Source organism: Nematostella vectensis, chromosome 10, assembly GCF_932526225.1.
Source record: "Nematostella vectensis chromosome 10, jaNemVect1.1, whole genome shotgun sequence".
Classification (NCBI taxonomy): domain Eukaryota; kingdom Metazoa; phylum Cnidaria; class Anthozoa; order Actiniaria; family Edwardsiidae; genus Nematostella; species Nematostella vectensis.
The window spans coordinates 13314917-13599940 of record NC_064043.1 but is presented as its reverse complement, the minus strand read 5'-3'; the positions used below and the strand labels follow the sequence as shown (position 1 = coordinate 13599940).

The following is a 285024-nucleotide window of genomic DNA, read 5'->3' as shown; positions in this document are numbered from 1 at the left end:
TGTCTCAAACAACACCTTGGTTAGAGTGGGGGGGGGAAGGACATTTGGCACTGAGTCCTCTGCTACATGGAAAGCTTGGCCTTATGACCATTGCCTCAGGACGGCCTGTAAAGTGGAACAGTTTGAAAAGACAGTTGAAAAGGAAACAAAGTGTAATGATAAAACTCTCCTGTCTCCTCCTTCTTCGAAGCTACAGTAAGTACAATATGACTATTCCTGGGTATTCAGTACTTTCTTGAAACTCATGTATCCAAAAAGGTTATAATATATATAGGCCACAGATAAAAAGCTGTTTATACACCATAAACATGATTTAGATTCATGTTGTGAAACCCAGCGGATAAGAGTGAAATACTGAATGCTTTTGTTTAGAATCTTAAGTCATGACTTTGGGTTTTTATCTTTGCCACTAGCCATATTTGAGATTTAGTTTTTTATTATTTATTTATTGTACATATCTATTATACAAAAAGCAGCTTCTTTATGATGACCTGGAAAACAAAGTTGTGTGTTCATTGAAACCCAAATAACTCAAATCCTGATGAAAAACAATCAAGTTAGTGGGTCAACTTTTGATTTATCAGCAGAAATGACTCAAAAGTACTCTAAAGGGAAACGAGAGTTAGAGTTAGCAGGAGTTAATATTGTCTGCGTTTGAGTTATTTGGGTTCTGCTTTATGTGTTATTCCAAAAATTGTTAATTAAAAAGTCCATAAATAACTCCATCAATTCCTTTGAAGCTCCACTGTGTAACTTGAAATAGATAATATGGAAATGGAAACAAAGCCAGTTTCTGGGATAAGACATCCATCTTTAAAGCAATGCACTGATATTCTTTGGAAAAAGGACCATATATACTTATTGTCTTTAAGGATAAATACCTTATTTATCATAGTCAATAGAATATGGGTAGTTGTTGTTGTTTTCTTCCAGTTTCGTTACATTAGAATTCTTACAAGTCTTTAAAAAGATAATAATTTTTATGTAGCCAACAGCAAAATTTAGCTAGTTTAATTATAAGCAGTTGCTTTCTTCCAGTTTGCTGTTTTTAATAAGAGGGCTTATTCTGTAAATAGTCTGCATAGTGGCCTCCTGGGGGCCAGCTACAATAGAGAGTGTCAATTTCATTTAGTTTTTAAAATAATATAAATATTCATTATAAAAAGAGCTTGGCTAGAAGATACAAGCTTTTAAATAACTATGCTTAGTTTAGCAAAGGTTATAGCATTTAATATTGAAAACTTGTAAACTTCTTCCATTTTTCATACTCATAGAAAACTCTAAAAGAATATTATTTATTGCAATAAAAACAGTCTCTAGGGTTCATATGATATGTAAGTTTTTACAGTCTCTCTATAAGAGAAGATGATATTTATTGTAGATATTACATCAATCCAACTTAATTTATATTAGCCTCAGAAAAGATTCAGATAACTTGTATATTTATTGGTATGATACTGTACATGTTTCATGCTTTAGTGCAATAACATTTTCTATTGTACATCTCACTGTATACAAGGTATAGAAGTAATGTAAATAAACATCTGATTAGGGTAGTCAACTTTGTATTTGTTTTGACCATTGATCTCTCATAGCTTTAGGTCATAGATTATTATTCTCTTGAATAAACAGGTTTTCACACAATGATTACTTGGAGTTACTGGGAGGTGGAAAAGGTCAAGAGATTTTGCCCCTCTTTCCAAGCAGGTGTTTTTCATATTCATAGTAAGCCCTGCGTGAAGCTAGACATTTTATTTGGTTGTTATCAACATAACATATCAATCCTAAAAAAGGTTAAAACCATATCAAAAAGTAATATCCATCGGTACCTTTGATTAATAAGTTGTACTCGATTTTCAACAGCTCCAATAGAGGGGCATCTCACTACTGTGATGAGCTGGCTAATATCATTCTGGCTAAGTACAGTCACTTTGTAATCGCGTAAGCGTTAATCCCAAGCCATTATTGTACAAAATTGTGGACAGAAACGCTCTTCGCATTGCAGGCCCTCCAGTCACCGTCTCAACTTGTCCATTATGTTACTTCCCTCCGGATTTTGTTCATTCAACACAGACACGCTGTCCTTGAAAGAAGAATCAGCTGATAATCGACTTCTCAAGCCGCCATTTTGACTCTCATTAGTGCGCGCGACCGCTGACCAAATTGACCGTCAAACACTGGCGCGCGCTCTGACGAATTGTTGGAAAAACGGCGTTGAGGTCCGTGACCGCGCGCGTAGAACGTAAAAATAGGGAAAATGCCGTTCTAGATTTCCTGTCACGGACGTCAACGCCGTTTTTCATAAATGTGAACTTTAGAAGCACACTAGCATACACACATTGGCACCAGTCGGGCCAAGACGGGACGCTAGCACAGTCTATTACCCGTGTTCGGCAACCATGGACAGCTGTTTCGTCCTTATTAGGACTCGTCAGCATGGCATAGCCGGTTTGCCTCAGTTAAACTTCATCGGCAAAAAAACTGCAGGGCGACTCGTGAGAGCGCGCGCCGTTTTTGATGCCGTTCGTGTTGACTTGCTTAAGCTCTCTAATGAATGCCAGTTACACCCGCCCTATAAATTACCAAACCATAAATTATTTTCTCCCCGTAGAATAGAAACACACTGAAATGTGCAAAAAGGCAATGTCATCAATGATGGGGAAAAGTTTGACACTCCAAACTCTGACTAAAGTTTTTGAGCTATACACACAAATAATCCTTGTTTGACAATATTTAATTATCAATATTTGCTTTACGGTCACTGCGCTTGTGATTACGCTGATTCTGAACGTGGAAATAAACAAAGCGAGACCTGAATGCCTGGTTAATTGTGTTATTTGCATAATAGTAGGTCTTTCCACTAAAAGTGGCTTATTATCATAAGGACTCGGCTTGTGTGAAACAGTTCTATTGTGCAATGCCCTGTTTTCCAACCACATTATTCCCCAAAACTGTCTGATCCACAATGGTAAAATCCAAAAAAGCGGAAGAGCAGAAAACGATGGAAAGATTGCGGCTAATGCTTCGAAGTTGACAATTGTTACATGGATTTGTCTTCATTGTCATCCATTTAAAAATAAAAAAATACAGTTTTGTTTTAAATGTGGTATTCGTACCGAGGCGTCGGGGCTTAACTGTGGCTGTGTGGAGTGATAAATTGTGTGGTAATAGACGTTAGTGCGTGGGTTAAAGTCAGGGGCGTACGCAGCCTATAAGCCTGCAGTCACTGGACTGCAAAAAAATTTGGCAATCTTATTTGCATAACGAGGAGAAAAATCAAATGTTTACTTATTCATTTTTTATGTACGTAGTTTTATATATTTGATGAGGATAAAAACTATAATTTTCTTAATCATGGTAGTCTACAGAAGATTTCCAACATATTGTTATGTCGTTCAGTGCCACGCGACGACTAAAGTCCTATTTCAGATCGAGGATGACAGAGGATCGTGTAATATTCTTAAAAGTCTGACGCATTGACGCCAATTTCAAACCCAAAAGCGGGAGCTATGAAATCTTCACGGGGATGTGGGATGAGGGGCCACGCCCTCATTCGGCTTCTGAATGCTTTGACTGCAACTTGTTAAAATCCTGAACGCCCCTGAACGTGTGCAAGTGTGGCTATTTAATATGGCGTATTGCATTGAGGGCTGTAAGGGTTAGAGTTGTGGCTTGGTAGAAAAAGGCTTGCAGTGAAATGTTAGGGGAGAACTGTGTATTTGACCTTCGGAGGAAGGTGATAATTACCTGTTGATGACTTCTTGCTATAGCATATTCTTCAATCCTGTGGGGTGTAATGTGAGCTTGTGGAAAATTAAGTGGAATTACAAGGCCGGTGATTGAAATAATATCAGAAAGCGTGCAGATAGGGTATAAAAGAAAGAAATGAATGGCGAATACAGGCCCGTAGCCTGGGGGGGGGGGGGGGGGGGGTTCGGACGGACCCCCCCCACCCGGCTTGAAGGTCCGATCAGAGCAAACAAAAAATACATAACGTTTGGCTGGATAACCGTGCACATCAATATGTCTTTAAAATGACTATAGAAATCTCTTTTTTTTAAATAATTATCTTTATTATTACCGCTATATGTTAAAAAGCACCCTATTAATAGGTTGCTTTAAAAATACATTTTAAATACAAGATTGAATTTATTTGAAGTATTGATTACCTAATGTAATGGGGAGGGGTATACCGGAAATTTGGTCTGCTGAAATGGAAAAACGAACCACCCCGCTCGAAATCCTGGCTACGGTCGTAGAATAGGAGACACATTGTTGTTATATAAGTATAGGACAGTTGGGTCCTTGAGTACGGAGTGTTATATTGTGTCGTGTAGTAAGAGTGTGCGTAAGGATGCGCGTTCTAAGATAGTGACAGAAAAGCGTTGAGCTTATGCGATGGCCCATATTGAGCGAAAATAATACGTGGAGATACAGGCAGCAGAAACGGTAGGAATACGAAGCATAGAGTGAAGTGAATAGCATGTACCTGGCGGGCTGATAAATGTAGATACACAAACACACAGAAACAAAACAGTAATGTGAGAGATTTCATAAGAGCTCTTAGAAATACATGTACAACCACACTAATTCTAACTGCGAGTTATCGTCAGGGAGCAAGATCGACGGCTAGTCAGACGGGGTTATGGAGATAAAAACTGATGAGGACCGAGGATATGAGACACGTGGATTAGGCTTCTGGTACCCACCCCACCCCACCCCACCCCACCCAACCACACATTACGCACTTGCACCAATACCATCACACACCAAATCACCAACACACCCACCCTTCCACTCACAAGCACACCCAACCTCGCACCGTCTGAACGCACTGCATATGAACAATTATCACGACTACCCCACACCATCATCAAACCAGCCGACAGGGAGACATCGTTCTCTGGGACACCAAAGACTACCTACTAGAGGCCCACAGACAACTCATGACACCAACTATTATTCCACTGTCTCCCCATGACCACATGCCCTCCCTTGCGCATGACATTTCTCTATACACAATCAATTGATGAACCTACTCATGATTTCCTACACACCCCCACGAACACCCCTGTTCTACATGCTACCCAAAATTCACAAACCTCACACCCCTGGCCGCCAAATACTCTCAGGCTGCCAATCGCCCACGAAAAATTCTCAATCTTTCTTGACCACTTCCTCAAGAAATGTGTACCGCACATCCCGTCCTATATCAAGGATACCACACACACTTCCTACTTATTTTTCCCCCACCACTACAGCCACTAGCCATCTTCATATCACACCACAATGTTTCTATTTTTCTTTCTTTTACACCTTCATATCACACCACAATTTTCTTAATCTTCTTTTTTCACCTACCCACCACACACTACCACCGAGGATCGAATTTTATCATTGACAAATATCTCTAAAATTCCACGGTTGATTGTTGAAATATTGCGGAAAATGTGTTTTATAAGTTTTGCGGAAAGATGTTCTAGTATGGTAGTGTTATTCAAAATGTTACGACTTTTTCTCTATTAAACATAGCCAAACCAAATTTGGTATGAGCTATTGTACACAATTTGCGGTTGTATTTGCAAAAACTCCGGTAATAAAGGCTAACATGAACGCTTTTCGAACTGACTGAACTTTGCCGTCAATTTTTCGGGTCGAAATTCTGAATATATATCTAACTTTTTTTCTCTACCACATATTTTTTTCTAACTTTTACAGAGGCTTTATCACCACATATTGAACTGATTCTTGTAGTGGGGTCAAAAAGCTAACGCTCAATTTCAGTCTCAAATAAGTGCAAAACATGTTGCTTACTTTTTATGTGCTACTACATTATTGCGTGTTAATACAAATAAAATTTTAAAATGTGTGCACTCTCCATACATTGGGTCGTCTTTGGTAAAAAAAATTAGAGCAATCGCATAAACATTGACGTTTTTGTGCGAAGTTTAAAATTAATAAAGCCCTCTGTTTATGATCTGTTGATTAAAGCGTGAGCGTCCTTAAACACCCATAACTATCACCGATCTGTCGTTCCATTTCATTGTTCCCTTACTTGCTATGCACTCTTTCTTTTTCTACCAGATTGAATTTAGCGGGCAAATCGGTTTATTTCTTCAACTACTTCACCAATAAGCGAATAAACAATTTCATGTTTTTAAATCGACAACAGTAAAATTTGTTGAATTTGGTCATATCTCATGCTGTGCGTTCTTAGAAAAAGGTCATTTGAAATAGAAAATAGAAAGATTTTGCATGGCGCACTGAAAGGTCGCTGAAACGATGTATAAAAAGTCACCAAAAACCATGCGAAGGAAAAAAAATAACCAATCTTTAAACAAATATTATTACTTAAAGTCACTGTATTACTTAAAGTCACCCTTATTGGTTGACCAACAACAAGACTAGGCAGTGACTTCGCTGTGCGATCATGATAGTGTTTGGCCTGCTTGCGCTTTTGGATGATCTGTTCCGTCACCGCTGCCTGTACTTCGGGCTTGTACAGGGCCTGCCTGCAAGGCAACATAGACCTGGTTCGGCGGGACATAAGTCGTTGTGCTGGTGAGCTGGATGTTCCTAGAGTTGGTGAGTTTCTCCATTCCAATAATGACTTCCACAGGTCTGGGCCGTCTTTCTTGGCCTTGATGATGATTCTCTTCATAATATTCACCACTTACAGGCAATCACTGGCAACTGCTTGCCATGGTAGCTGAGGTATGGGTTGTGTCATCATTGGCTCTTCCTGCTTTGCTGGTTGCATTTCTTGACAGGTGGAGCATCGCTGTACTGCTTCTGTAAGGTCAGCCGACATGCCTGGCCAATCATTGGCCAATCATGTAGTACATGATGTCTCTAGCTGTATTTGTAGTGTACTGGATATCTAGGTGTGACGCATGTGCTCGTGTTGTCATCTCGGTTCCCATTGTTGTAGGAATGACGATCCTGGTTCCCCTGAAGGCAAGTATGTTCTGAGTTGATAGTTCATCTCTTTATGGCCAGTATTCAAGAATACAAGTGGGAACTTCAGCTTTGTTGTCTGGCTAACCTTGCTTGGTGATTTTCATCAAGGTTTGGAGTGAGGGATCTTTGGCTGTCTCTCGTCTGATGTTGTCAAGTCGTTCGTCAGTCACAAACAGCGACTCCTGCATGTCGAAATCTTCTATTTCTTCTCGCATCTTCTCTTCTTCACTTATCTGGAATATCTGATGGGCTGGTGTGTCTGGACGTGCATGGTCGAGCGGTAGTGATGCGCGGGATAGGGTATCACTGAATTACATCGTGGGCTCAGGCTTGTACAGCAAGCGAGAATTTCTGTAGACGCAGTCGCATTCGCTGCAGACGCTTGGGGCAGGTAAGGATGGGCTTCTTGAAGATCGTGACGAGGGGCTTGTGATCTGTAAGAACTCTAACATTCTCTTTGCCTAGAATGAAGTGTTCAAAATGTTCAGTTGCATACATGATTGCTAAGCACTCTTTCTCTATTTGAGCATAGTTGCGCCCAGTCTGAGTGAGAGCTCTAGAGGCATAGGCATTGGGGTGTCCCTCTTGTATAATGACTGCCCCCAAGCCTACGTTGGAGCTGTCACTTTCAATGGTTACCTCTTTGTTGACATCATAATAGTGTAATACCGGTGCTTTGGTGATCATCATCTTGATCTTCTCAAAGGCTTCCTGATGCTGTGGCAGCCAGTCAAACACTGCGTCCTTGTCAGTCAGACGTCGGAGAAGTTCTGCAATCGTGCTTAGCTGAGGAAGGAATTTGGACAAGTGAAATATCAACAGGCTGCGGCATCTCACAGATGGCTTTCACTTTTTTGGATCAGCAGAGATTCCGTCTGCGCTGAGGACATGTCCTATGTAGGTCACCCTGTCCATCTTGAATTTGAGCTTCTTTGGGTTGAGCTTCAGGTTGTGTTCTCTGCATCTATCCAGGTCTTTGAGAGCTGCATCATGACATGCCATTGCTTCTTCTTCTGTTTCACCCGTTCTATAGATGATGATGTCATCATGGACTGCTGCGATGTTTGGAAGGCCTTCAATACATTCATTGATTCTGCGCTGGAACTCTTCTGAGGCGGACTTGATCCCGAATGGCATTCGCAACCACCTGTAACGGCCGTAAGGTGTCCAGAATGTTGTGAGGTAGCTTGATGGCTCGTCCAAAACAACTTGCAGAAATCCATCTTTTGCATCGACTACTGAGAATACCTTGGTAGTGGTCAGTTTGGGTGAAACTTTGTCAATAGTTTGAGTTGGATAATGGTTTCTGATTATGGCCTTGTTCAACTCCGATGGGTCTAGGCATACTCTTAGCTTGTTTGGTTGTCGGACTACCACCATGCTGCTTATCCATGGCGTTGAAGTAATTACTTTAGCGATTACTTCCATTTCCTCAAGATCCTCAATCTTCTTCTTCAACTCATCCTGTACTGGGATAGGGACACGCCTGGGATTGTTCTGCTTGGGTTTTAAAGTTGGATCTGTTTCTATGTGGTATGTACCCGTCAGCCTTCCAAGTCCACCGAAGACATCCTTGTAGTCATGTAAGACATGCTGTTTTGTCAGGGGTTCTTTTGGACCTGGTTCGATTTGGTTGACACATTCTTCATTGAATTCAAGAAGCTTGGGTGCTTCGCAGACTGAGAGAAATGACGTTTGTGCCTCTTTGATTATCTGGAAGTGAACCTTACTTGTGATCCCATTTGCTGTGCAGGAAAGCTTGACTTGCCCCATGGGTTTGATGGTTGAATGACTGTAGGCTCGCTGCTCAGTTTGGGACTGCTCGGGTTGCTTCTTGGTCGGCTTATTGTAGTCGTTAAGAGATAGTGTGCTGCATGTTGCTCCGGTATCAAGCTGAAATCTGATTGACTGCCTGGCCGTCTCATCTTGTCACAGCTAACACTTGTGCAAAATACTGCCTTTTCTTCTGGTTTGACTGAATGGTATACAGGCTGTCATTTCTGGAAAATTCATCATCATCGTCACTGCATGAGCTCCCTTCTAGTTAGTGTACGTCTTGTTTACCTCTTCTAGTCTGCTTGTCTGGCTTCTGTTGAGGCTGGCTCGCCTTATGATCTTGACGAGTGGACATGCAAACTCTAGGGAAGTGATTCTTCTTGCTGCATTTACTGCAGACCTGCCCAAATGCTTTGCATTTTCCAGCGGCATGGCTGTCACCACAGTACTTACAGTCTGTGATCTGCCTCGGCTTTGATTTGACTTGTTTTGCTTCGTATAGTGGACGGTCTCAGTTGGCTCCATTTTGTGAAGCTGTTTAGCTGCCATTTCAATTGTGCGACAAATGTTTATTTCTTAGTCTAGATCTAGTTCTTTTTCTATTAGAAGGCGTTCTCGGGTGTCACTGTTGTTAACCCCAAATACAATCCGTTCCCTTAACATTTCATTCTCAAGAGTAGTGTACTTGCATGTTGGCAATGCGATCTCTGAGTCTGTTCAAGAAATGGTCAAAGCTTTCACTGGGCTCTTGGACGGTGCAAAAGTACAAGTACCTCTCATATATAATGTTCCTCTTGGACTGGAATTCCTCACCTAATTTCTCCAGAATAGATGTGGGGGACTCATTCATTATCGGTGGGGGGCAAATTCTTGTAAATTCTGTAGCAATCTTTGCCCATGACTGTCAAGAGAGTCGCAGCACGATTGCATCCGATTTCTTGTTTAATTCCGTCGCGATAATATAGTTTTCCCAGCTGTCTTTGAATATTTCCCAGTTGGTGGCCATATCTCCCTGCATTTCGAGGGGTTGGGGCGTTGGAAGCGACTTTGCCATGTTGAGAATATCCAATGCGATCTGTTGAAATGATTGCCAAAATCACTATACATATGCAAATAAATGCCCGTTGCATATGGATTGAACATCTTATCTCAGTATTCTTGCCCTCTTGGCTTGCTGGGAGTCCTTTTTTGTGTGCAAAATCCCGCTTCTTTCACCATCTTTTATTCGTGTTCCGTTGACACAAGCTAAGCCCTGCTGCGCATAGCCTGGTAACTAGCAAATTCAACAGGTATACCATAACAAGTGTGATAATTTCGTCATCATGCACAGCACGCTGTGACCTACGTATAATGTTTTATTGTCTTCTTTGGCCTTTTGTTCTCCCTTGCTCACTCGCGCTACTGCATTGTATGGCATCTTTCGTTTTGCCGTCTTTAGTCTTTTCTTCTCCTATGCTCTGATGCTCATTCGCGCAAGAACAAAGGACATGCTTTCTTTCTCAGAAACAAAGAAAGTAAACTGAACTACGCTGAAATATGCGCGATGTCGAGATGGTTTATGTACCCATCTTAGAGAAAAAGTTAAATATTCAGACGTTCAAATTCTTATACTTGCATCGGTGCCATTCACCCTTTTATGGGTGTTCAGATGGGGTTCCTTCGGCAATCTGGGAACTTTGTGGGACTCGTATAATGCCTCCCCCTAATGTCTCCCCAAACAAGCGAATTCGATATGTTCAGTCCCTAGTGTATGACTGTTATTTCTTATTCCCGTAGTGATTCGAATAAGCGCGCTTTTTTTATTTTTCTGGTCTTTGAGGGGGGGGGGGCTTATTGGACAGGGAGCGCTTATTTGAAGGAGGGAGCGTATTCGAGTCATTAAGGTAAGTGTTCAATGAGGCCAAACTCTTCCAAACGAAAAAAACACTCAATGAAGCAACAAAATATATACCATCTGAAATTTGTATGCCTTTCAGCTTAACAACGCCCAATTCCCTTGGGATTTGAATTGAAATCCTTGCCGCTTGTTTTTATTGACCCTCTCCTTAAATATTTGCCTAGCTAGGCTGAGCCAGGCAAGATATTGCAAATGCAGAGTGAGCACTGAGTAGGTGGCCATGAGGGGAATTCTCTCCGGTGGTCTGGGGTATCCCGAGGTCATATTATATATAAGTATTAGACGACTCAAAGCTGGATCCAACTGGGGGGGATCAGTACTCGAAAGTCTTTGTTTATTCTAAAGAGCTAGTTATCTGATTAACAACCTTTTGATGCTAATACGCCAGTGTCAGGGGATTTTACTCAAGTTTGAGTTACTATACAACTGTTGTGTTTTACGTTTAGACAGTCACTCAGTCAGAGCCATCTGAACATGATCTCCCTACAGCTTTAATCTTTCCTACTCCATAATTTTTTTTAGTGTTTTTCCTTTCATACTCACACATCCCCACCTTTGCTTTGAGTAATTGTGTTGGCGAAGAATTTAGTATACATACTGTCCCTAACGTTTATTATATGTATATGTTTTTTTCTGTAATATGAAACTATTTATGTTTAAAGCACGACCAAATCATTAACTAGTATATTAGTAGATTTTTTTGCCAAATTAGATTTTTCCCAAAAACAGACCCCCCAAAGACACCTTTCCCTGACAGGAGGACTATGTTAACCTTCATCAGCATTCCATAAAATATCCGGGGCATCTGAAAAATAATATTTTTATACAGAGTATTGAAAGTGCTACACTAATACAGGTCGCCGATGAAATATTAATCGGTGACCTTCGAATGGGGTGAATAAGTGGTGATAGATCATGGGTAGTTGGTTCGTGTGTACGCGTGCTTCTACAAATATTATGTTCTGCCCTTTGATAACCTGACGCAATCAGCAACATCCTTAATGTAACTCATGTGGACAAGTAATATCCTTCACTCTACACTAAGAATAACGATAAAAAGAGAAGCAAATGAAAGAAAGCGACATACAGCTAGACTCGGCGAACAGAATGATCTGTAAGCAGACCCGTGGTGTTCCCTTAAGGTCGATGAAATAGCCGACCCAAAGTCAAATATAAGAAGTTTATTGAAAAAACTGTCAACTCTAGAAGATGGCATTTGTTCGTAGCAACGTTCTTTGTATTGCAATCATTTGGTGCTTTGGATCATTTTATTTTTCTGGTGGTAAGTAGGGTGAATGATTTTCATCATAGAGTTTCTCCGAGGCCTTTAGTGCTTCACTATACATCTACAATGTCGAAGTTGTGATACACCTACAAACTCATCCTCGAAAAACCGAAAGCAAAAAAAGAATTCATAACTGTTTATCATGATGAGTGAATAAGAATGTCCTTTTTGTTTAACTTTTGTTAATAGTTAATGGCTTACCGTTAGTTTTCTAATGAAGGAATTCACTGATTATGGTACATCTCAGCTCTCAGCGTAGGATTGCTGAAAACTTCCCATCAACGCTTCACATGATTAAGGCGCGGGAATAAATAATTATCTCTGCAGTAGTAATGAATAGCTAATCCTAAAGTATTTAAAATTACAAGATTATCTTACAAAACCCTTTTCTTTACTCTTTCTTTTCAACATAACAAACCTCAGAAGGTTTTGATAAATCCTTTTTAATTGTTCCAGGAAATACTTTATAATTTTACAATAGTTAAAAAAAGGAATTGAAAAAAAATACCAGTTCAGTGCTTATGTGATACAGCTATAGACCATGATGGTCTCTTGCGACAGTCTTATAGTCTGATATTTGTCTTTTTTTTTTTGCAGCTGCCCTCGAACCAACTCAGATAACAAGTGTTGTAGCGATCAGTACAACAAGCCTTAGGGTGGAATGGGAACCGTACAAAAACACCACCGGTATCATAGGGTATGTCGTATTTTTTGACGATGGAAGCATGACTTACCAAAACATAACTGTCATGGGTAGTGTGAGTACGGCTGCGGTTATTGATGGACTTACTATGGAAGTACCATACTGTATCAAAATGTCGTCGATAACAAGAGATGGTGTGTCCGAAAACTGGGACGGACGCGATTGCGTGTGGGGGACTCCAATGCAAGGTAATACAATGAATGTGTGCTACTAATGAGAGACACGACAGATTACTTTATATTAGTAGTAAAGGGGTTATATTTTCGGAGGACATTGCAAGCTTCAAAAATATACCTAAATAGAGGTGTTCTTCTTCAGTGTGCAATGATAGGTGTCTAAGTTTTACATAATAAACATTTGTTGTCCTTTGAAACATAAGTAGACTGGGGCTAGCAGCACGCGTGAATTCCTGTTGTAATAAAAAAAAGCTTATTCAAAATGGCAAACCAAGACTGAAAAGCAATTATTGTTTTTTTTTTCACAAATTCCAACACTTAGTCAGCAGCAATAACTGATACGCCTTTTTTTAATTCCTCGAATAATTTTACTTTCAACATATCCAGTACTAGGCTAGTCTTGGCTAGTCTCGCGTGGAGAATTCCCGCCAAAAAACTTGAAGTCCCCGGATGTTCGCACGCGAAACACAACACACTGTCTTCTAGAAAACTTTGTTCTCTCGTGATTTCTTCAAGAGCGACTGAAAAAGCATGCTGGATCGGAAATTATTTGCCATACTGACTTCAGTCATTGCTGGTGTTGTCTTTTATCTACTGCTGTCTTCACGGTCATTATTTCATGGTACGTATAATCATTTTTTTCCTTTTTAAGATCAAAACAATTTAAAGCTTAGCATAGAACTAAGAGCAAAATTGAAAACTCAAGATTAGATAAGAATTTAGTACTTAGGTACTTAAGTATGTTACTTATTTGTGTACCTTTTGAAGTCATGTCAATTTCGACTTATAGCCGATAGTATTACACCGACTTAGTAATACAATATACAGACAGTCCTACAGTTAAGGGTACTAATAACTTGAGTTCTCAAACTTTTATAAGACTCAAGTTTCTTAAGTACTTTTCACGGCCCAGTAGTATGATTCTATTTCCTGCATATAGTCAAAGGTATGCCCTAAAACAATCATTTTCTGTAATATGTCACTGCAGCATCTATTTTAGGGCTGCGCTAATTCAATGGTACCGTTTATATTTACGAAACATTAGTTGTTCATGCGAACTTTACTGCCTTTCTATAGCTTGACCATGAATAAACAAAGATGGTCACTTAAATCAACCATTCCTCCTCTCTCATTAGTTCCTTCTTTGACCCTTCAACCCACTTTTTTCCTTTCACACCTTGTTTTTTCTGTCACTCATCTCTCTTGCATTGATCAATACTCCCTTCGCCTTAACCTCTACTCCTCTCTCCCCTTAAAATTTCCATCTTTTTTCCTCATAAACCTCCCTTTTCAATCGATAACTACTGTCACACAATTAAGCATAAACTACTTCTACACTCTCCCCAGAAGGGCACAGGCTCAGGTGAATGCCAACTTAATCCTGGCATGAAAGAGATAAAAGAGTGGACTTGATCAATGGCAAAACCACTCCCTAAATTATAGCACATTTGACAGTCTTAAATGAATTTTTTAGCCCTAATCTTTTTATTTTCACATTTCATGAATACAGTAATTCAGCTGTTTTCTCTTCTGTTGACATACCATAATGATTCAATAAGCGCCCTTCTTTAAATAAGCGCCCGCCCTCCTCAATAAGTCCCCCCCCTGTGACCTCGAATTTTGGAATAAGCGCCCCCCTCTCCTCCCCTAAAAAAATATCCCAACCAAAGCACCCATGGAATAAATATGAATGGTGTAAATCTGCATTTTATTTAGCTCTCATTGACATTCTCACATTACAACGATATTGTCATCGATTTATAAACAATCTAGCAGCATTTTTAGTATAGTTTCAGTTTATCGAAAATAAAGTTTGATTATCAATCGATTCAGAAGCTGGTATTTAGCCGCTGAAATGAAATAAGCGCCCTATTCCCAATAAGCGCCCCCCCAAAGACCCGAAAAATTAAATAAGCGAATCATTACGGTATATTTCCCAAAACACTGCCCCCCCCCACCCTCTCCTTCATGTCCCGTCTCAGGCTTCCCCTCCCTACCCCCAGAATTTGCGCCACATGCAATTTTTTTTCATTTTCATATTTAAGCCCTTCTCTGTTATACCACTAGAAATGATATTTGAATTTTTCCCTCTTCAATAACAAGAAGTGACAAAGTATAGATTTCCAAACATGCTACAATGCTGCGTTATGGAAGCCCTTTCACTGCCGTAAAAAGTGTCACAAAATATCACATATACCTATTTCAAAATATGTTGTCAGTGCAAATGGCAAATGCTATGGCAGTTTTGCTATCAAAAATACCACAGAACTCGTCAAATTTCTACTGAATGTAGGAAAATGTAAATAATTCTGCGATTATATTACTTAATCATCTTTATTCTTACAAATAATTATATCCATAAGCATCGTAGAACTGGCATTTGCCATTCGCCAACGTTTATTGAAATAGGTTTATTTTCCACATGCAAAAGGTATTGCATTTGTTCACTGATTGGTTTAAGATAACGAAAATATATGGATAGATGCGATTTGCCTCTTTGAAAATTGTCGATGTTGTGATATTAGTTGCTCAATTTCTCTATTTTTTTTCCTTCTTAGGAAACCCCAAGATTACCCAAATGCATCCGCAACAACTGCAACAGAGTAGAGCATCAAATCATGACTGCTATTCCTACTTCGATAATGTCGCACTAATCATTGTTTACCACTACCCTTATTATGAAAGTTTTTCGCTTCTTCACTCATTTTACGAGAATGGCTTCCGGAAGATAATCGTTTGTGGCCCGGTAGCGAACGATAAGATTGAAGTGATGCAAGTCAGTCACGAGAAAGGATACTGGGGTTACGAGTGCCTTGCGAAAGCAGCCCGATTACATCCGGGTTACGAAGGATACCTACAAATTCACGACGACGCCTTACTCTTTTGGTGGAATGTTCTTGGCGCAGACAAAAACAAGATATGGTTGTTTGGAAACGACATGAAATTCGAAAATGCGGTACTTGGAGGTCCAACACCTACAGATTGGCATTGGTGGAGAACGGCGAATATTCTAAATAGAACAGCCGATGTTTTTAATGAGCTTCGAAATTCCTCGCTTTCATGGGTCAACCAAAGCTTTTCAGTCTTTTATAACAATACTGGGGGCAGTGATACGATACCTAGATCGAGGGCAGATGGATGGTACGTCCCTAGACGCCTGTCGAAGAAACTTAGCTACTTGTCCTCTATTTTCCTAAAGCATAAAGTCTTCTTAGAAACTGCTGTACCAACTATGATGTGTTTTCTGGACTATTTACCCAATATCCTATCTCCTGGGGGACTTTACCTGAGTACAAAGTATGGCTATGGGAGTAATAGGGTCAGTGCAATGTCAGTCTGGAAGGAATATCGCAGAAACATGCCATTTCTTCACCCGTTCAAGCTTCACGGTGATTCCACAGGTGTTAACAGAAATATACTCATTGAGATGATCATACCACACTCCCAGAGGATCTGCAATAAGTCTAGTTCAGTTGGGAAGTTTCAGGAATAATTATCATCAAGAATTACCCGGGAGAAGTCAAAGAAGTTGCAAGAACTTTTGTGTTAATGTAGGCGCTATAAGAGTTTTATACCTCTGGCAAAAAGATCTCATGTTAAAGCCATTACTTTGATCCTGTGGGCAAGTAACATTACAACACAAGAATGCCTCATGTCAAAACATATATTAAGCAAATTACACACTTACTCGAGAAAAAAAGCAGACAGGTTTTCTCATTACTGAATCAAAGTTGATGGCAATTAGTATCTTCCCAGTGGTGAATAAACTTAAATTTACCCCAGCTGAGTTATCTACATTTAAATGCACAAAAGGTTCATTGGGTTACTAGGCGAATGATACCTTTCGCAACAAGCTTCAGAACATGTTCAGCCTTAAAATGTCCCCAAAACGGCCCAGCCTCAACAGAAATTTAGTTCTTATAAAAAAGAGTGTATGTCAACTGATACTATTAAACTATTTACACTCTGTTTGCGTAGAGGAAAAACATCCATGTTTTTCCTCTAGTTTGCGTAGAAGAAAAACATGAATGTTATGATTTCAAAACAGGAACATTTTGCCAAGAGATCGTGTCGTTCTCTGATTGGCTGAAGGTAAACATTCAAAACAGCAATCAGAGCGAGCAAGAAAGGAGACATTTTTGCATATTTTGAAATAAAAAAAGTCATGTTTTGGGCCCGAAAAGTAGTAGGTCGAGAATTTACGTTGGTATCTAACATGTTCAAGAGCCTTAAAGAACGCTTCGTCTCCGTGCGTGATATATTTAAAAAAATTGTAGTTCTAATATTATATTGATTTTATACAATGTGCGAGGGTTCACTTGATTTGTGTGCTAATTTTGATTATGTTACTCCCAACAACTAGTAACAACTACAGCGTCCACTAAGGGAATGTCATCATCAAAACAATCAGCAAATACTTCAACAGCCATGAGTGCTGTGAGAACTGCACCCGACATATCCTGCCCACAAACACAGGAATCCTCTACATCAGGTCAGGTGATACCCTAATTTACTTACTAATTTACCATTCTTACATTGCGCGGGGGACTGGGTCGATTTGATAAGCGAATAGCATGCTGGGACGAATTTAGGGGACAGAATTCTACATCTCCATATTTATTTGCAGCATCTTTCGACATTATGCAAATATAACAAAGAAAAATAAAATGTCAATTGTAGACTACCGTACATTTAACCAGATGGTCGTCTACAGATTTCTTAAAATGTTGTGAATCTAGCTATCGAAGGCAGGTTGCGACTTCAAGTTCAATTTTTCTTTTCTTTTTAAGATATTTAAATACAAGATGTACTCGTCCCACAAATAGCGAGACTTACGTTACCACCACGGTTACGGCCTGCGTTAATTTCACGCGGTTTTGTTTTTGCGCATTTGAAAGTTATGTTATAATATAGACCCTTTTTGCTGACTGTTTATTTCTACTTTCAGGTGCCAGCAAGCATTTTCCTCAATGTGTTTCACTTTTTCTGGCAGCCTTGGTCTTTATCTTGCCGTAAACGCGAGATACACAGACCACGACAATGGGGGGGGGGGGGGGGGGGGAGGGGGCAGGGGGTAATTTCAGCCACAGTAAAAATGGTCGATAACGTAACAATCTCCGGTGGTTTTTAACGGAAAAATATTTCATTGTAAAAGCAGTGTGTCTATTGGAAGTTTCTTTGAAGATGTGACTGATAATTTAGAGCGGACGGCCTGTTAACACATTGACCCGTTAGCCGACTTTGAGAAGTACCCACAACCAAAAAGTTCATAAATAAAGTTCATAAATGCAAAGGGAGGGGGAAGGGGGTAATTTCAGCCACAGTAAAAATGGTCGATAACGTAACAATCTCCGGTGGTTTTTAACGGAAAAATATTTCATTGTAAAAGCAGTGTGTCTATTGGAAGTTTCTTTGAAGATGTGACTGATAATTTAGAGCGGACGGCCTGTTAACACATTGACCCGTTAGCCGACTTTGAGAAGTACCCACAACCAAAAAGTTCATAAATAAAGTTCATAAATGCAAAATAAACACAAAGAGGAAGATACTTAGGCATCAGTCTAAGGGATAAATGATCTTGAAGAATGCATCCAACCAAGATGATAGCAACTACTCTTCAGCCAAATAATAGTTCGCGTTTTTAAATTGAACAAGGAAAAAACAGCAGTGTGTTTATTTGTCATTTATGATTATTTTTTGGCTGGTGGCTTCTTTTCACGGCCGGTACGGGCCGGTTCAGGGGTCAACGGGTTAAAAAGACTTATCAGATTTATGGAATTATTGTGAGATATTTACCTTATACCTATTATTAAAACTGCAAAAAAATAATAAAATCGCTAAGATTTTGCACTTGTGCTCAAAATGCTTGTAAATAATATTTTTCTGAATGAAATTATTGGAAAATAAATATAATGCATTGCTTTGCGTTCTATTTCCTTTGGTTTCTGAGCCCGAATACAGTAGGTGTTTTTAAGGCATTATGGGGTCTCGGCGTTTTCGTTATTTTCACCAACGAAATGACTTTTAAGCGTCGCGTGGCCCAACAGGCGTAGCTTGTGAAAACAATCAAAGTGTGGCTTTTAAATTATTGACAGCAAATTATTGCAGATATAGAGTGCAATACTTAGAAATAAGTCATTAGGAGAGGGTATACGCCAAGATGGTGTATCTCGCTATACTGGCTACCACAACCATTCTCCTTTGGATAATCTGCCTTCGCCAATTCGGCCACACAATAGTACGTCCAATTCCAGCGTACAAGACCATTGATGTAGCGAACCTTGGCAATCGCAACCTCAAGTGTGATGAAAACATGAAGTGTCAATTATTGGAAGGAAGAAAGCAAGACCAACAAGTCTACTTGTATGATGTCCCGAGGAAAAAAAACACAGGAGTTATTATATGGAAATGATAACAACACACTATTGTAGACTAAAGTCCACTGTAAGATTTAAAATTCAAGATCTTTATTATTCTAGTAGATTATCCTATTAAAAACGGCAACTCAAAATTACTGTGAACTAGTAAGAAGCACCCTTTACGACACAATAAAACCTAGCCGAGTCCTCATATACTCCAATTCATGACCTCACCCTATTTACACGTGCCTATAGTCGGCAGAACTCTATTCTAACCTAGAGCAATTTCCCAAGGAATCCTTTTAATACAAACTCTAAGCCAATTATTTAGTTTATTGGCTTGCTCACCAGGCTATATACGAATAACCAGGTTTTGCCGTGGGGTGGGCGTGCAGTCAATGTATACCCTTTTTTTTGTGGACGAGGGGTGCGCGCCCCTTGTGCCTCTGTTTAGCTCGGCTCCTGTAGCTCTAGGAATGCTTGATATTTACGAAATAACCGCGGTAAATCCGGAGAAATATCTTAATTCAGTTTCAATATAGTCGTTACTTTCTACGTCCAGGTCCCGCGCACTACGGCCATTTCAGTGCAGTCATCACTGACCGAGTTTGGGATCGGACTTGCATATCTTCTATGGTGGCACCAGTGTTTCAATTTTTCTCCCACATGAAGTGGAGGACCTTTAGGGTATTTTAATGCGAACACGTGAAGCAGCCCTAGTAACAGCCATCCTGCCAGCCTTGCTCCGCTTCCGTGTATGAACTACTAGGCATAGGGATCCTCCTGAGAAAAATATGAATATTTACTTTCACGAAATTCGAATCCATCATTAGCCGTCCAGTTGGTGAGAAATTTTTTAGCTCCACAATTATTCAATTGGTCACCAGTCTTCCTTTACCTTGGCGCGGCCAGCCTGCTTCCTCTTGGTACGACAGGAAGTTCACCCTTCTGACCTAGTCTCCCACCGGGCGACACGGACCTCACGCGAGGCTTGGCTAGTCCCTTGGTCCCAGGACCCCTAGGAGTGATCTGATGATCGCTATAAGAGGACGGTGAGAGACTGTTTCGAGAGGAGGGCACTTGAGGGAGGCTTCGTCGCCGAATTTCTGTCTCCTCGGCGCGAAGTTTGGATGGAGTGCCTCTCCTTGCAGGGGCTGCAAAAACAGAGGAAGTGAAAAACTACTAGATCAAGCGAAAAATAGCCAGAGAAAATGAAACACAGAGACTACACAAGTGAGTAGACCCTCTGCGCATACAAACAACTATTGACTTTGATGTGTTCCGCTTAAAGGCGACATAATACCCAGAGGATAAGCACACCTCAAAAATGAATACCCCCATCTCACCAAGCCTTGGCGCAGCGACTGTTGACGTCAAACGTATGCCTCTCTAGTAGTTCTAATAAAAAACTGCAGTGGTGCATGAAGGTTACTCTTCACAACAAGTGTATATTTTGCTGGTTCATGCCTATGTGCATGCCTAGAGTACTGGCCCGGATTCTAGCAATCAGTGAATAAATACTGTACACAAAAAGCGATAAAAACAAGAAGAAAGAACTGACATTATGGCAGTTTGGTATTAGCATACCCTTGCTCTATCCTTGATACGCACTCGATACACACTTACATGGAAGTCCGCCGCCATACTGCAGGCTCGGTGAGCCGGAACCGCGTGGCCGAATTTGGGAGTCCTGAGGTGAGCCTTGTCTGCGGCGTACTGGGTACAACACGAAGTGAAACGATAAGAACTCCAGGCGAGAAGTGGCAACATTAAAACCGCAGTCCATGGCCAAAAGTCGTGGAGATAATTCCATGCTTTTACATGGTTTGGGGGTTTAGAATTGGGTATATGTTGGCATCAAAGTTAAAAATTTTCAGCGCTTGAGAAGCTTTACAGGAAAAATATAGTTGAAACAGACATCCTAAAAAGCAGTGCCTTTTGGAGAATCCAAAGAAGCCTAAAGCAAAGCTGTAAGCTATAAACTTTGGCAATAATTGAGAGAAATTACTCTATATGTTGTTACAGTCCTTATACATCCCTGGGACCCCTCGATGGGCGGTGCCAATAGTAAACACAGTTCGCAATTCGTATTTGAAAAGAAGCTTGTGTGTTTAAGGTGTAACACCCACCTGCGGTAACCACAAGGCTGTCGTCGGATGGCTTGCTAGTGGGCGGGGCTCGTCGTCTGACTACCGGGGCTAAGGGGAGGGAAACGTCAAATCAAGTTCATGTCCAGCAATTGAAGGTTGATAGGCAGAGCAGCCATTTGGTATGGCACAGAGGCGTTTTCCTTTAGCCCCACTTTACTAAACATTCACCTTTCCAAGAGAAACAGTTGCTAGCTGGTTTTCTTTGTCATCCACAAAAGATAGAGCCTCAAATATTGGTGCAGTCCAGAAAATACATGAAATCTAATAAGCAAACAATTTGTGCAACTGATGCAGCCCTATTCTGTAGAATTTCTATTTGACCTCGTAAATTGTTGCACCTTCGAAACTTATTACACAATTTTAAACACACGATACTGTGATAAATCCTTGAGATTGTAACAACACCACTACCGTTTGCACCATATCCCTCATCATCGTCATCATCATCATCGTCATCATCAAGTGAGTTTCTCTGAGGAGGTGGTCCTCTGTGTCTTGGGCGGACAGGGCCACATTCCTCCTCCTCCCCTTGCCACGCCTGCTTGGGTGAGCCTGAAACATAAGCGTAAGTGGTGTGAAACTTGAGCGTAAGTGGCCTGAAACATGAGCGTAAGTGGCCTGAAACATGAGCGTAAGTGGTGTAAAACTTGAGCGTAAGTGGTGTAAAACTTGAGTGTAAGTGGTGTGAAACATGAGCGTTAGTGGCATGAAACAAGCGTGTGGTGTGAAACTTGAGCGTAAGTGGTGCGAAACATGAGCGTAAATGGTGTGAAACATGAGCGTCAGTGGTGTGAAATTGGAGCGTAAGTGGTGTGAAACTTGAGAGTAAGTGGTGTGAAACATGAGCTTAAATGGTGTGAAAATTGAGCGTCAGTGGTGTGAAAGATGAGCTTAAATGGTGTGAAAGATGAGCAAAAGTGGTGCAAAACATGAGCAAAAGTGGTGTGAAACAGCATAAGTGGTGTGAAAATGAGCGTAAGTGGTGTGAAACATTAACACCTTCATCCACCCTTTTTCATCATCCTCATTTGGCTTTCCTAAGGGCTTCAAACTCTCAAGGTGCTAATAGTGACACACGAACTGGTAAAGACTCTTACCTCTTGGGCCAGGCATCGATTGCTGGGGTTGCCGCCTTCTGACAAGGGCTAAAACAAACCACGGAAAGGTACATTAAACTAAAAATTACTGGAAACCAAAAAAGGTGTGAGAAAGTTCTATGTGGAAGTCCGTCTTTTACCCTCGTTGACTTGGTTCATCTCCCAATCATCTGGTGTAGAGGTCTGGGCGGGGGTGCTGCGAGGGCGGGGCTGGCTTCTCACAGGCTCATCATCGGGAATATTAACTGTGAAATTACCCGATGCTCTCCCGCGAGGTCGGGGTCTGCTGGCAACCGGCTCCTCATCTGGCATTACTGAAAATCAACACACATCTGTTCAAACTGCTCAGAGCTGGACACAACTCCATATGAACACATCCTTTTCTATTCACTTTACTTAGTAATCAGACACTCTGGGTTAAATCTTATGAAATCTTGTGCATATGGAAGTCCAATTCATGACATTTTCCAAAGGCTAAGTGATGTAATTCTTGCTGCTATTAGTCTGAGTGGAACAGTACTTGAAATAGTCCTCAAACAATCTGAGGTGAGAGGGTGTCCTAGGGATGTGATAAAGGTTTCTTTTAGTTGTCCGCTAGTCTAATTTGGTTGTTTTAATTGTCTGCTCTCGAGAATGATTAAATACAGTTTAATAGAAAACACTATTTTGAAAATGTGGTCATACAGCAAGTCAGCCTGCAAGCCGGCTCTCCTGTGGGTTCATTTGGGATTTTTTGACTTTCAGCAAGTGGAGAGTCAACAACAAATCCACTCTTGTTTGTCATCAAAGCAGTAGTATTTAAGTCTGGTGGTTACTTTAGTTAGAAGGATGGATAACATAGGGTGTGGTATCCACATCATCATTAACTTCTTTAACAGCAGGAGTAGAAATGAGTTTTAACAATTTACATACTAGTAATGGATCTAGAAGATGGAGAAGCAGTCGCAGTTCCTCGGCGCCTTACTGGAGCTAAAGAAGAGTGTCAGATTATTTATGGTTAATGGAGATGCACTAAGATCAGAATTTGGCAACCTTAACACAAGAAAAGGTGAAGTATGCTGTTGACCAGTGGTTAAAAAAATACCAATCATCTTTTTTATTAGCATCAACACCATCATCATTATAACAATTATTATTTATATATTTAATAATTGCTATGAGTTTTTTCACAATCACAATATCTAATCATCATTCCCATAATCACCTACTGTGGTGAGCACTCTCATCTTCAATCACAATAATGAACACATCTATATCACCATGACCTTGGTCATCCAACACCATGCTAACCACTATCATCACAATCGTCACCATCATTATCATTACTATGCTATGTTGATAAATCGACCATGAGAATTTTTGACTTTTTTTTAACTGCAGAAACCGATCAGATAGTGTTGGTAGGTGTGTGTATAGGTGTTATGTGCCATTACTTTCGAAATTTGGTGGTGCCCCCCCCCCCCCTGACAATGGCCGAAAAACCTCCATGACGGTTGATTTATCAACAAGCCATTACTCCTCCCTGGAAACCGGGGGATCTCAAATTTTGACAAAAGGTAGCTCTGGTCTTACAAAACTATGGTACCAGGTTTCATTGAATTTGACCACTTTCATATGAGAATATTGATGATGTTGTATAAGACCCTATTGGAAGTGTATACCTCAACTAAACTTGACTTTTTTGAAAAAAAGCAAATTTTCGAAAAAAGAACTTTTTACAATTCGTGAACAACGGGTTTTCTTTTCTGTTTGTTGTTTGTCTGTTTATTATTATTTTACACAGAACAAGAGTAACAGAAATATTAGTAATAAGGAATTAACATATGTAACAGTCTGAGAAAAATGTTTTGACCAACATTGCAGCTCTTTATGTACCTGATGTGCCTGCGATAAGAATCACGGATAATTTTTTGACGGAAGATCTTTATTTAAACTTTTAATATCCTGACACAATCGACCTCCCCTGCTTTAGAAAATGCAACGAGGTGTTGATGTTGACTGGTGTAGAAGACGTGATACTGTAAAGAGCGTTAAAAAGATATATACGGACAGACGCGTTTCGAGGCTCTTGCCTCTTCATCGTTGTCTAGTGCCAAATGTGTCTGTTGTATTTACCTTTCTAGCCCTCTTTACATTTCCCTGGTATATCTTTATAGTTATTGACGAGCCTCTGGAACCAGGGTTTCTTTAAATTAAAAATACTACGGCCTCTCAAAGACAACTAAACCTTTGAGTGACAAAAGAGTAAGTTGTTGTTTACACAGCTAGAAATGGGGTTTTTAAACTAAAATACTATATATAAAGTTAGCTATCTAAGTCGAATTTTCATAGTACTTTTACTGACAGAGCAGTTAAATTATATTTTATACAAACAAGCAGCTTGCAGTGATCAAGAATGCTTCAAATAAACAGTCTGTTTTTTGCGAGCTTTTATTGGCTTGTATGCTTTGTGTAACCAAAAATTATTAATCGACTGTTTAGCCTTGGTCTTAATTTTTGTGGTCAGCATATGCTTATTGTATCCGTTTCTTATTTCAGGAAGATTTATTATCGTTACCACATGAAGGTTTTACTACTTTTCTCCTCTAACAATTATGTCGATTTATCAACAAGTCGAATTACCAACATCGAAGTAGAATTATCAACATCGAGGTCGAATTATCAACATTAGCAAGTCGATATAACAACATTAGCATAGTCATCATCATCATCATCACAATCATCAACATCATCATCACCACCATGATCACCCTTACCATCATCAACACCACCATGATCACCATAAATACTAACATCATCACCACCACCACCATCAACACACACTTATGAGATGGATGGAGTTCCATATGACTCACCATTGCTAATCTCATCATCATCATCACTTTCCTCATCAGGCATTACAGCAATATTACTTCCTCTTGGCCTGATGGCGCCCATGACGTCAGACCCCCTTGGCCTCATGCTATCATCAGGAGGAGGTGTGCCTCTAGGCCGGACATTTGAATAGTGCATCGGCTTCGACAGCCCAAAGTCTATGTGCTCAACTTGTCCTCTTGGCTTGACAACAACCATATTATCATCATCGTCGTCATCATCATCATATTCTGTGTAACAAAATATGTCATCACACACAGTAAAAAACAAAGCTCTTGAGAGGAAAAATAAGATGTATCACACAGAAAGGAGGATTACTGTACATACCAGTAGATTGTACATGCTGTGGTGTGGGGCCTCTTCGCGTGACTACAGGAGCTGATCAAATAAGATTCAACAACTTTAACAACAGTATTGCGAAGCTGTAAACTGTTGACAAATTAAATATACATACCATGATGGTTGTAATCATCAGTGTCATCCTTATCATCATAATTTGCAGCTAGATTCTGCCAGGCTTTGTAATGTGGTGCTACAAAATACCATATACCTCATTAAAAGAGACCAAGGAAAGAAGGCTAAAGGGATTGAGAGCTCTATCAAGGTACAGTACAATCCAACAAACCTGGGTTTTGACGGGGAGAGCTTCTCCTAGGGGATCCTCTTCTCTGTATGACAACTGTATCATAGATGAATAAAGAGTCAGAAAGATAAGTAAGAACTCCCAATCTGGTATCCATGAGTACTTACTAACATCATAACATTAACTCAAAACCTGAGAAGAAAAGTTGAACAAGCAATCCTTAACTAAAAAGTACATTTCATAGAAAAAGAAAATAAAAACAATCCAGCAAGCTATAGTAATTGGCCATGAAAAAAATATTTGCTGGAAACAAATTTTGTTACCTACCAGTTGGAAATCAAAATGGTCTGTTGCTAAAAAATCAAGGATGGATCCAGGGGAATGAGTGAGTATGGGTGGCTATCAACCCCTCATTTGATGGATTGTTGGAACACTTTTTGGTTTCAAGTTCATTCTCTAGTTTGCTCCCCCCCCCCTCTTTTTAAGGAGTTTTGATGTGCCTGGGGATGGTTGTATACACATACATGTGCCACTGTCAATAGCGTCAAGACCATCATCTGGATCAATCATCCTTGGGCGTGTATGACTCTCCTCCAAGCGCGAGGTAGAACTGCTGCTTTGAGTAGGAGAAGAGGGGTTATCATGTCGAGCCAAGGCATCTGAATAACAACATATATGAGAATTTTGAGTGTAAGTTTTGAAGTGCTGTTATACAAATAGTTACTCCCACGTAACTGTTATCAAGAGCTTTGTCATGTCATTGCGTGCTTTTTCTTCAAACAAGGATTGAAAAAGGTCAATTCAACAATCCACTTCAGATCTTGTTGTTTTTTATTTGATTTCTATGTTGTCTGGGATTTTTTTGAAAATGAAAAAAAAGAACATCAATTCCAAATAATTTCAGCTGGGCATATAGTATAAATGGCTAAGGGATATAAGACTTCTATGTTATGATTACCTTCCTGAGATGCAATGGATTCAAGCTTCGCCATGAGTGAGCCCCGGACCTTACTGAGGTTTGTTCCATCTATCGAGTGTTTCAGGTATTTATAGGGGCTAACTTTCCTGTCAGCTGGGGTGGGGGGCCGGACAGGGGACACATATAACCTGGAGTTCAAGGGTGCAATAATAAAATCATTAGGAAAACAAACAGCTACAAATGACCAAGTCATCAAAATAAAATTAAAAAGATGTTATAGGGTAAGCAACAATGGATTGGATATATCATGGTACTGTCATTGAAAGATTAGCGAGAAACATTAATATGGCCGTGTGCTATGTTTTTCACTCCTTTAGTAGGTCCATTTTAAGAGGTTTTTGGGAACATCCTGAAAGCTAATAAATGTTTCAAACCAGAAGAGAAGGGGCATGATGTAGTTCACTGGGGTGAAAGACGGTCGATTCCCTTATTAAACAGTGCTTGAACAGTCGTATCAAAGGAATTGAACATTCGAATTTTATTTCTGGATATTGTGGTGTTCAGAAAAAGGGTCTTACTCAACTTAACTATTGAAGAACTTTGGGAGCAAAGCACTACAGGGCGTATAGTGGCATTAGATAGAATTATCCGAGGTTTTAAGCGCAATTCCTCGGGGTCATGAGCTCATCGGAGAATGCAAACACACAAACATAAGTTGCAAACAAGCATCGAAACTGTCCTAGTACGAAGCCACTTCAACATTATACTCTACGTGTAACCGATCCTCGGTGGCTCACCAAGTATCTTCCTCCTCTGAATCCGACTCTCTCAGATCAAGCAAAGGTACATCTTCAAGCCTTAACTTCACGGCTACACGCTTGGCCAGGTCTACGTTCATAATTTCGTCGTCAAATGTTTCGGGCTCCAACCGATTACTAGCGGGATTTTCGCCTAAATTTAGACCGGCATTTTTTTCTTCTAGCTTCTGAACCATCTCCCGTAACCGCTTAATGTCAGAGTCGGCGGATATACGTAGGTCCATGGCTGCACTCATTGGGCCAGACGAGTTTTTAATTTAAATATAAATATTCCGCGTTCTGAGTCCGGCCCGCGCGCCATTTTGTTTTTTTCTGCTTCGTTAATCATACGAGCCCACGATACATGGGTCATCTGTTTTCAAAAACATAACATGCATCAACAGGGAGCCCACACAAAGGGTTCAAATATATATATATATATATATATATATATTTTAATTTTCACAAGAATAAAATGCTTTGCAACGGTTTACTGTGTTAAATACTTTAAAGTATTATCTGCCATGTGGTCTATATTTTTTCATATTTTCAATTGTTTCTTTCACAGTGATTCTAGGAATTATAAGGGGCTGCCTGTGGTTTTTTGTCTTATGCAAAAACCTTGCTGAAAGTTTTGTAATATTTATTTTGTTTCAGCACAACAATGTTTTGTTATTTTTTGTTGCCCGTAATTCATTCACTCATCCACGAGTAGCTGTTTTGATTCACAGCACTTCTAGTTGGAATGTTTCCCTCGCGTGCAAAGTGGGCTAGGGTCACATGATTTAGCGGGTCACAAGTCTTCACGGAACGATGGAAACAAGTAGCAGAGAGAGCACAAACACCTCTTACCGGACGGCGGAAAGTGACGAACTCTTCCAAGATGTCATACAAGATATAACCACAGACGATGACTTACTGGAGCAAAAGCTAGGCCAAGTAATGTCATCTGTTACCGAGAATACGCCGTTACTCAAAGGGGTCATTGGCAGCGATGGCGGTACTAGCAAAGAGGATCCTAGATCCATGACAATAGTATTCCCCAGTACATCAGATGATCGAGACGAGGTGTCAAGATGGAAAAACTTGAGGTAAAATGCGAATTTCTGCCATTTTTGTGATTGATTAATTGTTTGATGTTCTGCTGAGGAGGAAATGACAACACAGGTACCCCAAGCTCACTGTGTGTAATAGAATAAATTATAATGGTTCAGCAGTTCACTTTATTGCGAAATAAAACAGTAAAACTCTAAAAAAGTATTCTGGCCTGACAGTGGAGTCTTGAATATGGTCTGGGTGAAGTTTCAAGCCATTTGGCTCGGCATTTCGAGAGTTATGTTGTTTTGTGTTCCCTTTATGTACAAGGGGCAAAGTGAATGGCTTATCAATGTTTATGTCGATGTTTACTGTAGACAATGACACACACAACCAAAGGTGAACCACTATAATTTATTTATACACACAGAGAGCTTGGGATACCTGTGATGACAAGACGTCAATTACCTCCCCAAGGGAGGGGGGGGGGGTGGATGGAGGAGAGATTTGGGGGAGGTGGGTAAAGGGGGCTTTAGCTCCCTTCCCTACTCAATAAACTTTTTCACACATCCTTTGTAGTTCAGCCCTCCCTTCATTGTGATACAATTTCACTTTCAGAGTGTCAAAGTAGGTAGAGGGATACAATCAATGGTAGGCTCCAGAAATCATATTTTAATACCAAACCCCTTCCATTTTCTTGGAATACCCTAAAAGCTAGAAAAAGAGCCACTAAAAATAGACCACCACATGCTCTGAATCAGCATCTAAGTGAGATTGACCATTGTATTTTATTACAATCCATGCTCTTGTAAGCAACAACCCTTGGGAACTGCAAATTTTAAATACTTATTAACAATAGGTGTTGGTCGTTTACAGGAAATTAACTAGAATGGAATCTGAAAACTATTGTTATAATGTCATACTATTTTAGTTTATTGCTTGATATTAAATGAGAAAATATTGATTCAAACAGTTACAAGGAAGGTACATTTTAATGGAATTGTAGTGAGATAGACTTGTCAACTTTAAGGTCGGATAAAGGTCCTAAGAAACCAAAATGTGAAACCAACCATCCTAATACAGTTGCAGAGAATGAAGAGGCAATTTTTGGTGACATTCCCCTTTTAATGGCGGATTTTGTTGACTGATTTTGTAAAGACAAAAGTTGTGTGGTTGTTAAGAAAGCTTAAAACCCTTTGAAAAACTTTTGTTGGTAAAGAACTTTTGATAAATAATGTCAACTGTTGTTGTTCTTGGAATTCGTTTTTACCCCACCACCAACAAAAAAATTGATTTAGAATCTAAGTCTGCACTTGTTATAAAATGATGCTTTGCTAGTGCACACATGAAATGCTGGAAACTAAAAAAACACTTATTTGCTTCAAAACCTGAGTCCCTATTTATTATCCATCCAGTTCTCGGAGAAGATTTAAATCTACTTGTTTTTGCACCATTGATGTCTTTAGACATTATATCAAACTTGGACTTATCCTTTTTGCTTCCTGTTAGGAGCTCTGTATTTGAGGAAGGCGTTCTTTAAGGAAGCAGGATTGACGACTTAGACCAGGCAGACACCTTTTTGTCACAGGTCCTTATTTAAAAGAGTTTATCAAACACCCTCCCCTTGTCCCACTGGTTAATAAGGTGTGGAATATTGATATTAATTGAATTGTAGTATAATAAAAATTACAATGCATTTATTTCTATTTCTTTACAGAAACCACTTTAAGACTGCAAAGCCTATAGTGCTATTTCTTTTGGCAATTGTATTTGCAGTAAGTTTACAACTGACACCAGAGTTATGATTTACACTAGGGCTACAATTGACACCATGGTTAGGATTGACACCAGGGTGTTGATTGACACTGGTTATTAATTGACAGCAGGGTTATGATTGGCACCAGGGCTATGATTGACACCAGTGTTATGATTGACAACAGTATTATGATTGACATCAGGGCTATGATTGACCAGGCCTGTACCCAGGGGGGTGCAGGGGGTACGAACGCACCCCCCCACACAACAGCCGAAAGTCCACTTTGGGTTCTCAATAGACGTGCTATTTGTAGACAAAACTCAAAATCATAAGCTAGATCACTCTTGTATGTAGCCAAATCCTACAATAAACGTCCTGTGGAGATACTGCAAAGACATAAAAAAATCCCTTTTTGTTCTTTCGGAGTTGGTTAGATTTTTATTAGAGAACTCCCTCCCCCCCTTGCCCCCTCCCCTCCCCCCTGTGAAAAATTAGGTCCACTTTTTCAGATTTTGCACCCCCCCTAAGAAAAATCCTGGGTAAGGGCCTGTTGACATCAGGGTTATGATTGACACCAGTGTTATGATTGACACCAGGGCTATTATTGACAGCAGGGTTTTGATTGACACCAGGGCTATGATTGACACAAGGGTTATTATTGACACTAGGAATGATAATTGGTTTACGGATAAATGATGGATTTATTATTGATGGGTGGTGTTGTGGTTGATAGGTGGTGATGTTAATAAGTGTTGATAATAGGTGTGGTGTTGTTGATATGTGGTGATGGTGTTAATGAGGAGTGGTGGAGTTGCTGATGTTTGGTTTTTATAGATGTAGCGTTGGAGGCTGGTATAGGTGGCAGCTGTTGGTTTTGATGGATAATAGTGATGTTAGGTGCTGGATGTGGTGGGTATTAGTGGAGGGTGTTGTTGTTGTTGTTGTTGTTAATGGTGGGTGTGGTTGGTTACCCCGTAAGCTACATGCCTATTGACTTATACAATACACCAAAAACTGGTATTCGACTCTTTTCGTCTTTAATAAGACTTCTTCAGGGCAGACACCAGCATCGTTACAAGCTTATTTACAAATAAGCTTGTAACGATTCACCTTCTTCAGTCTGTCTGGTATTTGACTCTGCAAAATTTTCATCTTTAATAAGACTTCTTCAGGGCAGACTGAAGAAGGTGAATCATTACAAGCTTATTTGCAAAAAAGACAAAAAATTGGCAGAGTCAAATACCAGTTTTTGGTTAATTGTATTTATTCTCCTGGTTCACGAACACAACAATTTGGGCTTTTTGTATTTATTTTTCCCATGCACTTACACATACAGTAGCACCATCTTAGCACCTCTAGAGGGTACTGACAATAGAAATTCTCTGATTGTTTTTCAGATAATGTTTGCTATCAATAAAGAGGTTTATAATGATACTAAACTGATGTGCATTTCAAAATTTATATCTGAAGGTGAATTTAACTTGTTCATGAATTTAACTTATCTTATATTGATATGAATGTGAGTCTATTTACCGGTATCTTATAAAGCTCTTATAACAATTTTAAACCTGAGACCTAGGCAGAGAGCTCAGTGGCAACAGCTACAGGGAAGGGATGGAGGCTATTCCGCAGGGGTTTCATCTCTTGGCTAGCCTAATTTGTTATATCCATATGGTAAACTGAGGTCTCTATGCATATAATGCATAGATCCTGGTTTCCATGTAGTCGTTCCAAATGCATCAGTCATCGTGAGCCGTCTTTAAGGAAAGTTTACATAACCTCGACCATCATATACAGAAGTCAGCTGACCGTCAAACAACTGGTCACTAGTATCTAACGTTGTGTATCTTCCCTTGAATCAGATCTGCCTGTACAATCTGATGGAACTGGTTTGGTGACAGTTACACTGTCTGGGCCTTTCCCAGCAGATGATGAAGGTAAGATATTTATTCAAGTCAGCACTTTAGTCCTCATATATTTTATGCTTCATTGTTGGGGTGGCATTGATTTTCCTGTTAGACTATAACATGGTATACAGTGTCACCTATAAATTACAACATACCTCTATAGTGGCAGCCTCGCAAACGACCACTGTGAAATGTCCAAGACAGTTGCTCTGTCTTAAAATACCTCTATTAAAGCGGCCAGCCTCAGCAATAATTTTTTTTTGTCACTAGGACGGCCGCTTAATAGAAGTTTAATTGTATTAGTTGTCTTTAAACTCTACAAAGTTCACCTTACCTTTAACATGTCCACGCACTATACAAGGGACATAGGGTTGCCGTGCCTCGAGTCCAGAGCTCTTTCACGATAAGCAAAACAGATAGGCATATTGGTAAGCAAATGTATCAGCTATTTTTATTTACTGTCTTCAGAGATAACATCTCCTGACTTCATAGTTGTGGGAATCAAAAACAAGAATGGAACAATTATTGGAAAACAGGTATGTGCTGTACTGAAGCTCATAACAGGAGAACAGTACTTGATTATTGGAAAACAGGTATGTGCTGTACTGAAGCTCATAACAGGAGAACAGTACTTGATTTGGCGCATCAAAAGTTAGATGTTTAAGTCGGTGCCGTGCTTTTGCCGTTGGCACGGGTGTCCTCAGCGCTGCGTCGATCTTAGTTCTGCCATGCCAAACTTGATTCAGGCGTCGAACTGTTCAAGTACCCAACCCAAATAATTAGATTCGGCACGGCTAAAGCGTGGCGTATGAATCAGGTCTTACACTCCCAATGTTTTCTCTAGATGCAGAACTTGACCATCAAGGCATTAGCCAATCAGGAGTACAATGTTACCCCTGTCGAGCAGACTATGAAGTTCCGCCTCGAGGGTGACGGGTAAGATTTACTGATACTCTACTGTTGAGATGGTATTACTCGTTAGGAAAGAGAGATTTACTGAAACTCTAAAACTGGGGAGATGGTATTACTCTTCAGGAAAGAGAGTTTTACTGATACTCTACTAGAGAGATGGTATTACGCTTTAGGAAAGAGAGATTTACTGAAACTCTAATACTGGGAGATGGTATTACTCCTTAGGAAAGAGAGATTAGCTGAAACTCTAATACTGGGAGATGGTATTACTCCTTAGGAAAGAGAGATTAACTGAAACTCTAATACTGGGGAGATGGTATTACTCTTTAGGAAAGAGAGATTTACTGAAACTCTAATACTGGGAGATGGTATTACTCCTTAGGAAAGAGATTAACTGAAACCCTAATACTGGGAGATGGTATTACTCCTTAGAAAAGAGAGATTAGCTGAAACTCTAATACTGGGGAGATGGTATTACTCTTTAGGAAAGAGAGATTTACTGAAACTCTAATACTGGGGAGATGATATTTCTCTTTAGGAAAGAGAGATTTACTGAAACTCTAATACTGGGGAGATAGTATCACTCGTTAGGAAAGAGAGATTTACTGAAACTCTAATACTGGGGAGATGGTATCACTTGTTAGGAAAGAGAGATTTACTGAAACTCTAATACTGGGGAGATAGTATCACTCGTTAGGAAAGAGAGATTTACTGAAACTCTAATACTGGGGAGATGGTATCACTTGTTAGGAAAGAGAGATTTACTGAAACTCTAATACTGGGGAGATGGTATTACTCCTTAGGAAAGAGAGATTTACTGAAACCCTAACACTTTGGAGATGGTATCACTTGTTTTGAAAGAGAGATTTACTGACAATCTACTGGGAAGGTGGTGTCATTCGTTAGGAAATGGAGATAGCCTACGTTTAGGCAGACTCAAGATACGCTCATGAAAAATTGCGCGCAAAAATTGAACCCCCTATGTATATGCATGCACCTGAGAGGCATAGAATTTATCAATACTTTTTCTAACAAACAAGTCCCGCGTATACTATAAATGTGGAGCATTTACTTGCCAACAGCGGAGAACTGTGTAAAGAAATGTTGTTTCGTTTGTTTGTTGGTTTGTTTGTTGGTTTGTTTGTCGTTTTAACATAATTCGCGAGCGTGTGCTTTTAGTTCATCATCATGCGGGCAATTTTACGATGTATATTTGAAAAAAATCTTTTTAAAGAAGGCCCATTTTCACTAGGAAATTAAATGGGGAGGGAGAAGGTAGCGGGGGCATAAGATACTTGCCGCGTGTGTGAATCAGAGTGAAGAAGACACAAGATGAGAAGGATGCAGAGAAGAATACAACGGAACGATTCTTTTTGATACCCTGTCATTGTGTATCTATCACGCTGAATTTCCGCATCCATCCCCTCCTCGCTTTTTTTACTAGTGAAAAGCCGGCTTTGCGTCTCCGCTTTCTTTCCCGTCCTTTTTGCCAGTTAGACGTCGACTCGATGCAATTGCCAATACGTTTGGAAACGGATAGAACTCTAATGCAATATTGTCTTGTTTGTGTTTTAGGCCGCAAATGTTGAGTCTTGACTTCCAGTCGGATGTCACTCAGTGTGTGGCGATCTCATTCGTGTATTACGTCGAACCTGTCTCACAAGAGAACCAGGTAGAATTGATGTACAAATGTAGTCGTATGTTTTAATGGTTTGAGGAAGACAACGCCGAGCCTTGGGTTTCGGCTGAAAGATCGGTCATTGTTTTACAATAAAAATCGTGGGTATAGCATTTCCCTTGAAAAGAAAAATGAAAATGAATAAAGCTGCTAGTGGGAAAAATCTAATATCGATTCATTTAAAGGATATAAAAAAACGCGCGCGATAGCTTCTGCATCCACGCGCACTTAATGACGTCATAAACAGATCTGTCATGTCACCGCACAGATCAGAAGTTTATGTTTCGTATTGTATTTTTCGTTGAGATTAATTATGTAAATTCGATAACCATTACAAAAAAAAAACATCTACAGGGCCCCATACGCATTCAAGTTTTTATTTGTTTCAATTTACTCGCAGGTTGTGATTGCCTTCATCATTCTTGTGTTCGTGTACGTGCTGATCATCTTTGAGGTACCCCTTGATTGTCAACTCTTGTTTGCATATGTACCAAACTAGTCTGCCACTTTACTTGGCTTTTTTTGTCTCATGTTATATATATATATAATGATGGTTGAAGGCTTTCATAGAAAGTGCTCAATACTCGAAAGTAGAGCGGTGTATAGTGTTGGTTTGAGAAAAAATACAAACTACATAGGTTTCCCTACAGGTCTGTTTCGTGGTTGCCCACTCATCAGGGGATTTCCTGATGAGTGGGCAACCACGAAACAGACCTGTAGGGAAACCTATGTAGTTTGTATTTTTTCTCAAACCAACACTATATATATATATATATATATATATATATATATATATATATATATATATATATTTTTTTTTTTTTTTGGTTAATCCGTAGCTTGTACATCGTGCAACTGCGGCGATGTTTGGGGCTCTACTCGCGCTCGCTACACTGTCAATGTTGAACATGGTAAGAAGACAGGATTAAGAAGGCATGACTTACAAAGCTGTTTACTATTGATAATTCAGAAAGGCGTGACTCAAATAGCTGTTTACTAGTGATAATACAGGATTAAAAAGGCGTTACTTACAAAGCTGTTTATAAGTTATCTTGCCTTGATGCAAAGAGTATAAAATACTATAAATCATCACGTTAAAAACGTAGTTTCCAGTTAATCTAACTTTTTATGATCGTTTCTACGATCAAATGACGATATAAAATTGAAAACAAAATTTGAGATGTTACATGTTGATTTGCCGGATTGCCATCTTTTTCCCCTTTGTTTTTTCAGAGACCTTCACTCGAAGTAATTCTGACCTGGATTGAATGGGATACTCTCAGCTTGTTATTCGGCATGGTGAGTCAAGGGTCTCTCCGATACTCCCAGTTCTGTATTCTTGGAAAAATTGCATCAATTTTCGTGGATTTGTTATTTTAGAAAAATAGCACCTTATTTTATCGAGTTTCAGTATAGAATATTTTTGGTGGTTCGTTTAAAGTATGTATCTTAAAGGAACTACGAACCTAAGTGTATGTATAACCGTAAAGGTATCTTCATGGCATACCGAATAATCCTTGCCAATGTCTAAGGTCATCACAAACCGCGCCTGCCTTTTTTTTTCAGATGATTCTTGTTGCTGTGTTTTCCAAAACTGGTTTCTTTGATTTTGTAGCTCTCAAGGTGAGGAGTGCATGTAATAAAACAATCATTGTAAGCAAGGGTCTGTACTACAGAGAGATCTTATTCTCCCGTAGAGTCATATCGCAGTAGCTCAATGGTACAGCCTCCACATGTTTAAACATTCTGGGCTCGAGGTTCAGGTCTTTTGGGTTGTGAAACAGGGCCTATCACAGGAAATCCCTCAATTTTCTCAATAAGAAGATTCATCAAGAGGTATTTTTCCCCATGCTCGATGCGATCTAAACACCATTTCTTAACGAGAGCCCAGCCCTGCCCGAAGTATATGTTATATTCCTTTCTTTAAACTTTCCTATTGTAGTCCATCTAAAGTGCATTTTTTCGTCTTGTTTGGAATCCTCCTTTAGGCGTACAAGATATCTCGAGGCAGAGTTTGGCTTCTTGTCACTATCCTCTGCTTTGCAACAGCGATTATCTCCGCGTTTTTGGTAATTTCTCTTTATTTGAATTTCAACAGCACAAACAAACTTTTTTTGCACAGCTAAAACTTTCCTATTTTATTTTTTAGGACAATGTCACAACAATTCTGCTGTTTACACCGATCACAATAAAGTAAGTTGTAAGGGAGGTGTGTTCTTGTATATCTTAGTTACCTTGACTGTAGATGGGTACTTGTTTATCTAGGTGGACAGGTAAGTATATAGGTAGGTAAGGTGTCTGTGTAGTTAGGTTTTTATTGGCTAAGCAGGCTGGTAGCCGGGTTTGTAGGTGGGCCGGTTATGTGTGGGAATGTATGTAGGCAGGTAACTGGTGGGTTTGAAGGCAGGTAGCTGATGGGTATGTATGTAGGCAGGTAGCTGGTGTATATGTATGTTGGCAGGTAGCTGGTGCATATGTATGTTGGCAGGTAGCTGGTGCATATGTATGTTGGCAGGTAGCTGGTGGGTTTGTAGGCAGGTAGCTGATGGGTATGTATGTTGGCAGGTAGCTGGTGCATATGCATGTTGGCAGGTAGCTGGTGGGTTTGTAGGCAGGTAGCTGATGGGTATGTATGTAGGCAGGTAGCTGGTGCATATGTATGTTGGCAGGTAGCTGGTGCATATCTATGTTGGCAGGTAGCTGGTGCATATGTTTGTTGGCAGGTGGCTGGTGCATATGTATGTTGGCAGGTAGCTGGTGCATATGTATGTTGGCAGGTAGCTGGTGGGTTTGTAGGCAGGTAGCTGATTGGTATGTGTGTAGGCAGGTAGCTGGTGGGTATGTATGTAGGCAGGTAGCTGATGGGTTTGTATGTAGGCCGGTAGCTGGTGGGTTTGTAGGCAGGTACATAGCTGGTAGGTATGTATGTAGGCAGGTGACTGGTGGGTATGTATGTAGGCAGGTAGCTGAGGGGTATGTGTGTAGGCAGGTAGCTGGTGGGTATGTTTGTAGGCAGGTAGCTGATGGGTTTGTATGTAGGCCGGTAGCTGATGGGTATGTATGTAGGCAGGTAGCTGGTGCATATGTATGTTGGCAGGTAGCTGGTGGGTTTGTAGGCATGTATCTGATGGGTATGTGTGTAGGCAGGTAGCTGGTGGGTATGTATGTAGGCAGGTAGCTGATGGGTTTGTATGTAGGCCGGTAGCTGGTGGGTTTGTAGTCAGGTAGCTGGTGGGTATGTATGTAGGCAGGTGGCTGGTGGGTATGTATGTAGGCAGGTAGCTGGTGGGTATGTATGTAGGCAGGTAGCTGATGGGTTTGTATGTAGGCCGGTTGCTGGTGGGTTTGTAGGCAGGTAGCTGATGGGTATGTGTGTAGGCAGGTAGCTGGTGGGTATGTATGTAGGCAGGTAGCTGATGGGTTTGAAGGCAGGTAGCTGATGGGTATGTATGTAGGCAGGTAGCTGGTGGGTATGTATGTAGGCAGGTAGCTGGTGGGTTTGTAGGCAGGTAGCTGATGGGTATGTATGTAGGCAGGTAGCTGATGGGTATTTGTGTAGGCAGGTAGCTGGTGGGTATGTATGTAGGCAGGTAGCTGATGGGTTTGTATGTAGGCCGGTAGCTGGTGGGTATGTATGTAGGCAGGTAGCTGGTGCGTTTGTAGGCAGGTAGCTGATGGGTATGTATGTAGGCAGGTAGTTGGTGGGTATGTATGTAGGCAGGTAGCTGGTGGGTTTGTAGGCAGGTAGCTGATGGGTATGTATGTAGGCAGGTAGCTTGTGGGTATGTATGTAGGCAGGTAGCTGGTGGGTTTGTAGGCAGGTACCTGATGGTTATGTATGTAGGCAGGTAGCTGATGGGTATTTGTGTAGGCAGGTAGCTGGTGGGTATGTATGTATGTAGGCAGGTAGCTGATGGGTTTGAAAGCAGGTAGCCGATGGGTTTGTATGTAGGCCGGTAGCTGGTGGGTATGTATGTAGGCAGGTAGCTGGTGGGTTTGTAGGCAGGTAACTGATGGGTATGTATGTAGGCAGGTAGCTATGTGGGTTTGTATGTAGGCAGGTAGCTGGTGGGTTTGTTGGCAGGTAGCTGATGGGTTTGAAGGCAGGTAGCTGATGGGTTTGTATGTAGGCAGGTAGCTGGTGGGTTTGTAGGCAGGAAGCTGATGGGTATGTATGTAGGCAGGTAGCTGGTGCGTATGTATGTAGGCAGGTAGCTGGTGGGTATGTATGTAGCCAGGTAGCTGGTGGGTATGTAGGTAGGCAGGTAGCTTGTGCATATGTATGTTGGCAGGTAGCTGGTGGGTTTGTAGGCAGGTAGCTGATGGGTATGTATGTAGGCATGTAGCTGGTGGGTATGTATGTAGGCAGGTAGCTGGTGGGTATGTATGTAGGCAGGTAGCTGGTGGGTTTGTAGGCAGGTAACTGGTGGGTATGTATGTAGGCAGGTAGCTTGTGCATATGTATGTTGGCAGGTAGCTTGTGCATATGTATGTTGGCAGGTAGCTGATGGGTATGTATGTAGGCATGTAGCTGGTGGGTATGTAGGTAGGCAGGTAGCTTGTGCATATGTATGTAGGCAGGTAGCTGGTGGGTTTGTAGGCATGTATCTGATGGGTATGTGTGTAGGCAGGTAGCTGGTGGGTATGTATGTAGGCAGGTAGCTGATGGGTTTGTATGTAGGCCGGTAGCTGGTGGGTTTGTAGTCAGGTAGCTGATGGGTATGTATGTAGGCAGGTGGCTGGTGGGTATGTATGTAGGCAGGTAGCTGGTGGGTATGTATGTAGGCAGGTAGCTGATGGGTTTGTATGTAGGCCGGTTGCTGGTGGGTTTGTAGGCAGGTAGCTGATGGGTATGTGTGTAGGCAGGTAGCTGGTGGGTATGTATGTAGGCAGGTAGCTGATGGGTTTGAAGGCAGGTAGCTGATGGGTATGTATGTAGGCAGGTAGCTGGTGGGTATGTATGTAGGCAGGTAGCTGGTGGGTTTGTAGGCAGGTAGCTGATGGGTATGTATGTAGGCAGGTAGCTGATGGGTATTTATGTAGGCAGGTAGCTGGTGGGTATGTATGTAGGCAGGTAGCTGATGGGTTTGTATGTAGGCCGGTAGCTGGTGTGTATGTATGTAGGCAGGTAGCTGGTGGGTTTGTAGGCAGGTAGCTGATGGGTATGTATGTAGGCAGGTAGCTGGTGGGTATGTATGTAGGCAGGTAGCTGGTGGGTTTGTAGGCAGGTAGCTGATGGGTATGTATGTAGGCAGGTAGCTGGTGGGTATGTATGTAGGCAGGTAGCTGGTGGGTTTGTAGGCAGGTACCTGATGGTTATGTATGTAGGCAGGTAGCTGATGGGTATTTGTGTAGGCAGGTAGCTGGTGGGTATGTATGTAGGCAGGTAGCTGATGGGTTTGAAGGCAGGTAGCCGATGGGTTTGTATGTAAGCCGGTAGCTGGTGGGTATGTATGTAGGCAGGTAGCTGGTGGGTTTGTAGGCAGGTAACTGATGGGTATGTATGTAGGCAGGTAGCTATGTGGGTATGTATGTAGTCAGGTAGCTGGTGGGTTTGTAGGCTGGTATCTGATGGGTATGTATGTAGGCAGGTAGCTGGTGGGTATGTATGTAGGCAGGTAGCTGGTGGGTTTGTATGCAGGTAGCTGATGGGTATGTATGTAGGCAGGTAGCTGATGGGTATGTATGTTGGCAGGTAGCTGGTGCATATGTATGTTGGCAGGTATCTGGTGGGTTTGTATGTAGGCAGGTAGCTGGTGGGTATGTATGTAGGCAGGTAGCTGGTGGGTTTGTAGGCAGGTAGCTGATGGGTATGTATGTAGGCAGGTAGCTGGTGGGTATGTATGTAGGCAGGTAGCTGAGGGGTTTGTATGTAGGCCGGCAGCTGGTGGGTTTGTAGGCAGGTAGCTGATGGGTATGTGTGTAGGCAGGTAGCTGGTGGGTATGTATGTAGGCAGGTAGCTGATGGGTTTGTATGTAGACCGGTAGCTGGTGGGTTTGTAGGCAGGTAGCTGGTCGGTATGTTTGTAGGCAGGTGGCTGGTGGGTATGTACGTAGGCAGGTAGCTGGTGGGTATGTATGTAGGCAGGTAGCTGATGGGTTTGTATGTAGGCCGGTAGTTGGTGGGTTTGTAGGCAGGTAGCTGATGGGTATGTGTGTAGGCAGGTAGCTGGTGGGTATGTATGTAGGCAGGTAGCTGATGGGTTTGTAGGCAGGTAGCTGGTGGGTATGTATGTAGGCAGGTAGCTGGTGGGTTTGTAGGCAGGTAGCTGATGGGTATGTATGTAGGCAGCTAGCTGGTGAGTATGTATGTAGGCAGGTAGCTGGTGAATATGTATGTAGGCAGGTAGCTGGTGGGTTTGTAGGCAGGTAGCTGATGGGTATGTATGTAGGCAGGTAGCTGGTGGGTATGTATGTAGGCAGGCAGCTGGTGGGTTTGTAGGCAGGTAGCTGATGGGTATGTATATAGGCAGGTAGCTGATGGGTATTTGTGTAGGCAGGTAGCTGGTGGGTATGTATGTAGGCAGGTAGCTGGTGGGTTTGTAGGCAGGTAGCTGATGGGTTTGTATGTAGGCCGGTGGCTGGTGGGTATGTATGTAGGCAGGTAGCTGGTGGGTTTGTAGGCAGGTAACTGATGGGTATGTATGTAGGCAGGTAGCTATGTGGGTATGTATGTAGGCAGGTAGCTGGTGGGTTTGTAGGCAGGTAGCTGATGGGTATGTATGTAGGCAGCTAGCTGGTGAGTATGTATGTAGGCAGGTAGCTGGTGAATATGTATGTAGGCAGGTAGCTGAGGGGTATGTGTGTAGGCAGGTAGCTGGTGGGTATGTTTGTAGGCAGGTAGCTGATGGGTTTGTATGTAGGCCGGTAGCTGATGGGTATGTATGTAGGCAGGTAGCTGGTGCATATGTATGTTGGCAGGTAGCTGGTGGGTTTGTAGGCATGTATCTGATGGGTATGTGTGTAGGCAGGTAGCTGGTGGGTATGTATGTAGGCAGGTAGCTGATGGGTTTGTATGTAGGCCGGTAGCTGGTGGGTTTGTAGTCAGGTAGCTGGTGGGTATGTATGTAGGCAGGTGGCTGGTGGGTATGTATGTAGGCAGGTAGCTGGTGGGTATGTATGTAGGCAGGTAGCTGATGGGTTTGTATGTAGGCCGGTTGCTGGTGGGTTTGTAGGCAGGTAGCTGATGGGTATGTGTGTAGGCAGGTAGCTGGTGGGTATGTATGTAGGCAGGTAGCTGATGGGTTTGAAGGCAGGTAGCTGATGGGTATGTATGTAGGCAGGTAGCTGATGGGTATTTGTGTAGGCAGGTAGCTGGTGGGTATGTATGTAGGCAGGTAGCTGATGGGTTTGTATGTAGGCCGGTAGCTGGTGGGTATGTATGTAGGCAGGTAGCTGGTGCGTTTGTAGGCAGGTAGCTGATGGGTATGTATGTAGGCAGGTAGTTGGTGGGTATGTATGTAGGCAGGTAGCTGGTGGGTTTGTAGGCAGGTAGCTGATGGGTATGTATGTAGGCAGGTAGCTTGTGGGTATGTATGTAGGCAGGTAGCTGGTGGGTTTGTAGGCAGGTACCTGATGGTTATGTATGTAGGCAGGTAGCTGATGGGTATTTGTGTAGGCAGGTAGCTGGTGGGTATGTATGTATGTAGGCAGGTAGCTGATGGGTTTGAAGGCAGGTAGCCGATGGGTTTGTATGTAGGCCGGTAGCTGGTGGGTATGTATGTAGGCAGGTAGCTGGTGGGTTTGTAGGCAGGTAACTGATGGGTATGTATGTAGGCAGGTAGCTATGTGGGTTTGTATGTAGGCAGGTAGCTGGTGGGTTTGTTGGCAGGTAGCTGATGGGTTTGAAGGCAGGTAGCTGATGGGTTTGTATGTAGGCAGGTAGCTGGTGGGTTTGTAGGCAGGAAGCTGATGGGTATGTATGTAGGCAGGTAGCTGGTGCATATGTATGTAGGCAGGTAGCTGGTGGGTATGTATGTAGCCAGGTAGCTGGTGGGTATGTAGGTAGGCAGGTAGCTTGTGCATATGTATGTTGGCAGGTAGCTGGTGGGTTTGTAGGCAGGTAGCTGATGGGTATGTATGTAGGCATGTAGCTGGTGGGTATGTATGTAGGCAGGTAGCTGGTGGGTATGTATGTAGGCAGGTAGCTGGTGGGTTTGTAGGCAGGTAACTGGTGGGTATGTATGTAGGCAGGTAGCTTGTGCATATGTATGTTGGCAGGTAGCTTGTGCATATGTATGTTGGCAGGTAGCTGATGGGTATGTATGTAGGCATGTAGCTGTTGGGTATGTATGTAGGCCGGTAGCTGGTGGGTATGTATGTAGGCAGGTAGCTGGTGGGTTTGTAGGCATGTATCTGATGGGTATGTGTGTAGGCAGGTAGCTGGTGGGTATGTATGTAGGCAGGTAGCTGATGGGTTTGTATGTAGGCCGGTAGCTGGTGGGTTTGTAGTCAGGTAGCTGATGGGTATGTATGTAGGCAGGTGGCTGGTGGGTATGTATGTAGGCAGGTAGCTGGTGGGTATGTATGTAGGCAGGTAGCTGATGGGTTTGTATGTAGGCCGGTTGCTGGTGGGTTTGTAGGCAGGTAGCTGATGGGTATGTGTGTAGGCAGGTAGCTGGTGGGTATGTATGTAGGCAGGTAGCTGATGGGTTTGAAGGCAGGTAGCTGATGGGTATGTATGTAGGCAGGTAGCTGGTGGGTATGTATGTAGGCAGGTAGCTGGTGGGTTTGTAGGCAGGTAGCTGATGGGTATGTATGTAGGCAGGTAGCTGATGGGTATTTATGTAGGCAGGTAGCTGGTGGGTATGTATGTAGGCAGGTAGCTGATGGGTTTGTATGTAGGCCGGTAGCTGGTGGGTATGTATGTAGGCAGGTAGCTGGTGGGTTTGTAGGCAGGTAGCTGATGGGTATGTATGTAGGCAGGTAGCTGGTGGGTATGTATGTAGGCAGGTAGCTGGTGGGTTTGTAGGCAGGTAGCTGATGGGTATGTATGTAGGCAGGTAGCTGGTGGGTATGTATGTAGGCAGGTAGCTGGTGGGTTTGTAGGCAGGTACCTGATGGTTATGTATGTAGGCAGGTAGCTGATGGGTATTTGTGTAGGCAGGTAGCTGGTGGGTATGTATGTAGGCAGGTAGCTGATGGGTTTGAAGGCAGGTAGCCGATGGGTTTGTATGTAGGCCGGTAGCTGGTGGGTATGTATGTAGGCAGGTAGCTGGTGGGTTTGTAGGCAGGTAACTGATGGGTATGTATGTAGGCAGGTAGCTATGTGGGTATGTATGTAGTCAGGTAGCTGGTGGGTTTGTAGGCTGGTATCTGATGGGTATGTATGTAGGCAGGTAGCTGGTGGGTATGTATGTAGGCAGGTAGCTGGTGGGTTTGTATGCAGGTAGCTGATGGGTATGTATGTAGGCAGGTAGCTGATGGGTATGTATGTTGGCAGGTAGCTGGTGCATATGTATGTTGGCAGGTATCTGGTGGGTTTGTATGTAGGCAGGTAGCTGGTGGGTATGTATGTAGGCAGGTAGCTGGTGGGTTTGTAGGCAGGTAGCTGATGGGTATGTATGTAGGCAGGTAGCTGGTGGGTATGTATGTAGGCAGGTAGCTGAGGGGTTTGTATGTAGGCCGGCAGCTGGTGGGTTTGTAGGCAGGTAGCTGATGGGTATGTGTGTAGGCAGGTAGCTGGTGGGTATGTATGTAGGCAGGTAGCTGATGGGTTTGTATGTAGACCGGTAGCTGGTGGGTTTGTAGGCAGGTAGCTGGTCGGTATGTATGTAGGCAGGTGGCTGGTGGGTATGTACGTAGGCAGGTAGCTGGTGGGTATGTATGTAGGCAGGTAGCTGATGGGTTTGTATGTAGGCCGGTAGTTGGTGGGTTTGTAGGCAGGTAGCTGATGGGTATGTGTGTAGGCAGGTAGCTGGTGGGTATGTATGTAGGCAGGTAGCTGATGGGTTTGTAGGCAGGTAGCTGGTGGGTATGTATGTAGGCAGGTAGCTGGTGGGTTTGTAGGCAGGTAGCTGATGGGTATGTATGTAGGCAGCTAGCTGGTGAGTATGTATGTAGGCAGGTAGCTGGTGAATATGTATGTAGGCAGGTAGCTGGTGGGTTTGTAGGCAGGTAGCTGATGGGTATGTATGTAGGCAGGTAGCTGGTGGGTATGTATGTAGGCAGGCAGCTGGTGGGTTTGTAGGCAGGTAGCTGATGGGTATGTATATAGGCAGGTAGCTGATGGGTATTTGTGTAGGCAGGTAGCTGGTGGGTATGTATGTAGGCAGGTAGCTGGTGGGTTTGTAGGCAGGTAGCTGATGGGTTTGTATGTAGGCCGGTGGCTGGTGGGTATGTATGTAGGCAGGTAGCTGGTGGGTTTGTAGGCAGGTAACTGATGGGTATGTATGTAGGCAGGTAGCTGGTGCATATGTATGTAGGCAGGTAGCTGGTGGGTATGTATGTAGGCAGGTAGCTGGTGGGTATGTATGTAGCCAGGTAGCTGGTGGGTATGTATGTAGGCAGGTAGCTTGTGCATATGTATGTAGGCAGGTAGCTGATGGGTATGTATGTAGGCAGGTAGCTGGTGGGTATGTATGTAGGCAGGTAGCTGATTTGTTTGTATGTAGGCTGGTAGCTGGTGGGTTTGTAGGCAGGTAGCTGATGGGTATGTGTGTAGGCAGGTAGCTGATGGGTTTGAAGGCAGGTAGCTGATGGGTTTGTATGTAGGCAGGTAGCTGGTGGGTATGTATGTAGGCAGGTAGCTGGTGGGTTTGTAGGTAGGTAACTGATGGGTATGTATGTAGGCAGGTAGCTGGTGAATATGTATGTAGGCAGGTAGCTGGTGGGTTTGAAGGCAGATAGCTTATGGGTATGTATGTTGGCAGGTAGCTGGTAAGTATGTAGGTGGGTATGTATGTTGGCAGGTAGCTGGTGGGTATGTAGGTGAGCAGGTAGCTAACGGGTATGTATGTTGGCAGGTAGCTGGTAAGTATGTAGGTGGGTATGTATGTAGGCAGGTAGCTGATGGGTTTGTTGGCAGGTAGCTGGTGGTCATATAGGTGAGCAGGTAGCTGATGGGTATGTAGGTGAGCAGGAGCTAATAGGTTTGTAGGCAGGTAGCTGGTAGATATGTATGTTGGCAGGTAGCTGATGGGTTTTTATTTAGGCAGGTAGTTGGTAAGTATGTAGGTGTGTATGTATGTAGGTAAGGTAGCTGAATGATGGGTATGTATGTAGGCAGGTAGCTGACGGGTATGTAGGTGGGCAGGTAGATGGGTATGTAAATTAGCAGGTTTGTGGATGGGTATGTAGGCAGGTAGCTGCTGGGTATGTTTGTATGCAGCTAGCTGACGGGTATGTAGATGGGCAGGTTGCTCGGTATGTAAATGGACAGGTTTGTGAATGGGTTTTTTGGTATTTATGTAGGCAGTTGAACAAGTATATGGTCTGGTAGGTGGGGTGGTACTAGACAGGGAGGGGGTATTTATGTAGATAAAGAGGACTACAATATGTGTTCTTCAAATGGCAAGCTATAAATAAACTGCTATAAGAAATGTATAATTTGATTTGAATTCCTCAGATTATGTCAGGTCTTAAATTTGGACCCCACGTATGTGCTGATAGCTGAGGTGATCTTCTCCAACATCGGAGGAACTGCTACAGGTATGGTTCCGACGCTTGTGATCTTCAAGGGGCGTTGTTACAACTGTATACAGTCACAATCACCTTACAGGCATCACATTATTTAACTGGTTCAGGTATGACAAATATTTTCAGTCAACACTCACCTAATGCGCAACACAATATCACGGATTTAAAGACAATCCAAGGCGAAACAGAATTCCAAAATGATGACTAAAATGACGGAGTGTCGCTTTTAAAGATACTAAATTGCGGCTGTGAGGGTGTTCGCATTGGCAAGCTTGACTGCACATGACTGCTGCTCTTGATGTTTCAGCTATTGGTGATCCACCAAACGCCATCATTGTCTCCAACAGTCAAATAAAAAAGGCGGTAAGATCTGTTTTATTAGCCAAGTGGCCCTTTGGGGGGGCTCATGCCCTCAGTGCCCCACCCACTGCCACGGATCTTATCAAGTAACTGTGTTTTACATCGTTTGATGTAAACATCATAAGACTGCACAGTTCAGACGCGTTCGCAGTATTGGCTGAGGGGGTGCGCAGTCATAGGTATCGTACGGGAAAAGCATAGTATTTGAAGATTTCTTAATAAGAAATGACCCACTTGTGCACCCCCTGTGTACGCGCCTACTATTGTTAAGTCCTTCTTGCTCCATGTTCAAAGGTAATGACTATTATATGTTTCTGTTCAGGGGATCGATTTTGCAGAGTTCACTCTGCACATCAGCCTTGGTATCGTCCTGTGTCTTGTTCTTGGTTACGGATTCTTAAGGTATGATGGAGTCACGACCTCATGTGTCACTGGGTCACCTGTGATTCGATCAAAATCAAGCATTCTCTTAATCAATAAATCAAGCAATCAGCAAGTCAACCAATCAGCAATTTTTCTGTCAAGTATCATCCACTAGAAAACGTTGGCTCATGTTATGTAATGTTTTCCAGATTGTTGTACATTCCGATTCGTCTACAAAATGTCTACTCACCGGTGATCGCAGGTGAGCTGTTGAAGAAGTTTGTGTTTTTTTTTTCTAGTTTTCCCTTAGGTTGGCTAGACCCGTGCGCCCCCTATTCCTATTGCATTCTGACTAAAGTTGTCTGTTTAGAGCTCAAACGAGAAGCTGAGATCTGGCGGAGGACGGCCGAGAGAGTTCCGCTCTTTTCGGCGGAAGAGAAGACGGTGAAACTTCTTCTGATGCAGAAAACGCTCATGCTTGAAAACAATATCAGAAATATGGAGCGAAAAGCGTAAGATAAACCTAACTGAAGTTTTTAATATTCTGTGAACTCTCGTCGACCAACTGCTAAATCGTTGGCCAGCACTGAAATGGTAAGGTAATGGTAATTAATGGAAACCAGAATGCGGTTTGGGAATTGTTGCCGAGAGTTCGCAGAACATTGAAAATAACACGATAGAAAACAGAGGTTAGTTATTTGCTTACTCTTTTCAGATTTAATCAAAGTTTACCAGTGGCAAATCCGCCATCGTATCGCGCTTCACATTGGGATGTCTAAAAGAGTAACTATTTAAATATATTTTAAAACAGCTAGTTTCACGAAAAATCTTGTTTTATCTACAGAGTACGAGAGGAAGCCTTCAAAGAAAACCTCCAGGAGCTTGAAAATAAGGTATCCCTCCCATTCATTTAGAACTAAGCTAAACTATGCTTGATGACTTTGTAACCGTTTGTACAGTACAAGATTACGGACTGGCCCTTGCTATTCAAGAGCGGCTCCATCATCTGTGTGGTCATCTTACTGTTTTTTATTCATTCGTTTGCGAGCATCGACCTCACCATAGGTAAGTAGCACTGTTAGGTCGATAGCCTGCTTGCAGGTATTCGCTTGTCCTGCCCGCAAACGGCCAAACTAGATGGCGCATCGCCTAATTCTGCGCAAAATAATAACCAAGTGAACTCCAGCGAGTATGACTACAGACAGAAAGGAAAACGGAAGCAATCATCGTGTGGAATTGGCGAAGCGCGAATTTGTGGCCATAAGATAAATAATCAGTCTTTTTTTTTTTTTAAAAAAAGGTTCTCCAAAGCTAGGTTTATGTCATATGAAGCATTTATTTGCTTTGCAAGTACAATTTTTTCAATCAAATAGTACTTTCCGGATGCCCTGATTGGCTAACTTTCTCGAAAAGTCTGGGTGACCACGGCGCGCACTTCGAACTTAACCAGACAGGATAACGATCGTAAAACTGCAACGGCCTGTATGAATGTATTTTGAGGTGTTATTCTTTCTCATCCAGGCTGGATAGCGATCATGGGGGCAATCGCGCTGGTCTTGCTGGCAGACATCGATAGAATCGAAGACACGATGGAGATGGTGGAGTGGACCACTCTCGTGTTTTTTGCTGGACTTTTTATTCTAATGAAGGTGAATTACGCGTTTACCAAATCTGGATTTGTTTTTATTTAATGTATCTGATACCCATCAAGCGATACGGTTACGACGTATGAATTCCTCGACACATACTCATACACATACTGTGCATGTGATTTACACGTGTGGCTCTGATTCTTACGCAGGCCTTGAATTCGCTGGGTCTGATGGATTTTCTTAGTAACGCTACGGCGGAAGCTATTCAGGTGAGAGCCGATTGCACAGTACTGGGATAGGAGTACCTACAAGTACCTACTCTGGCGGGTAACTATGGATTGAGACATGGGGAGCATGTTTTAAAAATCCCCCAGATATTTGTCCCTTTCAAGCCTCTAACGAACTCCGACGTTCTTGCGTCCAGTGAACCCCAGCTACACCTTCGGGACTTCCAAAATCTACGTCCCAGAATTGAAGAATAAACTACTCTGAATTTCAAGTGGGCTCTTTGACTCAATTTTGGTGAATGAGTGGATTATACTGTATTACCAGGGCGTATACTACCGTGGGAGAAGGAGCTTGGGATAAATTTGTGTACAAGCTCCTTTCCCTATCTGATGGTTTAAAATGTTTCCTTCTACCAGACTTGACTATGAAAACTTTTTTAATTGTAGAAAGTTGACGAAGAGTCTCGTCTGACAGTAGCGATAATCGCGATTCTGTGGATATCGGCGTTAGCGTCTTCGTTCATTGATAACATTCCGTTTACCACTGCCATGGTAAGTATACCGTCTCGGGCAATAATCAACCGACTCTAGCACTAATAGGGGACTCGCGCTAAGAGATCACGTGACCTTTCTGGGTGGGAAATTCGAAACAAAACAATCAAATAAAAAAAAAACAGAAATGACTGCGTCCGTCACACCAGAAAACGACAAAAAAAAATTAAATGATGATGATAGATATTTTTCATCGCCATTGTAGTTAACATAAGTGAACTAGATTACAGCGAGGGTCAGAACACTTAAATTACAATTTACATACATGACAATAGATAATATGGCAATTTAGTAAATTCAGGGGTCTATGCGTACTTCGCAGTAACGAAGTTGCCCGAGCGTTTAGTATTATAAATCGGCTTCACCACTCTTGTTGCACCTGATCTCAGGTTGTAGCCATGTTCCACATACCGGTCCTTATAGGGGACATTGCCTGATCATCAGACCGCTACTATCTTCACCATCGCCTTAGTACCGTGCCTTTATTTTACTCATTCACTATTGTCACCATCGCCTTAGCACCATGCCTCCCCCCCCCCCCCACATTCCCCATCGTCAACATCGTCACAGTGCTATGCCTTTATTTCCCCCATTCCCTATCGTCAACATCGTCTCAGTGCTATACCTTTATTTCCCCCATTCCCTATCGTCAACATCGTCACAGTGCTATGCCTTTATCCCCCCCCCCCATTCCCTATCGTCAACATCGTCACAGTGCTATGCCTTTATCCCCCCCCCCATTCCCTATCGTCAACATCGTCACAGTGCTATGCCTTTATTTCCCCCATTCCCTATCGTCAACATCGTCACAGTGCTATGCCTTTATTCCCCCCCCCTTCCCTATCGTCAACATCGTCACAGTGCTATGCCTTTATTCTCCCCCCCCCCATTCCTTATCGTCAACATCGTCACAGTGCTATGCCTTTATTTCCCCCCATTCCCTATCGTCAACATCGTCACAGTGCTATGCCTTTATTTCCCCCATTCCCTATCGTCAACATCGACACAGTGCTATGCCTTTATTCCCCCCCATTCCCTATCGTCAATATCGACACAGTGTTATGCCTTTATCCCCCCCCCATTCCCTATCGTCAACATCGTCACAGTGCTATGCCTTTATTTCCCCCATTCCCTATCGTCAACATCGTCACAGTGCTATGCCTTTAACCCCCCCCCCCATTCCCTATCGTCAACATCGTCACAGTGCTATGCCTTTATTCCCCCCCCCCCCCATTCCCTATCGTCAACATCGTCACAGTGCTATGCCTTTATTTCCCCCATTCCCTATCGTCAACATCGTCACAGTGCTATGCCTTTATTCCCCCCCCCATTCCCTATCGTCAACATCGTCACAGTGCTATGCCTTTATTCTCCCCCCCCCCCCATTCCTTATCGTCAACATAGTCACAGTGCTATGCCTTTATTTCCCCCCATTCCCTATCGCCAACATCGTCACAGTGCTATGCCTTTATTTCCCCCATTCCCTATCGTCAACATCGACACAGTGCTATGCCTTTATTCCCCCCCCCCCCCCCATTCCCTATCGTCAACATCGTCACAGTGCTATGCCTTTATTTCCCCCATTCCCTATCGTCAACATCGTCACAGTGCTATGCCTTTATTTCCCCCCATTCCCTATCGCCAACATCGTCACAGTGCTATGCCTTTATTTCCCCCATTCCCTATCGTCAACATCGACACAGTGCTATGCCTTTATTTCCCCCATTCCCTATCGCCAACATCGTCTCAGTGCTATGCCTTTATTTCCCCCATTCCCTATCGTCAACATCGTCACAGTGCTATGCCTTTATTCCCCCCATTCCCTATCGTCAACATCGTCACAGTGCTATGCCCTTATTTCCCCATTCATTAGATTCCAGTGGTATTGGAGCTGCATAATAAGAAGTCCCTGGATCTACCGTTGAGGCCGCTTGTTTGGGCGCTCGCCATGGGCGCCTGCTTGGGTGGTAAGTTGTAACATCATTGTGCACAGGTATCTTACGGTAACCCTCAAGGCATCCCTTCATTACATGAATGCCAGCACCAACTATACAATTATGGGAACCAACCCGAAGTGGAAATTGCACTAGATCAAGGGATGCCGTGGCTGAAGTCATTCCAAGTCTTATACTCTGTATATTGTCCAAAAACGCGCCATTTGCCATAATACGATGTTTTCGGATTTTTCAGGATTAAAGTAAAAGACTAAAACAGAGTCGTAAAATATGCCAACGTTTTGAACTGTTTTTCCATTTTAAATATTATAATAACACAATGGACCGTGGCATCCTTTAGGATCCAGAGAGCACAGCTGTTTGCTCAATTCATTTTTTAATCCTGATATTTCAGGTAACGGAACTCTGATTGGTGCGTCTGCAAACGTGGTGTGCGCCGGTCTGTCTGAGCAGTATGGATACCCGCTTACCTTTAACAAGTTTTTCAGGTAATAATTCTTAGGATACTTGGAAACGTTGACTTATCTACTCTACCAAAATGTACCTACCTACCTCCTGTGTATCTAAATAAAACCCACTTATTTCCCTCCCTTCCTTACAACACCATCCTTCATACAGCCCTGCCTACCTACCACACTTCCTTACAACACCTACGTACCTTACAACACCCACCTACTTCCCTTCCTTACAACACTACCCTTCATACAGCCCTGCCTACCTACCAAACTTCCCTCCCTTCCTTACAAAACCATCCTTCATACAGCCCTGCCTACCTACCACACTTCCTTACAACACATACGTACCTTACAACACCCACCTACTTCCCTCCCTTCCTTACAACACCATCCTTCATTCAGCCCTGCCTACCTACAAAACTTCCTTACAACACCTACGTACCTTACATTACCCACTCTACTTCCCTCCCTTCCTTACAAAACCATCCTTCATACAGCCCTGCCTACCTACCACACTTCCTTACAACACCTACGTACCTTATAACACCCACCTACTTCCCTTCCTTACAACACCATCCTTCATTCAGCCCTGCCTACCTACCAAACTTCCTTACAACACCTACGTACCTTACAACACCCACCTACTTCCCTTCCTTACAAAACCATCCTTCATACAGCCCTGCCTACCTACCACACTTCCTTACAACACCTACCTACTTCCCCTCCTTACAAAACCATCCTTCATTCAGCCCTGCCTACCTACCACACTTCCTTACAACACCCACCTACTTCCCTTCCTTACAACACCATCCTTCATTCAGCCCTGCCTACCTACCACACTTCCTTACAACACCCACCTACTTCCCTTCCTTACAACAACATTCTTTATTCAGCCCTGCCTACCTGCCACACTTCCTTACAACACCTACGTACCTTATAACACCCACCTACTTCCCTTCCTTACAACACCATCCTTCATTCAGCCCTGCCTACCTACAAAACTTCCTTACAACACCTACGTACCTTACATTACCCACTCTACTTCCCTCCCTTCCTTACAAAACCATCCTTCATACAGCCCTGCCTACCTACCACACTTCCTTACAACACCTACGTACCTTATCCTACTTCCCTTCCTTACAACACCATCCTTCATTCAGCCCTGCCTACCTACAAAACTTCCTTACAACACCTACGTACCTTACATTACCCACTCTACTTCCCTCCCTTCCTTACAAAACCATCCTTCATACAGCCCTGCCTACCTACCACACTTCCTTACAACACCTACGTACCTTACAACACCCACCTACTTCCTTACAACACCATCCTTCATTCAGCCCTGCCTACCTACCAACTTCCTTGCAACACCTACGTACCTTACAAGACCCACCTATTTCCCTCCCTTCCTTACAACACATTCCTTTCTACCACCCTTGCATTTCACATTTACTAAGGCATATCTTTTTATCGCTTCTAGGATTGGTTTCCCAATGATGATTGCCACAACGCTTGTTGCCATGGGCTACCTGCTGACGTGCCACACTGTTCTAAAATGGGACAACAAATAGTACATCCACCTGTGATACAAACAAATGATTATTCTTACATGGGACAACCGATAGTACATCCACCTTTGATACAAACAAATAATTATTCTTTCATGGGACAACAGATGGTACATCCACCTTTCATCCAAACAAATGACAATTCTTACATGTTATATGTAGATAGATTTATATAGATATTTGTATTTTGCGAAGATATTAATACTAGGAACTTACTATTATGGCAAATATGAGTCAGATATTCAGATAATAAGCCCAGGAATGACTAAAACGTATGACTGGGCTTAGATTAGAAGAACACATTTTCAGAGCTGTAGTTTTACCACCATACATGAAATCACAATAAAAAAAGAAATTCCGACGAAATCTGATATTGCTGTACTTATGATTACTCGAATAAGACTGGTGCTCCGCTTGGTCGCACCACTCTTAGCCTGCTAGTCGAATGTTGGGAATCCTGTGTTGCGCGCGAAGACTGGGCAGGATTGGAAAATAAAACATTTCCGACTAACCCCGAATGAGAGCCGGTTAGCAGACTACAGCACCCTGGGCCCAAACGAGGATGGTGACCAAAAGATGATACGATTGGGGTGTTATTTTGTCCATTGGCAGCTATAGAGTCAGCGAGCAACAACCACGTGCAACACTAGGGTATCTAGCGAGCGCCAAAAATGCGTATTGTGACGTATTTGTGATATAGTGAATGCGGGCGCACTCCCCCCCCCCCCCCTCCCCGTTGTCGGCCAAAATGTCGTTTCTTATTAAGCCATTGACCCATCAAACGGCCTTTGAGAAGTACCCACAACCCAAAAAAATCATAAATGCATAATAAACACAAAAAGATGAAGATACTTCGGCATCAGTCTAAAGGATAAATGGTCTTGAAGATATGCATCCAACCAAGGTGATAGCAACTACATAGCACAGGTTCTTTGACAAATTTCAAATCGATCAAGGAAGGAAAAGCAGAATCACCCCTCTTAACAAAACCACACAAGGTAGACAGATCAGAAACACAGCTCAAGACACAAATAGATACCTTTAGTCTGATTCTTCAGGTACATTTCGACGGCCTCAAAACAGAATGTCCACTACTTGAAGTCTTGTAAAACCACTTGGATGCCATTACGGATTGCAAAGCATTCTGGGAGATTCAGGGAAATATTCACGAGGGAAGGGCCAGTCAACACTCCTCTCCCCAAAGTCAGATGTTTTTTATAAGTCTTTTCACCCCAAAGCCAAACAAATCAGACCCAGAATAGAAAAGACAGTATTTAGAAGAGCTGTGGTGATTCATTAGAAAATTATTTTCTCATCCAGGCAAAGCCAAACCTTTACCTTATCCAGAAGCACAGCACTCAATTATGCCCCAACAGACTTCATGATGTCCCAGGACACTCTCCCAATATGCTCATAGCTGTTTTTTTATGAAAAATACGAGCAACCAACTTGTGCTCGCATCTGCACAATGACGAGGGATTAAAAGTAGGGACCGCAAAGCACTGTTGGAAAGCTAGGATACCGCTAACTAGGTGCAGCGGTGTTTGACTTTGACAGGCTGTATAAAACTTAGAATATGGGGGGAGGTATCTGTTTTCAGTCTTTTTTTTTTTTTTTTTGTACATTTAGCTAAAAAATAGCCAGGAGTCAATGGCTTAAGGAATCTTTAAATTCTTTGCTTTTTCTGTAAGATTCCTATGAGTGCGTACCCCCTTTAGCCAATCCTGGGTACGCGAATGTATCATATAGTAATTACAGATATAAATGAAAAGAAGGTAGCAAGCATTCCGTAAGGGGGATTTCCTGTTCTCAAAATAAGACAGCAAGCACTCTTGCGTCCTATAAATGGATATGAACATGAACCAAATGTCATCTGTGACAAAGATTTCGCTGCATAATTAACATTCTTAGAATCATCGGGGGGTACAGAATCATCGAAGGGGGGGGGGTAAGGGCCGTGTACCCTACAGGTAGCCGCTGACTCTTTGAAACAAAAGAAAAACATCCATTACAATATTTTGTCAGCCCCTTCTAACTGCTACATATAGACAACTTGTCAATAAAACACTAACGAATCATATAATCGTTTAGATAAACGAGGCGTCAAGTCTCCTTCAATAATCTGCAATACCGACAAATAATCAGCGATGAATAAAATGCACAAACGGTTGCTTAATTTTTCTATCGGTCTACATTCGAAGTGTATCACCGTTTGAATAGAATGCATAAAAAAGGCGTGTAAAATGAACAGAGTCGAGGGCCCAGCAGGCTCCAGGGGCACCCGTTTTTTAGTCTAACCCAATTTGAATAATAATTCCTTATAATAGAATTCTCTAGACTGGTTCGTGATAATCATCTAATTTGCAAGTGCGTAACAAATCGCGCCCACCGAATCGTGATAAGAACATAGCAAAAAAAAATAGGGTACTTTGGATCCGGCTACAATAACAAAGCGCTATTTATAAAACTGTGGTTGGCCTAGCTTGTAATTAATGATATCACATAAATTCCCTGCTTGGCTAAACCGCACTCAGTGAGTTGTCCCGACTAATCTTCATTTACAAATTTTGTGGTTTTTGTGGGTTTACAATCAAACTCGAGTCGGAAACGACGTTACACAGAGGCTTCTAATGTCTCTAAGGGCGTCTCTAGCTCCAAACGCCCGGTCACTTTTGCTCGAAAAATAAGATCCTTAGCATAAGTACCCCTTCGTAGATTTACCTCCCACGCGTTGCTGTCTTTGCGTGGATTTTAACCAACGGAATATATTTAGCAGAATAAGTACTACCCACACATACATGACTTGCTGCGAGCGTCGAATTTTCTGTCCTGCCTGACAAAGAAAGAAGCTTAGATTGAGCGCCATCTCATATATATTGCGTCAGAACAGCTGCAATGGTTTCTCCTACATAATATAAATCTTGTAGAAGAATGATATCACAGCAGCAAGAAAGCAAATCCCAGCACCCCAAGATAAGCATAGAACCCAACCGGTAGTGTTAATTATAGCGGGTGATAGACTGAAATGCAAGGATGTACGCGTAAATAGCATAGTTTCATTGGATCTAAAGGGGTTACTATAACACCCGCCAAGGAATCGCCATATAAGGGAATCACCATATAAGGGTTTGAGGCGTCACTCCAGTTCGCCTCCGGTGCTATCTGTTCTAGATGCGCGGAGATCGAATAGGAAACAAAATTCATAGCCCGCGGATAGATTCATGGGAAAATTATGGGCTCTGATATGCAACAACAGGTTTAGCGTCTGCGCTATATGTAATGCATGATTGACAAATCCCACCTCACATCTCACTTACAATCTACACCACGCTATCGCTGAAATAAAAAATTATCAAGTTTGTTTATATTTTGCAAGCGAAAGTAAAATGTGTGTGATGCATGCTAAACGACGTTAAGGGCAGCTGAGCGCTCTGTACCGGCTCAGTTTGGGGTAAAAAGAAATTGAAATCAATAATGAATAATTAATACACCAAAACACGAACGACAGCGCATGTGCGAACGCGCTCGCTCGTCTCTTGCCAGCGATACGCAAACTACGGCTGGAAATTGTGTAAAATGTACGGCTGCTCGTTACTAAATCTGTCAAAAACTCCTGTTCGTATTACCAAGGAATCTGGATGATTTGAGGGGCAAGTATACGAGGCGGGGATTCGATCTTCACAAGTAGTAACGGTAAGCAACGCATATTGCTGCTCTCAAGCTCAATAAGGTTTGTACGAAAGTTTCAACAAGCTTGGCAAATATAGGGTCTACAGAACTGTCGGTTGGATCGATTCTCCGCATTCGCGCGAGTTGTGTCACAATACACCTGTGTCATCTCGATCTCGCGCTACCTGAAGTTGCCCTCATTTCAACACAAAGGTTTTCGTATCTATCAAGAAGCCGTCACGAAAGTAAATGTAATCGGCAAGTTAGGAGCTTTGCTGACCGACTTATTTATTCTAAGGCATTGCTTTCACTAGATTTCAATCACGTCAAGTTTTTGTGAGTTTGTGAGGCTATTCGAGCGAATTAGGAATCATTACGTACTATTACTGGCCATAACAGGCCGGTGAAAATTCCGAGGTACATCCAGTTAGCTTACCTAACAAATGTCATAATCCGCCTTTGCGATACCACCCTGCACTATCAACGCATCTATTCCAACTCAACACAAAAGAGTAATTCATCGAGTATTTTAATCGGAACCTTCATACTTTTGAATATTAAAATGGTAATGGTTGCGGATAGCTCGTTTGAGTTTGAGTGTACAATTTGACGTGAGCTAACCCAAGTCAAGCAGAAAAAGCAAACATCTAAAGTTTTATTATGATTATTTTGATACGAAACCGATGACATTTGCCTTTGGGCTGAGCTAAGACGCTGGGTGGTAAATATCTCAAAGCTCGCATCTTCAACCTGCAGTTAAATACATTTAGCTTAGATTAATCCGACTTGCCGGATTAAACGCACCGCGGAAAGGATAGCAGAGAGTACAGCGTGCAGGGAACTAGCGCGAGCTGGCCTAGACGACTTAGTGGTTTTCCTCAAAGTAGTAAACAGAGCGTAGCATTATAAACAATGATCCTGACGGATAATGGCAGTGGTCGATGGTCGATATCGCATGCCATTTGACGACGCTAGCTGTCAACACCTTTTTAAAAAAATTGTCAAGTTCACGCGAGGTTAAAAGAAAGAGCCGCTAATCTGGATAAGACTCTCTCTAACGAGCTGGCGAATGGCTGCCTCTCCGTGACAGCTCCCTTGTTGACGTCTCCTTCCTTGTCTTGTTGATAAAACTTGTCAGCCAAACAAGAAGAGTAATTTTCGCCGTAATTGTATACTTTGGTATAATAAGCAAAAGCCGCTAAAAATATCAGGTAAAATTAAACGGGCAAGCGTCTATACTCGCGCCGTCAGCGGAGTGGATTTCAGACAGGCAATCATCCGGCACAAGGCAATTGTCTCGCGTAACGGATGATTTTCCAGATACAGGAATTCGATGCCAGTAGTTATATTTATTTATGTATAAGACAGATCTGTAAATTAGAAATGATAATTGTCTAGATTATTCATTAATGAAAGCAGCCGATTTCATCTGAGGGATTTGAGTGCTCAAAATGCTTATCCTAGAAGATGATTTTCGCCGGGGCTTACATCGTCAAGTGCTTGATCTAATGTTTTAAACATTATGTAGCACATAAGAGCACGTAAGCCGTCCAGGGGTACTGAGTGCTACATATACGAATACAAAACAATATAACCAAAATATATCCCTAACTCTGTGGAAGTCTCCTAACACACTAATCCTTTGAAACTCGTGACAGCAACTCAATTAAAGACAGCTCCAATATTAATACAGCCCTTCCTTAAAAACAGTAATGTTTATACGGAAATTGCTACATTTCTCATCTCTGTCACTTAGTGTCATTAGGACTGCTTTTTTTATACCGTGTTCTCGCTTTTGTTTGTTTTTATTCATTATTGGATCGATACCTTATTTTTTGTTTGAAACGATTGTACCTTTGTTGTATAGAATGTCTATATCAGACGCACAAATTGATACCATGCTACTATCAAAGCAAACCAACTCACCACTCAATAGATGCGTCATACGGAAAATCACGTTAATTTATCTTTCAAAAGCAAATAAGTGTCCCACACAGATTAAAGTGAGTTATAGTCGTATGTTTTACATACAGATTTATAAATTTTATGCTGAAAGCCATTTGAACACAAAATTGATGAGGTTTCTAAAAGACTTACCACCTCAATAAGGAACTATGGAATACTTTTGAGGACACAAGAAGACATGGATCAAAGTGGTAAACTAGAGTGTTTTGTCTCTTTGTTTCATGACACCTTTTTTGTTTCGATATCAGCTAGAAGACTCTAAGCTGAACCAGTTTCCCAGTAGTTAGTGTGTTGAACAGTATGAAAGTTGAGTGTTTTTCAATCTGTACACATAGAATTCCTGTGAGTTACTAGGGCTGAACAGTCTCATGCTGAGAGAATTACAATAAGCACTCTTTATTTTCCTTTATTGTGTTGTATTTAAATCATGTTGTTATTGTAGACGGGGCGACCCCACTAAATCAAAGCTAGAAAAGGAGCAGTACAGGTTATCAGGGTTCCACTGCATGAGTATCTAAATATTTTTTATAATGATATTACTATTAGAAGTAATCACTATTCTATAAGATATATGAGAAACTTTTTATTAAACTTAGAATCCCAGGACTCTGTTAAAAAACTCAGTGAGCTTCTAGGTCAGCTTTATAATTATTTTGTCGAAAGCCCTGAAGAAGTATTTCTAACTTTTGCTTGGCTTACCTTACATGTCTTTAAAGTGAAAGTCAGGAGAAAATTGCCTTATTGAATGAATGTAGCTATTAATATTTGAAACAACTTATATTTCACCAACAAAATCCATCTGTCACATTTCTTTCCCCCACACACTCACTTGCTCATCTAAACAACTTGTACAACTAGCTATACTCAGATAAGCAACAAAAGACAATGAACCAATGGCTGTTCATACTGCTGTGTGTTCATAAAATAACACAAAACTCAACACCCTGTGTGACAATATCATGAACACTTGCTGAGCTTAGTATAAAGTACCTTAAGTATTGAGGCATAGAGCCATGGTGATTGACAAGCTAAACTAATTCACAAGAGCCTTAATGGATCTTGATCCAATAACTGTAAAATGCTATTAAATTAACAGTAATCCAAATCTTGTTCATCACTATAGGACACCTACCTAGTCACCCGCAGCATTGTATTCACTAAAGGCTAAGATTCTCTCATGTGGTTTCGGAGGCCTAAGCAAGACAGCGACCATGAGAATAACTACCCACGCCTCATTAACCATCAGCCTATTGCAATCCCATTAAACAGGGCAAGTATGATTTTATCTTGGTAATGATTAGTTAAGATCAATCTATTGCAACCCCATTAAACAGGACAAGTATGATTCTCATCTTGGTAGTGATTAGTTAAGATCAACCTTAATTGCAACCCTATTAAACAGGGCAAGTATGGTTTTCATATCATGCATTATGATTAAGTTTATTGCAACCCCATAAGACTGGGCAAATATGACTATCATCTCTTGTATAATGCTTGGTTAAAAAACATGTGCTGAAGTCACCATATCAAGCCTTAAACTCAGGTAAGGGTCTTAAAGTTTTTTGTAAAACAAGACTGGCAGCCCCAGGGTACTGCAGTAGTTCTACATATAGAAGAAAATATCTTATTGTTTAAAACTAAAACAACATAGTTTGTAAACTATGGTATGACTATCATATAATATGAAAATCCACCACTGGCATCAAACACAATAATACTAATACTACTTTTATGTTAAGCTAAAAAAACAGCCAAAGTAAAAAATATCAAGCACTAAAACACTTTGCTATTAATATGGGAATTTCAATGCCATTTCAAAGCTTTAGATTATTTGTTTCCTTGATGTGAATGGATAGTATTTTAGGTACTTCAAGCTTATCTAGTGTTCTGTTACCACAAGAGATAAGATAAAATGCTTTATATGAATTTAAAAGATCTAAAAATATTCTAATTTTGAAACCTTTCTCTTTTCTTATAAGTACGATGTCTATGATTGAACATGTTTTATGTTTATTTTGATTGGCAAACACCATTTTCTTGCACTATCATTATCTTAAGAAATTCAAAGTCAAGTTGAATCATGTTCTCATCAAAACATGCAAAACAATTCAATTAGAGAGGTCTAATTGGAATAGGCCTTTTAAAAGATTGGAATACAGCACACAAGTAGAAGTATTTCCATTTTTAACAAAGAATTGAATATTATTACAGATGCCTGGCCCTGAACAAGTAAACTTACTGGAAGCTATTGAAGAAGGAAGCTGTTCCACTGTCCTCAACCTTTTAGAAAGTGCAGGGATTGATTTGGAGCAAAGAGATTCGGTTTGTGTTAGCATGCCTCTAAAACACTGTTCCAAGAGCAACTTGCACTAAGAAATCAATGTGACTTTTTGGTGGCAAGCTTACACACACACACTCTGACTTTTAGCTGAAAAATAACAACAACAAAAAGCAACTTATTCACTGCATATAATTCAGCCAGAATGTTTCTTTGTCAGAAAGGAATTATTTTCATTGATTTTTTTCTTCACTCTCTGGTGTGACAGGTGCAGCAATTTCTGTGTTTATTTTAGCTTGAATTTGCCACTCAGAAAGTCACATTATTTGTTAGTGCAACTCACCTATTACTCACAAAAAAATCCTTTTATAGTGGGTGAATGAGCCTGGATGACTTTGGCCCATTCTTCCCCATTTAAACTGGGATCAGGCCTTTAATAATCTTATTAGTTTTTTGTACTTTTAATATTTCTTTGGACTTTATTCACTTTAAAGCCAATATAAAAAAAACTGTGTTTTATGAGTAAGAAAAAATGCTAGCAATTATATTTCCAGTGAATCAAGGTTTTATAATGTATTTAGTTGTATATGTACAATGGTTAATTTGGATTTCAAGATAAGCAAGTAACAAAAAAAGCTGTTGTTATTTACTCTCCAGAATGGACAAACCCCCTTGATAATAGCATCAGAGAAAGGAAATGTGGAGATAGTACATGAACTTCTAAAAAGAAATGCAGAAGTCAATGCCCAAGACGAGGTGAGATGATGCAGGGTTAGGTTATTTCAAGGGAAACAAAAAACAGTTAAAGTTAAGCTTGAATTCAAGTTTGTTGTTTGTTGTTCGAGTTTTTTTGTGTTTAAGTTAGCAGGGTTCTACAGTATTTCATATTATTATACAGCTAAAGAGCTATGTGCTTTATCAAGGGTTGATTAGATTATCAATCTTCATCCAAACACATTGGGACGTGTGGGGACTATTATGATAAGGCTAAAATTTTGCTATCTTTTTATGGCCTTAAAACTTTTATTTTGGGCCATAAAATGTTGGAAAAATCTGAGACTCCTAAGTTCCTAAACAGCCCTGCCAGGTATACAGTATGTGTGACCTTGAGAAAACCTTGCTGATTCATAATTCAGGTTCCTTAATCAGACTGATTATTGCCATTGAAATCCCTAATACCATGACAAAATGACATTTTATAAAACAAAGTCAGTGATAACAAATTCTATAAGTTGAATTGAATATTTTGTTTCAGCAGCATGCTAAATACTTTAAAGATGTAAATAAGTCCATTTGTAACACTATTCTGTCATGTCTTTATGTATCCAAATGATTCTCCTCCCTAAAAATTCAGTTTTAGGTTATGTCATATTATGTTGTTTCATCTTTCAATGAATTTCACAGGATGGCTGGACTGCCCTGATTGCTGCATGTAAGGAGGGTTGTTCTGAGGTTGCCAAAGAATTGCTGGAAAGTGGGGCCAGACTTCAACTAGCTGATGTGGTAAGGAGTTATCCATATGAAAGGTGTCAAAATCTAAGCAACAACTACGTCTATGTTTACACACATCCTGATGTATTTGAAATTGAGGGTCTTATTTAGGAACGGAACGTTTGATACTTGACAGGGGGGTGGCTAAATTTTTGGTCTTTTTTTTTCCTGGGCAGCTTTGCTGCATGATTTGTTTTCCAAAGGATTTGGCGATTGTTTTCTGCCAGTCATTACTTGCTTGATTTTTTATTTAAGGGACTGGATCTAGACTTGCTTGATTTTTTGTAAGAGAATCAGCCACCCTTTTGTGAAATACCAAATGTTCCTCGCCTTAGGCTTCCCATCCACACATGTCCGGTGCTTTCGGATACCAAAAGGCTGTCGATACAACATAAGTAAAATCTTTGTGTTTTTATAAAGTATGGCAAACATTATCATATGCTTTTGGCATTCAAACAACAAAACCATTATCAATATTCATGAACAACATGTTCAAACTCCATTATTCACCAAAAACTGGTAGTCGACTTTGCCAAATTTTTGTCCTTCAGGACAGACTACTCCATGGATTGACCTAAATTTGGTCGACAGGCCAATGGAACTGTAACGGTTTTTTTGTACTCTTTTTTGTTCTTTATTAAAAGAAGTAAGTTAAGGAGACTGTACGTAAATTAAACTTTGACAATCTATTCTTTGCTTGATCTCCGGGCAAGCAGTTCGCATCAACACACAAAGCATGCAAACACTTTATCATCCTCGCTAATTCGAGTAAATTCTATACAAATCCTTCTACTGTCTACTACCTACCTCTATGTCCACTTGCAAACAATGTCTTTCCTTCAATTTGTCATTCATCTTCTTCAAAAGATTAATGCAAACACATTTGCCCTACTTCCAAGCAATGGAGTTTATTATGTATGACGTCACAATCAATTTGCCGCCCAAACATGACCTAACGCGCGCGCTTTGTCACACAGGAAACCCGAATTTGAAGGGCGAATCAGAATTTTGAAGTGATTTGGGAACGTATTTGATTAAACACTTATCATTTACTAATTAGCGTGAAAGTTTGAAAACGATTAAAGCTATTATCATTGCACCATCTTTGTTTTTTTTTACCATATAAAGAAAGTGTTCTTGTTTTGTACAAGGTACCGGGCTACCTGTGGTACTTGGTGGTTACTTGTCCACAAACAAATCTGGCAATGTGCCAGAGAAACCTAGCAAGTTTATTTGCGGGTTTTAGGCTTCAAATAGTAAAGATATATTCAAAATCTATACATTTATGGAAAGCCGGAGGACCTAATGCCGAAAATCTTTGTTTATATCTAAATTCAAATTTATCACACACGTGTAAAAATACCTCAGGTAGCCCAAGCTCTATTTCTGCCTTATGATGTTATGATGATCTTACGGTAAACATTGTACCATTACAATACTTTATGGAAAATAAATAGGTAGATAAGTATTGTATTTATGTTTACATTTTGTGTTTTGTCTTTGTTTTTGAAGAATCTCGATTAAAACGCTGTTAAAACACTCACCCCCATTAGGCGAATGCCACAAGTCACAAGCCTAATTTTTGTGAGAAGGTTCATACATTTTCTGTACTCACCTGCATTGGCTTTCGCCTTAGAGATATTGTGAGAAAAAAAAGAGAAAAAATAAACTTGTTAAAATGAAAATGTTTAAAATTGTTTAAATCGGGATTCCTAAAAAAATACACCAAAGACGCTTTAATACGAGTAGACAACACGCAAAATGTTAATATAAACACGATACTTAATGCATTTTTCTTTTCATTTTTTTTTTTTCATTTTTCGTACAATGTTAGCGTGAGATAAATAGGCAAAACTAGATAGCCTGGGTTACCAGTGGTGTTTCCTTGTTTTTCTTACCCTCGCGACTTTTGTATTTCCCTCTAAAGGGTGGCTGGACCCCCCTCGTTTGGGCATCGTACAAAGGACACGCGGAAATCGTCAAAGACCTTCTGGCATTTGGCGCGGATCCCAATGAAAAAGGACAAGTATGTACATCGTATAAGTAAACCATTAATTTATTATTTCGTATAGGTAAACCATTCGTTTATTTCGGGTGCTTGTAAGCGAGAATGTGTCTCGTTGAAGGGGTTGGAATACAGATAATGTAAAGCGCCCATCCCGTTCAGAATGACCTGGTCCGGCGTGGAGTAGTGGGTTAAGTGTCGTACAGACTGTATGCAAGGATAGTAGGATAAATAGGTCCCTTCTCGAGACTTTGGCCTCCCCTTGACTCTCGCTTCGCGCCTTTTTTGGTAACACCTCGAAACACCGTTTACACCTTTGGGACTCCAGATTATAGGGACTATAGATCCTTTACTTTCGGCAAAGGATATCACTAAGATAGAGAACCCAAAAAAGAATATTCTTATCTTTAAATCGTCTTTTTCCTGGAGTACTTATTTGAGGAGCATCGTTTTATGTGTGGGTCACCATTAAAACTTGTCTCATTCTACTACGGCTGGTTCTACATTGTACTAAAACTTACCACTATCCTCCCGCCCTTGCTAAAGCTCTTGTGTGTATATCATCTAAATATGTATAAACGACTTAACAACCGAAAAGCGGGCTGAGATTGCGATCAATAGCCAAATGAATTTTAAAGTTGTACTTTAGACAAGTGCGAACAAGTCACCGTGATTAACAAAATCCAAGCAATCGCATTATGTGTTCGCTCATTGCTTCCTTTGGCAACTTATAATTCACTATGCTCGTAAAAATATTCATAAAAAGTTTTAAAAAATCAATCGCAGCCGATGACAAGCAAAATCAAATTTCAAGTAAAAATTTAATTATTCTACATATTTATTGTGCGGCTGTCTCAGTAATAACTATGCATTATTGATAATAATGGGAAGCCTTGAATAAGCACGGTACCTACCTGATGAAAATCCCATAAAGTTTAAAGGTCGTTTGGTCCATTCAAAGTTTGACCCGACCGCCCCCGGTTTGCTGCCAACGGAAGATTGTACACTGTGCCTTCAAGCCGATTATTCCGCGGGGGAAGACGTGGGATTTTTACAGTAAACGGTAGTTGAAAGAGTTGACTATATCCTCTAAATATCAGACAATATACAAATTTAAGAGTCTTATCTGGTTGTGTTGTTAGTTCCTTATTAAAATTTCATTAGTTTTGGTCTGATTGAATAGTGGGTAATTTGATTTTCTTTTCGGTCATACTCCTCAAACCTTTATTGTACACAATTGTTACCATCGTCCTTTCAACATCTATCGGGTTTCTGAGCAACCCCGCGCGATTCCAACCTTTTTTTTAAAGTTGTAACAAAGATTTTAACTGGTTTGTGGGGGCTATGTTTACACAGTAATGGTCGAATTGATTTCCATGCAACGTTACCCCAGCTGTCTGCTTATCTAAAAAATTACATTTTCCCTCTTACTTAGCACCGGCCTATAAGAGAAACGGATTACTCTGTGGTAAATCAAACCCGTTTCTCTTTGCGAGCCAAGGTCTCGCTGCGTTTGTTTATACGGTTTGCGGCAGAGCTTGGGCCTGTGCCCGTGTGGACTTAGCTACGACTAGTAGCGCGCTGGATGTAAAAGCTCTTGGGACACTGAGACAGGGCCGGGGTTTCGATTCTAAGTGGCTGGATAGCTGCATACATTGAAAAGTCATTATCACCTGGGCTCGGCAGGTGGATTACAAACAGGAGCATACTTTCACTTGAAGCGTCTTACAAGTTTGGCGATAACCCGCACTCTCTGAAAAAGGGCGCACTTTTATCGATAAGGGTTTCGCGGTCTGTCGCACCATGTTCGACCCGCCGTCAAGTACGTATTTGAGAATCTAAAGCCGGTGTTGTATGACGTTTGTAACGTCACTATCGTGTTATTGTGTTAAAATAATTCAAGTTAAACTTACGCATAAAACGCTTCTTTTAGTATACTCAAAACATAACGAAATGATAAAAGATATTTTGTCATACTTTCATGTTTATCCAAGGCCACAAGCATTCATTCGAACCGAATTGTGGTGTAAGCAAATGGAAACAAACGGGTGAATTGTGAATACATCGTATACATATTGTGATAATAGGCTTATCGTTCGATTGTAAATCCTCACAGTCGCTTGCTTTTCTTTTGAGTCTTACTCGTCTGTGATAAAAACAAAACAAATCAAATCTAACAAGTGCAAAGATAACAAAATAAGCCATCAAGCGCTTACGCATTGAATATTCAAACCATCACAAACCCTTAAAATGATTCTTGTTTGTAATCGAGCTCGAAAGACGCCTTCCTTTTCTTTATTTCGCAAAAAAAGGCAAAAATATCAATAACCCAATAAGTCTCAAAGAGCAATCATTTTAATGAATATCGCCATCACCATTTTTTTCTAACGCACGCGCGGTCGAACATTGTTTGCGTAACCTATCAATCAACAGCTGACATTCAGTTTAGTATTTGGATAGTGTAACGAGAGTACTTCTCTGAAAAAGATTAATCTTCTTCTTTGAAAAAGATTAAAAGAGGCGCTCCGTTTAAAACTCCGATGATTTGTGGAATATAGCATTTTGCTATTAGATACAAAAATGTTATATCTGATAACATCTTTTTTGTTCTAATGATTATGTGTTACTTCTTTGGGCCTAAACATAATAACTTTAATTTAACGTTTTAATTGCTTGCGACGCAAATCCAGACTTCAAGCAATTTCCCTGAATACTAGCGAATTTCACTAGGAAATATACAGTAGAACCTTATTCAATATAATTTTTCTTACACCTTGAATATATCCTTTACCATTTGATCATGCGCCTGATTTCATCATCGCGGTCGCAATGACACGTTCATCGCATCGAGAGATAATAAAAATGTTTCCTTATCATAAAATTTTTATTTAGCCGATATATTTAACTTATATTTGATCTGACGAATATTAACTCAAAATTATTAAACCGCTTTCCACAGAAAATCGTTCTTTTGTTTGGACATTGGGATGAAATACGCATAATGTAATAGGCCATTCCAGTAAGCATGAGCGCATCAAAATACAAACCTACCTCAATTACCAGAATGCAGCGCGTGCCTTTTTAGGCTTGCAGCAAACGAAGTGCGCGCTGCATTCTGGTAGTTGAGGTAGGGTTCCATGTCGGGTGCGCGCACATGCTTATAGCTGGAATGGCCTATTCACCACTTGTGGACTTGTTCTCTCGCAGCATGGGATGACCGCCCTCATCTGGGCGTCTGGCCGCGGACACAGTGAATGCGTGAAGGAGCTTCTCGATGCTGGAGCCTCTCCTGATGCCGCTGACAAGGTATGGTATTATTTCGGGCACTATGCTGACGTCAAATTTTGCTGGCACTTGTCTTTGAAAGGTGATAGGCGAACGTTTGCTTATGTATGAACAACTCCGAATGACACCAAAAATAGCGTGCGTATGAATTAACCATGGTCAACCAAACATATACCCACAGGAGCATTTTTCGAGGACATCTCTGCGTGGCAGAGTCGATCTCTTAAGCACCTCTAGGTATTCTCGCGCCCCTAAAGACTAACCGTCGTAAGGTGCATGTGAAAGATAAGCCCTGGCATGCCAGGATACCCCTGGGGTATGTAAGAGATGGGCCCTGGCATGCTAGGATACCCCTGGGGTATGTAAGAGATGGGCCCTGGCATGCTAGGATACCCCTGGGGTATGTAAGAGATGGGCCCTGGTGTGCCAGGATACCACTGGGGTATGCAAGAGACGGGCCCTGGCATGCTAGGATACCCCTGGGGATTGTAAGAGATGGGCCCTGGCATTCTAGGATACCCCTGGGGTATGTAAGAGATCGGCCCTGGCGTGCAAGGATACCCCTGGGGTATGTAAGCGACGGGCCCTGGTGTGCCAGGATACCACTGGGGTATGCAAGAGATGGGCCCTGGCATGCTAGGATACCACTGGGGTATGTAAGAGATGGGCCCTGGCATGCTAGGATACCCCTGGGGTATGTAAGAGATGGGCCCTGGCATGCCAGGATGCTTTTTGATCTTGTGACTTTTAGTCTTGAAGGTATCATGGCCAATCGGTAAAAATGCTCCAAAAAGTACCCTATATCACTCCTTCGTCGGTGACGAATTTTTTTCTCATTTATCAGTATGGCACTACTGCCCTAGTGTGGGCTGCACGAAAGGGACATCTTCAAGTCATCAACAATTTGGTGGAAAAAGGCGCTAGTATAGACATCGCAGGCACGGTAAGTACGTCACGTTGTAGTCGAGAATGTAAGAATGCCAGAGACGCTGATGATGGGTGGTAACGATGATGATTATGATGGTGGTGGTGTTAATGATGTTAATAATGATAATGCAGATTATGATGGGCCCTGCGGTGGTAGTCGTGCTGATGAAGGAGCTTATATTGGTTTGTAGTAGTGATCATGATGATAGTGGTGGTGATGATGGTGATGGCGATGGCGATGGCGATGGCGATGGCGATGGCGATGGCGATGGCGATGGCGATGGCGATGGCGATGGCGATGGCGATGGCGATGGCGATGGCGATGGCGATGGCGATGGCGATGGCGATGGCGATGGCGATGGCGATGGCGATGGCGATGGCAATTGTGACGATGGCGATGATGTTTTAACATCATCTTATTGAAATACTGCTGATAATGGAGCTTTCTTTCCATCGCTAGCGTGGCTGGACAGCTCTGATCATGGCGGCCAAAGGTGGCTATACGGATGTGGTGGATTATCTGCTACAGCGTGATCCTAACGTCAACGCCACAGACCAGGTAAAGGACAAGTCATTTTATCTTCTTCATTATTATCATCCTCATAATCATCGCTACATCACCGTCACCACCAGCGTCATCATCATCATTTTCCGCCATTGAGTCGCACAGAAAAAATATATTTACCATGCTGTTTGGTTCAATGAAACTCATGACAATTAAATAGCCTTTCTCAGAACCCGATTGTCTAACGTTTGAAAACTATCTGTAGGCATCGGACCATAATTATAAACTAATATATAATATAATTCTAGCACCTCCACAGGGCGTGTGGTTGGAATCGTTATTCTCTTGTGAGTGAACCCATTGCCCAAATGTAGTGTTACGGTTTTTCTTGTATTTATTACCATGAAGTGCCTTACATTATCGCCCTCCCCTCCAACCCAAATAATTCTTAATCTCGCGGGTTCGTGGTGGCTCATAATGTTTTTAAATACACAAACAAAAAGAGAATTACGTTGTGGATTTAGTGCTAAGGACTGAGATAAGAAACAGATTGACGCGGCATTTATTTTAAATCGACTCTATTTTACATCGACATCAAAATGCCAGATATTATACATCCGACGTCTAACGAATTGCCTCAGTTCTAAAATACTTAATAATCTTACAGTTATCTCGTTTTTTCTTAGTTATTGTTAGTAATTTATTTATCTTTTCTCATTCGAAATTTTTTCGGCATTTGTGGCGATTTGGACCCTATCACGTTTATTTACATTTCGCAAATTGCTCTGTTTTGAGCCAGATAAGGTATCTCGAGGTTTTCGTGGCGGGGAATCTATAATAAGTGAATATTTCTCTCGCGCTATCGCCGTTTTCTATAAGAAAGGAATGGCTTCTGTTGAGTCTCTTCTGTAATATCCATAAAATAATGTCTCATTCCCACTCATAACTTCCAGTAGTTTCTTTCCTGCTTGTACCCCTTTCTAATTGCTGTTTGAGATATATGTGTACTTTCAATTCCTATTCATATTATCTACTCTAGAATGGAAATTTATCATTTTAAGAGATGTTCGAATCAAAACAATTATCTCTGTTCACCACTTAAGTGCCATACTCCCTCGAGGGAAAAGAGTTCATCAAATGATGACAAAAAATCCATTTAGGCTGTGTCACCTTCCAACAAATTCGGCCATGTCTGAATCACTCGAAGAGAAAAAGTGACATAACACAAAGAAAAAGCCACAAGTGAGGGACCCCGAAGCGCTAGTGTAGGTTTGTTACCCTGAGCTCTATCTATACTTTTCACATTTTACCCAAAAGATTTTACATGATCTTTAACGACAATCCATCATCTATTGTTGTGTTCACTTGGGTGCTTTTGGGTCATCACAGTGTCTCTATGAATGGTATTCATGTGTTGGTTTGCCATTTTGCTTTATTTCGCGTTTGTTGTCCTTCTGGGTCCGTCTGAGGTTATTTAATTGTCATAACCACTAGTCGCGTGTTTTTGAGTCCACGCCGAGCTAAGACGATCTCCCTTAATATTCCCAATAGCAGTAAAGCACTATGTGAATTCGGCTCCTTAATTTCTTCTAGATGTTCAATCGTTTTTCCCCTCTCGATGAAAACTCGCATTTAATAATCTTCACGTCATTTTGGGCAAAATTCTATTTTTCTACCAGCACTACGGCAAATTAATCATTGATTGGCTTCGCATTGTCACTTACAACATTTCTCTCTCTTGTTTTTCAATCAACGACAGAGCATTTGTTTTTTCTATAAATCATGTACATTTCAGTACTGCGACAGATTTACCATAAATGTCCTTAAAAGTTGCATTTATAACATTTTGTATATTTTTTTCAATGGATTTCTCCTCTATCTTTCTCAAACACTTCTGATAACGATGTTTTTTTTCTAGGAAGGGTACTCTGCGCTTGCATGGTCGGCCAAGCACGGACATGAGCAGATCGTTCAGAAATTAATAGCAAAGGGAGCTTACTACAATCTGCCTGACAAAGTAAGAACTAACACTACACTATACTCAAATAATCTCACACTTATTGCGCCTCGAGAAAACACGCCTTTTTCTAAAAACACTACTGCAATAATATATTACAAAATAAGGCAAGATGTGCACAGTAATAAAGACGAAACAGATTGGGATGCCTGTGGTGCCATCTTGAGACCGCTGATCTGTCAATCTTCACGCAGACATTTCTGCGAAAATTCCTCCATTTTTACAGCACATTTAAAGAAAAGCTACGATAAGTGTGATACCCTGATTTACGCTACGCCAAGGGCATGTTTAACGTTTTGAAATGCCACAGGCTTAACAACAATCATAACACGTCGGACAAAGTCAACATCGCACACCCTTTAAAAAGGCTTTTAGATATTTCTAAGAAAAGATCGATTTTGCAGATATTTCGTTTTAATTTAAAGATAATGTTATTCATTTCGGTAGACTCAATGACTACTGCTGAGTGTTCGGGTCTGTGTGAAACTCACCTTAGGTTTTTAGATAATTAAAAGCTTAGACTTGTGCTATTGTTAACCCCTTTTAATGAATTCATTGAGCGTGACCTTTCTGGGTTAAGCACGCGCACTGATAATCACCTCTAATGAAGCACAAAGACCGAAAATAAAGCCATACGCATGTTAGACAAGTACAAAGCCTTAAGGATGGCAATGAACAAATGGAGCATGCCCACACGAAATCTTACGGCGATTTCGGCCGAGCCCGAGGAGGTTTAGTGGTAGATTTCATAGCATTAGGGGTTTGAACAATGGAGTCGAGGCAAGCAAGACCGCAGAATCCCCGAGCTGGCCAGCTAAAACGAACCAAATCCCTCCCGGCGCAACGGACATATGCACCATTTCTTCTGGTAAACAAACCGTACAGTATTGACCACATCATACACCATTATAAACCAATTTAGAATCAGGTCAAAATGTCCTGAGCGATCGTAACGATGGTTAGAAAATGATAGGCCTTTCATCTCGTTTTCCAAGCTTGAAACAGAGGTTAGAATTATGAACAGAAATTCCTTTGTTGTTTTCGCAAATCTGTAAAACAGACTTTTTTTCAATGACGCTAGTCAAAACCAACTCACCTTAGATAAATTCTGCTATTTGTTCGGGTGCTCGAAACTTCAACAATTTAAATATTTCATTTGCAAAATGGGTTTCATAACAGGTAGCATGTTAAATAAGAACAAATTATTTTAAGATCATTATTCAGCGTTTTTGATTTGGTGATCTCTTCCTTGTTTTCGAAGCTTAAGTTCAGTCCTATCTATTGCAGTTTAACGACAGATGAACTTCTATTAGCCTCAGTGTTTGCTAGCCATCAGCACATAGTAGAAGGTGTTTCGTATCTGTTCGGGTTTTTATTGCTTTTCCTCTCTCTTTCTGTCCAATAATCGTTATTTGATTCTCGATACCAACAAAGAAAAGTTTTTTTCTCGTCATAGTTATGATTGTAGCAATTGTACTAGATTTATTTTCGTGTTAATGATTTTAGTTTTACGTGACTCCGGAAGGAAATTAAATCATGACGTGACATGTTTATTAGTTGTGTTTCGTAACGCAATAGCAAATATATTGTTGAAACAAAGGGTCTAGATTGGGTCCAAAGACAAGTGTTAAAAGCACGGGTTTTTTAAAAATTGGATTATTAATGTAAATGGTGATATGAAATTGTAGCATTTTGTTCGCTAAAAAAACAGTTATTATACATTTGTGTACAACTTACACAAATTACGGTCTCCCATATATTATATGTTGTATATTAGTGTCTCCCTTATTTTACTTGTTATATATTTGTGTAAAGCAATTACAGTCTCACATAGTTTAAATGTTATATATTAGTGTATAGCATATACTCCGTAGTATACATTAGTGCATAGCAGCTACACGGAGGTAATTGAAAGTACGTAGCCGATGTGTGAAGATACCTAGAGCCTAGTTTACAAATAATGTTGGTATTTTATAATATCAGTTAAGGAAGCTCATTATCGATTACATGCTGATGATGTTTGGATTCCGTGCATACGAGAAAGGAAAAGCCAAAACATGCTACTATAGAGATTTGAATTTTGATCCTTTTTTTTTTGCAGTATATGTTCTAAACATTTGAAAGTTACCGGGAAGATTCGAATACGCGCCTGGGGTGGTTATTAAACGTCTCTTGTCTTGGGGGCCGAGAGGCACTTACTTTATTTTGACGGGCAATCCCAGTTTCATAATCGCTTGAGAACAAAACTCTATTAGATAAACTGAAACGACAGTAAATCATCGAATCATTACGGTAAGCTTTTAAAAGCTACTTGTCCAAACGTCGGGAAAGCGGTGTTCTAACCTAGCATCTGATTGGCTCGCGCAGGAAGGGGAAACGGTGCTGATCGCCGCGTCACGTGACGGTCACGCGGAAGTCGTGCGCACTCTTTTGAGCAAGTTTGCTGAGGTGGACGCCGTCGATAGCGTAAGTCTCAAGGGATTACCTATCATATCAATTACTTATAAATGACTTATTAATGACTTATCAATTACTCATCATCATCTTCCTGCATTCAGGAGCGGGCCAATGGGTGATGGTGTGCCAATATTAATGCAGAATATTTTTTGAAGGAAAAGTTGTGTAGGATTTTTAAGAAATCTGTCATTTTTGTCTATAAGAATTTGTGTTACAGGGCATTTTTTTTATTTATTTTTTTTTTGTATTACCTTCGCTTTCCAAGTCAGCAACTTTATATCATGATTCATTTTTTCTTTGAACTTTTTTTTGTATTTAAACTGTATAAATGTTTAAGTATTCACTTTCTTAGTTTTCCATAACGCGTAATTGACCCCTTAAAATCCACAAATGGTTGAGTGTAAATGTTTCGGCTTTTTTTTCAGAACAATTAGAGTTTTGAATCCTACGAACAGTTACCTCTTTTTCAAGACATCATCCAGATCACCAGTGCATAAAAACGCTATCTGTTTTTGTACAAACCTGTCGTGGGATACTGATTTATGCCAAACCTAGTGAGAGGGCAGGTTAAAATATTTAAAATATTGTTTGTTTCAAATAGGAGGGTAAAACAGCTTTGTTCCACGCCGTCGAGAAGGGGTATACGAACATTGTCAGAGATCTTCTCGAAGCGGGAGCCAAGACCGAAGTCATAAATAGAGTGAGTTGAGTATAAACAAGAGACCATGATATACATCATGGTCTCTTGGTATAAAGCTTATACCAACATTATAAGAGATCTTCCCGAAGCGGAGTAAGAATGAAATTTGAAAAGCAAGACACTCGTAATGGAGCTGGGCACTGCCATATGTAAGTCACGCCGAGATGGAGTTGTGGGTGCAATCAAGGGCTATAGGATAGTTGACTTTGTAACCGCCCCAGGCCTTAACGTGAAGGAACCGAAGGGATAGCTGAATTACAGCTATAAGTTTGCGCGCGCATAACAATAGAAACCTATCTCAACTACCAGAATGCAAGGCGCGCTTTTTTAGCTTACATCAAACAAAGCGCGCGCTGCATGCCGGTAGTTGAGGTAGGTTCCCATGGTGAGTACGCGCGCATGCTTATAGCTGGAATGGCTAATTAGTAACCAGGCCTCCGCGTAAAGGAACCAAGGGCTATAGAATTTTCCACTTGGTAACCGCCCCAGGCTTTCTCCAACAGGAAATTATATCCGCAAATGTGTCTAAATGTCATATCCATCTGAAAACTCTACGGCCGCTTTTGCTAGTAAGAAATTTTATACATCGTATTAATGTAGCCGACAAATAAGGCTGCGTTGTTTTAAAGAAATGCCGTTTACTAAAGACTCAGTGTTTTTACTGCAGGAGTTCGAGACGCCGTTAATCCGTGCTACGTTAAAGAAGCACACCGAATGTGTCGCACTTCTCCTTGAAAAGGGCGCGCAAGTGTCAGCAGCTGATAGGGTAAGAACTGCTGTCAATAACCGAAAATCATCTTCATTTTGTAACTATATTTAAGTGCTGTATTTATATTGTTTCAGAGAGGGGATACCGCTGTGCATATAGCGGTACGCGGGCGCTACAAGCGTATTTGTGAGCTTCTCCTTCGAAATCCCAAAGACGCGCGATTACTCTATCGACCAAATAAAGCAGGGGAAACGCCATATAACATCGATAGACAGCATAGAAACAGTATACTGACACAGATATTTGGTACAGGTAAGTGCCCTCGTCCAGATCTTTGCACATTGCCAATCCGACCAGCGTAAATACTTGTTTTTAGCGCACCCTTTAAGCCATAATAGGGACCTTACGTAACGGCGACGGCATCATTCAAAAACGGTGCGCGCGCTCACGGATTGCTGAAAAACGGCATTGTCGTCTGCGACTGCTAATCTATAACGGCATTTTCCTATTTTCACGTTCTTAGCGCGCCGTCAGGAACGTCAGCGGTTATTTTGGAATATCCTTGGAATATTCGGATAAGCGCCCTTCCCTTTTGAGTGATATTGAATGACCCCAATGGGGGATTTATTCACTCTAAAGTTAACTGGTTTCCGGGATTGCTTACTTTGAATGTCATCTTATATCGTTTAATCTGCTTCCATTACCCATAGGGCTATTCGCGACGGGTAAGAAGCATAGCGAGGAAGCCATGGGATATGACGTTTACACTAGCGCTCTGGCTGACGTACTGTGTGAGCCCTCACTCAGCATGCCGCTGACCGTAGGAATGTATGCGCGATGGGGAAGTGGCAAATCGTTTGTATTGCGTCGGCTGCAAGGTGAGTGTCGAGGGTCAAGGTCAAACGGGTTAGTCCTCGCGGGTTATTAGGGACATTTTAACAGACCAAATCTAACCTGAACCTTGCACACCAAGGCTTTATTGTTTACGATAATATCGTAATCGCTCGTTGCCATTGTTCTTATCTAAGGGAAGAATATTTTATTTCATGTACTTCGTGTTACACAAATGGCGTAGGTAAATGCTGTGGTGTTGAAAGGTGTTCATGCTGGAATGTTAAGATATTGTTGGACTGCCAGTGCTGAAAAACGCAAGACTAGTTCCAGTATCGCGCGGTTAAACTAGCCGTTTTGTTTTGAAATGGCGGCTTTTTACCGGCAAACTGTCACATTTTGGCGAATGCTAAGAAAACTAGACCAAACCTAAGGCTATAATTTTCTTTATGACTCCCTCATTATCACACAAATCTGTCATCTTTTGAACAGTATTGTTTTAATGCTGTACAGTTAGTCAAATCAGCGACTGAGTCAGCCTTTCGTACCTTTTCTCAAACGATTCAACACTACGATTGTGCTTGTTTTCGCCAGAGCACGCGCATGCGCATACGTTATTCAGCACTGTCTGTTGGACTATATTTGTAAACCCATAGTGTCGTCCGGTCCAGCAACACTGTGCTAGTAGTGTTCTCAAGTGTCTTGTCTGTTCGTTTGCAGACGAGATGCGAGAGTTCGCCCACCAAGACCTCCGCCCCGTCTTCCATTTCTCTCGGTTCATCTTCATCATGGTCCTCGTCATCGCCACCATCATCGGGGTCATCCTTTGGGCCGCGGTCGGGCTGGTCGAGGGCATCTGCGTCGGTCTGGCCATTTTCAGTGGCTGTTACTGCCTCTTCTTTTGCGCCTACGTCACAGACCGGAAATCTAACAACGGAGATGCTCCATCTTGCTCCATCGGCAGCTACGTCGCAACCTCCGTCACGACTCTAAAGCTGCTATCTCAGCTGATCTTCTGCATCCCTCCGTGCCCTAGCGCTATGAAGCCCGCATTACCAGTTCGCTTCTTGTTTACGGATTTCAGCAAGCTTACTTGTAGTGGAAGCGAGGCGGCATCGCTTGTTGGGATGATCGAGACGTTATGTGATGTTGTCGAGGCTGAGTTTGGGTTCTTCGTGACGCGGTTGTATCGCGTGTTTCGTGCACCTTCCGCGGAATACGAGGACATTGGCTACACGGAAGCGCGCTGGAAACGCTGCTGCTGTTGTATACCCACCTTTATAATCTTCTTATTTATTATTGTGTGCGGGTTGATGAGTGCGTCTTTGTTCACTGTGTACGATACCTCTGGGGGTTCTATCGTGACTGGTCTGGAGATTTCCACCGCATCTATTGTCGGAGTTGCCGTCCTTGTACACTTGCCAACTCTTTGCTCTATATTGTACTCGCTTGTGTTTTCGCAAAAGAAGAGAATTTCTGTTGTTGCGACGCAACTTGGGCTGAAAGAGGAAGGCTTTATTCACGCTTTAAAACAAGAAGTGGAATTATTAACTGATCTGGTGAACTGTGTAGATGGTTTTACCAGACACCAGACTCGTATCGTTGTTGTCATTGATGGGCTTGATAATTCAGAGCAGTCCAAGGTGCTTCAACTGTTAGACTCAGTCAACCTTCTCTTCACGGACCCTGATGCACCCTTCATCATCCTAATGGCGCTAGACCCGCGTGTCATTATCCGCGCTATTGATCAAAGCTTCAGTAGTATCCTTCGCGAGTCGCACATCAGCGCGTCAGACTATCTAAAGAGTATTGTCCAACTCCCATTTTATCTCCCAGAACCAAAATCTAATTACACAGGGGTTCTGCCTGCCAATATAACGGCTCTTCTAGAAGATGTGCGCCATAATGCCCGAGATAATGAGGGGAACGAGGATGGGCGTCCTGCGAGCATTGTGCACGATGACCTGGAGTGGGACGGAGAGATGCTTCATTTTGATAACGAGAAGAGTGCGAACATGAATCGCATTCATAGAGATCTGCATAACTGCAATGGCGGTGTCCCGGGCCGTATTCACCCCGATATGGACCTGGACGCGTCGATACTCTACGAGCCTAACGAAGAGGAGCTGTGTCTCGCACACGATCACCACCAGCGCGAACTCGAGATGGAGGAACGAAGAAAAATCTCAGCAGATTTAGCACAGGTCCTTGCTGACAACGAGACGGTAAATCCACTAGGAGTCAAGCGTCTGATGAACATAGTCTCGCTCACATGTCGCTTACTTCGTGCGAGGAATATCGAGTACTCGTGGAAACGACTGGCAGCGTGGGCGAGTCTCGCGGACGGCTGGCCCTACAAGACCTCGTGGCTTGTTCTCCTCATTGAGGACAGTAATACTCACATAAGGGACAACATGTCACTTAAAGACTTGTACGAGGCTACTCTTTCGGCAATGCCCGTCATTAACGAAGTCGACTGCATGGTCGACGGGGACCCTGTGTATTTTGAGACATTCCTCTCTTCCCATCAGCCTCTGCTGACCGCGTCGGATATTCGTCGCTTTCTGTTGTGTACTGTTCACTTGGATCACTCGCTCAGGAGACAGATGGTGGAGTTTTTGCAGTCCGCTGCGATACCTAATAAGTCAGAGACTGAGAGTTTGGGCAAGCGAAGTTCTGGTTATCAGGTGAGTAAGCTCTCGTTTCACCGCTCTCTCTTTCCCCCTCTCTACAATTCCTTTCTTTCTTCCTCTCCCTTCCTTCCTACCTACTTGCCTGCCTACTAATCAACCTGTTTATCCTTCATTATTCGTCCTCCACAAGGCCCCATTTTCCTTTATACCCTTCCTCTAATCCCTTGTCAATCTTTCTTACACTTTCTGCTTCAACCCCACAACGTATTTAACTCCAGACACACACCGCTAGGGTGAAAGGTTTGTATGGTGAAAATCTGAAATTATTGCGGTTTCTCTCACACGCCTCTATACTCCCTCTGTATTTCTTCACTTCTCACTCTTCCTGTCTCTCTACTTTCTGCCCTTGTTCCAATTATGTTTTCCACTGTTTTGGACTAAAATATATTTTTGTGAACAGATAAACGCGTTGCTAGGCGTCAAGGACAAGCAGGTCAACCTAGTGGCGCTCACCATCGATGACGTCTGCAAACAGGTCCATGCCTACCTAAACGGGCCGCGCCCATATCCCCTATACATCCCGTGTACCGACCGACAAGTGTAGTGCTATTAATCTTTATTATTTTTTTAAGTCTTTCGATCCGACTTGCGTGGAAATGCTGTTTTGTTGGTATTTTGAATACTCAAAACTCTCATCATTTATTATTTTTTTTAAGTCTTTCGATCCGACTAGCGTGATAATGCTGTTTTGTTGGTATTTTGAATACTCAAAACTCTCATCATTTAAACATCAAACTTTCCCTGTATTATTTGATCCTTTAAAAATATAATTCAGATGTTTTAGTTGTAGGATGAATTGAAATTCGCCATAATTCAAGTGGATTTAATTTACTACTGAGCTGAGCATCTTATTTGTACAGGGCTTCATACTCTACGAAACTACGCGTAAAGCAAGCTGGATGGACAGTGAAACAAGACTTATTTGGTGTTTTTTTTTCTCATCTCTTCAATTTCGTTTTTTTTTAGCTCGCAGAGCTTGAAGGCCTCGACCAAAAGCAGATCTCATCGTACCAAGGGATCGTCACCGAAAACAACATCAACGGCAAAGTGCTGGCGACTTGTGATCTGACGGAGCTTGGCCAGATTATGGGCATGACATTCGGTGATTGGCAGCTGTTCAGGGCCTGGATACTAAACGCACGCTTTCCCCAGGAATGCGGCACTTGGTAAGTTATACTGCAGAAAATCTGTTCGTTATATCGAGGGTTCGTTATATGTTATACTGCAGAAAATCTGTTCGTTATATCGGGGGTTAAAAATATCGAGGTTCATAAGTCTTACTGTTATTTTGGCCGGGCTGATGGAAGGGAATTGTTCTATACCGAGGACTTTGTTATAAAGAGGTTCGTTAAATCGAGCTTCCACTATAACTAAACCCATACCAATATAAAGTTTGACTCGTCCTTTGTGCTAATACAACTAGTGAGGATAAAAATAATAAGCATTTAGATACAGAACATATGTTTCCATTGCCCAGTGATTGTCCTTGATTTAACTCGCATTATTTCGTTGAAAGGGATTTATCATAGCCCATCACACAATATAGATGATAGTATTCATACTTTTGCAGTCACGCAAATGGAAGATGTGTCAGTCCTGGTGAAATGAACTGTCAATTATTAAAAACTTCATCAGGTGAGTTACACGTTAATGGCGTTTTGAACACTCGACATCACCATCTTTGCAGTATTAAGCCAAGGGCATCCCCCGAGTAGGCGCGTACCCTGGATTTACTAAGGGGGTTGCGCAGTCACCCAATAAGAGTTGACCCACAATTTGGCAGCCAGGGGGAAAGGGTGTAACCCCCCCCCCCCTTTTGTCGGAGCGCTTTCAATGCACACTACTTCCAAACCCTTTCTAGTCTTCTAAGGAAAGGTAATGTCAGAGTCAGAAGGAGGGGAGGCAGCGTATTTTTATCTTGTCCATTCTTACAGCTAAAGTACCTTATAGTCTACTATGTGCTATAAGTTATACAGTTATTTAATTCCATTACTCTTTTCATACCTATAGCTGGTTGGGACCAGGGAGTGCTTGGTACTCCACGGCGCAGCATGGCTATGTCCGAGGTCACGTGCGAAGTGGGTGACGCCGCAGGAGCTGTTACCGTTCCAACCTCCCCAGTCTCTCACGGTTCCCCCGTCACGTCCCAACCGACAGCAGAGGATGAGGACGCAGAAAAGGTGAGCCATACCCGGTGTACACCTGTTTCATGTGAAGACGCCGGGCAAACGGCGTATTACAATGTTTTCAAGGCGAATTGTAAACAGAGGCCATTGTTCTGTATCATATTCGCGGCAAATACAGGGGAATACAAAAGAATTATCTAACTCTCCATGTAGTGTATAGGTGGTCGCATTGATAGATAGTCTACAAGCGCGGTATTATGTAGGTGGGTTTGTATGAAAAGGCATGCTTTTATTTGCATTAAAAAGTACCACTTGACTGTTTATTATCTTCATCATCGAAAAGTTGCCCAACTTCGGCTATCCGTCCTACGACAGTTAGCCTATCTGTTGCAACAAAGCCTGTATATTTTTTGTTTGTTTGTTTTAACGCCGTTATGGCGAACGTTTTCACTCGGTAGCGCTATTCTGGAGGCTTTTGTAGAACTTCCGTGACACGCCCCATAATAACCTGATATTTGTAACTATGTTTACTTTGATAAGATATCAATTTGGTGAGAGAATACATGATCGTAAAACCCATGGAAAACTTGCGGTTTTGCTTTGCGTAGCTGCAGGCCTTATTCAAGTGGGCAGGTGACTCTAACCTTTGGAACTAACTTTTATACATCCAATTTCAGGTACCAGAAATCATTCTCCAGCCTCCGTCAGCTCCAGATTCAGAGGACGACGAAAATTGCGAGACAACTGAGACAGAGCTTGAAAGTCACAACGAACAGGATGGCAAACCAGTGCGAGTACTTCAAACATACAAACGCAGCAAAGAGGAGAAAATAGCAGAAGAAGAGATGGAGGGAAGGATGGATAACGCATCAGGGAAGCTGAAGAGGAAAGAAGAGACGCTCATTGAACTAGAAGACGACGAAGGAGACTCAGACTTGCCGCCTTTACCCCCACCTTGTTACAGAGACGACGAGGAGGATCTCCCAACTCCTCCTTCTTATAACAGCTTGACCAGGATGAAAAAGCGACAGAGCCCAGATTTGATGCTCTTTAGCGAGGAGGAAAGGAAGAATGAAGAGAAGAGGTCAGATGATGATGATCTTTGGATACCTAAGAAAAGACCCGATCGGCAGTCGACAGGAAGCGCGGACTTCCCCCCTCCACCCTCTCCTCCCACACTAGAAGCGATGGAATGCACATGCGAGATGTTAAACGAAAGCTTGCCTGATCAAAGCGGCTTATTCTTTGAGCCTACCGGGCTTAGTAACGAAGAAAGACCATCTCCTATTGTCCTGACAATGGGGCGTAACGGTCCACAAACGAATGCGGTCGCGGTCAAGAAAAATGATCCGAAAAGTAGTCCTCCCACATCGCCGAGGTCAATAACCTCTACTCAGTCTCAAACAACGAGCAATTCCTTTTCAAACCATAGAACATTCCTAGCCACATCGACTCCCAAAGATAAGACCTTAAACACGAGCAAAAGTATTCCGGAAAATATGAGACCGCTTTCAGCATCAGATGTCGGTCGTGCGGCGATAAATCCACCCATTAAACAAAAGGCAACTTCACAGGGATTTGTGAGTCCTGAAGGGGGGTCCCCACCGCATAACAGCGGCGAACACATAGATTTTCCCCCACCCCCTCCGCCTCTAACTCACCACTCGCCTACTTCGCAACAGAATTCACCATGGGTACCCCTAATGCAGCGGTTTCAACTCGACAAGGATTCGACAGTTGTAGAAATGGACAATCCGTCAGCGCAAAGGCGCCCGAGGCCAAAGACGGCACCGGTTGATCACAAAGAGCAGAAGTTCCGAACTTATACACCATCTCCTAAGCCAACGTTTGTGGAGGTTAAAAAGGGTGATCAGAAGAAGGATAAAAAGAACGAAACGTGCGTTTAGCACCTGATTGAGAGTATTTGTGTGGGTGTGGGACTAGCAGTGCAAAGCTGGGTCAATCCAACTTGAATCACATACGATGCTCGTCACAATTCATTACAAGTAATACAGCGGTAAACGTGAAGCGATATAGGGTTATCCCTAAAGATCAATCTAACATCTTGTTTGTTGCGTTAAGCTTCATTTCAATTTTAATGTAAAAGCTCTATAACGCAATAGAAGTGACGTAACATGGAAAAGCTCTGTGACGTAATAAAAGTTACGTAGGGTGTCATCTAGGGAAAATGGTGGAGACACGTAGCCATATTTTAGCCACTTCTTGTGTGATGAAAAATATTATTATATTATTGAAGTTTCCTAAGAAAAACCTGAAACAAGGCTGTTCAAGGCCATTATGCTGCTTATCGAGAATTTTTAATCACAAGTATAAAATTATTATGACCGAGACCTTTTTATCATACGGCAAGTTCAGTAATATGATCTTGGTTGTATTTGATTATGTAATTTCTCGAATAAGCGCCACATGGAATGCCACGCCTTTTCTAATATATTGTAGGACTTTTATATCTTTGCATAGAATGGTTAAACTTATCCCTGCTACCAGTTAGCAGGTAACTAGGGAGTGGTATTTCGACGTGGCCTTTTCGAAAAAATACCATATATCAAGGGGAAGGAGAGAAAGCGATAGTGATGCGCCCTTCCCACATTGTAGTCCCGGATTTCTTGAAGAACCAAAAGTATATTCCCAAATAAATACAGTTTTATACAGAATAGCGTTTTCTTGCCACACCTTGGAGGTGTTGGTCATCATATATTTATTTTACGCAGTTTTAGAAAATGCATTAAATTATTACAGCAGAATAGGATAGGATAGGATAGGATAGGATAGGATAGGATAGGATAGTATGGGAAAGCGGATGTGTTATTGTATCAGAAAACAATGCCGCTTACTTTCCTAGGCCCTTTTCAATTGAAAGCGTGGGTAGAGTTCAGTTTAAAATATTAGATTGTAGCGCTGTTAAATTATAGACAAATATTTGTTACTCGATTTTCAATATTGCATATCACAATTTGCGTAACAAGACTGTACCTTATTGCCCGGAATAAACGAGAACCGCTACCAAGCATGAAAGAGTCACTTCTGCAATACACTGTCAACTGTGTCCTCTTGTCGAGGGGATAATGAAGAAAGAACTAGCTGACCGCTTGGCTGAAGGTATCAGTTTAATTCTCCTCGACAACAGGGTTTTACAAGAGTAAGAATAACTATATCTAGCACTAAAACCTTTCCCTTTTTATATGCTCTACACAAAGCGGCCCGTCCTTTTGCGGTCCAGCCGTGCAAGTTTTTTTTCCCTTTCACACGTGTATTTTTAAACTTATTTTGTTTGGAACTAAACCACAGGGGCAAACCGCGTCCGTGTCGCAATTTTATAGCTTTATTAACTTTTGTTACCTTTATCACATATAGGTTAAATACGACAAGTCCATTTTGGTTATAAAGACAATAACTATTTTTGGCATCGGGAGCTCTCACGCAATGAATATCTCTTTATATACTTTCTTCGATCTAAATTAAAGCATTACCGGGGAATTCTGAGGCTATTTCTGAGGCTTATGTTGTCAAGGGTGAACTAGGTCAAAGTGCATGCGGGAGGTCACAATACGAACGGCTGGTTGCTGGTTCACAGTAGCCGTTTATTTTAAGGACAAGCCCTTTTTAGCGAGCAGGGTGGTATTCAAGCTCGTTCTAGGAGGTAACGATCAGACGATTCTCAGAAGGCGAGGCTGATAGAAGGGAATCCTTACTAGACCTCTTCCTTGACTAGGGATTGTCTTCACGAAGCCAACAGAACTTACTCGATAGCCTCCGCAGCAAGCTGTTGATGTTACAAGTGCCTATGTTTTACAGTGAACTCCTATTTATACTGACTAATTAATAATTCTGCGATAACTGGTTTGACTGCTTTAACGTAGGTGATGCACGAATTACAAATGAATGTTGATCTAAGGAAAAGGTACAATTTCACAATTGAGGATAACTATAGTAAGAATCCGTCGATGTTAGAATAACAATCTTTTGACTAAAAATCAAATGATATAATATAGAATAATGAGGCTGAGGAATACGTTTGGCTTGTTCGAAATATCTGTAAAGTAAATGTTTAACTAAAGTAAACGATAAACTAGTTTTGGCGAACTAGGATTTCTAGAATATTTATTTATGCGAATGTTGTAGAATAGTCGCACAACACTTATCGTGTGATGATGTTTTTAGGTCTAGTAGGGACGAAATACGAGAATTTAAAAATACTCGATTTAACAGTGGACTAACTAGTTGATAGTCAACCAGTCGCCTCTTATTTTTCTTACGCACGGCTCCAGGTTTTCTTGGTTTCCCGTTACTAAATTAAAGTTTTTCTGCGGGTACTACATAATAAAGAGAAATGTCAAAACGGTGGTATTTCCCCGATACCACATCATTCACCAATGATGCTTTTCTAGAGGCTTATGATAACATGTCTAAAAAAATCAAATCAAAGTCTCCCACCTTATCTATTACAGTTGAAGCTCTCGTAAGCGACCACCTTGGGAACTGAAAATTGCGGTCATTAACGGAGCTGGTCTCTTACGAGAGCTTGCTCTCGTGCGGGACAGAGTCGCGGGACGGAGTCGAAAGCTTTGGAGAAATCCAGATAGATGACGTCGGTTTCCCGTCCAGCGTCTAATGCCGCTCCGAGTTCGTGCAGGACCGATAGCAGCTGGGTGACGCACGATCTATCGCTGATAAAGCCAACGTGAAAACTTAAAGTTTCACGGGCAGTTGAGGACGCGGACGTTTGCACGGTAAACTCCTCTTACTACGTTCGCTACTTTAGAAATAATGTCCTTATTTTATTTTTATCTGTCTCTGACTAAAATGTTTTGCTAATTTCATTGCAATTGAACTATTTTTTATCGCAACGCGCGAAAACATCTTTTTAGACCGTGTTGTCCTAGCCGTCGTCACCGTCCTTGCTTAAAAGCTCCCTATTGTCATTCACTGTCACGCCCAACGGAGTCGTCTGTCTGTCATTATGCCGTACCCGACTTTAATGCCCCCACCCCGTTTGGGCGTTGAAGTTGAATCATTGGGTATTTTTTTTTTCGGGCTTCGTCGAGTTTCGTCTGCAGTCTACAGGTTCTTGCATCACAGAAAGCGCGACACGTTCGGTCTATTGCTTATACATGCCTCTGGTTGAAAAGAGAATCTTCGTATGAGCGACCCCAAACTTACTTGTTGTACTTGGGTGTAAATCGTTTCGCCCACCTCGCTGGCAATAGGCCATTCCAGCTATAATCTTTCGCGCGCACTCGACACAGAACCCTACCTCAACTACGTCATGCAGCGCGCGCTGCATTGCGGTAGATTTCTATTGTAATGCACGCCCCGCGCTTATGGTTATTGGTTTTCCCTGCGCCAGCGGTGTTCTACAGGTATGGGTGCGTACGCATCTGCAAATCAGGCTATACAGGCGTCCAATAGGTGGTGAAAATGCTCTTAGTGTTTAGAGTGGTTTTCAAAATCCCGTGAAATACTATTTAGTTTATTGAGTACTAATACACTGTAATGTCTTTGTTCTCTTTTGTTCTGGCTTGACTATTACACATTAACCATCACCCAAACTCACGTGATCTCCTAGCGCAAGTCCCCTATCCCTGTTGACCTATTTTTGGGTGGTTTGTATTTTGCTAATGTAGTCTTGGGTGTGATGATTTTGAAGATCAGCTGTCAAATAATATATCGAGTCGAGTATCCGGAACTAGTGATTTCTTGTTTACATTTATGATGTTTATTAGTCGAGAATACATTTTTGGTGAGTGTGAGTGTGTGTGCGCGCGCGCGTGTATGTGTGTGTGTGTGTGGGGGGGGGGGGGGGGGGGGGGGGGTTAAAGGGTTAAAAAAGTTAATAACTCAATTTGGCCAGCATACCTAATCATAGAGATACAATTAAAGACGTCAACAAATTGGCGTTTTCAAATATTTGTTCTTTTTTTTGTAAGACTCTTACATACACAGGTGCACTATATAATACCCACTACAAAATTAGCTTCTATTAGTTATACCCTATCCAACAAAATAAAGACTAATATATATTAACTGGTGGATTGTTTGATCTCGTTCTCACTATCGTCAAAAGCAAACACTGGTAGAGGGGGACTGGGCACCCTTACATAGTGTCACTCAAAAGGGCTAAACCAATCAGCTTTTTACTCATTTTATCCAATGCAGTTATGCGTCTTCTCAATTTGTGAAAAAAGTATGTGACATGGTGAGAGATCTGAGGTGAGAAAATGTCCGATTGGGGAGGTAGCTCTCTAAGTTGTCTGGGCGAGAACAAGCTATGATCAACCCTCACAATTCAAGGGCTTGTTTCCGTAGAAGCCAGACAGACAGTTTCACTAACGTGTCTCAAGCTGTCTGTCACCCTTCTGCGGACACTAGCCGATAAGGCAGTAAAAGGAACCACACCCGTGAATGGAACTGTCCAGGAGTCATGCGTTAAGTCGGGGACATGCTCCCGGTGTGAATATAGACTGACAAGAAGTGAGGATACTAGGCAAAGTCGACTGTACCTTAACATAAGAGACGCACTCGAATATCTGTAAAAAATTTCAGTTAATGGAGTTGGAATGACACGAAACATCCATTGTTCTGATAATCGAGTACGGTTTGAAGCTAAAGCTCAAAGGCACGCCATTAATAAAACCATATAAGCGTCACGAGAAATTGACTCGTTGAACAAGACCCTTTTGCCCTAGCCTCACTTGCTGCCAGTCTTAACACGCTGTGGTTGCTGGTTCCGACAGTTATTCTTTGCCACACCCAAATGTGGGGGGTCACAAAATCGTATATATTACCCGAAATAATTTCCGAAAACGTCAAAATCACACTTATATTCTATATGCTATATATCTGTGTGCACAACCTATTTTTTAAACATTAAAAGTGACAATCACGACGAGCATAAGAACTTTACATAAACTTATTTACAACTAATATAGCTGGTTAGACACAATATGCCGATTCAGCTAAAGCAATTATATCTGAAGAAAATTCTTCTTGGTTGTTAACAATTGAAGTTAAAACGAGAAGTTATAATCCGTACATACACAATTAGCGATGTTTAAAAAATTTTCAGGTTATTTTGGGTTGTGCTCTGAATCCAATAATAAACAAATCTGGAATGCTCATAACAACGCAAAATGCAAACGCAAAAATGTTTTTGACTTGCTAGCCAAAATGCTAACATTTTGAAATAAAAGACTTACTTTGGAAGAAAACATTCTATAGCATTAAATGTTAACACCACAAAAATACACGACAGGCTGAAACTACAACAGCAAAGAATAACATCTTGTACATCAAACAACGGCAGAAGTGATCCTTAAATTATAAAAATATCGCTAATTTTTAGATCTTAAATATGTTTCCATAATAGACTTGGAATGTGCAAGCTTTTTATAGCAATTAATCAGTCAATGCTGTAAGGCCTACTCTATTTAGCTATTGATCATTAATAGTTTGTATATGGTTCTAAAATGTCACCTCAATCTTGGATGTCTTGGCTGGATGACAGTCTCCATAAGGAATATGAACTCTACACCACCATCAACCCAAGGAGCTTTCAAATGCAACCGTAACGACCACTTGGCATTGGAAATATCTGTTGATAGGCTTGTAATTTTGACGTAATCTCTGGATTTTGCTACTGAGACAGTTTTGCACTGCTGTTTAACCATCGCCTTTCACTGTAAAAGCGTGTAAAACAACCAAAAATGTAGAGAGAGCATTTACAGCCACTTGTCCAAATGCTTCACCCAACACGAGTTTCTATCTTCTAAGGAAGGAATTGTCAATCCCATCATAACGTATCCACGAGACCCAACATAAGGCCAATAGTTTTTGGCCTTCGAAATAATTTTACCATACAACACCTTAATTGATATTATCATCGTCTTTGTACCACCAACACTTTGTTGACAACTTGGACCTCGATAGCAGGATTATTATTGAGTGTTACTACTTCATGTGTAATGTTATCATCAGAGGATTCGCCCTCCATTAACTGCCATAATAATGTGGCTTTCAGCATTAAGTGAAATCCTGTACGGATGTACGGCTTTTCTTCATTTCAGCTACTCAAGGCTAATCAATTCCTTCCAAACACACAAGCTCTCTAATATCCAAACAAATTGATGCTCAGTTGAGATGTCAGTTCCTCTAGTTCTATTTTTACTCAATGAAATAGTTACATCAATTAGATGATGTTGCTGTAGATGATACCGTACTATCTTTGCTTGCTTCAACTTTAGTTGTCTGCTTATCCGAAGATGCAGTTTCCTTATTAGAAGGCCCTACAGACGCAGAGGTTTTTGCAGCATTCTTATTACTGTTCTCAACCCCTTTTGAGTGTTCAGATTGTGAAGGTTTATCCTTAGTCTTGTCCGAGTGATGACGGTCCTTGTGACCCCTGGGGTCTTTATGGTGGTTGTGGCTTTTTTGATCCTTGTGCTCTTTCGAATCCTTATCCTTAGAGTCCTTATGTTCCTTGGTCTCTTTTGATCCCTTTTGATCCTTACTAGGGTGGTTTTTGGGATGATCCTTGGGGTGATCTTTGGAGTGATCCTTAGCATGGTCTTTCTGATCCTTGTGATCTTTGGACTGATCCTTAGCATGGTCTTTCTGATCCTTGTGATCTTTGTGATGGTGATCCCTGTGGTGCCCTTTCTTATGATGGTATGGATCAACTGGAAACTGGTTCATAGGCTAAAGGTAGGAAAAAAACATTTAGGTAAGAACAGCATATACAAAGCTTCTGCTTGATTGAAGTTATATAAAGATTATATAGTCATTAATTTCCTGCAGTACCAGCCCTCGCCAGTTAATGCCCTGCAACTCATGGGCTCCGTGATTAAAAGGGTTGAAAGCTACAAAATCCTCGGCGTCCACATTAGCTCAGATCTATCGTGGAATAAGCACGTAGACTATGTAGTTAAGAAGGCAAACAAAAGGCTCTACGCTCTCCGGCTCCTTAAGAAATCTGGAGTACCGGTCCAGGATCTTATTGCCATCTATTGTGTACTCATTAGATCTGTTGTGGAGTACGCAGGTCCAGTATGGGCTAACATAACAGGGTTCCTTGTCGACATTGTTGAGGGCATCCAAAAGAGGGCCCTCCGTATCGTTTTACCCCATCTACGATACAAGGAGGCCTTGGAAACCAGCGGGCTCCAAAGTCTTGCTGACCGCAGGCGCGAGCTTTGTATCAGTCTCATGACCTCCGCTAAAGAGCTAGAACCCCTTCGATCTGTAATTACTGGAGGCGTAATTAATAATGTGCATGGATACTCACTAAGATCCGGCAGTATGAATACCTACAAACATATTTCTGCAACTAAACGCTTTGGTGACTTTGTTGCTTATCGATTTCTGTAATAGTATAACGCTATATGTGCTGGCCCTTTGCCTTAATTCAGTCTGTAATACTGCCATGGCAATTGAATAAAACCCCTATCTATCTATCTAGATTACAATATAATTTAAATAATTCAAATTACAATATGCTAATAACTCATTCAATCAACTCATAGAGCCACCATTTTCCATTCTCCATTTTAACTGACAATTTTTTTAATAAGCATATACCAAGTTTCTGCTTGTTTTAGGTTTTATGGTGATTTCTATGTAATTTCCTGTCTTACTCACATCTTTTCTGAAGTCCTCTATTGTCTTGTACTTGTCTAGCCTCTTTTGAATTTCAGGATCGACCTCAAACTTTGCCTTACCCTGGGGAATAATAAAGCATTATAAGAAAAGAATTATTTCACTGTGGCAGGCTCTTTGGGGATGGTTAAATGTGCTTCATATGGGTTGACTATTGGGTTGACTAAAACATAAAATATTGCCCAAAAATCCACCTCCTTTACACTAACGTGATCTACTATTGTTAAAAAAGCTTTATCAGCCACCCCTTTGTTATTATTTTCAACAAAATCAGAAGATGAATTATTTGGAGAAATTCCAAAATAACATCTATTGCAAACACCCCGAATAGCTTAACCAAATCAGCTGATGGTAATAGGCGATTTCTCGCACTTTGTATTTTGCCTAAAAATCACTTATGATCACTATGAATTTTAAGAAACACTGTATAGCCTAAGGAAGATTTTTACCCACCTTGTAGTACTTCAGGAAAGCCCAAAACTTTTCCAGTCCATACAGATTTCCTGTGAGAAAAATCCGTGTGAATCCTGATGGTCGTTTATACATAGAGTCAAGGGTAGGGGGTTAGAGATATTTTGAGCATAGATTCGTATTAATATTAAGATTAGACTGTGCAATAAAGAAAATGACAAAGGATTCAAGAGCTTGATATGGAAGCTTGTTTTTCTCTAGTTGCAATTTGGAGTCACTTGTTCTTTTAATGCGATATTAGAGAGCTTAAGCAAGTCAACACGAACGGCATCAAAAACGGCGCGCGCTCTGACGAATTGCTGAAAAACGGCGTTGACGTCCGTGACAGGAAATCTAGAACGGCATTTTCCCTATTTTTACGTTCTACGCGCGCGGTCACGGACGTCAACGCCGTTTTTCCAACAATTCGTCAGAGCGCGCGCCGTTTTTGATGCCGTTCGCGTCGACTTGCTTAAGCTCTCTATTATTGTAGTGGCTACAATGAGCTACAATGTCATGGAAAGCCCACCTTGGTCATGGTCTCGGATCGTCTCATCCATGAAGTCCTTAAACAGTTCTGGTCGGAATTTCTTCTCTAAGCCATAGCTATAGTATCTGAACAAACATTCTAGTCCGTACCTACAAAATAACAAAACATTTTAGTAGACACAGAAAACATAACCTGCAAATTTAAGCAAATATAACGTGAGAGCAAATTCATAACACTTTGCATTACATTGTGTTAAAGCCAGCACTTACCGGTAACCTGCAGCAGAGTCTTCTACTGCTAGCTTCTTGAATTCTTCATACATTTTTCTGAAACAAGAATAAAGTTGAAGATAAAAACAAATTATAATATTCTGTCCATATGTACATGGCTAAATAGTAAGTAATAGTAAGTCTTCACATCAATCTGAACTTGGTTTACCTGTTGAAATGTTGTCTGAGGAAGAATGACCAGAAACGGAATAATGTATTGACTTCTTGAGATTGTCCAATGCCTAACTTCTTGCGTTCTGCTCAAAGAAGAAACATACAAGCAAAGAATATTAAGAGTATGGTTCACCTTCATGAAATGCGCTCACCCATTTTTAGTAATAGCAATAAACTGCTTTAAGCAAATTTTTGAAGCAAGGCTGACGAATCCTAGGGTACCAACCTTGAAAAAGTTTGTTGCTTTGTAATGCATTTTAGTTTTGCTGTAATGCACCTTGCAAGGTCATGAGGTCCCATATTAACTCTCCAATTTTCAACACTTTCACACCTAATAACATCATACATGCAATCGAATCCACTTTATCTGTGTTTAGTTCCCTAGATAATGACCTCAACAAATCATTTTTGCAGAAAAAACATTTTTTGACATTTTTTAGTGTGAATGTGAACTGTGACCTTGATACAAAACGCAATTGTCAAATTGTTCTCATTGTATTCAAAGAGTTTGATAGGAAAAACTTGACCCAATTTTCCATGTGATAAGACATACAACATGTTTCCAGTTGCTGTTTCGATTTTATACATTGTAACTTTAGGGAGGTCTGTAGCATTTTCACTGAATGTTATCACATTTTTACCACATTAAGATATAATCCTAGTTTGTTAGACTATGTTCCAGTATATTCCACATTATCCTATCAGAACCATTACTGTTACGAGTGATTGCTTACGTACCCTTTAAGCACTTCAAATGGAATTTGTGATAGAGTTGCTGAGTGAAGCCATTTTCTTTAAGTAGTCGATGAGAAGGATGCTCAAAGTGTGGTATAGACTGGGGTGTTGACCCATAGCTGCCAACAGCTGCTGCCGATGCAAGCTCAGCGTCTGATAATGTTGGACTGTCAGAGAAATAACATACATAAAATCATATACTGAATAGGACTGTTGCATCCATCAGAACATAGTGGCTCGACATGATGGAAAAACTTGACTTGACGCTTCAAATAATCCCATTTCACATCTAATAAGGCAGAAAAGTAATGAGTAATAGCAAACAAAAATAGAATGTCTAGAAGCTCATCATCTTTGTTGTCCAAGAATTACCTTCTTTATTTACTTTGGGGACAAAAAGGATTATCAGTTTGAATACAGAAGAATACAGTATTTATAAGGAAAGGATTAAAAACAGGAATTTGCATGGACTTAGTAGTATTGTACCTCGCAGGGGGAATAAAATCAGTGGCGCCCATGACCCATCCCACATGTGCCTCCACCGGTGGGTTATGGCTATACTTGGTCTTTCTCTTATGTGGTCCCTGAAAACGAAACATACCACTCATCACTTAATCTATTTTTATGGCAATTTTAAACTAAACTTTGTGTATTTTTTACATTATTTTTTTAAACTAAGATTGTGCCAGTGAGACCTTTGACTCTCTATGCCTGGAAATTGTACAAATGCAAAAACTGTAAACAAGCTTTTGTTAAAAGAGACTTCTTCTTTTTTTAATTAAAACCTTGGGTTATAATACCGCTACTTCTTTCCTCACCAAAAACTTATCTGAGCCAACGGCGATAAAAGATGTTTCAAATGAACTCACAGATTCTGGGTATAATTTTTCCTTGCTGATGGCTGGGAAGAATCTAGGAGCAGTCTTGGCATCTTTGCGCTTGGGTGTGCGTGATCCCTGTGTCCGTGTATGCTGCAAGAAGGCTGGGGGCTCTGGCATGGTGGTAGGTAATGACCTGGACAGATTATCTGCTGGAAGGGTGGTGGAACGTGGCCTAAACACATCAGCATTGGGCGACAGCGTGGCGTGCGGTACTTTTGTGGGGATGGGGGGGACTTCCTTGGACTCCGTTAATGAGCGTGGTCGAATATGTTCTAATGCATCCTTCTGCGAGAGGAACTTGTCTTGGCTAATGATATCCACTCTTTTCCAGGAAGATGTCAATTCCAACTATAGATAATGAAATATATATATATATATATATATATATATATAGCTTGAGAAAACACTTCTGACAATCCTTTTTGGCTAAATAAATGCAGGCAGCAATACGAGAGAAGTAATGCAGAACTATCTTACCTTTTTGCTTAAATATGACTCATCACTATCATCCCACAAATCCTGGAATTAAGGAAAAGAAATGTCAGAAATCTCCCTTGAAAATAACAATAAACGTTCCCTATAAGAAACTAAAATTCTCAAAATCAGGCTGAACAGGATCTGTTAAATCAGGGTACTCTTTGAAAAAACGGACTGGTAATGTTTGATTCTATTTCATTTATTTTGCGGTAATTACAAGTAACTATTCAGAACATCTTTTGACCAGACAATAACAGCAATGCTAAGTAAAGCCCATGGAAGAACTTGACTTATTCACGATTCTTTATTTTCAAGTTTCTACTGTATTGAAACAAGTTGGGATTGATGAATGACACATCGTTTATAAATCGTTCCTTGTTGCATCAATGCTTATACAGTACTTTTGCACCTAATTACTAACTTGAGACAAGTAACCAAAATAAATGGTTTAGGAGGGCAGAGCTTACCTCCTCATAAAAAAAGAGTCCATCATTAATCACTTTGGAGAGCTCGTGCGTCATTTTGGACCTAGGCACAAAGTCTCCAGTTCTGTCGTGTTTCTTTGGGGGTGGAGTCTGTGTGACAATCATAATCTTATGGATGTCTTGATCATCAAGATCATCATCAGAGTCATCATCCCTGGGGAAACAAAAACAAACATCATACCTAAAACATAATTCCAACAATCATTATCATATCCTGATGACATTCACTACCACCATATTCATGCAGCCGTAATGCATTTTAGCCCTTTTTTGCTAATAAAGGCTTAAAAAAAGGGTGTGAAATGCTGTTCTCTAAAACAGCATTTGTTGCCCTAATAAAGGCTTAAAAAAAGGGTGTGAAATGCTGTTCTCTAAAACAGCATTTGTTGCCATATGACTGTATGCAAACAGTACCAATGCAGCAGTTTTTTGATAAAATGATTCAGGACATTATATGAAAATGACAAATTAGATGCAGAGAAAGAAAGTCAAGGCACAAATTACCAGTAATTAGATGCAGAGAAAGTTGGTTTCATCCCCTGGTTTTCTAGTTCTTCATCAAACTGGAAGTCAAGCTCTTCTTGTTCTGTATTATAAAAGCCAGAAGTTTGGGCTGCTTGTTTTGGTATTGTTGCCTTTTTTCTCTTCACTTCCTTCCACTCGTCCTCTTTGGGAGCTATAACAAAAAAAAGAATGCATTTTTCATTCAATAATCATTCGAGTAGTTGGAGATTTGTCTATCATTTCTTTTATCCATTCATTTACTGGTAACAAGGTTTTAACCCATTCGCTCCCATACCGCCCTGAAACGCCCTGTGGAAAAACTGTCATATTTCCCTATACGGCCCTGCTTTCGCACCCACAAGAAAAACCCATCTAGCTCCCCTACCCGGCGAGTAAAGCTTTTGAAAATTCAGCAGTAGTATGACAAAGAATTGATCAATCAAATGAGCTCTTTTGCGCATCTCCTAGCAACCGCACAATAGAACAATGCCGTGTAGTGAAATCACTTGTCTCGCACGACCGCCTTGTTGAATTCTTGGAGACCTGAAAGAGCTTGAAAATCACAATATTTCCATAATTTTCTCGCTTTTAAGGCTTGGTAAAGGAAGATAACCTGACATGATAGCTCTAGAGAGGATAATTACAGCCCGTGAGAGGATCATTTTGTTAAAAAATGATGGCAAACAGTCCATAAAGACATCAGAATTCACGCAGGATTCTGACAGTGAGATCCAAATTTTGAAGTCTCACAGTGAAGATTTTGCAGTGTTTCGAGAAGTACATTGCCTCTAGTCTGGTGAGAATAAATCATCTACCCACTAAAAATCTGCTGTATGGATAAAGGCTTTTTATTTTCGTGAAAAGATCTGTATAATGATATTTATTTTAGCTAAATCAGGCCAGGGTGATTTAAAAATTTGACCACGTGTGAATTTACATGGTTGCTCACATCTCAAAATACTTCATTTCAGTAGGTCAAAATGGTACAAAAATAACCTTTACTGGATCACATAACATCTGCTAGGTAACAAGGATTCCACAAAGGGTTTTTTAGATGGATTAACTCGAATATTTTGCATGTTACTTTGCTTCTTTGAGAACAATAGATTTGACTAACAAGATCCGTGCGAATGATTTGAATCAATTCTATATTCCTCCATTCTTGGTAAATAAAAATTAAGGAAAACAATACTTTCAGTTGATTGTACATTGAAGATGCTGTGAACTGATTATGAGTTTAGGAAATCCATGGAAAGCACTAAGATTTTGTTCTCTAAACATAAAACCGATTTAGAAAATTCAACCATCGCTGTGTTCAGAACACGCACTTTGAAACCGTAAAACTCTGGTTGATAAAATGTCCTTGTTTTACCAAATCTTGGAATCTTATCTGTGGAATAAACTTGTGGAATGTATTCAGGAATACTGCGAGTACATTTATTTAAAATATTGTATTGATTTGTGTATTTATTGAAGAAGAATTTTGTCAAAAGAAGTTGTGTTTTGTTTCCTCGTGTTCACTAAATTGAACAAATTTGAATAAACTTGTTAAATAATAGTCTAGTTTTTATATTTTCCTAGTTGTTTACAGAATAATTTGTACACCATCAGATTCCTTGTCTTTTCCTAAATAGGATGCACTATTTGCTTTTATGTATTATTGTCTCGCAATTTACTGCGCATATGTGTTGACTTGTGCCATATTTTTATTTATTGTTGTCTTTCTACATCAGTTTATTTCGTCTCATATTGCATACTTGGATATATTTTTTCAAGTGTTCCCCTCCATTTCTAATGGCCCAACCCAACAAGTGGACCATTTGGTGACTTACGCTCTGGTGACTTTATCTTAGGTGTTGGCGTTTGTTCTTTACTGTTCTTTTCTTCCTTGGACAGGTCAGCCTTGGTATCCTGTCCCTCTGCTTTGGGCGCAGCTGGTTTTTCTGTGGCTTCTGGGGAAGCCTCCTCGTGAGTGCTTTCCACAGCCTCCACCTCCATCTCCTGGGAGAAGTTTTGAGATGATGCGTCATAGCTGCCGGGATATGCACTGTTTGGATCACCTGCAATCATACAGGGAAAACAACTATTAGTATAGTAACAAAACAATCAAAGGAATCACTGAAAAAAGACAAGAATCAGCATTAGTGTTAAAAAAAATAAAGATTCAAATAAGATCAAATTAGACAAGAGTAGGAATAAAAACATCTAAGTGCTCTCAGCTGCTCAAACTTGGGGGAGTAAAGACAAACCTACCTGACGCATACTGGTCAACTCCAATAGGCATACTATAAATGGCGGTGTTTTGCACTGGACCAGAAGAATCAGAAAGAGTGTAAGTGAGATTTTAACAAGTCTTCAAGATGTTTTTAATTTAACTGAAATGCTAACCATGATAGATAAAAACAATTGAAGAAAAAAGATATTTCTAATCATGTTTTGATTTAACAGGATTGTATACCAGATAAAGGCTAAGAAATTTCATGTAAATTAATTAACATTTTTGCATAGCAAAATGAACCTTTTCAATTGCAAACACCAGAATGGTTGCTTAATAAGAATCTTTAACAAAATTGTTTATAAAAATAGAGAATAAGAGAAGGGATTAGTAAATGCATGGCCAAATGCCACAAGAGTGGTTGTTAATATTAAGATGTCTGTACTATTTTTGTAGACAGCTCCATGTATATACATGAGCTACTCGGAAATTCAACAAGAATAAACAGTTAGAACTGCATACCTGTTAAGGGGGAATTTGGGGGAAGGGGCCACACAGACGGGTTCTCCTTTTTCCTCAGTTTTGTCCCATTCAACTCTACAATATCACTGTCCTTCATAGTCTGAAAATGATAATAAAAACATATTCAGACGTTTCACAGTAAGATTGTCTAGTTGTTCAGATGACATCATTACTCCAATTCCCGACATTAGTCCTTTTGTAACAATTGTGTTAGTAAGCAATTTGCATCATTATCCCTATTATCACTAATAATTAAATTGCCAATGTTGTATTACCTCAAGAATGAGATTCATGTCATGCGTCAACGCCTGCACTCTGTAAAAACTTGCAATAAGAGCAATCGGGATATAGCCCTCATCGTCCATCTGAAATTTAAATAAATGCATGGAAATAAGCATGGTTTTAAGAAATTCAGTCAGTTCTTACAGCCTTCTTTATTGTGTAAATACACTCTCTTTTACACCATTGACATATCAGGCTTTGAAAGGTTGAGATATAACTTACCTGTTTACGCAGGAAAAAGTCCTTGTGCAGATTGGCTTCACTGAAATAGTATTCACTAGAACAAAGAAACATAAGGTTAGAATATAAAAGTAACAATATTTTATCAGCCGAACGCAAGGGGTAAAATGCAGTAAAATCTGACTAAGTTTATATTTAACAAATAGATGCACAGATTACATCATGGCATGTGATGAACAAAAAAGTATGCAAAAGATGCAGTCGAGTGTCACTGTATAAATCTGAGTGTTGTTGTATAAACTTGAGTGTTGTTGTATAAACTTGAGTGTTGTTGTATAAACTTGGGTGTTGTTGTATAAACTTGGGTGTTGTTGTATAAACTAAAATCCTTCAATAACAATAATTCCTTCAAATAATTGTAAGAAAATGAGGTCTTAGCATACCCACTGCTAAGACTGTTGATTGTCAACATTATCATATAACTTTATGGCAATGAGCAATAGTTTGTCTCATGCCAGGGTTGTGTGACTAAATGGCTAAGTGAAGCACTTCATGTGATCCGTTGCATGACCACCATCCTCAGGTGAGAATTGTGTGAGTCAGCATTACTAAGACATTTCAAGCAGTTGCCCGGCAATAAAAATTACATACAAATTATATCTTATTATATATTTTGTTATATATTTATTATATTATTACATGTTTCAATGAAACAAATACTGCAGGATTTCAGGCATTTAAATATATAAGACAAAGACTGAACATCCCAAAGAAAGGATGGATAAAATCCTCATCAATCAGTGACCAAACAAAACCTTATCACATAATAATATATTGTGAAAAGGCATCAATTAAATTACCCAAATAGCCATGTTAGTTAATCAAAGTATAAATATGGTTCATCAAAAACTGGTAGTCTGCCAAATTTTCGTCTCTATTAAGACTTATTTAGGGCATCAATAGACCTCTCATAACAATACTCTTTGGCATAAAAATGTATCATGAAGGGGCAACACATGTACACGCCTCATGCGTAGAGCAGTACTCACATCTGTCGCTTGATGTACTCCTGCAGCGTTTTCTCATCCATGGGTACAGGGACAAATGGCTGTGTCTGGGCTGCTGCAGTATTATAGTAGTATGTCATTCCGTACGGCGCCTGGCCTTGTTGTGCCGCTTGCTGCCCTGGAAAGTATGCGGTGCCATTGTAGTACTGGTAACCACCATACTGGTAACCTTGACTAAACTGGAAGTCTTGCTGGTTGTCTACTGAAAGCAAGTAAATACCGATCAGTAAAAGCAATATGCAATCTAACGACAAGTGCACACAGGCATGTAAAAAATGTTCATGCTACCAGAAGAGATTTGATTGCCTATAATAAAATTTGTAGCATAAGTTAAATGCAAATAAACTGTTTATCGTTTTTTTAAAATTTAAGTTTGAATTTAAGAGTATAAAATTGAGAGTCCATGTGATTTTGAGGAGGTTGCACTCAAGAATTTATGCACCATGACACATGACAACTACGACACCAACTTCAAATAAAGCAATGGCAACTTCAACAGTAAACAAAAACGAGTGGCAACCTGATGATCAAATAAGCCAATAACACTTTTGCATTTTCAAGAATGAGCGCAAAAAGCTTGTAAAATCATAACATTGTTTTGATGTTATTATGGAATAATATTATTATTACAGGAATGAAAGTCTTACCTCTTGGGGACCTCTGTCTTCCACCCCTACCCCTGCCACGCCCTCCGCCACGGCCACCTCGCCCTCCCCTATTACTCCCTCTTCCATCAGATGACGAGGTTGTGGAACCAAACCTATTGTTTGGAGATTTGAAGCCTTTGTTGGTGGAGGGGTTCTCTGGCGACATCTGGCCTGCAGTAGGGGAAACCTGTCCCTCGTCTCCTTCTAAACTGAGGGGGACCCATTTTTGACGAATTCCAGCTGGGCCAGTTGGTAGAAAGAAAATATAAAAATATGGTTAGGATAGAAATTGTTCAGAGCCAGTAAGGGTAAAATAACAATCGGCTATATGCAGACACACTTAGGGAAGGAATGTGAAGTAGACGGCAAGATTCTATTACATCGTGAGTTTGAGTCCCTCAGTAATTTCCAAGTTTCAAGGTAGCAGGCATTTGTTGTAAATGGTGTCTCAAGAAGGAACTTCACTAAAAGTGACAGGTCATACACTGCAAATGGTTAGATAATGCAACCATAGAATCTATTTTGTTTATCTTATATATCCATTATCCACAGTACAGCCATTTTCATTGAATTTGAAAATAGAAAACAAGAAGACAATTTACTGTTGATCCTTGACCTTTCAAAGTCAGTTGGAAGATAATAATTCCAAACAACAGTAATTTGTCAGCTCACTCAACAAACCTTAATATTATTTGAATCTATAACATATAACATGATACTCAACTTCCTTCTAATATATTGGTGCTAATTTAAAGGAAACCTTGTTGACACTTGCAGCAAAGGTAATAATTAATATTATAGACTTCTTTCAAGGTAGAAGATATGATCTAATAAATAAAACTAAAATATTTTGATTTAAGTTATTACAAGGATGTTAGTAGGATGCTTGTAATAATTAATATTATAGACTTCTTTCAAGGTAGAAGATATGATCTAATAAATAAAACTAAAATATTTTGATTTAAGTTATTACAAGGATGTTAGTTCTTGTAGTGCAGAATTTCTTGTTGGCAATTGCATCGAAAGTATTACTTTTTTCTTAACATTTTTGGAGCCAAAAGTGTCTTATTATTTTTTTAATGTGTGAATATTAAAATCAAACTCTTCTCTAAAAAAGTAATGAGATGAAAACCATTTGTTGTCTTTTTTTTATCTGCCCTTTTAAGAACCACCATTATTTGTCTGTCAGGTGTATCTTTGTATCTTTTATCAGTTTCAGGTATAGAACAGGTCGCTCTAAACCCCACCAGTTGTACAGTTTCTGAGTTCAGTTAGTATTAGTAAGATAAAATCACATGTCACCTCTCACTCACTTAAATCAAATTAAACTACACTATCCTTAAATTCAAATTGAGCAATAGAAAAAATTCCATGTTTAATCTAACCCTTATTTAGATGATTCCACCAGACCTAATTATGACCTATATGGTCTCTCATTTCTTTATTGGGATTTTTATAAAGAATACTTCTAGTATAGCCATGATATAGCTTTGACTAAGGCTATAATGAGCAGCATGGGCACTGCTTTATTTGATTGTCTGTATTCCAAACAACAATCTGTGCTATGTCTCTAGGGGATCACAAACTAACATGTGAAAAACCTGTTAGCAATTTACTTAACGAAATCACCAATTTCGAACGACGTTGTAGTAAATCGTATTAAACACTAGCTGATCAGGTGAATTTGTACCGATCATGTGATTAAATAGAGAAAAAAAAGCTGGCTGTGGAAAGGCTAGGGCGCTAGATAAACAAACATACAGGTTGAAAAAATCGCCCATACCTCCTAAATCGAACAGGATCAATGATTCAACCTGTACCATGGTCTTATTTTACTTAATCACAAAACACAAGAACGGAAATCCAGACGTCAATAGGCAAATGTTGTAGACTGAGTTCTGTGTCGAATGAGTAATTAAAGATAGTTTGAGTGGTGGGTTTAGAAGCCAATAGCAGTCGAGGCAAACGAGAGAGTAACACGTCAGTTCTTAGGACCCGTGTGTAGGCCAACTTGTACTAACAAATTACCAACTGGGTTTGAAATCATTGATGTGGTGCGGGTTTCATCTCAATAAAACTCAATTTAAATTGCATTAACTGTTAAAATAGAAAAATACTTCCCATTAGCATTAGAATATAAATACAGATTTGTGGAGAGAATCGGTGATATCGCATGTGTAATGAGCTTCATTATAGCAGTTCGTCAAGGTACCTTTTTTCTTAGGTGTATCTTTCTCGTTCTTTGAACTTTCTTCGTTAAGATTCTGTTCATTTTCGTTGTTCTCTTTCTTCTGCACCGGGGAAGGCTAAAAATTAAACGGGAAATGCGTTATTAGACAAATTTAAATCATGTTTACAACACATGATCACACGCGAGCGAGAAATCATAACTTGTAAGTGACTATGTGTCGGTTGGTTTTTCTCGCTTACTTTTGCTTCCTTCGATCCCGAAGACGCCGAAAGTTCGCTCGGGGTGGGCCAGTTGGTGATATCTGCAAATTCGCTCCCCTGAAAGAATTACAGGGCATATTGATTGATGAAATAACCAATTTACACTCCCAAATCAAAAAGGAGCAAAACACGTATCCAGCCATAGCCCCTCAAACAAACCTTTTCCTTGCGTTTACTGCCCTTCACCACAGCCGGCTTTTCGGGTTTTACTACAAAAAGAAACAACAATACTCCAGAATAAGACTTATTTATTCTTTTAAAGGAGACATAGCCAGGCGTCTGGACCATACCTTCCTCCTCTGGTTGTTTCAAATGTCTCGTCCATGGGTTTTTCGGTGGGGGTGGTGCGAGGTCGTTACTTGCGCCCCTTTGAGGTTTCTCCTTCTGAGGGGTCACATTATCGTCTGTCCCTTTGCTTAATTTCTCCTTCTTTTCACTGTTCTCCTTATCCAAACTGTTCAACACATCATGATTGTTCTCTTCCGTTGGTAATTCTTCCTTAGTAAAGTCAGAATCGGGTTTAGGAACGCTTTCCACCTCAGTCATAATATGGTCCTCCAAACGTGTGACTTCGACGTGGTTCACTCAATCTAACCCTTCCACAAGAACCCTTCTGCCGACTACCAATCCTGAAAACCCACTCAGTTATCCTTGGAGGTGTTTCAGTTTGTGCCTGCGAAGGTTTCTTGTAGCCTTCCTTAGACCATCAAGCGAGTAATTTGTACGAAAACCCAGCCTTTTCTTCACTAGTCCGCCATGTGGTTTTATATTAGGAAGCGAGGTCTCTTCACTGGCACACTTCGTTACTTGACATGCGCAAGAACACAATCGGAAGCTGGACGAGAGCCAATCAGGAACCACACAGAACAATGGCTTCCAAAGGTTTCCTTGAAGCTGGTCAAATAGATTTTAAAATCTGTAAATTGCTTATTACAATATGCTTAACAAAATTACTTGACTTTAATGTGTAGGAACCATTTAGGAATTGCAGGTCAGCAAGTCACATCCATTGTCGAAGGTGCAAACATAAAGAAAAGAGTGTCTAAATTTATTCGGCCTTGATACGGAAACCAAAATGCAATGCATGTAAGCAACACCGGATCTAGATTTGTTCAAAGGTGACTCAATATGTTAAAGCTATACCTCAGTTCTTCGAATCCTCAATTATCTACCCCTAAGCATACCATTATCGTTTTGCTAGTGTAAAAGGCGGTTCTATTGAACGGGTATTGAACCCGCTGGGACTCGCTCCTGGATCCGCGAGGCCTTGAGAGCATGTAATTTTAATTATTTTTTCTTTATGATGCTTTATATACACTCTTTTATTAAAATAACTTTTTGATAAGAACGTCCAGGCTGATAATTCACCAAATTTTAAAAACATGCTGAGGACGTGCCGAGGCTGAGAGCGCAGAATTTGATTTTCCTTTTTTAGTCCTGATGCGTTCTAAAATGAATCAAATTGTGCTCATAGTAACAAACTTCTTATTGCTATTGATCATTAGTGTAACACTCTTCCTAATAATTCATTGGGTATTTTATTCTTATATAAACTAAAATTAAAGGACATCGTCCCACAAATAAGAACTGCCCAGCCTAAACTGAAAATTAGACGTTCTTCAAAAAGAGTGTAAACTTTTTTTTTCCTATATGATACTTTACGTCATGTACCCGCTGAGAGTAAATACAAGGCCGTTCCCACTCTGCGAGGTCTTCTATGATAGAAACAAGTCATAGACTCCACAGGGGTAACTAAGGCCAAGTAAAAAAATAACATGGTTATTGTCCTGATAAGATCAGAATAGGGAGCATGCGGCCCTTTTATTTATTATTATTTATTTATTTTTTCTTCTTGGTTTATCAAAGATTTGAACGATTTACAAAGGAAATTTCCGAGATGTTGCGAACGGGTGAAAAAATCGAAAGAAAAGCCTTGAAACGGGAACGTCTGCTTTTATTTCATTGCCCAAATAATTGAATTACAAAAAAATTACAAAAAATATTGATGCGGCCCTGAAAAAAGGATGCGGGCGGGGACGATCAACTTGTCTCCTTTTTTTACTTGCCCTAATGATATTCAAAACGAAAAACATACCAGATTGTGGTGACACTTTTCTTATGTGCCATATGTTGTAAACGTGTGTGTTAGCTTGTTAGGGATAGGGTTGATCGTTGCGGACGACAGTTAGTACAGGGTCTGAATGGGGGGTCTGCATGTCGGTAGTCAGTTAAAATTTCCATCATTTGTTGGTAGTCGGTAAGAATTATCGGTCTTTGTCGGTAGTCGGTGAATCAAAGCTAGTATTCGCTCTTGTACCAGATTTCATGGATTAGTAATTAATGACTTATTGATAATAAATTAATTATGGATTAATAATTGACTGAAAAGTTCATGCAACAGGAAATACATAATGCAGATGCTGAAATGGCCGAATTAAAGTAGATTGACGATGAAAGTAAACGAGTAAAAATACCGGAAATAATAAAATGTCGGTAGTCAGCAAATATTTTTTGTCGCTAGTCACTAGTTTTTTTTTTTTTTTTTTTCCACCTTTTGTCAGTAACCCCATCCAGACCCTGCTAGTACGGGATATAAAAATCCTGGATTAACTTTCACAGGTATCTATGGAAACAAAAATGTATGTACATTGGTTTTTCACCGTTATATTCAATCATAAATGCATTTGGATATTCTTCTGATATTAGCCTTCTTTTTGTCACAGTGCATGATTAGGAAAGTAGAAAAGAAGATAGTGGTTTGTTATCTGGTTATATATTCAATGTACATGGAAAATTTTAAATTTAATTCTTAGCTTAACTATTTATGGCATACTATTTAAAGGATTTATGGGATTTTTAGCCTTTCAGGCTCCTTTTTTCTTCTATAAACACAAAGATATTTACTATTACTCAGACGTAACGTGCACCAGTCTACTGGTCTAACTAAAAGAAACGACAAGTGCAGCGCTTTTGTCTGCCTTTGCCATTAGAAGTCCGAAGAAAAAAACATGCCTGACAGCCCGATGTCTATTGGTTTGATGCTTAAAATATGAGTTTGGGAGAAGCAAATTGTCCAACCTAAACTTGTCTACCTATGTACACCAAATTGATTCAAGGGAAATTGAATAATTTTCTACCATTTTTTACATGTCTAGCGACATGGGCCTGATACGTACGTGATCGAGGGCATGAGATCTGACTACGATTGACGAAGTGGTCATTGAAAGCGTGACATCTTTCTTTTGACGTTTATAAGAATCACTGAGCCGTTAAATATATCCAAAATAGAACGAAATACAAAAAAAAAAAGAATAGTAATGACAAGAGGAGGAAAGCCTAGTGACCAGTCCCTTCGTTTGTCGCTCTGAGGTCAATAGCCACAGGGAGTTCCATTACTGTCACTATCTCCTCTGATGACTATCTTTACTTCCTTTTCCCGTTGATACGCAGCTTCCCCTGGGCAGAGCCTCTAACAAAGCTCCTTACCTGAAACTAGACGCAAGGACTAGGCCTTACTGACTTACGCCCTCATAAACGGTAAACATACACTGCGTTCACGCAAAGAGTCTTCGTAATAAGAACGTCTAGCCTGAGTTTTCACCACATTCTATAAAGAACATGCTTAGAACACGTCGAGGCTGAGATAGCAGTTAAATATTGTTTTGTGTAATGTAATGCGTTACAATGCAGACCAAAATGTGCCAATAAAAACAGCCTTATTAGTTTTTTTTATCATTTGTGTAATTCTCTTTGAAAACTTCACGGCTTCGCACTCTGTGTATTATATTTTCTTATACACTGAAACCTATGAACATCCGTAAGAACACATCCATAGAAATGCTAAAAAAATAATAACGGCCGAGCCTTAACTGAAAATTAGGGATATTTATCTTTTCAAAAATGTTGTGTAATATGGCTCATTTTGATTACTGAGAAAGTTTTATCTCTCCATACACCGATACTTATATGAATATCTAATATTTATGAACCTCCTCGGAAACCAGGTGTCTTTTTTGTCTTAACATTTTAATATTACTAGGATATTTCGAGGATGGCCGAAGGTCGATGTATGAACGTCCGAATGGCCTCGCTGCGTCCTCGGAAACCAGGTGTCTTTCTGTCTTACCGAGAGGAGAGGGCGTTCGTGAATGGGAGCTCGATTTGCCTTGGATTTACCTCTTATTTTCACTCATTTGAACTCCGGATAACTCAAACTACCAGCTTATTATCTTAGTTCTTGTTCCCTAGAGAGTAATTTTTAGTCATTTGTACTAGCATAACCCCGCAAACTCGTTATTTTTAGTTTCCCTTGGTCACATATTTCTGTTACCTCGAATTTCTCTCAGAGTTTTAGGGCTCTTACTTTGTACTCTGCGCGCATACGCGAAAAGGGTGGCGGTTACTAGCACGCGGGCCTGTTAGTGACGTAATAATATCAATGGAAAAATTGTTATGGATAAGGATAAGTATATTCCAGAGGCACTAAGACAGCTCAGTGTCAAGGAGGTATATAAGGAAACCAAGGATCTCACGCAGTATATTACGGAGCTAGTAAATAGAAGGGTACGTAAGTTGTCTGCTGATGGATTTATAATCAAATCAAATCATCAAATCATCTTTATTTTGCTCATAATTCTGTTTCTTTACATAGGTATATACTAAAGGATAGAGATCTATAATTTGTTACAAGTAAAATAAATGAGAACAAGTTCGAGCAGGGAAGCTAAATAAACTAGTCAGTTATCGAGTTAGCTTCTCTTATCCATAAAAAGTCAGTTTTGAGCAGAAAAAAGAGAGAGAGAGAAAAAAGAAGAAGAAATTACTGCCCCCCCCCCCCCCCCTCAACCAATCCCCACCCACCCTAGGAAGGAAGCTAATCTTATTATCAAGTTACTATGGAAATTATTAGAGAAAAAAACGATATTTACAACGTTTATAGGCTAGATTGACATTGCACAGACAGTAGATGATGTTTGGCGAGTTTTGGAAAAGAAAAGGTGCCTGAGTCCTTGAGAGAAAATGGAAGATCTCTCCAAATATCAGAACCGACAAAAGAAATTGATTGCTTACCTATATTTGTTCGTATTTTGGGTTTGTATAGATTTTGATTTGCTGCGTACCTAGTGTTGTAACTATGTAAGCTGCTGGCATATTGAAAAGTGTAATAAAAAATATCAGGAAGAAGACTTTTGTGCCACGAGTGTATGAATTTTAAGGCATGTAATTTGAAAACATTATCTACAGTCAGAATATCTAGTAAGTTTAGCAATGGTTTGGCACTTGCAGTGTCTTTCCCATAAGAGACATGCTAATATGCCATATAAAATATGTGGATAGACCAGATTGTAATAGATTTGCTTCAATTGTTGGATAGAAAGATAGTGCCTGAATTTAGATATTATTCCTATGTTTCTGGAAATGCGGGAGCGAATAAAAGAAATGTGATTTTTCCATGTAAGATGCTCGTCTATTATTACTCCTAGGTATTTAATGTACTTCTTACGTTCCAACAATTGATCAGATCCATCTGAATTTCTAAATCGAATATTGATAGAAGTATCTTTTTTTCTCGATGATTTGATTATCATTGTAATTTGTTTTTGTCATATTTATAGAAACCTTATTAACGTGGCACCAGTTTTCCACCTTGGCAAGCTCCGTATTCATCAAATTCTGAAAACTTAGCTTGTCAGAGGAATGTGGCAGATCGTTTATGTAGATTAGGAATAGAAGCGGACCTAGTGTACTTCCTTGCGGAATACCACAAAGCATTGTCAGCTCAGAAGACCTGACCCCACCCAAGTCAACATATTGTTTTCTGTCTGTTAGGTAATTAGTAAACCACTTAAGTGTCAATCCCCTTATCCCATAGGCCTCTAATTTATCTAGTAAAATGCCATGGTTAACTGTATCGAAAGCCTTCGAGAAATCTAAAAATACACCACAGGTATACATATTATTGTCGATCGCTTTTCTAAGAGTGTTTATCATTTCGGTTATAGCCAATGAAGTTGAGTAACCTTTCCGAAATCCAAATTGACATTCGTAAAGTATGTTCTGTTTTTCTACATAGTTAATGATTTGTTGATAAACAAGCTTCTCAAGTACTTGAGTGAAAGTTGACAGAATTGAAATTGGTCGAAAATTAAACGGATCCGTGATTTCACCACCCTTGTCCACAGGGGTTATTTTAGATATTTTGAGTATATCAGGTACCACACCCTGCTGCAATAATTGATTAAGTATGGTGGTTAAACTGTCACTAATGTGACTAGACGCAAGTTTAATACAGCGCCTTGGTACGCCAATTGACGATACTTTAAGGTCAAATCCATATAGCAAGTCGTACACTTCGTGGACAAGAATGGCGCGAAAACTGAAGCTATCACGAAAAGTACGTTTTATGTACTGTTTTGGCTGTTGGGTACTATGTGGAATCTTGTTCGCGAGGTCTTGATCTATATTAATGAAATGCGTATTTAAGTGGTGTGCAATACTGGTTTTGTCAGTATAACACTTGTTGTTATAGGTTAATTTCGTAATTGGCGGTAGACTGGTACTATTTTTCCGGTTTATCAGTAAACCTATTAATTTCCAAGTTGTTTTGAGGTTGCCACTATTCAATTTAAATTGATTCTCAAAGTACACTTTTTTGGCAGCCTCTTTTACACGATTTAATTTGTTGTTGTAGATTTTATAGAATCTAACTTTACTCGAATAGTTACTGAGAAAGTGCGTTATGAAAAGTTTTTGCCTTTGTTTTATCGAATTAAGTACTGCCTTAGTAAGCCATGGTTTTGCTTGCTGTTTAATTTGTTTATTGGTTCGTTTACGTAACGGTGCATGTTTATCCGTTAGAGATTGCAGCGCACTGATTACTTTATTAATGCTATCATTAACATCGTCAGTTACAAATTGTTGAAAATCAATTAACCCAAGATCGCTTTTGATTTTGATTTGATTCATAGAACTATAAAATTTACGTTTGAGTGGTCTACTAGTCAGGTAAATTTTATGGATGTTTCACTTACTCTTAGGGATGGGTTTATATCTACAGATCTGTATAGTAAGCCTACTGATAAGCATCAATATCTTTTTCATACGTCCTGTCATCCGTATGCTTGTAAGAAAGGCATTCCTTTTGGGCAGGCACTACGTATTCGTAGGATATGTTCCGAAGACTCTTCTTTCGAAAAGAGGGTATTAGAGTTACAAGGTTATTTAGTTGATAGGGGTTATGACAGCAGGTTTGTGGGGAGGGAAGTTGACCGGGTTAGACGTATTCCTAGGGACGACACATTGAAAGACAGGCGTAAAGGTAAGAATGATCGTGTACCTTTTGTAGTCACCTAATTTACCTGGTAATAGCACCCTTACCTGGTAAGGGTGCTATTGGTAGGGTACCTATGGTGGCTTATAGGAAACCTAGGAGTTTAAAGGATATGTTGGTGCACTCCTCTCTTAAAGAGGATAGTACTCAGGTTAGAGGTTGTGGTAAGTGTGGCGGTAAAAGGTGTAGGGTGTGTAACTTTCTTAAGACAGGGCGGTAGTTTCGCAGTACAGTTACTAATAAGAAATATGTCATTAATTTTGACTTGGACTGTAACTCAGATTTTGTTGTTTATCTAATTACTTGCTCTATGTGTAGCAAGCAATACGTAGGGTCTACTATCAATAGTTTTAGGAAGCGTTTTAATAATCATAAAAGTAGGTTAAATAAGCACCCTAGTTTACCGGTTAGTGAAAGAGTTAAGGATGACCTTATCTATCAACATTTTCATCGCGACAATCATTTAGGTCTTAATAATGTTATGGTACAACTTATAGATAAATGTAACTCTGAGGCTCAGCTTAGGGAAAGGGAAGGCCAGTGGGCTTATCGGCTTAAGTCTACCTACCCGCGGGGTCTTAATAGTGGACTTTTTTTGTAGGAGGAACCCACGTAGAGATGTGTAAATTCTTTTTATCCATAGCGCGCGCTATTCTAGAAAATGCGCGTTTTTGTCAGTTGTAAGGTTTTTGCGTCTCGCGCCACTATTCTGATGTAAATAAGCTTGTAACGATTCACCTTCTACTTCTACTTTATTACTTTTCAACACTTTCGTATCAAGAAAAGATGACAAAATATATATAAATCTAAATATATAAATCTAAATATAAATTAATAATAAATAGGTAATCCATAAATTCAGTCGACTTACTATATACAATAAAAATTAAAATAAATTATAAAATAAGATAATACTTAAACAATAAAAATAGCATGATAATAAAAATTAGGCGATGAACTTGTTTACGTTATTACAAAAAGATGAATAACTATTTTCTTCTCTAAGTTCAATTGATAAATTGTTCCAATCTTTGATTGTTCTGGGAAAGAAACTATGTAAATAATAATCGTGACGTGCCTTAGGCTGTATAAATGTATTACTTGAATAACTTCGAGTATGACGCATTGAACGTTGATAATAATTAGGTATCGGCAATGCAATGCCATTATTTACTGATAAATAAAACATTTTTACACGGTGAGCCTTTCTCCTCTCACTCAGCAGATCCAAAGAAAGGGATTGTCTCATTATTGTAACACTAGAGTTCCAGTCGTAATCCCGCTTTATGAATCTCACCGCACGTCGCTGGACTGCTTCAATCTTGTCCACTTGATCCTGTCTATAAGGGTCCCATACAGCAGCTGCATATTCTAGATGTGACCTTACAAGTGTAACATAGGCTACACGCTTGGTGACCTCAGAACATGAATACAAGTTCCTTTTTATGAATCCAAGTGTTGAGTTAGCCTTGTTGCTAGCCTTCTTCAGTCTTCCCTGAAGAAGTCTTATTAAAGACGAAAATTTGGCAGAGTCGATTTCCAGTTTTTGGTGTATTGTATTCATTGTTCTGGTACGAGATCGCGACAGTTTGGGCTTTTTGATTCTAATGAGAAAATGGGAAATATGCATGATATTCTTTATGCCTAGTGCACACTAGCAACATAAAAAAGAAACGACATGGGCGCGCGCCCATGTTTTTTCTCTTATGTCGTTATGTCCATGTCGTTATGTCGAAGATAAGAGTGCGCGCGCCCATGTCGTTATGTCGATATGTCGCTAGTGTGCACTAGGCATTAGGTAAAATTATCATACGATTTTGAAGCAAGCAGCAGAAATGGGTAAGCAGTTCACTGGAAAATAGTGTTATTTTTATAGATTTGTGTTTAAAATCAACTATAAGCAGAAAAACTCCTGCAATAAGATATAAATGATTCCTTCTTTATTTGTTTGCCTCTCTGAGCGTTTCCCACGAATAGTGTAAATAGAATAAGCTGTTCACAATCAAAATACAACACTGAATAACGAAACTTGCTTGTTCTACGATTCGATAAGTGATGCAATGTAAACATGGGGGATTTGCTAATATTTAAAACAAAGAAGTACACAAATAGATGTCATCTGAGTAAACAAAGTACTTCCTTTGTATAGTTAAACTAGCTTGCGAATTCAAGGAACGAGAGAGGGTAAGACATCAAAATCGGGCAAGACATTTACATCAAAATGATTAATCACAGGTAACGCTGTTTATACGAATGACTTGCACTCATTAAGCAGTAATTGGAAAAAAGAAGGTTTGAAAACGATTTAGAAGTATCTAAAAAGACAAGATGGAAGCCAACATTCAGTACTTAGAGAAACGGTTGGCAACGCGCTCTACAGCTCTTTCCGTAGTTGAAACGGTTCTATTCGCTGTTATGATAATTGGGACTGTGCTTGGCAATTGTATGGTTTGTCGAGCCGTATTTAGGAATCCAAGGCTTCGTACAGTGACCAACTATAGCGTGCTTCTTTTGGCGTTTTCCGATCTCGCAATGGGTATCCTGGTCATGCCTTTGCTGTTGATCGTTTCCCTGACAGGGGGAATGCCCTTCCCCAACACGGTCTGTCAGATGGAAGGGTACGTGGCGACAAGCCTTGTATATACCTCAGTCCTTACCGTTACTTTTATGGCGGTTAATCGATATTTCAAAATTGTAAAGACAAGTCAATATCGTGTGATATTCACCCGTAAGAAAACGCTTTGTATGCTGATAGTTATCGTTGTCGTCGCATGGTCGGGTCCCATGAATACGCTAGCACAAGGTCAGACCTTTGAGTACCATCCGGGTAAAATGTTGTGCATGTACAGCTACCGCCAGATGAGCAAGCTCCAATTCATTTTGTTGGTTATTTTCTACTTCTCCATACCGTACTGCGTGACGATCTATTGCTACATGTCCATATTCCGCTCGGTTCGTCAGCACAATGCTGTTTTGAATCAAGGAGCGGATTCCCACCTTCACATCGCAGTCAACCGCAAAGAGGTAAGCGTTGCAAAGACTCTCTTTGCCATATTCATGGTGTTCACGCTCGGTCTGATGCAACTGGCAGTGATAGACTGTCTAGAGGTGTTCTGGGGAGAGTACTCAAGGTATAGGCAGACATACGTAATGTATACTGTCATGTGCGCTATGGCAAGCGCAATTAACCCTGTGATATATGGCCTAATGAACAAGACATTCCGGCGAGAGTATAAAAGGACAATTTACTGCGGAATACTGGCTAATAGAGTGATTAGAATCCGAGCGCCTTAGAGGCTTTGCGATAATAACAAAGTATACAATTCGACTACAGGATATAAAACACGGACTAGAGGATGTAATACATGTGCGCACACGGGCTATAGATGTAACACATGTGCGCACACGGGCTAGAGGATGTAATACATGTGCGCACACGGGCTAGAGGATGTAATACATGTGCACACACGGACTAGAGGATGTATAACATATGCGCACACGGGCTAGAGGATGTAACACATGTGCGCACACGGGCTAGAGGATCTAACTCATGTGCACACACGGGCTAGAGGATGTAACACATGTGTAGAGGAGTCAATAGCACTATCGCTCATTGTCTAGAGGATAAGAGCTGCGTGTAACAAATCGTACCACTATAGTTTTTTTTTTTTGAGTGGAACATTTTATGGACTCATTCTGTATTAGTCCAGACAGTGTTTTATTTAAAAAAACATGATGGTTATTCGTGCATATTCTATATGTGAATTCATCACAAAAATCAATATTTTACAAACAATCTTCATAACTTCTAATACTGTTTTTTTCCTAGATCATATAGATTTACTTGAAATTTCCCAACTAGGATGTTTTGATTACATAATTTCCTAAGTTATTCTAGATTGATACATTGCTAAATTACTCTAGACTGCTTGAACAATTAATGGTGATTTATGTGATTTATGTCAACGCTTTTACATCGTCATATGAAATACCATTTCGGCTACTGGACGTCGTACAAAGAAGAGTAACCAAGAAAATTTATACTAAACAATGCGCGTCTCCATGCCCTATTGTCCCGCGCACCCAGACATGGCCTTGGGGTTTAGCCAGGCAAATCCATTAGATGAACCCGTCGATAGCCCATCTTTCCGTGATGATTCCGTGGAACTCGACTCGCAAATGTCGACAAGGGCTATAGTGGTATACTAAACAATCTTTTTAGACCTCAGATGTGGCAACGGAAACATTTCGTAAGCACTCGGGTAAAACTCGCTAAGCAACCGATTGGTTTTCCCAAACGTCCATCACGCCGAGGCCTTGGTCGGTATACCGAACAAACTTCGTAGACCTCAAATGTGGCAACGGAAACATTTGGTAAGCGCCCGAGTCAAACTCGCTTCTCGTACTGGGCGTTCGCATCGGAAGATGGCGTTGAGATTCGGGCGGTTTACAGCACGGTAAGAGCGCTTGTATCTCATGCTTATAATCCTCATCGCAGAGTATCACGACGAGTGGTCTAACCCAAGCGATGGACGCCACGCAAAAGGAAGAGAACATGTAGGCAGACCGGGGGAGCGTGAAGCGTCCCAGGAACGCCACCACAAGGTCACATATGAACATGGGCAGACAACAGACCAGGATGCCGAGGATGATGCCCGCGAACATGCGCGTGGTTTCCAGCTCGTTCCCGCATAGCTCGAGCGTCTGTATTTCTCCAGGTTGCTGCCGTGTGCGGCGAATCATTCGTAGCTTGGTCTTACAAAGACAAATCATTACGACTAGAAGCGGCAGTACAACTAGTGCAAGTTGGAGAACAGAAGCGGTCAAGTAGTTCTTGATGTTGACATCGGCCTTGCAGAAGGCGTAACCTGGATGGAAGCGGAGTTTTCCTTCTAAGAAGTATGGTAGCGGAACGGCCCCGGCCATCAGCCAGACCAACACGAGTAGCACCATTACTACCTTAGCTTTGAATAAACGCGCGTAGATACCAGGGCTAGTCATAGCGAAGAAGCGATCAATAGCAGTCAGGGTCATCAGTAAGGCCGTGAGTGCGCCAAGAGTGATGACCGCAAAGCCCTGGATCTCACACGTCACTGGCGGAGTATCCCACTCGCTCAGGATCAAAGCGATCAGCGAGAACGGCATGACGAGGGACAGGAAGAGCAAATCTGCGATGCAGTAGCTCGCAATATACATGTGTGGGAGACTCTGGACTCGAAGCTTCTTGCAAGCGGTATACAAGGTGAAGATGTTTAGCACAAGAGCGAAGAGACCTATGCCAAGACTCAGTGTTGTCTCTGTGATGATAATCTCAAAGCAGCGTTCGGCGAATCGTTGAGTCAAGTTTTGTGTTTCGTCCATGTTTATACTTGGGTTTTGTTAGTCAATTTACCTTCTTCGCACAAGAAAGGGGTAACATTCCACATTCTATCATTTAGCAGACTCTCAATAAGGTGTCAGGATTGATAATTCGTAATTTCAATTTCCGTGCAAACTCGCCATTTCAAGGGAGAACCCACTTGAGGCTCTATTCCAAAGGCACTCGAATAGTAGGCAAATAAACGAATTCCTTTCTTCAAAAATAAAACATCAATATTTAAACACCTTCAAGAAGTGGTGTATTGCAAAGTAAAATAAGCCCATCCATTCTTTTCAGAAGCTGATTAGCTATTCACGTATTCACAAGTTTCAAAACAATCTCTTCTCTTACGCCAACAATTCAATAGGAGTATTCTATAATAACAAGATGCTTTAGCAACGTGGCGTTGATTATTAGTTTCAAAGTTTTAACCTGAACAATGTTTCCGTATACTACCCTAGGTTGGCTTCAAATCTAATTAACATTTCTAAAGACCGTAAAATTTATCTTAGTAAGTCACATCGAGAATAGCGTTGCTTGCAGCATTTTATCTTCGAAGGATATTCCGACGCAAGTAAAGTATCAATATAATATCCTAAGTCAACTGAGATTTAAATTGCAAAATTTACTTGTCAGGTTCTATTTGATTAAGTTCTATTTGATTAGTACCTCGATTAATTGGATCACTAATTTGGATGCTAATTTACGCGCGCGTATTTTTGGGGGGATGGGGGGGGGAGGGAGGGATTGCAAAGCGTTAGATCACGCACGTGAGGGCAGTAATCGACACGACAGCCTTGGCAATTGTGACGTCATCAAAATTTTTAGATACTCGACTTATCTCCGATCGAAGCGAAGTCTATTAAAATAATGGCTTTCATTTGGCGAATAAGAATTCTAGCCTTAAAAGTTTTTTATCTTAGATTTCAGTGTACTTTCAAGCTTTCTTCTTTCTTTCTTATTACTTTCTTATTATTACTCCTAAGTAGCTTTCGCTAATACTAGGAGGCATTAAGCAAGCACTGTCACTGGGGGTGGTCACTGCCAGAGGGTTTATTGCGTCCCCAGTGGTTCTTTTACGTCCCTTCGGTTCAGGTTTAGTGTAGTACAGCTTGAAGAGACGGGACCTCCGGTTTAGTGTCCTTATCCGAGAAGACTGGAAACACGGGAGAATAACTTCAACTCACTTGTGACAAATTCGATTCAAGGCAGAAACCCGGAAAAAATCCCCAGTTTGAGCCAGGATTCGAACCTGGGCCACAGCGGTGAGAGGCCAACGCGCTAACACACTAGGCCACCCGTGCTCCACTAGGCCACCCGTGCGCCTTTGTGTTCATTCTCTTGAAACGTTCGGTACGTACTACCGGAGAAAACTCGTCAAGCGCCTAAGATCATAGTCATACTTCTTGATGGAAATATTGCATACTTTGGGTTCTAAATATTCCATTACTCAACACGAGGCTCTAATATCATGCCTGCCAAAGCAACGTCAACAAGCCATACTGAGTAAAAAGTAATTAAGAAATACATTCACACCTAAACCCGATAAAAAAAAAACACGAGGACGAAATTTCGTAAAAAAAAAAAATATTAAACTAGATCCGCGTATTCCGAGTCCGTTAGTCTTTTTCCAACCTCCGATTCCACGTTTTCGTTTATTAGTCTCTGAGTGAGTAGCGAGTTATTGAGCTGACGTACTATTATTGTTAACCGCTGACCCTCGGCACATGCCCGTGCGTAGCGGGCATCTGCCGCGTTAACTCCTTTATGTAACTTCGCCATAAAGCGTAACTGAGAAACTTCCCTTTCCTTGTCGCATTTCTGCTGCATGTCAGCAACAGCCAACTCCTCGCGAAGATTCTCCAACTTATCCTCGAGTCTTGTAATGCTCTCAGTAGCTATTCTGAATCTTTCCTCCAAATGGTTCAACCGCGATTCCATGTTTTCGCTTTGCTTTAACAGCTCCGAGTTTTCCAGCGCATACTGTGATGAGATATTTTGTAGGGTTGCTATTTCTGCTGTTAGTATTTCCTCGGTAGCCTTGCTGCCCAGTTCGCTTGCCAATCTCGTCTTTTTTAGACATTCTACTTGACCAATCGCCCGCTCTGTTTTAAAATTCACTGTGAATAATCTACACTCTAAAGCGCTCAGACGGTGCTCCAAATAAAACGACTTTTTCTCCGCCGTTTTTGTCCTCTCAAAAGCATAACCGGTTTTCCTGAGGGCTGCCATCTCGCGCTGTCGAGTTTTCTCTTTTTCTTGTGCCAGAAGCGTGAATTTTGAGCGAACGCTTTCGATAGATATGGCCATGTTATGTGCTACCTTTGTAAGAGTGTGCCGCTTGTAATAATGCACGTTTAGGTGGTAATTATTCCTTGAGTCAACAACACACTAGTGATATCCGTAACGCTGATTCTATATGACGCCAAAAGGCAAATTTTGATATCAAGTCACTGCATATTTAAGGAGTTGCCACGACTCGTCGTGAACCTAGCGGGAATCTTAGCTACCCGATTCAACCGGTTGTAAAAATTTTCCGTCCTAGGGAATTACATAGGGCTTTCTGTCTTCTTCGTTTCTGATAATTATTTTTGATATTCTGGGATGGGATTTTTTTCTGGGAAATGACGATGGTTTGGACACAGCCTGCTTATAAAGAGAACAGTAGCCCGTGACTAATAAGTTGAATTCCCTTGGCTTTATCAATACACAAAAACTGGAAATCGACTCTGCCAAATTTTCGTCTTTAATAAGACTTCTTCAGGGCAGACTAAAGACTCTGCCCTGAAGAAGTCTTATTAAAGACGAAAATTTGGCAGAGTCGATTTCCAGTTTTTGTGTATTGTATTCATTGTTCTGGTACGAGATCGCGACAGTTTGGGCTTTTTGATTCTATTCCCTTGGCTTTATCCATACTGATATATAGAAAATATATAAGACCTTGCGGTGTTGAAAAGATGCGAGACTCGAGATGTGTCGTGATAAGAACAGACCTATAGACCTGGTATAAAGAGCATTACACGAATACTGGCTTCTCCGAATAAACTTCATTAAATCCAGATAACGCAACTCTGAGAAACAAGACATTTTCGTGAAGCATTTTTTATAGATTTGCATTTTGTTTAGTAACTTTGGTTACGTTAGGACAAGTTTGATTCTTCCGTATGTAAATGAGTCGTCCAGTAAAGCGACGCAAAGTATCATGGGTATCATAGCTTTTCCCTTTTATTACCAATGAGTTAGCCTGCTTGCAGGCGGTACTTGGTGTTATCATCGCGGAAAACCCTCTCTTCGGTGATCGGGCGCCATCTTGTATTTTAGGCCGCTTAGTTCCTGGGGGGCCCCACGAACAGAGAGGTTTTTCCGCGATGATAAGACAGAGTACCGCCTGCAAGCAGAATCTACATAATCTACTGCTCTTTAAAGCGGGTTTAGTACGAAATGTTCCATAAAGCTTGTTCCTAGTTAGCACTGTTGTCAATGCTTTGAGAAAATAATTCAAACCAGTCCAAGAAAGAGCGACTCCAGTTTACTTCCGGTGGTCCGACGGAAACCTCAACCGTTAAAAGACAAAAGAATCTATTAGAATCCGAGATATTTAACAGGCCATCCGCTCTAAATTATCAATCACATCCTCAAGAAAACTTCCAATAGACACAATGCTTTCAATATTTTGAAATATTTTTCGAGTTTTCGGTTAAAAATCATCGAAGATTTTTACGTAGTTGACCGGAAGTAAACTGGTAACAATGCGGCTTTGAGAGGGCCTGTTCCGAATAATGCTCTCGAATCTCATATTACACGCACATATGCGAAACAACTAAACTACACTTGAAATTGTCAATATCTACAAAACCTAATTTAATCACTTAGAGTGGTTTTCGAAATCCCGTGAAATACCATTTAGTTTATTTAGTACTAATACACTGTAATGTCTTTGTTCTCTTTTGTTCTGGCTTGACTATTACACATTAACTGTTACATTTTGTTGCACGGGATTTTGAAAACCACTCTAACGAAAAAAATAATAAAGATATCACTCAAGATTTAAAAACACTATTTTTGTTTATTTGTTTGCTTTTCAATATCATTTAAAGAGCGTCGTTTTTTTTACCGGTTTCCCTACAATATTTTAATTGAATTACTATTCTACTCATGGTATAATTGTCCCTTGCTCTCCTCAACCTAAAGCTGTTACTTTAGCAGCGGCTCGTTTAGCCCTCCCAAGCGAGCGACTTCACCTTTGCTGAACCGGCAAACCCCAGAAGCGCGGGAAACGCCGACAGCCCTTACGAACCAACATCTTAATGTGGATGTAGGCGAGGGTGGCGCGAATAAACAGCAACCAGCCTGGGCAAAAATGTTTGAAAATGACAATAAGAATAGGTTGGGGGAGAGGGTGGCGTGTTCGAGACGAAGGGCATGCACGAACGTCGTATTTTCCATGCATGCAAATGAAGATGAAACAATGCACCTGGCTCATTTGCATTAATTTGGATTGAATACGTCTCTTGAATAATTCGACGTTTGAACTTAAACTAAGGTCATCTTCAAGAATCAAAACCGGCCAAAATTGAATGTGCGACGTGCCCTGTCCCACTTAAAAATAAACGCAACAACTGACGCAAAAGATGAAAAAATGTATATAATTAATATGTTCATTGAACTTCTTCCCTGGTGCAAATAACAAAGATTCATCCAGATAAGAGGGTTTACCCAATGCAAAGAAGATCCACCATAGCCAGCCCTGCCCATAGATCAACATCTGGTCTTGGTCCTTTGCGGCTTCCTGAAATAAAGAAGTTTAATAAAAATGGTTGCATATAAAACTGAGTGCCATGGCAGATAGATGCCTATTGCTTGCCCTGTCAGATAGATGCCTATTGCTTGCCCTGTCAGATAGATGCCTATTGCTTGCCCTGTCAGATAGATGCCTATTGCCTGCCCTGTGAGATGGATGCCTATTGCTTGCCCTATGAGATAGATGCCTCTTGCTTGCCCTGTCAGATAGATGCCTATTGCTTGCCCTGTCAGATAGATGCCTATTGCTTGCCCTGTCAGATAGATGCCTATTGCTTGCCCTGAGAGATGGATGCCTATTGCTTGCCCTGTCAGATAGATGCCTATTGCCTGCCCTGTGAGATGGATGCCTATTGCCTGCCCTGTGAGATGGATGCCTATTGCTTGCCCTGTGAGATGGATGCCTATTGCTTGCCCTGTCAGATAGATGCCTATTGCTTGCCCTGTCAGATGGATGCCTATTGCCTGCCCTGTGAGATGGATGCCTATTGCTTGCCCTGTCAGATAGATGCCTCTTGCTTGCCATGTGAGATGGATGCTTATTGCTTGCCCTGTGAGATGGATGCCTATTGCTTGCCCTGTCAGATGGATGCCTCTTGCTTGCCCTTTCAGATAGATGCCTATTGCTTGCCCTAGTAGATAGATGCCTATTGCTTGCCCTAGTAGATAGATGCCTATTGCTTGCCATAGTAGATAGATGCCTATTGTACATTTACCTTTAGTATCAGCACCCACTTCACCATAGACAAGCCAAAGCCTGAAATCGCACCATAGCGAGATGCCACTGTACGGGTCAAACAGTAGGCAGCAAAAAAGCCAAGCCAGTTAAACAGGAAAGCCACTGAAAGAATGATATCAGTGATGTGAGAATCATGCCCAAGGTGGTTCAAGTACAATGTGTAAGGTTAAGCTTACATTTTAACAATTTACATTTCACAATTCCCTATTCCAACTAAAGAGGAAACCAAGCCTTTGTTTGAGAGAAAGCAAACATTGATGCAGATTCTAACAATGCTTCTTACTATGGATGTTAACAGCTCAGCATATATTTGATATAACACACTACTGCTTAGTGTACACCTATTTCAAAAAACGTTGTCTAGACAAACAGCAAATGGCCCAATATATTTGTTCCAGATTCAGAAAAATAAAAATAAAACATACAACCATCCATTTAATTCAATTAATATATGGCTTTGACATTGCTTGAGAATAATCTGCCATCATTACTTTCTCAATCAATACCACCCATAAAAAGATTTGCTGTTTGCACAAAATAATAGGGACACTTACTTGCAAAACACATGACAAATAGCCAGTCAGTTCCAAGCGAGACTTCTAAAAAGCAAAAAGGGGTAACTCTTTTAAACTCTTTTAAAAGTGTTGTCATGGAAAACACTTGAAAATCACAAATAATACAAACACAATTATAGCTAATTAAAGTTAATCTCTAATCTAAAGCTAGAAGGTTAAAATAATAAGTGTAAAAAAGTGTACAAAAAGGCTTATGACTGAACAATCTTATATTATCAGCCACATCTTTGTTATTGTTTTCATTTCTTATTGGAAGACACATAAAATCTCGAAATAACCATCTATAAACAAAGTTTAATACTTTATTAACCAAATTCAATCACCAATATCACATTTGCTTCCCCAAATTCGCCGAAGTAAGTGGATGCTTTTTCACACTTGGTACTTTGCCAGGGTGACAAAATGGCGGCTGACAGAGGCTTTGCAATGTGTAATACTCTGTAATTTTTTTCATGTTGAAAAAAGTCTTCCTACCTTCTCCTCCATCAATAAGAAGAGCATTCCTTTGTTCCTGCAAAAAGAAAACATGATTAATTTAACAAATACTAAAGATAACTTTAACAGAATATAAAAGATATAGGAGTGATGGTGGAATTTGATGGGAAGGGATGCAAAAAAACAAGGTCTGAAAAGAGGTTGAAAAAATTACAGAAGAAACAAATGTGTGTCCTAACCCTGAGGTGCATGTTTTATAACAATTGAATTCTTAGTACTAGTTATTAGTTCATTCACCAAACTCACCAGGTCTTCATTGAGCTGACTGACACCTTCTGCTTCTTCATATGTCGGCAGCTTTGAGGCGATGCTGTACGCTGGAGGCTCCACCATCTCGTCTTTAACACAGACATTAATTTAATTTTATATGAGTAAGACTTTTGTTCTATAAGGTTTTATCAATTTTTATTTCTTTTTAATTCTGCCTGAAGGTCCTCTTTTATTGAAATGCTATTAGTTAGATACAGGATATATATTAGTTAGATTAGTGGTTAGATATTAGTTAGATTATATATGTAAAGCGCATAGAACATGCCTGTGTAAGCGCTATAAAAGCATTATATTATTTATTATGGTTCTGATTCTTTGAAACTTTGTGAAGGCATCTACCATTCCATAGTGTATTTTTTTATGTAAACAAGATTCATGGACTTTTCAGCGGAGGAAAAATGTTAAAATAGATGGCAAACTATTGTCTTGACTTTTTTCAGGGGAGAAAAAATACATCAAATAGAGGTACTGCTACATCAAGTTCTTTAAAAGATCTTACAACACAACTAGTAAAACTAAAATATGTGTGGAATGTTTATTGTCTTCTGACTGATTTAGATGCGAGAATTTAGTCACTGAGACTTTTTGAGACATGTTTCTAGTTGACTGTTTGAATATCTCGCAAGTGATTGTTCGGAACCAACATTCCATACATATTTCCGGTGTGCACGGTTTTCTTGGTCACGCTATAATGTATTTTCAATAAATAATAAGGCAGAAGCATTTTTACAAAATAGAGAATATCAAATATATAAAAATCTCTATATGGGTATTTTGCCCAAGATTTTTTTCTTTACACAATGATGACAGCTTAAAAAACTAGATGACAATAATACAAAACTATCAGTATACTGTACCTTGCGTGGTACCATCTACAGCGACAGATGTGTAAGGTGGTGGGGGAAGGTCAGGGGGGAGCTCGACATATGCCGACTGGGTAATGGTATCATGGCTGTTTTCCTCTGCCACGTCTTCTTGCTGAGGGGAGGGTGAGATTACAGTCACTTCAGTGTGTTGTGATGCCGGCGTATCATCACTTGTCGGCACCTGCGTTGAGAATGAAAAGTATATAACACCCCGGAATACATCACACAGTAAACCCTAGATATTCTTGGACAGGAGTTGAATCTATGCCTGTATACAGTCGGGTAATCACAACTATGCATTTTTATGAAAAAAGACTTCTTCTTTTTAACTTCCTCTATTTTTTTAGGAAAACTAGCCATAGCAACTTAATGTGCAATGTAAGGAAGAACCATGTGAGTAAGTGTGTATGGTGGATCCCATGGCCATACATGGTGTTTATTCTGTAAAATTAAGTTGACAGTGTGTTTGTTACTGAAAGCTGTCGACTTGGGTAATGCATGGTTTCATAGGCTATGAAACACTGTGAAAATGAAATTTTCATCAAAGTTTGTGAATAAAATCAGCTAAATCATGGTGAATTTTAATCCATCTTACGACTAAAACAGGTCAATTCTAATTTTAAAGGATCTTATAATAGAGGAAAAGTTGTATTATGAAAAATAAATAGAAAAATAAATAAAATAAATAAAAAATAATGAGAGTTTTGAATATCCGAAACAAAAACAAATCAACATTGTCACACAAGTCTGACCTACAGACTTTAACACATTGACCACTCAACCAGCTTGTATCCACAACACAAAAAATTCATAAATGCAAAATTAACACAACAAGATGAAGATACTCAGGCATCAGTCTAAGGGATAAATGGTCTTGAATGGTCTATGCACCCAACCAAGGTGATAGCAACTACTCTATAGCTAAATAATAGCTCTGGTTCTTTGACAAACTTCAAATCGAACAAGGAAAAAAAAGCAGAATCATCCTTCTCAGCAAAACACTCAAAATACCACACAAGGGAGAGAGAACAGCAAACACAGCCCAGACACGAATAGATCTTTATTATGATCCTCCAGGCTCATTTCCATGGCCTCAAAACACAATGTCCACTCCTTGAAGGCTTGTGAAACCACTTGGATGTCATTACGGATTGCAAGGCATTCTGGGAGGTCCAGGGAAAAATTCAGGAGGGGAGGGCCAGTCAACACTCCTCTCCCCAAAGTCAGATGTCTTTTCACCCCAAAACCAAACAAATCAATTCCAGGTCATACAGGCTCAGAATAGCAGTGTAAACAATTTTTGAATCAATTTGGTTTACAAAAAGACACAATTTAGGAGAGCTGTGGTGATTCATTAGAAAATTATTTTCTTACCCAGGCAAAGCCAAACAAGAAAAAAATCATCATGAATCCACCTTTGCTTGCAAATATCCATAAGCAAAGCAGAAGACTTAATGATGTCCTAGGACACTCTATCAATATGCTCATCGCTGTACTTTTGATGAAAAATACAAGCAACCATCAACTTGTGCTCACATTAGCACAACAACAAGGGATTAAAAATGGGACCGCATAGCACTGTTGGAAAGCTAGGATACCGCTGACTAGGTGCAGCGGTGTTTGACTTTGACGGGCTGTATAAAACTCAAAATAGAGGAGGTATCTGTTTTCAGTCTGTTTAATTCAGCTACTTCAGCTAAAAAAACAGCCAGGAGTCAATGGGTTAAAATGAAATTAACTTTTTACTTCTCCATGATATTTTATAAGCCTTGACTATTCAAGACAACAAAAGCACAATCTAAGATGACTGGAAATTAGCTCTAGGGGCTATTTTAGTTCCATAATCATGAATTATGCTGTTGGTCTCATATTACTACTGTTCTATGCGAGATAGAACATTATGATGCAAGTTTTAAAAACTTGATACTACATGATACATTTCTGTGTTTGAGTGAGAAACCTTTGACTTCATGTGTGTCTGGTCAGGCATCAGTCTAAGGGATAGATAATTTGATCAAGGAATTAAAATATCTAGGGGCTTTCATGGAAACTGGTCAAGGCAGAAACAATGCTAGAAACCCTAACCTCTTTTGGCAATTTGTTTTCACCTCGTGAAATTGATTTTTGAAGTAAACACATAAACAAAAAACAAAAAATAAATAATCTTTTTAAAAGTCATCATTTTTAAATAATAGACTATTTATATTTATCAAATATACTGTTTTACATTGACATGAAATGTGACACAATAAATTTCAAGGAAAAAAAAATAATTTTGAGCTCTGTTAGAGCAAAGAAAACGATGTAAAAAGCGACATAATAATTATTTTGATTACATTAAAAAACGTATTTTGTTTACAACCAGAGTAAAATGCAAGGTAAGAAATAAATTCTGTTGACATACATTGACTTTATTTATTTTATTTTGAAGTAAATATGAAAATATGGTAAAAGAATGAAACGATTAAATAATCGATAACTTGGCCTCGACATCTTGTAGTGTAAATACTAAACAGGTTCCGAAAAACCACATTGAAACCTCATCTACTAAAACGGAACAAGTGATTTAAGTTATATGATATACACAAGGATGGAGAAAGTGGAGTTCCATTTGACCGATTGCTTAACCAATTAGACTTGAACATAGGAAGGAAAATGATAGTTAAAAACTCTCGGGTTTTACCGTACGTTCTGCGGTCTCGAGAAGAGCGCAATTTTGTGATATCAATATCGCTTACTTCATGGTTGGATAGTCGGCACAAGCAAGTCATGTCTTCAAGTATCTAAAATATTTCGATCGAAAAACAACAGAAACCCCCTAAAGAATAACTTCTATCTCATAAGAATAGTATGAAAATAACTGGGTTAAACAAGGAAAACGAAAATCGAACAAACAATCGGTTATTCTTCCCAAGGCGGGCAAATGTGAGTTGTCGATTGTTTCTCCAGTGCAATTTATTTCCTGGTTTATTTGCAAATTTCGGTCACTTACCGGGACGTATCTCTGATTTGAAGACATTTGGGCTTTCAGAGAAAGCCTCTTCTCTGTGAAGATGCCTTTTAGACGCCTTTGTGGGTACTTCCTTCGCTAATAAATCGATTTTATTAAAGTTCAAGATGGCAGCCGATATTCTTGTTGTATGTTTGTGAAGCCTCGATGCGATGTTTGACGCTTTGTGACGTCACGAATTTAAATGAGCAATCTCGCACAGAACACGTTGGAGCATTTGGTCAAGGAAGGGACAAGGGAGCCATAAGCCAGAGGGGGGGGGGGGGGGGGGGGGGCGACTGCCGCGGGCTCTACAGGAGTCTAGGCGTTAGTGGGGAAAGTAAGTTGGTAGAAGAATGTTTGCAGGGACCGCCGAGAGGCGCAAACACGACTGAGGGGCTCGTTATCGCGATAAGTGGTTATGGCGGAAAGGTAAAGGAATGGGGTAGGAGAAGTGCAAAGACTAGCCGACTTCGCAAGATCACAACCGCAAGCTAGCTACGCTCATTCACATTCGGATTGAGACATCGGTGAACATATTTCATGAAAACTCTTTCGGAAATCCAAGATTTGCTTTTACCCGAACGAGTAATGTCAGACCTAATTTTACCATCAATCGTGAATGCCCCAATAAGGCGTTCTAATTGCAATGCAGGTGTACATCGGAGGTCTGGGATCGAAATTCAACCAAGAGTGCGCAGTCACAGGTGCGCAATACACAGGATTATCTTAGCTAGTCCAGACCTGGGACTCTCTTTGCGCTCCACATTCTGGCTCGCGTACCAGAATGTTGAGCGCAAAGAGAGTGCCAGGTCTGGACTATATCTTAGCCTGTTCTCCCCTCCCCTCCCCTTTAGCCGCTACGCAGGCTAAATCATATAGCTTTAGTCAAAGTCTCTTGTATGTAAGATCAGAGAACAGTCGCATGAAGTCCCCTGAATAAACCGATGTGCATCGACTTATATATAATGCCCTCAAGAAAAAAGACGAAAGATGGAAGTAAGAATTGGAGGAGTTGGATACCGCTTTGATAGAAAAGACCCAGAGAGCCGTTGTACACGTGAAAACGGTGCCTATAGCTGGCTCACGGCTATCCCCTTACAAGACCATAGATCCAAGCGGGAATTTCAAGATGGCGTGAGGCTTCGACCGTTCCATATGATTGGCCAATACCAGTGCAATGATTTGCTAGTATGGAGGCCTCGACCGTTCCATATGATTGGCCAATACCAGTGCAATGATTTGCTAGTATGGAGGCCTCGACCGTTCCATATGATTGGCCAATACCAGTGAAATGATTTGCTAGTATGGAGGCCTCGACCGTTCCATATGATTGGCCAATACCAGTGCAATGATTTGCTAGTATAAAGGCCTCGGCCATTTTTATGCGGACAATACAGGGGCGGATCTAGCTTTTCACTGAAGGGGGGGGGGGGTGTTGGCTCGGTCAAGGTCTGCGTCCTCCTTTGCATTCGATCCCTGTAAAAATGAGATTATTTCCTCTTCAAAGGATGCAAAAAACATAGGTGTATGGTTCGATAACACTTTGACCATGGACAAACAAGTGACTACAATCTTCATTTTTCCATCTGCGAAGTATTGCGAAAATGTTTTTTCTTTAGTCACTGCGAGATTCTTATACACGTTTTTATTTCTTCTAAACTAGACGCCTTGACCGAAAGCAAATCTCTAAGCTACACTATGTTCAGAACTCTGCGGCGCGACTTCTTCCCTGCTAGCAGAGGCCTCTTTTCTCTGTATTTCGCTGGGCTGGAGTTCGCGAGGAAAAGATACCTCTTCCATGGGTCGCAAGTTCGTTTGATCAAACCGCCGTGGACGGGAGATCCACAGCGCATGCTCCGTTAATTAATTACTGGCCACTATTTGAGCCCACAATTACTAGCGCATGCGTGAAGCGTATATCCGCTGCGGGATAATAAGCCCGCATTCGAAACGGCGTCCTCCGTAGAAATATCACGCGACGAATTATAAAAGTAGCCATTCAATGCCTTATCTTCATTCAGAATTTTCTCTCTTTTGACTAACGAGTCAATCTTCCGTTTACAGGCTATGCAGCATATTTTTCTGGAATTAGCTGATTTAAATTTACCAAAAATTTTTGTAACATTTTCTTCGAGTCTTTCGAGTCCAACTGTGCGATATTTACATTGAAGAAACTCGCCTGCCCGCCCAGATGTCTTGAAATTTATCCCACAAACAAGACAGAACTCGTCTTTGCTGCTTTTGCTGTTCAATCTTTTCAGTGACGTTTTAGGTGATTGATATTGAACAGTTGTTTTCTTTTTTCGAAGAGGAGAACTAACCGGACTAAACCCATGCAAAGCATATTAGCATATTGAAAGCTTTCGCTCGATGGTACGGGTTTTGGCACGTCAAGCGCGGTCGTTTAGAAATGCACACGCATGCGCAACGAAAACAGTTTCGACCCATGGCAGAGGTCTCTTTTCCTAGCGAACGCAAGCACAGCGAAATACAGAGAAAAGAGGCCTCTGCTAGCAGGGAACGCGACTTCTTACAGGAGCCCGCAATTACGATCACGTCACTCCTGTTCTGCGTACCTTACACTGGCTACCCATCAGAGAAAGAATAGATTTTAAACTCTTTCTTTTAACTTTTAAATCCCTAAATAAAACTTCTCCAGCCTATATGAAAGACCTTTTAAGTCTCTATAAACCAAAGCCCAGTCTTCGTTCTTCAAATAAGTCTCTTTTAGCACAACCCTCTTTTTTCCGTGAGTGCACCAGCTTCTCACAAGAACTACGGAATTTTTTAATCCAAGATCAAGACCTTCCTTTTTAAACGTGTCTTTGACAATTGATTCCTAATGATTTTATTATCTTAGGTATGGAACTACGGAATTGTAAAGAAGAGTATGTTTGAATCCAAGATCAAGACCTTCCTTTTTAAACGTGTCTTTGACAATTGATTCCTAATGATTTTATTATCTTAGGTATGGAACTACGGAATTGTAAAGAAGAGAATTTTTGAATCCAAGATCAAGACCTTCCTTTTTAAACGTGTCTTTGACAATTCATTCCTAATGATTTTATTATCTTAGGTATGGAACTACGGAATTGTAAAGAAGAGTATGTTTAAATCCAAGATCAAGACCTTCCTTTTTAAACGTGTCTTTGACAATTGATTCCTAATGATTTTATTATCTTAGGTATGTATCTATATTATTATTTTATTATATTGTTTTAGCTGTTCGTAACCTTTTAATCTGCACCCTCACATGTCTCTATGTCAAATCAAGGTACCTCTCCCCCCTCATTCGAAATCACAATTCCTCCAACTGCAATCCCACTCGCCTCTCATTTATTTATTCGAACCACTGGCACCCCATAAGTATTGGCAGGTAATGTTGCACGGAAGCATTTTTTTTCTGCAACTTGCAACTCATTAATTTCCAGAGGGGGGGGGGGGGGGTAAAGTGCTCTTTTTTGTTAACAGTTACTGTATTTATCTTTTTCCAGGGGGTATGGAATTCCAGAGGGGTGGGGGGTCATACCTCCGACCCCCTCAATAGGGGGGGGGGGGGGGGGGGGGTATGGATATTTTCTGGAACTACACAATCCGAACAAAATGCTAATCGAACACATGCGAACTGTAATCGCTCGGTGCATTCGCGTTTTTTTTTTTTGTGAGCTCGATTTCCGAACTAATGCGAACTCAAAACCAATCGAACGGTTTTGGAAACATCACATAAGCCATCATTTCGATAAGTAACTTTAGATAGCCGTTGTAGCCTTTCACAAACGCGCCAAGGGTTAAGTTCATTAGACGTTTTGCCTTTATGGAATGCTTTTATTTTTAACTGTTGCGCGCTTGTCAACTTGGATTAATATCATGGAAACCGTGATCGGTTATGGTGATTGTGTTCGATTATTGAACGTTCGATTGATTACGCTGGGTAGATTGTGACAATAAAAGCACATTACAGAGATATTACAATACATTGGTTATAAGATAGTATAGCTCTTTCAGGTAATTTGAACGTTCTGTTACAAATTTAGTGGTTTCTAAAAGTGTTGCCAGTGTTTGGCTTATAATTGATTCTGCTGAAATTTATGCCCGAAGGAGGATCCCATGACACTTCCCCCCCCCCCCCACCCTTTTGCCCCCCCCCCCACCACCACCACCAGCACACAAAAAAACATAAAACAACAAAAACTTCAACAAAACAACAACAACAACAACAAACGGAAGCTCAATTAGTCGTCAAACTACCATTAGGTATATCTAACAACTAGAAACAATTGAGTTCTAATTCAACAAACAGCGGCGTAGCCAGGATTTTTAATAGGAGGGGACCCAAAAGGCCATTTCAAGGCATTTTTTTCCTGTATTTTAGATGATGTCTCATACATTTACTGTATTTTTGGCTGCTAGAAGGGGGGGCCCGGGCCCCCTGGGCCCCCCTGGCTACGCCCCTGACAAAATATCCAGCGATACTCAAATGTCTGATGTCTAGCTTTCTTTGCAAACAACATGCATCTCGGAAGATAATTTGACATTTTCGATCGCACGTTGATTTGTTTCCATAAGATCGCAAACGACCGCCGGCGAGCTGGTACTACTTGCACGACTGTGCGCGCGACATGTCCATCTTTTCCGATAGTCTCTAGCTCACATCACGCGCACTTTCTTTGTGTAGAAATATTTCGTGAAATCTAAAGTTTTAATCTCTGTAACTGCAACCACACTGGGCGTAAGCCCTACCCACGAGGTCAAAAGGAGACTAATTCCACACCGAGAAGTAATATGGCTATAATTAACACCACGGGAACGTGTAAGGTATCTTCGGCAGAGCGTCTGTTTTGAGATCCCGTAACAACCTTTGGATGTTTCGATACTAGGGGGCATTTCTCATAATATTTCAAGGTAAACCTCTCAGAATACCTTTCTTTTTGTCCGCGTCGTCTCCCCCAGTCGACGTCAGAACACTGGGGAGAATCTAATAACAGTATCGCGTTAGTTTCTTTGTCATGCCAAGCACAGTTCACTCGGAGTGTCACGCTGTTACGGAGCAAGACAAAATGACCAAATTTGTAAGCCTTTCCGAGACATCTGTATTCAACATCTTTCTTACCACAAATATCTGCATATTGAACTTTAAACAGCGTTTGCGTTTTATCAAGACCACACCCAGCCTGAATCCACGAACGGCAACTACTTGTATCAGCGGTTCTCCACGTAAGATGGTTTCCGCTATTGAGAATATCACAGTCTTTTATCGGAAGAGAGGGAAGCTGCGGTTTAATAATAATTTTCTCAATATTTCGCCCCCACTTAGGGTAATCGTCTTGTAAATAGATGTAGAATTGAGAACAAAAACGTTTTAGTACCTCCATTTGGTAATACTCATTATACGTCCTTCCGTTTCTCACCATTGGTTCGCTCTGAGACAAACGATAAACTAAAACCCTATCATTGACAGTATTAGTAAAACCCAGCCGCGAGATCCTGTCCCGACAGCCATTATCAAATCGGCTGACAACCATGTAATCATCGAAATAGAATCTGACCCGACCTGAACCAGGCCAACGATCCTCCAGACCAATATGACCACATTCTTGAGGCAGGGACGAATCACCGAACCTCTCTTTGCATTCGAATAATCCGTACGGCGGGATTGAGATGCTTGTAGCCTGCACATCTATCGTGTTAATCCCATTCTGATTTGATTCCTCTATCCATCTGCCGCGGAGTTGTCTCGGAAATGTACACTTACCCCCAGGGCTTACTCGAGGCGGGGCAGCTGTGGTTTTGCTCTTGAGGTGCAAAGTATACGGTTCGCGATGCTTGTCATTTCGCGACATCTCGCATGTGAGGTCATTAAATAAATCGAGCTTAAATTCGCCGGCTTTGATTTTAGTATATTTTAAGCACTTAATCCCTGTACCTCTGAACTCGAATCGCCAACGAGGCCTTTGAGCCGCGATGATATATTTGAAGTTGTTATCTTCCCAAGGCTTGCTCAAGCATCGTAGATGAAGTTCGTATGGGTGCTGAAAAGGCAACGGCGAGTTCGTACAGTTGTTGTCCCCTTGCAGGTCAATATAAATACCTTCTTGGCTAAGACAATTAGATTCTAGCAACCCGTAAGCACCATTGTACTTGCAGTCTCTGGAACCGTCATACACACGAGTTACATCAAATGCTCCTTGTAATTCGGACGGACAGTCAGCTAGTGCATTGAAACGATCAGAAATCAATAGCGTCATTGTCAAATAATTTTGGGAGCACAAATCATCCCCGAAATTTTTCGTCCCATTGCCTAATCCATAGGATACAACGTTCTCTCCTCGTTGAACACATTGGATACACGAATAAAGTAAACTCTGTCCTGGATATGTTTCTTCAATAGAAATTATAAATTGATTATTTTTGTTCTTAGTTTCATTGAGACATCGAAGTGTCCTCTGAGATAGTTTGACAACAGTGTCCGACTCTGAATTAAAACCAAACTGGTCTATAATAATACTGGACTTTTCCACTGTCCATTCAAACTGTGAACGTCCTAGAAATGCAAGCACATTCGAAGGATCTCGCTCTTCCCATGGCCGTAACGGGAACCGTTCTCCCGAACTCCATTTACAAACAGTAATCGAGTCGCCGACACACCGAAGATATTCGGGAAAGTTGCAGAAGTTAGTCGATCCCTCGGTTGAATTGATAATTTTGGTATCGGCGATTTGAGGACGCCATAAGATTACCAGAATGAAACTCCATTGAAAAGCATTTAAAGAGGAGCATCTAGTAGCAGTGAGCCCCATTGAAGACAACTCGTTCGCGTGCTTTCACAAAACGCATTGTCAATACATCATCGAGCATTTACACCGACAGATTTATAAACGACCCTCACCTGCATATCAAGTAGGCATTGGAGCGCTTCATTTGAAAGTCAAATTTTTGACCCGTGTCATAAAAACACGAGAAACCCAGCTTGCCAGCAAACACAGCCTTGGTTTAAGACTTAGGTGGTAATAATAAAGTATTGTACTTTTAAGTGATCTTTCCGGTAAACATTCCTTGAACTTGTTCGCGTTCTGTTCGCGAAATTGTGGCTATTCAACTAGTTTTTCATTTGTAGTTATTTTTGGTTAAAATTACATCCCATAAAATTCATTATGGATCTAAAGCTATCCATTATGTTAGTTCCTGAAATAGGTATTTATCCTTTTTTATAGAGATACGAAGATCTGATAAATGTAGCGGATTAAAGTTGCGGGTACATATTCATACGAACTCTAAAATATAATAAATTTTCTTATTGATTAGTTTTCTTATTGGACAATTAAAAATCTGAGTAACAAATTGGTATATGCTGCGTGTGTTTTTTTCGCGTGAATTCAGACATTGCCAAAAAATAGAGGTGGATTATCTGGGCTTTTGTACCCGTAGTTCTTTAGCATAAGAAGGACAAAAATGATGACCTATATAAAATAAATAAAAAGGATTTCGATTTTTAGGAGCCACATCAAATATCTAGTCTTGAAAGGGATTTGTTAGTTTCATCTTTCTTAACATTAAAATGTTACACACGATCAGTGACACGATTTTAAAACTTCCCCAATCTACTTATCTTTATATCGGTCAATTAACGAGTTTTTACTGCAAAAGCCGCGGCAGATAAGAAGGGAAAAAAACATAAAGGAGTAATAAAGACCAAGGGCCGCCTTGGACTTCCGTCACTTGCAATATTGCTTTATTGAAGAGACAATTTGGGGCTCATTTCGTTATTGCACAAGCTTGAATATTGGAAGGAAATGAGTGCAGCTGTATCAAATTTTCATAAGGCGGTGTTTGTGGATGAGCGCCCAAATTGTAAAGCACAGCAGATTACTAAAACAAAATATTTTCAAAATTACGCAAAACTCAAAGGTAGCACTGTATTTTTAGAAAAACCCTTAGACGTTAGATCATGAAACTAGACCCGTGTAAACTGAAAGCGAGTTTTAATATTAATATGCATCCTGCTTTCCTCTTATTTGATCAAAGAAACAACTATGGTTTAGGAATATGGCAAAAACAATCTACAGTATCAATGCTAAGATCTCGCGATTACACATCCGCTACGGAAATGTTGTTTTTGAAGCTCTTCGTAGGGGCGTAGTCAGGATGCTTGTAACTGTAACTACTTTCCGCAATAAAATATATGCAAAAGATATTATTTCAGCTTAAAAGTAAATCAATTTAAATCGCTCAGAAATTCAATACATGCGACAATAAAAGTGTTTCCATTTGATAACTAAATCATGAAAACATGTAAAAAAAAACTATAGTTATTCCATTAATGACACAAGATATTTCAATTTCCAAAATAAAACCCAAACAATGTCTAGATCTTTAAGGGGTGCACAGACGAGATACAGTACACCAGAACCACAGGGAGCCCAAGGGTGCACAGATGAGATACATTACGCCAGAACCACAGGGACCCCAGTGCGATAAAAAACAAGAAATGGAAAAGTTTAAATCATCCAGGGGTGGATATTTCAATTTCCAAAATAAAACCCAAACAATTTCTAGATCTTTAAGGGGTGCACAGACGAGATACAGTACACCAGAACCACAGGGAGCCCAAGGGTGCACAGATGAGATACATTACGCCAGAACCACAGGGACCCCAGTGCGATGAAAAACAAGAAATGGAAAAGTTTAAATCATCCAGGGCCGGATATTTCAATTTCCAAAATAAAACCCAAACAATGTCTAGATCTTTAAGGGGTGCACAGACGAGATACAGAACACCAGAACCACAGGGAGCCCAAGGGTGCACAGACGAGATACAGTACACCAGAACCACAGGGAGCCCAAGGGTGCACAGACGAGATACAGTACACCAGAACCACAGGGAGCCGAAGGGTGCACAGACGAGAGGGCCGGGTTCCTAGAAAGCGAATTAACGCTAACCCAGGGACCCTTTTATCCAATCAAATGTCGAGATAGCCGTATTTATTCCTGGGTTAGCGCTAACCTTTCCCAGGAACAGGCCGGCGTTAAATTTGTGTTGAGCGGGAATGGTTAGGAATACGTTTGGTACGAGAGTTTAGCAAAGACGACGGTAACGATGACGGAATTTAAACCAGCACGTGGAAATGCGTTCTTTCAAGGCACATGTCAGCCGATTTTTCTAAATAACATGTATCAGATTGTATTAGATGGGCTATCTGTGTCTTCGTTTAGGAAAGCGGCTTACTCATGAGATAGTCTACCCTGGAAACCAGAGGCTCGAGTTCTTTTTGTGGCATACGTGAGTAAAAAGCCATAGCACAGTGACTAGGTATAGATGGGCTTGCGAATAGAACCTCAGAGCGCATGTTGTTGATGGTTTTCAGATGCAAAGCGGAACAGGTGTCATCATTAGAAAAGGGGTTTCCCCCTGCCCGATTTTTGACTTGTTACAGTACTTGTAAACTAACCAGAGCTTGGACAATTAGGAGGTCTGATTTCTATTTTTTTTATCCAGTCGATATTTTACATATATTTTAATGAAAAAGGCTGTATGTAATTGTAATCTATGTATGTTGGTGTGTCAAATAAATGATGAATGAATAAAAAGACAAAAAGTAGTTTATCCAAAGGGGGGATCCAAATAGGAGATCCAAAAGGGGTCCAGGTTGTGTTTACCCCCGTAAAACTCTGCTCACCAGGTAGATACTTCATAAAGACATTTACCAGTACCTCGGCTCAAATGGGGAATACCGCTGATTCCCATTTCCATTATTCCCCACTCCTGGTTTTGTTGACGCCCATTTGTAGTGCCGCTGGCCACACACATTAGTCTATTCACAAGTCTGAGCAATGTGACCCCAAGACAAGACCAGATGCCGAGTGATGTGGCCTCGTAGGATGCTTTATCCTACTAATTCTATGTAATGAAACTAGCACACTCCATGATGACTCGAATAAGACATATTGACGTTCTAACTTAAGTGCCCTTTTACTGAGATCAAAGAGTTCACAGCAAATAGCACGCAACTCCCGTAGGTGTGGTTATATTGGTCGCCAAGACAGGTTCCATAGAGAGTATCTCCCTCACGAAATTCGTATTGCGCGTAATTGCGCTTATGTAATAAGTGAAATTGGGTAGTACCAAAAAGAATCACTCCTGCCCCTTCCTAGGGGTCACCTAGAAATCGGACCATTAGGAGGTCTTTCAGTGCAAAGTTGAAATCTTCCCCGTTCAGCAAAAGCACGTTGAAATGGTTATCTTGAAGAAATAGTTTTCCTTTTCTGTGTCTTTTTCTGCTATTAGATCAAGTGGAAAGAATAGCAAATCACTTCTTCGGTGGTTCTATCTCGCTTTGTAATATTGCAAAGCGCGAAAGCAATTTCCTACCTACTTTTTCTTTCTCTCAATTATGCAACGTTGGTCAATAATTTTCGAAATAGTGACCAATAAGGAATATTGTATTGGTTTTTTCGCCGCATGAACATTATTATAGCGGCTGGAGTTAGTCTGCTTAGCAACCGCTTTTAGCGGCGCCTAACCAGACTAGGCTGGAGTGAACACTCTATATAAAATAAAATGTGGTTCTGCCCTGGGGCGATTGTTGTTATAGCACATTTATTTTGAATGCAAAAGAAACCTGACTTTCGTATATCAATCACGACCAATATTCGCTCATTGTCTCCTTAAAAGCGCATTTTTGCGGTGAATAAGTGCTCAGAAGGTTAAGTATTCAATTCCGGTGCATATAAAATATACTTTCATAAGATTTCTTCATGCTCAACTAAGGTTTTTCCCTTTTAAAGTTTCAGGTTTTTTATTATATACTAAAACTCTACCTATTCTTCAAGGTATGTTTCAAGGTTTAATCCCGTAGTTGATAGAAGTCCGTTAAGAAAATATGCGCATCTCGATAAGAGTGCACTTCAGAAAAAAGAAGAAGTAGAGAGCAAAGCGCTTACTGGCAAAGCACAATTTCGCCAAGCCGCTTCCTATTCTCATTAGATATCATGACAGAGTTAAGGACCCGACGATTAAGAATAGTTGCCCTATAAATAGGGCCTTGGGGATTTGCCAGACTATGCCCACCCTACTTCGGTACAGAGCCAAGGAGAGGTGGAGAAACAGAGGTGAAGAAAGGCCGAGAAAACGTTGCAGACTTTCGCAAGGTAAGAGTTTTCGTTGTTGTTCACTATTCTTCGAATGGGCTGGTCTAAATTCGAAGCACATCCTAATAAAAGCGTAAGAGTTAGGTTCGGAGAGGGCTCGGGCTTGTCACGAACACTAAAGAGGCTATGGTTACACAGTACCGTTCAAATGTTTCGAGACTTGAAAACAACGATCGCTAGGGTTTTTAGCCAAGAGAAATAGAAATATAACAAGAGGCAACTAAAAAGGATTCGCTTACTCAGAAGGCAGGAGAGATTTTGGATTATAAGGAGAAATAATTTATTTGCCGAGTTCGATATTCAACATTAATTGGGGATTCATTTGTGTATATTTTATAAAGAAATCGTTGACAAAGTATCCTAATCCCGTGATTTGATAGAGAATCCAGTCATCAAACAGGTCCCCCTTCCCAAGTGAAAATTTTGATTAAAGTTGTTCATTGCGCAGTCATTTGAAACTTGGCTGTCCCTGGTTCAAATCAGCATTTACACTCGTTTCCAGTCCACCATGTGCATTTCGTTTTTACGAGTCGCAACTGTGTTTTGTTGGACGTCAATCATGACTTTTGAATTCTTCCGATTCTGCATTCACAGCTCTAGATCGATCACAACCAAAACAACATAAAAGTAGAACACCTTTTTTGCAAAGCCAGCAATTAAATTAAGTTCAAATTGTTTCTAAGCTTTGTGTTGTTGTTGATTTAGTGTGTTGACAACACAGTGTGATAATACTAAATTCAGTTTAATTTAATTTGGCCGAAAAGTTTGGCAACCGGCGCATAAGTTTACACAAGCCGGAATCGATTGAGATAAGCCGCTCGGGCGGACTGGAAATGAGTGACTTCTCTGTTATCGATAATTACCACTAAAATACGTGAAGTTTAAATTAGGTCTTTTTCAAAGTTCATCATCTAACCTCCTTCTTCTGTTAGCTAAAATAACATTCAGTACGGTCTTTGAATGGATTTGTTGACAGAAAGGAATTTCTAAAAATGTTCCTAACACCAAGTTCTGGGTTGCACACCTGAATGTTATTTTAGGCGCAGTTCAAAGCGAAGCTTTTGTAATACATGTGGACCTAGATTTAAGCTTTACAAATAATGGTCGTTACAAATAGAGCTTTGAATCTAGGTCAAAAAGCAGTTCAATAAAACAGCTACCCCAAGATCGTGGCTTGGATCGCTACGACGACTTTGTTATTTGTTTCAATTAATATGGAATGACAAATTTTGTGAAGAAATCGGCTAGATTCAACATTTTATCTCCCAAATTCATTGAAGAAAATCACAACTAACAACAGCTTTCCAAGCTGATAGATATAGATTTATACTCACTATTCCTATTTTTTTAAGAAAGCAATAGAGAATTGATGCAGACAATAAATTAGGCAAAGATAATAACCGAATTCAGTATCACCACAGTTGTGTGGGTATACATCTCTGGTCTGCTTTCTTTCTCTAACCAAAAACAAGTAGCGAATTGGAAACGAGAAACATAAGTTGCACGTGTGACTGAAAACGAGAGTAAAGGCTCTTTGTCAATAGACCTAGCAACGTTCGTGTTTCTCATTCATCCCATTTCTGAGAACGACTTAGCATAATTTTTCCAAAATTAAAACGTCTCTTGGTCTTCAAACAATGGGCGGAAGATGAGCAATTGGTTTGATATCTTCTCTTTTTGTTATCGCAGACGATGGTGTCCAAGCTAATCTTGTTGTGCCTCCCGTTTTGTCTGGGGTTGTCAGCGCAAATCGACTTGGACCTGTCTGATCTACAAGGAGATTCAAAAGCCGCAGACACATTTTATATTCGTGACGTGGAACACCCAGTTCTTGGCCCGTCAAACTGCCAATTTAGCGAGATCAAAAGATGCAACAAAAAGTTTAAAGATAATTTTCATAACATCGGAACAGTGCGCAACCAAGGGAACCACACCGTATACTGCAATGGTGTTCAGGTAACACAAGTCGCACGACATGCAAGCAATTACCCTGCTAGAAACATAGGCATAGAGACAACAGTACTCAGCAATCTGATGTTAAACAAACTAAGCGATATGCGATGAAGACGCCTAATAAGGGGTGGGGTACGTCCCTTCCCTCTCCCAAAGAAAGAATTGGCAACTATGCAGCTCTAAAACATTAATCCTTCAGCTGTTCCCTCCGTTACAGCCATCTAGTGTCTTAACCATACATCTATAAGTGGGCGTGGAGCCCAAGCTGCTCATGTATACTATTTAAAGGGATCGTTTCTTTCTAGAGTTTCGTCACGTGTTTGACAAGAAGTAACTGTCGCGGACCGTTTATCGGGAACTATAGTTATGTCGTGCTTCAACACGCGATGATGGACAAGAAGCTGAACATATGCCCCCATCACCGATACGGCAAGCTTAAAACCAGGCTCAAAGGCAAGACCTTCAATTTATTGAATTTATCTAGCTATATAATCAAAATATTCGGTTCGGTTGATTGGTGATTAAGTATGTACTATCACAAAATCGAGCAAGAGAAAAAAGAAATAAATTAACATGTGCAAGAGGTCAAATGCCCCCAGAATCCATAACTCAATCTTCCTTAAATACCTTTCTTATTTTGGGTAGAGGATGCCCTTAGGGAAACTTATCACATCAGGCTAGACAACGCTAAGAAATCGATACTAAATGGTGTCAGATGACACCGAAGACATCATCCAATGACAACGTCACGATAAAAACAATTGAAAGTCTCCATTAGCCAATCAATCACCATCACGATTAAAAGGCTCCATTGTAATCCAAAACAGTGCACATGCAAAGAAAAAGTAGTTCATTTTTATGTTTTTTTTTTTCAGCCGTTGAAGAAAAACACAAGTTGATAGACAGCATAAGTAAGTATTAGAATGGGTGAAGGCTATCTCTATGAGAGAGGGAGGGTGTTTAGCCGGGAAGGGACCTGTAAATCACACACAAAAAAAGCCCAGATAAGAGCGTATTCACACCCGGATCAACAGAGACCAGATAAGGCCGTATTCACGCACTGATCAACAGAGACCAGATAAGGGCGTATTCACACACTGATCAACAGATACCAGATAATGGCGTATTCACACACTGATCAACAGAGGCCAGATAAAAGCGTATTCACAAACTGATCAACATAGACAAGATAAGGGCGTATTCACATACTGATCAACCGAGAACAGAAAAGGGCGTTATCACAAACTGATCAACATAGACCAGATAAGGGCGTATTCACATACTGATCAACAGAGAACAGATAAGGGCGTATTCACACACTAATAAGCAAAGACCAGATAAGGGCGTATTCACACACTGATCAACAGATACCAGATAATGGCGTATTCACACACTGATCAACAGAGGCCAGATAAAAGCGTATTTACAAACTGATCAACATAGACAAGATAAGGGCGTATTCACATACTGATCAACCGAGAACAGATAAGGGCGTTATCACAAACTGATCAACATAGACCAGATAAGGGCGTATTCACATACTGATCAACAGAGAACAGATAAGGGCGTATTCACACACTAATAAGCAGAGACCAGATAAGGGCGTATTCACACACTGATCAACAGAGACTAGATAAGGGCGTATTAACACACTGATCAACAGAGACCAGATAAGGGCGTATTCACACACTGATCAACAAAGACTAGATAAGGGCGTATTCACACACTGATCAACAGAGACCAGTTAAGGGCGTACTCACACACTGATCAACAGAGACTAGATAAGGGCGTATTAACACACTGATCAACAGAGACCTGATAAGGGCGTATTCACACACTGATCAACAGAGACCAGATAAGGGCGTATTAACACACTGATCAAGAGAGACCAGATAAGGGCGTATTCACACCCGGATCAACAGAGACCAGATAAGGGCGTATTCACACACTGATCAGCAGAGACCAGATAAGGGCGTATTAACACACTGATCAACAGAGACCAGATAAGGGCGTATTCACACACTGATCAACAAAGACTAGATAAGGGCGTATTCACACACTGATCAACAGAGACCAGTTAAGGGCGTATTTACACACTGATCAACAAAGACCAGATAAGGGCGTATTCACATACTGATCAACAGAGAACAGATAAGGGCGTATTCACACACTAATAAGCAAAGACCAGATAAGGGCGTATTCACACACTGATCAACAGATACCAGATAATGGCGTATTCACACACTGATCAACAGAGGCCAGATAAAAGCGTATTCACAAACTGATCAACATAGACAAGATAAGGGCGTATTCACATACTGATCAACCGAGAACAGATAAGGGCGTTATCACAAACTGATCAACATAGACCAGATAAGGGCGTATTCACATACTAATCAACAGAGAACAGATAAGGGCGTATTCACACACTAATAAGCAGAGACCAGATAAGGGCGTATTCACACACTTATCAACAAAGACCAGATAAGGGCGTATTCACACAATAATCAACAGAGACCAGATAAGGGCGTATTCACATACTGATCAACCGAGAACAGATAAGGCCGTACTCACGCACTGATCAACAGAGACCAGATAAGGGGGTATTCACACACTGATCAACAGAGGCCAGATAAGGCCGTATTCACACACTGATCAACAGAGGCCAGATAAGGGCGCATTCACACACTGATCAACAGAGACCAGATAAGGCCGTATTCACGCACTGATCAGTAGAGACCAGATAAGGGCGCATTCACACACTGATCAACAGAGACCAGATAATGGCGTATTCACACACTGATCAACAGAGGCCAGATAAGAGCGTATTCACAAACTGATCAACATAGACAAGATAAGGGCGTATTCACATACTGATCAACCGAGAACAGATAAGCGCGTACTCACACACTGATCAACAGAGACCAGATAAGGGCGTATTTACACACTGATCAACAGAGACTAGATAAGGGCGTATTAACACACTGATCAACAGAGACCAGATAAGGGCGTATTCACACACTGATCAACAGAGACCAGAAAAGGGCGTATTCACACACTGTTCAGCAGAGACCAGATAAGAGCGTATTTACACACTGATCAACAGAGACCAGATAAGGGCGTATTCACACACTGATCAACAGAGACCAGATAAGGGCGTATTCACACACTGATCAGCAGAGACCAGATAAGGGCGTATTCACACACTGATCAACAGAGACCAGATAAGGGCGTATTCACACACTGATCAGCAGAGACCAGATAAGGGCGTATTCACACCCTGATCAACAGAGACTAGATAAGGGCGTATTAACACACTGATCAACAGAGACCAGATAAGGGCGTATTCACACACTGATCAACAAAGACTAGATAAGGGCGTATTCACACACTGATCAACAGAGACCAGTTAAGGGCGTACTCACACACTGATCAACAGAGACTAGATAAGGGCGTTATCACAAACTGATCAACATAGACCAGATAAGGGCGTATTCACATACTGATCAACAGAGAACAGATAAGGGCGTATTCACACACTAATAAGCAGAGACCAGATAAGGGCGTATTCACACACTGATCAACAGAGACTAGATAAGGGCGTATTAACACACTGATCAACAGAGACCAGATAAGGGCGTATTCACACACTGATCAACAGAGACTAGATAAGGGCGTATTCACACACTGATCAGCAGAGACCAGATAAGGGCGTATTAACACACTGATCAACAGAGACCAGATAAGGGCGTATTCACACACTGATCAACAAAGACTAGATAAGGGCGTATTCACACACTGATCAACAGAGACCAGTTAAGGGCGTATTTACACACTGATCAACAAAGACCAGATAAGGGCTTATTCACATACTGATCAACAGAGACCAGAGAAGGGCGTATTCACATACTGATCAACAGAGAACAGGTAAGGGCGTATTCACACACTGATCAACAGAGACCAGATAAGAGCGTATTCACACTCTGATCAACAGAGACCAGATAAGTTTATGCCTCAATGGGCCGTTTATCAAATTATGGGTTTCCTGTGGAGTTTGAACGCGAAAGTGAGGCTTCGGCAGGTCGATGTTTGTTTACGGCCTCGAAAATAGCCCTGTGAGCTGTTCTTGCTTCAGAGGGAGGGAGGAGTGGCGATAGGAGGGGTGGCGGTGGGAACAAGAGTAGGGGATTTCTCTTATCTGCACAATTACCGGCCTCTGCTGATCACAGGTGAAGACGAAGACGACAACTGCTCTCTGAAGGTGCACAAGTCGTGCGTGGATCTGTTCACACAGAACATGAAGACGAACAGCAATATGTGTCAAGACGTCGAGAAGTTCATCACATGTTACGTGGTGTCGTCCAAGCTTTGCCGGGCCAAGATCGTTCAGCGCTTTGCACACTTGTGCGCTCAACTTGGCAAGCAGATGTTGAAAGCGAACGAGATTCACAAGGGGATGATGTGCTAGAGGGCCTGGAGACGAACTTTAACATTCCATCGATAGTAAACATGGGTTATTGGTGGGACACGATTTGACCAGGCGTCATTAAGAATTAAGAATACTATAATTAAGAAGATTAAGAATAACATCGCGAATGTATAGGGTATATCAAGAAATCTATGAAACATTAATAAATACAGATCGTTATTAGAATAAAGTGTTAAATTGTCTATGGAACTCATTTTGACATCTGCTGTGCACTTTGCTGAATAAATGGAATTGGTCACGAGACTCCAGCCAGTCTTTGTGTCGATTACCACGAGTCTACTTGGCCATCCGCATGATTGAGTCGATCCTTAACATAATCCAAGAGAAAAGACATTCACAAGTTCACAAGAGCCACTTCTCACATCTCAGGTGCCCTATTTCAAAACATCAAAATATTCAATTCCTCTCATCCGGAATGGCAATAAGCGTCCCGCATATGGTACCATATTATGATGGAAGTCTAGGGCGACGACATTGAAAATCCAATAAGTTTGCTAGCTTGCTTTTTTTTTCTATTTGTAAAGGTTGATGGTATAGACTGGATTAAACGAATATCACGAATAGAACGCTAATTCCTTAGTTGCACCGACTAGATGCACAACTAAAGGCCCTCCCAATTAAAATACCAAATTCTATTTAGGTAACTAAATCCTTCCAATAAAATTACCTATACCATAGAAAGGTATTTCCGTATTTTCCTTTTTAAATTTTTTTGATATAACCAGTTATCTCTAGCGCTATTTAGCGTGAAGCCGCGAAGTGTGTGTGCGTCTGCCCTTATAGGCTGCTGCACACGAGTGAACGTGCAAAAACCCGAAATGTAATTATTGTTAGCTTATGATTCTATCGGACTTGAGAGTGGAGATCATAATTACTTATATATCGTCTTTTTTCCAATATGCATTCTTATTCTTCAAATATAAGTGCTTGATGTGTAAATACTTTTTGCAAATTTAATTTCTTCATCCTTCAAGGACCAAGCGTTGGCTTTTTTCTATTTCGCGACCTATATTGCACTTCCGGCGAATCGCAAATGAAAATTTAGTTAGCTACAAGAGGACCATCTTCTTAACGAATTGGCGGGTTGAATGAAGTTAATTTAACAAGAGATATTTGAGTCAAGATGGCGAAAAGTAACTAGGTGTACAAGTAAATGGCTCAAATAAGTATTTTTCACAAGCAACGAAACACAATGGCTAGTAGGATGCAGACAGTTTTGTGGTTTGCTCTGTTTTGCATGGCTTCAAACCTTCCCTGCAAAGGTGAACTACCCACGTCCCAAAAATACGAGAACGATGATAGAACAAGTGATTGCTCCGCTGCAAAAGAATTAGATGTCAAGATGATTACCGAGTGCTGCATCCAAAACCTGTCCATCTTCCAAGAGAAGGCCGTGGACTTGGTAAAAGTACTGTGTCTGTAAGTGTGAAAGGTGTCAATGGCGAATCCATGGTTATTAGCGTCATGGCGTGCGCGCATCATTACTTACTTTAAGATGTCTTCTATAATGTATGTTCAAAGACCCCTAACCAGGTTTTTGAGAGTTTACCCATTAGCGGACTGTTTTTCTCTTACTTCAATTTTCCTTCATTAAAGCGGACCTTCTTGTCGAGTTACTTAATTTTAAGGCAGTTTACTTAATTTAAAGGCAGTTTGTTCTCAATTACTCTTAGGGGTTCTTCAGGTCAAATTGCTGTGTTTAGCAATTGCTATTCTAAAAAGATAAGTTAGTATACACCTAACGCAAAGACGTTATCACTGCAAACTGCAAATGGCAGTTCCAAAGACCGAAAGGTGCTTATGGGTACCACTTATTAACAAACATAACACTCCCAGCGATGCCAGAGCCAAATATGATTGACCCATTTTATACCGCATTCACTTGAAATATGAGACTGCAATTTGCCATTTGCTGTTAACATTGACAAAGTTTTTTTTAAATAGGTGTATGAGGCGCAGACAGCTCACGAGTCATGCATATTTTGTTTATTATTCAAGGGTGTCAGTAAACAGATTTTTAAGGTGTTAAAACACCTGGCCCTAATTGAATTTAAAAAGTATAAAGCAAGAAGCTCTTACAAAACGAAGAATAGAAAATGAAACAGAAATGGTTATCTCATGGTTTTCTATAGTGAGATAAGAAACTTTAAATAATTTTTATCACACTCAAGTGAATATCAAGTTTTTAAATTCACCACACTATTTTTCATTGAAGGGACTTCTCGAGCAAGGGGCTTCGAAAGATACCGTCGGCAACAATGCCCAACCTTCGTTATCTGTGAGTATTTGTGAAAAATGTAATCGACAATTGTGAATCATTTTCCGGTATCTCCACAAAGACAAGCGCATAACAACAGTTCACAGAAATGATCATATAAGATTATACAACGCTTACAATTAATACAGTATTGGAAATCACGCGTAGAGATATTTTCCTTCTTATAGCTGTTTTCTCTTTGTTATTCAACAGAAACATCAGCCGTAACCCAGACATCAAGCTGTCCCAAATAAACTTCATAACTCAGCTACCAAATGTGTCCATCCTCGATTTGACGGGAAACCCACATTGGCCAAATGTAACCCAGACATCAACACTGCGCATGCTCAATCTTATTCGCGGAACACCGCTGGATGACAAGTGCCTTCGATGCTATCTAGTTAAAAATCTAAGAAACATAGATACATTTTTGCCAAAGGCTGTCAAGCGTGAGCTAGACACCGCTGTCGAACACCCGGTTAAATTCCATACCAGCTGTTACGGAAACATTTTGGAGTTCAAAGACAAAAGCTTCGTTCTATTTGAAAATATAGGTTTTAAGTTGAAATGCGTGAACTTAGACAAACGGTGCTTCCAAGGTCACGCAAATATTCCATTTTTTAAAGGCTACGCGAGTGTTGGACCACTTAACAGCTGTTGGAGCACAATGAATAACATCTCAAGCCCCATATTTGCCTTTGCATCAATCGCACTCATCCTTAATCTCGTTGTTGTCATGGTGACATTCAGAAGCAAAACTGTTCGTCAAAACACAGCACAGCTTCTTGTTGGTGTTGTTGCGGTAGGGGATCTATTGATGGGGGTATATCTCTTGTTATTCACCTCGACTAGGCGGAGTGTCTCATACGAACATATGACTCGCCTTCAGCGCTCACACTTCTGTTATTTTGTCGGGTTCGTGTCCATATTTGGCCAAGGAATAAGTGCATTCAGCTCATTCATAGTGACCATAGAGAGATATCTCGCAGTTGTGTTCTGCCTTCAACCGGATATTCGCTTGTTCACCCCAATCGCACACGGGTTTATTGCTGTTATCTTCTTTTTGTCCTTCGTCTTTGCGATCCTCCCCTTCACCGTACTGAAAGGCATCTATGTTCCCGACTCACACTGTACGCCTGTATCGGAGCCAACAAGCGAGGTTATCGAGTATATGATGATCCCTGGTGGTTTGGCGTTCATACTTTACTTCCTAACCTTCCCTTTATATGTGCACATGTATTTGTATGTCACTAAGTCTAGCCAGGCCATGGGAATACAGCGCGAGGGTAAAGTCGCCCGTAGGATCGCCTTGATAGTTTTTAGTAACATGGCTTTTTTCTTTCTACCAATTGTTCTGCTTCTACTTGTCAACTTGTCAGACCTTGGGAAACTGATGACGGACGTAGAAAAGGATATATTTTGGAAAACATTTTCGTATATTTGTTTTGCAGTAAATGGGTGTTTGAACCCAGTGCTGTTCGCCTTCAGGAACGAGAAATTCCGAAACGCGCTTCGACATCAGTTGCATCTAACCAATCGCGTTCAACCAATTTCTTGTGGATCTTCCAATACATCCAAGGCCACAAGCAAACACATGCAACCATGAACAATGGCAATCCAGGGCCACCAACCAATAGATGCAGCCATGAACAATGGCAATCCAGGGCAACCAACCAATAGATGCAACCATGAACAATGGCAATCCAGGGCCACCAACCAATAGATGCAACCATGAACAATGGCAATCCAGGGCCACCAACCAATAGAAACATCCATGAACAATGGCAATCCAGGGCCACCAACCAATAGATACATCCATGACCAATGGCAATCCAGGGCCACCAACAAATAGATGCAGCCATGAACAATGGCAATCCAGGGCAACCAACCAATAGATGCAACCATGAACAATGGCAATCCAGGGCCACCAATCAATAGAAACAACCATGAACAATGGCAATCCAGGGCCACCAACAAATAGATACATCCATGACCAATGGCAATCCAGGGCCACCAACAAATAGATACATCCATGAACAATGGCAATCCAGGGCCACCAACCAATATATACATCAATGAACAATGGCAATCCAGGGCCACCAACCAATATATACATCAATGAACAATGGCAATCCAGGGCCACCAACAAATAGATACATCCATGAACAATGGCAATCCAGGGCCACCAACCAATAGATACATCCATGAACAATGGCAATCCAGGGCCACCAATCAATAGATAAATCCATGAACAATGGCAATCCAGGGCCACCAATCAATAGATACATCCATGAACAATGGCAATCCAGGGCCACCAATCAATAGATACATCCATGAACAATGGCAACCCTGGGCCACCAGCAAATAGATGCAACCATGAACAATGGCAATCCAGGGCCACCAACAAATAGATGCATCCATGAACAATAGCAATCCTGGGCCACCAACAAATAGATGCAACCATGAACAATGGCAATCCAGGGCCACCAACCAATAGATACATCCATGAACAATGGCAATCCAGGGCCACCAGCAAATAGATGCAACCATGAACAATGGCAATCCAGGACCATCAACAAATAGATGCAACCATGAACAATGGCAATCCAGGACCATCAACAAATAGATACATCCATGAACAATGGCAATCCAGGGCCACCAACAAATAGATACATCCATGAACAATGGCAATCCAGGGCCACCAACAAATAGATGCAACCATGAACAATGGCAATCCAGGGCCACCAGCAAATAGATACATCCATGAACAATGGCAACCCAGGGCCACCAACAAATAAATACATCCATGAACAATGGCAATCCAGGGCCACCAATCAATAGATACATCCATGAACAATGGCAATCTAGGGCCACCAACAAATAGATGCAACCATGAACAATGGCAATCCAGGGCCACCAACCAATAGATGCATCCATAAACAATGGCAATCCAGGGCCACAAACCATGCCGTCCAACCATGCCGTCTCACTAGTTAATTATTTAATTGCAATATTTATTTAATAGCGATTAAGAACAATTTAATTACTTTTATTCGCTTGTTTCATGAGCGCCACTTACTTGTATTTAAGCTTTAGATATTCGGTGTTAATTATTATGATTATGATTATGATGATGATGATTATGATGATGATTACAATAATGATCATGATGATGATTATTGTTACTACTTATATTAAAAAGGCAGTTTGTTGCTAAAACATTGTGATGTAGCTCCTCTAAACCCTCTTTCCCTCGGCCCACCCCTCCCCTCTTAGCGCATCTAGTTAAATGTCAAGCCAAAGTTAAAGGACAAGAAGAAGACATCTAGGTGTGAATATTTTAATAATTTTCTTTCTTGCGCGTAACAGTGCGATTTTCATATAAAATTCAAACTGACATATCTTAGTAAATAATTCTACCATATATTTTTGGTGTAATTTTAACTATTCTAAACATTTGTTTATATTTGGTCTAATTTATAGCGAACATAACAACAAGCTGACTAGGGCGTGTCAAACATAACGATACCAGGCTTAATACACCTGATGCGCCAACAGCACTTCGCGATACAATTAGATACAATTCAATTATAAATATACAACGGAAGAAAGGTAAATCAAACTGGACTCTTAATTTTTGCGCCACAGGGATCCTGAACTACGAAAACACACAGGAGAGCCGGCTCGCAGGCTAGTGCACATACGATATATGCAAATATATGTTTTCCAAATTATCGGCGTGGGGCAGAGCGCGAAATTCAAAAAATGCAAAGAAAAAAAAAACAAAACGGCTTACCTAGGTTGAAAGAAATATTTTTTTTGAAAGAAATCCATAACAAATTAACAAAAACTGAACGACGGATTTTGATTAGTTAAATGCCAATATTTCATATGTTTATAACATTTGGTCGGAAGATTTCAAACTCGATGAGCGGCCTTCTTTAGAGTTAGGCTTTTTTGTGACCCAATTGTATGGAGCTCAATCTTCAAGACTGAAAAAAATCGCATATAAAAACATGTACGGTTTTCAAATTTTCTGTTTTTATATCACTTGCTGATGCCACCCGGGAATTGTCGAAGCCTCTTGGTTGTCAATGGGATATATTCTCATCCAATCACGGCACGAAAACCCTCACAAGGTCACAAATATCAGGTGACGTGACGAAGTTGTCACGTGGAGTATTTTTTTTATTATAATCTTTATTAACAATAATTATAAAATCTAATAATCTATGTACAATTCTCTACAATCACATTTTTGACATTAAAAATATTTTTGTTTAAACACTTGTGAATTCAATAATAATGATAACAATGTGTCAAAATAATTTAAAAGCAAAAAACTAATTCTAAAAGTATGGAGTGTTAAAATATCGAGAAAACTAACAACTAAAAGGTACATTAATCTTATTCAACCCGAGCTTTCAGAATTGGCAATTTTAAAGTCAATGTTCTTCAAATCGAATCTGTAATTTCTTGCCCTTGACCCTCTCAAGCACAGAACGGAGAAGGGCGAAGGAGACTCTGGCCCTTATCCAGCTTATAGTGTCACTATATTGTTCTCCTTTCTTAACAGCTAGCAGCTCGGCGAGGCGACTGTGAAAACGCAGACATTCTTTACCCATCCCACCAGTGCTTGTAAATACTAAAGGCGTAAAGGTTCCTTGTTCAACTTCGAGAACTCTTCGCGAGTATAATCTTTTCTTCTCGTTCTCATGATTGCGATAAATCTGGTGTAGTTCTAAGTCCCTATAAGAGCCAGCATTAGGGTGACAGACCCTGACATCAAAGAACGCTGCTCTTTGTGGTTACCAGAAACCCCGCGCGTGTATATCTAATCTTGCATTTGGGGCAGTATTAGATCCCCTTCCGAGTTGTTCCCATGTGATATCTTGCAGGACAGGCTCGATCTTTACATCATTGCAGACCATATCAAGAAGGTCCGCTTCCAGATCCCTTAATTCGTTATGGCGCTGGGAAATGAATCCTCCTCGCTTACAGATCATCGCATGATCTACTGTGAAATTGTCCCCGCACACGCAAGTAGTGGGGATATCGTTTATGGGCCAATCATAGCGTAGTTTGATGGCGTCGCGAAATCCCCCCTTGTTTAGGTTGTAGCCTATCTCACGGAGGGGGAGCACTGTAAGCCACACTGAAGATCCCTTTTCTGCGGCAAGATCTAGTGCGCGGTGGATGTTCCGCGAAGCTTCGTCCCTAATGCCATCTGCTCTCTCCTTAAGTACCTCAGCCATCTCCCTTTATACAGCCTGCTGTAGTGGCTTCACAACAGAATCGTCAGGCAACTGATGACTTTGAACTACTATCTGTTGGACAAGTGGGGCGGTAGCTTTAACAGAAGATGATAGCTCTATATCTGCTTCAAGACATGGATTTGTCATGCTTAGACCCCCTAGATGTAGTGCAAGAACGTCTCTCTCAAGCGGACTGCACCTATGGTCAGTGGCTGCGGGAATGAGCACATTCGATATCGCGTTCTCAAGCGCCTCTAGTAAATCCTGAATGTCTGGCAGAGTCCTTAGAAAGTAAGTATAGCGATGTTTCAGACCGAAGGTATATGCAGCATAGCATGCCTGTGGTTGCGAGAGGGCAAATTCTGCTAGCTTTGTAACCTCGCCAACCCATTTGTCCACTTTTTGGTACTGGATGCCGCCTGCAAATCAGCGGTTGCATGCTTAAAGCGTAGATGGCCATAGCAAGCGGGTCGCCTTCGGCAGAAATTATCTCTTTGCCTCCAGTGATAAACAAGCGCGCCGAATTCCTGTATGTATTGATGGCGTAGATTGCTATTATCGGGCAAAGAACCCTAATATTGTGAAGTGCAGTTGCTCTATTGAGCGCATTAAATGCATTGGAAGCATCGATGAGAATGATAGCGTCTGTGTCGTCCGCTTCAAAGATGGTGCGCATTCCGTGTATAGCAGCTTCGCTTCCAGAGTTCTGACCAGCGCACAGTTGGAGGGAGCCACTTGCATCGACCACGTCTCCCTTAGCAACGTTCATAACACACTTTCACACAATGATCCTTCGCAACACCTCGCAAACCCCAATGGTTCTCACCGCACCTTCGCCTTTATCAAGGGGGATCAAACGACTAGCAACCAGTGGCTCTATTGTTTTGGGGTCGATATATTTCGTACATAGTGACTTAGTCATCGTCGCTATTGCATCGCACAGTTTTGTGGCGGATTTTTTAGAAAAACCCTTAGACGTAAGATCATGAAACTGAACCCGTGTAAACTCAAAGAGAGTTTTAATATTAATATGCACCCTACTTTCCTCTTTTATTTGATCAAAGAAACAACTATGGTTGAGGAATATGGCAAAAACAATCTACAGTATCAAAGCTAAGATCTCGCGATTACACATCCGCTACGGAAATGTTGTTTTTGAAGCTCTTCGTAGAGGCGTAGTCAGGATGCTTGTAACTGTAACTACTTTCCGCAATAAAATATATGCAAAAGATATTATTTCAGCTTAAAAGTAAATCAATTTAAATCTCTCAGAAATTCAATACATGCGACAATAAAAGTGTTTCCATTTGATAACTAAATCATGAAAAATACATGTAAAAAAACTATAGTTATTCCATTAATGACACAAGATATTTCAATTTCCAAAATAAAACCCAAACAATGTCTAGATCTTTAAGGGGTGCACAGACGAGATACAGTACACCAGAAGCACAGGGAGCCCAAGGGTGCACAGATGAGATACATTACACCAGAACCACAGGGACCCCAGTGCGATAAAAAACAAGAAATGGAAAAGTTTAAATCATCCAAAGGCGGATATTTCAATTTCCAAAATAAAACCCAAACAATTTCTAGATCTTTAAGGGGTACACAGACGAGATACAGTACACCAGAACCACAGGGAGCCCAAGGGTGCACAGATGAGATACATTACACCAGAACCACAGGGATCCCGGTACGATGAAAAACAAGAAATGGAAAAGTTTAAATCATCCAGGGGCGGATATTTCAATTTCCAAAATAAAACCCAAACAATTTCTAGATCTTTAAGGGGTGCACAGACGAGATACAGTACGCCAGAACCACAGGGAGCCCAAAAGTGCACAGACGAGATAGAGTACACCAGAACCACAGGGAGCCCAAGGGTGCACAGACGAGAGGGCCGGGTTCCTAGAAAGCGAATTAACCCAGGGACCCTTTTATCCAATCAAATGTTGAGATAGCCGTATTTATTCCTGGGTTAGCGCTGACCTTTCCCAGGAACAGGCCAGCGTTAAATTTGTGCTGAATTGAGCGGGAATGGCTAGGAATACGTTTGGTACGTGAGTTTAGCAAGGACGACGGTACCGATGACGGAATTTAAACCAGCACGTGGAAATGCGTTCTTTCAAGGCACATGTCAGCCGATTTTTCTAAATTACATGTATCAGATTGTATTAGATGGGCTACCTGTGTCTTTGTTTAGAAAAGCGGCTTACTCATGAGATAGTCTACCCTGGAAACAGAGGCTCGAGTTCTTTTTGTGGCATACGTGAGTAAAAATCCACAGCACAGTGACTAGATATGGATGGGCTTGCGAATAGAACCTCAGAGCGCATGTTGTTGATGGTTTTTAGATGCAAAGCGGAACAGGTTTCATCATTGGAAAAGGGGTTTCCCCCTGTCCGATTTTTGACTTGTTACAGTACTTGTAAACTAAGCAGAGCTTGGACAATTAGGAGGTCTGATTTCTATTTTTTTATCCAGTCGATATTTTACATATATTTTAATGAAAAAGGCTGTATGTAATTGTAATCTATGTATCTGTATTATATATGTTAGTGTGTCAAATAAATGATGAATGAATAAAAAACAAAAAGTGGTTTATCCAAAGGGGGGATCCAAATAGGAGATCCAAAAGGGGTCCAGGTTGTGTTTACCCCCGTAAAACTCTGCTCACCAGGTAGATACTTCATAAAGACATTTAACAGTACCTCGGCTCAAATGGGGAATACCGCTGATTCCCATTTCCATTATTCCCCACTCCTGGTTTTGTTGACGCCCATTTGTAGCGCCGCTGGCCACACACATTAGTCTATTCACAAGTCTGAGCAATGTGACCCCAAGACAAGACCAGATGCCGAGTGATGTGGCCTCGTAGGATGCTTTATCCTACTAATTCTATGTAATGAAACTAGCACACTCCATGATGACTCGAATAAGACATATTGACGTTCTAACTTAAGTGCCCTTTTACTGAGATCAAAGAGTTCACAGCAAATAGCACGCAACTCCCGTAGGTGTGGTTATATTGGTCGCCAAGACAGGTTCCATAGAGAGTATCTCCCTCACGAAATTCGTATTGCGCGTAATTGCGCTTATGTAATAAGTGAAATTGGGTAGTACCAAAAAGAATCACTCCTGCCCCTTCCTAGGGGTCACCTAGAAATCGGACCATTAGGAGGTCTTTCAGTGCAAAGTTGAAATCTTCCCCGTTCAGCAAAAGCACGTTGAAATGGTTATCTTGAAGGAATAGTTTTCCTTTTCTGTGTCTTTTTCTGCTATTAGATCAAGTGGAAAGAATAGCAAATCACTTCTTCGGTGGTTCTATCTCGCTTTGTAATATTGCAAAGCGCGAAAGCAATTTCCTACCTACTTTTTCTTTCTCTCAATTATGCAACGTTGGTCAATAATTTTCGAAATAGTGACCAATAAGGAATATTGTATTGGTTTTTTCGCCGCATGAACATTATTATAGCGGCTGGAGTTAGTCTGCTTAGCAACCGCTTTTAGCGGCGCCTAACCAGACTAGGCTGGAGTGAACACTCTATATAAAATAAAATGTGGTTCTGCCCTGGGGCGATTGTTGTTATAGCACATTTATTTTGAATGCAAAAGAAACCTGACTTTCGTATATCAATCACGACCAATATTCGCTCATTGTCTCCTTAAAAGCGCATTTTTGCGGTGAATAAGTGCTCAGAAGGTTAAGTATTCAATTCCGGTGCATATAAAATATACTTTCATAAGATTTCTTCATGCTCAACTAAGGTTTTTCCCTTTTAAAGTTTCAGGTTTTTTATTATATACTAAAACTCTACCTATTCTTCAAGGTATGTTTCAAGGTTTAATCCCGTAGTTGATAGAAGTCCGTTAAGAAAATATGCGCATCTCGATAAGAGTGCACTTCAGAAAAAAGAAGAAGTAGAGAGCAAAGCGCTTACTGGCAAAGCACAATTTCGCCAAGCCGCTTCCTATTCTCATTAGATATCATGACAGAGTTAAGGACCCGACGATTAAGAATAGTTGCCCTATAAATAGGGCCTTGGGGATTTGCCAGACTATGCCCACCCTACTTCGGTACAGAGCCAAGGAGAGGTGGAGAAACAGAGGTGAAGAAAGGCCGAGAAAACGTTGCAGACTTTCGCAAGGTAAGAGTTTTCGTTGTTGTTCACTATTCTTCGAATGGGCTGGTCTAAATTCGAAGCACATCCTAATAAAAGCGTAAGAGTTAGGTTCGGAGAGGGCTCGGGCTTGTCACGAACACTAAAGAGGCTATGGTTACACAGTACCGTTCAAATGTTTCGAGACTTGAAAACAACGATCGCTAGGGTTTTTAGCCAAGAGAAATAGAAATATAACAAGAGGCAACTAAAAAGGATTCGCTTACTCAGAAGGCAGGAGAGATTTTGGATTATAAGGAGAAATAATTTATTTGCCGAGTTCGATATTCAACATTAATTGGGGATTCATTTGTGTATATTTTATAAAGAAATCGTTGACAAAGTATCCTAATCCCGTGATTTGATAGAGAATCCAGTCATCAAACAGGTCCCCCTTCCCAAGTGAAAATTTTGATTAAAGTTGTTCATTGCGCAGTCATTTGAAACTTGGCTGTCCCTGGTTCAAATCAGCATTTACACTCGTTTCCAGTCCACCATGTGCATTTCGTTTTTACGAGTCGCAACTGTGTTTTGTTGGACGTCAATCATGACTTTTGAATTCTTCCGATTCTGCATTCACAGCTCTAGATCGATCACAACCAAAACAACATAAAAGTAGAACACCTTTTTTGCAAAGCCAGCAATTAAATTAAGTTCAAATTGTTTCTAAGCTTTGTGTTGTTGTTGATTTAGTGTGTTGACAACACAGTGTGATAATACTAAATTCAGTTTAATTTAATTTGGCCGAAAAGTTTGGCAACCGGCGCATAAGTTTACACAAGCCGGAATCGATTGAGATAAGCCGCTCGGGCGGACTGGAAATGAGTGACTTCTCTGTTATCGATAATTACCACTAAAATACGTGAAGTTTAAATTAGGTCTTTTTCAAAGTTCATCATCTAACCTCCTTCTTCTGTTAGCTAAAATAACATTCAGTACGGTCTTTGAATGGATTTGTTGACAGAAAGGAATTTCTAAAAATGTTCCTAACACCAAGTTCTGGGTTGCACACCTGAATGTTATTTTAGGCGCAGTTCAAAGCGAAGCTTTTGTAATACATGTGGACCTAGATTTAAGCTTTACAAATAATGGTCGTTACAAATAGAGCTTTGAATCTAGGTCAAAAAGCAGTTCAATAAAACAGCTACCCCAAGATCGTGGCTTGGATCGCTACGACGACTTTGTTATTTGTTTCAATTAATATGGAATGACAAATTTTGTGAAGAAATCGGCTAGATTCAACATTTTATCTCCCAAATTCATTGAAGAAAATCACAACTAACAACAGCTTTCCAAGCTGATAGATATAGATTTATACTCACTATTCCTATTTTTTTAAGAAAGCAATAGAGAATTGATGCAGACAATAAATTAGGCAAAGATAATAACCGAATTCAGTATCACCACAGTTGTGTGGGTATACATCTCTGGTCTGCTTTCTTTCTCTAACCAAAAACAAGTAGCGAATTGGAAACGAGAAACATAAGTTGCACGTGTGACTGAAAACGAGAGTAAAGGCTCTTTGTCAATAGACCTAGCAACGTTCGTGTTTCTCATTCATCCCATTTCTGAGAACGACTTAGCATAATTTTTCCAAAATTAAAACGTCTCTTGGTCTTCAAACAATGTGCGGAAGATGAGCAATTGGTTTGATATCTTCTCTTTTTGTTATCGCAGACGATGGTGTCCAAGCTAATCTTGTTGTGCCTCCCGTTTTGTCTGGGGTTGGCAGCGCAAATCGACTTGGACCTGTCTGATCTACAGGGAGATTCAAAAGCCGCAGACACATTTTATATTCGTGACGTGGAACACCCAGTTCTTGGCCCGTCAAACTGCCAATTTAGCGAGATCAAAAGATGCAACAAAAAGTTTAAAGATAATTTTCATAACATCGGAACAGTGCGCAACCAAGGGAACCACACCGTATACTGCAATGGTGTTCAGGTAACACAAGTCGGCGACATTCAAGCAATTACCCTGCTAGACACATAGGCATAGAGACAACAGTACTCAGTAATCTGATGTTAAACAAACTAAGCGATATGCGATGAAGACGCCTTATAAGGGGTGGGGTACGTCCCTTCCCTCTCCCAAAGAAAGCGTTGGCAACTATGCAGCTCTAAAACATTAATCCTTCAGCTGTTCCCTCCGTTACAGTCATCTAGTGTCTTAACCATACATCTATAAGTGGGCGTGGAGCCCAAGAAGGGCCAATCTTCTTTTGCTGCTTGTGTATACTATTTAAAGGGATCATTTCTTTCTAGAGTTTCGTCACGTGTTTGACAAGAAGTAACTGTCGCGGACCGTTTATCGGGAACTATAGTTATGTCGTGCTTCAACACGCGATGATGGACAAGAAGCTGAACATATGCCCCCATCACCGATACAGCAAGCTCAAAACCAGGCTCAAAGGCAAGTCCTTCAATTTATTGAATTTATCTAGCTATATAATCAAAATATTCGGTTCGGTTGATTGGTGGTTAAGTATGTACTATCACAAAATCGAGCAAGAAAAAAAAATAAATTAACATGTGCAAGAGGTCAAATGCCCCCAGAATCCATAACTCAATCTTCCTTAAATACCTTTCTTATTTTGGGTAGAGGATGCCCTTAGGGAGACTTATCACATCAGGCTAGACATCGCTAAGAAATCGATACTAAATGGTGTCAGATGATACCGAAGACATCATCCAATGACAACGTCACGGTAAAAACAATGGAAAGTCTCCATTAGCTAATCAATCACCATCACCATTAAAAGGCTCCATTGTAATCCAAAACAGTGCACATGCAAAGGAAAAGTAGTTCATTTTTATGTTTTTTTTTTCAGCCGTTGAAGCAAAACACAAGTTGATAGACAGCATAAGTAAGTATTAGAATGGGTGAATGCTATATGAGAGAGGAAGGTTGTTTAGCCGGGAAGGGACCTCTAAATCACACAAACAAAAAAGACCAGATAAGAGCGTATTCACACCCGGATCAACAGACCAGATAAGGGCGTATTCACACACTGATCAACAGGGACCAGATAAGGGCGTATTCACACACTGATCAACAGAGACCAGATAGGGGCGTATTCACACACTGATCAACAGAGACCAGACAAGGGCGTATTCACAAACTGATAAACATAGACAAGATAAGGGCGTATTCACATACTGATCAACAGAGACCAGATGAGGGCGTATTCACACACTGATCAACAGAGACCAGATAAGGGCGTATTCACACACTGATCAACAGAGACCAGATAAGGGCGTAGTCACACACTGATCAACAGAGACCAGATAAGGGCGTATTCACACACTGATCAACAGAGACCAGATAAGGGCGTATTCACAAACTGATCAACATAGACAAGATAAGGGCGTAGTCACATACTGATCAACAGAGACCAGATAAGGGCATATTCACACACTGATCAACAGAGACCAGATAAGGGCGTAATCACAAACTGATCTAAAGAGACCAGATAAGGGCATATTCACACACTGATCAACTGAGACCAGATAAGGGCGTATTCACACACTGATCAACAGAGACCAGATAAGGGAGTATTCACACACTGATCAACAGAGACCAGATAAGGCCGTATTCACACACTGATCAACAGAGAACAGATAAGGGCGTATTCACACACTGATCAACATAGACCAGATAAGGGCGTATTCACACACTGATCAACCGAGAACAGATAAGGGCGTATTCACACACTGATCAACAGAGACCAGATAAGGGCGTATTCACACACTGATCAACAAAGACCAGATAAGGGCGTATTTCCACACTGATGAACAGAGACCAGATAGGGGCGTATTCACATAGTGATCAACATAGACCAGATAAGGGCGTATTCCCACACTGATGAACAGAGACCAGATAAGGCCGTATTCACACACTGAACAACAGAGACCAGATAAGGGCGTATTCACACACTGATCAACAGAGACCAGATAAGGGCGTATTCACACACTGATCAACAGAGACCATATAAGGGCGTATTCACACACTGATCAACAGAGACTAGATAAGGGCGTATTCACACACTGATCAACATAGACCAGATAAGGGCGTATTCACACACTGATCAACCGAGAACAGATAAGGGCGTATTCACACACTGATCAACAGAGACCAGATAAGGGCGTATTCACACACTGATCAACAAAGACCAGATAAGGGCGTATTTCCACACTGATGAACAGAGACCAGATAGGGGCGTATTCACATAGTGATCAACATAGACCAGATAAGGGCGTATTCCCACACTGATGAACAGAGACCAGATAAGGCCGTATTCACACACTGAACAACAGAGACCAGATAAGGGCGTATTCACACACTGATCAACAGAGACCAGATAAGGGCGTATTCACACACTGATCAACAGAGACCAGATAAGGGCGTATTCACACACTGATCAACAGAGACTAGATAAGGGCGTATTCACACACTGATCAACAGAGACCAGATAAGTTCATGCCTCAATGGGCCGTTTATGAAATTATGGGTTTCCTGTGGAGTTTGAAGGCGAAATTGAGTCTTCGACGGGTCGATGTTTGTTTACGGCCTCGAAAATAGCCCTGTAAGCTGTTCTTGCTTCAGAGTGAGGGAGGAGTGGCGATAGGAGGGGGATTGAGGGGTGGCGGTGGGAACAAGAGTAGGGGATTTCTCTTATTTGCACAATTACCAGCCTCTGCTGATCACAGGTGAAGACGAAGACGAAGACGACACCTGCTCTCTGAAGGTGCACAAGTCGTGCGTGGATCTGTTCACACAGAACATGGAGACGAACAGCAATATGTGTCAAGACGTCGAGAAGTTCATCACATGTTACGTGGTCTCGTCCAAGCTTTGCCGGGCCAAGATCGTTCAGCGCTTTGCACACTTGTGCGCTCAACTTGGCGAGCAGATGTTGAAAGCGAACGAGATTCACAAGGGGATGATGTGCTAGAGGGCCTGGAGACGAACTTTAACATTCCATCGATAGTAAACATGGGTTATTGGTGGGACAGGATTTGACCAGGCGTCATTAAGAATACTATAATTAAGAAGATTAAGAATAATATCGCGAATGTATAGGGTATATCATGAAATCTATGAAACAGTAATAAATGCAGATCGTTAATAGAATAAAGTGTTAAATTGTCTATGGAACTCATTTTGACATCTGCTGTGCACTTTGCTGAATAAATGGAATTGGTCAAGAGACTCCAGCCAGTCTTTGTGTCGATTACCACGAGTCTACTTGGCCATCCGCATGATTGAGTCGATCCTTAACATAATCCAAGAGAAAAGACATTCACAAGTTCACAAGAGCCACTTCTCACATCTCAGGTGCCCTATTTCAAAACATCAAAATATTCAATTCCTCTCATCCGGAATGGCAATAAGCGTCCCGCATATGGTACCATATTATGATGGAAGTCTAGGGCGACGACATTGAAAATCCAATAAGTTTGCTAGCTTGCTTTTTTTTTTCTATTTGTAAAGGTTGATGGTATAGACTGGATTGGAAGAATATCACGAATAGAACGCTAATTCCTTAGTTACACCGACTAGATGCACAACTAAGGGCCCTCCCAATTAAAATACCAAATTCTATTTGGGTAACTAAATCCTTCCAATAAAATTACCTATACCATAGAAAGGTATTTCCGTATTTTCCTTTTTACATTTTCTTGATATAACCAGGTATCTCTAGCGCTATTTAGCGTGAAGCCGCGAAGTGTGTTTGGGTCTGCCCTTATAGGCTGCTGCACACGAGTGAACGTGCAAAAACCCGAAATGTAATTATTGTTAGCTTATGATTCTATCGGACTTGCGAGTGGTGATCATATTTACTTTTATATCGTCTTTTTTCCAATATGCATTCTTATTCTTCAAATATAAGTGCTTGATGTGTAAATACTTTTTGCAAATTTAATTTCTCCACTCCTTCAAGGAGCAAGCGTTGGCTTTTTCTATTTTGCGACCTATATTGCACTTCCGGCGAATCGCAAATGAAAATTTAGTTAGCTACAAGAGGACCATCTCCTCAACGAATTGGCGGGTTAAATGAAGTTAATTTAACAAGATGGCGAAAAGTAAGTAGGTGTACAAGTAAATGGCTCAAATAAGTATTTTTCACAAGCAACGAAACACAATGGCTAGTAGGATGCAGACAGTTTTGTGGTTTGCTCTGTTTTGCATGGCTTCAAACCTTCCCTGCAAAGGTGAACTACCCACGTCCCAAAAATACGAGAACGATGATAGAACAAGTGATTGCTCCGCTACAAAAGAATTAGATGTCAAGATGATTACCGGGTGCTGCATCCAAAACCTGTCCATCTTCCAAGAGAAGGCCGTGGACTTGGTAAAAGTACTGTGTCTGTAAGTGTGAAAGGTGTCAATGGCGAATCCATGGTTATTAGCGTCATGGCGTGCGCGCATCATTCCTTACTTTAAGATGTCTTCTATAATGTATGTTCAAAGACCCCTAACCAGGTTTTAGAGAGTTTACCCATTAGCGGACTGTTTTTCTCTTACTTCAATTTTCCTTCATTAAAGCGGACCTTCTTGTCGAGTTACTTAATTTTAAGGCAGTTTACTTAATTTAAAGGCAGTTTGTTCTCAATTACTCTTAGGGGTTCTTCAGGTCAAATTGCTGTGTTTAGCAATTGCTATTCTAAAAAGATAAGTTAGTATACACCTAACTCAAAGACGTTATCACTGCAAACTGCAAATGGCAGTTCCAAAGACCGAAAGGTGCTTATAGGTACTACTTATTAACAAACATAACACTCCCAGCGATGCCAGAGCCAAATATGATTGACCCATTTTATACCGCATTCACTTGAAATATGAGACTGCAATTTGCCATTTGCTGTTAACATTGACAAAGTTTTTTTTAATAGGTGTATGAGGCGCAGACAGCTCACGAGTCATGCATATTTTGTTTCTTATTCAAGGGTGTCAGTAAACAGATTTTTAAGGTGTTAAAACACCTGGCCCTAATTGAATTTAAAAAGTATAAAGCAAGAAGCTCTTACAAAACGAAGAATAGAAAATGAAACAGAAATGGTTATCTCATGGTTTTCTATAGTGAGATAAGAAACTCTAAATAATTTTTATCACACTCAAGTGAACATCAAGTTTTTAAATTCACCACACTATTTTTCATTGAAGGGACTTCTCGAGCAAGGGGCTTCGAAAGATACCGTCGGCAACAATGCCCAACCTTCGTTATCTGTGAGTATTTGTGAAAAATGTAATCGACAATTGTGAATCATTTTACGGTATCTCCACAAAGACAAGCGCATAACAACAGTTCACAGAACTGATCATATAAGATTATACAACGCTTACAATTAATACAGTATTGGAAATCACACGTAGAGATATTTTCCTTCTTATAGCTGTTTTTTCTTTGTTATTCAACAGAAACATCAGCCGTAACCCAGACATCAAGCTGTCCCAAATAAACTTCATAACTCAGCTACCAAATGTGTCCATCCTCGATTTGACGGGAAACCCACATTGGCCAAATGTATCCCAGATATCAACACTGCGCATGCTCAATCTTATCCGCGGAACACCGCTGGATGACAAGTGCCTTCGATGCTATCTAGTTAAAAATCTAAGAAACATAGATACATTTTTGCCAAAGGCTGTCAAGCGTGAGCTAGACACCGCTGTCGAACACCCGGTTAAATTCAATACCAGCTGTTACGGAAACATTTTGGAGTTCAAAGACAAAAGCTTCGTTCTATTTGAAAATATAGGTTTTAAGTTGAAATGCGTGAACTTAGACAAACGGTGCTTCCAAGGCCACGCAGATATTCCATTTTTTAAAGGCTACGCGAGTGTTGGACCACTTAACAGCTGTTGGAGCACAATGAATAACATCTCAAGCCCCATATTTGCCTTTGCATCAATCGCACTCATCCTTAATCTCGTTGTTGTCATGGTGACATTCAGAAGCAAAACTGTTCGTCAAAACACAGCACAGCTTCTTGTGGGTGTTGTTGCGGTAGGGGATCTATTGATGGGGGTATATCTCTTGTTAATCACCTCGACTAGGCGGAGTGTCTCATACGAACATATGACTCGCCTTCAGCGCTCACACTTCTGTTATTTTGTCGGGTTCGTGTCCATATTTGGCCAAGGAATAAGTGCATTCAGCTCATTCATAGTGACCATAGAGAGATATCTCGCAGTTGTGTTCTGCCTTCAACCGGATATTCGCTTGTTCACCCCAATCGCACACGGGTTTATTGCTGTTATCTTCTTTTTGTCCTTCGTCTTTGCGATCCTCCCCTTCACCGTACTGAAAGGCATCTATGTCCCCGACTCACACTGTACGCCTGTATCGGAGCCAACAAGCGAGGTTATCGAGTATATGATGATCCCTGGTGGTTTGGCGTTCATACTTTACTTCCTAACTTTCCCTTTATATGTGCACATGTATTTGTATGTCACTAAGTCTAGCCAGGCCATGGGAATACAGCGCGAGGGTAAAGTCGCCCGTAGGATCGCCTTGATAGTTTTTAGTAACATGGCTTTTTTCTTTCTACCAATTGTTCTCCTGCTACTTGTCAACTTGTCAGACCTTGGGAAACTGATGACGGACGTCGAAAAGGATATATTTTGGAAAACATTTTCGTATATTTGTTTTGCAGTAAATGCGTGTTTGAACCCAGTGCTGTTCGCCTTCAGGAACGAAAAATTCCGAAACGCGCTTCGACAGCAGTTGCATCTAACCAATCGCGTTCAACCAATTTCTTGTGGATCTTCTAATACATCCAAGGCCACAAGCAAACACATGCAACCATGAACAATGGCAATCCAGGGCCACCAACAAGTAGATACATCCATGAACAATGGCAATCCAGGGCCACCAACAAATAGATGCAACCATGAACAATGGCAATCCAGGGCCACCAACAAATAGATGCAACCATGAACAATGGCAATCCAGGGCCACCAACAAATAGATACATCAATGAACAATGGCAATCCAGGGCCACCAACAAATAGATACATCCATGAACAATGGCAATCCAGGGCCACCAACAAATAGATACATCCATGAACAATGGCAATCCAGGGCCACCAACAAATAGATACATCCATGAACAATGGCAATCCTGGGCCACCAACAAATAGATACATCAATGAACAATGGCAATCCAGGGCCACCAACAAATAGATACATCCATGAACAATGGCAATCCAGGGCCACCAATCAATAGATGCAACCATGAACAATGGCAATCCAGGGCCACAAACAAATAGATACATCCATGAACAGTGGCAATCCAGGGCCACAAGCAAACACATGCAACTATGAACAATGGCAATCCAGGGCCACCAACCAATAGATACAACCATAAACAATGGCAATCCAGGGCCACCAACCAATAGATACATCCATGAACAAAGGCAATCCAGGGCCACCAACAAATAGATACATCCATGAACAAAGGCAATCCAGGGCCACCAACCAATAGATACATCCATGAACAATGGCAATCCAGGGCCACCAACAAATAGATACATCGATGAACAAAGGCAATCCAGGGCCACCAACCAATATATACATCAATGAACAATGGCAATCCAGGGCCACCAACAAATAGATACATCCATGAACAATGGCAATCCTGGGCCACCAACAAATAGATACATCCATGAACAATGGCAATCCAGGGCCACCAACCAATATATACATCAATGAACAATGGCAATCCAGGGCAACCAACCAATATATACATCAATGAACAATGGCAATCCAGGGCCACCAACAAATAGATACATCCATGAGCAATGGCAATCCAGGGCCACCAACAAATAGATACATCCATGAACAATGGCAATCCAGGGCCACCAACAAATAGATACATCGATGAACAATGGCAATCCAGGGCCACCAACCAATATATACATCAATGAACAATGGCAATCCAGGGCAACCAACCAATATATACATCAATGAACAATGGCAATCCAGGGCCACCAACAAATAGATACATCCATGAGCAATGGCAATCCAGGGCCACCAACAAATAGATACATCCATGAACAATGGCAATCCAGGGCCACCAGCAAATAGATACAACAATGAACAATGGCAATCCAGGGCCATTAATCAATAGATGCAACCATGAACAATGGCAATCCAGGGCCGCCAACAAATAGATGCAACCATGAACAATGGCAATCTAGGGCCACCAACAAATAGATGCAACCATGAACAATGGCAATCCAGGGCCATCAACCAATAGATACATTCATGAACAATCGCAATCCAGGGCCACCAACAAATAGATACAACCATGAACAATGGCAATCCAGGGCCACCAACAAATAGATACATCCATGAACAATGGCAATCCAGGGCCACCAACAAATAGATACATCCATGAACAATGGCAATCCAGGGCCACCAGCAAATAGATACATCCATGAACAATGGCAATCCAGGGCCACCAACAAATAGATACATCCATGAACAATGGCAATCCAGGGCCACCAGCAAATAGATACATCCATGAACAATGGCAATCCAGGGCCACCAGCAAATAGATACAACAATGAACAATGGCAATCCAGGGCCATTAATCAATAGATGCAACCATGAACAATGGCAATCCAGGGCCGCCAACAAATAGATGCAACCATGAACAATGGCAATCTAGGGCCACCAACAAATAGATGCAACCATGAACAATGGCAATCCAGGGCCATCAACCAATAGATACATTCATGAACAATCGCAATCCAGGGCCACCAACAAATAGATACAACCATGAACAATGGCAATCCAGGAAAACCAACCAATAGATACATCCATGAACAATGGCAATCCAGGGCCACCAGCAAATAGATACATCATGAACAATGGCAATCCAGGGCCACCAACCAATAGATGCAACCATGAACAATAGCAATCCAGGGCAACCAACAATTAGATGCAATCATGAACAATGGCAATCCAGGGCCATCAATCAACAGATGCAACCATGAACAAAGGCAATCCACGGCCACCAACAAATAGATACATCCATGAACAATGGCAATCCAGGGCCACCAATCAATAGATACATCCATGAACAATGGCAATCTAGGGCCACCAACAAATAGATACATCCATGAACAATAGCAATCCAGGGCCACCAACAATTAGATGCAACCATGAACAATGGCAATCCAGGGCCACCAATCAATAGATGCAACCATGAACAATGGCAATCCAGGGCCACAAACAAATAGATACATCCATGAACAATGGCAATCCAGGGCCACCAACAAATAGATACATCCATGAACAATAGCAATCCAGGGCCACCAACAATTAGATGCAACCATGAACAATGGCAATCCAGGGCCACCAACAAATAGATACAACCATGAACAATGGCAATCCAGGGCCACCAACAAATAGATACAACCATGAACAATGGCAATCCAGGGCCACCAACAAATAGATACATCCATGAACAATGGCAATCCAGGGCCACCAGCAAATAGATACATCCATGAACAATGGCAATCCAGGGCCACCAACAAATAGATACATCCATGAACAATGGCAATCCAGGGCCACCAGCAAATAGATACATCCATGAACAATGGCAATCCAGGGCCACCAGCAAATAGATACAACAATGAACAATGGCAATCCAGGGCCATTAATCAATAGATGCAACCATGAACAATGGCAATCCAGGGCCATTAATCAATAGATGCAACCATGAACAATAGCAATCCAGGGCCGCCAATCAATAAACGCAACCATGAACAATAGCAATCCAGGGCCGCCAATCAATAGATACAACCATGAACAATGGCAATCCAGGGCTACCAATCAATAGATGCAACCATTAACAATGGCAATCCAGGGTCACCAATCAATAAATGCAACCATGAACAATACCAATCCAGGGCCACCAATCAATAAATGCAACCATGAACAATACCAATCCAGGGCCACCAATCAATAAATGCAACCATGAACAATGGCAATCCAGGGCCGCCAATCAATAGATGCAACAATGAACAATGGCAATCCAGGGCCATCAACAAATAGATGCAACCATGAACAATGGCAATCCAGGGCCACCAACCAATAGATGCAACCATGAACAATGGCAATCCAGGGCCGTCAACAAATAGAAGCAGCCATGAACAATGGCAATCCAGGGCCGCCAACAAATAGATGCAGCCATGAACAATGGCAATCCAGGGCCACCAACAAATAGATGCAACCATGAACAATGGCAATCCAGGGCCGTCAACAAATAGACGCAACCATGAACAATGGTAATCCAGGGCCATCAATTAATAGATGCAACCATGAACAATAGCAATCCAGGGCCGCCAATCAATAAATGCAACCATGAACTATGGCAATTCAGGGCCGTTAACAAATAGATGCAGCCATGAACAATAGCAATCCAGGGCCGCCAATCAATAAACGCAACCATGAACAATAGCAATCCAGGGCCGCCAACAAATAGATACCTCCATGAACAATGGCAATCCAGGGCCGCCAATCATTAGATACAACCATGAACAATGGCAATCCAGGGCTACCAATCAATAGATGCAACCATTAACAATGGCAATCCAGGGTCACCAATCAATAAATGCAACCATGAACAATACCAATCCAGGGCCACCAATCAATAAATGCAACCATGAACAATACCAATCCAGGGCCACCAATCAATAAATGCAACCATGAACAATGGCAATCCAGGGCCACAAACCATGCCGTCCAACCATGCCGTCTTACTAGTTAATTATTTAATTGCAATATTTATTTAATAGCGATAAAGAGCAATTTAATTACTTTTATTCGCTTGTTCCATGAGCGCCACTTACTTGTATTTAATCTTTAGATATTCGGTGTTAATTATTATGATTATTATGATGATGATGATGATGATTATGATGATGATGATTATGATGATGATTACGATAATGGTGATTACGATAATGATGATTACGATAATGATCATGATGATGATCATTGTTACTACTTATATTAAAAGGCAGTTTGTTGCCAAAACAATGTGATGTAGCTCCTCCAAACCCTCTTTCCCTCGGCCCACCCCTCCCCTCTTAGCGCATCTAATTAAATTATAAGCCAAGGTTAAAGGACAAGAAGAAGAAGACATCTAGGTGTTAATATTTTAATAGTTTTCTTTGTTGCGCGTAACAGTGAGATTTTAATATGAAATTCAAACTGACATATCTTAGTAAATAATTCTACCATATATTTTTGGTGTAATTTTAACTATTCTAAACATTTGTTCGACAGCGACCCTTAGCCAGTGGATAAAAATCTAGATACACTACTAAACATATTTTAGCGTCTGATGCTAGCGAACATAACAACAAGCTGACTAGGGCGTGTCAAACATATAACGATACCAGGCTTAATACACCTGATGCGCTAACAGCACTTCGCGATACAATTAGATACAATTCAATTATAAATATACAACGGAAGAAAGGTAAATCAAACTGGACTTTTATTTTTTGCGCCACAGGGATCCTGAACAACGAAAACACACAGGAGAGCCGGCTATCAGGCTAGTGCACATACGATATATGCAAATATATGTTTTAAAATGATCGGCGTGGGGCGGAGCGCGAAGTTAAAAAAATGCGAAGAAAAAAAACTCAAAACGGCTTACCTAGGTTGAAAGAAATAGATTTTTTACGAAACAAATCCATAACAAATTAACAAAAACTGAACGACGAATTTTGATTAGTTAAATGCCAATATTTCATATGTTTATAACATTTGGTCGGAAGATTTCAAACTCGATGAGCGGCCTTCTTTAAAGTTAGGCTTTTTTGTATCCCAATTGTATGGAGCTCAATCTTCAAGACCGTCTCCTGAAAAAAATTGCATAGAAAAAAATGTACGGTTTTCAAATTTTCTGTTTTTATATCACTTGCTGTTGCCACCCGGGAATTGTCGAAGCCTTTTGGTTGTCTAAGTCAATGGAATATATTCTCATCCAATCACGGCACGAAAACTCTCACAAGGTCACAAATATCAGGTGACGTGACGAAGTTGTCACGTGAAGTATTGCTAGTCACGTGGACAAAGGCGACCAATCACAAGTAAAGGCAACCAAGGTGGCACATGCAGGCTGGAACTAAGACGAAAGCATAAGGGCTTTACTGTCAAATTCGCTGTATCGCGACGCCGCATTTTCAAATCATCGATTAGTTTTTGTCTTTTAGGATTTTCTGTTCCGCCAGTCAAATTATTCTAAACCAATCAGATTCTTGCCATCTCTCGCCTAGTGCAGTTGCATGGCTTTCTGTCGCTACACTGTCTGGTTTTCGTCCAGAGGATAGCCAAGGAAGTGCACAAAGCAAAACTCTGATCGGCTCAGAGTGGTTTTACTGACGGAGCAGAAGACCAAAACAAATCATGTTTTGAAAACGCGGGTCGCGATACAACGGATTCGACAGTAAATTAAAAGGGAAATTGATCTAGGCGTGTTTTGTCAGGTTAAACGAGGCTTTCTGTTCAAAACAAAAGGAGAAACCACGTGACTTTTTGGGTGGCAAAATCGCGCGCACCGACTTTATCATTGTTTTCCTCGCTCTCTGGTGTGACGGCCGGAGTCACTTCGGTGTTTATTTCTGCGAGAAATTGGCCACTCAAAATGTCAAGTGATTTCTTAGTCGCTTGTTGTCTGCAATGCCAGCGGGCAAGCTTTACACTACACTACCAAGTGAAATAAATAAAATAGATAATTATCTTCTTTTTTTTTTGGTTAAATTAGTTGAGCGTATGTTAGATCGTCTAAGAAATCGTATACGCATGAACATCATTAAATTGTAAAAAATATAAAAAAGAACAAATAAATAATTGTTAGTTTGTGTCAAGAAAGTAATGAGACATTCCTATACATACATGATATAGGAATAAGGTCATTTAGCGGTAGAATTGACTTAATTTTTCATTTCAAGGAACTTATTTCTAACTTGCGCTTTCTTCACTTAAATCATATCAAAGTAGCACAATAAAATGAAAAGACTTATAAGTGTGCTGTAAGCGAGGAATTATTTTGCACTTGATCTGCTTAAGCGTTTCTCGTCAAGCTAAAGATAAATTTTACAGCTCATTTGCAGGGTCCTAGCCAAATAAAAGGTGAATCGTAGCCCCGTCAGAAAATATTTTGGTCATACCCACGTGGGTTGGTCGCTCATACTCTATGCATATACTATCCTGTGTCAGTGATATCGACATCAGTGGTAGTTTATGCCTCTCGGTCATATCTATATAGGGCCCACGTCTCACCTTAGGTATGGTTGGCTTTCTAGTAAACTAGTTATTCTGTTCTTTATATTTGTGTTGTCGCGGGGGTACGTAGAAGTTCTGCGTAGGTCTCTGTGGACCCATCTTTTTTGGTTTACTGTAATACACGGTAGATGTGGGCACTGGTTTATTCCCGTCCGAGCCGTCATAAAGTTCTAAGGAAATAATAAAGGTTATTAATCTGTCGCAAAATTAGTAAACGTGAAATTAACTGGAACATAATAGCAAAAAGCCATTATTAAAACCTTAAAATTCAAAATGTCATTCTGACTCCTACGGATTTGCTCCTTTCCATTCCATAAAAAAAGACATTTTAGAAAAGTCCAAGCTAAGTTGTATCTACATAAAGCAAACGTGTTATGGGTAGAAGACGATGCCCTTATTAACAGGGTTGTAAAAAGTGTCTTTTTTAACATGGCTGTAAAATGTGTCCTTATTTAAAGGATTGTAAAAATTGTCCTTATTAATAGGGTTGTAAAAAGTTTCTTTATAAACAGAGTTGTAAACGTTGTCCTTATCAATAGGGTTGTACACGCTGTTTATATTAAAAGGGTTGTACACGATGTCCTTATTAAAAGGGTTGTACACGATGTCCTTATTAAAAGGGTTGTACACGCTGTTTATATTAACAGGGTTGTACACGCTGTCCTTATTAACAGGGTTGTACACGCTGTTTATATTTACAGGGTTGTACACGCTGTCCTTATTAACAGGGTTGTACACGCTGTCCTTATTAAAAGGGTTGTACACGATGTTCTTATTAAAAGGGTTGTACACGCTGTCCTTATTAACAGGGTTGTACACGCTGTCCTTATTAACAGGGTTGTACACGATGTCCTTATTAAAAGGGTTGTACACGCTGTTTATACTAACAGGGTTGTAAACGTTGTCCTTATTAACAGGGTTGTACACGCTGTCCTTATTAACAGGGTTGTACACGATGTCCTTATTAAAAGGGTCGTACACGATGTCCTTATTAAAAGGGTTGTACACGCTGTTTATACTAACAGGGTTGTAAACGTTGTCCTTATTAACAGGGTTGTACACGCTGTCCTTATTAAAAGGGTTGTACACGCTGTTTATATTAACAGGGTTTTACACGCTGTCCTTATTAACAGGGTTGTACACGATGTCCTTATTAAAAGGGTTGTACACGCTGTTTATACTAACAGGGTTGTAAACGTTGTCCTTATTAACAGGGTTGTACACGATGTCCTTATTAAAAGGGTTGTACACGCTGTTTATATTAAAAGGGTTGTACACGATGTTCTTATTAACAGGGTTGTACACGATGTCCTTATTAAAAGGGTCGTACACGATGTCCTTATTAAAAGGGTTGTACACGCTGTTTATATTAACAGGGTTGTACACGCTGTCCTTATTAACAGGGTTGTACACGATGTCCTTATTAAAAGGGTCGTACACGATGTCCTTATTAAAAGGGTTGTACACGCTGTTTATACTAACAGGGTTGTAAACGTTGTCCTTATTAACAGGGTTGTACACGCTGTCCTTATTAAAAGGGTTGTACACGCTGTTTATATTAACAGGGTTGTACACGCTGTCCTTATTGACAGGGTTGTACACGATGTCCTTATTAAAAGGGTTGTACACGCTGTTTATACTAACAGGGTTGTAAACGTTGTCCTTATTAACAGGGTTGTACACGATGTCCTTATTGACAGGGTTGTACACGCTGTCCTTATTAAAAGGGTTGTACACGATGTCCTTATTAACAGGGTTGTACACGCTGTCCTTATTAACAGGGTTGTACACGCTGTCCTTATTAAAAGGGTTGTACACGCTGTTCTTATTAACAGGGTTGTACACGCTGTCCTTATTAAAAGGGTTGTACACACTGTTTATATTAAAAGGGTTGTACACGCTGTCCTTATTAAAAGGGTTGTACACGCTGTTCTTATTAACAGGGTTGTACACGCTGTCCTTATTAAAAGGGTTGTACACGCTGTCCTTATTAAAAGGGTTGTACACGCTGTCCTTATTAAAAGGGTTGTACACGATGTCCTTATTAAAAGGGTTGTACACGCTGTCCTTATTAAAAGGGTTGTACACGCTGTTTATATTAACAGGGTTGTACACGCTGTCCTTATTAACAGGGTTGTACACGCTGTCCTTATTAAAAGGGTTGTACACGCTGTCCTTATTAAAAGGGTTGTACACGCTGTCCTTATTAAAAGGGTTGTACACGATGTCCTTATTAAAAGGGTTGTACACACTGTTTATATTAAAAGGGTTGTACACGTTGTCCTTATTAAAAGGGTTGTACACACTGTTTATATTAAAAGGGTTGTACACGATGTCCTTATTAAAAGGGTTGTACACGCTGTCCTTATTAAAAGGGTTGTACACGCTGTTCTTATTAACAGGGTTGTACACGTTGTTTATATTAAAAGGGTTGTACACGTTGTCCTTATTAAAAGGGTTGTACACGCTGCCCTTATTAACAGGGTTGTACACGTTGTCCTTATTAAAAGGGTTGTACACACTGTTTATATTAACAGGGTTGTACACGCTGTCCTTATTAAAAGGGTTGTACACGCTGTTTATATTAAAAGGGTTGTACACGCTGTTCTTATTAACAGGGTTGTACACGTTGTTTATATTAAAAGGGTTGTACACGATGTCCTTATTAAAAGGGTTGTACACACTGTTTATATTAAAAGGGTTGTACACGTTGTCCTTATTAAAAGGGTTGTACACACTGTTTATATTAAAAGGGTTGTACACGATGTCCTTATTAAAAGGGTTGTACACGCTGTCCTTATTAAAAGGGTTGTACACGCTGTTCTTATTAACAGGGTTGTACACGTTGTTTATATTAAAAGGGTTGTACACGTTGTCCTTATTAAAAGGGTTGTACACACTGTTTATATTAACAGGGTTGTACACGCTGTCCTTATTAAAAGGGTTGTACACACTGTTTATATTAAAAGGGTTGTACACGTTGTCCTTATTAAAAGGGTTGTACACACTGTTTATATTAAAAGGGTTGTACACGTTGTCCTTATTAAAAGGGTTGTACACGCTGTTTATATTAACAGGGTTGTACACGCTGTCCTTATTAACAGGGTTGTACACGCTGTCCTTATTAACAGGGTTGTACACAATGTCCTTATTAAAAGGGTTGTACACGCTGTTTATATTAACAGGGTTGTACACGATGTCCTTATTAAAAGGGTTGTACACGATGTCCTTATTAACAGGGTTGTACACGCTGTTTATATTAAAAGGGTTGTACACGCTGCCCTTATTAAAAGGGTTGTACACGCTGTTCTTATTAACAGGGTTGTACACGCTGTCCTTATTAAAAGGGTTGTACACGCTGCCCTTATTAACAGGGTTGTAAACACTGCCCTTATTAACAGGGTTGTACACGTTGTCATTATTAACAGGGTTGTAAACACTGCCCTTATTAACAGGGTTGTAAACACTGCCCTTATTAACAGGGTTCCACTGTCGTACCTTGTCCATGTAACTCCTTGACTCCTCTTACAAACTGGACAGGGCCACCTGGAGGGACAGCGTAGAAGGCAGGCCGTGCAGCAGGATTTGAGGTCTGGGGCATAGGGTCGTAATGTACCATGGGCTGGTAAGCCTGGGCCCTCATATCAGCCGGGTAGCTCATTGGCGCAGGCTGCCATTGCACCCCTGGGGGTGGGTGTGGGGGTTGGGCTGCCACCCGTGGTGCCATACTGAAGTGAGGCTGGGCTTGGACAGGAACCATGACTTGAGGTCGGGGTACCATAGCAACCGGGGTAGGTTGGGCATAAACTGGGACTGCTGTGATAGAAGTGGCTGGCATGGAGTGGGGCACATTTCCTGCATCGGTCTAAAAATGTACAAAAGATTGTATCCCAAGTAGAGTTAATTCATTCCGAGGCTTCCTCCATACTAATACAAAGTAATAAACAGTACAGTAAACAAAAACAACAAGATGGGCAGATTTTAAGTGCTTACTCCATGGATGTAAAAACAAAGATACCTCTTTTCCTATCCTGGTAACTGGCTGGTATTTTCTAGGGTATGCAGAGACAAAATTCTATACCTGACAAAACAACTCCTATTCCATGGACGTGACAAAAATATGCATCATTTCCTATCTTGGAAATTGGCTGGTATTGTTTAGGAAACACATTAATCAAAAATGTTTTTTCCCAACTCCTACTCTTTTATATACAGTGCTTAACATTTTCTTCAAAGCTCAATGAAGTTACAATGTGGAGTTACAATGTGGTTTATATGGAATACAGGGATACGAACAAAGCTGTCTTACCCAGGCGATGATAGGAAAAGGTCTGAGAGATGTAACCATCACCATCTCACAGACCCCTTGGAAGTCTGGGAAGGAAACCATGCACTGCGTACCATCAGGGGTGATGTCCTCAATCTTAGCGCTGTAGAACTACACACAGAATAATATAAGTTCTTCACTAATAGCTACTTGACACAGAATAAAACGATTATACACTCATTGCTACTACACAAAGAACAACAAATACCTCACTAGCTACTGCACAATATCATATTTTATTGACAACTTGGCCGTATTTGTCTGATCTTACAAGTCCACAATTGATCTTACCTGGCCATCACGCCGTAATGCTAAGCACTGATCTCCTTTCTTCCATCGAATCTAGAAAGAAGGACAAGACAAACTGAGCTGTTTCCGATGTTGATTTTTGAGGGTTATTATAAAAAAATAAAAATACCCAATAGACTGATTCCGAATATATCGAGTTTATGTCGTTAATTTTGTATTTTTGACATTTTTCGGCTTGTGGTTGTATCACAAGGCCAGCTAAGCTGTTAGTGGTTTAATACTGCCACAAAGGCACAGAGGCAAAGGAACAGATAGATTAATAAACTAGTAGAAGTGGTATCAATACAAAACAAATATGCTTGTAATAGAAATAGATTTTAAAATTAAGTGAACACATGCACATTACAGTAAAGGTTGAAACCAGTATAAGAATTAATAGTTATATTAATTGAAGCCTTTAAAAGAGGACAAAGTATAAAACAAGGTGCATGAATGAGCTGGTTAAATGAAACCTTAGCAAAAAATATCACATCAAAAGGCCAGCTAAGGTCGGTGTAAGAGTGAATTAAAAGTTCCCTCTAAAAATGAACAAGTACAATACAGGGGCAGTATAGATCGGTGTAGGAGCAATCAGAGTAGATTAACACCTCTAGTTACTCACAGGTGCCATTTGAGTATGAACTTGCTGTTGCTGAGATGCCGACATTGCCTGTTGAGAGGGTGGTGCAGTCATTTGGTGCTGCAGCTGATAGACGGGATACTGTTGTGGTGCAGGGACAGGGGGCGTGGCATGCTGGTAGTGGTACCCATGCTGTACCATGGTGTTCATGTCCGGCTGCTCTCGAATAGCTTGCATCTCATAATGGCGGGTTTGATCGATTTGGTAGACTGGCTGGGGTAGACCCTGTTGCGGTGGCACATAGGTCTGCACAGGCTGAGGTTCGGCTGGCTTCTGGCTGCTACTTGGGCTCTGGCTGTCCTGGGGATGTCGCTGGTACCCCTTTCTGCCTTGGTACTTCTGCTGTCCTGCTGGTTGTGGGCTGTCATTACTTTTTGGGGACTCCACTGACGGGGTACTTGGAGACTGACTGGATCTTCCCTCACCACCTGATCCTGATGACGGTGAGCTGTTCTTGTCTCTTTGTACTTCTTTATCAGTTGAGGAGCTGGAATCTCTATTGTAGTAATGCTGCTGGTACTGCTGTTGTTTTTTCTGCATCCGAGGGGGGAGGCTCTGGTTGTGCATCCTTCCATCCTCATGCCTGCCTCTCTGTCCCCGGTTACGCCCCTGACCTGGGTTTTGCTGCCTCTGTTGGTACTGCCGTGGCCCTTGCTGCCCTCGGTGTGGTATGGTAGATTCCCTTGAATCTCCCCTGTCCCCCCTCCCCCATTCGCTGTCCCGTCCCTTTTGCTGCTCCCTTGGGGGAGAGGGTGTCCCCTCTTGTTTTGTCCTGCGATTAGATTCCTGCTTGGCTGGTTGTGGTGGGGGCTCACTATCAGAGCTCCCCTGTCTTGGAAGAGTTGGTGAGCTGTTTGATTCGCTGTCAGGCTCAGGGGATTGGCTCTCACCCTTTAATGTCTGCTGCATTGTTGCTGTTGTTGTTGTGGCGGTTGTTGCGGTTGGCGAAGGTGATAAAGGTTTTGACGTTGCTGTTGCAAAGAAATTCACTTATTAGTGTAACACTCCAGAGAAGCCTTCCCAAACTTTTACAACTGCTGCTAACAGACGAGCCTTTTGATAACTCCCACAATTTAACTACAGCTATACCTTTATGTTTACTTTAACCTCTACCTCTACATAAACCTATAACAATAACTTAAGGTATAAGTATGTTCCAATGTTCCACATCCGAGTATGGGGCCAGTCACTAGAAAATTCCTTTCTCAATAGGTGAAGCCTGAACAAGTAATTATCCTAATGAATCAACATCAGCGTGCAAACATCAATAAGCAGAGCATTAATTTTACTCCAACAGACTTCATGATGTCCAAGGGCACTCTCCAGATATGAAAAAGCTGTAATTTTAAAGCAAATTACAAGCGCAAATCTGTTGTCAGCAACAGGCTGTAGCAGTGCCATCACTAGACTGAAGAGACAACGCAGTGCATTGTTGGAAACTTCAAGACATACCGTCTTGGGTCAGTGGTAGTTTACCTTGACTGGTAGTGTGGGACTTCAAATAGGGGGGAAGTTTCTGTTTTCAGTCTGTTTTTCTCACAATTTAGCTCAAAAGTACTCAGGATTGAATAGGTTAAAAAAACATCTTGTAAATCTCATGGCAATGCTTATCAGATTTGACATTACTTACATTTAACTGGTAATTTGGATTCTAAATAGTCCCAGAGTGTTCCACAGTCCGATGGCTGCCGTGCGCGGTACTCATCTTGCTCATCTTGCTCAGTGGAGTCTGATTGGCCTCGGCCTGGTCAAATACAATGCAAAATAACTGCTAAGAATAAAAATATTTATTTCTTGTCCATGTGCATTTGTTGCTCAATTGTCGTGAAACTCTATGACTAATCTCTCACAAATTTTTCAGATAACAAAGCTTAGATAACAAGTATTGTTAAACTAACATAAAAAAATATCTAAATACCAATTAATTTATAAACAGTATACTATGGATATTCTTTCAAGTCAAATGCAAATCTAGTGTAACAAAGAAGACAGTTATAAAACATGTTTGTGCAGAAATTTACCAGGGGCGTATGCAGCCTATAGGCCTGCAGTCACTGGACTGCAAAAAAATTCCACAGATGATTTCAAAACATACCGTTTTGTCGCTCAGTGCCATGTGACAACTGATTTCGTATCTCAGATCGAGGATGAAAAGGGATCGTGTAATAAAATCTGACTTATTGCCGTCAATTTCCAACACAAAAGCGGAAGCTATGAGATCTTCACGGTGACGAGGGGCCACGCCCTCATCCAGCTTCTGAATTATTTGACTGCAACTTGTTAAAAGCCTGCGTATGCCCCTGTTTACCACTGTTTCCACAGTACAACCTTATAAGGCTTTTTAAAAGTACCTGCACTGTCCCTTCTTCCTCCCCTTCCACCTCGTGTGCCACCCCTTCCCCCCCCTCTGCTAGACACATATGGGGGGCCTCTTTCAGTCCTGTCAGCTCTCCCTTGGTCAGGTTTTCTGTATGTGCCTCTATCCTCGCCCCCCTGGTCCCGCCTTCCAGCCTCTTGACCCCTCTCGTCTTGCCCTTGTTTCCATCTGTCATTGCTATCTCTGTTGTTAGGCCGGCCATCGTACTGAGGTCTACCATAGGACTTTTCTTGAGTTGCCATTCTTGAGTCTCGGGAATCATTTCTTGTATCTTTGGAATCATTTCTATTATAATTTACTCTAGTATCTCTGTTGTCATTGCGATTATTCCCTCTGTAGTTATCCCCCCTGTAATCGTTGCGATCTTCTCTGGAGTGGTAGGTCTGCCCTCGATCCCTGCGGTTTCCAGAGTCCTGTGAGGCCCGATTTCCTCTATTGTCATTCCGATTTCTTCCCTCATTATTTTCATGGTTGCTATGCTTCTCATAACCATTTGAGATGCCACTATTCACTAGAATGGAAATGGATATCAAGGGTTAGATTCCCTGTGGATTGTTAGGGTATGGACAATAACAAGGGACTATTATGAATGACCATGCACGCAGATGCTGGCCGACATCCGATGATTGCAGGCTCTCCTAAGGGTAAACCACTCAACCACAGCGCAAGATTTAGATCTGCAAAGATGTCTGGTTGTCAGGGGTTTCATTAGAAGGGGGCTACCGGCAGTGAAATGCTGGCTACTTCCCTACTCACCACCATCAACTTAAACAATGATTACTTATGGAACAAAAGAATAAATTACCATAATGACTTTACCTCGTAATTATGCTCAAAACTGACACAAAACAAGTAAAGTTAAAGGTGTTCTCCAATTTTGCTAGTATAGACGTAAAAAAAAATAATTTATTAATAGTTGTGCACAACATACTGGCATTATTTGTGTGGTTTTATTACTCTATTTTCCATAATAATAATGATAAATACAAAAAGCCCAGATATTCATGAGAAGTGATATCTAAGTGTTTATTTAGGTAACAATATCTCCAAAAATATCTCCGATTTCTGAACAATGAAAGGCCATGTTTAGAGAAGGGTATGATAATTGTATGTGATTCAGAACAACTTGTGCTTGATATGAAAACCGCAAACAGTTCTACCAGAAATCATACCCTAGAAAATTGATACCCCACACTAAAAAAATAATTTAAAATCTTTCTCCGATTTTCCTATAAATGGCACTCATTAAATCCTGATAAATAAGGGACGATAAAAGTGATCACAATCTGGGAACAGTGGTTTTATTTCCCAGATCCTGAGAAAATCACTGTGGTCAATTTTAACTCAAACAATGAATCAAGCAAAACACGTCATAGCTGTAAATAAGTTTATCCGAACAGAAAAGTATGGATCATAATATCCAATCAAATAAACTATAGAAGAAAGACTGTCATACTGCAAAGCCCCAGTACAGTCGTCCTCAAATAATGAAGATATCATTCTCAAAATTTATGTAGAAATCATTACACCCCACCATTGATTCCTGAGAATAGTTAATTGTTTGGCATATTTATGGTAATATTTAGCGCGCAAAATGGTATCCGGCAATCGCTGATTCGAGTGGAACTACATACAAACATTCTGTTTGCCTTCTGTGGGAAATTGCTGGTCAAAGAAGATATCTCTACAGTCCAAAAACATTGCGAGTTTTTGTCATAACATTGCACATCCGCCATTTTGACCATCATGAAATGCGCATGCACAACAGAATAATCCCCTTGTTATGGACAATAATTACCACCTAGTATTTGTTATTTTAATATTTAATATTAATAATATTGGACAATATGGACCATAATTAGCACACAAGGCATGGACTGTGATCCCTTTTTTTTTTTTTTTTTTTGGGGGGGGGGATCCTGGGTGGAAGGCTGATAATAAGTATTCATCATCATAATAAGAACAACATACCTTTATGCCGGTCACCCGGTCTTCCCCGTGAGTCACCCTGAAGCTGACGGAAAGGCACAAATGGTGGGGGCCCCTCCTCCCCACTGGGTATGGTTCTCGAGTGCTTTGCTAATGTCTATAACAAAAAAGACACATTTTCACAAAAAACCACAACAACCACAACCATTTATAGAAAACCTGATAAGCAATTGTTACCTTGTGGTTCTTATACAATTTCCTATCTTAGATATTTCATTGACTGTCTAGATAAAATTCTTTTTAATGAAAAAAGACTTTAAATAAGCTGATTGATAAGGATATCATATGGTTACCAAAATGGCAAGGTTCTATTATAGAACCATTATAATTATCAAACAGCATATTGTATAAGATAAATAAAGTTTACCACATTAATATTGGCAACTAGCAAAAAATATTTTAAGCATAGTGTATAAGATAAATAAAGTTTACCACATTAATATTGGCAACTAGCAAAAAATATTTTAGCCTAAAAGTACAATAAACTACTCACTTTCTGAAGTTTCCATTTTGTTACCAACTTTTCAACCTCACCCCCCAGCACCTTCAAGTTGGTGCTGTCGAGCATCAAGACACTGTTCTGTACAGGCACGCTACCGACCAGACATATCTTGGTACCAGGAGGGGTGCTAAGGCTGGAATAACAGCAAACAGAGAAAAAAAAAAACTATTAGAAGCAAAATCATGCAAGCACTATTGACAACAGCAACAATTATTCAGTGAATGAATGTGATAATCCCCACATCTATTTTTAACAAATTAACATACTTTTTTGGCAGTTTGTACTCTTATATAATATAATATTAGTGTTAATGTGCAGTTAAATTTTATCAACAAGGAATATAGTTGATGATAATGATGCTGATGATGATAATGAAGCCAATAAAAGGATGGTTGTGTGATGACAATGGTGATAAAATGGCATGATGATTATGATGGCTCTGATTTCAATGACAATTATTATGATGGTTATGATGCTAATGATGATAATGATAATGATGAAAATGATTATTAAGATGGCTGTGATTTTAATGATGATGATGATTATAATGCTAATGATGATGATATTGATGATGATTATGATGGCTATGATGCTAATAATGATGATGATGATAATGATTGTGATGGGTATGATGCTAATGATGATTATGTTGGCTATAATGATCATGATGATGATGATGGCTATGATCCTAATGATGATGATTATGATGGCTATGATCCTAATGATGATGATTATGATGGCTATAATACTAATGATGATGATTATGATGGCTATGATGCTAATGATGCAAATGATGATGATTATGATGGCTATAATGCAAATGATGATGATAATGATCCTAATGATGATGATTATGATGACTATGATTCAAATGATGATGATAATGATCCTAATGATGATGATTATGATGGCTATGATTCAAATGATGATGATAATGATCCTAATGATGATGATTATGATAGCTATGATGCAAATGATAATGATTATGATGGATATGATGCTAATGATGATGATTATACTGGCTATGATTTTAATGATGATGATTATACTGGCTATGATTTTAATGATGATAATAATGATGGCTATGAAGCTAATAATGATTATGATGGCTATAATGATCATGATGATGATGGCTATGATCCTACTAATGATGATGATTATGATGGCTATGATGCTAATGATGATTATGATGGCTATAATGATCATGATGATGATGGCTATGATCCTACTAACGATGATGATTATGATGGCTATGATGCTAATGATGATTATGATGGCTATGATGCTAATGATGATTATGATGGCTATAATGATCATGATGATGATGGCTATGATCCTAATGATGATGATTATGATGGCTATGATGCTAATGATGGTTATGGTCGCTACAATGCTAATGATTATTATGATGGCTATGATCCTAATGATGATGATTATGATGGCTATGATACTAATGATGATGATTATGATGGCTATGATGCTAATGATGATGATTATAATGGCTATGGTGCTAATAATGATGATAATAATGATTATGATGGCTATAATGATCATGAGGGTAATAATGATGATGATGATAATGATGGTGATGATAATGATGATGATGATAATGATGGTGATGATGATGATGATGATGATGATGACGATGATGATGATGATGATAATGATGACGATGATGATGATGATGATGATGATGATGATGGCTATGATGACAATAATGATATTGATGATACCTCAGATCTGGGATTGTTGCGGCCTCTAACCCCTGGCAGTTGATCCGGCCGTCAGTCAACTGTAGCTTCAGTAGTCTCGGAGCATGGTTGGACTCCTCATTGGCTTTAGGAGCAGATATATTACGCAGCTTTTGGATTTGAAGAACAATTGGGCCTTTAATCTGTACAATAAATCAACAATCACTCTATGCCCTTTACGGATCAAAATCATATTGATGAGGCTAATCCAATACTCTGACAAAGATATCCATGGCATTGTTCCCTTCCATTATTTTACCTTATTCTCTAATACACTCCAGTGGATTTTTTTTGTCTCAAACAATGCCATGAATAAATTTGTTGGTGAAATGGACAACCCTCATTAAATTTCCTTTTTTTGGTTTACTTACAGAGGTTAGTTTTCCTTTGCTGAGTTCATCAGGGATTTGCTGCAATCCAAACTGTCTTAAGTCCAACTAGAAAAAAAAAACAGTAAAAAAACTCAGGTATAATTAGAATATGCAGCCTGTATAGCTTCCAGAAATATCTGCTACTTTCATTATCTATGGAACAGTACCTAAACTATGCCAGAATCTTATCTTATTAGCTATTACATCAATTGACTATTTTATTTCCATTATTTCAATTAAAACTTTATAGTTTTTGCTGGCAGGAACTTGCCAAGATAATCAAGATATTACTGTACAGTATATGCAATAAAATTCCAATGCAGAAATCTAGCCTTCAATGAAAAAAATATTGGGGAAAAAAATATTACCATATTTCATTAGTTTAAGGTTGGATTAAAAAATCATAACATTGAGTTAAAGAACAAAGAGTGCTGCAGATTGGGAAATATGCTACAGTATTAATAATCAGCAGAGGTTTTTTCGGTACATAAAATACCTGGAACAGCCCAAAGGACAAACTTGTCAATTATTAATTTAAACATTAACATGTCACAACAGACTGTTTTCTTAAACAGTTTCTAAATAACCAAAGTTTCTAAATATGAGGCTCAAACAGAACGGGAATTTAGCCTGAGTGTGACATGAAATATTCACAAATATTTCAAGTATTTAACACATAGACTTCTCAGTTCATTAGCTTGTAACAATTTATTGAACAGACAAACTAAATACATATATAGTTATGTAGTTGTCCTTCAAATAGCAGCAAAATATGATTAACTATTAATATATTATAATATAAAAGGTGGATAATTGAAGTTTGACATGAGAGATCCTCTTAATATTCTTATAATGCTAAACCTAGTCTTTATCTATGGTAAATCATTCCATTTATGGAAGCAGAGATATCAAATTGGAGAGGATCTCATTGAGAAGGAAAATAATTATCTTTCCTCAACAAAAAAATGTTTTTATCAATATATTAAGAATACCTATTTATCACAATTAGAAAACCTACTTAAGAATGCCACATATATTTGACTTAAATAAAACACACAAGTATGAACTATTCCCAAGTTCAAGGGCACACACAAATAGTTTATATGTATAACACCATCATAACAGTAAACACCCGACAATGGGCTTAGCTTGTTATGTTATTTTAAGGACATCTTCTCTATTAACAGAGAGTAATATCCTGACCAAAAATGAGGTCTCGATTGTAGATTTACGGAAATGCTTGTATAATTTCTACATTTATATGGAAATTAAAGTTATTCTGAAGATGAATGTCAACAGTGTTGTATGTAAATGAATACAAGAGACCTGTCAGTTATCAAACAATATTTACAAACACATATTGCTAGAAGCATCGTATTTAATAGTAATTTGATTATGGAATCGTGTGGCATTGTTTTATGGTTTGAAAGATGCATAAAATTTAACCACAACACAGGTGAATCGCGCAAGCAGAAAAATTCAAACTAGACCCACTTATTTATAGTATGCAAAAACACAATCACAAATACAGCTCATATATAAAATCAACCTTGTTCCCAGTGTGAGATTACAAAATCACCGACTTGACTAATTTCTAGATAAAACCGAGCACATGAGAGGTCTATAGTAATTACACAATCGGTAGGGCCACTTGACAATAATATGTCAAGAAATTTATGTACGAATGTACAAATTATCCCTGCTTTTGTCCCAACAATAGGTTCAAGTCAGTAATCGCCTCTCTCATCATGTTCTGATTAAATACTTTAACAAATTGTTTACATTCAAGCCGTTGAAAATGTTTTCAGTCTTCGCTTTGTCCAGGGTTGGCGATCTATTTTGATCGAGGAAGACGAGCGGAGAGCTAGAACAATCAATCAGGTGCGTTTGGGAATTTCCGCGTATAACATCGTCCTTATGCCAAACTAAACAGGATGACAACCAAATAAACACTAAACGTACAAGCTTAGAAATGGTAGAAACATATAAACATAGGAAGTATAAGATCCTTCGCCGACAAGCAAACCGTGTAGAAAGCTACTCCTAAGCTCTGGCCTGATTAAACTTTAAAGTGATCATATTTAATGAATTGAGGAGAAATCCTTTGACTGACATGTAAATTCTCAATGTCTTTACGCCTACAGTATTGGGGAATTCCGTTATGGATCCCTAAAGACTGGATTCATGAGAGTAGCCTTTTAGATCACTGGTATGTCCAGTGGTATCTAGCGCGATGGTTAGCAGAACGCCACAAACACACACTGGGAAATGTTCGACTTACGTTAGCGGCAGCTTTAGCGAGATCTGTTGTCGTGGGCTTTTCCTTCGAGCAAGCTTTTTCGCATTCAGCAATGCCTTCAGTTGAGAGAAACCTTTAATGCAAGAAATCCGAAGAATTGGTTAGCCATTGCACGTCCTATTTCAGGCAAAACGAGCGGAACGCTACCGACGCGTGTGTCAAAACTGATGCAAAAACAAATTTCAGCCGGCCATGCGGGAGATACCCAATTCACCTAAAAGCTACAGCCGCTTTCTATATGAGCTGGAATCACACCAGCGCATACGCAGAATAATCACTGAGCGTTAATTATGTTGGGGTTTGAGCATCAAAGCTGTGGAATCCGAAGAAATATTACCATCCATTCTCTTTCAAGTTTCCCTCCATGCCACGACGAATTCTTGCAGTCAAGAACTGTAGAGGGAGTCCGCTGCTCGATTACCTGTAACACCGCGGACTCGCCGTGACTTCAGCCAGTGCCAGTCTCTATAGACGAGTTGTCAGGGGGGGGGGGGGGGAGGAAGTGGGCTCCGCTCCTTGCCTATGCGAATGTAGTCAGTGGGTTTATGTTATGTCTGACTTCAGCGTTTTCAAGACGAGATCTTGTCGAAAGGAACCACAAAAGATAACGCCTGGCTGACATAAGCGAAATTATGATAAATGAATAGTAGAGCTGATGGTACTTGCTGCGCATGCGCGGAACCCGCGGGGCTTTTTGAACGTTTTCGCCTAAACTGAAATAAATATATTTAGGAAGCTAATCACCTTCATTGCATACAACGTGGTCGAAAATGCGCCACAGGCAGCCAACATACGACTTATATCTGACCGAGGAAATCAGTTTATATCGAAATTTTTGGTTTCTGTGGGGGAGGAAAACCGGAAAACCCTTGGAGCAAAGGCGAGAACCAACTAACTGAACTCACATCGGAACCGCAAATCGAACCCGGTATCAAACCCCAGTTGCTTCGTATAGAATAAATAAAATAAATTATGTATCAGGCGTATTACGTATCATTGTGTGCCTCACGTTGTCTTGGTTTGTACAAACGTAGAACGCGATAACCCGGAGACATGAGTCGGCAAGTGGGTGATGTCTTCGAGTAACACCCTGATGGACAAAGTTTAAAAATGGCAGAGCAAGGACATTCCTAACCAAATCAGGGACGCTGTTATCATCACCTTCAACTGTTGCAAAGGTCACTCGCGTGACAATGACAACTATCGCAAATTTTCCCCTTATCCATCGCCTGCACAATCCTTAAAGCCAATTCGCTCACTCCGCACCCTTGATGACGGCGGGAACACATGGTCTCTAGCTCCAAGAGAACTGCGTTTAGCAACCGCTGCCTTTATCTACCTTACCAAGACTCCTTTCTGCGCACAAGCTTCTGAAAGTGGCAGGGTGCTTCATACATGTTCACGAAAAACAAACGAGTTCCATGCTGCATTTTGTTTATTATATTCATACTAAGAAATTTATAATAACCTTATTACATAACATTTTATATAAGTCTTGGTTGCAGAGGCTCCGAGGTTTGTGATGTTCGGCGGTTCAGTTGAACAGACAGAAACTTACATTGAATGAATGTGTCTAGCTAATGTCACGCACGAGAAAGAGCTCATGTCACACAAGTAGTGCACTTTTTAATCTCTAATATAAAGATTTAGGCATTGCCTAAAAGCGGAGCTCCAAACGACCAAATTTTTGCTTATTTTAGCATAATAATGTGACGTCATCGATAACGTAACAATCACGTGACTATATTGGTGCATCCCCCTTGCCACATACCAAGTTTGGTTGTCATATGCATATCAAACATATTCCCCACGGATAGTGTCCTTCGTATGCATTGCCTTATATGGGCATTGATGCCCATATTTAGAAGAGCTAAAGTTTTCCCGCTCCATGATCTCCAGAAAACATGGTGCAAAATGCTGATTCCTGTCAATTTGAGACTCGAGGCAAAAATGTGTCAAAAAAAAACTTTATCGCTTGGTCAAATCTTTATCACACAAGCCTTGAAAAGCCCTTAGACCCAGGCCTCCAAGAGATTGGCCGAGCGAGTTTTAAGGTCACCCAAATATTGATATGTTTCGTTTAAGAGATAGGAATATAGGTATGACATCGGGATAGTGACGTCATCGATGACGTCACAATCACGTGATCATATTGGAGCACCGCCCTTGACACATACATGACACCTACCAAGTTTGGTTGTGAAACAGTTTCCTTCAAGAGATATGAATGTTTTTGCTTTTAATCACGATATTTGCTTTAAGTGACGTCATCGAGTCGATGGGTTACCAATATTTGTTACCATATTTGTTTAACATACCACTTTTTCTTAGGTATGGGGCTCCGCTTACGCGGCGCCTCGCGTGAGCGGAGATTTTAGTGGGAGCTCCGCTAAAATCTCGACATCTATGAAATAAATTAATTAAATGGAAAATGCTTGTACGATTTGTATGCAGTCTTTGATGCGTTAGGATTGAAGTCATTCAAGTGCAGTGAACAAATATCGTTCGTCCAATCAGAACCGCGAACGACTTTTCTTCAAGGTGAAAAAACATCGTTCGCGCCACTGATTTGCTGAGACAGTAAACGAAGGAAAATTTATTGAAAATTTACTTTCAGTGAGTATTTCTCAGTATGTATGTAATAAATAATGCTTCATTAAGGTGTGCAAAAGCGTTTGTACGTCAAGGCCAAACTTTTTGACACCCTCCCAGTAACCGCTTGAGTTGAACAATCGTCTTTTCCAGTGCTATGCTCGACGAAACACTTATAAGCGGAAGAGATCAAGGCGTCCAGGTTTTATAAACCAATCGCAATATGTTCCACATATAAAAAGACATGAACCGATGTTAACCATCAACTGGTGTTAAACATCAACTCTCTGTTGATGACTGCCATTTTCTCCACATAGCGAGGATAGGAAGGGCTGCCGCTAATGGTCAGCAATTTCGCCAAGACCTCGATCCATTTTTAGGCAAACTAAAGTTCTCCGCCACCAGTCAACAGGCAGTACATAGAACCAGACGCCTTAGTGTACTTAGGGTGAATTCAGCCAAGAAACACCCAGTTGGATAGGAAAGGATATTTACAGCTGCAGTGTCAAGGCTAGCGAATCATTCGGACGCCTACAAAAAGAGGGTCTAAGAGAACGGAATGGCAACTACAGTACTTTAACGAAAAGGTCACCATGTACCGCGCCGTCTACTATACAGTCATTTGACAAAGGTTGTCATCAACCGCGACTACGCGACAAGCCCGAATGTAAGCATGGGTAAAAACCACTGAAGCGCCTAGCTGCTAGATTAGCCACCGCTACACCGTCTCTATACACCGTCTAAGTCTGAAGTTATGCAGTGGGTAGTATATGCAGCTAGACGCATCAGTGGTTTTTACCAATGCTTACATGCGGGCTTGTCGCGTAGTCGCAAAGCCGGTTGATGACAACCTTTTGTCAAATTACTGTATACACTCCTCATTTAATTAAGTGCTGCGTAACATACAACCACAACATCGACAGAGGGAAAAAATGGCATAAAAATTTCCAATTCTTAATATATAAGCTTAAGATTTCGCATACAAGGAGTTCCTCTGACCAGAAGCTTAATACCAAATTTTAAAGAAATTTAGATAATATGAAATTTAGATAATAGCGAGCAAAGTTGGGTTAATTTCTGACCAGAGCCCGACTTCTCCATAAAAACAAGGAGAATTAATACTTTGAACATTTGAAAATTGCACTTTAAGCCTCATATCCCGAAGACGACTCCATTAGAAAAAAATACTTTTTGATCTGTTGGTTTAAATAACACAAGGAACCTCTATGCAAAAATTCAAGCTTACCAAAGTTAACCAGACCTTATTTTTGGAAAACTTGCCATTTTTTGCTCTGTCCCACAACATCTAGCAACAAGAGACCTTCCAGCAAGGTCTTGGAAACATTCATAAGGGTCTATTATTGAAACCCTTGGGGTGACAGGTCAAGGCAACCTTAGGCCGATGAGGCCTAGCGAGGGCTGGAATAGAGCTTAGGGTAGCCTTCCACATTCTGTCAGCATTTAAGAAGCCGCACTGAGTAGACACAAGAGACTATCATATGGTCTCTTGGTAGACACAGTTAGAACACACGACTCATGAAAGTGATGGGATTTTTACTAACTCTAAATTTATAAGGTAAACAGTAATTTACAAATTTGGCACTATATAATTTGGCAGTATATAATATACTTTAAGAATCTTTCCCTTTGTATTGTTATAAGACTTATCATATCATAACAACAATTATTGTACAGTTTCTATAGCTCAAAATGCCTTAAACTCGAATAGAGTACATCGACTTGGAGCCTTTAAAAGGACAAATACCAGAAACCTGTTTATAAGTTAGTCACTTATGGACGATGGAGAGTAACCGTAGGATTTGTTCTTTCTTAACGTTAATGTTTTTATGTAAGCCCGCCTACCCCTATTGGAGCAAATCTTTACGAAGGAAAACATCGAACTTCAGTTACAGTTCGTCGTCGATAAACGTGTTTTATGTTCCATCCCTAGCAGATTTGTTTAGAAGGCCTTGTTTAGCCTGAAAACGTTTTTTCACGGGGTCTTTAAAAAGGTGCAAAGATAGTGAGGAAATTTGAAGATTCTTACTAACACCGGTAGAAACGCTATTTTGCAGCCTTGCTCTTTGATTTTTTCTTAAAGTCTTCCCTAATAACAAGTCAGCAATTAAATTCCTCGACACCACATCCATAAAACAAGGTAAAATATTTGTAAAAATACTAACATGGCAAAGCAACAGCTTTAAAGCAAAATATGAGAGACGGAGGAAAGGTTTGGAAAAAGAGCCTATAATAGCGAGGACAGCAGAGAATGGGATAAATAAAAAGCTGCACGGTTTCTATCTACTATATTTTAATTTCGCTGCAGTGTTTTCGAATCTGTTTATGAAGTTGGAAGAAATACTTTATAAAAAACAATAGAATGGCAGCTTTTGAACACTTACTGTCAAATTCGCTGTATCGCGACGCCGCATTTTCAAAACATCGATTTGTTTTTGTCTTTTAGGATTTTCTGTTTTCCGCCAGCCAAATTATTCTAAGCCAATCAGATTCTTGCCATCTCTCGCCTAGTGCAGTTGCCTGGCTTTCTGTCGCGACACTGTCTGGTTTTCGTCCGAGGATAGCCAAGGAAGTGCACAAAGCAAGATTCTGATTGGCTCAGAATGGTTTTACTGACGGAACAGAAAACCAAAACAAATCGTGCTTTGAAAACTCGGGTCGCGATACAACGGATTCGACAGGAATTACCATTACTCTGTGTTTTCTAAAGATTTATCTAAATATCACTCATAACCAATGGTATCGCCCAATAAAAGTTAAAAAATATGTCAGCAGCCATTGGCAGCTTATCATGCAAATTCCTGATATATTCATATTCTTGCAATCCATAGGCATTAATAATAGTGCTTATTAACAATTTTAAAATATACATTAGCTGAGCCATAGTCTAACCTCACTATTTGTGACTTCAAAACGACTTCAAAATAGAACATAGACAGTGGGCCAGAGGTACGCGTCATTCGCTTTCAAACTTGAAGCGACATTTAGACATGTCATATTAGTAGCATCTCCAATGAGACGGTACAAAATTAGTCAGTTCGGACACCTTTCGATTGATCGTGAATGTCCATATAGATTAAAGAAATATATTAAACTGTACAGCTTATTGGATAACTGTCTGGCAACCACACGAGACATATACAGCGTCATGCCAAAGGGTTTAAATTTTAATATTATCAATAATGCTGAACCCTTTTGGCATGACATGGCCTATGCCATACACCTTTTCCATTCTACATTTTATACAACACCAGAAACCTGGCAATAAATAGACTTTCCTCTCATGACGTTTGGCAGCCAGACTGACTTTCAAGTTTTTGAAGTTCTGGGTAGTACATCTTGTGCCGCAGATGCCAGGCTATGCTCGTGCATGCTGATATCGTCTTGAACTGGTGGATAATGTTCCGTGGGATAAAGTATATATCATTGTCACGTAGGAATAATCTGGCATATCTGATCCCATCCCTTCTTAGTTGATTTAGTTTGGCGTCATCTACCCACATGATGCACTGTTAAGACAGAGAGCAAGTGTAAATAAAATGCAAGTAGTAAAAAATGATTAGCAGGTTGAAAATAAAGCATATCCTCGGAGCAGGTTGGATACTTGCAGCATATTCTAATTGAGGGTTGGATGACTGAAGCATATTCTAATTGAGGGTTACATGGCTGAAGCATATTCTAATTGAGGGTTGGATGACTGAAGCATATTCTAAGAGCTGGTTGTATGACTTAAAAGCATATTATTCTAACAGCAGGTTGTATGACTTAAAAACATATTATTCTAACAGCAGGTTGTATGACTTAAAAGCATATTATTCTAACAGCAGGTTGCACGAATAAAGCATATTCTACCTAAGAGCAAGTTGTTGAGCATATTCTAAGAGCAGGTTGCACAAATAAAGCATATTCTAAGAGCAGGTTGGATGATTATTATGTTAGCATATTCTAAGAGCAGGTTGAATGGCTGAAGCATTTTCCAAAAGCAAGGTGTGTTGTGAGCATATAACCATTCAACTGTTTTTATCTTGGGTAAAGTTATCACTTAGTGGATATTGGTGCATTTGAAAACCCTTACAAACAGGAGTTTTAGATACCAAATGCTAATAATTAAATTCCCTTTTTCAAAGCAGCATTGCATTATATTTAGTGAAACAGATAGAACAATAATTAAAGTAAGTGTATTTCCCAGTCTGACATATCTTTTATCATTCAAGATCATTAACTATTTTAACATGAACTTCATTCATTAAGACAAAGTATGCATAGATGAAGATACAGTAACACTTTACCTGAGATACTGGGGGTTCATGAAGATCGATTTTTAGCTTTTGTACAAGTTGATTGAAGCTGTCTGGGTGGAAACACACAACGTCTTTGCAGTTCCTATTTATGTCACTTCAAGATAAAAATATAGCACACAATCAATAATACATACATGGGCATAATAAAAACTTGCACATCTCAAAAGGGTAAACATGGGTTCAAACATATACAGTATACAGAAATTAAGAAGAAACAGTGTCTTTTGTAAGACAAGTATTTTTTTCCTGATCGAGGAAGATCCATACTTCAACCACAGAGTTTATGTATTTAGGTCCCCAAAGCTATGGGAAATTTTTAAGATACAGTGACTGTAGTCCAAAAAAGGAGTTTGATACTGAAAATGCCCCCAACACTAGAAATTACCAATTTATCACAAAAAAGTATTATGTAAGTTACTTAGAGCATTTTGCCAGGATCAACAGGTTGGTCATTACATGTATATTGATAATATTGGTATATCAAGTATTATTGTATTGAAAACAAAAAATAATTTTGGGCATTCACCTTTTCACCTCTCCTACTTGGACACCCTTTAGGAGGCCAACTGCTGCTGTAGTCTGTCGATCAAATCCCTGACCAACATGGTCTGCATGGCATCGTGTTCTGTCCTCTGCCAACATTTCACGTGGTTCAGATGTCCTTGGCAGGTAATGCAAGTTTTGTAGCTCATTGACAGTCAGCCTTCAAAGAAATAATGAAACTTGTTGTTATATATTTTAGCTACAATTAGAGTGAAACCTGCTCTCTGTACTTTAATAAATAAGTGTTCTCTTCTTGTCTGCTTCATGTTTTTTTTCTGAAATGGAGCAGCTTTATAATAGACATATACTGTACTGTATATACACTAATGTATATAAGATCTTGTGCAAGATCTTGAGATTTTGTACAGAAGCAGTATATTGAATATGGTTCACTTGCTAGATGTAAAAATATGCACCTTCTACAGTCTGCCCTGATGAAGCTTTAACAAAATCAAATTTGGAAGAGTCAAGTACCAATCTCTGGTTAGTCATTAATGGATTAACACCCACCAATTTGTGGAGCCCATTGTCATCCAGGGCAGTCACAATTTGCGATTTGTTTGGCCCTTGCTTTGGATTATGAAGGAAAAAACGGGACCAATGCTAACAATCTAATTGAACTGCATCAGACTTCGTGGGCCGATAGCAAATGAACATACAAAATCCGCCTGTCAAATCAGTGAGCATATCAGCCTTAAAATGAACAGTTATCTGGTAGAATAACAGTAGGCATGCAAATAATCTCTATCATGTAAAGTCTATTACATGACATTTTCCTTAGTGCTCATACATCAGAGAACTTGGATTTCAATAGCTTTACCTTCGCCGTTTGTTTGGAGAGCTACCCAGTTCTGCAGTAGGCACGAATTGCTCTCCTGGTCTAACCCACATTATTGGACCATCATTACTCCGGTTTCTTTTGTCCAGTTTTAATGCTGAGAGGCGTCCCCATGGCATTGTTTCCCTCAGAAATACACATTCCTCTAATGTGTCCAAAAACTCTGGAAAATACCCTCCCACTTCCTCCTGCACAGTCCCCACTAAACTGAACTGCAGTAAAGGCCCGCAACGCAATGTCCCTTGGCTGTAGGTAGCTTCCACTCTTTTTAAATAGTCTCCCATCTTAATTGTTTCTATATCAAGCTTTTTACCAATAGGGGAGGCCTTGACAGTAAGATTCGCATGATTAGTACCGAAGTAGCGAGTAAGTTCAGGGAGGTAATCTGCAGCATTGTGAACAATCCCCATAACATGGCGTGCAACCCCAACTTCATCTTCAGCGTAAACTTCCCTGAAAAATAGCTTGACAAACTTCTCCATCTTTTCAGGGCTCAAACCTTTGATTTCTTCGCTGTAGACATGTACCGAAGATGCTCCACCATTCGGGTCTGTTTCGATGTGCATTAAATGAGATAAATGAGTCTTTTCTTTTGGGTTATCAAGTATACAGTGGTCCCTGTCAGTGAAGTGTTTTTCTTCATGCTTGTGGTGATGTTTTTTCTTCTTCTTTTTTGGAGATGATACTCCATTAGGCTTTTCAGTGTTATTGTTTCCATGGTCACCTGGAGTAAGCAAATAGAGCCATTATTCGGAGCATGGAATGCACACCTCAATGTTTATCAATTAAACGTTTTCCAGATAATTTGGATCCTGTTGAATTTGAGCATGAAGTGAGGCTTTCACAGGGCAAAAGCTTTTTACAATTGTCTTTCAAATTTTTGTACTTTTTTTACCCGTAACAGTATCCCAGTATCCCATTTGAAGCACTTTTAACTTGGATGTTAAGAGTCAAGATTTATCACAAAACAAGTAAAAAGTGGTAAAGACAACTGTAAACAGACTTTGACCTGCTCAAGCCATACCACTGGACACATATTATCTAACTAACAGCCCATTGGTTTACAATTATAGTGAATAGATATATAATATATCAATAGATATATATACATCAATACTTGGATGATAAGTTGAACAACCTTTAAATACAAAAAGACTTCATCTAAGGCCTAAATGGGACAACTGGGCCCTATTCCTAACCTGGCTTAACTTTTCTATTTTTCCACTCTTATGTCTTTGCTTCAACTGTCAAATGTTATGACATCAAAATAAAGACTTCTCACCAGAATGCGTCTTGATTTTAAGCTTCAAGTCACTATGAGCAATGATTTCAGGGGCATGTGATTCAAACTGCACTTCATCTGGAAGTAAATACATAGACCATGTAGACACTCAAGTCACAGGATAACAGTACGTGGCCATCCCCCATATTAAATAAAGTGTTCCGTACAGAGATTTGCAGACATAAAAGGTGTTAACAAATTCTTTTTAACATTTGGCTAATTCAAAAAGTTCTATCTTATGAGCAGCGCAGAGCCATTTAGGCATATAACATACATGTAAAATGAACAAGAAGGTTTTTTATTGCTGAAATTATTACAGACTAATTAATTCTGTGTTCAAGAATTTATAATGAGTTGGCTTTGAAACATGATAGTACTATTTAACAATTTAATAATTAATAGACAGAAACTTAACATCCCTTTTCTAAGCCGAAATATTAATCATGGTTTCTATTTGGAAGTTATAGTTATTTTATATTAGTAAAGGGACTTGAGATTGTAATGCACAATAGTTGTCCTTTGACTATGGAGTGAGATGTATTTATAAACATGAGACACCGCACGTTTTGTTTAAGGTGGGAAAGCTATTCCATGAGGCGAAAAAATGGAAAACCCTAGAGGCAAAGAGAGCAGGGATAAGACAGAGTAGAGCACAAAAGCCAATCGCTTATGGAACTAATGTGAAATCTGGTGCAAAATTGAGATGGTAGTGATGATAGTAGTAAACAAAAATGTCCGCAGCTGGAACAAAAAGTCCCAGACTTCACAGGGTTTTAAAGGTTTTAAGCCCTTCACAATGCTCACAGTCCATTACTATGAACAGATTTCATCAGAGAGTTGGAAATTACGATAGGACTCGAGCCCCAGTGGGAAAAATTACTTAACATTTTTACTACGAAACAGAGACGTAAGCCAAGCGTGTAAAAAACAACAACTCCTCACCACGAGGGCTGTTATTTGAATTCACGCTTAGATAAGGTAGCAAACCAAGTATTCACTGACATACCTTCCTTTTTTATCTTTTTGAATTTTGTTTTCAGGCCGTTGCTTTGTTTACTCGGAGGCGGTGAACTGTTTTGTTGATTGGAAGAATTCGATGTAACGTTCCAACTATCACTAGAGGCAAAAGCCGACTTTCTCTCTTCTGTTTTCGAATCTTTGTGTGATTGCAGATCCTGTGAGTGCTTACGTTTCTTTTTCACGTGATCTCCCCGTTGCCTGTCTTCTATGGAAGGTTGACGTTCCTTCAGTGCGATTTTCTCGTTGTGACCGTTGAGATGCTTTTCCCCGGTCTCGGTCGCCATGTTGGAATCAGTTAGGCCCCTGGAGGCCTGCGGTGACGTAATGGTCTAGGCCTCGTTCTCATGCAAGCGAAGCGCGCGCAAAAGAAGGCCTGTTCATTTTGTTGTTGTTGTTGTTTTTTATCCAAAGTGAAAGAAAAGCACGAAAAGCATATGAGTTTTTAGGTATTCTCATCAGTAGCAGATCTAGGGGGACGGTTTAGGGGGTCTAGCCCCCCTTTTGGGCTGCCAGAAAGCCATTTGTAACAAAAAAAAATACCCCCTCCCCCCTTTGTCACTGAGCCAAACTCCCCTTTTAGCGTGAGCGAAAAGTTAGATCCGTCTCTACTTCGAGCACTTAGCGGATGATAATTTTGATTTTTGGCTTAAAAATAACAAGAATAATACAAGAAATCTACGGGAGGAAAATAAATCCCCCTTTTTTTGGAACTCCTGATCCGCCCCTGCGTCTAAGTAGTAGAGATCTCTCAAACCCGAATTCGGAATGATTCTCCAAACACTGCATTTTTTCTGTAGACAAAAGGACCTAGCTAGATGCAAATGGTGTTTTACTAGTTGTAAATAAAAAATATATATCAGACGCATAGGCCAGGACTTGTTATAGGGGTTTCTCAGGTATGGCGGGTATGTTAATACTCAAATGCCCGTTTGTTTGTGTTTTTTTTTTATCAGGTTATCAATGTATCCAGGTATCACCGCCGTCTAGGCAGGCGAGGCGCTTAATCGAGGGGGGGGGGGGGGGCTATTCGAGGCTATCCGAGGGCTATTCGAGGCTATTCATTTTAGAGACAATCCGCGACTTACAATAAAACTTACTCTATGGGGGTGAACTTTGGGGCATCGATATGTCCATAAAGCCTAATGAAAAAGACCCAATCGAGTGTGTGCTGACCAATTTCTGTAAGTGGATTCTGGGTGTCAGTAAAACCGCAACTAATAATGCATGTCGATATTCCCAATAAGAACTGAGGCTGCTATGAAATCATTAAACTTCTGGCTAAAACTTAGTACTCCAGAAAGCGCAGCTAGCCTTGCCGCGGAGACGTATTGGGAGGCCAAGTGCACCCTCCCTCCTACTCGTGGGTAGTTAAACTAAAAGAACTGATTAATCGTCTAGGCGTGGGTTATTTATGGGACAATCGAATCACAATTGACAATAAAAGAAACTAGGGATAAAATGTATTAGTATATAAACTCGGGAACCTCGCAAGAACAAACGATTTGATTGGTTGAAGAAACTCAGGATAAAATGCAATATACAACTCCTAGAACGTGGATATTTCCTTGCGCCCCGAAATCAAGCAAAATGGCGGGTGTAACAGCAGATTTGCAAGTGTTTCCGAAAAGAAAATTGCTCTAAAGCTTGTTTTATATACTAAAACAATTATACCATTTTCATTTCGGCGGATAGAAATAGAAATAATATAATTGTTAAATATACACCTCCTAAGAAGTCAGGGCAGTAGCAGGGACTCAAAGTATTGAAGGGCACGATCCAGAAACATTAAAAAAATATTTGGGGCACAGCCACGCCCATACTGGTCATTCCCTTATAATTTTTGAAAATATTTGGGGGTGGGGGGCACGTGCCCCTTAGTGCCCCACCCCCTGCTATGGCCCTGGAGGTGGATATTTTTTTTTTGCGCCCCGGAATTAAGCAAAATGGCGGGTGTCATAGCCGATTTGCAAGTGTTTCCGAAAAGAAAATTGCTCTATAGCTCGTTTTATATACTAAAACAATTATACCATTTCCATTTCGGAGGATAGTGGCTTTAAAAATATCTAATACCTCGAGCCTTCGGCTCTCGGTGGATATTTCGCCACTATCTATCTCAATGGAAATGATATAATTGTGAAACATTCTAGGATGCTAAGACAAAGAATTGAAGACATTGAACTGCAACTTTGGCACAGTGAGGTTTATTACGATAATATCACAGCAAACAAGCTTTGCATAAGGGCAAATAAAAAATTTGAAAACAATCTTGACATCCCGAATCAGAACCACCGCAGGTGCCTTAACGCAAACTGATGCGCATTAGTAATTGGTAATCATGATCTAGAAATAGAGAGGGGGAGATATCACAGACCCTACAAACAAGTACAAGAGAAGTCGTGTCCGTTCTGTCCCAGACGAGTACCACTGTGGCATTCACTACAAAGAATGTACACAATTAAGAAAAAAATTCATTGAAATGATTAGTAAATCTTGGAGAATATATGCGAAAAAGAAATCGGACAAGCTATTTTTTCCCTAATAATATCTAATCCACCGAAACGAATAGCCAAAAAGGCGGCAAAGTTTGTTTCTGCGTGTTTTCAACTAAGAAATGAAAAACAAGAAACAGGGGAGCTGCTGCTGAGAGTACTCTTATTCACTTTTTTTATGAATGTGTAATAGCTACACAAACCAATGTACGTTAAAATGTATACGGTGTGAATAAAGTATGGTATGATGGTATGGTATGGTATGGTATGGTATGGTATGGTATGGTATGGTATGGTATGGTATGGTATGGTATGGTATGGTATGGTATGGTATGGTATGGTATGGTATGGTATGGTATGGTATCTTAGAAACAGTAAGATACATTGAGGCAGCAACCAGGAAATATGCCTAATATGTAAGCGCTATTGTTCTCGGGGGCTATTCCACTGTTCCAGTATACATTTACGAATTCGAACTCTAACAAAATCTTTTTTTGAATGAAGGGCTCTGTCACGCACTACCACTATTCGCACCAGAACGAGGCTAAGCTCATGCAAACAAACATGGCTTCCTCCAAAATGGCTGACGGGAGTACTACAGGAAGTTCGCGATCTTGAGGGAACCGGAGCTGAGACAGTGTTCCACCTACAGAATTTTGGTATCAATGCCTCTACCTTAACTTAGCTACACTCCAGTAGAAATGTGGAGAGCGACAGAGAAAGCAAAATATGGTGTCGGTATGTAAACCAATGTTGATTTGGCGCGCGGAGCCACTCGGCTCGGCACACGCTAGCCGTAGATAACAGATCAAAAGGCGGTCAGAATTTGTCTTTATTGCCTGATACGATCATTGCAAGTGACTCTTTGATGTATCTTTCTTTACAGTGATTCATAATTACGATGGAAACACACCTCACGGACTTCGCATCAATGTCGGCGAAACTGTTCACATTTTCGAGGCTTGCGAAGGTGAGGCACCAATTAATTGAAGAACAAATAAAGAGTTTTTGACAACTTTAGATTTCCTTAAAATGCTACTCTAACAAGAGCACAGAATGCAACCACGTGAGGGTCAAACAGTCGATAAGCTTGATATTATTTGTGTCGTTACTCTTGCATTACTTATCTTTTGTTATTTTCTTCACTAAATGTCTAAATGACCTAATTTATAACCTCGGTTTATAGTCATTCATCAATATTCTGAAAATGTTGTTCATGCGGTAAAATGATGTACAAGTTTAGCGGAAGTTGTTGAAGGTTTTGAGTAAGAGAAGTACCCTAATATTTATTTTACATTTTAGGCTGGTATAGAGGATGTCTGCTTCGGAACAAAAGCCAAAAAGTAAGAAAAAATTTGTTAACATTATGAATTATGATTAATCTATATTTTACTCTAATTAATATATAATAATCTGTTCTGAAATTTCCGGTTTGACATTATAGCTCTTTAAAGCAACCACAGAATATTTGATATTGTTAATTTATTTCTCTTTATTTACACATTGCGCCTTGTTATTTTTCCTAAAGAAGATGCGTTTGTTATGTTTCCTAAAGAAGATGCGTTTGACCTTTTGGTCTACAAATGACAGTGTTAACTCATTTGAATTTATAGTGTGAATTGTTAATCTACTCAAGGGACTAATATAAAAACTTATTATGATAGGGGTGTAAGCTAAATTCTTTTCGTTAATGCTCTTTCTTATATAGGTTTAAGAAATTGTCTCTAAATGGCTTCCTAGAATTACTTCCATTTCTTTTAGTTGCATTATTAAAAATTAAAGAGCTTAGCATTTCTATTTGAATAACTATTTTTGGTAATATTACTTCCAAGGGAATATTTCCAGCATCATATGTTTGCCTCAAGGAGTCTGATGTGGACTATAGGGGGTAAGTAGCCTGCACGAGTGTTCCTGATTCAGATGTATTTGCATTTAAAATCCTTGTTTGTTTGGTATTTTATTTGAATTTTAAAAACCAAAAAATATATCACATCTTAAAATTCTCACTTCTTCCCAAAAATATAATTCAGGACATCATATGAAGTTGTGATTCCGAAGGAGGATGCTATTGTAAAGGAGATGACGTCAGTGTTGAGGGAGTGGTCAGCAATATGGAAACAGCAGTATGTGGTGAGTATAACAAACATACAAATGTAAAGAAGAAATCTTAGGCCTGATTTATACGTTGCAATGTGACTTGTACGTCTGGCATGGTAGAGACCATGCCGAATCTAATTGTTTTGATTCTGCATATGAATGGTTCAATGTTTAACCCTTTCACTCCTGGGTACTTTTGAGCAAAATTGTTAGAAAAACAGACTGAAAACAGAAACCTCCCCCCTATCTCAAGTCCAACACTATCAGTTAAGCTAAGCTACCGCTGACCCAAGCGGTATGCCTCGAAGTTTCCAACAATGCACTGCGGTGCCTTTTCTTTCTAGCGACGGCACTGCTACAGCCTGTTGCTTACAACAGTTTTGCTTGTAACATCTGGAGAGTGCCTAAGACAATCATAAAGTCCATTTGGGCATAATTAATGCTGTGCTTATGGATGTTTGCACGCTGAGGTTGATTCAATGGGATAATTCCTTGTTTGGGCTTCACCGAGTGAGAAAGGAATTTTCTAGTTAATGGCCTCATACTCTCCAATGTGGACCATCTTTGCTACCCAACCTTTTTCAAAAATTGTTTTCAGGCTTATTCTGGGTTCCTTGGACCTGGGAATGTTTTGTTTGGCTTTGGGGCAAAGAGACTTATAAAAAAACTTTTATGATTATGGTGGAGGAGTTTTCCCGCCTGTCCGTCAAGGTGTTTCCAAGACTCCCATGATGCAGTGCAGGCATGCAATTTAGCCTAAAGATGGTGACTTCTAATGGAGGTTTTAGCATTGATTATTGTGGCTGATGGCTGTAAAATTGGACCTGACAGAGTGCAATAAAGGTATCTATTGGTGACTTGATCTGTGTTTGCTTGTCTCTATTTGTAGTTCAGAATTTTGTGTCTTTTTTGGTAAGAAATGTTTCCAGGTTTAAGCATTTGTTTACGAATTGGTAATAAATCAAGGTTGATATTTTGACAATAGAGTCCATTCTATTACATTGCTTGGATGCCCTTTTGAAGGTTATCTATGCCAGTCTGGTGATGTTTGGTTTGCATTTCTGACGTTTTGGAGCTGGGCCTATATTTTACAGGCACCTCCGGGCATAATAGTAATGAAAGGGTTAAATCAATTAAGTTTGGCACGGCAGAATTGAGTTTACCACAGCACAACATAAGTGCTGCCCCATCAGTCATGCTGCACAGCAAAATCACAAGACCGATTCAAATTTTGAGCTTCTGATGTGTTGAAGCAAATCCCATATTTGTTTTTATTTTGTACAACAGAAACCCTGCATCAAGGCAAGTTTTACTGCTCTCAACCTATTGACATGACCTATTTAGTGAGACATCTGAAACAACACTGAACCCAATGTATTTGTGTTGATACAAATAGGCCATTAGATTTGGCATGGCAGGAGCGCAACTTATGAATCATGCCTAACAGAGCATGATGGACTTCCCTAGCGATTGCTCTCAGGGGGTACTTGTTACAAGTGTGTCAGGGGCATTGGCTGTATGTACCAGTGGTCACTTGTTACAAGCATGACAGGGGGTGTTTTACTTTTCCTATTAGGGAGATAGCCAGATACTAGCATCAGAAGTGGTGCATTTTAGGGGAGGGGGGTTGAAGGAGGTATCTCCTGCCTATGCTGTATTCTAAGGTAATGATCATTATTTAAATATGTTTTCACAGGAAAACAAGCTCCAGCTGTTTGTAGCACTGAGAAAGATCATGTGGGACATGGTGGAATACCGTCAACAACTGCTGTCAGGAACACTTACTCAGGTAACCAAGCTCTACACTGCTAATGAGATGTTACATGGAATAATAATAATACTCGTTTATTAGTCCTCTTGTAGCCTTAAAAGCTAAATTACAGGATTCCAATATCAAATATAATAAATAATGATTAATTGATACAATATAATAAATATAAATGTAGTATGGGCAGTCAGATAGCCAAGGCCAGCGTGTGTTTGTTTGTGACAAAGTTGCCAAATCTATTGGTCGCAAAAGGTTTGATGTGATTGCCAGTGCGCGTTCTTAACTGGTAGCTATGGGTAGTAGCCTCAATGCGGTCTTGCACAAGCCGGTACACTGGATTTTGTGGTGTCAAACAAGAGATAAACCTGCAGCAGGCATCAGTCCGACGATCTTCAAGGGTGGCTAGGTTTGCCCTAGTTAGAGCTTCCTTGTAATCCAAGCCCGGATAGATAATGGCGAGGGCGCATTTCTGGACTCTCTCCAATGAATCAGAAAGGTAGCGTGGCAGGTCTGCGAAAACGACGCTTGCGTACTTGAGCGTGGATCGCACAAGGGAGCGATAAACCACTATAATGTTATCAGTAGACACGCCACAGCGCTTCAGCTGCCTTATAGAATACAGGTGCCGGTTTGCTTTTTTCACTATAGAGTCACAATGTACCTCCCGCGTCAAGTCGTGAGTAATGAAGACCCCGAGAAATTTAAAGGACTTGACTTCTTCTAAGATGGTACCACCGGTCGCAATAGGAGGACATTGAAAACTATTATAGTGCAAAAAATCAAAAGCCATTACTTTGCATTTTGTAGGATTCAGACACATATTATTGCTAGTTGCGAACGATTGGACCTGCGATACTATAAATGGTAAGGTGGGTGGCGCGTTTCTGGGAATAATTTCAATAGCTGTAAGGTCGTCGACGAACTTCGCGCGTGGAAGCCAGCAGCGGATAAGGTCATTGACCATAACTGCGAATAGAATAGGACCTAGACGTGTTCCCTGTGGTATTCCTCCATTGAGGTTGAGTGGTGGTGATGTTGAGGATGCTATGCTTACTACCTGGGTTCTACCTTCTAAAAAGGAAGCAATCCACCTGAGTAGACAGGGGTGGATATCTAGGCTACAAAGCTTATTTAACAGGATGTGGTGGTCTATTAGGTCAAATCCTTTCTTAAAGTCAGCAAAGAACCACCGCACCCATACGCCGCCTCGGTCTAAAGCCTCTAGTGTCAAGTGCAGGAGGTACACAATAGCGTGTTGGCACGATTTCCCAGCCACCGCAAATTGCTTCGTGTCTAGGTGTTGCACGGTACCTGGAAAAGATCTGGATAGAGTGAAGCCTTCCATTGCTTTGGCAAGATGACATGTGAGTGAGATCGGCCGTATGCCGGTTTCGATGCTCTTAGGAGGGCTCAGTTTAGGCAGGGGGCGCACGTTGGCCGACTTCAACAGACCCGGGAGGTGACCTTCCTTTAGTGATGTGTTGTATAACTCAGCTACTATAGGTGACAGTCCGAATGCAAACATTTTCAGAATAAGGGCTGGGATCCCATCCAGTCCAGGTGCCTTGTTGGTGAGAATCCCTTGCAAAGACTTATAAGTCTCATACGATGATACCAGGAAATGATCCGGGACATCAGGAACAACAATGGCTGTGACGTCGTGGGGTAACAGAGGTCTAAAATCAGACGTTAGCTGGACGAAGAACTCGTTGATCTTCTTACACAGATTATCCACGCTGGCGATGGAGGAATCGTCTATTAACTGTTTATACCATTCCCCTTGGCTCATTGACTGTCCTGTTAGGTTTTTAACTTCCCTCCACCACCTTCGCGTATTGGTGTCCTTAAGCTTTTTCACCTCGTTCCCAAGTTCAACATCATAAAGTCGCTTACACTTGATATCACTCCGTATGTAGAGGGCAAGCCCTCCGCCTATGCGATTGGGACGGTCTTTCCGGAACAGAATGTAATCTTGCAATGAGACAGCCGAGTCGGGAATATCATCAGAGAGCCATGTCTCGGTTACGCTTAAGACATCAGCGTGGTTGAGTTTCGCAACACAGTCCAGTTCGTCAATTTTTGGAGCTACGGAGCGAACATTGCACAGTAGGAATGACGGTATAGATGCGAACTGCGAGATTGCACCTGTGCAATTGAACTTGAGCTTTGAATTCAAGAAAAGTTTCAATTGCACACAGAACATTAATGTTCTAATTGGAAGGCAAAGGAATCAAATATGTATGCTTGATGTTATACACTTTCTGTAACAAAAATACTTCTACTCTCCACAGGTTGTGCATAGTATGGTGCCGCTCCGTCCCCACCCCCTCCCCCCTCTACTGTCACTGATATGATGGCACTGTACTTTTATATTTAAAATTTGTACTAATACTTCTACTAATGCTCTAATATTTAAAACTGTATAACTTATGAGTGACCTGTTTTTTTTTCTTTGCAGGATCAAATGGATGAGATCAAAGAGAAAGCAATTCATAATATTGATTGGGGAAACAGGTACCATAACAAAAACTGCACTATTATCATGTTTATAATAGTAACAACCTGTAGATTCCGTGTTTTGGCCATAAAAGACCATCCAAAATATCCAGAAATAAAATCAAGTTGTCTACTATTAGTCACTGAGAGGTGAGTTATGACCATCCATGCAGCTTTAAATATAAAAATTTCTAGCCGGCTTTTCAGACTAACAATGGTACCATGTAAGGTGACCATGTAAAAATATCAACTTTGCAGTAAGATGGGGCTTGACCTAGTGCCAAGAATAAATGGAGAAATGGTTGATGCTGATTCGTGTAGTGTGGTTCATCTATATCAAGTGGTATGTACATTCACATATAACGTTTTAGCTGATTTTGCTTAAACTACAACCTGTGTTAGCTATGTGGTTTGTAGCACAAATGTGATTTTGTTGCATTTCCAGCATTTGGATAGTGAAGAAGCAAGCAACACAGTAACGGTGAGCATTCATTTGGGAAATAAGGTGAAAGGGAGGGGGATTTTCCCTTAAGGTTATACTCAGAATAGAAGCCTATCTTCTAATCATCCCTCTATAATGAGAGGGAAGGAGATAATTCTTCAACTGAATTATTTTTAAACTCTTAATTTTTCTATATTTTTAATGTAAACTAATTACAAACATCTGTAGCCTTTGAAACTTTTTAGGGCTGGGTAAATTTTTCGTCCCCTTCTGATTTTCCAGTCAAGAGGCACAATCAAGCGTGCCCCCAAGGCCAAGACCAAGAATGTCACCACCCAGCATCATATCTACTTTAACATGAACAGTTTTATGTGTAATGTGGAGGAGAGTTGTGAGGTCTTCTTCTCTCTCTACAATGGCAAAAGTTCAAAGTTCTTCAGGTAGGTTTTAGGCCCGATTCATACAGTAAGTCGTGCTCCTTTTGTGCCAGATCTAATTGCCTATTTCTTTTGACAACCAGCAACATTAACTATTTCTCTTTATTTTATTTTTTCAGTGAGCGTTTTATGGTGTCAATTGGTAAACACTTCAGCAATCAGAAGGTTAATCAACTGCAGAAAGTCAGCAACTCCACCTGTGTTTTCACTGTAAGTAACAGGTTTTCATAACAGGGTTTATATGTTACTGCATGAACACGTTGGATTTCATGATAAATATCTATCAATAAGTATACTACTGGTTTCTGCTTTGTTTGTGAGTCAGGATGCGGTATTCAAAACTTTGAATTATGCAAAAATAACTTACAGGTGACTTCTCTGCCTGTCTACGTCCATATCAAAAACATTAAATCAAACTTTGATTCCATAGAATGGTTACTGAAGCTCGTTAAATTTGTGTGGTGGCTCCAATGAAAGAAAGGGATGTGGTGGATGGATTGGGGTGTAGTGGGCATGCACGCAAGGTTTTCTCAGGACTGTTGAATCCTGTTCTTACCCCAAGACACAATTAAACAGAGAGGCCTTTTTACCTTGAAATTCACTTTTACCTGCTCAGCACAGGTATTACGTGTACTCATAAGATACTACTGTAAGACCAATCAGCTATGAGGGTCTATGAGATATCAATAGATGATAAATAGATGATATCTGACTGTTTATAGGATCTTGGGAGTGTGGAGCTTAGAAGCACGGATACCTACCTTGTCGCCCATCTCATTAGAGTTGGTGAGTGCCAGTAGCTATTCCTTATTTCTTAGCTCTTCAGGTCCTGCTTTTGATTAAGTCCTTTCAGTTACCTTATTCATGTTCTTGGAGCAGGACTGAAGTAAGGAAAAAGTATAATTACAATTTTATAAGCAGTTTCAAAGATTTCAATTTTAATTCTTTAATCTCTGTGAATAGTTAGACATTAGCCAAACAGAGAGTCACATAAAACTCTGTGCCAATAGCACAAATATTGCAAAACAAACTTAACAGTTTTAGAAAAACATCTTCGATAACATGCAGTGCCATGAAATGCAGTGAAACTATAATGTTGCTCTCTGCAATTGACTTTTTTTAAAGTTTTGTTAAAACAAGTTTAGGCAGGAGGAATATCTAATGCAGTCACATATTGTACGTTCTATTATTCCAGGTAAAATGCTCCCTGAATCCAAGAAGGTATCAAGTGTATCCTATAGAAGACCATATGGCTGTGCTGGTAAGGGAAGATTCCCATTCCTTCATTGCATCTTGTCCAGACATTCACCCCACTCTTTCATTGGATCTCGTCCAGATATTCACCCCATTCCTTCATATCATCTTATCGAGATGTTCACCCCATTCCTTCATATCATCTTATCGAGATGTTCACCCCATTCCTTCATTGCATCTTGTCCAGATATTCACCCCATTCCTTCATTGCATCTTGTCCAGATATTCACCCCATTCCTTCATATCATCTTATCGAGATGTTCACCCCATTCCTTCATATCATCTTATCGAGATGTTCACCCCATTCCTTCATATCATCTTATCGAGATGTTCACCCCATTCCTTCATATCATCTTATCGAGATGTTCACCCCATTCCTTCATTGCATCTTGTCCAGATATTCACCCCATTCCTTCATTGCATCTTGTCCAGATATTCACCCCATTCCTTCATTTCATCTTATCGAGATGTTCACCCCATTCCTTCATTTCATCTTATCGAGATGTTCACCCCATTCCTTCATTGCATCTTGTCAAGATATTCACCCCATTCCTTCATATCATCTTATCGAGATGTTCACCCCATTCCTTCATATCATCTTATCGAGATGTTCACCCCATTCCTTCATTTCATCTTGTCAAGATATTCACCACATTCCTTCATATCATCTTATCGAGATGTTCACCCCATTCCTTCATATCATCTTATCGAGATGCTCACCCCATTCCTTCATTTCATCTTATCGAGATGTTCACCCCATTCCTTCATTTCATCTTATCGAGATGTTCACCCCATTCCTTCATTGCATCTTGTCAAGATATTCACCACATTCCTTCATATCATCTTATCGAGATGTTCACCCCATTCCTTCATATCATCTTATCGAGATGTTCACCCCATTCCTTCATTTCATCTTATCGAGATGTTCACCCCATTCCTTCATTGCATCTTGTCAAGATATTCACCACATTCCTTCATATCATCTTATCGAGATGTTCACCCCATTCCTTCATATCATCTTATCGAGATGTTCACCCCATTCCTTCATTTCATCTTATCGAGATGTTCACCCCATTCCTTCATTGCTTCTTGTCAAGATATTCACCCCATTCCTTCATATCATCTTATCGAGATGTTCACCCCATTCCTTCATATCATCTTATCGAGATGTTCACCCCATTCCTTCATATCATCTTATCGAGATGTTCACCCCATTCCTTCATATCATCTTATCGAGATGTTCACCCCATTCCTTCATATCATCTTATCGAGATGTTCACCCCATTCCTTCATTGCATCTTGTCCAGATATTCACCCCATTTCTTCATATCATCTTATCGAGATGTTCACCCCATTCCTTCATATCATCTTATCGAGATGTTCACCCCATTCCTTCATATCATCTTATCGAGATGTTCACCCCATTCCTTCATATCATCTTATCGAGATGTTCACCCCATTCCTTCATTGGATCTTGTCCAGATAATTATTCCATTCCTTCATTGCATGTTGTCCAGATATTAATCCCATGGCTTTATTCATCTTATCCAGATATTCATCAAACCCGCTCATTGCATCTTATCCACATTTATTCCTTTCTTCCAGTGCTGGATATTGTGGACCTATTACAAGGAAAAGAAGAAATTGAGAACAGTGAACTCTTTATGCCCATCCAATTGTAAGTCCACCAAGTTCAATCTAATGTTGTGCATATGACTTTCAAAATATCCCAAGCAGTCTAAATGTTGGTAAGTGAAAAAAGCTAAAGGCTTTTCATTCGTGGAAACTCGAATTTGGTTGGTCAATTGTCTTGGCTTCCTTCTTTGCAGCACAAGTGAAACAGAGTTCCTAACCATTCATGAAAGTATCATAAAGAAATTGCAGTCTAAAAATGGATTACCAGAGTCCAGTACAGGTATGTCGTCATGTTCTTGTGACATGAGAGTATGCAAAGCCATCAGAACCCAATGTGAATTTTGTTTTTTCACTCCTCTTTTATTTTCTAAGACAAATTGAGATGTTCTTTTATTTCTAGGCATCTATGTTTCCATGCGCCTACTCCATGGCGAATTGGAAAAGGTAAAGCTGAATTGCCCCATTCATGGTCTAATACAGCAGGAGACCAGATTATTGGAAATAACTAGGATTCGTCTGATTGTTTTTTTTTTCAGATCCAACAAGAGAACCCGTTACTGTTCCCAGAGGGTATTGCTGTTGCCAGGAAACTTGGTTTTCCAGAAATTATCATGCCAGGTAGAGCAGGCGTACATGTGATGGGGACATTCAAGGGAAGAGAGGGGTGATGGAAAACCGCAAAACCATTTGAAAAATTTGCAAAACATCAATACAGGATAAAAGAAAAGGCAAAAGAACTATATTGCTTTTAATTACACCCTAACGCATTCCTAAATTAACAGCACTTAAAGCGCAAAAATATGATCCACTGCATATCCGCAAGCAGCGTCGCTCTGTAGTGCCTGTGCCTCTCACCACAGGTTTCCCGGTCGCTCTGTAGTGCCTGTGCCTCTCACCACAGGTTTCCCGGCCGCTCTGTAGTGCCCGTGCCTCTCACCACAGGTTTCCCGGTCGCTCTGTAGTGCCTGTGCCTCTCACCACAGGTTTCCCGGTCGCTCTGTAGTGCCTGTGCCTCTCACCACTGGGTTCCGGGTTCGAGTCCCGGTTCCGACGCGAGTGGAGTTTGTTGGTATCGCCTCTGCTCCAAGGATCTTTCCCTCTTTCTTTCGGTTTTCCTCCCTCCACAAAACCAACAATTTCGACCAAGATGTGATCCGTGGTCAGACACGCCTGAGGTGCCTTCCCATGTCTTCAACTCGACCACATCTGAATCTGCGCTCTCAAAATCCAGCGTTCCAGCTGCAACGAGAGTTAATACCTTCCCCAATTTATTTAATTTATTCTTAGGTGATGTGCGAAACGATGTGTACGTTACGATAGAAAAGGGCGAGTTTGAGAAGTCGGGAAAGACAACGGCCAAGAACGTGGAGGTCTCCATGAGCGTGATCGGCGCCAATGGGCGGCTCATTGAGGACTGTATATATCTAGGTGCCGGCGGCAAGCCGTGTACAGAATATGAGTCATTCATATATTACCACAACAGTAGTCCCAAGTGGAACGAGACAGTCAAGGTAAAGATATGAGGCCTCTTTTCCTGGCTTTCCCAAAGAACAAGGATGTATATATTGTCCCGTTGACTGCCCCCCGTCTCCCTTATTTAATCCTGCTCACATAAGAGTATTGATCTTGCTCGATTTTTTATACCCTCTTGACTTACTAGTTCTCAGTCTCTTATGACTTATGTTTTTTTTACCAGCAATGTACTTGTCTAGTATTTTTTCAGTGTATGCTGACCTAATGTGGAACTGATTTTTTTTATGGCCTGTTCAGCCTTTATTATTTGACCAGTCCAGGCTGCGCGGTTCACTTTTTTGTGCCTACCTGTTAGAACATGAACTCGTTTGACCAATCTTTTTTTGTACATCGTCTGATCTGGTTTACCATACTTGTTGGACTGGTTAGGTATGTAATTGTTGTTGCATGGTCTGTTTGTCTGCACACGTTTGACATGTTGAACGTTAACTTGTTTGACCGGTTTAGACTTCGCCTGTTGCGTCTTACCTGTGCGCATGTCCTAGGTGCGGATTCCATCTGACAAGTTCGAGGGCTCCCTCCTGAGGTTTGGATTCAGACACGTGTCTAAATTCGAAGAGAAGCACAAAGAACTGAAGACGTTCGCATTCTCGTTTGTCAAGCTGATGGGAGAAGATGAGACAACATTACCCGACGGTTCCCATGAGCTCTGCATGTACAAGGTACATGTGGAATGCACTGCGTGATAAATGACGATAGAAGAATAAACATGCGGATGTCAGCAACAATTATTATGGAGATGACAATGATGATAATGCTGATGATGACCAGGGCCACACACCTTTTGTACCTGTTGTTTGGTTAAGCTGTTATTATTTATGTTGTTGTCGCTGTTTTTGTCGAAGCTGTTGTGTTGTTGTTGATACTGTGGTTGTTGGTGATGATGATGAAGAAAATGATGTTGAAGATGAAGATGATGATAATGAAAATGATAAAGAAGAAGATAAAAAAAAACTGATAATTCTGATAATGACTATATGTTTAGCAGTTATCAGTGTAAACGGAGAGATAAATGAATACTACTGAATTATGTGTTAACCGTCTTACTATTGCAGTTTGACTCGAATTCCTATTTCGACTCCAAAGCCTTTATCAACATGCCGTCACTTGTATCTGAAGTGGGGAACATGAAGTACTCGCAAATGGAAAGGCTTAGCCGAAGCAGCAAGGACTCATTCTCTGTGCGAACTCTGGTTTGCTCCACCAAGCTCACGCAGAACGGTAAGAGAAGCAGAGCGTGTCTAGAGAAAAACGCAGGGTGGGGTCCAGATTAGTGATTCACTGACCACAGATCAATTAGGATCAAGTCGGCATCCTAAGCTCTGTTTAGAGGTCACTAGATCCATCTAGAAACTTTTTCTTTACAAATAATTACATGAAGTTAACTGTCTTCTTAATTACTAAAGAAGAGGTCAAACCGATTCGTTTGTAATTTCTACTGGTATTTATAGTTGATCTGGTTGGTGTGCTAAAGTGGCGGAAGCAGTCAAATCTTCAAGCTGTCGTCAACTCTCTTTTTAAGATCGATGGCGAGGAGATTGTCAAGGTAAACTTCATGTTTGAAGCTTATTTGGTGGGCATTTAATGGACAATGTGTTCGGTTTACCATGAATACTTTGGGTTTGGATTACCATGAATATGATGTGTCCGGTTTACCATAAATATGGTGTGTTCGGTTTACCGTGAATGCAATGTGTTTGGTTTGCCGTCAATACAGTGTGTTTGGTTTACCATTAATGCAATGTGTACGATTAAGCATGAATATGATGTGTACGGTTTACCATGAATATGATGTGTTCGGTTTACCATTAATACGATGTGTTCGGTTTACCATGAATACAATGTGTTCGGTTTAACGTGAATGCAATATGTTTGATTTACCGTGACTGCAATATGTTCGGTTTGCCATGAATACGATGTGTTCGGTTTACCATGAATACGATGTGTTCGGTTTACCATGAATACAATAATGTATGTTTGGTTTGCCATGAAAACAATGTGTTCAGTTTGGCATGAATGCAATGTCTTCGGTTAAACCATGAAAAAAATGTGTTTGTTTTACCACGAATACAATGCTTTCATGAAAATAACATGTTCGTTTTACCATGAATGCAATGTGTTCGGTTTGCCATGAATACAATGTGTTGGATTTACAATAAATAAGATATGTTGGGTTTTATCATTAATGTTTGGTTTACCATGAATGCAATGTGTTCGGTTTGCCATGAATACAATGTGTTCCGTTTGCCATGAATACAATGTGTTGGATTTACAATAAATAAGATATGTTGGGTTTATCATTAATGTTTGGTTTACCATGAATACAACTTGCTCTCTTCTTATCCGTTTACTCAAGTGGCCTTTTTTGTCTCCAGTTCCTGCAGGACATCTTTGACGCGCTTTTTTCCATTCTGAACGAGAGTGTCGAGGAATACGGCAATCTCGTGTTCCAGGCCATGGTTCACGTGATATGGATCTTGTCCAAGCAAAAGTACCAGCATTTCCAGGCGGTGCTCAACACTTACATCGAGAAGCATTTCAGCGCCACTATCGCCTACAAGTACGTGACTGAAGTCATGGAATTTCTAAAAAGTTCCACAGAATGCGTTTTCAAGTTTTCAAGAAAAAATGACAGAAAATCATGCTCAAATCAAATAGGGTTCTATTTAAGAAAAACGAGAATAGGCGACTTGCATAAAGAGGTTTTTCCTGTGGCTCAAAAAAGGTAATAAAAAGCAACTTATCTGAAGGGAAATCAGCCAGAAATTGAATATGCCAAAAAGGGCTTATTGAGGTATGATTAGCGAGTTTAAATCAAATGATGAGCTTACATGATTATATATGATTACCATATAAGGAGGACCATTTTGTCTACAGGAAGCTCGTTAGTTGTCTTAGACAAGCTCTTGAGCCCGCGAATGATGGCAGCGGTATCGACTTGCTCAAGAAAACCATGACGGTAAGTTTCTGATCAAGAAAAATACCTTGAAAAAGAAGTATGTTTATTTTCACATGAAAGCGACTGCACTGAAAGGAAACCCTATCTCTCTTATATGCTTCTTGATTTAAAATGTCATGTTCGTGTCGCGTCTAATCCTTGAATTGTCTTATTCCTTTAGTCGTTGGAGTACGTTTTCCGCTTTATCATCCAATCTAGAATGCTATACACCAGGTAATTGTTCTTTGTTCTTTGTAATCTTTGTTTATCGAGGGTAGCATATTTAACCGAATATACAGTTTTCAAACATATGGCCCTCGGTTAGTTAGCACTGTCACTGGGGGTGGTCACTGCCAGAGGGTTTATTGCGTCCCCAGTGGTTCTTTTACGTCCCTTCGGTTCAGGTTAGTGTAGTGCAGCTTGAAGAGACGGGCCCTCCGGTTTAGTGTCTTTATCCGGGAAGTTTGGAAACACGGGGAATAACTTAAACTTAGTTGTGATACAAATTCAATCCCCCAGTTTGAGCCAGGATTCGAACCTGGGCCACAGCGGTGAGAGGCCGACGCGCTAACACACTAGGCCACCCGTGCTTCCACGGCAATAAACATTATTACAAAGGTGGCCTTATAAAATTGCGATTCAGCATAAGACTGGGATTGTTGATAATTCACCTCCCCAGTGTCTTCCCACAACTCTTTGCGACGCGCTTGATCAGGGGCAAAATTGTAAACAAGATGGCGAAGTTCGCCCCCTGACCTCCGTTTCACGCGCGTGGGGAAGGTAAATTCACCCGCATTCAGTTTTTATTTAAACGCATAATCAAAGGGGATTTACATGCCTCTCTCCTATTTTATGGAATAAGTCGTCTTGTACGGCCTATACTTGTGCAATCCGCTGATTTTCTTTCTCGTTTCTAGCCATGTCAGTGAGAGTGATAATGGTTTCCAGAATCAACTGCGTTCTGTCTTTTTGTCGCTCAACAAGTTGTTGTCGCTGCGCTCCAGCGAGCTCGTCCCAATACAGGTAACCACAGGAACACCTCTGTTGTGATAATGATGGTGATGATGACAATGGTGATGATGACAATGGTGATGATGACAATGGTGATGATGACAATGGTGATGATGACAATGGTGATGATGACAATGGTGATGATGACAATGGTGATGATGACAATGGTGATGATGACAATGGTGATGATGACGACAATGATGATAGTGATGATGATTGTCGTGTAGATGATGCTGATGTAGATGTAGATGATGATGGTGTAGATGATGATGATGATGATGATGATGATTGTGTAGATAATGACGATGATTATGATGGTGATTATGATGAAGATAAGTTGCTGATAATGATGATGATGACGACGACGATTATAATAAAGATGAGGATGTGGTGGCAATGGGTGTTGCTGCTACAGTTGATCCTGCCGCTGTTATATTCTCGTCGTCATCTCGTTCTTGTTGGATGCTGGCTTTTATTGTGGGTGGTAGTATTTATTGTGGGAGGTGACTTTTATTGTGGGTGGTAGCATTTATTGTGGGAGGTGACTTATTGTGGGTGGTAGCATTTATTGTGGGAGATGACTTTTATTGTGGGTGGTAGCATTTATTATGGGAGGTGACTTTTATTGTGGGTGGTAGTATTTATTGTGAGAGGTGACTTTTATTGTGGGTGGTATCATTTATTGTGGGAGGTGACTTTTATTGTGGGTGGTAGCATTTATTGTGAAAGGTGACTTATTGTGGGTGGTAGCATTTATTGTGGGAGGTGACTTTTATTGTGGGTGGTAGCATTTATTGTGGGTGGTTGCGTTTATTGTGGGAGGTGACTTTTATTGTGGGTGGTAGCATTTATTGTGAAAGGTGACTTATTGTGGGTGGTAGCATTTATTGTGGGAGGTGACTTTTATTGTGGGTGGTAGCATTTATTGTGGGTGGTTGCGTTTATTGTGGGAGGTGACTTTTATTGTGGGTGGTAGCATTTATTATGGGAGGTGACTTTTATTGTGGGTGGTAGTATTTATTGTGAGAGGTGACTTTTATTGTGGGTGGTATCATTTATTGTGGGAGGTGACTTTTATTGTGGGTGGTAGCATTTATTGTGGAAGGTGACTTTTTCTGTAGGTGGTAGCATTTATTGTTTGAGGTGGCTTTTTTTGTGGATGGTAGGAGTTTGTTAATTTTCCTTTTGTTGACTTTAATTGTGGTATAATTATTTAATAATTATTTTGGTTCTACAGGCCCTGGCTCTTGTACAATTCGCTGCTATCTACAAAGATGCCCTAAAAGTCTTCAGCCGAGTCGACTTCAGGTAATCAGCGCGCATGTCACCTTCTGTGCTAACAATACAAAACATAACACGCATATTCTTCATCACAGGCAGAATGTATAGTTCACGAAATAGGTAATATTTTCTGTCCCTTACTTGTCTTCTCGTCAGCATCATCGTTAAAGACTTTCTGAACAGCGTGATAACGGACTCCAAGTCTAAAGCCCTGTCGCGAGCTAAACTAGACTGTATCACAGCGACCGTCAAGAGCAACCTCTTCGTCAACCAAGGTGATAATAATGATACAAATAATATGATAATGATAGCGGTTCCCAATTGAGGCACATCCATGGTGGCTCTTCCTCCTCTGGGTTCAGAGAGAGATAGCTAGGTCGTGATGAGAATGAGCGACTCTTACGAATAGCACACGGGTTCTTTAGCTTTCCCTTTACATTGCGAGTTGAGCGTTTATGAGACGGGAGCTCGGCTGTCATAGACTGGAAGCAGAGGAGAAACATGTTTAACCCACTTTTAGTACCACATTCCAATGCAGACCTAAATGCAGAAAAGTTAAGAGCCGAGGTTCGAATTCGGATTGCAGCGGTGAGAAGCCAGTGTACTAACCATTAGGCCACCCGTGCTTATGGTCACGAACACATCAGTTCAATGCTTGTCTACCTGTTGCTTCTTTTTGCCGCCGTGCTGCGTTTTACTCCATATACAGAACCTGTTTCGCACGTAACACCCCCTTCAAGTTATCCACCAGCTGTCTTCATACCGCTGACCGTATTTTTCTTGCGGGCGCAGACTCCCGTGAGGTCCTGGTACCCGTCATTGTTCAGCACATTCACTATTACCTGTCACGCAAGACAGAGATGAAGACATGTGCTCACGTGCTTGGAGAGGTCATGACGTCACTACAATCACACGCTCAGGTCAGTGCACACCGGCAACGTTTCATTCTTTTGTTGTTGTTGTTTATATTGTTGTTGTTGTTATTGCTGTTGTCGCTGTTATTGACTTGGTCTTGACAGATAAAGACGTGCGGTCATGTTGTTGTGGTTGTCGTTGTTGTTGTTATCTTCTGTTCCTAAGATGAGACGGATGAAGACGTTATGTTGTTGTTGATATCGTTGTTGTTGTTGTTGTTATTCTTATTATTATCTTCTTTTCCTAGATGACGACTTGTACTTTGTACCTTGTACCTTGTGGTCATGTTATTGTCATTGTCATTGTCATTGTCATTGTCATTGTTATTGTTATTGTTATTGTTATTGTTATTGTTATTGTTATTGTTATCTTCTGTTCCTAGGGTGAGACGGATGAGGACGTGTACCTCGTCGTCAAAACTCTTCTGCAGACTTTGATTCAGACGGTCAAGACTGTCGATCGAGCAGGGGCGCTAGCGGTAAGCTGACACGGTAGAAAATTGACTACCAGCTTATCTCCCCTTATCATTCTATTATTGTGATCCTGGTGCACGTGCTAGAACAATTACTTGAATTCCATGTCGCTTGTCTTATAAGAGCTTCTCTCCTTTTTTAGCGCCTTGTTGTCGCGATCCTTGTGAATTTGCTGCGGTTGATGCGAGAAGACCACTATCAGCGGTACTTGTGCGAGTTCCATGGTCGTAAGGAGCTAAGAGAGTTCCTCTTTAACGTGTTTGTGGTGTTCACCGAGATGGTCCGCAGAGATATCTTCCCTAAAGACTGGGTCGTCCTTATTATGCTTGGCAACAAGTACGTGTTGGTGGATAATGATGATGGTTATGGTAGTAAGGTCCAGTCCAGTGATGATGGCAAAAACAATGATGTTGATGATGATGATGATGACAATGATGGTGCTGATGACAATGATTATGATGATGCAAATGATGATGATGATGACAATGATGGTGATGATGCCAATGATGGTGATGATGACAATGATGGTGCCGATGACAGTGATGGTGATGATGACAATGATGGTGCCGATGACAGTGATGGTGCCGATGACAGTGATGGTGATGATGACAATGATGGTGCCGATGACAGTGATGGTGCCGATGACAGTGATGGTGATGATGACAATGATGGTGCCGATGACAGTGATGGTGGTGATACTGACAGTGATGATGGTGCTGATGACAATGATGGTGGTGGTGGTGATGTTAGTAAGGTGATGAAGATTATTACAATGATGGTGATGTGACGATGAGCCCTGCAGGTTCGTGCTATTATGATGCTTTTTAAAAATTCAAATTAATCCCGAATTGAACTCGAAACTGTATGATTACCTATACTAATGATTATGATGATGATAATAATTTTGATAGCGATGGCGTGATGATGGTAATGGTGGCGCTACTTGTAACAAAGACTTCTCATCTTTTTTATTTCTTCCAGTGTTATTTTGACTGCGATTCAGAACTTTTCGCAAGCTCTATGTAAAGAATTTTCCGACGATAACTTCGAATTTCAGGTACAGAATTAATCGCAGCTTCTCTTAACCTCTTGCATCCTTTATCATAATAACTCTCGTATATATATTTTTTTTTGTGGCAGTTATGGAACTACTACTTTCATCTTGGCGTAGCCTTCTTAACGCAGTCGCATCTCCAACTCGAGAACTTCTCGGAGTCAAAGAGAAACAAGATCATAGACAGGCAAGAAAGTAAATTACCGTGGGGGGGGGGGGGGGGGGGGGAGGCGCTCATTAATATCTTCCTCTTAGGCGAGGCGCTTATTCGAGCAATTACGCTATTCAAGTCCCAACGAGAGGTCGGCGCCACCCCTCTTGGTCCGCCGCTGACTATCCTAATGCGACAGTGCTGAATAACTTATGCGCATGCGCGTGTTCTGGCGAAAACAAACAAAATCTCAGCGTTGAATCGTTCGAGTAAAGGTACGAAAGGCAGACTTCGGTCGCTGTTTTGACTTACCGTACAGCATTAAAACCATACTGTACAAAAGATGACAGATCTGTTTGATGATGAGGGAGTCATAAAGAAAATTATAGCCTTAGGTTTGGTGTAGTTTTCTTAGCATTCGCCAAAATGTGACAGTTCGCCGGTAAAACGCCGCCATTTCAAAACAAAAAGGCTGGTTTAACCGCGCGGTACTGGAGCTAGTCTTACGTTTTTCAGCACTGGCTTCTAATGCTTATCAATGAGCTCTAGCCTGACTTATAATTTTCTCAATGTTTCTAACAGATACGCCGATATGCGCCAAGTGATGGGGTTTGAAATACGAGACATGTGGGACCAATTAGGTAAACTCTTCATTCCACTGTCCTTGTCTGGGCAGACATGACGGAAAAACACAACATGACGCTTCAAATAAGCCTATTTTACATTTAACGAGGCAGAATATTTCTTTATGTACTTAGTGAGAACTAGCAAACAAAATATCAAATGCGACTTTTTGTTAGTCATTGAAATTTGAGCTTTTCGTCCCTGCGCCCATAAATAGCGCAAGGATAATCAAAGAAAAAATAATAAAAAGCCAAAATCTCGGTATGTGCATTTCGGTCTCGCCTTATTTGTGTTTTGAAAATCTGTCCGTAATACAAGGAACCGATGCCCATTGTACAAAATTGTGTCTTCTTTCTATATCTAGAATTCCGTATTTTCCAGGTTTTTCCGTCATGTCGTCTGGGCATTCTTTCCTGGTCACACGGAGCTCAGTTGTTTCGTATGCGTCCGACCTGACGAATAATTCGTCTTATGCTAACATTGCGAACTAGGCCGAGACTGTGTCAAGTAATGTTTCTGCCTGTTGCTTGGTGCAGTTTCGGGCTGAAATATGTTGTTGGGATGTTCACACACACGGCATTGTTTGGCTCAACATTGATGCTTATGTTTGCGCAGGCTTAAAGGGGTAGTGATATCAGTTGCACTTCTAGTTTGCGCACGGATTTTCGAGTTTCCCGTGGCCTACGCTAAGTTGAAACTTTAGAATTCTTTAAATTGGGGGGTCACAAAAATTTAAGTGGCGGTCTTTTTGGATTTCATGACATCATTCTTGAAAATGTCAAACTCGAAATTCCACAGGTGAACACAAGAAGCACTTTATCCCAAATCTGATTGGCCCATTGCTAGAGATGACGCTGGTCCCAGAGACTGAGCTGAGGCGCTCCACCCTTCCCATCTTCTTCGACATGATCGAGTGTGAGCTGCAGGGAGACGGGTTCATACACCAGGCTAGTGTCTCATCAACTCATTTATATGAATATCTGTGGGATTCGCTTTAGCCATTGTTGGTAACCATCGCGCTGTCTGTCTACTTCAGGTAGAGAATGAGATGGTGAATAAGCTGGACCGTATCGTCACCGCCAAGAAGAAGGGAGACGAGGAGTACAAGGAGCTCTTCCACGACATGTGAGTGGTCTTGTAATATGATACTACACGTGAGTCGTCTTGTTATATGATACGACACGTGAGTCGTCTTGTTATATGATACGATACGTGAGTCGTCTTGTAAAATGATGATGCGACATGTGAGTCGTCTTGTAAAATGATGATACGACACGTGAATCGTCTTCTAAAGAGATAATACTACATGTAAGTCGTCTTGTTAAATGATGATACGACACGTGAATCGTCTTGTAAAATGATAATACGACACGTGAGTCGTCTTCTAAAGAGATAATACTACATGTGAGTCGTCTTTTAAAATGATAATACGACACGTGAGTCGTCAGAAGGGGGATCCGAGGGATCTGGACCCCACCCATATGAACGACTGTCCCGTATATACCTATCGAACGACTGTCCCGTATATACCTATCGAACGGCTGTCCCGTATATACCTATCGAACGACTGTCCCGTATATACCTATCGAACGACTGTCCCGTATATACCTATCGAACGGCTGTCCCGTATATACCTATCGAACGGCTGTCCCGTATATACCTATCGAACAACTGTCCCGTATATACCTATCGAACGACTGTCCCGTATATACCTATCGAACGGCTGTCCCGTATATACCTATCGAACGACTGTCCCGTATATACCTATCGAACGGCTGTCCCGTATATACCTATCGAACGGCTGTCCCGTATATACCTATCGAACGACTGTCCCGTATATACCTATCGAACGGCTGTCCCGTATATACCTATCGAACGACTGTCCCGTATATACCTATCGAACGGCTGTCCCGTATATACCTATCGAACGACTGTCCCGTATATATCTATCGAACGGCTGTCCCGTGTATACCTATCGAACGACTGTCCCGTGTATACCTATCGAACGACTGTCCCGTATATACCTATCGAACGACTGTCCCGTATATACCTATCGAACGGCTGTCCCGTATATACCTATCGAACGACTGTCCCGTATATACCTATCGAACGACTGTCCCGTATATACCTATCGAACGACTGTCCCGTATATACCTATCGAACGGCTGTCCCGTATATACCTATCGAACGACGGTCCCGTATATACCTATCGAACGACTGTCCCGTATATATCTATCGAACGACTGTCCCGTATATACCTATCGAACGACTGTCCCGTATATACCTATCGAACGACTGCCCCGTATATACCTATCGAACGACTGTCCCGTATATACCTATCGAACGACTGTCCCGTATATACCTATCGAACGACTGTCCCGTGTATACCTATCGAACGACTTTCCCGTATATACCTATCGAACGACTGTCCCGTATATACCTATCCATGTTCTTATCGCAGTCTGTCGGAGAAGGTCAAGTCTGTGCTGGACGGGGAATTCCAGGAGGAGGGAGTCGCGTTCGTGGAGCGAGTTACTGAGCTACTGGGTCTGCTGTTAGATTTTAGGTGAGAAGACTGGACAGGAGAAGGAGGGGGAGGGCGAAATAAGGAAGGGCAGAAGAAGGAGGGGAAGGGTAGAAGGATGAGACGGAGAAGGGGGAAAAAGTGGGGATTGAGAAAGAAAAGGGGGAGCAGGGGGAGAGAAGGAAAAAGCGAGAACACGGAGAGAAGAAGAAGGGCGAGGAGGAAAAGGATGAGATGGGGAGGGAGAAAAGAAGGGTAGGATGGTTGTTAAAAAGACAATAGCATTAAGTTTTTTTTACTTTTGTTTCAAAGCGGTTCTTTTTCTCTTGCGCTTTCAGGAGCTGCTCCAAGGACGACACGACTCACCGGCGAATGAGTTGTATAGTCAGCTTACTTGTAAGTAATACCACGTGACTATATCATGTGACTGTATCACGTGACTGCGTGAACGTGCTACCCATGGGTAATGTACCCATGGGCCCATGAGTACGTTAAAAAATGAAAAAAGCTCTTTTTAACTAAAGAAATTGAGCTATTATGAACCCAAAAAGTTAGAGTTTTATTTATGGTACGTTATTTACTTGATTTTATTGGTTTGCAGGAGTTTTATCGTCGTATTGAAAGGGAAGATATGTATATCAGGTACATGTGCACCTTATCGTGGCCTTTCTCTTTTACTGATGAAAAAGTACAACTGGAATTATTTGTGGTTTTATTTGTTATGCATGCTTGCCCCATCGTTCCACAATGTATCGTTCTGCAGGAGTACCGTTAAAAGTGAAATATTTGAATAATTCGCGCGCATTTTCTACTCGGGATCGGCTATGCTGACGTATCCAACGCGTGATTGCAAAGCACGCTTGGTATATGATAATGTGTGAAATTCCCACTCTAACGGTGTAATGGCTAGGCCTGGAGTGATTCTGTGTGTTTCTGTCCCCCTAGATACATAAACAATCTGTGCGAACTTCACATTTCCGCGGAGAATTTCACAGAGGCGGGGTTTACTCTTCTGCTATATGCAGAATTACTCTCCGTGAGTACTTGAATACCTGCGTTTGGGAAGGGGGGGGGGGGGGGTAAGGGAAGCGGTTTCTTATTAATATTCACCCAGAGAACCTCAATTTACCCAGCAGCTTCAGATATGTACGTTTGTATCTTTGTGCATGTCGTTAAATCTTTGTGCTTGTCGTTGTATCTTTGTGCTTGTCGTTGTATCTTTGTGCTTGTCGTTGTATCTTTGTGCTTGTCGTTGAATCTTTGTGCTTGTCGTTGTATCTTTGTGCTTGTCGTTAAATCTTTGTGCTTGTCGTTGAATCTTTGTGCTTGTCGTTGTATCTTTGTGCTTGTCGTTGTATCTTTGTGCTTGTCGTTGAATCTTTGTGCTTGTCGTTGTATCTTTGTGCTTGTCGTTGTATCTTTGTGCTTGTCGTTGAATCTTTGTGCTTGTCGTTGTATCTTTGTGCTTGTCGTTGTATCTTTCTGTTTGTCGTTAAATCTTTGTGCTTGTCGTTGAATCTTTGTGCTTGTCGTTACATCTTTGTGCTTGTCGTTAAATCTTTGTGCTTGTCGTTGAATCTTTGTGCTTGTCGTTGTATCTTTGTGCTTGTCGTTGTATCTTTGTGCTTGTCGTTGAATCTTTGTGCTTGTCGTTGTATCTTTGAGCTTGTCGTTGAATCTTTGTGCATGTCGTTAAATCTTTGTGCTTGTCGTTGTATCTTTGTGCTTGTCGTTGAATCTTTGTGTTTGTCGTTGAATCTTTGTGCTTGTCGTTGAATCTTTGTGCTTGTCGTTGTATCTTTGTGCTTGTCGTTGAATCTTTGTGCTTGTCGTTGTATCTTTGTGCTTGTCGTTGTATCTTTGTGCTTGTCGTTGTATCTTTGTGCTTGTCGTTGTATCTTTGTGCTTGTCGTTGTATCTTTGTGCTTGTCGTTGTATCTTTGTGCTTGTCGTTGAATCTTTGTGCTTGTCGTTGAATCTTTGTGCTTGTCGTTGAATCTTTGTGCTTGTCGTTGAATCTTTGTGCTTGTCGTTGTATCTTTGTGCTTGTCGTTGTATCTTTGTGCTTGTCGTTGAATCTTTGTGCTTGTCGTTACATCTTTGTGCTTGTCGTTACATCTTTGTGCTTGTCGTTACATCTTTGTGCTTGTCGTTACATCTTTGTGCTTGTCGTTGAATCTTTGTGCTTGTCGTTGAATCTTTGTGCTTGTCGTTGTATCTTTGTGCTTGTCACTGAATCTTTGTGCTTGTCGCTACATCTTTGTGCTTGTCGTTACATCTTTGTGCTTGTCGTTGTATCTTTGTGCTTGTCACTGAATCTTTGTGTTTGTCGTTGTATCTTTGTGCTTGTCATTGTATCTTTGTGCTTGTCGTTGAATCTTTGTGCTTGTCGTTGTATCTTTGTGCTTGTCGTTGTATCTTTGTGCTTGCCGTTCAATCTTTGAGCTTGTCGTTGAATCTTTGTGCTTGTCGTTGAATCTTTGTGTTTGTCGTTGAATCTTTGTGCTTGTCGTTGAATCTTTGTGCTTGTCGTTGAATCTTTGTGCTTGTCGTTGATTCTTTGTGCTTGTCGTTGAATCTTTGTGCTTGTCGTTGTATCTTTGTGCTTGTCGTTGAATCTTTGTGTTTGTCGTTGTATCTTTGTGCTTGTCGTTGAATCTTTGTGCTTGTCGTTGAATCTTTGTGCTTGTCGTTGTATCTTTGTGCTTGTCGTTGTATCTTTGTGCTTGTCGTTACATCTTTGTGCTTGTCGTTGTATCTTTGTGCTTGTCGTTGTATCCTTGTGCTTGTCGTTGAATCTTTGTGCTTGTCGTTGAATCTTTGTGCTTGTCGTTGTATCTTTGTGCTTGTCGTTGAATCTTTGTGCTTGTCGTTGAATCTTTGTGCTTGTCGTTGTATCTTTGTGCTTGTCGTTGTATCTTTGTGCTTGTCGTTACATCTTTGTGCTTGTCATTGTATCTTTGTGCTTGTCGTTACATCTTTGTGCTTGTCGTTGTATCTTTGTGCTTGTCGTTACATCTTTGTGCTTGTCGTTGTATCTTTGTGCTTGTCGTTGTATCTTTGAGCTTGTCGTTGGATCTTTGTGCTTGTCGTTGAATCTTTGTGCTTGTCGTTGTATCTTTGTGCTTGTCGTTGTATCTTTGTGCTTGCCGTTCAATCTTTGAGCTTGTCGTTGAATCTTTGTGCTTGTCGTTGAATCTTTGTGTTTGTCGTTGAATCTTTGTGCTTGTCGTTGAATCTTTGTGCTTGTCGTTGAATCTTTGTGCTTGTCGTTGAATCTTTGTGCTTGTCGTTGTATCTTTGTGCTTGTCGTTGAATCTTTGTGTTTGTCGTTGTATCTTTGTGCTTGTCGTTGAATCTTTGTGCTTGTCGTTGAATCTTTGTGCTTGTCGTTGTATCTTTGTGCTTGTCGTTGTATCTTTGTGCTTGTCGTTGTATCTTTGTGCTTGTCGTTGTATCCTTGTGCTTGTCGTTGAATCTTTGTGCTTGTCGTTGAATCTTTGTGCTTGTCGTTGTATCTTTGTGCTTGTCGTTGAATCTTTGTGCTTGTCGTTGAATCTTTGTGCTTGTCGTTGTATCTTTGTGCTTGTCGTTGTATCTTTGTGCTTGTCGTTACATCTTTGTGCTTGTCATTGTATCTTTGTGCTTGTCGTTACATCTTTGTGCTTGTCGTTGTATCTTTGTGCTTGTCGTTACATCTTTGTGCTTGTCGTTGTATCTTTGTGCTTGTCGTTGTATCTTTGAGCTTGTCGTTGGATCTTTGTGCTTGTCGTTAAATCTTTGTGCTTGTCATTGAATCTTTGTGCTTGTCATTGAATCTTTGTGCTTGTCGTTAAATCATTGTGCTTGTCGTTGAATCTTTGTGCTTGTCATTGAATCTTTGTGCTTGTCGTTGAATCTTTGTGCTTGTCGTTGTATCTTTGTGCTTGTCGTTGAATCTTTGTGCTTGTCGTTGAATCTTTGTGCTTGTCGTTGAATCTTTGTGGTTGTCGTTGAATCTTTGTGGTTGTCGTTGAATCTTTGTGCTTGTCGTTGAATCTTTGTGCTTGTCGTTGAATCTTTGTGTTTGTCGTTGAATCTTTGTGCTTGTCGTTGAATCTTTGTGCTTGTCGTTGAATCTTTGTGCTTGTCGTTGAATCTTTGTGCTTGTCGTTGTATCTTTGTGCTTGTCGTTGTATCCTTGTGCTTGTCGTTGAATCTTTGTGCTTGTCGTTGAATCTTTGTGCTTGTCGTTGTATCTTTGTGCTTGTCGTTGAATCTTTGTGTTTGTCGTTGAATCTTTGTGCTTGTCGTTGAATCTTTGTGCTTGTCGTTGTATCTTTGTGCTTGTCGTTGAATCTTTGTGCTTGTCGTTGAATCTTTGTGCTTGTCGTTGTATCTTTGTGCTTGTCGCTACATCTTTGTGCTTGTCGTTACATCTTTGTGCTTGTCGTTGTATCTTTGTGCTTGTCACTGAATCTTTGTGCTTGTCGTTACATCTTTGTGCTTGTCGTTGTATCTTTGTGCTTGTCGTTGTATCTTTGTGCTTGTCGTTGAATCTTTGTGTTTGTCGTTGAATCTTTGTGCTTGTCGTTGAATCTTTGTGTTTGTCGTTGAATCTTTGTGCTTGTCGTTGAATCTTTGTGCTTGTCGTTGAATCTTTGTGCTTGTCGTTGATTCTTTGTGCTTGTCGTTGAATCTTTGTGCTTGTCGTTGTATCTTTGTGCTTGTCGTTGAATCTTTGTGTTTGTCGTTGTATCTTTGTGCTTGTCGTTGTATCTTTGTGCTTGTCGTTGAATCTTTGTGCTTGTCGTTGTATCTTTGTGCTTGTCGTTGAATCTTTGTGCTTGTCGTTGAATCTTTGTGCTTGTCGTTGAATCTTTGAGCTTGTCGTTGAATCTTTGTGCTTGTCAATTAATCTTTGTGCTTGTCGTTGTATCTTTGTGCTTGTCGTTGTATCTTTGTGCTTGTCGTTGTATCTTTGTGCTTGTCGTTACATCTTTGTGCTTGTCACTGAATCTTTGTGCTTGTCGTTACATCTTTGTGCTTGTCGTTAAATCTTTGTGCTTGTCGTTGAATCTTTGTGCTTGTCGTTGAATCTTTGTGCTTGTCGTTGTATCTTTGTGCTTGTCGTTGTATCTTTGTGCTTGTCGTTGAATCTTTGTGTTTGTCGTTGAATCTTTGTGCTTGTCGTTGAATCTTTGTGCTTGTCGTTGAATCTTTGTGCTTGTCGTTGAATCTTTGTGCTTGTCGTTGTATCTTTGTGCTTGTCGTTGTATCCTTGTGCTTGTCGTTGAATCTTTGTGCTTGTCGTTGAATCTTTGTGCTTGTCGTTGTATCTTTGTGCTTGTCGTTGAATCTTTGTGTTTGTCGTTGAATCTTTGTGCTTGTCGTTGAATCTTTGTGCTTGTCGTTGTATCTTTGTGCTTGTCGTTGAATCTTTGTGCTTGTCGTTGAATCTTTGTGCTTGTCGTTGTATCTTTGTGCTTGTCGCTACATCTTTGTGCTTGTCGTTACATCTTTGTGCTTGTCGTAGTATCTTTGTGCTTGTCACTGAATCTTTGTGCTTGTCGTTACATCTTTGTGCTTGTCGTTACATCTTTGTGCTTGTCGTTGTATCTTTGTGCTTGTCGTTGTATCTTTGTGCTTGTCGTTGAATCTTTGTGTTTGTCGTTGAATCTTTGTGCTTGTCGTTGAATCTTTGTGCTTGTCGTTGAATCTTTGTGCTTGTCGTTGAATCTTTGAGCTTGTCGTTGAATCTTTGTGCTTGTCGTTGAATCTTTGTGTTTGTCGTTGAATCTTTGTGCTTGTCGTTGAATCTTTGTGCTTGTCGTTGAATCTTTGTGCTTGTCGTTGAATCTTTGAGCTTGTCGTTGAATCTTTGTGCTTGTCGTTGAATCTTTGTGCTTGTCGTTGAATCTTTGTGTTTGTCGTTGAATCTTTGTGCTTGTCGTTGAATCTTTGTGCTTGTCGTTGAATCTTTGTGCTTGTCGTTGAATCTTTGAGCTTGTCGTTGAATCTTTGTGCTTGTCGTTGAATCTTTGTGTTTGTCGTTGAATCTTTGTGCTTGTCGTTGAATCTTTGTGCTTGTCGTTACATCTTTGTGCTTGTCGTTGAATCTTTGTGCTTGTCGTTAAATCTTTGTGCTTGTCACTGAATCTTTGTGCTTGTCGTTACATCTTTGTGCTTGTCGTTACATCTTTGTGCTTGTCGTTGTATCTTTGTGCTTGTCGTTGGATCTTTGTGCTTGTCGTTGAATCTTTGTGCTTGTCGTTGAATCTTTGTGCTTGTCGTTGGATCTTTGTGCTTGTCGTTGAATCTTTGTGCTTGTCGTTGAATCTTTGTGCTTGTCGTTGAATCTTTGTGCTTGTCGTTGAATCTTTGTGCTTGTCGTTGTATCTTTGTGCTTGTCGTTGAATCTTTGTGTTTGTCGTTGAATCTTTGTGCTTGTCGTTGAATCTTTGTGCTTGTCGTTGTATCTTTGTGCTTGTCGTTGAATCTTTGTGCTTGTCGTTGAATCTTTGTGCTTGTCGTTGAATCTTTGTGCTTGTCGTTGAATCTTTGAGCTTGTCGTTGAATCTTTGTGCTTGTCAATTAATCTTTGTGCTTGTCGTTGTATCTTTGTGCTTGTCGTTGTATCTTTGTGCTTGTCGTTGTATCTTTGTGCTTGTCGTTACATCTTTGTGCTTGTCACTGAATCTTTGTGCTTGTCGTTACATCTTTGTGCTTGTCGTTAAATCTTTGTGCTTGTCGTTGAATCTTTGTGCTTGTCGTTGAATCTTTGTGCTTGTCGTTGTATCTTTGTGCTTGTCGTTGTATCTTTGTGCTTGTCGTTGAATCTTTGTGTTTGTCGTTGAATCTTTGTGCTTGTCGTTGAATCTTTGTGCTTGTCGTTGAATCTTTGTGCTTGTCGTTGAATCTTTGTGCTTGTCGTTGTATCTTTGTGCTTGTCGTTGTATCCTTGTGCTTGTCGTTGAATCTTTGTGCTTGTCGTTGAATCTTTGTGCTTGTCGTTGTATCTTTGTGCTTGTCGTTGAATCTTTGTGTTTGTCGTTGAATCTTTGTGCTTGTCGTTGAATCTTTGTGCTTGTCGTTGTATCTTTGTGCTTGTCGTTGAATCTTTGTGCTTGTCGTTGAATCTTTGTGCTTGTCGTTGTATCTTTGTGCTTGTCGCTACATCTTTGTGCTTGTCGTTACATCTTTGTGCTTGTCGTAGTATCTTTGTGCTTGTCACTGAATCTTTGTGCTTGTCGTTACATCTTTGTGCTTGTCGTTACATCTTTGTGCTTGTCGTTGTATCTTTGTGCTTGTCGTTGTATCTTTGTGCTTGTCGTTGAATCTTTGTGTTTGTCGTTGAATCTTTGTGCTTGTCGTTGAATCTTTGTGCTTGTCGTTGAATCTTTGTGCTTGTCGTTGAATCTTTGAGCTTGTCGTTGAATCTTTGTGCTTGTCGTTGAATCTTTGTGTTTGTCGTTGAATCTTTGTGCTTGTCGTTACATCTTTGTGCTTGTCGTTGAATCTTTGTGCTTGTCGTTAAATCTTTGTGCTTGTCACTGAATCTTTGTGCTTGTCGTTACATCTTTGTGCTTGTCGTTACATCTTTGTGCTTGTCGTTGTATCTTTGTGCTTGTCGTTGGATCTTTGTGCTTGTCGTTGAATCTTTGTGCTTGTCGTTGAATCTTTGTGCTTGTCGTTGGATCTTTGTGCTTGTCGTTGAATCTTTGTGCTTGTCGTTGAATCTTTGTGCTTGTCGTTGAATCTTTGTGCTTGTCGTTGAATCTTTGTGCTTGTCGTTGTATCTTTGTGCTTGTCGTTGGATCTTTGTGCTTGTCGTTGTATCTTTGTGCTTGTCGTTGTATCTTTGTGCTTGTCGTTGTATCTTTGTGCTTGTCGTTACATCTTTGTGCTTGTCACTGAATCTTTGTGCTTGTCGTTACATCTTTGTGCTTGTCGTTACATCTTTGTGCTTGTCGTTGAATCTTTGTGCTTGTCGTTGAATCTTTGTGCTTGTCGTTGGATCTTTGTGCTTGTCGTTGAATCTTTGTGCTTGTCGTTGAATCTTTGTGCTTGTCGTTGTATCTTTGTGCTTGTCGTTGAATCTTTGTGCTTGTCGTTGAATCTTTGTGCTTGTCGTTGTATCTTTGTGCTTGTCGCTACATCTTTGTGCTTGTCGTTGAATCTTTGTGCTTGTCGTTGAATCTTTGTGCTTGTCGTTGTATCTTTGTGCTTGTCGCTACATCTTTGTGCTTGTCGTTACATCTTTGTGCTTGTCGTAGTATCTTTGTGCTTGTCACTGAATCTTTGTGCTTGTCGTTACATCTTTGTGCTTGTCGTTACATCTTTGTGCTTGTCGTTGTATCTTTGTGCTTGTCGTTGTATCTTTGTGCTTGTCGTTGAATCTTTGTGTTTGTCGTTGAATCTTTGTGCTTGTCGTTGAATCTTTGTGTTTGTCGTTGAATCTTTGTGCTTGTCGTTGAATCTTTGTGCTTGTCGTTGAATCTTTGTGCTTGTCGTTGATTCTTTGTGCTTGTCGTTGAATCTTTGTGCTTGTCGTTGAATCTTTGTGTTTGCAGTCGAATCTTTGTGCTTGACGTTGAATCTTTGTGCTTGTCGTTGGATCTTTGTGCTTGTTGTTGGATCTTTGTGCTTGTCGTTGAATCTTTGTGCTTGTCGTTGAATCTTTGTGCTTGTCGTTGAATCTTTGTGCTTGTCGGTGAATCTTTGTGCTTGTCGTTGAATCTTTGTGCTTGTCGTTGAATCTTTGTGCTTGTCGTTGTATCTTTGTGCTTGTCGTTGAATCTTTGTGCTTGTCGTTGTATCTTTGTGCTTGTCGTTGAATCTTTGTGCTTGTCGTTGAATCTTTGTGTTTGTCGTTGAATCTTTGTGCTTGTCGTTGAATCTTTGTGCTTGTCGTTGGATCTTTGTGCTTGTCGTTGGATCTTTGTGCTTGCAGTCGAATCTTTGTGCTTGCAGTCGAATCTTTGTGCTTGCAGTCGAATCTTTGTGCTTGTCGTTGTATCTTTGTGCTTGTCGTTGGATCTTTGTGCTTGTCGTTGGATCTTTGTGCTTGTCGTTGAATCTTTGTGCTTGTCGTTGAATCTTTGTGCTTGTCGTTGGATCTTTGTGCTTGTCGTTGAATCTTTGTGCTTGTCGTTGAATCTTTGTGCTTGTCGTTGAATCTTTGTGCTTGTCGTTGAATCTTTGTGCTTGTCGTTGTATCTTTGTGCTTGTCGTTGGATCTTTGTGCTTGTCGTTGTATCTTTGTGCTTGTCGTTGTATCTTTGTGCTTGTCGTTGTATCTTTGTGCTTGTCGTTACATCTTTGTGCTTGTCACTGAATCTTTGTGCTTGTCGTTACATCTTTGTGCTTGTCGTTGAATCTTTGTGCTTGTCGTTAAATCTTTGTGCTTGTCGTTGAATCTTTGTGCTTGTCGTTGAATCTTTGTGCTTGTCGTTGAATCTTTGTGCTTGTCGTTGAATCTTTGTGTTTGTCATTGTATCTTTGTGCTTGTCGTTGTATCTTTGTGCTTGTCGTTGTATCTTTGTGCTTGTCACTGAATCTTTGTGCTTGTCGTTACATCTTTGTGCTTGTCGTTGAATCTTTGTGCTTGTCGTTAAATCTTTGTGCTTGTCGTTGAATCTTTGTGCTTGTCGTTGAATCTTTGTGCTTGTCGTTGAATCTTTGTGCTTGTCGTTGAATCTTTGTGCTTGTCGTTGAATCTTTGTGCTTGTCGTTGAATCTTTGTGCTTGTCGTTGAATCTTTGTGCTTGTCGTTGAATCTTTGTGCTTGTCGTTGAATCTTTGTGCTTGTCGTTGGATCTTTGTGCTTGTCGTTGGATCTTTGTGCTTGTCGTTGAATCTTTGTGCTTGTCGTTGAATCTTTGTGCTTGTCGTTGGATCTTTGTGCTTGTCGTTGAATCTTTGTGCTTGTCGTTGAATCTTTGTGCTTGTCGTTGAATCTTTGTGCTTGTCGTTGAATCTTTGTGCTTGTCGTTGTATCTTTGTGCTTGTCGTTGTATCTTTGTGCTTGTCGTTGTATCTTTGTGCTTGTCGTTGTATCTTTGTGCTTGTCGTTACATCTTTGTGCTTGTCACTGAATCTTTGTGCTTGTCGTTACATCTTTGTGCTTGTCGTTGAATCTTTGTGCTTGTCGTTAAATCTTTGTGCTTGTCGTTGAATCTTTGTGCTTGTCGTTGAATCTTTGTGCTTGTCGTTGAATCTTTGTGCTTGTCGTTGAATCTTTGTGTTTGTCATTGTATCTTTGTGCTTGTCGTTGTATCTTTGTGCTTGTCGTTGTATCTTTGTGCTTGTCACTGAATCTTTGTGCTTGTCGTTACATCTTTGTGCTTGTCGTTGAATCTTTGTGCTTGTCGTTAAATCTTTGTGCTTGTCGTTGAATCTTTGTGCTTGTCGTTGAATCTTTGTGCTTGTCGTTGAATCTTTGTGCTTGTCGTTGAATCTTTGTGCTTGTCGTTGAATCTTTGTGCTTGTCGTTGAATCTTTGTGCTTGTCGTTGAATCTTTGTGCTTGTCGTTGGATCTTTGTGCTTGTCGTCGAATCTTTGTGCTTGCAGTCGAATCTTTGTGCTTGTCGTTGAATCTTTGTGCTTGTCGTTGGATCTTTGTGCTTGTCGTTGGATCTTTGTGCTTGTCGTTGGATCTTTGTGCTTGTCGTTGAATCTTTGTGCTTGTCGTTGGATCTTTGTGCTTGTCGTTGAATCTTTGTGCTTGTCGTTGAATCTTTGTGCTTGTCGTTGAATCTTTGTGCTTGTCGTTGAATCTTTGTGTTTGTCATTGTATCTTTGTGCTTGTCGTTGTATCTTTGTGCTTGTCGTTGTATCTTTGTGCTTGTCACTGAATCTTTGTGCTTGTCGTTACATCTTTGTGCTTGTCGTTGAATCTTTGTGCTTGTCGTTAAATCTTTGTGCTTGTCGTTAAATCTTTGTGCTTGTCGTTGAATCTTTGTGCTTGTCGTTGAATCTTTGTGCTTGTCGTTAAATCTTTGTGCTTGTCGTTGAATCTTTGTGTTTGTCGTTGTATCTTTGTGCTTGTCGTTGAATCTTTGTGCTTGTCGTTGAATCTTTGTGCTTGTCGTTGGATCTTTGTGCTTGTCGTTGGATCTTTGTGCTTGTCGTTGGATCTTTGTGCTTGTCGTTGAATCTTTGTGCTTGTCGTTGAATCTTTGTGCTTGTCGTTGTATCTTTGTGCTTGTCGTTGAATCTTTGTGCTTGTCACTGAATCTTTGTGCTTGTCGTTACATCTTTGTGCTTGTCGTTAAATCTTTGTGCTTGTCGTTGAATCTTTGTGCTTGTCGTTGAATCTTTGTGCTTGTCGTTGAATCTTTGTGCTTGTCGTTGAATCTTTGTGCTTGTCGTTGAATCTTTGTGCTTGTCGTTGGATCTTTGTGCTTGTCGTTGAATCTTTGTGCTTGCAGTCGAATCTTTGTGCTTGTCGTTGTATCTTTGTGCTTGTCGTTGAATCTTTGTGCTTGTCGTTGAATCTTTGTGCTTGTCGTTGTATCTTTGTGCTTGTCGTTGGATCTTTGTGCTTGTCGTTGGATCTTTGTGCTTGTCGTTGAATCTTTGTGCTTGTCGTTGAATCTTTGTGCTTGTCGTTGGATCTTTGTGCTTGTCGTTGAATCTTTGTGCTTGTCGTTGAATCTTTGTGCTTGTCGTTGAATCTTTGTGCTTGTCGTTGAATCTTTGTGCTTGTCGTTGTATCTTTGTGCTTGTCGTTGGATCTTTGTGCTTGTCGTTGTATCTTTGTGCTTGTCGTTGTATCTTTGTGCTTGTCGTTGTATCTTTGTGCTTGTCGTTACATCTTTGTGCTTGTCACTGAATCTTTGTGCTTGTCGTTACATCTTTGTGCTTGTCGTTGAATCTTTGTGTTTGTCGTTGAATCTTTGTGCTTGTCGTTGAATCTTTGTGCTTGTCGTTGAATCTTTGTGCTTGTCGTTGAATCTTTGAGCTTGTCGTTGAATCTTTGTGCTTGTCGTTGAATCTTTGTGTTTGTCGTTGAATCTTTGTGCTTGTCGTTACATCTTTGTGCTTGTCGTTGAATCTTTGTGCTTGTCGTTAAATCTTTGTGCTTGTCACTGAATCTTTGTGCTTGTCGTTACATCTTTGTGCTTGTCGTTACATCTTTGTGCTTGTCGTTGTATCTTTGTGCTTGTCGTTGGATCTTTGTGCTTGTCGTTGAATCTTTGTGCTTGTCGTTGAATCTTTGTGCTTGTCGTTGGATCTTTGTGCTTGTCGTTGAATCTTTGTGCTTGTCGTTGAATCTTTGTGCTTGTCGTTGAATCTTTGTGCTTGTCGTTGAATCTTTGTGCTTGTCGTTGTATCTTTGTGCTTGTCGTTGAATCTTTGTGTTTGTCGTTGAATCTTTGTGCTTGTCGTTGAATCTTTGTGCTTGTCGTTGTATCTTTGTGCTTGTCGTTGAATCTTTGTGCTTGTCGTTGAATCTTTGTGCTTGTCGTTGAATCTTTGTGCTTGTCGTTGAATCTTTGAGCTTGTCGTTGAATCTTTGTGCTTGTCAATTAATCTTTGTGCTTGTCGTTGTATCTTTGTGCTTGTCGTTGTATCTTTGTGCTTGTCGTTGTATCTTTGTGCTTGTCGTTACATCTTTGTGCTTGTCACTGAATCTTTGTGCTTGTCGTTACATCTTTGTGCTTGTCGTTAAATCTTTGTGCTTGTCGTTGAATCTTTGTGCTTGTCGTTGAATCTTTGTGCTTGTCGTTGTATCTTTGTGCTTGTCGTTGTATCTTTGTGCTTGTCGTTGAATCTTTGTGTTTGTCGTTGAATCTTTGTGCTTGTCGTTGAATCTTTGTGCTTGTCGTTGAATCTTTGTGCTTGTCGTTGAATCTTTGTGCTTGTCGTTGTATCTTTGTGCTTGTCGTTGTATCCTTGTGCTTGTCGTTGAATCTTTGTGCTTGTCGTTGAATCTTTGTGCTTGTCGTTGTATCTTTGTGCTTGTCGTTGAATCTTTGTGTTTGTCGTTGAATCTTTGTGCTTGTCGTTGAATCTTTGTGCTTGTCGTTGTATCTTTGTGCTTGTCGTTGAATCTTTGTGCTTGTCGTTGAATCTTTGTGCTTGTCGTTGTATCTTTGTGCTTGTCGCTACATCTTTGTGCTTGTCGTTACATCTTTGTGCTTGTCGTAGTATCTTTGTGCTTGTCACTGAATCTTTGTGCTTGTCGTTACATCTTTGTGCTTGTCGTTACATCTTTGTGCTTGTCGTTGTATCTTTGTGCTTGTCGTTGTATCTTTGTGCTTGTCGTTGAATCTTTGTGTTTGTCGTTGAATCTTTGTGCTTGTCGTTGAATCTTTGTGCTTGTCGTTGAATCTTTGTGCTTGTCGTTGAATCTTTGAGCTTGTCGTTGAATCTTTGTGCTTGTCGTTGAATCTTTGTGTTTGTCGTTGAATCTTTGTGCTTGTCGTTACATCTTTGTGCTTGTCGTTGAATCTTTGTGCTTGTCGTTAAATCTTTGTGCTTGTCACTGAATCTTTGTGCTTGTCGTTACATCTTTGTGCTTGTCGTTACATCTTTGTGCTTGTCGTTGTATCTTTGTGCTTGTCGTTGGATCTTTGTGCTTGTCGTTGAATCTTTGTGCTTGTCGTTGAATCTTTGTGCTTGTCGTTGGATCTTTGTGCTTGTCGTTGAATCTTTGTGCTTGTCGTTGAATCTTTGTGCTTGTCGTTGAATCTTTGTGTTTGTCGTTGAATCTTTGTGCTTGTCGTTGTATCTTTGTGCTTGTCGTTGGATCTTTGTGCTTGTCGTTGTATCTTTGTGCTTGTCGTTGTATCTTTGTGCTTGTCGTTGTATCTTTGTGCTTGTCGTTACATCTTTGTGCTTGTCACTGAATCTTTGTGCTTGTCGTTACATCTTTGTGCTTGTCGTTACATCTTTGTGCTTGTCGTTGAATCTTTGTGCTTGTCGTTGAATCTTTGTGCTTGTCGTTGGATCTTTGTGCTTGTCGTTGAATCTTTGTGCTTGTCGTTGAATCTTTGTGCTTGTCGTTGTATCTTTGTGCTTGTCGTTGAATCTTTGTGCTTGTCGTTGAATCTTTGTGCTTGTCGTTGTATCTTTGTGCTTGTCGCTACATCTTTGTGCTTGTCGTTGAATCTTTGTGCTTGTCGTTGAATCTTTGTGCTTGTCGTTGTATCTTTGTGCTTGTCGCTACATCTTTGTGCTTGTCGTTACATCTTTGTGCTTGTCGTAGTATCTTTGTGCTTGTCACTGAATCTTTGTGCTTGTCGTTACATCTTTGTGCTTGTCGTTACATCTTTGTGCTTGTCGTTGTATCTTTGTGCTTGTCGTTGTATCTTTGTGCTTGTCGTTGAATCTTTGTGTTTGTCGTTGAATCTTTGTGCTTGTCGTTGAATCTTTGTGTTTGTCGTTGAATCTTTGTGCTTGTCGTTGAATCTTTGTGCTTGTCGTTGAATCTTTGTGCTTGTCGTTGATTCTTTGTGCTTGTCGTTGAATCTTTGTGCTTGTCGTTGAATCTTTGTGTTTGCAGTCGAATCTTTGTGCTTGACGTTGAATCTTTGTGCTTGTCGTTGGATCTTTGTGCTTGTTGTTGGATCTTTGTGCTTGTCGTTGAATCTTTGTGCTTGTCGTTGAATCTTTGTGCTTGTCGTTGAATCTTTGTGCTTGTCGGTGAATCTTTGTGCTTGTCGTTGAATCTTTGTGCTTGTCGTTGAATCTTTGTGCTTGTCGTTGTATCTTTGTGCTTGTCGTTGAATCTTTGTGCTTGTCGTTGTATCTTTGTGCTTGTCGTTGAATCTTTGTGCTTGTCGTTGAATCTTTGTGTTTGTCGTTGAATCTTTGTGCTTGTCGTTGAATCTTTGTGCTTGTCGTTGGATCTTTGTGCTTGTCGTTGGATCTTTGTGCTTGCAGTCGAATCTTTGTGCTTGCAGTCGAATCTTTGTGCTTGCAGTCGAATCTTTGTGCTTGTCGTTGTATCTTTGTGCTTGTCGTTGGATCTTTGTGCTTGTCGTTGGATCTTTGTGCTTGTCGTTGAATCTTTGTGCTTGTCGTTGAATCTTTGTGCTTGTCGTTGGATCTTTGTGCTTGTCGTTGAATCTTTGTGCTTGTCGTTGAATCTTTGTGCTTGTCGTTGAATCTTTGTGCTTGTCGTTGAATCTTTGTGCTTGTCGTTGTATCTTTGTGCTTGTCGTTGGATCTTTGTGCTTGTCGTTGTATCTTTGTGCTTGTCGTTGTATCTTTGTGCTTGTCGTTGTATCTTTGTGCTTGTCGTTACATCTTTGTGCTTGTCACTGAATCTTTGTGCTTGTCGTTACATCTTTGTGCTTGTCGTTGAATCTTTGTGCTTGTCGTTAAATCTTTGTGCTTGTCGTTGAATCTTTGTGCTTGTCGTTGAATCTTTGTGCTTGTCGTTGAATCTTTGTGCTTGTCGTTGAATCTTTGTGTTTGTCATTGTATCTTTGTGCTTGTCGTTGTATCTTTGTGCTTGTCGTTGTATCTTTGTGCTTGTCACTGAATCTTTGTGCTTGTCGTTACATCTTTGTGCTTGTCGTTGAATCTTTGTGCTTGTCGTTAAATCTTTGTGCTTGTCGTTGAATCTTTGTGCTTGTCGTTGAATCTTTGTGCTTGTCGTTGAATCTTTGTGCTTGTCGTTGAATCTTTGTGCTTGTCGTTGAATCTTTGTGCTTGTCGTTGAATCTTTGTGCTTGTCGTTGGATCTTTGTGCTTGTCGTTGAATCTTTGTGCTTGCAGTCGAATCTTTGTGCTTGTCGTTGAATCTTTGTGCTTGTCGTTGGATCTTTGTGCTTGTCGTTGGATCTTTGTGCTTGTCGTTGGATCTTTGTGCTTGTCGTTGAATCTTTGTGCTTGTCGTTGGATCTTTGTGCTTGTCGTTGAATCTTTGTGCTTGTCGTTGAATCTTTGTGCTTGTCGTTGAATCTTTGTGCTTGTCGTTGAATCTTTGTGTTTGTCATTGTATCTTTGTGCTTGTCGTTGTATCTTTGTGCTTGTCGTTGTATCTTTGTGCTTGTCACTGAATCTTTGTGCTTGTCGTTACATCTTTGTGCTTGTCGTTGAATCTTTGTGCTTGTCGTTAAATCTTTGTGCTTGTCGTTAAATCTTTGTGCTTGTCGTTGAATCTTTGTGCTTGTCGTTGAATCTTTGTGCTTGTCGTTAAATCTTTGTGCTTGTCGTTGAATCTTTGTGTTTGTCGTTGTATCTTTGTGCTTGTCGTTGAATCTTTGTGCTTGTCGTTGAATCTTTGTGCTTGTCGTTGGATCTTTGTGCTTGTCGTTGGATCTTTGTGCTTGTCGTTGGATCTTTGTGCTTGTCGTTGAATCTTTGTGCTTGTCGTTGAATCTTTGTGCTTGTCGTTGTATCTTTGTGCTTGTCGTTGAATCTTTGTGCTTGTCACTGAATCTTTGTGCTTGTCGTTACATCTTTGTGCTTGTCGTTGAATCTTTGTGTTTGTCATTGTATCTTTGTGCTTGTCGTTGAATCTTTGTGCTTGTCGTTGAATCTTTGTGCTTGTCGTTGAATCTTTGTGCTTGTCGTTGAATCTTTGTGTTTGTCATTGTATCTTTGTGCTTGTCGTTGAATCTTTGTGCTTGTCGTTGAATCTTTGTGCTTGTCGTTGTATCTTTGTGCTTGTCGTTGGATCTTTGTGCTTGTCGTTGTATCTTTGTGCTTGTCGTTGTATCTTTGTGCTTGTCGTTGTATCTTTGTGCTTGTCGTTGAATCTTTGTGCTTGTCGTTGTATCTTTGTGCTTGTCGTTGTATCTTTGTGCTTGTCGTTGAATCTTTGTGCTTGTCGTTGAATCTTTGTGCTTGTCGTTGGATCTTTGTGCTTGTCGTTGGATCTTTGTGCTTGTCGTTGGATCTTTGTGCTTGTCGTTGAATCTTTGTGCTTGTCGTTGAATCTTTGTGCTTGTCGTTGTATCTTTGTGCTTGTCGTTGAATCTTTGTGCTTGTCACTGAATCTTTGTGCTTGTCGTTACATCTTTGTGCTTGTCGTTGAATCTTTGTGTTTGTCATTGTATCTTTGTGCTTGTCGTTGAATCTTTGTGCTTGTCGTTGAATCTTTGTGCTTGTCGTTGAATCTTTGTGCTTGTCGTTGAATCTTTGTGTTTGTCATTGTATCTTTGTGCTTGTCGTTGAATCTTTGTGCTTGTCGTTGAATCTTTGTGTTTGTCGTTGTATCTTTGTGCTTGTCGTTGAATCTTTGTGCTTGTCGTTGAATCTTTGTGCTTGTCGTTGGATCTTTGTGCTTGTCGTTGGATCTTTGTGCTTGTCGTTGGATCTTTGTGCTTGTCGTTGAATCTTTGTGCTTGTCGTTGAATCTTTGTGCTTGTCGTTGTATCTTTGTGCTTGTCGTTGAATCTTTGTGCTTGTCACTGAATCTTTGTGCTTGTCGTTACATCTTTGTGCTTGTCGTTGAATCTTTGTGTTTGTCATTGTATCTTTGTGCTTGTCGTTGAATCTTTGTGCTTGTCGTTGAATCTTTGTGCTTGTCGTTGAATCTTTGTGCTTGTCGTTGAATCTTTGTGTTTGTCATTGTATCTTTGTGCTTGTCGTTGAATCTTTGTGCTTGTCGTTGAATCTTTGTGCTTGTCGTTGTATCTTTGTGCTTGTCGTTGGATCTTTGTGCTTGTCGTTGTATCTTTGTGCTTGTCGTTGTATCTTTGTGCTTGTCGTTGTATCTTTGTGCTTGTCGTTGAATCTTTGTGCTTGTCGTTGTATCTTTGTGCTTGTCGTTGTATCTTTGTGCTTGTCGTTGAATCTTTGTGCTTGTCGTTGTATCTTTGTGCTTGTCGTTGTATCTTTGTGTTTGTCGTTAAATCTTTGTGCTTGTCGTTGAATCTTTGTGCTTGTCGTTAAATCTTTGTGCTTGTCGTTGAATCTTTGTGCTTGTCGTTGAATCTTTGTGCTTGTCGTTGAATCTTTGTGCTTGTCGTTGAATCTTTGTGCTTGTCGTTGAATCTTTGTGCTTGTCGTTGAATCTTTGTGCTTGTCGTTGGATCTTTGTGCTTGTCGTTAAATCTTTGTGCTTGTCGTTGAATCTTTGTGCTTGTCGTTGAATCTTTGTGCTTGTCGTTGAATCTTTGTGCTTGTCGTTGAATCTTTGTGTTTGCAGTCGAATCTTTGTGTTTGCAGTCGAATCTTTGTGCTTGCAGTCGAATCTTTGTGCTTGTCGTTAAATCTTTGTGCTTGTCGTTGAATCTTTGTGCTTGTCGTTGAATCTTTGTGCTTGTCGTTGAATCTTTGTGCTTGTCGTTGAATCTTTGTGCTTGTCGTTGAATCTTTGTGCTTGTCGTTGAATCTTTGTGCTTGTCGTTGAATCTTTGTGCTTGTCGTTGAATCTTTGTGCTTGTCGTTGAATCTTTGTGCTTGTCGTTGAATCTTTGTGCTTGTCGTTGAATCTTTGTGCTTGTCGTTGAATCTTTGTGCTTGTCGTTGAATCTTTGTGCTTGTCGTTGGATCTTTGTGCTTGTCGTTAAATCTTTGTGCTTGTCGTTGAATCTTTGTGCTTGTCGTTGAATCTTTGTGCTTGTCGTTACATCTTTGTGTTTGCAGTCGAATCTTTGTGTTTGCAGTCGAATCTTTGTGCTTGTCGTTGAATCTTTGTGCTTGTCGTTAAATCTTTGTGCTTGTCGTTGAATCTTTGTGCTTGTCGTTGAATCTTTGTGCTTGTCGTTGAATCTTTGTGCTTGTCGTTGAATCTTTGTGCTTGTCGTTGAATCTTTGTGCTTGTCGTTGGATCTTTGTGCTTGTCGTTGAATCTTTGTGCTTGCAGTCGAATCTTTGTGCTTGTCGTTGTATCTTTGTGCTTGTCGTTGAATCTTTGTGCTTGTCGTTGAATCTTTGTGCTTGTCGTTGTATCTTTGTGCTTGTCGTTGGATCTTTGTGCTTGTCGTTGGATCTTTGTGCTTGTCGTTGAATCTTTGTGCTTGTCGTTGAATCTTTGTGCTTGTCGTTGGATCTTTGTGCTTGTCGTTGAATCTTTGTGCTTGTCGTTGAATCTTTGTGCTTGTCGTTGAATCTTTGTGCTTGTCGTTGAATCTTTGTGCTTGTCGTTGTATCTTTGTGCTTGTCGTTGGATCTTTGTGCTTGTCGTTGTATCTTTGTGCTTGTCGTTGTATCTTTGTGCTTGTCGTTGTATCTTTGTGCTTGTCGTTACATCTTTGTGCTTGTCACTGAATCTTTGTGCTTGTCGTTACATCTTTGTGCTTGTCGTTGAATCTTTGTGCTTGTCGTTAAATCTTTGTGCTTGTCGTTGAATCTTTGTGCTTGTCGTTGAATCTTTGTGCTTGTCGTTACATCTTTGTGCTTGTCGTTGAATCTTTGTGTTTGCAGTCGAATCTTTGTGCTTGTCGTTGAATCTTTGTGCTTGTCGTTGAATCTTTGTGCAGTGGGCTGACAGGCCGATAGACGCGTCCAAGACGTCGATCACCGAGAGGCAACTGAAGGAGAAACTCTACTTGGACTCCATCAAGTTCTTTGACAAGGGCAAGGTATTGTTTCCAGCCCTACACGATTTGTACGAGACCCAGGTTTTCTTGGCTCGAAACTTTATAGGTCAACAAATAAAACAATACAATCCTTTATATGATGGGCTTTGATGGTCCTCTGAGGCTAATCGAATCAGACCTGAACAAATAAGAACATGCATACTTGTTTTGCACGCCCGATTTTTTATCATTCTGTAAACATGTACACTGATTGTTAACTCTATCCCCCCTCCCCCATTACAATTAACACCCCCACTCCACCCCCTACCTCCATTACAAGTAACACCCCCACTCCACCCCCTCCCGCCATTACAATTAACACCCCCACTCCACCCCCTCCCGCCATTACAATTAACACCCCTACTCCACCCCCCTCCCGCCATTACAATTAACACCCCCCACTCCATCCCCTTTGTCGACACCCCCTGTCTATTGCACGGTAAGTTGTATTGACATAAATCTCTCTTTTCTAGTGCTGGGAGAAGGGGATTGCACTGTGCAAGGAGCTGGCAGAGCTCTACGAAAACGAGCTTTATGACTTCGTTAGACTCAGTGAGATTCTGGTATGTCCAGCACTACACACTCGTGTGTCTTGTGTCATAGCTCCATAGTTCGGTGGTTAAGGGATATAATAGTTTGGTAGGACCCTGATTTGTCTTGTATTCGTCAAAAACAGCTTGACATTTTGTCCTTTAATGTTCGTCCTCGTTTTACAGAGATCAGAGGCGAAGTTTTACGACAATATCATGAGCAAGCTGCGGCCTGAGCCCGAGTATTTCCGCGTGGGACTCTTCGGCAAAGGATTCCCGACCTCGATTAGGGTAAGGTGTGATAACATATTAAAACCACCGATTCCCTAATTCATAGATTATCTATTCCCTTTACTTCACTGGCTTACGTTGGTGGCAAAACCGTCTCGCGCCCAGGCCAGATTTGATAATTGGCGGAGTGGTTGATGGCACGGGCATTTGTGGCCATGTAAACCTTTGGATACCATTGTGTTTCAATCGGCTCATTTTCTGATTGATCTGATTAACAGAACAAGTCATTTGTGTACCGAGGACTTGAATACGAGAAGATGGGTGACTTCAATCGGAGGATGCAAGCGCAATTCCCGGATGCCCAGGTCTGTCCTAATTGGTTCTTCTGAGAGGCGTTTTTGATTGGTTAGTTCACCTTTCATTGTGTTTTGCAGATGATGGACAAGCTGACGGATCCAGAAGCCGACATTCTAGAGTCTCCTGGCCAATGTATCCTTTCTATAATTCATTCTCTTTTTATCAGGCGTTTAGTATAGGGCTTGCGCATTCCTTGAACGCGGTCCAAAAGCGGTCTTATTTTAAGACGATTTGCCAAAACATATGCATTTCGCATATGATATCTTTACCTGCGCACCATAAGCCGACCTAATTGTCTGCCTGCTTTCTTGACTCGCCACTAGACATGCAAACCTGCCGTCTCTTGCCCCTGTCTGATCATGAAGACCGCTTCATGGGCCGCGATGTCGATGAGAGGATTACCAGGTGGAAATTACTCAGATTTTGAACTACATTGTTTTATCTATCCAGCTGGCTGACTCGCATTGATCAGCCCTTCGGTGTTGTGTGTTCCGGAGCAAACCATTAATTGTCATTGTTAATTTCAGTTATTACAAGGTGAACCACGTTCAGCGGTTCACTTTCGATCGTCCATTTCACAAAGGAGTTAAGGACAAGTCAAACGAGTTCGCGGTAAGAAGCAGCAAAACTATATACCCTTTCCTCTGTGGCCCACACTGCTTTCCTCTGTCGCACACACCCCTTTCCTCTGTGGCCCACACCCCTTTCCTCTGTCACCCACACCCCTATCCTCTGTGGCCCACACCCGTTTCCTCAGTGGCCCACACTCCTTTCCTCTGTCGCCACATCCCTTTCCTCTGTCGCACACACCCGTTTCCTCTGTCGCACACACCCCTTTCCTCTATCCCACACAACGTATTCACAACGTCAATTTATAAGCCTTTCGATGATGCTGAAACTGTAGATCTTTTTGATAACCAGTGTTTGACGTTATAATTTGTCAGAGCCTTTGGCTGGAGCGTACTTCCATCACTATCGCCTCGCCGTTGCCCGGTATTCTCAAATGGTTTCCTGTCATATCCACTACAAAGGTAAATGCTACGTACCAAAGAACGTATCTATCACACACACATGGGAACTGGGCCTGTATACCTTAGCAATGGTGTTGCGCGGGTTACGGCCCATGGATTCTCAGAGTGCACACTTATTAAACCAAGCGTAAGCCACGCTGTATCCCCAACATCTGTTAGCGAGCCTAATCCAGCTAGCGATCTACATAAAGCTGAGCATTGATCCGCTTACAGGAGGAAATCAGCCCGATCCGTAACGCCGTGGAGACTGTACAGAACAAGAATGCCGACCTACGGAGCCTTATCGCGCGCCATACGGCGGACCCGTCACTCAGTATCAACCCCCTGAGCATGATACTGAATGGGGTCATCGATGCCGCCGTCATGGGCGGGACGGACAAATACACAAACATCTTCTTCGCCCCGGGCTACATCCTGTCCAACCCCGCCGATGAGAAGTATGTGGAAATGCTGGATGAGGCCATCAAAGACCAGGTAAATATTGCGCGCATCTCAAACTTTAACAACTTTCGTGTCTCCGAATTCTTATCCCTCACCTCAGTCCTTAAATCGGATTCTAATTCTACAGTTCAAGCAGCGCCCTGCCAAAAATCATGTACCTAGATAATTTCCATGATTTTACATAGTTTTAGGATATTGCTTTGGATTAATGTTCAAATTTTAATTTAAAAAATTGATACTGTTGAAGAGTACACAGGAATGCAGAAAACAGTGATTTTGGGAAAATCCAAGATCAATTTTAAAAGCGTCGAGTGGGAACACTGCACATGGATACTGGCATGTTTACATTTCAAGACACAAAAACTATTGCCGCTGCCTTCCCTTTCCTGGTACAAGCTATTTGACGCTCATTCAAAGAAATTGCTAGATTTTCTGTTGGAAGTTATCCAAAATTGTATTGTATATGACCGCAGATCCCCATCCTAGAGGAAGGTCTAGCGCTCCATCAACGTCAGGCCACCAAAGACCTGATGCCGTTCCACCACAAAATGACACACATGTTCGCCAAGATGCGTGCTGACGTCACGGGAGAGGAGTATATACCCCCTGAAGAACCCCAGGTAACCGCACCCATGCTACTACTGGGTATACCCCCTGAAGAACCCCAGGTAACCGCACCCATACTACCACGGGGTATACCCCCTGAAGAGCCGCTGGTAACCGCACCCATACTACTACGGGGTGTAACCCCTGAAGAACCTCAGGTAACCGCACTCATACTCCCACGGGGTATACCCCCTGAAGAGCCGCAGGTAACCGCACCCATACTACCACTGGGTATACCCCCTGAAGAGCCGCTGGTAAGCACACCCATACTACTACGGGGTGTAACCCCTGAAGAGCCTCAGGTAACCGCACTCATACTCCCACGGGGTATACCCCCTGAAGAGCCGCAGGTAACCGCACCTATACTACTACGGGGTATACCCCCTGAAGAACCCCAGGTAACCGCACCCACACTACCACGGGGTATACCCCCTGAAGAGCCGCAGGTAACCGCACCCATACTACTACGGGGTATACCCCCTGAAGAGCCGCAGCTAACCGCACCCATACTACTACGGAGTATACCCCCTGAAGAACCCTAGGTTACCGCACCCATACTACTACGGGGTATACCCTCTGAAGAATAACAGGTAACCGCACCCATACTACTATGGGGTATAACCCCTTAAGAACCCTAGGTTACCGCACCCATACTACTACGGGGTATACCCCCTGAAGAGCCGCAGGTAACCCCACCCATACTACTACGGGGTATACCCCCTGAAGAACCCTAGGTTACCGCACCCATACTCCCACGGGGTATACCCCCTGAAGAGCCGCAGATAACCTCACCCAATACTACCACGGGATATACCCCCTGAAGAACTGTAGGTAACAGCACCTATGGTAATATACTTTTTTTTTCTTATAGCGTTAAAATAAGATACACAAATAATAAAATCGTGCGAAAATTCGTGGCAGTGTGCAAAATTTTTGTACGCAAAAATTGTCAACGTTTGAAGTAATCTACACGAATCAATCGGCGTATGCATCAAAAGGAGTTTGGCTTTATCTCTTTTATTGTTTTGAGCTTTAGTCGTTATCATCACTTACTGTTTTGAGACTCAATACTACACTTTATACCACCAGGTTCTAACGCCGGAGCCTTCGCCTGCGAAGCCCAAAGACAGAAAGCTGAGTCTCCAAACTAAGAAGTATATAATCCGTCAGAATTCACTCAAAAATTTAACAAATGTTGATAAGCATGTTAGCGTGACAACAGTTTGCGTGACATGCTGGCAACTGTGTGCGTGACATGTTGGCAACTGAGTGCGTGACATGTAAGAAACTGTTTGCGTGACATGTTGGCAACTGTTTGCGTGACATGTTGGCAACTGTGTGCGTGACATGTTGGAAACTGAGTGTATGACAAGTTGGCAACTGTGTGCGTGACATGTTGGCAACTGTGTGCATGACATGTTGGCAACTTTGTGCGTGACAGGCTGGTAGCTGTGTGGGTGACATGTTGGCAACTGTGTGCGTGACATGTTGGTAAGTGTGTTTGTGACATGTTGGCAAGTGTGTGCGTGACATGTTGGAAACTGAGTGCGCGACTTGTAAGAAACTGTTTGCTAGACTTGTTGGCAAGTGTGTGCGTGACATGTTGGAAACTGAGTGTATGACAAGTTGGAAACTGGGTGCGTGACATGTTGGAAACTGAGTGTATGACAAGTTGGAAACTGGGTGCGTGACATGTTGGAAACTGAGTGTATGACAAGTTGGAAACTGGGTGCGTGACATGTTGGAAACTGTGTGCGTGACATGTTGGAAACTGTGTGCGTGACATGTTCACAACTGTGTGCGTGATATGTTGACAAGTGTGTGCGTGACATGTTTGCAAGTGTGTGCGTGACATGATGGCAACTGTGTGCGTGACATGTTGGCAAGTGTGTGCGTGACATGTTGGCAAGTGTGTGCGTGACATGTTGGCAACTGTGTGCGTGACATGTTGGCAAGTGTGTGCGTGACATGTTGGCAACTGTGTGCGTGACATGTTGGCAAGTGTGTGCGTGACATGTTTGCAAGAGTGTGTCCGTGTGTGTGTGAAGATTGCCTCTCTTTTATTATCGTTTTGTCTTTGCGTGACCATCGCTTTGCGTGACTGTACTGTGTTCCCTTGTGCAGGCCTAGTCCAAGCCTCGCCCGTCGTCCCACGGCTAGTGTAGCAGGCGAACATCCGGACTTGCGTGACTCACGGGAATCACGTGACTCTCGGCACAGCTTGTGGTACGACTCCAATAAGGTGGGTTTCTCCGTGGCTAGATCCTAGTCCACTCACGACTGCATTACTTGCTCGTGCCAAACCTTACTCCTAATTACTCGACCTTCAAAGAGATCATGATTTCGAGACACGTGCAATAACTCGACCTTTAGGGAAATTATGATTTCGAGTCATATAACAGATCACACGCAATAACGCGACCTTTAGGGAAATCAGGATTTCGAATCATATCACAGATCATATGCAATAACTCGACCTTAAGGGAAATCATGATTTCGAGTCATATAACAGATCAACCTCAATAACTCGACCTTCAGGGGACTCAATATTTCGAGTCATATCACAGATCACATGCAATGACTCGACCTTCAGGGAAATCACGATTTCAATCATATAACTCCTAAAAATTCGAAGTCATGAGTTGGATTCCAATTTATAAATTAAATATTGTTGTCGTAAATGAATTATGATATCGAATGTTAAGGTGCAATTTCGCCTTTTTTAAGGAGGTTCAAGTAATTAATGTTTAAACATACAGAAGAGTGATTGAAGCTAAACAGAAATTGCTTTGAGTCAGTTTCGAGCTATTGAAGATTTGGTAAGGTATTGATTTTCACGTGACTTATCTACCTCTCCCCAGTCCCCCGTAATGGGCTCCACCTCCACGTTAAACAGCTCCATGACGTCACTCAGCAGCAGCATGTCATCGCTGAGCGCCTTGAGAGAAGAGGACGAGAGCGCCCCGCCCATCCCGGACAAGGAGGGCCGTCCGCCGTCCGACCCGTCTGTGGACAGGCTGGTGCTGGTCCGCCCTCCCTCGGACCCCGTCGCTGACAGGATCTCGGCACAGTCCTCGCTCGGCTCGCCGTCTGTTGTCGCGCAGCGTAAGAAGGATAACAGGAGCTCTTCGCCGGCTGGCATGATCCGATACGCGGAAAGAAGGTAATCTGCTATTTATTGGCTTGATCGCGTCACGTGACTGCCGGCTGGTAAGAACCGATACGCGGACAGAAGGTAATCTGCTATTTATTGGCTGGTTCTCGTCACGTGACCGCCGGCTGGTAAGAACCGATACGCGGACAGAAGGTTATTCGCTATTTATTGGCTAGTTCGGATCACGTGACCGCCGGCTGGTAAGATCCGATACTCGGAAAGAAGGTAATCCGCTGTTTATTGGCTTGTTCGCGTTAGTTGACTGTTGACTTCGCTTTCGATGGCTTGTCTTCAATAGAAGAGGGTTTCTTGCTTAGAAACTTAAATTATTCCTTGCGCCATTTGTACTATGCCTAACAATAAATCAATATTGATTTATTGTTCACAGCAATTCGCCTACGACCAGGAAAGAGCGATCAGGTAGCTCTCTCCTAACCACCGATATCGACGAGTCTTACATCCCGCCACCCCTGCCTCCCAGACGCTCTATGATAATCGGCCCCATCTCTACTCCACCCATGGACGGGGTGGACGCGCCTGCGAGTCCTGCAAGTCCCGAGGGTACCCCTCCACCGTTACCAACCAAAGCAAGAGATAGCGTGAACTTTGGAGAGGAAAGGAGGGAGGAGAAGGTAAGATGCTCAGAGGGTTAATGTTTGCTCTTACTCGAGGACATGCCCAGCCCATGAAGAACTCGTTACTTTTCCGGCAGAAGGAAAGGTTCATAGCAAACGTGGAAAACCTGAAAAAAGTTTGATTGTGTCAAAAGATGTGCAGTTCAGAGTTTAAGAAATGCCGTGAGGGACTGGGCTCTTTCGGACCCAAAGAGCGATTTCACAAGAGAGTTTGTATTACGGTCTTGGAGAAAAATCCTTTATACAAAACAGAAAACAGAAACAAAATTTTGTCAGTCACACCTTTGTTTTCATCTGATATTGCTATGCACATTAAAATCTCGAAATAACCATCTGAATTTCAATATTTTACTCACAAAATTAAATAAAAAATATCGCAACAGCTTCCGCAAATCAGTTGATGGAAATGGATACTTTCTCACACTTGGTATTTTGCTATGATGACAAAATGGCGGCTGTCAGAGGCTGCTCTTAAAGCATCATTTGTAACTACAGATTTTGTTTTGGTTCAGAAATATTTATGTAGAAATCTCACTAAACGCTCTTGTTTGTGTTCCAGACGGATCCAGACGCCGACGACTACGGCTTCCCCATCCCCCTCCCCATAAAACGCTCGAGCACCGTCTCCAGAGGCTCCTCCGACTCCTCCAGCGTGGACTTCGGCGAAATCATCATGCGCCGAAACCCCTACGACAAAGTCGCATCGCCCGACACAATATCGATTGCTGACAGCGTGTTTTCGCGCTCGTCCATGACGAGTGCGGGCTCGCGCGCCTCGCTGGCGTCACCCGAGGGGACGCTCACTCCCTCCTCCGCCGGCATCTCCCCAACGCCAACTTCACAAGGCGATAAATTCCGTTACGATTCGGTCCCTGTGCCAACGGAAGAGAAAGATTTCTCCTCTGATGAGCAGATACCAAAGCGTTCGTCCCCCGATGGCGCGGAACTTCCGCCGAAGCCTTCGGGTTCTTCTGGTGAAATCTCATCGAAAACCCCTGACGTTGAGGCATCTCGTTCGCCTCCCACATCGGGGGATTTCTGGTCCTCACCTCCACCGCCGCTAGGTCTCTCGGGCTGGGAAAATTTCATAGTTAGTGCTCCTGATAATTTCTTCCCGTCTCGATCTTCCACGATCACAGGTTCGTCATGGTCGTCTTCATCAACGACGACGACAAAACATGTGAAGACAGTCAACGGTAAAGTGGTATCATCGTCGTCTTCAACTATTTCAACATCATCAGGAAAACCAATGACTTCTGAAGGTCCGACCGTGACGTCATCGAACCCGACTGTTCGATCAGTTGAAGCAAATCCTCCGCTTCCTGTCAGATCCCCACGCCCGACTCCCTTACCCAGAAAAACGACGTCAACACCGGAGAAGCGGCCCGACGTCAAGCCGAGACACGTTGTGGGCCCCGAACGCCCGCCGAAGCCCTCGAGGCAGTCAGTCAATTCACTCGTGCCCCCACCGAAGCCGAAGCCGTACTCTGCGAAGTCTCCCGAGAGTTCGCCGGGACCGAGCAGGAAGTCTTGATAATATAAAATAAAAAAGTATGTGTCGAGTAGCATACGCAATTAAGTAATTGCAATGAAATTGTCAAAGATTCGAATTATAGAAATATAGTTAATAACTTGCGAATGATAACATTACAAATAAATTTGTATCGCCGGAATTATATCGATGCAAACAAGGCACATTTTGATTATGCTATTTAATAATTTTTGTCATATATATATTTTAGACAAAGAAAAAATTGTAAATTCAAATGTATTGCATTCTCGTGATGTACTCATTTTTAAAATAAACCAAGTGTCGCTAGTGCGAATAAAACAAAAACAGTCAACATAACTTTTCTAGTGTGTAATCTTTGTTTGTAATCTTTGTTTATCGAGGGTAGCATATTTAACCGAATATACAGTTTTCTAACATATGGCCCTCGGTTATTTAGCACTGTCACTGGGGGTGGTCACTGCCAGAGGGTTTATTGCGTCCCCAGTGGTTCTTTTACGTATCTTCGGTTCAGGTTAATGTAGTGCAGCTTGAAGAGACGGGACCTCCGGTTTAGTGTCCTTATCCGAGAAGACTGGAAACACGGGAGAATAACTTCAACTCACTTGTGACACAAATTCGAACCAAGGCAGGAACCCGGAAAAATCCCCAGTTTGAGCCAGGATTCGAACCTTGGCCACAGCGGTGAGAGGCCGACGCGCTAACACACTTGGCCACCCGTTGCGACCAGGCCTGGTGTAACCTGGTCCCAGGCGCTTCTCGGTCGAAAAATTTAAAATGGCGGACAATTTCATGATGGCGGCGGGGCAGAAGGCAGGTCGATGGGTAGTCGCCTAGCTCCGTCGCCATCCAGGGGCGTAGCGTAACCGTAGCTCCCCCCCCCCCTTCCTTCTAGAAGCCAAAAAATACAGTAAATGCATGAGACAATATCTAAAATACAGGAGAAAATGCCTTGAAAGGGCAACTGGTTCTCGATTTCCTTTTGTTTTTTCATGAATTTTAAGTCTCTGTTATTTATGGCTTTTTTCGGCGTAGTTCTAAGCGTTTCAAAGTTTGATATTGCGCGTGAAATTATTGTTGAAAAGATATGTTTCATATTTGCCTATCGGATTGTCGTTTGAGCAATCTGCTCTGCTCATGGAAAATTTTAACGTGACGATTTGGGAGGGCTGGCCCAACTAACTGCCACCTGTACACGAATTTTCATTGACAATACTTAGGAAGGTCAAAACTTGGTCAGCTCTAGCCTGCTAGCCGGCTCTCATTGATTGTGGGTTATTCAGAAATGTTTTATTTTCGAATATTGGGAGCCCTGTGCGCGCGCGAAGGCCGAGGTGCGCTGGGCCGAGGGTGCAAAGAAATGAGAGCCGGCAAAAAAAAAAACTCTTTTCGAAACCTCAGCGTTCGCCACGAACGCTGCGCTCTGATTGGCTGATTCTGACATGTGTCACTCAAGCGTTTGAACGTGCCAAATCCTGTCCAGAACTTCAATATGGCGGAAAGCATCAACAACCAACTCGTTATTGACCAAGCTGTTCACGCGAATTTTGTTGCGGGTTTTGTTGCCGGCTCTCATTTCTTTGCACCCCGGCCTTCGTGCGCGCACAGGGTTCCCAATACTCGAAAATAAAACATTTCCGAATACCCCACAATGAGAGCCGGCTAGGTCAGCTCTCAAAGTAAACGAACGTTTTTTCTTTCCCGTCACTGGCTCTCGCACAAGCACCCACGTCCCACCAGGATACCCAAATATCAATATTCAGGCCCGTACCCAGGGGGTGCGTTCGCACCCCCACAACGGCGAAAAGTCCCCTTTCGGTTCGCAATAGACGTGCTATTTGTATACAAACTATAAAGCACATTTGAATTGGATTAAAAAAAAGGCATTCTAGATCACTCTGGTATATAATAAATCTAAAAATGTCTAACTTTTTTGTAGGCAAACCCGATAATAAATATACCATGGAAATACTGCAATGGCATTAAAAATCCCTTTTTGTTCTTTCAGAGGTGATCAGATTTTTATCAGAAGACTAGGTCTAATTTTTCAGATTTCGCACTCCCCCAAGAAAAATCCTGGGTACGGGCCTGATATTAGTGTTTATCCTGCCTTCTTCAGGGTGGTTGAAAGGCCTGATATTAGTGTCGATCCTGCCTTCTTCAGGGTGGTTGAGAGGCCTGATATTAGTGTTTATCCTGCCTTCTTCAGGGTGGTTAAGAGGCCTGATATAAGTGTTTATCCTGCCTTCTTCAGAGTGGGTAAGATGCCTGATATTAGTGTTTATCCTGCCTTCTTCAGGGTGGTTGAGAGGCCTGATATTAGTGTTTATCCTTCCTTCTTCAGGGTGGTGGAAAGGCCTGATATTAGGTTTGATCCTGCCTTCTTCAGGGTGGTTGAAAGGCCTGATATTAGTGTTTATCCTGCCTTCTTCAGGGTTGTTGAGAGGCCTGATATTAGTGTTTGTCCTGCCTTCTTCAGGGTGGTTGACAGGCGTGATATTAGTGTTTATCCTGCCTTCTTTAGGGTGGTTGAGAGGCCTGATATTAGTGTTTATCCTACCTTCTTCAGGGTGGTTGAGAGGCCTGATATTAGTGTTTATCCTGCCTTCTTCAGGGTGGTTGAGAGGCCTGATATTAGTGTTTGTCCTGCCTTCTTCAGGGTGGTTGAGAGGCCTGATATTAGTGTTTGTCCTGACTTCTTCAGGGTGGGTAAGAGGCCTGATATTAGTGTTTATCCTGCCTTCTTCAGGGTGGGTAAGAATCCTGATATTAGTTTTGATCCTGTTTTCTTTAGGGTGGTTGAAAGGCCTGATATTAGTGTTTATCCTGCCTTCTTCAGGGTGGTTGAGAGGCCTGATATTAGTGTTTATCCCGCCTTCTTCAGAGTGGGTAAGAGGCCTGATATTAGTGTTTATCCTGCCTTCTTCAGGGTGGTTGAGAGGCCTGATATTAGTTTTGATCCTTTTTTCTTCAGGGTGGTTGAGAGGCCTAATATTAGTGTTTGCCCTACCTTCTTCAGGGTGGTTGAGAGGCCTGATATTAGTGTTTATCCTGCCTTCTTCAGGGTGGTTGACAGGCGTGATATTAGTGTTTATCCTGCCTTCTTCAGGGTGGTTGAGAAGCCTTATATTAGTGTTTATCCTGCCTTCTTCAGGGTGGTTGAGAAGCCTTATCTTAGTGTTTATCCTGCCTTCTTCAGGGTGGTTGAGAAGCCTTATATTAGTGTTTATCCTGCCTTCTTCAGGGTTGTTGAGAGGCCTGATATTAGTGTTTATCCTGCCCTCTTCAGGGTGGTTAAAAGACCTGATATTAGTGTTTATCCTGCCTTCTTCAAGGTGGTTGAGAGGCCTGATATTAGTTTTGATCCTGTTTTCTTCAGGGTGGTTGAGAGGCCTAATATTAGTGTTTATCCTGCCTTCTTCAGGGTAGTTGAGAGGCCTGATATTAGTGTTTATCCTGCCTTCTTCAGGGTGGTTGAAAGGCCTGATATTAGTGTTTATCCTGCCTTCTTCAGGGTGGTTGAGAGGCCTGATATTAGTGCTTATCCCGCCTTCTTCAGAGTGGGTAAGAGGCCTGATATTAGTGTTTATCCTGCCTTCTTCAGGGTGGTTGAGAGGCCTGATATTAGTTTTGATCCTGTTTTCTTCAGGGTGGTTGAGAGGCCTAATATTAGTGTTTGTCCTACCTTCTTCAGGGTGGTTGACAGGCGTGATATTATTGTTTATCCTGCCTTCTTCAGGGTGGTTGAGAAGCCTAATTATATTAGTGTTTATCCTGCCTTTTTCAGGGTGGTTGAGAAGCCTTATATTAGCGTTTATCCTGCCTTCTTCGAGGTGGTTGAGAGGCCTGATATTAGTGTTTATCCTGCCTTCTTCAGGGTGGTTGAGAAGCCTTATATTAGTGTTTATCCTGCCTTCTTCAGGGTTGTTGAGAGGCCTGATATTAGTGTTTATCCTGCCTTCTTCAGGGTGGTTGAGAGGCCTGATATTAGTTTTGATCCTGTTTTTTTCAGGGTGGTTGAGAGGCCTAATATTAGTGTTTATCCTGCCTTCTTCAGGGTAGTTGAGAGGCCTGATATTAGTGTTTATCCTGCCTTCTTCAGGGTAGTTGAGAGGCCTGATATTAGTGTTTATCCTGCCTTCTTCAGGGTGGTTGAAAGGCCTGATATTAGTGTTTATCCTGCCTTCTTCAGGGTGATTGAGAGGCCTAATATTAGTGTTTATCCCGCCTTCTTCAGGGTTGTTGAGAGGCCTGATATTAGTGTTTATCCTGCCCTCTTCAGGGTGGTTAAAAGACCTGATATTAGTGTTTATCCTGCCTTCTGCAGGGTAGTTGAGAGGCCTGATATTAGTGTTTATCCTGCCTTCTTCAGGGTAGTTGAGAGGCCTAGTGTTTATCCTGCCTTCTTCAGGGTGGTTGAAAGGCCTGATATTAGTGTTTATCCTGCCTTCTGCAGGGTGGTTGAGAGGCCTGATATTAGTGTTTATCCCGCCTTCTTCAGAGTGGGTAAGAGGCCTGATATTAGTGTTTATCCTGCCTTCTTCAGGGTGGTTGAGGGGCCTGATATTAGTTTTGATCCTGTTTTCTTCAGGGTGGTTGAGAGGCCTAATATTAGTGTTTGTCCTACCTTCTTCAGGGTGGTTGACAGGCGTGATATTAGTGTTTATCCTGCCTTCTTCAGGGTGGTTGAGAAGCCTTATATTAGTGTTTATCCTGCCTTTTTCAGGGTGGTTGAGAAGCCTTATATTAGTGTTTATCCTGCCTTCTTCAGGGTGGTTGAGAAGCCTTATATTAGTGTTTATCCTGCCTTCTTCAGGGTTGTTGAGAGGCCTGATATTAGTGTTTATCCTGCCTTCTTCAGGGTAGTTGAGAGGCCTGATATTAGTGTTTATCCTGCCTTCTTCAGGGTGGTTGAGAGGCCTGATATTAGTGTTTATCCTGCCTTCTTCAGGGTGGTTGAGAGGCCTGATATTAGTGTTTATCCCGCCTTCATCAGAGTGGGTAAGAGGCCTGATATTGGTGTTTATCCTGCCTTCTTCAGGGTGGTTGTGGTTGAGAGGCCTGATATTAGTTTTGATCCTGTTTTCTTCAGGGTGGTTGAGAGGCCTAATATTAGTGTTTGTCCTACCTTCTTCAGGGTGGTTGAGAGGCCTGATATTAGTGTTTATCCTGCCTTCTTCAGGGTGGTTGAGAGGCCTGATATTAGTGTTTATCCTGCCTTCTTCAGGGTGGTTGAGAGGCCTGATATTAGTGTTTGTCCTGCCTTCTTCAGGGTGGTTGAGAGGCCTGATATTAGTGTTTGTCCTGACTTCTTCAGGGTGGGTAAGAGGCCTGATATTAGTGTTTATCCTGCCTTCTTCAGGGTGGGTAAGAATCCTGATATTAGTTTTGATCCTGTTTTCTTTAGGGTGGTTGAAAGGCCTGATATTAGTGTTTATCCTGCCTTCTTCAGGGTGGTTGAGAGGCCTGATATTAGTGTTTATCCCGCCTTCTTCAGAGTGGGTAAGAGGCCTGATATTAGTGTTTATCCTGCCTTCTTCAGGGTGGTTGAGAGGCCTGATATTAGTTTTGATCCTTTTTTCTTCAGGGTGGTTGAGAGGCCTAATATTAGTGTTTGCCCTACCTTCTTCAGGGTGGTTGAGAGGCCTGATATTAGTGTTTATCCTGCCTTCTTCAGGGTGGTTGACAGGCGTGATATTAGTGTTTATCCTGCCTTCTTCAGGGTGGTTGAGAAGCCTTATATTAGTGTTTATCCTGCCTTCTTCAGGGTGGTTGAGAAGCCTTATCTTAGTGTTTATCCTGCCTTCTTCAGGGTGGTTGAGAAGCCTTATATTAGTGTTTATCCTGCCTTCTTCAGGGTGGTTAAAAGACCTGATATTAGTGTTTATCCTGCCTTCTTCAAGGTGGTTGAGAGGCCTGATATTAGTTTTGATCCTGTTTTCTTCAGGGTGGTTGAGAGGCCTAATATTAGTGTTTATCCTGCCTTCTTCAGGGTAGTTGAGAGGCCTGATATTAGTGTTTATCCTGCCTTCTTCAGGGTGGTTGAAAGGCCTGATATTAGTGTTTATCCTGCCTTCTTCAGGGTGGTTGAGAGGCCTGATATTAGTGTTTATCCCGCCTTCTTCAGAGTGGGTAAGAGGCCTGATATTAGTGTTTATCCTGCCTTCTTCAGGGTGGTTGAGAGGCCTGATATTAGTTTTGATCCTGTTTTCTTCAGGGTGGTTGAGAGGCCTAATATTAGTGTTTGTCCTACCTTCTTCAGGGTGGTTGACAGGCGTGATATTATTGTTTATCCTGCCTTCTTCAGGGTGGTTGAGAAGCCTAATTATATTAGTGTTTATCCTGCCTTTTTCAGGGTGGTTGAGAAGCCTTATATTAGCGTTTATCCTGCCTTCTTCGAGGTGGTTGAGAGGCCTGATATTAGTGTTTATCCTGCCTTCTTCAGGGTGGTTGAGAAGCCTTATATTAGTGTTTATCCTGCCTTCTTCAGGGTTGTTGAGAGGCCTGATATTAGTGTTTATCCTGCCTTCTTCAGGGTGGTTGAGAGGCCTGATATTAGTTTTGATCCTGTTTTTTTCAGGGTGGTTGAGAGGCCTAATATTAGTGTTTATCCTGCCTTCTTCAGGGTAGTTGAGAGGCCTGATATTAGTGTTTATCCTGCCTTCTTCAGGGTAGTTGAGAGGCCTGATATTAGTGTTTATCCTGCCTTCTTCAGGGTGGTTGAAAGGCCTGATATTAGTGTTTATCCTGCCTTCTTCAGGGTGATTGAGAGGCCTAATATTAGTGTTTATCCCGCCTTCTTCAGGGTTGTTGAGAGGCCTGATATTAGTGTTTATCCTGCCCTCTTCAGGGTGGTTAAAAGACCTGATATTAGTGTTTATCCTGCCTTCTGCAGGGTAGTTGAGAGGCCTGATATTAGTGTTTATCCTGCCTTCTTCAGGGTAGTTGAGAGGCCTAGTGTTTATCCTGCCTTCTTCAGGGTGGTTGAAAGGCCTGATATTAGTGTTTATCCTGCCTTCTGCAGGGTGGTTGAGAGGCCTGATATTAGTGTTTATCCCGCCTTCTTCAGAGTGGGTAAGAGGCCTGATATTAGTGTTTATCCTGCCTTCTTCAGGGTGGTTGAGGGGCCTGATATTAGTTTTGATCCTGTTTTCTTCAGGGTGGTTGAGAGGCCTAATATTAGTGTTTGTCCTACCTTCTTCAGGGTGGTTGACAGGCGTGATATTAGTGTTTATCCTGCCTTCTTCAGGGTGGTTGAGAAGCCTTATATTAGTGTTTATCCTGCCTTTTTCAGGGTGGTTGAGAAGCCTTATATTAGTGTTTATCCTGCCTTCTTCAGGGTGGTTGAGAAGCCTTATATTAGTGTTTATCCTGCCTTCTTCAGGGTTGTTGAGAGGCCTGATATTAGTGTTTATCCTGCCTTCTTCAGGGTAGTTGAGAGGCCTGATATTAGTGTTTATCCTGCCTTCTTCAGGGTGGTTGAGAGGCCTGATATTAGTGTTTATCCTGCCTTCTTCAGGGTGGTTGAGAGGCCTGATATTAGTGTTTATCCCGCCTTCATCAGAGTGGGTAAGAGGCCTGATATTGGTGTTTATCCTGCCTTCTTCAGGGTGGTTGTGGTTGAGAGGCCTGATATTAGTTTTGATCCTGTTTTCTTCAGGGTGGTTGAGAGGCCTAATATTAGTGTTTGTCCTACCTTCTTCAGGGTGGTTGAGAGGCCTGATATTAGTGTTTATCCTGCCTTCTTCAGGGTGGTTGACAGGCGTGATATTAGTGTTTATCCTGCCTTCTTCAGGGTGGTTGAGAAGCCTTATATTAGTGTTTATCCTGCCTTTTTCAGGGTGGTTGAGAAGCCTTATATTAGTGTTTATCCTGCCTTCTTCAGGATGGTTGACAGGCGTGATATTAGTGTTTATCCTGCCTTCTTCAGGGTGGTTGAGAAGGCTTATATTAGTGTTTATCCTGCCTTCTTCAGGGTGGTTGAGAAGCCTTATATTAGTGTTTATCCTGCCTTCTTCAGGGTGGTTGAGAAGCCTTATATTAGTGTTTATCCTGCCTTCTTCAGGGTGGTTGAGAAGCCTTATATTAGTGTTTATCCTGCCTTCTTCAAGGTGGTTGAGAAGCCTTATATTAGTGTTTATCCTGCCTTCTTCAGGGTGGTTGAGAAGCCTTATATTAGTGTTTATCCTGCCTTCTTCATGGTGGTTGAGAGGCCAGATATTAGTGTTTATCCTGCCTTCTTCAGGGTGGTTGAGAATCCTGATATTAGTGTTTATCCTACCTTCTTCAGGGTGGTTGAGAGGCCTGATATTAGTGTTTACCCTGCCCTCTTCAAGGTGGTTGAGAGGCCTGATATAAGTGTTTATCCTGCCTTCTTCAGGGTGGTTGAGAGGCCTGATATTAGTGTTTATCCCGCCTTCTTCAGGGTGGTTGAGAATCCTGATATTAGTGTTTATCCTCCCTTCTTCAGGGTGGTTGAGAGGCCAGATATTAGTGTTCATCCTGCCTTCTTCAGGGTGGTTGAGAGGCCTGATATTAGTGTTTATACTGCCTTCTTCAGGGTGGTTGAGAAGCCTTATATTAGTGTTCATCCTGCCCTCTTCAGGGTGGTTGAGAGGCCTGATATTAGTGTTTATCCTGCCCTCTTCAGGGTGGTTAAAAGACCTGCAGAGGAAGCTAGAGTTTTACAGGAAAGGAACAGCACGACGCCAAATTTTGTAAACGGGTTTTATTCCTTTATATATATTCTCTTTAAAATTGACAATTGAATTGTACATTGAATTGAATTGCATAGAAATATCCTTAATTCCAAAATATTCATTTCGAACTAATCATCTCGTAGTATTATACACCAAACAAATATTACTCCATATTTCCACTATAATATAACAAATCCTTATAACGAACAACGCTGGCCATGTGACCATTGGCCACTATAACAAGATACCAATTTATGATGAAAATATATTTTCAAGATTCACTGCCAGATTGGTACGATCAGGGGATACATCACAATTTTTGTAACTATGTGGAAAATGGAGGCAAGCTTCAATTGACTATCACATAAAGAGAGGGAGTGAATGTCATGTGGTAGAGACGGAGTGTCTGTCTCGTAGTATGACTGGTAGGGTGCATGACAAGGTAAGGTAGGGTGCCTGACAAGTTGAGGTAAGGTGCGTGACATGGTGAGGTAGGGTGAATGACAGGGTGAGGTAGGGAGCATGACATGGTGAGGTATGGGTTGTGGCGGGTGAGGTAGGGTGCGTGACAAGGTGAGGTAGGGTGGGTGACAAGGTGAGGTAGGGTGCGTGACAAGGTGAGGTAGGGTGCGTGACAAGGTGAGGTAGGGTGCGTGACAAGGTGAGGTAGGGTGCGTGACAAGGTAAGGTAGGGTGCGTGACAGGGTAAGATGGGTGTGTGACAAGTTGAGATATGCTGCGTGACATGGTGAGGAAGGGTGCGTGACAGAGTTGGGTAGGTTGTGTGACCGGGTGCTTGTTAGAAGACGGTAGTGATCCCTTGCTGTGCGTCGACACTGACTCGCCGCGGAAGCTTCATTTCCACCTGCGCTTTATCGATATCTGAAGGCCGCAACGCCCTCGTACCCGCCATCCAGCAAAACCTGAAACAAGAAGAAGTTGAAACAGGTTAAACCGGTTTGAGCGAAATCGAACAAGAACGACGTGTAAACTGGTTAAACCATCTTGATCGACATAGAAGCTAAATAACGTAAAACAGGTTAAAAAAGGTTGATCTACTGTGAACACGAACAACTAACAAACTGGTAAAACAATCTTGATCGAACTGACAGTAAGAGCAATGGAAGGAATCATACCATCAGGAATATAATTTGTGCAAAGTTTCCGTCTTTTATCTATTGTTATTTGCCCCTTTATTCGTGACAACAAGACATAATAGATGGGGTTAGTAAGGTAATAAAGGCCAGGTTACCTAGGCAGGAGGGCGGCCACGGTGATCATAACACAAAGTGCCCAGAATTCCTTGGTTGCCATGGTAACAAGCGACACGTAATGTATTTTATGTGTGGGTTGTACCACGCCAAATACAATGGCCCAGATGAAGGAGAGAAAGACGCTGCCCCATAAGAAAAAATGATGAATCCATGTCTAGGAGAAAGGAAAACCAAATTAATTTGAGTAAGGTACTACTTGAGCTTGTATGCAACAATTCCATCATGTTCCCTATGTCCTGTGTGTGTCGCAGTTTACCTTAGCCTGATTTTCAGCCGGGGCCTTAGTCCTACGTTTGACTCGTAGGACCCAGACCCCGGCCGAAAATCAGACTAAGTATGCCTTTGCTAAATTGAGATTATGAGCTATGTTTTACATTAGAATGTATCAGAAACAATTTCATCACGCTCACGAGATATGGTCACGCTAATGAGATATGTTCACGTACTCGCAATATGGTCACGCCAATGACATATGGTCACGCTAACGAGATATGGTCAAGCTAACGAGATATTGTCACGCTAACGAGATATGCTCACGCTAACGAGATATGCTCACGCTAACAAGATATGCTCACGCTAACGATATATGGTCCCGCTCACGCAATATGGTCACGCTCATGCAATATGGTCACGTTCACAAGATATTGGCATGCTCACGAGATATGTTCATATCCCATTCATAATCACGTGACGTACCCACTGCGCCGTCATCAGTCCTAGGTGTACACTAGCGAGCACCACGGCAGCTTGGTGCATCGTTATCCCGACCATCCTGTCGTCTGCAGGCGTGCCCTCAAAAAGCTGAGAGGAAAGAAGAGACGCAATCAAGGTGTTGGGCAAAAACCAAGGTGAAGGGCAAATACCAAAACAGATGCAGAGGGCATGATCGTGTATCGTACTTACAAGAAAACAGGCGAAAAATAGGATGACGCTCTGGTATAGAGCATCAAGGATCGTGGCCCAGAAGAGTTTGCGGCTATACAACTGAAATGAAAAAAATAAATATTAAAGAGAATAAAGAAATATATTAATAGACTATTTGGGTAGAATTTTGTGATAAGGGGTTGTGCTGGACACATGTATAGCATCCAATGCAGTGAGAAACAGGAAAGGCTGATTGATACTACAAAGAGTATATTAACAACTTTGAAAATCTACGAAATACGTTGGATGCGGCATTCCGGTAAACCAAGGGCCAGTACGGGATTTATTCAGGCATTAAGACTCAACATTTGTGAGCCTTCCTCTTGGGAAATAGAATCCTTTTCAACAAAGGAAATGTCGCCAAATATCTCAAATCCCATCCATCTGTATCGGGGGACATAAAAGAGTCGGCAGATCCTTCCACACACGATATGGGCGATACCCCCTCCCTCCCCCACAACCACGACCACCACCTAGAGTGCAAACCCACTAACCCCCCCCCCCACACACACACACACACACACACACACACACACACACACACACACACACACACACACACACACACACTAAACCCCACAACCACCATCACCATAATAATAGACCAGAGTACAAACCTGGCCTTCCTGCCCCGCCTTGTATAGCTGGGGGTTCTCCTTGAGAAGTGTTGCCGGTAGATCCTTGTCAAGTATTCCACACACGATGGGAGGCGCCGCCGTGAAGATAAGATTGAAGAAGATGAGGGAGAGGTCATCGATGACATTCGACCCCGAGAAACCATTATACAGCTGGTACCAAAATAGTACGAGGACAAACATCTACGGGCAAGAGACAAAACAGAGGTTAGTAAGTGGTAAAAGGCAGGTATGGCAGGTAAGAGTACAGGAGGATTAGAAGGATTATGGAGAGACCGTTATCAAACTGAATAAAAAAAACATGCATTAATATTGTTAGGGGTGTACCAAGGAGGAGCTTTCATAGGTACCTGAGCCTAATTTAGGATGACAGGGAAAAGCATGGTTGAACCCCAAATTTCTCAGGTGAAAATCCAACTACCCCCTCGCCCCATTTGGTCCATGATGGGGGCCCGGGTTGACATCCACTAAATTCAACTCCCCCCCCCCCCCCCCCCCCATTTACCCTAACACATATGGGAGACTCAGGATGGAAACCAAATTCTTAAGTTTTAAAAGCACAGACGTGGGTTAAGAGGGGTAAACCGGTCATACCGCGTTCTTGTAGAAGAAGTACAATATCATCTTGGTAATCCTGTCGTAGCACCAGTGGCCATGCACCAGGAGTAGCTGCGCCAGGAACCTGAAGCGCGCGATGGCGAAGTCGCTGGCCATGACAGCCTGCATGCCCTCTTGTCCCGTGATGCCTATCCCCACATCCGCCATCTGAATCATGCTCACGTCATTAGCGCCGTCGCCGATAGCCAAGGTCATGACCTTCAGACCATCGCGGACTAGCTCGACCACAGAAGCCTAGAAAAAGGAGAGGAGTTATACAGCCGTTGGAAGAGAGAGTTGCGGTATTGTGTCTGCGTAGTGTCTGAATGGAATATTTTGCTCGTAGTTTTTTTGTAATTTTGAAGGACTAGATTAGGGCTTGTAACGTCAAGGTGTTAATGACGTCATGGGTCATTAACCTCTTCACGATTATGACGTAGTTCTGTTATACCTTTTGCATCGGGGTCGCCCTGCAACACAGCACAACCTGACATCGAGCCGCCAAATGCAGGAACTTCTCATCCAGCGGTTTCTCCAATGCGTAAATCAGCGTTGGACCATCGATGATCAGGCCCAGCGGTTGGTCAGCGGTTATACGCGAATCAAATGAGACGGTTGTGTAAGACGTAGAACCGCTGATACTGCTCATCGTGGGCTCAAGTTTCAGATGGTTCAGCCAGGAGTAGATCTGACAAGAGCACTCATCCTACGGAACCAAGAAATCCTCTTATTAGCGATTGCGCTAGCTTATTATCAAGATAATATTAGGAATGACAATATTCGTGTTTGTACTACCTTATTTTTAGCGTTAAGAGTAATCTTCTGCATACTGGCGTCTAAAAGCTTGCTCGCATACCCAACGTTTATGGCCGTTTCCTAAGGAGAAAAGAAGTCGCAATAATGAACAAAGCTAGCACACTACAAATGTCGTCTAACTTGCTGTACGATACATAATGGCACTTCACATCACACTCAATAAGCTCCTATCACATAACAACAAAAGTCACGCACCCCGTGATTATCAGTTTAATGTTTATACAAGAAAAATATTACCCTGGGTGTGGTGCAGAAAAAGTAAGCAACCCTCAGGGTTTAAAGCCCTTCTCCAGGAAACATCGAAGCACCGGAGAAAATTTTACACGTTCACATATGCCACACTACTACATGTCTCCAAGACATGCAGTGGTGTGGCACAACAACACTTCAAGAGTCGAATCATTTAAGACCGTTTTTACTAGGGTGCTCACACGGAGGTCCTTACCTGCTTATCACCTGTCAGCACCCACACTTTGAGTCCCCCTTCCCTCAGCTTGGCAATGGTCTCAGGGACCCCGTCCTGTAAGCGGTCCTCTATCCCGGTAGCTCCCAGAAGCTCCATGTTGCTCTCTAGCTTCTGAGCGGACTCCTGGAGGAGACGTTCCCGATGCTGCAAGGCAGTCTCCGCCCTCTTGTGCTCTGTTAGCCAATCATGATACTCGCTGTCTGACAGCTCCTGATTGACATGACATGACAGACCTCATCATTAACAAACCAATCACGGTTGTCTAAATAACCCGAAAAACATGTCATGTGAGTTCTTTATGCATTAATCATGCAATAACATACGGTGGAATTTAATAGATATCTACTAGGATATCTAAGATTTTCAACAAACTTTAACGATTACAGAATAAACTTCTTTCAAAAACGTCGTCAGAGCAAACAGCAAATGTCAAAATATCAAATGGCAGATCTATGACCAAAAGTGGCCTTTAAGTACTTATTATTCGTAAGAATACAGTGATAAATAAACTCCAGTAATGCCAGAACCATACCTCTATTGTCTACGGATAATCATGCAACTCATACGTATATTGTTTCTGCATTGGATAAAATATAGTGAAATCCATGGTTGCCAATTCGACATTTGATATTTGCGCTTACAAATTTTGCACTCGGTATATGGGAGTACTGTTAACACGTAATCTCTTTTGAGGATAAGTTGAGTATCAAGAGACGGCCCAGAATCTTCTATTGTGGACTTTACTACTTACTCTTTTCGCCATACATAAAGTCCTGAGGCCATCCCTGGCGTACATGGTCAGGTGTCTATCAATTTGATTGACAAGCGTGGATTTCACGCCCCCCTCCACAGCTTCGTCCGCGTAGCTGGCGTGCGTTAGTCTCGTCAACACAGCAGAATCCGCCCCTTTGCAGTACATCAGTGCAGCGCCATCGCTTGGTCGCCGCACCACCACCGACATCCTCTTACGAGTCGAGTCAAACGATAACACGTGGAGGACCTTAAACTTAACTACACCCTCACCGGGTATGAAGATTGTTACACTGTTCGGCGAGCGTGATAGAAGTCTGTATCCATAGGAGCAAGCCATTTTTACCAGCGCTGCCTCATCTGGCGACTCTGCTTCATAAGAAATACTTTCCCATGCTTTCGAGTCCATTATCTCTAAAAGTGAAGAGTCTAGGTTTGAGTCTACACTGAAGTTGCTTGGGATTCGTGTCCTGTTGGCAACTGGGCTTTGGCTTAAGCTGTTCCCAGTGAATCCATTTGGTGGATCCCTTTCGACCTGTACGGGTCTCGCAGGGGAGGGTACAAGCCCATTATTAACCCACCCGCTTTCGACGTTGACAATCAGAGGCCCACGTCCTAAAGACACCTCCTCAGTAGTTGGCGTATGACTCACATCTGGACTACTAAGTAAATCCCTTTCTTCATAATTCTGTCTTCTAACGTTGATACCCTTATCAGAAGGGTGCATCTCCGAGGTGTTTCTGGGAGGTGGGCCTGACTGGTATGGGTGTGGTCTGGCGTGTTTATTTACCACTACCGTGTTACATATGGAGAGTAGGATGAAGAACTCGCGGACGAAGGATGATTGGCTGCCATTGTCTTTGTATGAGTCACCTGAGATAACTTGAGCCAAATCAGCATCATAAGGTAACTCAGACATTTCCTACAAATAACGAGAGTTTAGAGTTGGGCAGAGTTCTCTCGTTATCTCTAGCTAATTGATACTATTTGTTTCCCATTGATAGGGTGGGATCTCACCTTGTTAGACCCTGAGACTCCAGTGGATAAAACATGAAATTGAAAGAATTGGAGAAGGAAAATGATACCCAAAAAGAGCAACAGTGCCCAAAGGAGCCAGTCTCTCCCAGGTTTTCACACAAATAAAATTGGAAAATGTTACGTTGCCTGTTTATTGTATTGTCTGTTGTGCCTTGCCCCAATTAGATTGTGCTTCCCTAGATATAGTATCACCCCCTAGATTTCACTTCCAACAATCCTACCTATGCACTAGAGTCTCATAACTTTTTTTAACGTTTCTCCACCAAATCAAGCACAAGTACAGTATTATTAAAAATGGGTTCTTAACATGGATCCCAACCGTTCTGCTTTATAATGGTGAGCACCACCAATACTTTTAGCAGTATACTAGAAAAGGGTGGAAGAACACTCATGTACATAAACCAGTGATAACCATACCATCAACCTAACTACCAGGATACTTGGAAAAGGGTGAAACAACCTGGATCAATTGAGCTTTAGGGCCACGGCAGTAATGTTTTACTATAGCTGTTGCCCTAAAGCTCAATTGATCAAACAAATTCATGCCTATAAACTAGTGTCAACCCAACATGGACAGAAATCTTGTGAAATCGGGTGAAATACAGTAGATATGTCCAAAAAACCAAGAGCCAATGTGGGGAATACAGAGAGTGTATGAAAATTCTCACAAAAATAAGGCTTGTGATGGATCCAAACTCTCGTAACACCCGCCTAATGCGATTGAATTGACAGCTATGTAACCATCTTAGTCAACACTTTATGTATATATTTCCCTTAAAAGACCACAGAAGGACTTCTCCAATGTTACCTGGCTACTGACCTGTTGCATGTATTGCTCATCTTCAGTGTCTGATGGACCAGCATCAGGCAAATCTTTGCCTCCTGAAAGCACAGCACATATCACACATACTAATCATACATGTGAAACATTCACATTATGCATAAAAGTTAGGAAATTTTTCAGGCTTCATAAATTCAGACAAATTTTAGAATGTTCGATCATCTTGTCATTAGAACATGCTATAGAAATCAATAAATTATTAATTGATTGATTATTTGTGCACCATCCTAAACTCCTGTTTCAGTTTTTATACTGACCGGGTCAAACATGATTGGTTCCTTCGGTTTTGAATCTTGAAAAACCCCTATTACATGTGATGGGCCAAATTTCCTTTAACATGTGTGGGCACTGGGGGTATGTGCCTACCAATAAATGTAAAAAAATATAAGGAAATGACCAGTAGGGGCGTGCCCCCCATTGTTTTCCCCATTGTTAAGCGCTATGAGAATAAGATTTAATTGTAAAGCTTGTTACTTTAATTGTTACAACCATCTTGACAGTTTTTGTGAAGTTGGGCTAAAAACATGCTATCTGATTAATGGCGTCACAATCACTAAATTCAGATATTTAATCTTATGAGAATCAAGTCTTGTAAAAAATATGACACTACAGTATTTCAATATTATGTACAACATCCAATGCATATTTGAAAACATTTTAGCAAAAGAGTTCATACAAATCTCCCTTCCCTCCATTTCTATACCAGAGTACCCTCATAGTAGGGGGAGGATTGGCCGCTAACCTTGTGCACTCTCATGGGGGTAGTTTACTCCACCAATTGTGCATTTCTTGAAGACCATCTTGTTCTCCGTTAGAGTTCCTGTCTTGTCCGAGAACACATATTTGATCTGACCAAGGTCCTCGTTGATGTTTAGTGCACGGCATATCACTGGCTGATCTGTCTCCTCATGGTAGAGCTGAAGGTCACTTGATATGAGGAAAACCTGACCGAGCTTGACCAATTCCGCTGACACATATAGGGAGTATGGAATAAGAACCTGCAAGACACAAAACAACAATAATTCATTTATCTATTTGTACTCCTCTAATGTTTGTTTGATTTTTGTCTTACTATTGAAAACAAGACAAATATACCCCTAAGATCCCAATGCTTTAATTGGGAGAATTCTATTTTTCACATCTGCTGGCATCTGCTAAATTTTCTATCCTAGTCAACCAGTGCAGTATTTTATTTCTTGTAATTTCGGATAGCAACATTTTGAGGTAATATTATGGTGCTAAAGGGTCCCTACCACACCCCTTACCCCTATCCTGACAGGGTATATGTACACAAGGCTTAACACTAGGCCCACCGGGATGACATGGATAAATAGTTAGTTCTACACCCCATCCCACATGCACCCCTACCCTGCCCTGTACTCACCTGTAAAATGATAATAAAAGTCCAGAATCGGATGAATCCTTCCATTGGAGCTGAACTCTCGCCACCAGGTGCAAAATGTGCATTAAAGAAATCATTATTTTGAGTCCAGATACCACAACCTGGAATGTGAAATTTATGTATTGATATCAGTGAGCAATGGCATCAATGTAACAACTATAATTTAAAAAAAGGCTTCATCATTTAATTTTCACTATTAAATGGGTAGTAAAGGATTCCAGAAAAATAAAAAGCATGTTGTTTACATCAGCTTATTCAATAAATTGGCAAACATGGAATGAGCCAAAAAAAACTAAATAACTCTAATGGTCCATTTTTCGATTTATAATTCTTATGAGGGCATGTTTTATGAACTAACCAAGGCCTCCAAGGAAGCAAAGCGTGAATAATATGACAACACATGCAATGACGTCGAGGTTGAGGTCCCGTTCAACCTTGCTGTGCTTGGATCGTGGCCCACTGTTGTTGAGCATGGCTTTGGTGTCATGACCTGTCAAGAAGTCAATGATTACAACAAAATCAGTTTTATTTGATTAGGGGAATAAGGCTATTATATCACTTTTTGGGTGGCAAACTCGCACACGCTCAGTATTTTAGTGGGAAAATAACAACAAAAAGCAACTTATTTAGCTCTTACGAATAAAGCCGGAGAAAGTTTTTTTCAGAAAAATCTCAATACGTCTTGTTGTTCTTGGGTGAGACGGGCGCAGTCAATTATGTGTTTATTTTGGTTTAAATTTGTCACTTAAAAGGTAACATGATCTCTTAGTGCAAGTTCTCTATTGGAAGATGGAAATGTATTTTTTTAAATGTTATAAGTGCAAAAGACAAATTCCAAACGTCATTTCTAAGACCAAAAGTCTCGTGTTCAAGTCTTTTGAACAGAGATACAGTACAAACCTGCATAGACCACCATGCCCTCAACATTCTTAGTGTTACGGACAATACAACCTCTCAACAACAGATTCTCCTTTCCAACAGCAAGCGTATGGGAGTCGTCCAGCTCACTAAAAAAACATCATAAAGACAAATGAAATCCAGCAACATGACTAAATAACAAACAATGTACAAATTAGCACAGAGGATAACTAAGGATACCATAACCCCTTTGGCAAGGGCTGCAGTTATTTCTTGTCTTAAAAAAAGAGCTAAAGGCACAGTGAATTGCATTGTGCATGTTAAAATACATTACAACTTTGCCTGACCACAGAACAAAGCTTAGATGGAAATTGTTGATTTTTGTGGATGGAGAGAAACCAGAAAACCAGAAAAAAAAGCACCTCGCCAAAGCAATGTTTAACATTTATACACACTCTTCTATCGTTTGTCATCTCAATCACATATTTCAACTTGAGACTCCAATTGGACTCTAAGACTAATATACCACACATATCTTGTTATCCAAGTAGTTTTTCTGCATAAAGTCATTTTTACTTACATTGCCCCATGAAATCTGTAGATGTGGTTGTTTGGTGTTTCACACTTGAGTTTAAAGTTAAAATTTCGAGGAGAAAACCTTTCATCCTCCTAAAAATGAAGCAAACAAGTTTAATAAGATACAGGTGGGTATTCTCCTTTGCTGTCACTGTCTGTACGTAGAAGGTTATTATTATGATACTTTGAACTTTTAATTGAGCATCTTGGAGCAAAGCAGTAGCTAGAAAATTTAGTCTCAGTCATTCCTTGCATTTGTTGGCTGAGTCTACTTTGCTCCTACCCTCTACTCTACTGGCCTTTACTAGCTATGGCCTCCAGAGTAAACAAAAAATTTCCCTTTTCTGGTTTATCCAGGCCCATGCTAGACTGGCTTAATGTTCTCTCCTGTGTTTTCCTTACAAGCAGAGAGGAAGGCCTATGCTCTGTGACTTTCAATTTTAATTGCATTATAGTGGGACACAGAACTCTTGTGCATTCTTGAGAGCATATAATAATATGATAATCTGAAGTGAAAGTATTATAGCACAGCTTTCTGATAATATCACAGGCGTAACTGAAAGCAACATAGCACAGCTTTCTGATAATCTCACAGGCATAAGTGAGAACGTCATCACAGTAGTGAAAGCTTTATTATTTTAATAAGACACTCAGAAAAACACTCAATTTTTTCCATGATGTTCCTTTGACCCCTTACCTTAAATAATCCATTAACCACTTCTCTTTGTTTAAGGTTAGTCTCTCCATCTAAATTTGCAGTCTCGACATAGCATATATTATTCTCATCACTAGAATTCAGTAGGAGGATATCAGCAGGGATGATTTCATTGCTGCTTAGCTTGATAATGTCTCCGACAACCACATCTTTCCATTTTGTGGCTATATAACTGGCAGAAGCACTAAAAAGATAGAGTATTTGGGTCAAGATATATGGATGCATATGAACATACAAAATATAATATCCTCCCTGAAGAGAACTAATTGCTAAAACTTGGGAGTGACCAATTGGTATACGATACATTAAAGATGCTCTGTAAACACTATAACCTCCCTTTCCCTAAGGGAATCCCTCAAGGATCAATGAGGGGTACACATATACAATGATACCAAGAATTACAGCAACATGGCCCACAATGGTAACCAAAACATCACTTAATAAAAATATGTTTTTACATTATTACAAATGTTAGACATACATAATACATAATTATATCATTCTGTTGGGAATAGCACAGATATAAGATAATAAAAAATATTTAAAATGAAAACAAAGAAATAATTCATAATTATATTTTTCTGCTCTTGTGTTTGAATAATAATGGAAACAAGGGAAGTTGGACAATCTAATTTCCAGGGCTGCAGCTACTAGAGGCTGGGGGACAGGAAAGGCGACATTACCCCACCCCCTCCCCTTCTGCAAATACTAGGGATGTCTGTTGTCTGAAGCTTGCTCACCTCTAGGAAAAATTTACAGCTGCTAACATATTTTCAGAAAAAAAAAGAATTTTAGTGAAAAATCGAATCTAACAGGAAAGGCAAATAGAGGTTTCTACACGAAAATCAATACGAAAATGTGTGAACTCATTATACTTCAATTTTCGACTCAATCTTCACACCATTCATCAAAGGTGTTTCTACACCTCATTCACAATTGCCTTTGATTTAATAAATATTTGCCTAAAATTGAAATTATTTCAAGGAGAACACATGATTTCGTGATTTAAGCAATTAATTCGTAATTCTGGATAGTTATATGGTAATTCAGTTAGTTTAAAGGAAAAACAGGAATTTACAGATTGCTACATTTGTAGATTGAAACATTGCATACCTACTATACACTTGGCAGATTGTATTGTTAACCTTTTTGTCTGAGTTGTATCGTCTTCGATCTTCAAATAAGTCTTTGACTGCGGTAACAGCAAGCACGAAAATCAAGGGTAGCATTGCTATCTCCTTTCCAAACGCATTGATAGCCGGAACCCAGTTCAAACCCACGATAAAGAGGAAATAAATATTTGCAAAGCGATGGAACTGCTCGAAGAGATTTTTCGGTATAAAAGACCATATTGTATACTTTGTAGTTTTGATCTTGTTGTCACGATTGTCCCTCAAGTGTTCGTGGTTATCTTTTGTAAACTGGTCGTCATGTAACCGGTGTTTGGGAACGACCAGTCGAAAAGATTCCCTCTCCCCATCTTGATCGTCCATTTAGCCTCTGCTTCTATCACGAAATCGTACAAGTCATAAAATCATCCGCTAGAGCATGGCGTTTCCCATGATATAAGCCATATTTAAGGAGTGGTATGCCTCCTAATGGCTAAAAATCATTTTTTTGCGATAAGGTTCGAAACCGAATTTCGCTATTTTTGGACTGCAAAGGTGCAAGTGTTTACTGAGCCGATAGTATGTAGTAGTCAGCTGTCTACTCTCTTGACACGAAACTTCCTTGGAACTTTTCTATTGGCTAAGAGAAAATAGAACTGCTTCAACCAATCAGAAGGCCAGGAAACAAGTCTTCCCAGGATTCTTTGCTCGCTGGATCTACACATCTCGGCAGCCATCTTGGATTGTGCCGGTTACGAAACTCTACAAGAAATATCATAATTTCACGAGGTTAACGAAGTAATATGGGGCACAAGGAGTTTGGTAATCTTGCAAAGTCGAAGAATATTGTCTCCTATACGTTATCACCGTTCGAGCAACGAGCTTTTGCCGGGATTAGCAAGGGCATCGCCAACTGGGGGAGACGGATGGGGACGAATCTTATGTATATGGCTCCTGGATTCATCACCCTCATCGCCATCTATAACTACGGAAAACACAGTCACGAGCTAGCAAAGAGAAAAAATCCCAAGGATTACGAGAACGATGAATAAGCACTGGTCGTACAAGTAAACATTTTGTAAAGAAGCTTAAAAAAAAATAATAACTGAACATTGAACACTGCTTCCCAAGTTATACTTATTGAAATTTGGATATTGCCTCCATCTTCTTAAACATACTTCTCCATAAAGGATGGGACTACTAATATTGTGAACTTCAACTGGACTAATGAACTCTATGCTTTGCCATCTTCAGGTTGCAGTTGGGAAATAACATGCATTGTATTATACCTGTAAACTGTTTAATTTTAAGTCACAATAGTAAAATCATCAATTTAGTTTTGCTGTTTTATTTGTCTCATATTTAGGTTGTCAGGTCAAATCCTTTTTCTGCAGCTGAACACAGTACTTCGCAGAGAAAAAGAAAGCCTACCCTAGGCTTTGGATGGTCCTTTGGGCAAGCAAACCCCGAAAACTTAGATTTTGCATATCATGGCCACCATTTTGGATCATGTGTTACACAGGGAATGGGCAGGGAGAGGAAAATAAGAGAAATAGGCGGCTTCAAGATTTTCTTGCCAAAAAATAGCTAGGCTATAGTAAATTCAGAATACCCATCAACAAAGCGTTCACAATGGGACTTCACAACTTCACTTCTAGAACAAGCTGGTATATACCAGAAAAATGCAAGTGACTGGGCTGTTTTCTGAACTCTCCCCCGCCTCCTAAACTTTGTATTGAATGCCCCTACAGTATCCTACAAATGCCCCCTCTGTTAAATAGTGGATTGCAGAGGTATGGGTGGCCTAGTGGCTAGTGTGGGTTGTGGAGGTATGCATAGCTGTCAACCTCGCTTAAGGAAAAAATCTTGAGAAAATACAACAATTGTTTTTGAAGTACCAAGATAGCCAATGCGGGAGAATAGAGTAAATGAAAATTAGGCTGGACAAAAGGTTTAAAATTTTGAGACTCCGTCTAATGTGGAAGAGTTGATGGGTATGGGTGGCCTACTGGTTAGTGAGGGTTGTGGTAGTATGGCTGGTTAGTGTCGTTAGTGCGGGTTGAGGAGGTTTGGGTGGCCTGTGGGTAGTGGGGGTCTGGTTGGTTAGTGCTGTCAGTCATAATAATCACGTGTGTAGCGTTGTGCAGTGTAACACCTATCTTTCGTTGTGGAATGTAACAGCTATTTTATCTACCAGATGTAACAGCCAATTTTTGGTTACTCTAACTACTTGTATGGTCTCCTTGATGTGACAGCTATGAGCACTTGGCTGGGGGGAGGTACCGGGTTTTACTTTTTTGTATATATATATATGTATATATATATATATATATATATATATATATATATATATATATATATATATATATATATATCATTGATTCCTATATACACCTATACATACATACATAATATAAAATGATGGTTGAAGGCTTTCATAGAAAGTGCTCAATACTCGAAAGTAGAGCGGTGTATAGTGTTGGTTTGAGAAAAATACAAACTACATAGGTTTCCCTACAGGTCTGTTTCGTGGTTGCCCACTCATCATATATACTCATATATACTCATCATAATATATATATATATTATGTATGTATGTATAGGTGTATATAGGAATCAATGTCAGTTATAAATACAAAAAGTTATCAGATATCTGTTTCTGAATTAATGATTTAAAAATGCTCTTCTTAGAACTTGTCAATGTCTCTTTATTTCTAATGCTGGTTTCTATGGCGTTCCACTCCTTTATAGTTCTGACTGCGAATGTTCGCCCTCCTTCCGACTCACGTTCATAACTAGGACATATCAAATTTAATCTCGAAAATCTTGTCTGTCTTAAGGAGATGTCAGAGTTTCTCATAAGTAATCTGTCTAAATATATTGGAGTGTTAAGGTTTGGATTTACGCGCTTATAGGTGATAACATTTCTTTTTATATATGATTGCTTAGTGAAAGGCAGCCAGCTAAGTGTGTTGAATATAGCAATTGTAGGTGTTAGTCTGTCAGCATCTAAAATAATACACGCTTCTCTTTTCTGAAGCTTAAGAATACTTTGTAGACAATCCTTACTGCAGCTATCCCATACCATACTCCAATACACTAGGGTAGGTCTTATGACCCCATTTTAAAACTTTTCACGTCGGTGGCGTTTTAAGAAGGGACTTATATGTCTTAGTAGTCCTATACGTTTTGAAAGTTTTTTTCTTAGCTCGTCTATATTTACCTTAAAAGTCATTTGACTGTCCAAGGTAATGCCTAGTAGCTTGTACGAAGAAATCTCTTCAATCATGAAATCTCCGATTCTCAAGTCCAAACATAGCGGAGTATCTTTGTTAACCTTACTTCCTATCCATTTCCCTGTGACAAGCATAGCCTTGGTCTTTGCGTTGTTAACGTACATTTTATTTCTGCACGCCCACTCATCGACTGCCGCCAGGTCGTTATTTAAGGAGACAGTCAGACTATGGATCTTGGAGTAGTGTGCGCTTGCAGTAATTGTTGTGTCATCTGTATATATGTCAACAGAAGAGTGTGACAGATGTAGCGGCATGTCATTTACAAATAACAAAAACAAAATGGGCCCTAGGACGCTGCCTTGAGGTACACCTTGTTTAACTATACGGGACTCAGAGCGCTCACCATTCAGAGCAACAAATTGCTGTCTGTCCGTAAGATATGACTTGAACCAAAGAGATGCTGGCTCACTCACTCTGTAGAGGCGTAGCTTTTCCAGGAGGAGCTGATGGTCGACAACATCAAAGGGTGTCCTGAAATCTACAAATACCATCACGGACACCTTATCACGATCGAGATTGAATAGAACTTCATCTGTCAACTTAATCACAGCAGACTACGTGGAATGACCGGCACGGAAGTTTTGGAGGTATGTATGTGGATGTTGTGGAGGTATGGATGGTTAGTGTGGGTATTGGAGGTATGGATTATTAGTGTGGGTTGTGGAGGTATGAGTGGTTAGTGTGTGTTGTGGAGGTATGGGTGGCTAGTGTGGATTGTGGAGGTATGAGTGGTTAGTGTGTGTTGTGGAGGTATGGGTGGTTAGTGTGGGTAGTGGAGGTATGGATGGTTACTGTGGGTATTGGAGGTATGGGTGGTTAGTGTGTGTTGTGGAGATATGGGTGGTTAGTGTGGGTAGTGGAGGTATGGGTGGTTAGTGTGGCTTCAGGAGGTATGGGTAGTTAGTATGGGTAGTGCAGGTATGAGTGGTTAGTGTGTCTTATTGAGGTATGTGTGGTTAGTGTGGGTTGTGGAGGTATGGATGGTTAGTGTGGGTATTGGAGGTATGGGTGGTTAGTGTGTGTTGTGGAGGTGTGTGGGTAGTGGAGGTATGGGTGGTTAGTGTGGCTTGTGGAGGTATGGGTGGCTAGTGTGGGTTGTGGAGGTATGGGTGGTTAGTGTGTGTTGTGGAGGTATGGGTGGTTAGTGTGTTGTGGAGGTATGGATGGTTAGTGTGTGTTGTGGAGGTATGGATGGTTAGTGTGTGTTGTGGAGGTATGAGTGGTTAGTGTGGGTAGTGGAGGAATGGATGGTTAGTGTGGGTAGTGGAGGTATGAGTGGTTAGTGTGGATAGTGGAGGTATGGATGGTTAGTGTGGGTATTGAAGGTATGTGTGGTTAGTGTGGGAAGTGGAGGTATGGGTGGTTAGCGTGTGTTGTGGAGGTATGGGTGGTTAGTGTGTGTTGTGGAGGTATGAGTGGTTAGTGTGGGTAGTGGAGGTATGGATGGTTAGTGTGGGTAGTGGAGGTATGAGTGGTTAGTGTGGGTAGTGGAGGTATGGATGGTTAGTGTGGGTAGTGGAGGTATGGGTGGTTAGTGTGTGTTGTGGAGGTATGGGTGGTTAGTGTGTTGTGGAGGTATGGATGGTTAGTGTGTGTTGTGGAGGTATGGATGGTTAGTGTGTGTTGTGGAGGTATGAGTGGTTAGTGTGGGTAGTGGAGGAATGGATGGTTAGTGTGGGTAGTGGAGGTATGAGTGGTTAGTGTGGATAGTGGAGGTATGGATGGTTAGTGTGGGTAGTGGAGGTATGGGTGGTTAGTGTGGCTTGTGGAGGTATGGGTGGCTAGTGTGGGTTGTGGAGGTATGTGTGGTTAGTGTGGGTAGTGGAGGTATGGGTGGTTAGTGTGTGTTGTGGAGGTATGGGTGGTTAGTGTGTTGTGGAGGTATGGATGGTTAGTGTGTGTTGTGGAGGTATGGATGGTTAGTGTGTGTTGTGGAGGTATGAGTGGTTAGTGTGGGTAGTGGAGGAATGGATGGTTAGTGTGGGTAGTGGAGGTATGAGTGGTTAGTGTGGATAGTGGAGGTATGGATGGTTAGTGTGGGTATTGAAGGTATGTGTGGTTAGTGTGGGAAGTGGAGGTATGGGTGGTTAGCGTGTGTTGTGGAGGTATGGGTGGTTAGTGTGTGTTGTGGAGGTATGAGTGGTTAGTGTGGGTAGTGGAGGTATGGATGGTTAGTGTGGGTAGTGGAGGTATGAGTGGTTAGTGTGGGTAGTGGAGGTATGGATGGTTAGTGTGGGTATTGGAGGTATGGATGGTTAGTGTGGGTATTGGAGGTATGTGTGGTTAGTGTGTGTTGTGGAGGTATGGATGGTTAGTGTGGATAGTGGAGTTATGAGTGGTTAGTGTGGGTAGTGGAGGTATGGATGGTTAGTGTGGGTAGTGGAGGTATGAGTGGTTAGTGTGGGTAGTGGAGGTATGGATGGTTAGTATTGGTATTGGAGGTATGGATGGTTAGTGTGGGTATTGGAGGTATGGGTGGTTAGTGTGTGTTATGGAGGTATGGGTGGTTAGTGTGGCTTGTGGATGTATGGGTAGTTAGTGTGGGTAGTGGAGGTATGGATGGTTAGTGTGGGTATTAGAGGTATGGATGGTTAGTGTGGGTATTAGAGGTATGGGTGGTTAGTGTGTGTTTACGGAGGTATGGGTGGTTAGTGTGTGTTGTAGAGGTATGGGTGGTTAGTGTGTGTTATGGAGGTATGAGTGGTTAGTGTGGGTATTGGAGGTATGGGTGGTTAGTGTGTGTTATGGAGGTATGAGTGGTTAGTGTGGGTATTGGAGGTATGGGTGGTTAGTGTGGGTATTGGAGGTATGAATGGTTAGTGTGGGTATTGGAGGTATGGGTGGTTAGTGTGTGTTGTGGAGGTATGGATGGTTAGTGTGGGTATTGGAGGTATGGATGGTTAGTGTGGGTATTGGAGGTATGGGTGGCATAGTGGCCCCTATTCCACTCCCCTTCTCATTTTGTCCGTTTTCTTTATATGGTCAAACCTCTCGCTGAAACCAACGGAAATTCTAGCTACGCAGTCATCGCCGTTATATTGCATTTTCCTTTAAGTTTAGTATTTCTTTGACGAGATGAACGTATGTAAATAAAGATATTATGAATAAACATTTGTATTGGAATTAAGAAATTTTCGATGCATTAAAACGATTTTTGACGTTCAGTGGTGAGCACCGTCAACTACCAGTAGTTTATTCACCAGAGCAGTTTGCTGCGACCTTAGCACTTCGCTTGACAGTGACTGCAATCTTTTACCCATGCCTTGATGACATATTAGATCTATCGCTTTCTTTATTCGTCTGCAAAAAAAAATCACACTGGAAAGGGACCTTTGGAGAACGTCCGCAAACTCCGCTTGGTTCGCAAGGGCTGATTTATCACAGCATGATTTTCTTAACTGTATCAGTAACCCTACATGACGTCCTGACCCCTATAGCACGGGTAGTTTAACCTGATGCAAGAAGCCGGGGCGTAATGCCGCAAAAACGTATTTAAAACTTATCGAAGAGTTATCTACCTGTGCAATGGGTTCCAGCGAGAGAATAACATTTTCCATTTGCCATTGCAAAGCGATGTGTGTCGGCGAAGGGTGGGGTTTTAATTACCGCTCTCTATAGAGCAAGGGGACAGACAATTAAAGCTTATACATACAACTCGAACATTGGAAATTAAACTTGCTAAGAATGCATTTTATTTTAATTTTGGTGTCTTTACAAATCACCACTTTACAAGGCTACTGACAACTATTTGTTGGCATCAGGATTCGTGTAAGTAATTAAATCACAATTCTAGTGATTTCACCCTAAAATGAGACTTTGTACTCTGAATTATTCATACATTCCGTCTAAATGAGATGTCTTGCTCGAATGAAACCTATTTGATGAGCCCACAACGGATGACACAATAACCAAATGCGGACTTTACTGAGCTTCTGGACGACATGTGTGCTTCGAGATGGATGGATTCATCGCCCTTTCTTGGCTAGTCCCTTTGAGGTCGAGACTTACCGCCTACCGCAGCTCGTGTGAGGAACTAACCACGCCATTTGTATTGTCCTGCAAACAACATCCTTTATCCTTTAGATACTAGAAATTGCAATGATTTGAAGGCTAGAAGAGTATCGAAAGTCTTGTTCTCAGCAAAACGCTACGGACCAGTTTCTTTTTGTAAATTTCCTATACATTTTTATGGAGAAGTCAAGAATAAAATCTCTTTAGCCAGAGAGTCTGCCCCACGAATAATAACCAACGCTTCCTCGTTCCTGTCTCCTTTACGACTTCGGCAATCGATTACTCGTCATCTTTTTATGGCATTGTATGCTTGTGGATAATTTATTTAATTGTTTAGACTCATCAAGAAAGGCGGTTTGCTTTTGTTATAAAGCCAGCTTCGCGATCTGACTTACCACACTCATATGCGGCTCACCAGCAGACAAGAACACCAAACAAACAGCATGTCTCCCAAGACAGTCTCTCTGCTTCTCTGCATGCTAGCAATTGCCACAACTATGCTGTCAGTTGACGCTATATCAAGCGGGCCTATCAAAGCAGGGAGAAAACGGGACTATCGGGACGAGAAAGAGGTGAGTAAGGAACGGAAAATTCTTTATATCATAAAAGATCGAAAGAACAATGAATCCTCTTTAATCTTTCTACACATAACGGTTTATTTTTTCAGTTAGTCTTCCACGATAGCTTTTATTAACAGAACTAATAAAAACATTTATGTAAATAGCATTACTATGTGGTTTAAAAGTATGCACAAAAAATCGACAGAAGATTCCAATATTTCGCTCCCGTGCGGAGGAATCTACTTTCACCGAAAACATTCCACACAATCAAAGCGTCTACACAACCGCTAATATCTTCTCTATACATTACATTATCAAGCTATGAAACTCTCCCAAAAAATTAACAAATCACCAGTCAGCGTTACTTACAAAAAGAAATTACTCTTTATCAACTTTGCGTATTATTTTATTATGAAGAGTTACTAAGAAACGTTCATTTATGAACGTTCGGACAAACATTTAGCCTCGTAAAGATTTATAAAGTTATTTGCTTAAGGCATGAAGCATGTTAGTTACCAAGTGTCGTTTACAATTTTAAAAGGATGATATTTGTATGATACGGATATAGATACGGATACGGATACGGGGTATAGAGAATCTTCCCTTTAAAAAAGAAAAAAAAACATGTTAAGTAAGGCTGATATAAAAAAAATAAAGGATGCGCAACATTAAAAGAACCACTTAAATTATAGTTAAATTGAAATACTTTTAAGATCTTTAATTGCATCGAGTCCAAAGCCTCTTCTTAAACCTTAAATGGAAGATTTGTTCTCATAGCTATTGATGTGCTTTCTTTTCCGGTATATTATTTTCAAAATTGTAAAATATTATGATCAGGTGTCATATTGCTGCAGTTTAATGTAGCTACAAGTTATCACAACACATCAAATTAATTATTTAATAACCTTTGTTTAGAAAGCTTGAAGGTTACAGTACATACAGCTGCTCATTGTGAGCTTGCGAGTAACGTTATTTTTCGCTCGTGTATCAACACTCGGCTTAGGTTAATGAAGGCCGCTGAATCACAGACGAAGGCATAAGGCAGTCAAATAACAGTGATTTCTTTTATTCGTTGTGTAAGCAAAGTGCGCCAATTAGCACCTGGAACCATATTTTAGTCCACCAACAAGATGGACTCCATTGCTGGAAAAGTTGCAGTCTATTTAACTTTTGTTTTATTTCATAACATGCTAGCAAGGAAAACCGATTTCATAGTGCAGTGGGCATACTGGGTGAGAAAATTGTTGTTTTAACATGATGTGGGCCGTCACCCGACCCAGGCTTTTAATGACTTGCACAATTTCTTGACCTGAATAATAACATGATTAATACATGAGGCCTTAAAGGGTATTTGCATTATATTGAGGGGTTTTAGTGTTTTTCCCCCGCGATCTCAAAATCAGTCACATTTAAACGGAATAACTTAAAATAACTAACTAGGTTTATTAAATGACCATTGCTTTTTCAGATAGATCAGTATTGTGGTTTGACAGGGAGACCTTTCCATAAAGTAGACGGGGTATCGTCCTATTGTTAAGAGTACATAACGCTAATGGTCCTCACGCTTGTGTACCATCACATCCTAAAAAAAACTGGTCATGAATGTAGTCAGAAAATACATGGGCTCGATGATGGCTTCCTCAGGAAATCTGAAAATTTTTGTTTTTAGTACTTACAGTTAGAATTTGCTTCGACCACGCCCACACCCTATCTTTTGGTGTAAGAACTGCTGTTGACCGAATCCAAAGTAAAATTTATTTTCCGAAGATCATTCCCGTCTGTTTTTATGGGAATCCCCCGGGTTTGAACGCACTACATCGAGCAGGGGACGGTAATGGATTGAAAATAGTACTTCTAGCTTTTGGGTCAGGCTATACTTCCACACAACCTTAAAATTGCATAATTATACCGATTAGATCCTTTGCATAAAATCCCTTTCATAAAAAAGGTCAATGGTTCATTTCTATTTATTACGCTTAGGCGAAGTAATAATTAATATTTAATAATTAATCTCAATTAATCACTCTATCGACGAATGCTTTAATAAACAAGTCTAGGTGAAGTACAAGAATTATGAGGGCGTTCTTTGGGTAGGGGATAGACTAATATATATTACCTCGAGGTATGTAGTTAATGGTATACAAGTATACCACTGACTACTTTGCATTAAAAAACGTGTATTGGCATAGAGCATTCAATTTTGTTTTCATATTCAATATCGTACGACGCGTACAATCAAATTATTAAATATTGATATATTTATTTTTTGTTTTTCTTTAGGAAAACATCCATCAATTGAGCAAAAAGCAGCAGAAGCAGATATGTGAATTGGCTCGTGATATTGGATGCTATAATTCCCTGTACGAGCCCTACTACATACAGTAAACACATGCAACAACTATCTATGAACTTGTGTATCACACGCCCATTGGATGAAGAACTCTGAACATCGCCTGATCACGAGTACGGAGTAAAGCGATACGAATCATTTTGTTTTGGTATTTTGTTTTGGTAAATGTAAAGAAATGAATCTTGTTAATAAATTGAGCCTTTAATTTGTTATCACACATGGAGTATAATTGATATCATACTAGAGCGCACTGTACAGACTCCACCATACACACAGTGCGCAATGTACAGACTCCACGATATACACAGTGCGCACTGTACAGACTCCACCGTACACACAGTGCCCAATGTACAGACTCCACCATACACACAGTGCGCAATGTACAGACTCCACAATACACACAGTGCGCACTGTACAGACTCCACCATACACACAGTGCGCACTGTACAGACTCCACCATACACACAGTGCGCACTGTACAGACTCCACCATACACACAGTGCGCAATGTACAGACTCCACCATACACACAGTGCGCACTGTACAGACTCCACCATACACACAGTGCGCACTGTACAGACTCCACCATACACACAGTGCGCAATGTACAGACTCCACCATACACACAGTGCGCACTGTACAGACTCCACCATACACACAGTGCGCACTGTACAGACTCCACCATACACACAGTGCGCACTGTACAGACTCCACAATACACACAGTGCGAACTGTACAGACCACCATACACAAAGTGAGGACTGTACAGACTCCACCATACACATAGTGCGCACTGTACAGACTCCACCATACACACAGTGCGCAATGTACAGACTCCACCATACACACAGTGCGCACTGTACAGACTCCACCATACACACAGTGTGCACTGTACAGACTCCACCATACACACAGTGCGCACTGTACAGACTCCACCATACACACAGTGCACACTGTACAGACTCCACCATACACACAGTGCGCACTGTACAGACTTCACCATACACATAGTGCGCACTGTACAGACTCAACCATACACACAGTGCGCAATGTACAGACTCCACCATACACAAAGTCCGCACTGTACAGACTCCACCGTACACACAGTGCACACTGTACAGACTTCACCATACACATAGTGCGCACTGTACAGACTCAACCATACACACAGTGCGCACTGTACAGACACCACCGTACACACAGTGCGCACTGTACAGACTCCACCGTACACACAGTGCGCAATGTACAGACTCCACCATACACACAGTGCGCAATGTACAGACACCACCATACACACAGTGCGCACTGTACATACCACCATACACAAAGTGAGGACTGTACAGACTCCACCATACACACAGTGCGCACTGTACAGACTCCACCATACACACAGTGCGCACTGTACAGACTCCACCATACACACAGTGCGCACTGTACAGACTCCACCATACACACTGTGCGCACTGTACAGACTGCACCATACACACAGTGCGCACTGTACAGACTCCACCATACACACAGTGCGCACTGTACAGACTCCACCATACACACAGTGCGCACTGTACAGACTCCACCATACACACAGTGCGCAATGTACAGACTCCACCATACACACAGTGCGCACTGTACAGACTCCACCATACACACAGTGCGCACTGTACAGACTCCACCATACACACAGTGCGCACTGTACAGACTCCACAATACACACAGTGCGAACTGTACAGACCACCATACACAAAGTGAGGACTGTACAGACTCCACCATACACATAGTGCGCACTGTACAGACTCCACCATACACACAGTGCGCACTGTACAGACTCCACCATACACACAGTGCGCACTGTACAGACTCCACCATACACACTGTGCGCACTGTACAGACTGCACCATACACACAGTGCGCACTGTACAGACTCCACCATACACACAGTGCGCACTGTACAGACTCCACCATACACACAGTGCGCACTGTACAGACTCCACCATACACACAGTGCGCAATGTACAGACTCCACCATACACACAGTGCGCACTGTACAGACTCCACCATACACACAGTGCGCACTGTACAGACTCCACCATACACACAGTGCGCACTGTACAGACTCCACAATACACACAGTGCGAACTGTACAGACCACCATACACAAAGTGCGAACTGTACAGACTCCACCATACACACAGTGCGCACTGTACAGACTCCACCATACACACAGTGCGCACTGTACAGACTCCACCATACACACAGTGCGCACTGTACAGACCACCATACACAAAGTGCGAACTGTACAGACTCCACCATACACACAGTGCGCACTGTACAGACTCCACCATACACACAGTGCGCACTGTACAGACCACCATACACAAAGTGCGAACTGTACAGACTCCACCATACACACAGTGCGCACTGTACAGACCACCATACACACAGTGCGCACTGTACAGACCACCATACACAAAGTGCGAACTGTACAGACTCCACCATACACACAGTGCGCACTGTACAGACCACCATACACAAAGTGCGAACTGTACAGACTCCACCATACACACAGTGCGCACTGTACAGACTCCACCATACACACAGTGCGCACTGTACAGACTCCACCATACACACAGTGCGCACTGTACAGACTCCACCATACACACAGTGCGCACTGTACAGACTCCACCATACACACAGTGCGCAATGTACAGACTCCACCATACACACAGTGCGCACTGTACAGACTCCAACATACACACAGTGCGCCATGTACAGACTCCATCATACACACAGTGCGCACTGTACAGACCACCATACACAAAGTGCGAACTGTACAGACTCCACCATACACACAGTGCGCACTGTACAGACTCCACCATACACACAGTGCGCACTGTACAGACTCCACCATACACACAGTGCGCACTGTACAGACTCCACCATACACACAGTGCGCACTGTACAGACTCCACCATACACACAGTGCGCAATGTACAGACTCCACCATACACACAGTGCGCACTGTACAGACTCCAACATACACACAGTGCGCACTGTACAGACTCCACCATACACACAGTGCGCCATGTACAGACTCCATCATACACACAGTGCGCACTGTACAGACTCCACCATACACACAGTGCGCACTGTACAGACTCCACCATACACACAGTGCGCACTGTACAGACTCCACCATACACACAGTGCGCACTGTACAGACCACCATACACAAAGTGCGAACTGTACAGACTCCACCATACACACAGTGCGCACTGTACAGACTCCACCATACACAAAGTGCGCACTGTACAGACTCCACCATACACACAGTGCGCACTGTACAGACTCCACCATACACACAGTGCGCACTGTACAGACCACCATACACACAGTGCGCACTGTACAGACTCCACCATACACACAGTGCGCACTGTACAGACCACCATACACAAAGTGCGAACTGTACAGACTCCACCATACACACAGTGCGCACTGTACAGACTCCACCATACACACTGTGCGCACTGTACAGACTCCACCATACACACAGTGCGCACTGTACAGACTCCACCATACACACAGTGCGCCATGTACAGACTCCATCATACACACAGTGCGCACTGTACAGACTCCACCATACACACAGTGCGCACTGTACAGACTCCACAATACACACAGTGCGCACTGTACAGACACCACCATACACACTGTGCGCACTGTACAGACTCCACCATACACACAGTGCGCACTGTACAGACTCCACCATACACACAGTGCGCACTGTACAGACTCCACCATACACACAGTGCGCAATGTACAGACACCACCATACACACAGTGCGCAATGTACAGACTCCACCATACACACAGTGCCCACTGTACAGACTCCACCATACACACAGTGCGCACTGTACAGACCACCATACACAAAGTGCGAACTGTACAGACTCCACCATACACACAGTGCGCACTGTACAGACTCCACCATACACAAAGTGCGCACTGTACAGACTCCACCATACACACAGTGCGCACTGTACAGACTCCACCATACACACAGTGCGCACTGTACAGACTCCACCATACACACAGTGCGCACTGTACAGACTCCACCATACACACAGTGCGCAATGTACAGACACCACCATACACACAGTGCGCAATGTACAGACTCCACCATACACACAGTGCCCACTGTACAGACTCCACCATACACACAGTGCGCACTGTACAGACTCCACCATACACACAGTGCGCCATGTACAGACTCCATCATACACACAGTGCGCACTGTAAAGACTTCACCATACACACCATACCATACACGGAACTGTAATCATTGTGAGTTTTAAACATAATTAATTTTAATCACAATTTGAGTTTTAATCACAATTTTATAATACCACGTATTATCAGCTGATGTCCCACAATGCTTGCTACGTAAAGAACATCTGGCGAATCTGGCCCAACCTTATAACACAGTCTAGTGAGCTGGCATGTGTCATAAGACATGAAGATTTTAACTGGCCCTGTCGTTATTATCATGTGTAATTTAGCCACGAGGACCAGATTTAGTACTTTGCACTTGAAGTGCAGAAAAAGTACAAAAACAATGTTTGTTTATATATTGGACTTCGCCGTTTACTCCTGTAACCGCTCAAACTTTCATTGGAGATTGGAATTAGTTCAAGTTCGAAAATCCCAAATGTTGAGCTGGTTGTACTTCATTTTCCAGGTAGATGTCAATATGCCTTCTTGGTAATTATAATTACATTAGGTTGATGTCGGGAAAATAATGTCTCATATTAGACATATAACTCTACAACATGAGAAACGTTGAATAGCTTAGGAGACCACTGCTGTAAGTAGCTTCTCTTCTGCTGTAAGTAGTTTCACTTCTGCTGAAGTTCAGGTTAATGGAATAAAATGTAGAGAAAACAAATTGAAGGAATACCTTTACTATTTCGAGTTATCGTAGCCGACTACAGTGGCTTATTTAGAAACTAAATTTTGAAATGGTTGAAAAATTCTAAAGGTTTATAAGCATTGAAGTAACGTTAGGCGATATAAAAGATCGTGACATTAGAAACAAAGTGCAAACTCTTGCTGTGTCTGAGACACGAGAAGAATATCGACTTTCGTAAAACAACAAC

The 285024-nt window shown here is 41.0% G+C and overlaps 20 protein-coding genes and 1 long non-coding RNA gene across 32 annotated transcripts in view; 11 read left to right on the top strand and 10 right to left on the bottom strand.

The window, feature by feature from the left end:
- Positions 1-1556, top strand: part of LOC116614318 — a 5598-nt gene extending 4042 nt beyond the window's left edge. For all 4 annotated transcript variants that reach the window (XM_048733572.1, XM_048733571.1, XM_048733570.1 and 1 more), the window contains one exon: positions 1-1556. This exon is cut by the window's left edge and continues 2132 nt beyond it. Coding sequence is in view for 2 of the 4 variants with exons in the window: in XM_048733570.1 (XP_048589527.1) it covers positions 1-199 (199 nt within the window). In the remaining 2 variants the exon portion in view is untranslated.
- A 9865-nt stretch (positions 1557-11421) lies between these two features.
- Positions 11422-17843, top strand: LOC116614327. The gene is made up of 4 exons (XM_032375205.2): positions 11422-11915; positions 12516-12809; positions 17161-17289; positions 17746-17843. Exons 1-4 carry the CDS (start codon positions 11843-11845, stop codon positions 17811-17813), a joined length of 564 nt encoding a protein of 187 aa, XP_032231096.1. The 5' UTR covers positions 11422-11842; the 3' UTR covers positions 17814-17843.
- Positions 12832-16579, top strand: LOC125573229 (probable glycosyltransferase STELLO1). The gene is made up of 2 exons (XM_048733633.1): positions 12832-13419; positions 15356-16579. Exons 1-2 carry the CDS (start codon positions 13329-13331, stop codon positions 16288-16290), a joined length of 1026 nt encoding a protein of 341 aa, XP_048589590.1. The 5' UTR covers positions 12832-13328; the 3' UTR covers positions 16291-16579.
- Positions 17844-19247: 1404 nt separating the features above from the next.
- Positions 19248-27935, bottom strand: LOC5506769 (nucleolar protein dao-5). 2 transcript variants are annotated; one of them, XM_032375203.2, is made up of 15 exons: positions 27577-27935; positions 26819-26967; positions 26385-26519; positions 25903-25956; positions 25732-25809; positions 25605-25655; positions 25259-25507; positions 23316-23372; positions 22544-22717; positions 22404-22451; positions 21718-21858; positions 21286-21354; positions 20783-20872; positions 20055-20310; positions 19248-19939 (listed from the first exon to the last, which is right to left on the bottom strand). In XM_032375203.2, the coding sequence occupies exons 1-15, from the start codon at positions 27831-27833 to the stop codon at positions 19873-19875; spliced, it is 1875 nt and encodes a 624-aa protein (XP_032231094.1). In that variant the 5' UTR covers positions 27834-27935; the 3' UTR covers positions 19248-19872. The 2 variants fall into 2 exon arrangements, with proteins under 2 accessions (XP_032231094.1, XP_032231095.1); XM_032375204.2 differs by lacking the exon at positions 23316-23372 and having other exon boundaries at positions 27577-27934.
- Positions 27936-28202: 267 nt separating this feature from the next.
- LOC5506770 (P protein) lies at positions 28203-53939 on the top strand. The gene is made up of 26 exons (XM_001627402.3): positions 28203-28667; positions 30329-30386; positions 31765-31837; positions 32230-32304; positions 32743-32810; positions 33119-33210; positions 34762-34858; positions 35265-35318; positions 35704-35775; positions 36098-36163; positions 36431-36487; positions 36853-36933; positions 37014-37057; positions 46431-46513; positions 46809-46864; positions 47184-47263; positions 47434-47486; positions 47595-47736; positions 48069-48117; positions 48184-48289; positions 48746-48873; positions 49026-49085; positions 49491-49595; positions 51469-51562; positions 51945-52038; positions 53486-53939. Exons 1-26 carry the CDS (start codon positions 28390-28392, stop codon positions 53574-53576), a joined length of 2256 nt encoding a protein of 751 aa, XP_001627452.2. The 5' UTR covers positions 28203-28389; the 3' UTR covers positions 53577-53939.
- LOC116616136 lies at positions 46361-63923 on the bottom strand. The gene is made up of 2 exons (XR_007313999.1): positions 63784-63923; positions 46361-47301 (listed from the first exon to the last, which is right to left on the bottom strand). It is a non-coding gene; the product is annotated as an uncharacterized LOC116616136 (long non-coding RNA).
- On the top strand, positions 56947-84262 carry LOC5506771 (kinase D-interacting substrate of 220 kDa). 4 transcript variants are annotated; one of them, XM_032375198.2, is made up of 21 exons: positions 56947-57266; positions 60331-60477; positions 61419-61529; positions 62143-62241; positions 62890-62988; positions 64904-65002; positions 68189-68287; positions 69111-69209; positions 69654-69752; positions 71617-71715; positions 74083-74181; positions 74774-74872; positions 75540-75638; positions 75716-75893; positions 76292-76459; positions 77133-79099; positions 79506-79580; positions 80072-80271; positions 80676-80740; positions 81116-81285; positions 81909-84262. In XM_032375198.2, the coding sequence occupies exons 2-21, from the start codon at positions 60385-60387 to the stop codon at positions 83136-83138; spliced, it is 5247 nt and encodes a 1748-aa protein (XP_032231089.2). In that variant the 5' UTR covers positions 56947-57266; positions 60331-60384; the 3' UTR covers positions 83139-84262. The 4 variants fall into 4 exon arrangements, with proteins under 4 accessions (XP_032231089.2, XP_032231090.2, XP_032231091.2 ...); XM_032375199.2 differs by lacking the exon at positions 60331-60477; XM_032375200.2 differs by lacking the exons at positions 56947-57266; positions 60331-60477; positions 61419-61529; ... (1 more) ...; positions 62890-62988; positions 64904-65002 and adding an exon at positions 66571-66803.
- Positions 84263-87143: 2881 nt separating this feature from the next.
- On the bottom strand, positions 87144-103594 carry LOC5502824 (la-related protein 1B). Of its 4 annotated transcripts, none has more exons than XM_048733631.1 (23): positions 103023-103594; positions 102892-102941; positions 102712-102789; positions 102494-102587; positions 100282-100521; positions 99617-99836; positions 98610-98664; positions 98381-98470; positions 98106-98205; positions 97622-97675; positions 97201-97428; positions 95369-95540; positions 94847-95018; positions 94380-94421; positions 93891-94250; positions 93508-93605; positions 93025-93188; positions 92282-92369; positions 92113-92169; positions 91883-91992; positions 91357-91406; positions 90886-90966; positions 87144-89946 (listed from the first exon to the last, which is right to left on the bottom strand). In XM_048733631.1, exons 1-23 carry the CDS (start codon positions 103276-103278, stop codon positions 89434-89436), a joined length of 3372 nt encoding a protein of 1123 aa, XP_048589588.1. In that variant the 5' UTR covers positions 103279-103594; the 3' UTR covers positions 87144-89433. The 4 variants fall into 4 exon arrangements, with proteins under 4 accessions (XP_048589588.1, XP_048589586.1, XP_048589587.1 ...); XM_048733629.1 differs by having other exon boundaries at positions 100282-100527; positions 103023-103591; XM_048733630.1 differs by having other exon boundaries at positions 99617-99833; positions 100282-100527; positions 103023-103591.
- An 8303-nt stretch (positions 103595-111897) lies between these two features.
- Positions 111898-114028, top strand: LOC5502825 (melatonin receptor type 1A). Its single transcript, XM_032371142.2, has one exon. The coding sequence runs from the start codon at positions 112391-112393 to the stop codon at positions 113354-113356; it is 966 nt and encodes a 321-aa protein (XP_032227033.2). The 5' UTR covers positions 111898-112390; the 3' UTR covers positions 113357-114028.
- LOC5502826 (melatonin-related receptor-like) lies at positions 113888-116566 on the bottom strand. The gene has a single exon (XM_032371141.2). The coding sequence runs from the start codon at positions 115421-115423 to the stop codon at positions 114335-114337; it is 1089 nt and encodes a 362-aa protein (XP_032227032.2). The 5' UTR covers positions 115424-116566; the 3' UTR covers positions 113888-114334.
- Positions 116567-118621: 2055 nt separating this feature from the next.
- LOC5502827 (NEDD4 family-interacting protein 1-like) lies at positions 118622-126334 on the bottom strand. The gene is made up of 8 exons (XM_032371145.2): positions 126159-126334; positions 123158-123347; positions 122277-122368; positions 122010-122046; positions 121515-121559; positions 120938-121062; positions 120138-120210; positions 118622-119771 (listed from the first exon to the last, which is right to left on the bottom strand). Exons 1-8 carry the CDS (start codon positions 126183-126185, stop codon positions 119659-119661), a joined length of 702 nt encoding a protein of 233 aa, XP_032227036.2. The 5' UTR covers positions 126186-126334; the 3' UTR covers positions 118622-119658.
- A 4052-nt stretch (positions 126335-130386) lies between these two features.
- Positions 130387-133243, bottom strand: LOC5502828. The gene has a single exon (XM_001623930.3). The coding sequence runs from the start codon at positions 132953-132955 to the stop codon at positions 130907-130909; it is 2049 nt and encodes a 682-aa protein (XP_001623980.2). The 5' UTR covers positions 132956-133243; the 3' UTR covers positions 130387-130906.
- Positions 133244-137190: 3947 nt separating this feature from the next.
- LOC5502819 lies at positions 137191-143988 on the top strand. The gene is made up of 5 exons (XM_048733689.1): positions 137191-137303; positions 138993-139259; positions 139562-139709; positions 140132-140167; positions 143486-143988. Exons 2-5 carry the CDS (start codon positions 138996-138998, stop codon positions 143722-143724), a joined length of 687 nt encoding a protein of 228 aa, XP_048589646.1. The 5' UTR covers positions 137191-137303; positions 138993-138995; the 3' UTR covers positions 143725-143988.
- Positions 143989-144731: 743 nt separating this feature from the next.
- On the top strand, positions 144732-147608 carry LOC5502830 (G-protein coupled receptor GRL101). The gene is made up of 3 exons (XM_048733567.1): positions 144732-145164; positions 145961-146023; positions 146216-147608. The coding sequence occupies exons 1-3, from the start codon at positions 144899-144901 to the stop codon at positions 147606-147608; spliced, it is 1722 nt and encodes a 573-aa protein (XP_048589524.1). The 5' UTR covers positions 144732-144898.
- A 7687-nt stretch (positions 147609-155295) lies between these two features.
- On the top strand, positions 155296-160577 carry LOC5502818. Its single transcript, XM_048733688.1, has 5 exons — positions 155296-155408; positions 157098-157364; positions 157685-157832; positions 158251-158286; positions 160130-160577. The coding sequence occupies exons 2-5, from the start codon at positions 157101-157103 to the stop codon at positions 160372-160374; spliced, it is 693 nt and encodes a 230-aa protein (XP_048589645.1). The 5' UTR covers positions 155296-155408; positions 157098-157100; the 3' UTR covers positions 160375-160577.
- A 953-nt stretch (positions 160578-161530) lies between these two features.
- Positions 161531-164235, top strand: LOC5502817 (thyrotropin receptor-like). Its single transcript, XM_048733566.1, has 3 exons — positions 161531-161792; positions 162588-162650; positions 162843-164235. The coding sequence occupies exons 1-3, from the start codon at positions 161566-161568 to the stop codon at positions 164233-164235; spliced, it is 1683 nt and encodes a 560-aa protein (XP_048589523.1). The 5' UTR covers positions 161531-161565.
- Positions 164236-168584: 4349 nt separating this feature from the next.
- LOC5500924 (tudor domain-containing protein 3) lies at positions 168585-185726 on the bottom strand. Its single transcript, XM_048733537.1, has 13 exons — positions 185618-185726; positions 185263-185353; positions 182982-183047; positions 182593-182753; positions 180851-180992; positions 180340-180454; positions 178343-178879; positions 177622-177735; positions 175974-176962; positions 175355-175405; positions 175046-175174; positions 174235-174601; positions 168585-170906 (listed from the first exon to the last, which is right to left on the bottom strand). The coding sequence occupies exons 1-13, from the start codon at positions 185644-185646 to the stop codon at positions 170761-170763; spliced, it is 2937 nt and encodes a 978-aa protein (XP_048589494.1). The 5' UTR covers positions 185647-185726; the 3' UTR covers positions 168585-170760.
- Positions 185727-189409: 3683 nt separating this feature from the next.
- On the bottom strand, positions 189410-196208 carry LOC5502831 (lysine-specific demethylase RSBN1L). 2 transcript variants are annotated; one of them, XM_032371146.2, is made up of 6 exons: positions 195861-196208; positions 194855-194932; positions 193555-194296; positions 192718-192894; positions 192180-192285; positions 189410-191399 (listed from the first exon to the last, which is right to left on the bottom strand). In XM_032371146.2, the coding sequence occupies exons 1-6, from the start codon at positions 196156-196158 to the stop codon at positions 191172-191174; spliced, it is 1629 nt and encodes a 542-aa protein (XP_032227037.2). In that variant the 5' UTR covers positions 196159-196208; the 3' UTR covers positions 189410-191171. The 2 variants fall into 2 exon arrangements, with proteins under 2 accessions (XP_032227037.2, XP_001623983.3); XM_001623933.3 differs by lacking the exon at positions 194855-194932.
- A 2695-nt stretch (positions 196209-198903) lies between these two features.
- On the top strand, positions 198904-249297 carry LOC5502832 (dedicator of cytokinesis protein 1). The gene is made up of 54 exons (XM_048733473.1): positions 198904-199101; positions 199250-199333; positions 199666-199706; positions 200196-200251; positions 200394-200493; positions 202157-202249; positions 204687-204742; positions 204983-205067; positions 205170-205205; positions 205449-205606; positions 205723-205813; positions 206326-206389; positions 206799-206864; positions 208463-208535; positions 208687-208772; positions 208893-208936; positions 209029-209110; positions 209780-210003; positions 210511-210687; positions 211081-211246; positions 211477-211571; positions 212401-212585; positions 212903-212984; positions 213145-213197; positions 213881-213986; positions 215212-215282; positions 215412-215530; positions 216048-216175; positions 216553-216648; positions 216786-216979; positions 217625-217700; positions 217784-217884; positions 218431-218489; positions 219271-219419; positions 219509-219597; positions 220934-221038; positions 221335-221392; positions 221598-221638; positions 221942-222032; positions 240365-240466; positions 240937-241026; positions 241180-241284; positions 241503-241589; positions 241659-241713; positions 241905-241986; positions 242109-242193; positions 242526-242612; positions 242826-243086; positions 243527-243673; positions 244749-244813; positions 245784-245901; positions 246521-246822; positions 247202-247445; positions 248008-249297. Exons 1-54 carry the CDS (start codon positions 199065-199067, stop codon positions 248980-248982), a joined length of 6522 nt encoding a protein of 2173 aa, XP_048589430.1. The 5' UTR covers positions 198904-199064; the 3' UTR covers positions 248983-249297.
- A 1221-nt stretch (positions 249298-250518) lies between these two features.
- LOC125573195 (protein PF3D7_1417600-like) lies at positions 250519-258023 on the bottom strand. The gene is made up of 7 exons (XM_048733565.1): positions 257105-258023; positions 256655-256834; positions 256154-256468; positions 254087-254989; positions 253586-253900; positions 251969-253279; positions 250519-251878 (listed from the first exon to the last, which is right to left on the bottom strand). Exons 1-7 carry the CDS (start codon positions 257547-257549, stop codon positions 250998-251000), a joined length of 4350 nt encoding a protein of 1449 aa, XP_048589522.1. The 5' UTR covers positions 257550-258023; the 3' UTR covers positions 250519-250997.
- Positions 258024-258395: 372 nt separating this feature from the next.
- On the bottom strand, positions 258396-270245 carry LOC5512489 (phospholipid-transporting ATPase VD). Its single transcript, XM_032381946.2, has 18 exons — positions 269663-270245; positions 268532-268733; positions 267839-267927; positions 267301-267407; positions 266759-266890; positions 266383-266501; positions 265741-265996; positions 264978-265039; positions 263121-264041; positions 262349-262579; positions 261883-261963; positions 261539-261793; positions 261085-261342; positions 260473-260673; positions 259835-259915; positions 259628-259732; positions 258910-259085; positions 258396-258580 (listed from the first exon to the last, which is right to left on the bottom strand). Exons 1-18 carry the CDS (start codon positions 270040-270042, stop codon positions 258457-258459), a joined length of 3780 nt encoding a protein of 1259 aa, XP_032237837.2. The 5' UTR covers positions 270043-270245; the 3' UTR covers positions 258396-258456.
- Between the last annotated feature and the right edge of the window lie 14779 nt (positions 270246-285024).

What these genes read in the sequence shown, in the direction of transcription:
- LOC5502831 (XM_032371146.2), bottom strand. Translation starts at nt 196,158, where the DNA reads ATGGCGACCGAGACCGGGGAAAAGCATCTCAACGGTCACAACGAGAAA. An exon ending in TAAAATCAAGACGCATTCTG is followed by an intron (nt 194,297 to 194,854) that starts GTGAGAAGTCTT and finishes TGCTTACTCCAG; the next exon opens with GTGACCATGGAAACAATAAC. An exon ending in TCTCCAAACAAACGGCGAAG is followed by an intron (nt 192,895 to 193,554) that starts GTAAAGCTATTG and finishes ATTTCTTTGAAG; the next exon opens with GCTGACTGTCAATGAGCTAC.
- LOC125573195 (XM_048733565.1), bottom strand. Translation starts at nt 257,549, where the DNA reads ATGAACACTAATATAAGGCTTCTCAACCACCCTGAAGAAGGCAGTATA. An exon ending in TGTCAACCACCCTGAAGAAG is followed by an intron (nt 254,990 to 256,153) that starts GTAGGACAAACA and finishes ACCACCCTGAAG; the next exon opens with AAGGCAGGATAAACACTAAT. An exon ending in TCTCAACCACCCTGAAGAAG is followed by an intron (nt 251,879 to 251,968) that starts GTAGGGCAAACA and finishes ACCCTGAAGAAG; the next exon opens with GCAGGATAAACACTAATATC.
- LOC5506770 (XM_001627402.3), top strand. Translation starts at nt 28,390, where the DNA reads ATGGAAACAAGTAGCAGAGAGAGCACAAACACCTCTTACCGGACGGCG. An exon ending in GAACAATTATTGGAAAACAG is followed by an intron (nt 32,811 to 33,118) that starts GTATGTGCTGTA and finishes TGTTTTCTCTAG; the next exon opens with ATGCAGAACTTGACCATCAA. An exon ending in CACTGTCAATGTTGAACATG is followed by an intron (nt 35,776 to 36,097) that starts GTAAGAAGACAG and finishes TTGTTTTTTCAG; the next exon opens with AGACCTTCACTCGAAGTAAT.
- LOC5502818 (XM_048733688.1), top strand. Translation starts at nt 157,101, where the DNA reads ATGGTGTCCAAGCTAATCTTGTTGTGCCTCCCGTTTTGTCTGGGGTTG. An exon ending in TATACTGCAATGGTGTTCAG is followed by an intron (nt 157,365 to 157,684) that starts GTAACACAAGTC and finishes ATTTCTTTCTAG; the next exon opens with AGTTTCGTCACGTGTTTGAC. An exon ending in CAAGTTGATAGACAGCATAA is followed by an intron (nt 158,287 to 160,129) that starts GTAAGTATTAGA and finishes TGCTGATCACAG; the next exon opens with GTGAAGACGAAGACGAAGAC.
- LOC5502819 (XM_048733689.1), top strand. Translation starts at nt 138,996, where the DNA reads ATGGTGTCCAAGCTAATCTTGTTGTGCCTCCCGTTTTGTCTGGGGTTG. An exon ending in TATACTGCAATGGTGTTCAG is followed by an intron (nt 139,260 to 139,561) that starts GTAACACAAGTC and finishes GTTTCTTTCTAG; the next exon opens with AGTTTCGTCACGTGTTTGAC. An exon ending in CAAGTTGATAGACAGCATAA is followed by an intron (nt 140,168 to 143,485) that starts GTAAGTATTAGA and finishes TGCTGATCACAG; the next exon opens with GTGAAGACGAAGACGACAAC.
- LOC5512489 (XM_032381946.2), bottom strand. Translation starts at nt 270,042, where the DNA reads ATGGACGATCAAGATGGGGAGAGGGAATCTTTTCGACTGGTCGTTCCC. An exon ending in TTGCTTCCTTGGAGGCCTTG is followed by an intron (nt 266,502 to 266,758) that starts GTTAGTTCATAA and finishes TTCACATTCCAG; the next exon opens with GTTGTGGTATCTGGACTCAA. An exon ending in GACTGATGACGGCGCAGTGG is followed by an intron (nt 259,086 to 259,627) that starts GTACGTCACGTG and finishes CCTTTCTCCTAG; the next exon opens with ACATGGATTCATCATTTTTT.
- LOC5502832 (XM_048733473.1), top strand. Translation starts at nt 199,065, where the DNA reads ATGTGGAGAGCGACAGAGAAAGCAAAATATGGTGTCG. An exon ending in TGCTCAAGAAAACCATGACG is followed by an intron (nt 212,985 to 213,144) that starts GTAAGTTTCTGA and finishes TTATTCCTTTAG; the next exon opens with TCGTTGGAGTACGTTTTCCG. An exon ending in AGGGAAGATATGTATATCAG is followed by an intron (nt 221,639 to 221,941) that starts GTACATGTGCAC and finishes CTGTCCCCCTAG; the next exon opens with ATACATAAACAATCTGTGCG.
- LOC5500924 (XM_048733537.1), bottom strand. Translation starts at nt 185,646, where the DNA reads ATGGAGGGAAACTTGAAAGAGAATGGATG. An exon ending in AACTTGAAAGAGAATGGATG is followed by an intron (nt 185,354 to 185,617) that starts GTAATATTTCTT and finishes CTTGCATTAAAG; the next exon opens with GTTTCTCTCAACTGAAGGCA. An exon ending in GCAACAATCCCAGATCTGAG is followed by an intron (nt 180,993 to 182,592) that starts GTATCATCAATA and finishes CTGTTATTCCAG; the next exon opens with CCTTAGCACCCCTCCTGGTA.
- LOC5506769 (XM_032375203.2), bottom strand. Translation starts at nt 27,833, where the DNA reads ATGAGTGCAGCCATGGACCTACGTATATCCGCCGACTCTGACATTAAG. An exon ending in TGATGATTACAACCATCATG is followed by an intron (nt 25,656 to 25,731) that starts GTATGTATATTT and finishes TTATTTGATCAG; the next exon opens with CTCCTGTAGTCACGCGAAGA. An exon ending in AGCAGGCTGGCCGCGCCAAG is followed by an intron (nt 19,940 to 20,054) that starts GTAAAGGAAGAC and finishes TATTTTTCTCAG; the next exon opens with GAGGATCCCTATGCCTAGTA.
- LOC5502824 (XM_048733629.1), bottom strand. Translation starts at nt 103,278, where the DNA reads ATGACTGAGGTGGAAAGCGTTCCTAAACCCGATTCTGACTTTACTAAG. An exon ending in AGTTGACCAGTATGCGTCAG is followed by an intron (nt 97,429 to 97,621) that starts GTAGGTTTGTCT and finishes GTATGATTGCAG; the next exon opens with GTGATCCAAACAGTGCATAT. An exon ending in CCATTTGAAGTGCTTAAAGG is followed by an intron (nt 92,370 to 93,024) that starts GTACGTAAGCAA and finishes TTCTTTGAGCAG; the next exon opens with AACGCAAGAAGTTAGGCATT.
- LOC125573229 (XM_048733633.1), top strand. Translation starts at nt 13,329, where the DNA reads ATGCTGGATCGGAAATTATTTGCCATACTGACTTCAGTCATTGCTGGT. An exon ending in TTCACGGTCATTATTTCATG is followed by an intron (nt 13,420 to 15,355) that starts GTACGTATAATC and finishes TTTCCTTCTTAG; the next exon opens with GAAACCCCAAGATTACCCAA.
- LOC5502828 (XM_001623930.3), bottom strand. Translation starts at nt 132,955, where the DNA reads ATGGGGCTCACTGCTACTAGATGCTCCTCTTTAAATGCTTTTCAATGG.
- LOC5502826 (XM_032371141.2), bottom strand. Translation starts at nt 115,423, where the DNA reads ATGGACGAAACACAAAACTTGACTCAACGATTCGCCGAACGCTGCTTT.
- LOC5502827 (XM_032371145.2), bottom strand. Translation starts at nt 126,185, where the DNA reads ATGTCTTCAAATCAGAGATACGTCCCG. An exon ending in TCTTATTGATGGAGGAGAAG is followed by an intron (nt 121,560 to 122,009) that starts GTAGGAAGACTT and finishes TTTGCTTTTTAG; the next exon opens with AAGTCTCGCTTGGAACTGAC. An exon ending in AGTGGGTGCTGATACTAAAG is followed by an intron (nt 120,211 to 120,937) that starts GTAAATGTACAA and finishes TCTTTATTTCAG; the next exon opens with GAAGCCGCAAAGGACCAAGA.
- LOC5502830 (XM_048733567.1), top strand. Translation starts at nt 144,899, where the DNA reads ATGGCTCAAATAAGTATTTTTCACAAGCAACGAAACACAATGGCTAGT. An exon ending in TTGGTAAAAGTACTGTGTCT is followed by an intron (nt 145,165 to 145,960) that starts GTAAGTGTGAAA and finishes TTTTCATTGAAG; the next exon opens with GGACTTCTCGAGCAAGGGGC. An exon ending in ATGCCCAACCTTCGTTATCT is followed by an intron (nt 146,024 to 146,215) that starts GTGAGTATTTGT and finishes GTTATTCAACAG; the next exon opens with AAACATCAGCCGTAACCCAG.
- LOC5506771 (XM_032375198.2), top strand. Translation starts at nt 60,385, where the DNA reads ATGTGGTTTCGGAGGCCTAAGCAAGACAGCGACCATGAGAATAACTAC. An exon ending in AAGTCAATGCCCAAGACGAG is followed by an intron (nt 62,242 to 62,889) that starts GTGAGATGATGC and finishes TGAATTTCACAG; the next exon opens with GATGGCTGGACTGCCCTGAT. An exon ending in TCGATGACGTCTGCAAACAG is followed by an intron (nt 79,581 to 80,071) that starts GTCCATGCCTAC and finishes GTTTTTTTTTAG; the next exon opens with CTCGCAGAGCTTGAAGGCCT.
- LOC5502825 (XM_032371142.2), top strand. Translation starts at nt 112,391, where the DNA reads ATGGAAGCCAACATTCAGTACTTAGAGAAACGGTTGGCAACGCGCTCT.
- LOC116614327 (XM_032375205.2), top strand. Translation starts at nt 11,843, where the DNA reads ATGGCATTTGTTCGTAGCAACGTTCTTTGTATTGCAATCATTTGGTGC. An exon ending in ATCATTTTATTTTTCTGGTG is followed by an intron (nt 11,916 to 12,515) that starts GTAAGTAGGGTG and finishes TTTTTTTTGCAG; the next exon opens with CTGCCCTCGAACCAACTCAG. An exon ending in ACAGGAATCCTCTACATCAG is followed by an intron (nt 17,290 to 17,745) that starts GTCAGGTGATAC and finishes TTCTACTTTCAG; the next exon opens with GTGCCAGCAAGCATTTTCCT.
- LOC5502817 (XM_048733566.1), top strand. Translation starts at nt 161,566, where the DNA reads ATGGCTAGTAGGATGCAGACAGTTTTGTGGTTTGCTCTGTTTTGCATG. An exon ending in TTGGTAAAAGTACTGTGTCT is followed by an intron (nt 161,793 to 162,587) that starts GTAAGTGTGAAA and finishes TTTTCATTGAAG; the next exon opens with GGACTTCTCGAGCAAGGGGC. An exon ending in ATGCCCAACCTTCGTTATCT is followed by an intron (nt 162,651 to 162,842) that starts GTGAGTATTTGT and finishes GTTATTCAACAG; the next exon opens with AAACATCAGCCGTAACCCAG.